The sequence below is a fragment of the Elephas maximus genome, chromosome 1 (assembly GCF_024166365.1).
Source record: "Elephas maximus indicus isolate mEleMax1 chromosome 1, mEleMax1 primary haplotype, whole genome shotgun sequence".
NCBI lineage: Eukaryota > Metazoa > Chordata > Mammalia > Proboscidea > Elephantidae > Elephas > Elephas maximus.
The window spans coordinates 232,349,495-232,637,852 of NC_064819.1; the positions used below are offsets into that span (position 1 = coordinate 232,349,495).

General features: G+C 45.1%; 3 protein-coding genes across 4 annotated transcripts; 2 read left to right on the plus strand and 1 right to left on the minus strand.

Annotated features, from left to right (window-relative positions):
* The first annotated feature begins 21,541 nt into the window (after window positions 1-21,541).
* Window positions 21,542-146,056, plus strand: IGF2R (insulin like growth factor 2 receptor). The gene is made up of 48 exons (XM_049904986.1): window positions 21,542-21,711; window positions 46,186-46,325; window positions 60,672-60,796; window positions 62,327-62,425; window positions 66,619-66,751; window positions 68,864-68,993; window positions 71,912-72,017; window positions 75,384-75,546; window positions 75,729-75,903; window positions 76,778-76,881; window positions 88,459-88,623; window positions 91,537-91,677; window positions 93,321-93,464; window positions 94,949-95,086; window positions 95,608-95,755; window positions 96,311-96,488; window positions 97,595-97,710; window positions 98,191-98,359; window positions 99,058-99,237; window positions 102,463-102,564; window positions 104,177-104,278; window positions 106,867-107,062; window positions 109,266-109,436; window positions 109,767-109,910; window positions 110,016-110,191; window positions 111,535-111,622; window positions 112,102-112,317; window positions 113,054-113,184; window positions 114,026-114,123; window positions 115,099-115,235; window positions 116,281-116,471; window positions 118,195-118,321; window positions 118,514-118,633; window positions 118,959-119,215; window positions 121,646-121,864; window positions 124,159-124,308; window positions 127,325-127,486; window positions 128,941-129,148; window positions 129,460-129,606; window positions 131,277-131,511; window positions 132,293-132,429; window positions 135,100-135,214; window positions 136,559-136,705; window positions 137,374-137,561; window positions 140,384-140,570; window positions 142,210-142,362; window positions 142,549-142,618; window positions 144,277-146,056. The coding sequence occupies exons 1-48, from the start codon at window positions 21,542-21,544 to the stop codon at window positions 144,688-144,690; spliced, it is 7,512 nt and encodes a 2,503-aa protein (XP_049760943.1). The 3' UTR covers window positions 144,691-146,056.
* A 4,640-nt stretch (window positions 146,057-150,696) lies between these two features.
* Window positions 150,697-189,388, plus strand: SLC22A1 (solute carrier family 22 member 1). 2 transcript variants are annotated; one of them, XM_049875698.1, is made up of 11 exons: window positions 150,697-151,107; window positions 158,304-158,407; window positions 164,996-165,150; window positions 169,533-169,701; window positions 171,488-171,602; window positions 172,008-172,114; window positions 176,546-176,760; window positions 180,811-180,919; window positions 184,821-184,933; window positions 186,700-186,799; window positions 189,259-189,388. In XM_049875698.1, exons 1-11 carry the CDS (start codon window positions 150,697-150,699, stop codon window positions 189,323-189,325), a joined length of 1,665 nt encoding a protein of 554 aa, XP_049731655.1. In that variant the 3' UTR covers window positions 189,326-189,388. The 2 variants fall into 2 exon arrangements, with proteins under 2 accessions (XP_049731655.1, XP_049731662.1); XM_049875705.1 differs by lacking the exons at window positions 184,821-184,933; window positions 189,259-189,388 and having other exon boundaries at window positions 186,700-186,745.
* Window positions 189,389-224,530: 35,142 nt separating this feature from the next.
* On the minus strand, window positions 224,531-279,269 carry SLC22A2 (solute carrier family 22 member 2). The gene is made up of 11 exons (XM_049905062.1): window positions 278,859-279,269; window positions 277,250-277,353; window positions 255,998-256,152; window positions 252,671-252,839; window positions 247,049-247,163; window positions 242,063-242,169; window positions 240,559-240,773; window positions 239,600-239,708; window positions 238,676-238,788; window positions 233,200-233,299; window positions 224,531-224,597 (listed from the first exon to the last, which is right to left on the minus strand). The coding sequence occupies exons 1-11, from the start codon at window positions 279,267-279,269 to the stop codon at window positions 224,531-224,533; spliced, it is 1,665 nt and encodes a 554-aa protein (XP_049761019.1).
* Window positions 279,270-288,358: the final 9,089 nt, after the last annotated feature.

Genomic DNA, 288,358 nt, shown 5'->3' on the forward strand with positions numbered 1-288,358 from the left:
GTCCCTATGAGCTTCACATATATGTCATGTTATTTTTAAACATTCCCTAAAAGTGTATATATATCAGTCATGAGGTTCATAGAGTAAACTCCAGGGCCCCTGTCCTTCAGTCAGGAATCACAACAGCCCAGGGTAATCACGCAAGGATCTCACCCTCATTGGAAGTTGATGATGTGGAGTTTTCTGGATTGAGTCTGATGAATGGCCTGACCACAGTGGACAGAGCTGTGTCTCAGGTAGCCACCATTCCTCCACTGGACATATACCAGCATGCACTCAGGCTCGGAAATGCATATAAAGTGAGACACCAAATCTTAGCAGTGATTACAATCATTTATTCACTCAACAAACAGTAAACACTTTGTTGGCAGCCAACTATGAGAATAATTCGTAAGGAAAATGTTTGACTTCATTTATCTGTTCTGTAAATGCTTGCTTTCTTATTTGGAAAGGAGACCACCTGTATTATCTTCACTCTCCAGCATTCTCTGAGCTAAACAAAATCCACTCCATTTTCTCACACCTTGTTAATCATTTATCCTTCTCCCTCTAGGGCCTTCTTTATCTCCTCTGCAAGTTTCATCAAGTATGAGGTTATAATTAGGATAATTGCCCTATTTAAAGAGCTCTGGTGGAGCAGTGGTTAAGTTCTCAGCTGCTAACTGAAAGGTCAGCAGTTTGAACCTATAGGCTGCTCCACGAGAGAAAGATGTGGCAGTCTGCTTCCATAAAGATTTACAACCTTGGAAACCATATGGGGCAGTTCTACTCTGTCCTACAGGGTCACTGTGAGTAGGGATTGACTCGACAGCAATGGGTTTAGTTTGGTTTTTGTCTTATTTAGAACCTCACCAGTAGGGGAGCAGAAGGTGAAGGATTATTGAGCTTCTCTGTGTCCTATGCCAGTTTATACACTTTAGTAACTTCTTTAGGGCAGTGGTGGTTCACTGGTAGAATTCTAGCCTTCCATGCAGGAGACTCAGGGTTGATTCCCAGCCAATGTACCTCGTGTGCAGCCACCACCCGTTTGTCCGTAGAGGCTTGTGTGTTGCTAGGATGCTGAACAGATTCCAGCCATACTGGATAGCTGACTCAAAGGCAGCTAACAAGTATCCTGTCTGTACTTCCCACTCCCTCCCAAAAAACAAACACAAGCTAACAACCTCTTGCCATCAAGTTGATTCTGACTCATAGGAACTGTATAGGACAGAGTAGAACTACCCCATAGGGTTTCCAAGGAGCAGATGGTGGATTTGAACTGCTGATCTTTTGGTTAGCAGCCGAACTCTTAACCACTGTGCCACCAGGGCTCAATGGACACCATTTCCTTTTCTAGTGTGGAGTAATTTTAAAACCAGTGGTAAATGTTGTCCTTTCTGGGTTTATTTTTTTCTGTTATACACATGCAAGCCTCACCTTATGACCTTAATGTTGGTTTTTCTCCAGTGCTTAGTAGTAGTGAACTCTTTCTAGGAGCCTAGCCTAACACTTGCAAGCACTTAGTGGTTTCCAGCATGGACTTCCAAGGCTTTTCTGGAGCCCTCAACTATGCTGCTTTGTTCATTTGGTTGCTCATCTGCTCATTTGTTCACCAAGTATTTGGCGGGTGGTTGCTATATGCAGGCACTGTGCTAGGACCAAAATAGGCAAAATCCCTACCTTCATGGCGCTTACAGTCTAGTGGGTGAACCGTGTGATAAATGAGCAAGTGATGATGAAGTGTGGAATGCTGAGAAGTTAGAAGAGTGCTGAGACGGGAAGAAGTCGAGAACGATCACTTGATCAATTGCAGCTGGACTCACCAAAGCTGCAACAGCGTCAGTGGCCCCTGCTACTATGGGATAACGGGATAGGGCTTTGTTGCAGGAACAAAATGTTTTGGCATAAACCTTGAAACGGGGTCGGGCTTGCTGAGTATGCCCTCCCAGGAGGAGGTCTGCAGGCAGAGCTTAGTGAGACATCAGTGGAACGAGAGAAAAAAGGGCAGGTTCCTGGGCTTGGAGGCCAGGGCCCAGAGCATGGGTGGATTTCCAAGTGCAATGGGAAATGGAACGGATTACTCAATAAGCAAAGTAAGAGTGGGCTTAATTGTGCTTACTTACTAACCTGTAGTGCAAATTTTATCTGGTTTATGTGGTAAAAACCAGGTGAAATTGTCTACTACGGATTAGTAAGCACAATTAAACTGGTGCGTGCCTTGCTTACTATAAGCCTGTGTGCACCTTTCTTGCTGGTTAATCAGCCTCTGGTCTGTTATAATGTTTTTAACAGGAGATTACCACGATCCCATAATGGGCATCAATTTCTCCATCTACAAACCCAGGTGTGCATACTTGTGACTTCTCTAAAATTAAATTCAACTTAGCTGACAAGCTTTTCATTTCATCTGATGGATAACTTCATCTTGTCCGAATTCAACTGCTTCCAGTTTCAAAGAGTCTGTTTTGGGAAACCACTAGGTTAACTCGGGATTCTCTCCATTTTTTCTCCCCATTTCCTTTCTTCCCAGGTAGGCTCTGGGTGGTGCAAATGGCTAACGTGCTCAGCTGCTAACTGAAAGGTTGAAGGTTCTAGTCCACCCAGAAGTGCCTGGGGTGAAAGGTCTGGCGATCTATTTCTGAAAGATGAGTCACTGAAAACCCTATGGAGCACAGTTGTGTTCTGACACACATGGGGCCACCATGAATTGGAATCAACTCAATGACAATGGGTTTAGTTTTTTTGGTTTTAGTGTCAGGAAAGGTGCTTTGTGGGACCCAGTCTCTTGCTCTCCCTGCCTCCAGCGAGGCCCACCATCCCCCTGCGGGCTCCTGTTGTTGGACCAACTTTGCTGGTCTTCTTTGTCCCTGTCTGGAAGCCCTGCTTCAGGACTACTGGACCACTAGCTCTTTTAGCTATTTCTTTGCTACTCCCTGGTGCCCCTGCGAAGCCTCTCTCAAGTCCATCTGCTGGACCACTGGGCAGCCATGTGGGACACAGCATACTCTTTGGAGCTTTCAGCCTTGTGGTCTACCCCTTGAGAGACAGCCAGGCATCCTTCAGTCTACCTAGGGCCTTTGGCCTTTTTATCAGTCTTTCTATGCTCCCACCCCAGTATTCAGCCTGGGGAGACAGGGTGCTAGACCCCCCTCCCCAGGACTCCCCAGCAGCTAAACTCTACGCATGTCCCTCCGACGTCCTTTTTCTCACTGGCAGGTTGAGCTCGGCCATTCGGGTGGGCATGGCTCTCACGTCCTCATACCTGCTGACCTCTCACAGCAGAGGAAGCCTGTTCCTGGCAGCAGGTCTAACAGGGTAGGCAGGTAAAATGGCTCCGTATCAGCCTGCCTGGGTCACAGGGGAGGCTTCCCTTCAGCCCACCCAGCCCCCACCCTCAGGACTTTCATACCACCAGTACCTCAGTCCTCTGCTGTAGGGAGCTCGGGAGCATCCTGGGCTCCCGGTTGTGGGTGGGTGACTGTGAGACACAGGGTGAGTCAACGGAAACCAGCTAGTTGACAGGAACAGGCTGGCAACCCTCACATAAGGCAGCTGGGGGTGTGGGAGGGAGGGGACTTCATCTGCCTGTTGACTCATGGCCTCCTGAGACCCTGCTCTGTGCTTTCTCAATCTCATGTCTCCTCCCTGAGCCCACCCTCCTCTCTCTGCGTCCTCAAAACCAAAAATGAAAAAACAACCTGTTGCCACCTAGTTGGTTCCAACTCATGGTAACCCATGTGTTACAAAGTGGGACTGTCCCATAGAGTTCTCTGGGCTGTAATCTTCACAGAAGCAGATCACCAGACCTTTTTTCCATGGCGCTGCTAGGTGGATTCGAACTGCCAACCTTTAGGGTTAGTAGACAAGCACAAACCTTTTGATCCACCCAGGGACCTCTCTGCTTCCTCAGCCCACAGCATGTTTCATCTGAGCTCTGGAAACTGAAAACCTGCATCTGAGTCTTCACGTCTAACCCTCAGGCCAGTGGCTTCCAGGCCTATTAGCCAAATATTTGCCTGCTTAGTTTCTAGTCTGAAGTGGGTAATCCATGCCTGCTGGGCAAGGAAGAGGGAGGCCCTCAGGTTATAAGGGAGAGACTTTTGGGTGGAGTTGGAGAGCTGAGAGGAGTCCTTTGAGATAGTATTCTGCCACAGTTGGATTCATATTCTAGAACGTTTACACTGCTGTAGCAGCAGAGGCAGGAGGAAGGCTGGTTAGGAGGCAGGAGTGGATGATGACTTGGACTGAGGGGCTTTAGCTATGGGAAAGAGTATAACCCATTGCCATCGAGTTGATTCTGACTCAGCGACCCTATAGGACAGACAAGAACTACTCCATAGGTTCCCAAGACTGTAAATCTTTACAGAAGCAGACTGCAACATCTTTCTCCTATGGAGGGGCTGGTGAGTTTGAACTGCTGGCCTTTTGGTTAGCAGCTGAGTACTTTAACCACTGCGCCACCAGGGATCCTTGGGAAAGAGCATCAGTATGGTGATTTGTTTTGTACTTGCAGATCCTGGTACGCTGCGTGACTCCAAGTCAAGGGCCTTATCATTTCACGTTTCTCAGGATCCTTAGAGACGAGTTCTGGGTATTTGAGGAATTTAGGATTTCTGTTTTAGCCCACTCACTTCTTCTCTCCTTTAGGGTCATCTTGATTCTATCCTTGCTGTACTAGGACTAGCCCTTCCATATCATGTATGGTTAATGCAACAACTAGGCAAAGGAATGCAAGTGTGTTTTGCAAACACACCCAGGAACCATTTTGTCTGCTAAACAATCATCTCCTGGGGGAGCCCCCCCAACACACACTCTCACACACACACTCACACTCACGTGCACTCACACACACACACTCACGTGCACTCACACACACACTCACGTGCACTCACATGCACTCACACTCAGCCCACACACTCACACTCACATGTGCACTCACACACACTCATGTGCACTCACACTCATGTATACTCACACTCATATATACTCACACTTACACACCCACACACACATGCACGTACACTCACACCCACACATACTCATATGCACACACATGCACTCACACTCACACCCATATCCACACTCACACACACTCATGTGTGCTCACAAACACTCATACACTATGTGCACTCGCACACACACACACTCATGTGCGCTCACACACTCACATGCCCTCATACACTTATGTGCACTCACACACACTCACATGCACTCATACACTTATGTGCACTCACACACTTATGTGCACTCACACACACACTCATGTGCACTCACACACACTCACATGCACTCATACACTTATGTGCACTCACACACACACACTCATGCACTCACATACACCTACTCACACGCACTCACACACCCACACACACTTTCACACACACAGGAAGGGGTCCTGTTTGTAAATGATTAAAGAGTTAATGGACCCTGTGCAGTTAAAGGGAGTGTGTGTTTGCTGTTCATTCTTAAAATGCATCTAATTCTCTCTTTAGCCTCAAGTAGCCAGTTCCAGCGCTCAGGACAAGCCCCAGCCAGAGCCAGCCTGGCCGAGTCCACACAAGCTGGGCTCTTTCGCCACAGGGAAAGATTTGGAGGGCTGCCAAGGTCAATAGGAGACCCACCCCTGGTGCTCGTGTGCCTCCTGGCAGGATTTCCTGTCCCTTTGGTGGCAAAGTTGCCCCTGCTGTGTGACAATTGCACCATCTGCACGGACCCAGCGGGGATAGACAACATGAAGCAAGAATCCATGTGTAGCTAGCCCACCCCACCCAGCCTGCTCTAACTTCTGGAACCATGACTGCTGCAGAATGCTCTTGAGAAAAAGGAAATGACTGTAAGAACTGCTCAGTGATTACACTGGAGAGATGTCACAAACTGTAGAATAGAATTGCTTAAAAGCAAAGCACAACTTTCAAGGTGCAAAACCAAATGCCCAGAAAAGAGACCAACACAGCTAATTTGCAGGGACTGCTTTCTGGAGTAGCAGCCTTCAGCGGTGAGCATTTTTGTTTCCACAAAGGGAAGCTGGGTTCTTCCAAAGGAGGGTGTCCACAGGCCTGGGGCAGTGGGAAGACCTTGTCCCTGCTTGCTCAGCAACTGTAATTTTAATAGGAATGTTGGCAGGACTTATTTAAATAGACCCATCAGAAAAATGTCTTGTAGAATCAAAGAGCCTCTTCCCCTCTGCTTCATAGCCGTTTATAACATCATGAACACAGTGACGTGCTTTACAGTTGTTGGTGAGGCCATGTTACAAAGTGCACCTGGAAAGTACAGGTCAGACATAGGCAGGTCAGTGGTTCCCAAACCTTTGGGCTCAGGGCCTCTTTTTACCCTTTAAAGTTACCAAGGACCTCACAGAGCTTTTGCTTGTGTGAGTTATATCTACTGATATTTACTATATTAGAAATTAAAGCTGAGAACATTTAAAAACACAAGTATATTCAAGCCTTCATCCCACTAGCTGGCAGAGATGACATCATCACCCCTGAGGAAGCCTCTGGAGAATGAGAGTGAAAATCTCTCAGCATTATTATAAAAATAGCTTGGACCTCACAGACACCCTGAAAGGATCCCGGGGTTCCTTGGTGTTCCCCAGACCACACTTGGAGAACTGCTGATATAGAGAAATGTAAATGGTTCCTGTGTTCCTGCTGGTCACCACCAAAGAAATGAATTCTGCACAGAGGGTGTAATGGTTAACGTTGTGGAGTCAACTTGGCTGGGCCATGATTCTCAGCGGTTTGGCAGTTATGATGTAGTTTGGCAGTTGTATAATGCTATAACCACCTCCATGATGAGATCTGATATAATGTGATCACCTCCATGATGGGATCTGCTGTGACAGAGAGTTTCCTTGGGGGTGTAGCCTGCATCCAATATAGGTGGACTTTCTGGCAAGGCTCACGGGCTTTTGCTTGCTCTAGGTTCTGCAGCTAGCTCCTGTTCATCTGACCTTTGGTTCCTGGGACTTGAGCTACCAGTTTACCTGCTGATCTTAGGATTCGTCAGCCTCTGCGGCCTGTGAGCTAGTGGCCTGCCAGCTTACTTGCTGATCTTGGGATTTGTCAGCCTCCGCAGCCTGTGAGCCAGAGATCTGTTGTCCGACCTGCTGATCTTGGATTCACCAGCCCCTGCAGCTATGTGAGTCAGGAGAAGCCTTTAGCCTGACTCATGGACTTGGAACATTCCAGCCTCTACAACCGTGTAAGCCATTTCCTTGATATAAATCTCCCTCTTCCTGTATATGTATAGATGCTGCACTGGTTTTACTTCTCTAGAGAACCCAGCTTAAGACACAGGGGGATGTTCAATTAGTGCTGTTTAGTTTAAAATCTACAGTCCAAAGGAAGAATTCAAAATAACACGGAAAAGAAGAGGATTCCCATTTTACAGGGATTAAAAATGTCATCTTTTCAGAGCAGGTTGTTTGCCAGTATTTCACAGTAAGATAACAGCAAAGTTAGATGTAAAATCTACTTCCACTAATTCTTAGTCTACTTTTTTATGTACATTAAGCAAATTGTGTGGTTACTGATTGGTTTAATCACCTCCTATTCACCTTGTTGGTGAGGGAGAGATTCCTGCTCTAGGGTTATGGGATGGCTGAACACCAGAACCCAACACTGGACAGAAAAGATTGACAACAGTTTATGAGTCACATGACTCACACCCTGGGGGGTGAGGACACAACACACCATGCAAAAGTTGCACTGGGGAACACAGTAAATGAACAGGGGCTGTGAGAGGATGACTTTGTAGTATCAAGAGGGAGGAGTGCCCCCGGTTCCTACGAGAAGGATGAGATTAGCTCATGTGAATAATCCCATGGGCTACCTGGGAACTGAAACCCTCTATCCAGGATCAGCAGGCATTTACCTGATCCCCTTGATAATGAACATTGTTTGCTAGGAGACCCTATTCATGGGAGCAGAGTGGGGAGGGGAACTTGTGGTTAGGCCATTTGAGGACTTTACGGTTTCACCAGGTATCAAGACACACACCATATTGGGCCTTAAGTTTAGGCCTTATACCACACTGATATCATTTAAAAAAAATAGATAACCATTACCATAACACATACCATTTACTGAGCACTTAATATACCTTTAGCATATGAAAGCTCTTTAAAGAGTGCTTTCTAAGTGTTAGGAGCCACACCAGGCACTTTATGTCTATTAATTATTCATATTTTAACAGACTAAGAAATTAAAACTTAAAAAGGTTAACTAAATCACCCAGGTGGCCCAGGCAGAGTGGAGGTGAACAGGGTTTTTAAGCCAGGAAGCCTACCTTGAAAGCTCAGGCTCTTAACCCCCAAATCATAGGTGTCTCATAAACACCTCTGTGACTCAAGGATGTATGAGAAGATGCCCGCACGTCTAGTCCCACATTATTGGGCAATCTGTATTGCCACGTCAGTTCAACATCCCATCAATGGGTGCCATTCTGTGTTTTACCACATCAATCCAACATCCCATAAGTGACTGTTGTTTTATGTTTGGTGTTGTATTGGTCAATCTGTACCACTACATTGATCCAACATTCCATAAGTGAGTGTTGTTCATGTTTGGTGTTGTACTAGTCCTATGAAGAACACAACAAGTAAAATGATGCAGGCACAAAACTTGATGGCAACTAACAACAGGCACAAAAAATAACATAAGATATAGCTCCTGCCTTTGAATTTACCAAAATAAATGTACAAAAATGGAAAGTTTGCCGTCTCACTGGCTGGTTGGCCTGTTGTCCCTTTCCTTGTTCGTAATCAAATGTGTGCCTCTCCAGGGTCCTACCTGGTACGCCAGTGTGGTGCACCCAACCCTCAGAGTCAGTTTCTCAGCCAGCAACACTAACCACAAATGAACCTCTGGCATGCTCCTGTTTGTCAAAATCTCAGAGATGAGTTGTTCTGTATGAACTACCTTTGAAATCTCACAGACCTAGATTCAAATCCAGGCCCCTCCACTTCCTCGTTCTATAATCGTGCACAAGATTCTTTATCCTCTTGTAAGTCTTAATTTGTACATCTCTAACATGAAGATAATAATACCTTCAAGGTTGTTGTAAAAGTTAATGACTGCCAATCACCCAGTACAATCCTTGGTACACTGGATGTACTCAGCAGATTAGAGCTGCTATTGTTATTTAGCTCTGGTACACTGTATATATGACACAGTTGCAAGCAATACAAGTTATGAAATGTTATATTGAATTAATTTATTTCATTGTTTCAAATTTTAAATCACCATGGAACTGGGTCACCATGGAAAGATAAAAGAAATGGAAAAAATAATAATAACTGTTAGTTGTACTAAACCTCCTTGGGGGAGTAAAGAGAGAGAAGAGAGAGAGAGAGAAGAGAATATTACTTATGAGGACAAATAATACCTAGTGTGGAATTATTTTTTACTCAAGAGCAAAAGTTGGATTGTTAAAGAAGACTCATTTTTGACCCTAGCCTTTCAGCTTTCAAACTCAACTATCCTCACTGCTGTTTTCCAGAAAAGAAGGAAAAAGGACAGAAAAAAGGAAGAAAAGGAAGGAAAAGAAGAAAAGAAGGAAGGGAGAAAAGAAAAAAGGAAGAGAGGGAGAAAGAAACTATGCTCCTATGACTCCTCACCTGCTCCTGTGCTGGCCGTTAGGGTAGAGCTGCTTCATCACTTTGACTTACTAATAATTGTTGTTATTATCTTTCCGTGGAGGGTTTTAACTGACTGATTTATTTTTAATGTGGTTTGGGAATCTCGAGCTAAGAGATGTAATGGTTTGCGAATTTTATTTTTTTAGTTTTTGAGGAGAGATGAAGGATTTTCACTTTCAATGGAACGTGAGTGTCACTGAATATATCTATAATCAGCGTGACTGAGACCCAAGACACAATGATGATTTGGGCAAGGGATTTTTGGTGATTGTCTCAGAGACCTGTGTCATATTGGTAGAGCATTATAATTTGCATGCCACAGTCACACTCATTATCCCATTTAGATAGCATAACTATGACTCAATTCAGTATTAATAAAGGGAAATTGGAAATTTTTTTAGCTCACATAAAAAGAAGTCCAGAGAAAGACACTGCCACCCACCCTGTCAAAGTTTTCCTAAGGCTGGTGGAATAGCTTCTAGTACTAATGAGGCCTACCAGCTTGTGCATGCTGACACATGCCTTGTTCATGCCAATTCATGCCTTGTTCATGCCTGGGGTAGACAGCTTTCTGCGGTGCCATTTTCTTAAGAGCAAGGGTGCTGATTTCCCAGAATCCTCCAGGAATCCTCTCCTCTTGTCTCACTGGCACAGAATGGCTTAGCCAGGGCCATTTCTAAAAACAGACATCTTTGGTTTAGACTTATCAGCTGGAATGTAATAGATATTGAGCAGTTAACACAATGCCCTTTCCATAGGTCCATTTTCTAGATTTTGGTTGACAAACCGGACCCCTTGGGGTAACTCTGCCTGGCCGCCTGTGTTCATGATGGAAGTTTCATCAGAACACAGCCATGCTGTATTGTTTCTGGCTGCTTTCATACTACAATGGAGACCCTGGTGGCATAGTGGTTAGGAGCTATGGCTGCTAACCAAAAGGTCGGCAGTTCAAGTCCACCAGGCACTCCATATGGGGCAGTTCTATTCTGTCCTATAAGGTCGCTTCTAGTTGGAATTGGCTCCGCGGCAATGGGTTTTTGTTGTTTCATGTTACAACAGCAGAATTGAGTACTACTTATGACAGAGGCTGTATGGTCCATAAAGTCTAAAAAATTTACTATCTGGCCCTTTAGAGAAAGTTATTGACCCTTGCTCTATATGAAGAAAGTGGAGTTGAGGATAATGACTCTCCCAAAGTCAAAGAGCTAATAAGAGGTCGAGACTAGATTTTAACCCAGATGCCCAAAGCTCTCTGCACTAGCAGAAGACTTTCTCAGGATAAGCTTGCATTTTTTTTTTTTTTTTGTGATGGTGAGCTAATGCAGCCTTTATACAGAGCAACATTGATATACCTACACCTGTACTGTTGCTGTTGAGTAGATTCTGACTTATAGTGACCCTAGAGGACAGAGCAGAACTGCCCCATAGGGTTTCCAAGGAGCAGCTGGTGGATTCGAACTGCCAACCTTCTGGTTAGCGGCTGAGCTCTTAACCACTGTGCCACCAGGGCTCCAACACTGATATAAGCGTGCTGAAATAAATATAACAACTAATTCAATTCTTAGGAACAAGTTCACATGATAATATGAATAGAGGAATAGAAAGGGGCTGCAAGAAAATCAAAGGGATATTTTACAATTCATCATAATAAATTTGATACCCCATTTAAAACACATATACTCACACTGAAATAGGATTAAAACTTTTCAATAATCACTGGGATAAAATTAAAGATTTCCAAAGAATAACTTCACATAGCTGAAATGTTGATTCACTTTTACTTTGTTGAGTTTTATTCACAGAAAGTAGGTTTTAAAAATGAAGGGAAAAAAAAACAGTGAAGTGATTGAATGAATGTGGTATTCACAGAAGAGACACGTCTATGATATATGTCTTTCCTTTCTCATGCATTCACCCTACCTTCACTTCTTCAGCCTGTCACCTTCCCAGTTTTCTTTCTGCAGCAGCTGGCCTCCAAGATGCCCTTCAGTCATCCTGATCTCTGGTATTCATGTTCTTGGGTGGTTCCCTCCCACATTATATAAGGGTTGGTCTGTGTCACTAATAGAATATGCCCTAAGTAATAATGTGTGACTCTAAAGCTGTGTAACTATCTCAGGTTCTTGGATATCTTGCTTTGGGGGGAATCTGTGAGGTCACTTTTGCAGTCTTGTGGAGTGGCCCACGTAGAGAGTAACGGAGGCCTCCCATCAACAGCCAGCACCAACTACCAGCCATGTGAGTGAGCCTGGTCCCGAGGCTCAGCCAAGCCTTCTGATGACTTCAACCATGGCTCACATCTGCCTGCAAACTTAGGAGAGACCCTGAGCCAGAACTGCCTGCCAAACTGCTCCCTACCCACAGAAACTGTGAGAGGTAATAAATGCTTATTGTGATTTTTAAGACATTAAGTTTTCAGGTAATTTGTTAAACTGCAATAGATAACTAATATACTTTTCATCCATATTAGGTCCAAGAAATAGCGGAAGAGGAGGCAGACAGACTGGAGGGTTAGGGAGGAAATGAAGGACAAAGGAGGCTAAATAAGAAGTCAAGTGAGGTAACAATAAGGGAAATAAGGTCTGATAATTAGATGAGATTATCTTGATCCTCAGATGGGGAATTTGAATGGACGTCTCTAATTAATCTGAGGCCTTAAGACAAACAAACAAAAAAGCCCCACCAGCCTAAAAGTGCTATTGCTTGCAGGTGTTGTCCACATCACAGCTGCCACCATTCATTTTAACATGTGCTTCTCATAACTGAACTCAAAATGGTAATTCATAGCAACTTTCTACTCCCTCTTGGCTCTGTGAACTCCCTTGGTTCTGTTTCTACAGCTTAGCTTCTTTTCTGAATTATTTTCTCTTCCCCATAAATACAATGGTCTTCAGATGAGGCCAGTGGTATTTTCAGGTAGGGCCACACCTAGGTATTTATCCCATGCAACGTGGTCTTCTTACAATATGACTGAGACACCTCCCATTTAGAGCTGGGGCTTGTTTCCTCCTCTTTAATCTGGGCAGAGGCTTGTGACTGCCTGACCGATAGGTGTGGCACAGTTGATGTTACCTGACTTCCAAGGCGGGGTTATAAAAAGCATGCAGCTTCCTCTCTCACTCTCTCTTTTCGCTTGCCCTTGGAACCCAGCCACCATGTTGTGAAGATGCTCAGGCCACATGTAGAGGCCACATGGCATTCCATCTAAGGTCTTGGCTGACATCAGTGTTGGCTGACATCAACCAGCAGATATGTGAGTGAATGAGCTTCAGATGGTTTCAGCCTCCAGCCTTTGAGTCTTCCAGCTGAGAACCCAGGGGCCATGGAGCAGAGATGAGTTATCCCTGCTGTGCCTTGTCTGAATTCCTGACCCACAGAAACTGTGAGAACTAATAAATGATTATTGTTATTTTCAGTCACTTGGAGAGCTAGGATGCGCCTGACCCAAGCCATGGTATTTTCAATTGCCTCATATATATGCGAAAGCTGGACAATGAATAAGAAAGACCAAAGAATTGATACCTTTGAATGAAGACGTTGGCAAAGAATATTGAATAAACCACGGACTGCCAGAAGAACAAACAAGTCTGTCTTGGAATAAATACAGCCAGAGTGCTCCTTGGAAGTGAGGATGGTGAGACTTTGTCTCATGTAATTTGGACATAATATTAAGAGGGACTAGTCCCTGAAGAAGGACATCATGCTCAAGAAGGTAGAAGTTGTTTTTCTTGTTCTTAGGTGCTGTCGAGTCAGTTCTGACCCCATAGTGATCCTATGTACGACAGAAAGAAACACTGCCTGGTCCTGCACCATCCTCACAATCATTGTTATGCTTGAGCCCATTGTTGCAGCTACTGTATCACTCCATCTCTTTGAGGGTCTTCCTCTTTTTCGCTGACCATCTGCTTTAACAAGCATGATGTCCTTCTCCAGGGACTGATCCCTCCTGATAACATGTCCAAAGTATGTGAGACGTAATCTCACCATCCTTGCTTCTAAGGAGCATTCTGGTTATACTTCTTTCAAGACAGATTTGCTCATTCTTTTGGCAGTTCATGGTACATTCAATATCCTTTGTCAACACTACAATTCAAAAACATCAACTCTTCAGTCTTTCTCATTCATCATCCAGGTTTCACATGCATATGAGGAGATTGAAAACACCATGGCTTGGGTCGGGCACACCTTGGTTTTCAAGGTGACATCTTTGCTTTTCAATGCTTTAAAGAGGTCTTTTGCAGCATATTTGCCCAATGCAATGAGTCTTTTGATTTCTCGACTGCTTTTTCATGGGTGTTAATTGTGGATCCAGGTAAAATGAAATCCTTGACAACTTCAAACTTTTCTCTGCTTATCACGATGTTACTTATTGGTCCAGTTGTGAGAATTTTCATTTTCCTTATGTTGAGGTGTAATCCGTACTGAAGGATGTGGTCTTTGATCTTCATCAGTAAGTGCTTCAAGTCCTCTTCATTTTCAGCAAGCAAGGTTGTGTCATCTGCATAATGCAGGTTGTTAATGAATCTTTCTCCAATCCTGATGTAGAAGGTCAGTGAAAAAGCAGAAGATCTTTGCTGAGATGGACCGACACAGTGGGTGTAACAATGGGCTAACATACAATGATTGTGAGGATGGTACAGGACCTGGCAGTGTTTCTTTCTGTTGTACGCAGGGTTGCTATGAATTGGAACCAACTTGATGGCACCTAACAGGAGCAACAAATGTAGAGATAATTTGTTACATACCAAGAGATAACTAATACATCAAGAAACTCTTTTCTGTTTTGTTCTCTTGCTTGACAATTTCATTCGGTTTGCTGGTGTCCAGTTAGTCCTCCACTACCTTTCTCCCGACATCAGCACTCCTGTCTTTGCGAATGTCTCCCCCACAATTCCTTCCAGTTCAGACCTCTCCTCATGTTTGGTGTTGTCCTACCAGTTGCCTTAGGGACACCTCCTCCTGGATATTTCTCATACATGGTATTGCACAGAAAGATACTTATCGTCTTTCTCCCCAAATTCATTTATCTTCCTCTGTGCCCTATTTCTATCCTGGGCAGAACCAACCTCCCAATCTAGAAACTTTAGTCATCGCTGACTCCTCCTTTGCTGTCTTTTCTATCCAGCCAGTTGCCAAGTAGTACATTGGGTCAGTTGGAATGGTTTTGGCTGCAAGTAATACAAAAGCCAACTAAATATGGTATAGCTGTTTAGAGTCAATCAGGAGATAGAAACCCCACAATAGGTTAGCAGGAGAAGTTTAATAAGGAAATATTAACTGTGATAAAAGAGTAATGATACGACATAAAGAAACTTATTATGGTACCCTCGGGCTGAGAATGAGTATGAAGAATAGCTTACAAGGGGTTCAGACTTCCCTGGAGAAGGTACAACTCAGCCCATAGAATAGCAGAGAAGTTTGCTTACTTGGCCAGGCTAGAGCTGATCTGGAGCTGACCTGATGTTGCAATAGTCCACTACATTCATTTCCTGAGCTGCTGTAACAAAATACCACAAATCGGGTGGCTTATGAGAACAGAAATTTATTGCCTCACAGTTCTGGAGGCTGGGAACCTACATTCAGGGTGTTGGCATGACCATGTTCTATGGAGGGCGCTAGGGGAAGATCTCAGCTTCTCTCTCAGCTTCTGGTAGCCCCAGGCGTCCTTGGCTTTTGGCTGCAGCATCACTCCATCTCTGCCTCCCTCTTCGCATGGACTTCTTCCCTGTGTGTCTGCTCTCCTTTTTATAAGGACACCACTCATACTGGATTAGGACCCACCCTACTCTAGTATGACCTTATGTTAACTGATAAAAAAGATAGCATCTTCAAAAACCCTATTTCCAAGGTCATGTTCACAGGTACAATGGTTAGGACTTCAACATAAATTTTGAGGGGACACAATTCAATCCTTCTGGAATGGCAGTGGGAGAACAAATGGCCAGCAACTGGTGGCGTGGGCATACAGCAGCAATTTGGGTGCCAGTGGGGGTCGGAGGCCTTCAGAGCATGGAAATTGCACCAGGTCTTGCAGAAGGAGTTGCAGTTTGATGTGTGACCCTCTGGGCTTCAACCAGCTGTGTGCAGGCCACATAGAGGCTTACTGAGGGTGTCCAGGCCTCTCTCTGGAGTGCAGGCAGGGGAGCTGGTGGTCAGAAGCCAGGTGTGGGCATGCAGGAAATTGCAGGAGAGCCTCTTCCTCCAGAGTGTCCTCTACTGAGAAAGCTTAACGGCATGTGTCCCTGGGTGGTGCAAACAGAGGACATGCTCAGTTGCTAATCTAAAGGATAGAAGTTCAAGTCCACTCAGAGATGCCTTGGAAGAAAGTATTGGTGATCAACTTCCAAAAAATCAGTCAATGAAAATACTCTGGAGCATAGTTCTACTCTGACATACGTGGAGGCGCCATGAGTCAGACTTGACCTGACGGCAACTGGTGTTTGGTTTGATTTACTTAAAGGAACTCCCTTGCTTATCACACAGCATTCAGAGCTGAGAGGCAATAAATTAACAACTAGTACACACAGCTTAGGCAAATTTACTTATTCTGCCACAAAACAAAAGATCAAATACACAGCATTCAAGGGTGCTGGTGAACTGGTAAACAGTCATCAGGATCCAGACGTTTTCCATCTTCCTCCCACTGAGTTGGCTCTATCTCTCCTCATAGTCACAAGGGGATATAAAATGTAAAATTGACTATCTTCCTTACTAAACTGTGAGCTCCTTGAGGGAAGGATTATATTTTATAAACCCGGGATTTAGCAAATCTTTGGCCAAATCAAGTCAAAAAGCAATCTGTTCCATCATGGAATCTCTTTCCCAACTTCTCATTTTGACAAATGTAAGACCTACAGAGAAGTTGGAAGAATAGTGCAAGAAGACTGATAAACCCTCCACCTATGACAGAGATTGAATTTATCCCCCCAAAGATATGTTAAAGACCTAATGATGCCTGGTACCTGTGAATGTGGGCCTGTGTGGAAACAGGGTTTTTCTTTTATGTTAAGGAGGTCATACCAGAGTCGGGTGGGGCATAAACCTAATTCCTTCTGGGTGGTATCTTAAAAAAAAAAAGAGCAGAACCAACAGGGAGAGAGGCACAGGAGGAAGACAGATGCCACGTGATGATGGATGGAGGCGGGTTTATCTGTAAACCCTGGGACCCCAAGAATTGCAGGCGGCCACTAGAAGCTGCAAGAGATGAAGAAGGACCTTTCTCTAGAGGTGATGCCCTCATTTGGATTTCCAGCCTCCAAAACTGTGAGATAATACATTTCTGTTCTTAGAGCCACTCACTTGTAGTATTTTGTTATTACAATCCTAGAAAACTAGGACAGCCTACATTTACCAATGATTAATATTTTTGACATTAACTTTCTACCCATACATTTATATATATTTTTTCTGAACCATCTGAAAGCTGCAGACATCATGACACTTCACCCCTAAATACTTCAGCACATATTACCTAAGAACAAGGACATTCTCCTACATAATCATGATACCATTATCCCACCCAAGAGATTTAACATTAATTCAATCTACTACACATTTTTTTTCATGCAAGTTATTTTATTTATCATCTTAGACAGAGATAGGTAGCTACCACTGAGTTGACTCTGATTCATGGTGACCTTATGTATAGCAGAATGAAACATTGCCTGATCCTGTGTCATCCTCATGATTGTTGGCATGTTTGAATCCATCATTTTGGCTACTGTGCCAATCCATCTCACCAAGGGTCTCCCTTTCCCTCATTGATCATTTGCTTCGCCAAACATGGTGTCCTTCTCCAGCGACTGATGCTTCCTGATGACATGTCAAAAGCAAGTGAGTCGGACAATGCTCTGTTGTGATCCATAAAGTTTTTGTTGGCTAATATTAGGCAGTAGATAGCCAGGCCTTTCTTCCTAGTCTTAGTCTGGAAGCTCTGCTGAAACCTGTCAACCATGGGTGTCTTTGCTAGTATTTGAAATACTTCTGGCATAGCTTCTAGCATCATAGCAACATGCAAGCCACCACAGTATGACAAACTGATAGACAGGTAGATCAAGACATTTCAAAAGGTATGACAATGTGCTCTGAAGGTCTTTTGGTAGAATCACCCTCCTCCCTGGATGTTCTGAAAAGTGTCTGGAATTTTTGTGTAAGCTTCTGCCTGAGTTTCAGAGAAATATCTGAGCATCACTGATTTGATAGCTTGTGGCCAGTATTCCAAGGGACACATGTTAGCTTTACCTGCCGCTGCTATTACTCCAGACCCCAAGCAGAGACATTCTCAGCAGCAGACCATTTTTGTCCTTGGTCTGTCACCTGGGCTTGTATTGCCCAAGTGTCAGGTGCAAGAGGACTGAGCCATCACAACAGTGTCGTGGTCAAAGCGCAGGCAGTCATACCTGGATTCCGGGACTGGATCTGCTCCTATTCATTGTGGGGTCTTGGGCTAACATCTCTGAGTCTCTGCTTCCTCAAAGGTTTGCTGCAAATGTCCACAAACTACAGCAGAGCTTTATGCCCGACACTGTTTGACTTCAGAGTTTCTAACGTTGTTGTTGGTGCCGTTGAGTCTGTTTTCAATTCCGAGCAGCCTCATGTGACAGAGTAGACCTGCCCCATAGGGTTTTCTAGGCTGTAATCTTTATGGGGGCAGATCACCAGGCCTTTCTCCTGCAGAGCCGCTGGGTGGGTTTGAACCTCCAACCTTTCGCTTAGCAGCCGAGTGCTTAACATCTGAGCTCCTTAGAGTTTATAATATATGATTAATGTTCAAGTTTTTCCAATTGTCCCCAAAACCCAAACCAAGCCCACTGCTGTCCAGTGGATTCTCACTCAGCGACACTATAGGACAGAGTAGAACTGCCCCTTAGGGTTTCTAGGGCTATAAATCTTTACAGAAGAAGACTGCCCATCTTTCTCCTGTGGAGTGGCTGGTGGGTTTGAACCACTGACCTTTGGGTTAGCAGCCAACTACTATAACCACTGCACCACCAGGGGTCCTTCAGTTGTCCCCAAATGCCCTTTATACCTTCTTCTTCTGCAGGGCTCAGGCTCCAGCTAAGGATCATGCATTACATTTTGTTATTATGTGTCTTTCCCCCAAACCAAACCAGTTGCCATCCAGTCGATTCTGACTCGTAGCAACCTATAGGACAAAGTAGAACTGCCCCATAGGGTTTCCAAAGCTGTAATCTTCATGGGAACAGACTGCCACATCTTTCTCCCAAGGAGCAGCTGGTGGGTTCAAACCACTGACTTTTGGTTAGCAGACAAGTGCTTTAACCATTGCGTCAACAGGGCTCCTTCCAATTTTCTCCAAATATCCTTTAGACCTTCTTCGTTGGGGAGCTCAGGCTCCAATTAGGGATCATGCATTATATTTTGTTATTATGTCCCTTTTTAGGACAGTGATTCTCAAACTTTGATGGGTATGAGAATATCCTTGAAAGCTTGTTAAAACAATTTCCTGGGCCCATGTCCAGAGATTTTCATTTAATAGGTTGGGGTGGGACTCATGGATTTGTGTTTATAACAAACTGGCAGGTGATGCCACAACCGATGGTGCAAAGATCACACTTTTGGGAACCACTGATCTAGAACAGGGGTCAGCAACCTTTTTCTGTAAAGGGTCAGATACTAAAATACGTTAGGGCAACAACAAGAAATAGTTGTGAAAAACTTTGAAATGGACCAAAAATATTAACGGGCAACTTCAGTGGAAAGCTAGACGTTGTCTAGCATACCCTCTGGTTCTATGGGCTTTTGTGCTTTTCATTGTCTTAGAGTAATTTTACAACTCTGTAAATTGTATAATATGTACAGTAATGTATGTAATGCTTGTCTTTAGGGACGCAAATTGTGTCCATTGGATACGCAGTTGATTATTGACCTGTGAATACTGATCCACCTTACATTTATGAGGCAAATTCATTTGGCACTGTGGGCTACCTACATACGTGTTGGATTCTTTTTGGGTTCTCTTTTAAACCAGTTGTAACATCTCACTGGTTCTCTTGTCAAGTAATGAATCAAATAAAATGTTTGATACGTGCATTTTCCATCTGAATCTGAGTCATGATTATACCCTCTTTTTAATATTATTCTTCAGCAGCTCTTTTAATACATCACTTTAGGAGGCAAATAATGTCAGTTTTTCCAAAAATTGGTGATACTAATTTTAATCACTTGACTAAGGTGGTCCTAGCAGACCTTTCCACTGTAAACATGTATTTTCCCTTTATTTAGGTGATATTTTGAGAACTGGATCTCCCCAAAAGCGAAAATTCCAGTTCCCAACAATTTTTACCTGTTGGTTTTAATACCCAGTGATGACCCTTACCTGTATCAATTATGATACTGGAGTTGCAAAATATTAACCCTTTCTTGATGCCCACCAGAGCTCCTCCTCTGAACCACTACAACACTTAACTTTCTTGGGCTTTGTTACTCTTTGACAGTATAGCATAGTGGCTCAGCCATAGGCTCCTCACCTGTTTGGCTTGGGTTCAAGTCCTGGCTTTTCCTGCTTATTAGCTGTATGAATAGCAAGCTATTTAACTTCTCTGTGCCTCAGTTTCCTTACCTATAAAATGGGGCAATAAAGGTACCATAAAATTAAGATTAAATGAGCTAATACAAAGCACCAGAACACCGCTTAACTCATACTTATCTGCTCGTGATTATTTGTACAGGTTTGAGTCCCAGCTTTGTCACATCTCAAAGTCTTTGAGCAAGTTACTTAACACTTCTGTCCCTCAGTTCCTCATCTATGAAAAGGGTCTCATCTCACAGGTTTATTAAGATTCATGCTTAAGTGGCTAGCATAGTATCTGGTACAGAATAAGCATGCACACACACACACACACACACACAAAAGATTGATAGTTATCACGGCGATCATTTTCTAACTTTCTTATTTGCTCTAATAAAAGAAAATGTTTTGGATTCAAGCCTTGTCAGACTATCTTTTTGCTTTCACAGTGCCTAGCTCAGAGCCACTCACATAGTAAGTTGTTTTTGGGTGTCCTCGAGTTGGTTCTTAATCATGTAGTGATGCTACAGGACAGAGCAGAACTACCCCACAGAGTTTCCAAGGAGCAGCTGGTAGATTTGAACCTCCAGCCTCTTGGTTAGCAGCCGAGCTCTTAACCGCTACGCCACCAGGGCCCCCTGACATAGTATAGTCTCCAGGAAGCATCTGAACAGACGAATTAGGCAATCTTTGCTCAGCGGCATGTGTTTGACAGTCAGCAACTGGCTGTTTCATATTTCACGTTCCCATATTGGTGCCGCCTTCTTTCCTATAGGATGCCCGTGCGAGTAAATAAAACTCCCACAGCAGGCCGTGAGCAGTTCTCCTTGGCAAAGGCTGGAAATCCCCGTGGAAGGCTCGGTTATTTCATTCCAAAGCCTCAAAAGCACCCGACTTGCGCTACTGCGTTCACGGCTCGGGCGCTCGGAGCAAGCCCTCGAATCCCCCCGTCCCCTGCAGACGCTGGGAAATTCTAGGCTGGGAAGCGCCCCTGTCACGAACCCAGCAGGGTTCCGAGGGAGGGGAAACTGAGGCCCCTCGTCCCTTGGGCCGGGCGCTCACACCTCGGCCGGCGCGCCCCGCAGCTCCCAGGCCCGCCGCCCGCCCACACGTGACCCCCACGGGGCCGGGGTGCCGGGATCACCTGAACAGGGCGGTCACGTGACGGCAGGGGCGGTGCCGCGCGGTCACGTGACGCGCGGTTCCTGGGTCGCCGCCGCCGAGCCCAGCCGAGCCGCTCGCTCCTGCCGCTCCTGCCGCCCGGCTCCTCCGGCGTCTCCCGCACCTCCGCCGCCACCGCCGCCGCCGCCGCCTCCGCCCTGGCGGCGCGACCCTGTCCCGGGAGCGGCCCCGCGCCGCCGCGCGCCGCCAGCCCCGAGCCCGCCGCGATGGGGGCCGCCGGCGGCCGGAGCGCCCACCTGGGGCCCCGGCCCGCGCCAGCCGCCCGCCCGCCGCGCGCCCTGCTCCTGCTGCAGCTGCTGCTGCTCGTCTCGGCGCCCGGCGGCCCGCGGGGCCCAGGCGCCGCGGCCCAGGGCGCCAGCTTCCCGGAGCTGTGCAGGTGGGTCTCCGGGCAGCCGCGCGCCTCGCCCTCCTCCCGCCGCGCACGGTGCTCGGCCGCCCGGGGAGGGTCCGAGGTCCCGGGGTGGCTTCTGCCCCAGGTTCCGGTCCACTTCCCACCCCGACTCCGAGAGGGAAAGTTGGCAGTGTGTTGGCCAAGGAGCAGAAAGCGGAGGCTCCTCTCCGTCCGGGGGCGGGGGGCGCGCGGTCCTGGCACTGGCTCCGCTAGCCCTCTGACCTGGACCACTTGTGGCTGTCACTAAGTCAGGGGCCGCGTGGGGCGCGAGCGGCCGGCTGCCCGGACCCATCTGGGTGACATCCTGTGCGTAGCCTCACGCCCGGTTCAGCCTGCTCCGCGGTGCGTCTGGGAAAGTTGGTTTAGGCAGGAACTACAGCTTTGCTTTGTTCCCACTTCCACGTTTCGGTTGAAGTTCCATCAGCTGGGTCCTTGGGGAGGTCCCCGAGTCTGGAAAGACTTAGTCTTCGAGTTGGGTGTTTTTGGTTTCATTTACTGATCGATTTCCTCCGTGTGAGTTTTTCATTTTCATTTTAAAGTCGCTGAGAGCTTTTCTGCCGTAGGTGACGTTAAAAAAATTTTTAAAAAAATTTTTTAATTAAGGGGATAGGGATGGTGGTCGTCCTGTATTCTGCTGTCAAGATTTTATCCTTCACCTCTCCAATCCCAGTTTTCCGTCTAGTTGCTCACATGATGTCATTGTCTCTGGGGTGGATTATTCTAGCGGTGGAGCGTTTTGCTCTGGGAACCATGATGGTATAATCCTTAGCCCCACTGAGTGCTGTTCATGTGCTCGGACTGAGAGAAACCATGGGTTTGGGAACTTCCAATTCTGTGAATTTTTTTGAGCAACTTCCTCTGGACGATTTAGGATGATGTAAAATTCAAGCTTTTATTTGTTTTCTGAAGTTTAGTAAAAAGCAAGCAGACTGAAAAGTTTTGAAAGACTAGGGAACAGTCCACCCCTGGTGACCCTGATGATTTTCCTGGGCAGCAGCAAGTTACTTCTCAGAATGAAATGAAGTTGAGTATACTGGGAGCTGAAGTTTTACTTTGTGGTCAGGTTTGTGAGGTTCCTATTCTTCCCTCCATTCAGAGACATTCTTAGTAGCACCGTAGAGTTTAGAACTTGCAGGATTACTCCCAGAGGAGTGAGACAAAGATCAAATAGAAGCGCTTTGGTAAGGTTCATGTCCAAGATTTCCTTCCCTCTTTTTTTTTTTTTTTTTTGAGATGGGTGGGGCAGTGAAGGGAGAGTTTACTGCATAATAGTTTGTGAGCCAGTTAGCTGCCCTAAGATACATAGTAACATGTGCTTGATACAGAAAAAAAAAGGTGGCAACTTAGAAGAGGGCAGTGTCTCAGAAACAAGGTCAGGAGGAGACCCACACTGAAAGGCAGAAACACTGGTTGGTCTGACCAAAAACATCCCTGAGGAATTAACTCAGTCGGGCTGGTGATGTCCAGCTCTTAGATGATGTTAGAAAATTGGAATTTGCTTCTCAATAGTTCAGGGTAAAAATTGGCCTCAAGAGAAGACCCATGCCCTGTGGCTGATGTGGTGGCCGGGGAGCTTGCTTTTGCACTAGGCCAGTCACTGAAGTGCAAACGAGGTGGAGACCCTCAACAAGATGAATTGACACAGTGGCTGCAACAATGGGCTCAAACGACAATGAACGTGATGCACAACAGAATGAAACACCGGGCAGCGTTACATTCTGTTGTATGTAGGGTCACTATGAGTTGAAACTGACTCGATGGCACCTAACAAGAAGTCCCTGAAGTGTTGGGAACCTGTGTTTATTAACTTCATCTTCAGGTACAACACCTCCCTTGGTCCAGTGGGAAGTGGCCTTTGTATCTTTAAATCCTTCTGAGCACTGTCATATATGGGCAGATAAATACTAGAGTGTTCTGAAGGTTGATATGCACTGTTGGTATGATAAGGTGTGCCCTCTCTGGTCTTAGAATATCTTTAAAGGTGGTGGATTTCAGTTTTCTGCCAGATTTCCTAAGGACAACGAACCTAACAGCCAACTCAAGTTTGGCTTTGCACACACCTCTCTCCCATCTGGTTAACTGCTCTATGGTTGCACCTTGAGACTTTTCCAAAGCTCCTGCAGTAATTGTCATCTCTGTTTTAAATTGAGTACCTGCAAGGTGAAATTCTTCCAGTCCATTCCTATTTTAAATTGATACGTCTGCTTACGTTCTTTTTAAGGCGTTTTGTTTTGTTTTGAAGGGGGGTAAAAAATCTGCTTTTTTTAATGAGAGAGAACTGGCAAAAAGTTTCCTAACATTAGTGCATATTTGGGGAATACAAATGTGAACTGATTATTTTTAAAATCCGCTGAAGCGGGACATGGTTAGCTACCTTTCTATTCTTTCCATGGTCACACCCATCTCCACCCTGAGCATGAAAGCTAGGCCTCTACATATGTTACTATTTGTTTGTGCAGCTTGGTCACATCGAGACAGTTCCAGTGTTGCAAAGATCACATTCCAAATGGCTGTGAAGTGGCTGTTGGAAACTTCGACTGCATTTTCTCGTTGAAAACAGTCTTGTTCATTGCAGTTTGGTGCCAAGGGCTATCTGAGAACCCCATCATCCCAGCAGCATTTTCCAGGTGCCCAGACACTGTACAGCTTCAACTAGAGCTCTGGTGCAAAATCTCACACACTCTTTAAAAAAGAGAGTTGACTTTCCCAGGAAGCAATCTCTCCTCTCAAGCCCGGCTCTCAGAGCCTTAAGGGTATTTTTCATCTATCTGCTGCCCCATAGGACCCAGGAGAGGGAAGTCAGGACCAGCTTTGGGGCATGCTGGGTGGGGGAGAGGGTTTGGGTGAGCTTCGGCTCTGACCCTGTCATGGTGGGTGGCGGGTAGGGGTGCCGTTCCTGGTGTAATTAGTTATTGGGGAGTTGGGGGGGCAGGAGGAAGGAAGCAGGCTAGAGGGGTGATTTCAGCAGCTGCTTTGACTACATTCGTGTACACGGAGAGGCCAGGTCTCTGGGGGTGACTCGTGGAAAGGCAGGGACAACACAGGCAAGTTTCCCAAAGTGTATCTGGCTCCAAGTAGCACTTGGAATAAGTGTTTATTCTTTGGAGAGACTCAATAATGTTTTCTCAGTGTCAAGAGGATTGGGCAGTGGAAGAAGTTAGTGATTATTAATCACTTCAGTGTTTCTTGGGAAGTGGTGTGCTGGGGTAGGAAGAACCTGTTTCCCGAAGCCAGCGTTGTAGGCTGTGGGACCCGCACACACAGAGGTCCTGGGGTGGGAAGGAGTTTGAGACTGGGGAGGGATAGCGCAGATCGGTGGGGCAGGACAAGGCAGAAACTGGGGAGGGGGACCTACGGGCAAGGAGGCAGGGGCTAGGCCGGGCAGAATCCCCTGGAGTGGTCAGAATGCTGCGTATTAGTAACTTTACTTCTACTGTACAATTTAAACTTTGCAAAATGCCGTATTACCTATAAAATAGGTGGGTTTCCGTCCTTTATTGTGGTGTTAACATCATCCTTCACAAGTGAAGTCCTAGTGGTCTGTACTAATTATAAAATGATGCATGGGGTCAGCATGATTTAGGCAGTTAAATATTTTAAAATTTATATAGAACGAATTTTCCCCAAATTGTTTGGGTATAAATGCTGAAAAGTTTTTATTATTTTGAGGACAAGAGAATAATGAAGCCAGCTGGGGGCTGAGGTTGGTTTAGTTCCTGTCTCTAAGGAGACTTTTTTTTTTTTTTTTCCCCTGAAATTTTTCCAAAAGAACAATCCTTATATGCCTAATTTGGGCCACATGTTAAACTTGGACCATGTCCAATGGTGTGTATATATTTCTTCCAACAAAACGTATGTGTAGAAGCCTGTGATTGCTAATTACAGGCACATGAAGACTCATTGATTAATTTTTAGAACAGCATCCTGATAAATTCCTAGGAAATGAATGCCTGATCCTCATCTCTTACCAGTGTTCCGTAGAGAAAGGAATTTTTAAAAGATGGTTGGAGAAAAATAATTTTGGCGTCCTCTATTTTGATCTTAACAAGTAAAACTGCATTGAACTGGGCAGTGAAAATTCAGGGACCAGAACTGGGCCTCAGGCAGCCCAGATCCTGGCCACAGTATAGCATGTCTCTATTGCAAAGGGAGGTACCTGTCCCCACCCCATTGTTTTGGGGAGACTTGGGCATTTATTTTTGCCATATGAATTTTAGAATTATCTTGTCAAGCTTCGTGACAAATCTTAGACTGATTGAGCTTCCGTAGAATTTATAGATTATTGTACACGTGTCAGTTTTCCTAAATTACTGAGTCTACCCATGTGTGAACGTGACAGCGCTGTCTGTTCATTGCAGTCTTCTTTTACTTTCTCCGGCACAAGCATTGTAGCTCTTGACATAAATGTCTTGACATCTTTCTTTTTAGGTTTATCCGTAGGCATGTCCTAGATTTCGTTGCTATTGATAATGGGATATTTTAATCTGTAACTTTTTGTTTGTTTTGCTGGTGTATCGGAAAGCTATTGGTTTTTGTCTTTAAATTTTGTGTGGAGCCCTCTTGGTGAGCTTTTATTAGTTCTGGTAGTTTGTCAGTTAATTTATTATCACTTGAACTTCCTAGGTAGATTTTACTTTTATCATCTGTAAATGATGACAACTTCAGATCTCTTTTTCTTAACTTAATGTCTCTTATTCCTTTGAGTTTTATCATATTCACTAGGCTTTCTGTTATAATACTGGTTAGTAGCAGTGGTAGGGTTTCTTCGTATTAATGGGAATGCGTCAGATGGTTAACCAGAAAGTACGATATTCACTGTGCATTTCTGATAAATACCTTCTATCACGTTTGCCAAGTTTTTTTGTGTGAAACTATTAAAGTTTATCATACACTTTTCTGGCATCGATTGAATTTTGTGTTTTTTTTTTTCTCTTTTAATGATACATTTTCTAATGTACTATCTTTATTTCTAAAATATCCTGTCTTGTTGTAGTACTCTTAAAATACACTGCTGGAATCTGTTGCTGATAATTTTAAAAACCAACTTTGATACAGTAGAACCTATCAAACCCAAAACCTGTATAAGGCAGAAAGCTGTCCGAGAAGGAACACGAAAATATTTTCTATTAACGGAGAGTGGTGGAAAAGTGGTAAGACTGCACCCTTTTGAAGGTGGAAAAGTTGATAGACCCAGAAAAACACGGCAGTCTCAGTCAATTCCAGCTCTCATAAATTTTGCTGTAAAATAAAATACACCAGTTTTTAAGTTTTGACATGGATATAGTCATGTAGCCACCATGGCAGGCCAGACACAGAACATTTTCATCCCTTCAGTTAGTTAACTCATGTCTACTCTCTCCTCCCAAACCCTCAGCCTCAGGAAACCCCCGACTGCTTCTATCAGAATAGTTTTTTCTTATCTAGAATTTCATAAAGTATAAGCATCTATAGGTGCTTCAATCACTCAGAGCAATTATTTTGAATTTTGTCTATGTTGTTATATGTATCAGCAATTCATTTCTTTTTATTACTGAGCAATATTCGATTGTATGGTTATATATACCACATTATATTTAGCCATTCACCTGTTGATGGGTGTTTGAGTTGTTTCTAGTCTTTGGCTATTATGAATAAAGCTGTTGTGAATATCCATGTATGAGATTTTGTGTGACCATATGCATTCTTTTTTGTCTTGATAAATACCTAGACGTGGAATTCCTGAATGAATGGTATTCGTTTAACTTTATGGGAACTGTAACGCTGTATTCCAAAGTGGTTGTACCATTCTGTGTTCCCATCAGCTATGTATGAGACTTCCAGTTGCACCACTTCCTTATCAACACTTGGTCTCGTTAGCCATCCTAGTGGGTTTGTATGAGACGGTGGTGGCTCAGCGGTAGAATTTCCGCCTTCCTTTTGACTCCTGGCCGATACACTTCATGTGTAGCTGCGACTCCTCTGTCAGTGGCGGACTGTGGGTTGCCATTATGCTGAATGGCTTTCAGTGGAACTTCCAGAATAAGGTGGAGTAGAAAGAAAGGCCTGGTGATTTACTTCTGAAAATCAACCGTTGGAAACCCAGTGGATCGCGAGGGCTTGATTCACAACTGATCATGGGAATGTCACAGGACTTGGCAGCCTTTTTTCTGCTGTGTATGGGGTCACCATGAGTCAGGGGCTGACCTGAATGAAGGCAGCTAACAACAGCAGTGGATTTGTAGTGGTACGGCAATATGGTTTTAATTTGCATATCCTTGATGACTAATGATGTTGAACATCATCTCATATGCTTGTCTTCTTTTTTAAAGTATATGTTAAAATCTTTTGCCCCTTTTATTAGTTTCCTTAAGCTGCCACAACAGATTACACCAACTAGGAGGCCAGAAGTCTAAAATCAAGGTATAGGAAGGGTTGGTTCCCTCTGGAGGCTCTGAGGGAGAATCTGGCCCATGCCTCCTCTCTAGCTTCTGGCGATTGCCGGCGATCCTTGGCGTTCCCTGGCTTGTAGGCACATCACTGCAATCTCTGTCTTTCTCTTCACATGGTCATCTTCCTTCAGTGTCTTTGTGGCTTCTCCTTACAATGACACAAGTCATTGGATTTAGGGACCACCCGAATCTCATATGATCTCATCTTCATTTAACTGTGTAGTTACATCCGCAAAGACCCTATTTCTCATTAAGGTCACATTCTGAAGATCTGGGTAGACATGAATTTTGGAGGGACACTATTCAACTCACAACACCCACTCCTTGAAAAAAAAATTTTTTTTTTTTTTTTTTGTCTTATTGAGCCTTAAGAGTTCTTTATGTATTCTGGATACAAATCTTTTGATAGAAATGTGTAATGTGTATTATGAATATTTTCTTCCAAAACGTAGCTTGTGTTTTCATTTTCTTAATGTCTTTTGAAGGATAGATGAGTTTAATTTGGATGAAGTCTTGTTTATATTTTTTTTAAATCTTATTTTATATCATTTTGTGGTTTGTGCTTTTTGTAGCCTAAGAAGTCTTCGCCTATCTCAGGGTTTCTCAACCGCAGCACTGTTGACATTTTGGGCTGAATAATTCTTTATAGTGGGGCTGCCCTCTGTGTTATGTGACGTTAAGCAGCATAGATGCTAGTAATATTCTCTACCCCACAGTGTGACAAACAAAATGTCTCCAGGCATTGCCAAATGACCCCTGTTGGGCAAAATTGCCTCCGTTGAGAACACTGGCCTACTCCAGGGTTGCAGAAATTGTCTCCTGTGTTTTTTTATAGAAGGTTTTATAGTTTTAATTTTAGCTCTGTGTTAAGTTTTTTGAGTTAATTTCTGTGTGTGTTGTGAGGAAAGGGTGAAAGTTCATTTTTTTCCATGCAGATAGTCTGTTTTATTTGTTAATATTTTATGTAGGATGTTGTAAGTTGTGTTTGTAAGTAATATTGTCTGTAATTTCTTTGCTGTGCTGCTCTTGACAGATTTTGGTTATCAAGGAATGTTGCTTTGTGTAGTGAGCTAGTTAGCTTCTAGTATTTCTGTATTCAGTGGAATGGTTTTTGTATAAGATTGACATTTTCTCTTTCCTTCAGTTTTGGTAGAACTCACCAGTAAAACTCTCTGGGCCTAGTACCTTTGAGGAGGTGGGCTATGGCAGGAGGAGGAGTTTTTGACTCCTGTTGCAGTTTTATCTTGTGTTTTAATCAGGGTTCTCTAGAGAAACAGAACACTGATGTAAGCGCGTGCATGCGCGCGTGCACACACACACACACAGAGTGATTAATTGATTTACTTCAAGGGATTGGCTTATGTGGTTGTGGCAGTTGGCAAGTCCAACATCCGTAGGTCAGGTGGGCAGTCTGGAGACTTCTGTAGGCTTGAGATCCAAGATCTGTAGGTCAGGCGATGGAAACGGTGCAGAGTGAAGAAAGAGGGTGAGTTCTGCTAGAATATCTATTTATACTCTGGAGGCTTAGGCAAATTCCCTTTTCAACTGATTGATTATGCTACTTTTAAATTATGGAAGATCATTACATTATATTAGAGAACTACAGTTTAGACTAGTATTTGGCGCAATCACTGGGAATCATAGCCTAGCCAAGTTGACACGTAAAATTAACCATTGCATCTAGTTTACTTATCTCTTCAGATTTAGTACTTTGTCTTTAGCCAATTATGGTAATCTGTTTTTCTAGAAAATTGTCATTTTATGTATTCATATGTACGTATGTAACATGCTGTTCTACTTTTGTTTTCTTAAAGAATTATTTCCCTGAAGTTAAAAAAAAAGTAGGTGAAATTCATGTAACATAAGATATAACCATTTTAAAGTGAACAGTTCGGTGGCTTTTAGCTCATGACAGTATTGTGCAACCACTACCTCTAGTTCCAGGATATTTCCATCACTCCAGAGTCAAATCCCTTCCTTGATGCCCAGTTCCTCCCCATTTCCCCAGCCCCTGCAACCACCAATCTGTGTTTGTCTCTATGGATTTATCTGTTCTGAATGTTTCATATAAGTAGAACCATACAATGTGTGACCTTTTGTGTCTGGCTTCTTTAACTTAGCATAATGTTGTCAAGGTTTATCCATGTCGTAGCATGTATCAGTGCTAACCAGAACCCACTAGCCTCTCCTTGGAAACCCTGTGGGGCAGTTCTACTCTATCCTCTCGGGTTGCTATGAGCCAGAATCGACTCGATGGCAGCAGGGTTTTTTTTGGTGTATATATATGGAAACCAATTGAAACCCTTTGCTGTTGAGTTGATTTCGACTCATAGCGACCTTGTAGGACAGAGTAGAACTGCTCCATAGAGTTTCCAAGGAGCGCCTGGTGGATTCACACTGCCGACCTTTTGGTTAGCAGCCATAGCACTCAACCATTACGGCACCAGGGTTTCCATGTGCTTCCACCTTTGGGTTATCGTGAACACTGCTGCTACGAACATGCATGCACATGTACTTATTTGAGAACCTGTTTTCAGTTCTTGGAGCCCTGGTGGTGCGGTGGTTAAGTGCTCAGCTGCTAACTGAAAAATCGGCAGTTTGAACCCACCAGCTGCTCAGTGGGAGGAAGATGTGGTAGTCTGCTTCTGTAAAGATTACAGCCTTGGAAACCTTATAGGGCAGTTCTGCTCTGTCCTGTAGGGTCGCTAACGGTTGGGACCAACTTGACAGCAACGGTTTTTTTAAAGTGCTAATTCTGTTTAACCTTTTGAGGAACTGCCAAAATATTTTCCATAGTGGTTGGACCATTTTACATTCCCACCAGCTGTGTATGAGGAGGGTTTCAGCTTCTTCACATCCTTACCAACACTTGTTATTTTCTGTTTAAAAAAAGTTTTTTTTATTAGTATATCCATGCTAGTAAGTGAGAAGTAGTGTCCCATTGGGGTTTGGATTTGCATTTCCCTGTTGACTAATGACACTGAGCACGTTCTCATGTACTTATTGGCCATCTGTATTATCTTCTTTGGAGATGTGTCTCTTCAACTTCTTTTCTGTCTGATACACTTTTGAAAATACTCTTTATCTTTGCAGGTAAATTAAAAATAAAAATTCATGATGTGTATGTGCTCTTCTTAATCATATTCACTAAAGATTTATTTACCTTTTTTAGTCTTTTCAAAAATTCTATTATTCTGTTTACCCTCTCTATCATTTGGTTAATTTTTGCTTTGTATACTAACTTCTATCTCAGCTTTACTTTTCTAGTTTGAGTTGAAAGCTTAGACCTTTAATTTTAAATCATTTTACATAATTAAGAATGCATTTAAAACCATTTCTCTTGAGTACCATACCACTGTGATAAATTTTGATACATAGGTTTTTTTTTTTTTATCCTTCAGTTCTAAATATTTCTTTCCAGTGGCTGTAAATATTTCAACTTCCTGGACCCATTAATTTTTTAGAATTTTTTTTTCCAGGTAAGTGAATTTTGGGGGTTATCTTTATTATAATTTTTCCCACTGTGGTCAGTGAGTGTGGTCTGTACAGATCACAGCTTCTCTGTGGAATTTATTGACATTTCCCTTGTGGCCTAGCACCTAGTCAAGTTGTGAGTATCTGTGCGTGTGTTCGGAAAAATGTTCTCTGGGTCTAAGTTTTATTATTTGTGCCGTTTAGCTTTCCTTTATCCTAACTTATCCTTTGTCTTGCTTTACATTTATTTGTTTGTTAATATTTGTGTCTGGTTATCACTTTGGACAGGTTCTAGGGGAATTTCCCTGCCCCTTCCTCCTAGCCTGCCAGCTCTCCTTTTGTCTCTGTTCATATGGTGATCAACTTTTCTGTTGTCTTATATTTCAGCGAGGTCTTCGGTTGATGTCTTTTCCTGGCTGCCATCCGTTCTGCGTGGATACTGCAGCTTTCATCGTCTCACTGAGGGTGCACTGGAAAGTCCTGCACCGATGGGTCTATTCATGCTCCTTCCTTGGGCCCAGTATCTTTTGTCTGGGTTTCTCATTTCATTTTCATACTGTTAGTGCCCTTCCTTCTAATGATGGGAGTCTCTGCTGTGCTCCTGGCAGTTCAGTCTCCACTTGGACATGTGCCGCCGCGGCTTGTGCAGCTGCGTAGGGTGGGTTGGAAGCAGTTGTCAGCGCTTGGCTGGAAAGTGTTTTTGGGGAGGCTGGGTTTTTCACTGGGTTGGGGGGAGGGGCAGGGTGTGCGTCTGGCTGGTTGTTGTTTCTGGGGCTGGTCTGGGGGCTTGGGTTCTTTTCTCTCCTCCTAAGTGTCACATCTGAGCCCTTTTCCTGGCAGGAGACAGCTGCTCACCCCCTGTGATTGCCGTTGGCAGCGTGCAGGGTGCCCTGCCTGCAGTCTGAGGCAGGGAGCCCTGGATTATTGAGTTGGCCTGGTCACATCCCTTCCTTTCTCCGGATCTCCATTTCCCCTTCAAGAGCAGTGGGAGTCAAGTTTTGGAAGTCAGTGTCCTGGTTTTTGAATATGGGCTCCTCCCTTTTCTAGTTGTGAGGCCTTGGGCAAGTGACTGAACCTCTGAGGCCTCAATTTCCTTGGGTGTCACATCAGGATACTGACCCTGTTTTTCAGGGTGGTGTGAGAATTAGAATGTGCCTGGCCCATCCTCAGTGGTCATCAGTGGTAGGTAATGAGCTGGTTACTGCTGCTAATCTGTAGTTAGAGTTGCCACGTTAGATCAGTGGCTTTTTGTTTTTGAGACTGTCACCCTGCACCTGGGGGTCTCCCTCAGTGCCTTGGGATTCTTCCCCCAGCCAAAAAGCATGTCTTCTTTATCTGTCTTATATTGTAGCACTCCACGTAGAATTCCTTTTTGAGAAAGAAAGGTTTCCAGTTTAAAAAAAGTTTTGAAATCACTGGACAATGTGAATCTTGGGGTTGGTTTTGTACCCTGAATTCTGTGAGTCCGAGGTAAGACTCATTCAGGATGCCTTCGGTGGCGAGTAGCAGGAAGCTTCAACTTGAATGAACTTAAACGATGCGGGACTTGATCATGGGAGGGGTGGGGCTTGGGTGGGTGCCAGGTGCCATAGATTGGGGCCCTGGTTCCTTTTCTGTGGGGTCCTGGCCTTGGCTTCTCTCCCAGGCTGGGGGCAGGAGGGCTGCCACGCTTCCACCAACCAGAGGAAGAAGAGGGGCTCTCCTGGTTTATCTCTGTAGGAGTCAGGCACTTTTCCAGCAGCCCCCCAGTTGGCTTCTGCGTGGGTCTTGGTGGTCAGAAGGGGATCCTGTCCTCCCTTAAGCTTTACCCTGCTTCCCAGGGAGGTGGCGGGGTTGGGGGGAGTGGTGGACGCTCAGGTCTGCGGTGTCTGTTGTAGACGGCCGTCTACAGCCGTGGGGAGCAGCAGTTCAGGCTGGAGGGGACGGGCGTGAAAGTGCATGGTGAACAGCACCGTGCCAAACAACAGGGCAGAGAGCTCCTGTGTTCACGTGTGAGGTGTCCACAGCCAGATGCCATCGGCCTGGTATTCTGTTTGTGTTGTTAGCCAGTGCAGTAGAGCAGACGGTGTGAACTCTTCACAGTGGGAGGCTCCTGGCCCCTCTGGTTCCTGTGAGACTGAAACCTGCCCTTTAAATCAGCTGGAGACCGGGAGTGGGATTTTCTCCCTTTTGCATGCTGCCTTTAGAGCCTCTGGGGCAGCCTAGTTCAGTGAACACATGGAGGGCAGGTTCGTCAGGGTGAAGGAGCAGAGCCCTACAAGAATGGTTGCTTGTTCTTAGAGGTAAGGACAGTCATAGGAAATCAGAGAGGATGTAAAACACTAATCTTAGTTTTAGGATATAGAGGGGCTAAGGGAAGATGAGTGAATGTGCAAACAGTGACAAATGGGCTTTGAAATTCAGTTGCTAGTAGGAGGCCGTGGGGAGAGTTTAGGAACTCTCTAATTAGAGCCTTTGTGCTTTAATGCTGTAAATAGTCTTCACACACCTGTGTGTGCTGAAACTAAGTGGGAGAAGTGGCCATGGGTGCTCACTGCAGGAACACATTGACCGTTAGACCATGGCCATGTGTAAAATTAATTTGTTGCCATCTGTGTGAGTACCTCTAAAATCATTTATAAATTTTAAAGCATCGTTTTATACTTAAAACCAAAACTCCCCCAGCACTCCGTGCTGCTGGCCTGCAAATAGAAAAACGAAGCCACCAGAATGGAAGTGCTGAAGACGCGGGGTTTCCTAGAAGTGACAAGGGTGTGTCTCCAATGAGTCATCCTCGTTGTTCCTCTGAGGGCTCCCCCACCTGGTGTCTGCTGTAGAAGTGTTACTCACCACAATGAGATGAAGGCATTCAAAGCCAATGAGTCCCCTTTTTCTGTTCTTTTTAGAGTTGACCCATTAGAGGAGGTGGCGGCAGTGTGAATTCTTGATTTGGTAGCACTTGGTCTTCGCATGCTGTCCTGAAGGAGGGACTAGGAGGTATAAGGTGGTGGGGGGGGGGCAGTGACAGGGCCTTTCTGTAAGCTGACATGTAGACAGAGATGATGAAGTCAGGGAGTGAACTGTGCTATCTAACTGGAGTGTTAGCATTCTAGCTTGTGGGTTCACTTTCACAGTTGCTCTGACAGGGGAGCATGCCTGCCGTGTCTGAGGACTGGAAGGGGGCTAGTGGGACTGGAGCATAGTGGGCACTGAGAGGACATCAGAGAAAGAGCTGGAGGCCTGGTCTTTTTTTTTTAAGTTGGAGAGGTAAATTCAGGTGCAAGTACTGGAAATCAGATTCCAGGTTTTTCTTTTTTTTTTTTTATTGAACTTTAGATGAAGGTTTACAAAACAAAGTAGCTTCTCATTAAATAGTATACACACTATTTTATGACATTGGTTAACAACCCCACGACATGTCAACACTCTTCCCTTCTTGACCTTGGGTTCCCTTTTACCAGCTTTCCTGTCCCCTCCTGCCTTTTAGTGCTTGTCCCTGGGCTGGTATGCCCCGTTAGTCTTGTTTTGTTTTATGACCCTGTCTAAACTTTGGGTGGTGAACCTCGGGAGTGACTTCATTACTGAGGTAAAAGGGTATCATCGGGGCATTCTCTTGGAGTTTCTCCAGTCTCTGTCAAGCCAGTAAGTCTGGTCTTTTTTTGTGAGTTAGAATTTTGTTCCACATTCTTCTCCAACTCTGTCTGGGAGCCTCTGTTGTGAGGCCTGCCAGAGCAGTCAGTGGCGGTAGCCGGGCACCATGTAGTTGTACTAGACTCAGTCTGGTGGAGGCCGTGGTAGATGTGGTCCGTTAGTCCTTTGGGCTAATCTTTCCCTTGTGTCTTTAGTTTTCTTGATTCTTCCTTGCTCATGAATGGGTAAGACCAGTGGAGTATCTTAGATGGCTGCTCACAAGGAGGCCTGGTCTTGTAGGTTATTGTCATGACTTTCTCTTTTGCTTGAGGAAGAAGAAAGCCCTTGGAGGATTTTTGGCAGAGGAGGGACATAGGACAAGGGGAAGTCAGTAGACCAGATTAGAAATGATACAGCGAAACCTGGGAGAGCTGGAACTTGACGGGACAACCTTGTTATTCTGGGTCTTGCGCGTTTTGCACCTTTGACAAGGTGCAGTCTTACCACTCTTCTATCATTCTCTATTAGTGGAAAATATTTGAATTTTCCTTCTTTGACAGGTTTCTGCCTCACACGGGTTCCGGCTTTCACAGGTTTTACTGTAATAAATTGGACTGGGGTTGTAGCAGTAGATTTGGTGAAAACTGGTTAGATCCTGGGTATTTTGAAGGTGCAGTTGGTAGGATTTGCTGATGATTGGATTTGGGATGTGAGGAGATAAAGAAGAATAAGGATGACTCTTAGGTTTGTGGCTTGAACAACTGAAAGGATGGAGTTGTCGTTTTCAGAGATGGGGAGGGGGGCTGTGGGAAATGCAAGCTTAGGAGGACTATAAGGAGTTTGGCCTAGTAGACATCTGAAGTCGTGGTGGCCTAGTGTTTAAGAGCTCAGCTGCTAATCAAAAGGTTGGCAGTTCAAATCCACCAGGTGCTGCTTAGAAACCCTATGGGGTAGCTCTACTCTGTCCTGTAGGGTGGCTATGAGTTGGAATCGACCCTACAGCACACAACAACAACAACAACAAGTAGACATCTGAATGGAGGGGTTGAGTTGGTAGTTACAGTGGTGCGTGTGGCGTTGAGGGGAGTGGCTTGGGCTGGAGATAGAAATTTGAGAACTGCCGTTGTATAGATGGAAAAACACACGACTGGATGAGATCACTTAGGGGTGAGTATAGGCAGAACCCTCAGAGGCCTACGATCTGATGAGAAACCAGGAGAAAGATGAGGTGCTGTCAGAGAGGCAGAATGAGAGCCAAGAGACAGCGATGTCCTGGAAGCCAGAGGAAGAGAGTGTTGGAGGAAGAAAGGGATCAGGTGTGGCAGATGTGGAGCATCAAGTAAGGTGAAGACAGAGACCTGACCATTGATTTCTGCAGCCTGGAGGTCGCTGGAGACATTGACCAGTGTTTTGGTGGAGGAGTGGGGATAAAAGCCCAATTGGAGTCAAGAGAGAGTGGGAGGATAGGAAGTGGAGACAGTAAATCCTTATGAGGAGACAAATGGGCTGGTAGCTGCAGTGGGATGTGGGGTTGAGGGAGTGTTTTTAGAAATGGGCTGTGTTACCAAAGGTTTAAGCACTGATGGGAATGATCTAGCACAGGGAGGAAAAACCAGCAGCACAGGTAGAAGGGAGGGCAGGAGGAGAGAGAGAGAGATACGAAAACCCTTTGTAGGGGTGCTGTCGCAAATGGGACCCAGGGCACAGGTGAAGGAGTGGTCTCGGGAGCAGTGCAGACAGTCACCTGAGGGAAGGGAGAGTGGGGACAAATGCAAGTAGGTTGGTAGATGTAATAGGAATATGTGGACATTGTGATGGCATTGATTGCCTCAGTGGAGTAGGAGGCAAGATTATCTGCTAGGAATAGCAGCAAACAGCTGGCTTTTCTCTTCACGGCAGGGGTGGTAGTAGTAGCGATAACACAGGCACCTCAGTTAGACAGAAAAACAAAAAACCAAACCCCTTGCTGTCCAGCCCATTCCATCTCATAGCCTCATTCAGATACTGGCTTTGCCAAGTTCTGAATTTGTGACCCTAGGCAGGGTCGCTGACCTCCATAGGCTCTAGTGTCTGTGACTGTAAAAGGGGGCAGCATGCCTACCCTGAGGGATTGGGTGTGACGGTTGATGATGATGATGGCATAAGCCACTTAAGCATAGTGCAGGGCACTAATTGCTCAGCTTTTAAGGACGGTGTGGAATAATGCTGTGGTTTTTTATGAATTCATAAAGGTGAAAACGGATTTGGCCTTAAAGGAATGTGCTCTGTGTGTGTGTGTAAGTGTGGTATGTGTGGTGTGCGTGAGTGTGGTGTGTGAGCATGTGTGCACATGTGTGGTATGTTTGTGTTTGCATGTGGTGTGTGTGTGTTTCCTTTTCCCCTGCTGAGAGGTTTTGCTGAGCCATTTGTGTTAGTCTGCCATTTGACCCCAGCATCTTCAAAGCAGAGATTTTTCTCCTGTGTCAACCTAATTGGTCTTTGTGAAGAACTAGCACCTGACTCTGGCCTCGTTAGTGTCGTGCACTAGTCTGCTGAGCTGACTGGCCCAGAAATTAGGAAAGGGAAGACCTTTCCTTGTAGGTAGGGCTCTAAAGGAAGCATGTTGGTGACAGGTAGACTAGGGACTGAGTGTGTGCTGTGGGCTGGATTAATGTAAAGGCAGTTAATCAAGAAGGGGGCTTAGCCTATGATACTACTCTTTCTACATGTGAGAAACAAAGTACGAGAGGGAACTCCGTGGCTTTTCAAAAATGGGCGTGGAGCAGAGTTTAGGATTGAGATACTGGCTGCTTCTGGTTCCAGGGAGTTGATCTGAGCAGAAAACAGGCATGCATAGCAGCAGAGGGGGAACGGCCATCTTCTGATGTCCAGAGTCAGGTTCCTTCTTGGTAGCTTTATGCTGTGGATGGGTACTTAGCAATTTACTAAAATGCTATGCATTGTGTAGCAATGAAACCACTCTGAGAAGAGTGTGTCCTGTCCCTCCCCTGCTTCTCTGTCAGAAGTTTCTTTTCAGACCTCTGTCCTTGTGGCAGCTGGTGGTTAGATGGTGCAGGATTGGGTAGACCCATCGTTGTTGCGTCTGACCTGAGAAGTGCCACGAGGCAGCTTGTGTGTGCGTGTGCCATCCAGAGACCCGGTTCCATCAGCTCAGTGGCGATGGCCCATGGCAGGGGCTTACCTCTCATTCCCAGCTCTAATTCCTTGCCAGCACCATCCTTTGCCTTACAGCATTTCATGTTGTCATGTGACACTCCTTTGGGAGTCCCCAGTTTTTTTTTTTTTTTTGTAAACTCAATTTTTAAGGACTTTGAATCTTTCTCTTCATCCAGATGAAAGCATTAGATCATAGTCTACATTTACTGTCTTGTTTTTCCTCCCAGTGACCTTGCAGGGCAGCTCAGTTTTATAGATGAGGAAGTTGTGGCTCAGAGCGATAAAGCACGTCCCACATGGCTGGTCAGTGGTGGGGCAGGGATTCAGGCCCAGGCCTGGGCGTCAAGCCGCAGCCCTTCCCACTCTTGCGTGGCACTTTCTGAGGGAAGCCCACGTTGCTCTATTTCAAGTTCACACTGCTGCTTTTAAAACCATTGTTGGCTCCCGTGTTGCTTACTCTCAGTGCCTTTGGCTCTTAGGCTGACCTAGATATCATGCTTGACTGAGAGCCTTGCTTCCAGCCTTGACCCCTCTCTATCAAACTGGTGGCTTCCAGCTTCCAAACCTTGTCTAACACTATCGATGAAAATGAAAGACTTACGTCTGGTGCTTCCTTGCCCTTTTTTTTTTTTTTTTGCAGGCCCCATATCTTCATACACAGCTTTGCGGGTTTGTTAAAATAGGAAGTGAATTACTTCCTATATAAGCTCTGGCCATGCTGTGTCAAACTCATGTGTTCTCCCGGTCTTCAGATTAAATCATAGTGCCAAAATCAGATTTTTCTCTTTCAATGTTAACAGTAGAAAGTTGTTGAGAACAGTGGTTACATTATGAGCTTGACATTCTGCTGCAAATATCCATTTTGGGAGCCCTGCCTCTTTCTATGTCCTCCTTCTTTCTTGACTTCCCCCCCGCCCCTTCTTAATTTAGGATACTGTTCCAGATTTTTGAAGGTCAGTGGGCTGGATGTATGAGCTGGAGCTGTAGTGAGCCAAACGATTTCTTGAATATGCTGTTGGAGTACTTGGATGTATGCCAAAAGTAGGAAAATCTTTTTGGATGCTCAGGTTGGAAAGACTTAGCATTCCCATTGTCCCTGAAGTTTTGGATTTGTTGCTTACTCTAGATTTGGAAAAATATTTCTCTAGCCAGTGACCGTGTATTATATATTGCTGTATGAATTTAGCTTGTGTAACACCAATGGAGATTTTTTTTTAAAGGAGACAAAATTATAGATTCACACGTTTATTAATTTTATTACAGATTCCACTGTGCTGCTGTTCTGCTTTATAGACTGATAATTGTAGGCCAGTAGTAAAATGCTTAATGGCTACATGACTGTTGCCATAAAACCCAAGGCTCTCAGAAGCGAGGGAACTAAGATATTTCAAAATAGTGTGGATACATGACAGTGAACGAGAGGACAGAATTACAGTTCATGGACATGTTTTGTGGTGGAAGGAAGGAATCAGATTTTCTAAGATTTTTTTCTTTGGTTGGGCATACCATAAATTTTATGCTTGAATTTTACGTACTTTAGATGTTAGCTCTTTTAAAAATGAACCCAAAGCTACATGTTGCAGTGTATCACAATTTTGCTGGTCTTCATAAATGACATATGCAGAGTTTTGAAAGGTGTCATGGTAATATATCAATGAAAAATAGCCTTAAAATATTGTACAGTTGTACCTGAGGGCTCCTTGTTTAGAACTTTTTGGTAGAAATTATATAACTTATTCAGGCGTGCCGGCCCTGCATTTTTCTTCATTACGTCAGCTTTCTAAATTATAGGCAATTGTGTTGGCCAGCTAGATTTGCATAGCTTAGACCTTGACATTTTAAATCTGATGTTTCTTCATTGCTGCTGCCGCTAGATTGGTTTAGCCTTGAGCAGAATTGATTTTAAACGTGGCATTTGTTGGAGCGGTATTGGGAAAGTAGAAACGCCTTCCTGTCTGTAGTTGGTTGACAGTATATGACTTGTGTGCTTCCTTCTAATTGGTAATCTGCCAGCACCTTTCAGGATATTATGAAATTTAAACCAAATGAGGTTAAAATGGAAGCTCTGTGCCACTGAACAGATGCAGACTGATTCCAGTATTCCAACATAGTTACAGCAGAAGCGATGTGATTATAGTCCGGAGGAAAATAACATGAAACTTCCTTTAACTAAGGGGAGGATCCAGCCTTATATGCTTAGCTTATACAGCTAATTATCCACACCTTTTTTTTTTTTTTTTAGTAGGGTATATTTCAATCACAGAATTCATTTTAGAATCCACAGTCTCTTTAAGTTATTTGCCTTGTGTGTAACTTCTGTCCCTTCTCCCATTTCTTGCTGAATCTGATGGCTTGATGATAGAAAGTTTCAGAGTTATTGATGACAGTTACTGTTGGACTCTTGGTGGGGATTTTAGCTCTGCTGAGCTAAGCAGTCATTTTAAAGGAGAGTGTAAATCTGAGATAACAAATATGGATGCACTCCTTCCTAGTGGACTCCACAGCCCAGCTTGGCTACGCATCGTGAGGAGAGCACAGCCAGTGGGAAGCAGGGAACTGGTATTATTTCCATAGAAACCAACTGGGTGCGGGAAGAGAGGCTGCAGAAAGGGCTGCCTCTGGTGTTACAATTCGAACAGCGAAAGAGAAAGCAGAACTGGACTGAGAGTAAAAGGTGGCAGGCGTTTAAAACTTGAGGAAGAACTCAGGCTAGGGAAAACATATGATGTGTTGATCCGCATGACATGGTGTAGGCTGAATATGAAAAAACTTCACAGCTTTGTCTTGAGAGGCCATCGTCAGATGGTTTTAGTCACTCCGAAAAGTCTGCCTAGACTAACTAGTAATCCATGTGAACTCTTGGGAAAAATCAGTTATTTCTACAAGTATCTTAATTTTTCTGTTTTATTAGAATTTTTATTAAATCAAATTGTTTTATTACATACTGTAATAGGAACTTGGGAATCTTTATGCCGTATACAATCTGTCATTTTAATGGCATTTATTGTGATAAAATTTAAACTAAAATTTCGTGGAATGTTTTGCCAGTTTCAGGATTGTAATTGAAAGTAAATATTTTCTGAAAAAATCTTTTTTCAATTTTGAACAGTAGAAAATAAACGGGGCACTTTAGCTTGGTGGTGAAGCACTTACTTACCCTTGGAGCTGAGATTGGCCTGGGGTCATTCCTGGTGTTGTCACTCAATAATTGTGTGATGTTGAGCAAGATGCTCACTCTTTCTGAACCTTGAGACCTTTGACTCCAAAGCTGGGGAACTTGGGAGAGTTAAACAATAGTATCAAGGGCTTGGGGTAGCCTTTGGCTCAGTCAGTATTAGTGCCTATAGGTTAGGTTGTACTGGGATGAGTCCTTAATCCCACTGGCCCAGTTTTCTTTTCAGTTTATCAGTAAATATTCTGAACCTGCCAGTCATTGCTCAGGAGGCAGGGCCATTGATATCTCAGAGTGATGGAGGTATCAGACTCCTAAGAAGGTAGCTGGTACTGAGCGCTGGTAGTACTGGGACTCAAGAACTTAAGCTGTAGAGAGGAGATACGGTGGCATACATGTATGGGTTGGCTTTGAAATGAATTTGTATTTTTTGAGAGTGGGAGAGAGGGTGTCAGCTAACTATTTTATACTCTGCAAAAAATGAGGTAGAATGGCAGGGATTTTGCTTGCTTTTGTGAATTTTCAAAGCCAAGGTCCTTCCACAGATTGTTTTGTGCTCAGAAGAGCAATTCTAACCTGGATTAGGCGTCCTTCTTGGAGAACTTAACTGGATTTCACAATGCTAGCGGGCAGGGATTCTGGGGGATGTTTCCAGATATCAGGCTGCTTCCTTGGGGCTCTGCAGTTCTCCCTGTTCTTTTTGCATCCCTTCAGTTTCCCTCAGACTTCAGTTTTTCCACCCTTTGTTAGCTGCATGATTGAGTATAGAATCACAGTGACTAAAAAAGCTGAAAAAGACAACACCAATATGAAGGTTAGAGTTTCAAGAAGATGCCTGCTGAGCTTTCCTAGCTGTCCTGCCGATGTCGTTTCTTGTTAAATATATTTTAAACAATCTTTTTTTTTTGCCAGTCAAAACTACTTTTACACATAACTTATGAATATTTTCTTGGTAAAATTTTTAATTTAGTTTCGATATTATAGTTTAGTTTTCTCCTTGAAATATGTAGGTCTCACTTTGTCCTGTCCAGCTTTTAAGTCTTTACTTGTGTAAACCCGAATAATGGAGTTGAGAGAATGTAGACTTTTCTGTGTATCGCAGCCGAATAGTCTCACTTGTTTGGCTGTTAAACAGGCCGTCCTGCCCTGGAACAGAAGTTCGTAATTTTGGCTGTGCATGCTCTCTTCAGGTAGAGAATTTTCTAGCAGACGTACTTTCAGGTAAAGTTCATTATTCCTCAAAGATTTCATTAAATTTTGTTTAGTCTATAATGCTTTTATTGCTTTTGAAAGCATTTTTCTGTTCTGTAATATAATTATGATGCCTTTAAACTTTAGCATAAATTTAAAGAATAATTTCAGCGCAAGCCATTCCGGTGGCCTGGCTTTTATTCTGGCAAGCAGTCTAGGATCACCCAGTTTCAAATATGTAATTTTCTTAAAAAGTGCTGCCCGATACCTACTCTGTTTGACTTTCAAGTATATTATGAAATAGCCTTTGAAAAACACCTTCTACTAGTTGCAGTACGTCTAGATAATAATTTTATCTAACCGGGGTACACACCAGAGTGCCTAATAATCATCAGAGTATGCTGCAAGCATTTTCAGCTGAACAGAATGACTGTTCTGAGCTCCTAATTATGGAAGACATTAGGCATGTTTGTTTGTCTTAAAGCAGACAGAGTCCATTGGAATCAGAATGTTTCCAAGTCCCGACAACCTGCAGATGCAGTTGGAAGTGAAGTTTAGAAATGTGATCCTTCCTTTACTTTTAAGTGGTGTAATTAAGCTCAGTGGACATTTTCTTGAAACTCTTTAGCACTCAACATTGGTGTTAAGTCTTTCTTTTTTGTCACAATGACTCTGCTATACTCTGTTTCGTAATGTATCTGGTCATAAAGCCACCGACAAAGGGTGGAGAAAAGACCCTGAGATATGTGTGTCTTCACCCAAGTGCTGCAGACTGGGTTTGTGTGCGGCAGTGAAGGGACTATCCTGGAGGAGAGCTACCCTGCCATGAGCTGATAACTCAACCCCCTGAAAAACAGCCAACCCTTAAGTACTTTAATAGGGTTCTCCAGTCCTACTCCCATAGCACTTATCATTTTGACATATTTTCACAGAGCAAATGTGAAATGAGAATAGAGAAAAGAAACAGAATTGACTAGAGCAACACTTTTCTTTCTAGGAATCCTGATTTCCGGATGATCACAACAATAGCTCTCATTTTAATTTTTTCATTTCTTTTCTGCTTCCCAAACACACATTCTCTTTACATTTACTTTATTTAAATATGACTTCTGCAAAAACAGTTGATGTGTGTTTTTAAGTGTGGCGTGTAGGCACTGTGTGAATTTCTTTAGAGTTGATTCCTACCAGTTGGTTCATTGGAAAATGTAACTTTATGTACCTTCGTCATGTACTGAGGACTGGAAAAGACTTTAATGATGCTAGTGGTAAGGTTGTAAATTTGATGTTTAGGATAAACCTAACTCAGGGCTCCTGAGTAAAAGATTAGCATCTTTCCTTAATTAACCCTAATGAATAATAAAAAGTTTTACTGATACTCTGCAAATGAAAACAGTAGCTTAAAAAATTAAGGAAGGATGCTTAGAGTGTTTGAATGGCCTTCCTTTGCTTCAAGTATAAAATCAAAACTGCTTCCTCTATCTGCAAGGCCCCTCTGTGATCAGGCCCTCCCCATCTCTCTGACCTCATCTTCTTCTCTCTTCCTAGCCCACCTGGTTACATCGCCCTTCTCTCCTGTTGATGTGTCAAGTTTATTCTTGCCTCAGGACCTTTGCCTTGTTCCACTGCTTAGAATAATCTCCCCACCATTTCTCCACTTGGGTTGTTCCTTTTTGTCATTCAAGTCCCAGTGCAAATATAATCTGAAGATTTCCCGGTCTAAAGTAGCTACTCAGTAACTGCCTAACACTGTGCACCATTTTGTTTTCTTCAGAGCATGTATTAGTAGGTGGACTTATCCTTTGTATTTTTTGCATATTTACCTTCTGTCCTCCTCAGTGGAATATATACTCCAAGAGGGCAGGGACTTTTTGTCTGTTTTGTTAATAAATCCCCAGTGTTTACCACAGCAAATATTTAATCTTTGTGAAGGAAATGAATAAAGGTTAATGAAGGACCGAGGAAACAGGCCTTTGTTGATGACTTTCTCTCTGCCTGGTAGTACTTGGGTTATTTTCTCATGTTGTCTAATCCTCCTAACTCTAGGAGATGGCTCTAAGGTAGTATTGATGAAGAAGCTGAGGTCAGTGGTGACTGCTTGGAAGCCTGGTGTGACCCCAAGACCAGGCACCTAACATTTATACCAGCCTGTTTGTTAGGTTTGTGGCCTTTTAGTGGCTGTCAGAACTTCAGGAGATACTTCACCAGCCTGCTTGCACCCTTACATGTGCTTACCTGTCTTGACTTCTTGGCAGGAGGTTTGATCAGGTCGCAGCCTAGGTTTAGGGGAACACTTGGTGCTTTGTCTGCCAACAGGGCTGTTTTGGCTCCTGTGTTGCTGGACGGAGCTACCAGGAAACAACTTTTAGGCAGGGAGTGGTGGGGTGCTTGGTAGCTTTGTGCTGAGTCATTACCTGATGCCCAGTGGAAGGTGAGTTCTGGGAAATGGGCTGTCACTTCTCCAAGGGAGTGCTTTCTGTCCCTAAGGTTGCTAGATGAGCTCCTGATACCTATGTGTGGCCTCAGGTCTTAGAGACCTCGAGGTCACACTCCCAGGCCCTAGATCGCCCCTGAGTAGGCAGGCCTAGCCTCAGAAATTCGGATTTAGCTTCCCTCCTTCCAGCAATACTGTTGGATTAAAATTAGTAAAATATTTTTGCATTTTGCAAGGACCTTTTTAGTCACCCTCCTCCTTTTCTGTCTCTACACTTGCTCCCCATTTTACAACATGGGCAAAACATTCTTCCAGGAAAAAGTAGAGTATTGAGAATAATTATTTTGAACAGAATTGACAAACCAATTATTTCGTCCCAAGTATTGAGTCAGATTGATTAACAATTAATTACTTTGCAAAGGATTTGAAGAGGCATTGAGTCTTAGTGCATGTAAAACGCTTGACGTAGTAAATCAACCTCAAGTAGCTTTGGTCTGGTGCTGAATCAGCCGGTAGTCTCAGGGCACAACTTCATCTTGTCAGTTCAGAGTTGAACTATAGCTGTAAAAGGTAGAGCTAGAAGTAAATCTTTCATGCCAAAATTGTTTCTTAATAAAATAAACAAAGAGTTAAAAACAATTTTCTGTCTTTTCAGCATTTCAGTGTGATTAGAAAATATTCTCTTATACTAAACATGATTCTAGAGTAATTACTTAGCTGAGTTGATATTCTTAAATTAGTGGTAGAATGATAGCATTTTGATGATTGTAGAATCCTGAGGTGGCTTCTGAACAGATTTAACCAGAGCGAGGTGGTATTTAGTGGTTTCTGCCCTGGCTTCTATTAAATTTAACATACTTTAACTTGAGTATTTTTGGCTAATGAAACTGTGCTCCTAGTTTGTGGTAGTTTTAAGCAAACGTGGCTGGAATGTAAAACTAGAAGTTAAAATATTGATAGATCATTGACAGTGACAAGTTGTTTTTCTTCCTTTCCAGTTATACATGGGAAGCCGTTGATACCAAAAATAACATACTTTATAAAATAAACGTCTGTGGAAATGTGGCTATTTCCCAATGTGGGACATCAAGTGCTATTTGTATGTACAATTGGAAGACAAAGAGTTATCATTCAGTGGGTAAGTAAAATTACCTTTAAATGATTGTATGGAAAATATTCCAATTTTGTAAAAGATCACACACACACAATCATATATGTCTCTGTTTATGTGTTTATGTTATATATATATATTGTTGTCAGTTGCCATTGAGTTGATTCTGACTCATGGCGACCCTGTGAGTGCAGAGTAGAACTGCTCCACAGTGTTTTCAAGGTTATGACTTTTTGGAAGCAGAGCGCCACGCCTGTTTTCCAAGGCACCTCTGGATGTATTTGAACCACCAACCTTTCAGCTAGTAGTCGCTCCCTAACTGTTTTTATGCCACCCAGGGACGATGTTATATATATGTTGACAATAGTATGTATATATTATATTTTATAAGTTAAAAGTGATAACAATTTAAAGTTCAATATGAGATTAAATAAGGTTGCTTCCTTCTAATCAGTCATTAAGAATCATGTGAACGTGTATCTGATATAGAAGTATGTTTCCTAAATGGCTTTCCCTTCCATATATGTTATGCTTTTAAGTATCTCATTTATCATTCAGCAACGTTTTGAAGTAGGTGATATCATTTCCACCGTTTTATAAATGAACATACTGAAGCACAGAATGGGTAAGCAGCTTGCCAGAGATTGCATGGTTAGGAAGTGTTGGAGCAGAATTTAAGTGCTGATTGCCCAACTCCAGCGCCTGTGTACTCATCCAGGGCTGTGTTGTTATGTGAATCATAGGGTCATACCAGACAGTTCTAGAGCTAAAATGGGAACTATGGCGGGGAATCTAAACCCATAGCTCTGAGAGGACAGTTCAGAAACTGACTTCTTAGGAACTTGCTAGAAAGGAAAAAAAAAATGTGAACTTTCAAAAACAACCACTAAAACTGGAGCTCCCACAACAGAGGAACAGATGAGTTAGTATAGAAATAGAACCAAATACATATGGGAAAGATACATAACTAAAAAACTGAGTGTAATGAAGCTATTAATCTATTAGAAAACAAAGCTATACCCCTCCTTCAAATGATATATGGAAATTACACATAAGTTAAAATGTAAATATGAAAGGACAATAGAACATTGGAAAAATTTTTTAGTAAAATGTAAGTATAATCTGGAGGAGACTTTCTTGGAAACCTAGAATCCATAAAGAAAAAGGTGAATATATCTGACTGTATATATTTTGATGACAAAAAGTATCCTAAAGACAAAAGATCTATGCTAGACTAAGAAAGAAAATTTTCAGTTTATGTGCCAATGTACTAATAGAGTAAGAGTTCTCTTAAAAACTGGTAAGACAGATAACTAGGGAGAAAAATGGCAAACTTAAGACCAGGCAATGTACCAAAGAAATCCAGATGGTCAATACAACTTGGTAAACCATAGGTGTAAATGTAAGTCAAAGCAATCACGAGATCTCATTTTTTTCCTCATCAAATTGGCAGAAATTTAAAATGGTTGAAACATAAGAGTGCTGGTAAGGAGCCTAGAACCAGGCACACTTATGTCCTGCTATAGGAAGATGGTTGTCTATAACCCTTTGAAGAAGATAATTGTTGATATGAGTTTTCTTGTGTCCTTAAGGGCAGTTTTTCTACTAAGAAAAGACTATTAGGATTGCAATTTGGTTTAAACAATATTAAACTATAAAAACTATACATAGTTCTTTGTCAGGCAAATAATATTGTATATATGAATCTAACAAATTTGGTAATCATTTTTATGACTGTGAATAACATTTGGTCCCAGTTACAATCTAGTTAATCATCTTTGAATATTTTAAAATGATTTATACAATTTATGTATTTCTTTTAAAAGTCTGATTTAATAGTTAAAACTTAAGTATTGATAATAATAGCTTAAACTTATGAATACATTCAATGCAGTGAATTACTTGATATGGCCCTTCTAGCCATAGACTTTGTGACTTCTACACAATGATTGAGTGGGACTATGCAAATAGGGTGCTGTGGCCTGCCAAGGGGATTGGACGGCTTGCTGTTAATGCATATAAGGTGTATGGGACCAGTGATGGTTAAGGTTATGTGTCAGCTTGGTTGGGCCATGATTTTCAGTGGTTTGGCAGTCTTCCATTTTGTGAGCTGATGTAAGTGTCCTCCATTTTGTGGTCTGATGTAATTATCCTTCATTTTGTGATGTGTTGTAAATTTTAGCCTCTATGCCTGTGGTTATGGTCCCATTTCGGAATGAATTGTTTGTTAATAGGCAGGATTAGGGTGGAATGTATTTTGGGTCACTGCCTTACTAGAGAATATGATTCAAGTCACTGCTCCTAACCTAGTCACCACCCTTACTCAAGCCACACCCTTGCACCACCTTGCTCAATAAGGGGGGTTTCCTTGAGGGTTCGGTCTGCATCCAATATATGTATGAATGCTCTGGCAAAGCTCTTTCTCTTGCTCTGGATCCTACATCTGGCCGGTCATCATCATCTGACCTTCAGTTCTTGGAACTTGAGCCAGCAGCCTGTTGTCTGACCTGATTTGCCAGCATCTAGAGCCTTGTGAGCCAGCAGCCTGTCATCTGACCTGCCAATTTGAGTTTGTCAGCCCCTGCAACCACGTGAGTCAGGAGAAGCCTCCAGCCTAATGTCTAATCCATGGGTTTGGAACTTTCCAGCCTCCACAACTATGTGAGCCATTTCCTTGACAGTTCATGAATTCTGTAAGATGTTGCAGCAAATTATGGAACCCAAAGACAGGATGGAGAGTACCGAGGGGAGGAGGAGTAGTTGATGTTAGAGATAGTGGAGTGGTACAGCAGTCTGGAAAAGTTGGACATTTGGGACCTCTTTGACCTCAGCCTCATAGAAACTAGCTTTGTACTGATTCTTCTAAAATAAATTATTCATTTATGTGATAAACAAAATTCTCTTAGATGTTTTAATACTGTGTCACATGTCTAAATCAATTGCTGAGTTAAAAACTTTGAATTGGAGTCATAACATTCAACGCTGCAAGTACATAAAAATACTGAATATGTTCACATTACTCCTAACATCCCAAGTATTAATACCATGGTTTTAATTTAATTAATTTTCCTGAGAGTTAAAAACTGCATATCCATTTCGGGAAGACTGTAACTAGCCCATTTAACTGAGATAATGTACCATCTAGGCAGGAGCATTAGTCGAGGTTACTCACCACCAGAGCCTGGGATTCTGACTGACTTCTTGCCAGTGATCTGGATAGGATGCAGTGAATCCTATTGGTAGTTGCTGTATCAAGTGACTTCATTACTCTAAGGAGTCTGGTCCCTGACTTCAGGTGATACACTGATTCTTGTGTCCACTCACAGAAATCTACAGCAGCCGTCCAGGTTGATCACTGGATTAAATTTTGCATCTTTTTGACTCTTAAGATGTGAAAATGTCTTTTTCTTTTAAATCCTTCCTATATTCTTTCATTTTCACAACCATACAATTCTTCTGGGTATTTAAGATGATATCTGGTTGAGTTTTGGATGTAACTCATGTTTTTGTCTGGTTTATGGTCTATCCTGATTGGCAATATCCATTAAAATTTGAAACAAATATATACATATAAAAATGGCACAGCAGTGTCACACCTCGTCTAACTTCACTTCACAAAGGGAGGAGAGGGAATCACCATTAGCATCAGCCTGAGGCTGATTCTTTTGAGGTGGAGGCCAAATGTACTTTTGCCACCCAATCTTTTTTTTACCAATTCTGACACCAGCCATCCCTTCCATGGCACTCTTTACATCTCTGCTGGGTTCAATAATTTGTTGCAATGGCCATACAGAACTCACAGATCATACTTACTATTACAGGGTTTATTAGGGAAGTAACAGGTTATAATTCAGGATCAGGAATGACTCAAGGTACAGTTCTTTGATCAGGACAGCATCGTCCTGGCCATGACGGCAGGCAGGGCTCTCGGCCCTCGGTCTGGCTTTTTGCTGCTCAGGCAAGTGTTACAAAGCTTCTTAGCTCAGCCAGTTAGTGCCCGGAGGCACCTTACTCTGCCAGCAAGCCTCCTGCTTGTAGGTGTTCAGCTCTCTCGCTCAGTGGGTCAGCATGCCCACTGTAGCTGCCTTGCTTCTTGGGCCAGGGAGCCCATTGTATGGTCTCCTGGTTCTGCTGCTGATGTTTCTCTACCACTGGACTCTGCCATGCTTGCCAGTGCTTCTTGCTGCTGCTGTGCTGTCTCTTGCTGTCTTTGTGTTACAACTCTCTGTCTCCTGGGTCTAAGAGGTTCTCACCATAGGGATCTCAGGTCCAAAGGACGTACTCTACCTCTGGCTCTTCTTCTTGATGGCAGTGAGGTCCTCTCTCTCTGTTTCTGGGATTGGCTCCCTTTAAGCCTAACAGAGGCAAAACTGACTAGTCCCCTGTTAGAGTTCCATACAGCCTATTTGCCTGGTACCACCTCCCATGAGGGTTCCATGCACCTTATTTGCATTATTAGCAGGCTGTCCAATCCCCTCAATGGGCCACATATACCTTATTTGCATAGTCCCATCCAAGAATTTTTGAGAGTCTCAAGAACACACATGGCTTGAAGGGCCATATTAATTAATTCACTGTAATATATACCTAGTTTTGTGAATCTAACCAGTAGAAATAGTACTGTACATAGATACTTGCACAATAGTTCAATAAACTGTATGTTTTATTTGATATGCTTGGTTAAAAAGTTTCCAGAAAAGACATACATAAAACATAGCTAACAATACTCACTTAATTCATAAAAAAAAATGAGTGCCAATTGTATCTAGGCACTGTTCAAGACTGGAAATGTATCAATCACCAAAACAGACAAAAATTCATTTTCTCATAGAGCTTACATTCTGATGCGGTGGGTTCTGTCTGTATAAAACAAACAAGACTATGCTAGAATATAATGAGTGCTATAAAAAAGAAAAGGAATCAGTGCTGGAGGCTCAGGAAGATGTGTGCACAATATTAAGGTGTCACAGAGAAAGTAATGTTTAAGTAAAGGCTTGGAGCAGAGGGAGTATAGTCATGTGGCTCCGCGAGGGAAGAGCAGCCTAGTGGTGGGGAAGGGTCTTTAGTGGGGAATCTGTGGTAGCAAGAATAGAATTCTCTTTTAAAGTATTAATATACAGAAGAGCTGGAAAATGAGGCAGTTAGCTAGAGGGTAGGGAGAATTTTTTAAAAATTCACATTAATAACATGAATAGTATATGTTGAAGGGAATGATACAATCAAGAAAGAAACACGGGCACAAGGGAGAGGGGTGGGGAAGAATTGTTACAGGATACCAGTGAATGGGTGGGAAGCTGGTCCAGCGGTGCGTGCTTCCTTTGAGCATGGTCGCCCGGGCCGTGGTGGGAGGCCGCGGAGGCCTGGCTGTTGCCCTTCGGGACCCCAGGCCACCCTAGAGTCGGAGTCGCCAGGGTTTGCAGCCTCAGTCAGGCAGAGCTGCTGCGGGCTCGACTGGGCTCGACAGGGGTGAGCTCCGCGACGTGGATGGTCCCGAGGGTGTGGCAGCCTCGCCCAGTCAAGCTGGTGAGGTGGCCTAGGGATGTGGTGGTCCCGACGCCGTCTAGGCGGGCCTGGCGTGACATGGCGCTGCGGGCTCGGAATGATGTGGTTTTAGTGCCCCGGGACGGTGGTGGCCTGGCGCGGTGTGAAGAGGCCCAGAGTGAGGGGGGTCCTAGCGTGGTGAGGCAGACTCGGAGTGCAGCCGCCCCAGCGCGGTCCAGGCGGCATGGTGCTCCGGGAGCAGGGCGAGGTGGTCTGAGTGCTCCGGAGTGTGGGGGCCCAGCGCAGTGAGGCGGGCTCGGCGTCCGGAGTGAAGCGGGCCTGGTGTGAGGCGGCCCCGGCGTGGCCTAAACAGGCTCAGAGTGACGGGCGATGTCTCGGCGCGGTGAGGCGGGCCGGAGCGAGGGTGTCCGTGGGGTGAGGCGGGCCCGGAGCGAGGGTGTCGGTGGGGTGAGGCGGGCCCGGAGCGAGGGGTCCCGGCGCGGTGAGGCGGGCCCAGAGCGAGGGGTCCCGGCGCGGTGAGGCGGGCCCGGAGCGAGGGGTCCCGGCGGCGTCAGGCGTGCCCGGAGCGAGGGGTCTCGGCGCAGTGAGGCGGGCCGGAGCGAGGGGTCCCGGCGGCGTGAGGCGGGCCCGGTGCGAGGGGTCCCGGCGGCGTGAGGCGGGCCCGGTGCGAGGGGTCCCGGCGGCGTGAGGCGGGCCGGAGCGAGGGGTCCCTGCGGCGTGAGGCGGGCCCGGAGCGAGGGGTCCCGGCGGCGTCAGGCGTGCCCGGAGCGAGGGGTCTCGGCGCAGTGAGGCGGGCCGGAGCGAGGGGTCCCGGCGCGGTGAGGCGGGCCCGGAGCGAGGGGTCCCGGCGGCGTCAGGCGTGCCCGGAGCGAGGGGTCTCGGCGCAGTGAGGCGGGCCGGAGCGAGGGGTCCCGGCGGCGTGAGGCGGGCCCGGTGCGAGGGGTCCCGGCGGCGTGAGGCGGGCCCGGTGCGAGGGGTCCCGGCGGCGTGAGGCGGGCCGGAGCGAGGGGTCCCTGCGGCGTGAGGCGGGCCCGGAGCGAGGGGTCCCGGCGGCGTCAGGCGGGCCGCAGCGAGGGGTCCCGGCGGCGTGAGGCGGGCCCGGAGCGAGGGGTCCCGGCGGCGTGAGGCGGGCCCGGTGCGAGGGGTCCCGGCGGCGTGAGGCGGGCCCGGAGCGAGGGGTCCCGGCGGCGTGAGGCGGGCCCGGAGCGAGGGGTCCCTGCGGCGTGAGGCGGGCCGGAGCGAGGGGTCCCGGCGGCGTGAGGCGGGCCCGGAGCGAGGGGTCCAGGCGGCGTCAGGCGGGCCGGACCGAGGGGTCTCGGCGCCGTGAGGCGGGCCCGGTGCGAGGGGTCTCGGCGGGGTGAGGCGGGCCCGGAGCGAGGGGTCCCGGTGCCGTGAGGCGGGCTCGGTGCGAGGGGTGGGCTCGGTGCGAGGGGTGGGCTCGGTGCGAGGAGTCTCGGCGTGGTGAGGCGGGCCGGAGCGAGGGGTCGCGGCATCGTGAGGCGGGCCTGGAGCGAGTCTCTGCGCGGTGAGGCAGGCCGAAGCGAGGGGTCTCCGCGCGGTGAGGCGGCCTGGAGCGAGGCGTCTCTGCGCAGTGAGGCGGCCTGGAGCGAGGGGTCTCGGCGCGGTGAGGTGGCCTGGAGCGAGGCGTCTCTGCGCAGTGAGGCGGCCTGGAGCGAGGGGTCTCGGCGCGGTGAGGCGGCCTGGAGCGAGGGGTCTCGGCGCGGTGAGGCGGCCTGGAGCGAGGGGTCTCGGCGCGGTGAGGCGGCCTGGAGCGAGGGGTCTCGGCGCGGTGAGGCGGCCTGGAGCGAGGGGTCTCGGCGCGGTGAGGCGGGCCTGGAGCGAGGGGTCTCGGCGTGGTGAGGCGGGCCTGGAGCGAGGGTCTCTGCGCGGTGAGGCGGGCCTGGAGCGAGGGTCTCTGTGCGGTGAGGCGGGCCCGGGATAGAGCGATCCTGGCACGGTCTAAGCGGGCCCGGAACGAGCGGGGTCTTGACACGGTGAGGCGGCGGCCCCCGCACGGTCTAGACGCGCCCAGCGTGGCGTAGTCTTAGTGCCGTGGAGTGTGGCGGCCCGGCGCGGCGAGGCGGCTCAGAGTGAGGCGGCTCCGGCGCGGTGAGGCGGGCCCGGCGCGGTGAGGCGGGCTCGGAGTGAGGCGGCCCCGGTGTGACGAGGCGGGCCCGGCGCGGTGAGGCGGGCTCCGAGCGAGGCGGTCCCGGTGCGATGAGGCGGCCCCGGCGCGGTGAGGCAGGCTCGGAGTGAGGCGGGCCCGGTGCGATGAGGTGGCCCCGGCGCGCTGATGTGGCCCCCAGAGTGAGGCGGCCGCGGCGCGGTGAGGCGGCCCCGGTGCGGTGAGGCGGGCTCGCGGCGAGGCAGCTCGGAGTGAGGAGGACCCCGTGCGGTGAGGCGGCTCGAAGTGAGGCGGCCCCGGCGCGGAGAGGCGGCTCGAAGTGAGGTGGCCCCAGCGCGGTGAGGCGGTCGGAATGAGGCGGCCCCGGCGCGGTGAGGAGGCTCCGGAGCGGTGAGGCGGCGCGGCGAGGCGGCCCCGGCGCGGCGAGGCGGCCCCAGAGCGGCGAGGCGGGCTGGGGGTGAGGCGGCACGGAGCGAGGAGGCCGTGGTGAGGCGGCCCCGGCGCGGTGAGGCGGCGGTGAGGCGTGAGGCGGCCCCAGCGCAGTGAGGCGGCGGTTCGGAGGGAGGCGGTGGCCCGGAGTGAGGCGGCCCCGGCGCGGTGCGGCGGCCCCGGCGCGGTGCGGCGGCTGGGAGTGAGGCGGCGGCTGGGAGTGAGGCGGCGGCTGGGAGTGAGGCGGCGGCTGGGAGTGAGGCGGCGGCTGGGAGTGAGGCGACGGCTGGGAGTGAGGCGGCGGCTGGGAGTGAGGCGGCTGCGGCGCGGCGAGGTGGCTCGCGGTGAGGTGGCCCCGGCGCGGTGGGGCGGCCGGAATGAGGTGGCCCGGGCACGGTGAGGCGGCTCGGAGTGAAGTGGCCCGGGCGCGGCGAGGCGGCCGGAATGAGGCGGCTCGGCCGCAGACTGAGGCCCACCGCCCGGCCGCGCCGCCTCCCGTGGGCCGCTGTCGCCTGGCACGGCCCACGCCGGCGCTCCGAGCACGGGCGATGGTCCTAGCCGGGCCCAGACCGATAGGCGCCGCGATTCCCTGCAGTCTCTCCGCGATCCCCGGGTCGGGCTGGTGCCGCTGGCCGATCGAGAGGAAATGAAGGCGAGGGCGCCGGCCGGGCCAGGCGGGCGAAGGGGGGTCCTGACGACGGTGAGGCGTCCTGACGGCGAGGTACCGCGGACCCGGCTACGGTCTCCGGACCCTCCGCCTAGGCTCCAGGGCTCTTTGAGTTTCATTTTCCGGACTGGCTTGGCACCTGACAAGGTGCTCCCCGAACTCTTCAGCAGCAGCAGGGAATCACCGCCCCTGGGGGTAAAGAGGTGGTGTTGGTCCAGGTCTGCCCGGGCAAACGGGCGGCCGCGGGACACCGAGCGGGTCAGCCACCTAGATCCCGCCACTCCACCTCCCGCGGCCGCCCGCCGCCTTCTGTGAGCTGGGGGGAGCTGCGTCTCAGGACGTGTGGAAGCCCCGCCCCGCACCCTGGGCCCGCCTCCAGACACACCCACCTGGCGCGCCTATAGACACGCCCATGTGTGGGCGGGGCCTCGGGGCGCTGTCCTCGGTACTTGGTGCCGCTGCAGGCCTTCTGAACCCTTTAGGCTGACCCCGTTAGAGGAAACAGTTTAGTGCAGACGCTGGGAATTTCAGGGAGAGGTGGATGATCCCAGCAGACCTTTTTACATAGGCGGGAGAAAGAACCACGAAGGTCCAGTGTACTACCAGCCCGTTGCTGTGTGGCAGCCCTGCCTCCCCTCCCCCCCCATTGGTATCTTAATTTCCACCCCCTGTTCTTTTTCCCTTTTGCGGGGTGGGGTGGGGAGAGAGGTGTTTTTTTTTTTTTTTTTTAAAGACCTTAGGTGAATGCATCAAATTGGATCAGTCATAATCCTGAGTAAATAGGATACACTCATTAATCCAGAGATTAACCTTTTTCTTTTGTTTGAAAATTAGTGTTTATGTAATGAATCCTGCCTCTAACAAAAGCTAGGACTTTGAGAATAACCACTGTGTGTTCCGCCACCCCTCTGTCCCCCCTCCCCCTCCACACAATGGAAGCAACCTTTAATGCAAGTAACCCTTAGTATTTAAAATTGTTTTGCCTTGTCCGTATCTGTTGATATTTCTAAACATTGTATGTGTGCATGTAATATTTTTAACTTTATAAAGAATGCATATCATGCTATGTGCAAATTTTTGGAACTTTCTATAACAGCAATATTATATTGCTAAAAATTAACCATATGGTTATTTTTCATTGTGGTTCAGTTCTTCTAATTGCTATATAATAGTCTACTGTGTGGATCCACCAAAGTTAACTTATCTGCTCATATTTCTGGGTTGTGTCCATGCTCTCACTATTTTGAATAATACTAGACATTGTTTCACATCTTCCTGTTAATGTATTGCATGGTTTTCTCATGTATATACCTAAGGGTGCAATATAACCAGATTGTAGGGTACATTCAATTCTAGGACATAATGCTGTGCTGACTTGCATGAGGTTATACCGGTTTACATTTCCACCAGCAACAGAGGAGCACTCTGGATCATAGCATCTACAATACTGAGTAGTTCATTTTTGCCATTGGGTTGGATGTAAGTGGTATGCCACTGTGGTCTTGGTTTCTGATTCCTTGATCACCAGTGGCATCGAACATCTTTTTCTGTATTTATTGGCATATGGTTTTCTTCTGTTTGTCTAATTATGCCCTGTCCACTTTTCTATTGGGTATCTATTGCATGTGATCTCTTCTTTTTCTCCAGCAGTTTTAGAAAATTTTCTTTGCCTTTGGATATTAAAATTCACCATAACAAGACTAAAATCCACTGCTGTTGAGTTGATTGTGACTCATAGCGACCCCATTGGGCTTCCAAGGCTGTAAATCTCTATGGGAGCAGACTGCCACATCTTTCTCCTGCAGAGCAGCTGGTGGTTTTAAACCACTGATCTTTTGGTTAGAAGTCAATTGCTTTTAACCACTGCACCACCAGGGCTCCTTATCATGTGACTAAGTGTGGGTTTTTCCTTCTCTCTCTCCTCTTTGGCGTGCTGTGCGTTCTCTCAGTAAGAGAGGTCTTTCATCTCCCTTTATTTTTTGGACTTACGTGGAAACGTTCTCTTTTTCTTCAGCCATTTTCTCCTGTTGTTTCTTCTTCTAGGACTCCTGTTTTCTGGATGTCAGCACTATCGACTTCTATGTCTTGCCTTTTGTATATTCCATTTCTTTGTTTTTTTCCTTTTTCTTCTGTAGCATTTCTTCAGTTTGGTCTTAATTTGTTCATCAGCTGTAGCCTTTCTCTTATTTTCCATCTGTTTTGTGTTTTTGAAGTTTCGTTTATTTTTTATATCTATTATTTCTGCTTATTTTGCTCATTTTAGCTTGCTAATATCTTCTCTTATCTCTTGAAATATGTTTATGAGATTCTTCTATGTCTCCATAGTTCTCATTCTGTTCCATCTATAATCCATCATTTTTTTTGAAATGGTTATGTTCCTCAAATATCTTATTTTCTTTGGCTGCTGGCCTTATTTACTCTTAGGGGTGGGTGGTGTTTATTTTGTCAGACAGTGCAAATGAGAGAAGGCAGGACCCAGCCTTAGTGTCCCAAGGCCCTGGGTGGGGGGTGGAGGCAGGGAGGGAGGGCTGGGGAGAAGTGGTGGAGGAGCCCCACTGGCAGAGCCTGAGGCTCTGCAGCTGCAGCCCTTGGCTCCCCACCCACGGTACAAGAGTACAAAATGCTATAACTGAACTGATTTTCAGAAAAGAGAAAGAACCTGACTAACTGATATAGACATTGATTAATCTCTGTTGTGATCTCTTTCCCCCTTCTTTCCACATGGATTTTTTTTTTTTTTTTTTTGCCATAGGGACTCTTACATTAAAGCTCAGAAATGTGTGTCTAGAGTACTAACCTATCTGACTGTAGACCTTCCTACATTATTTCTGTATTTCTACATAGAAGCATGTGTGTGTGAGAGAAATATTAGTAGTAAGGAACAAATCTTTAAAAAAAAATTTGTTGAGGGGGTGCTGAAATCAATATATATTAGGGTAAGTGAAAACTGACTGCCATTGCTACCAGTAGTTGACATTTATTAAGCACTTAGAACATGCCAGGCAGTTGCTAAGCCTTTTGCATATTTCTAATTAATAATCTACAAATTTAGCCACATATGTTAATAAGAATGGATGATTTTACACTCAATTCTTGTTGATGTTAATTCCAAAGAAGTTCTTGCTTGTTCAAAATTTCAGACAATATAGAAGCATATGAAATAAAAGCTTCCTGCTTCCTTCTTTATCCTTTCCTTGAAATCCTGTGGGGTAGCTACTGTTAAGTTTGGATGGAACCCTTAGAAATCACTATATATGCTCCTAAGAATACACACATGTGTTCATAGGTGTGCTCATATACTTCGCCTATGCGGTCTTACTATTCTGGAATTTTTTGCTTTTAAGTTCATAATACACAGATCTACCTGAAAGAATGGCTGTGAGTTAGGGTTTTATTCAGTAAGTGTTTAGCAAATATTTACCACAAACTTATGTGATGATTTAAAGTTGGGATACAAAGGTAAACAAGGCAGACAAAATACTTATTATTGTGGACCTTGCATTCTATTTGGGGAGAAAGAGGATGGGTGAACAAAGACATAAGACAATTTCGGGTAATAGTAAGTGTAAAGAAAGAAAGAAAAATTGGGTAACCTGAAGGAGTGGGACAACTAGGGACTTCTCTGTAGAAATGAAGTTTGAGCTGTGATTCCAGTGACCAGGAGTCAGCTGTTAGAGGACATGTTAGAGGAGGAGTCTAGAGCAATGAGAATGGCAAGGCAGGGAAGGACAGTGAGTCAGGGAAGAATGTGAGAGATAAGTAGAGAGCCTTAGGCTTGTAGGGGCTTACAGATAAGGTGAGCAAATAGTTTATCATCCAAACTGGGGCACTTTGGAGAGTAGAAGGGACAGCTCTTAAATATGCCAGGACAACTGGAGTAAGCCATTAATGTTCCAGGCTGAGACATGGTCACCCTACTTGTGGGCCAGGCTAAAGAATTTTGATTTTATAGCATGTGTGGTGGAGAGTTAATGAAGAGTTTCATAGCAGAGTTGGTAGGTTGGTAGGTGCTGTGGAATTGGCTCCGACTCATAGTGACCCCATGGACAACAGAACAAAACACTGCCTGGTCCTGCGCCATGCCCACAGTCATTGTTATGCTTGAGCCCATTGTTGCAGCCACTGTGTTAATCCATCTCTTTGTGGGTCTTCCTCTTTTTCGTTGTTGCTGTACTTTACTAAGCATGATGTCCTTCTTCTGACAACATGTTGAAAGTATGTAAGACGTAGTCTCGCCATCCTTGTTTCTAAGGAGCATTCTGGTTGCACTTCTTCCAAGACAGATTTGTTCATTCTTCAGCAGTCCATGGTGTATTCAGTATTCTTCACCAACACCACAATTCAAAGGTGTCGATTCTTCTGTCTTCCTTATTCGTTGTCCAGCTTTCATGTGCATATGATGCGATTGAAAATACCGTGGCTCGAGTCAGGCGCACCTTAGTGTTCGAGGTGACATCTTTGCTTTTCAGCACTTTTAAAGAGGTCTTCTGTAGCAGATTTGCCCAGTGCAATGCATCTTTTGATTTCTTGACTGCTGCTTCCATGGCTGTTGATTGTGGATCCAAGTAAAATGAAATCCTTGACAACTTCAATCTTTTCTCCATTTATCATGATGTTGCTTATTGGTCCAGTTGTGAGGATTTTTGTTTTCTTTATGTTGAGGTGTAATCCATACTGAAGGCTGTGGTCTTTGATCTTTATCAGTAAGTGCTTCAAGTTCTCTTCACTTTCAGCAAGGAAGGTTGTGTCATCTGTATAATGCAGGTTGTTAATGAGCCTTCCACCAATCCTGATGCCCCGTAATTCTTCATGTAGTCCAGCTTCTTGGACTGTATTATTTGTTCAGCATACAGATTAAATAGGTATGGTGAAAGAATACAACCCTGACGCACACCTTTCCTGACTTTAAACCAATCAGTATCCCTTTGTTCTGTCCGAACAACTGCCTCTTGATCTATGTGCAGGTTCCTGATGAACACAATTAAGTGTTCTGGAATTCCTGTTCTTCGCAATGTTATCCATAATTTGTTATGATCCACAAGTCAAATGCTTTAGCATAGTCAATAGAACACAGGTAAACATCTCTCTAATATTCTCTGCTTTTAGCCAAGGTCTATTTGATATCGGCAATGATATCCCTGGTTCCATGTCTACTTCTGAATCTGGCCTGAATTTCTGGCAGTTCCTTGTCAATGTATGTTATAATTTATGTTTTTAAGATCACCCTGGTGCAAGATGGATGGGGAGGAGAATGGGCCTGAGTGGTGAGGCAAGAATGGAAGCAAGGGGGTAAATTAGAAGGCGAGAATACAGGCAAGAGACAGTAGTGGTTTTAACAGTAGTGAGGATAGTAGTAGAGACAGATGGATGTGAGACGTACTTATGGAGGAGGCAGAGCCAGTAGAGCTTTCTGACTTATCGAGTGTGGTGGATGAGGGAGATCCAGGACTCCGGGTATGTGTTTGGAGCTTGAACAGCTGGGCGGATGAGCATGCTGTTCCCGAGATGGAGAGCTCTGGGGAATGATAGTTTGTAAGTGTCTAAGCTGTTGGATGAGTTATACCGCCACTTTTAATTTGCTTATCCTTGGAAATAGTATTAAGGTTCCATATGTTTTATTGCTTGTTCACTCTCTGCCTTCTCTTAATAGGTGACTCTCTTTTGAAAAGTGGAACCAGATCTCTTCTGGAGTTCAACACAACAGTGAGTTGTGGGCCATCAAGCGCAGATCACAAAGTCCAGAGCAGCATCACCTTTCTGTGTGGGAAAACTCTGGTGAGTTCACACAGAATCACTCTGTGTATTTCTCTTGTTAAGCATGTGTGCCCCATGGGTGTTCTTATAGAGATATTTCAGAAAAAATATGTGAACGGAACTAAAAACACAAACACACACCCCAGCCGAATCACCATCACCGTCAAGAACCAGTAAACAAACCCCAAGCCTACAGTTAAAACCCTGAAGGGAAACTCGATCCACATCCTGTGTAAGTCTCCGATCCTAACTGATGAGTGTGTTACAGCTTGGAGCACTGTTTAATGTTCATGCCGGCGGCACAAATTTTTTATTTCTAAAACTTCTTCTCCCAGTGTTTCATTTTGACAGGTTTTAGGGCCATGTGTTTATTTTTAACAACTGTTTTTCTTTTCTCATTTACATTAAATTGGAGAGACCCACATGTATTTAGAAGCAGGCTCTGCCAGCCGGTAATGGAATTCCCAAGCCTTTTGATTATCACCCTGTGTCAGGAGGGGACTTAATTGCGTAAAGCGTGGCGTTTGTTCTTCCTCTGTGCATATTATATGTGATTTGTTGGCTTTAATTTTTAGTATTTAGAAAGGAGCTTTCAGTGAATGATTGCCAGCTTTTAGGGGAAGCAATTTGTATGCAAATTCTATGAGTGTACCTCCTCGGAGCAGGAACCAAAGTGCTTAGAAAACTCAGGTTGAGTGAAACTCAGGGGGCCACCAGGTTGCTTTAAAGTATCAGATTAGAATTTGGTGTTGCAACCATTGAGTCTTCCAGCTCATGATGCCTCATCTGAAGAACTTTTAAAAAATAGCACTTATAGTGTTAATTCTGGGTCAGCCCATCGATTGCACAGTTGTACATGCTGAGACCTTAAAAAAGAACCTGTTTCCAGTGGTATGAGAGGTCTCTCTGACAGAGTGAGCTAGCTGCTATTTTAATTTTAACTCATTTCCTCGAAGACATCTATTTTCACCACACAAGAAACAGAGTTTTGAGGGCGACGCCCTGAATTCGCACAGGGCAGTGTGTACTGGTGGGTTCCTGTAGTTGGCCGGCGGGGAACCGGCTCTCCTGGCTTGTGTGACTATCTGAAGTGAAGCTGAGGCTGAGTCCTGGGTCTGTGAGGTGTATTCACTAGAGACAGATCCAGATGGGCCTCCGCCCTCGGCTCACAGGAAGCATGAGTTCACGTTTCTGGCTTCGATTTTGCTGGCGTTCAGTTAAGAGAACATTTGGAGTTTGAGAGCCGAATGACTCCAAGGATTAGCTCCCCTGAGCTTACTGTACTTGCGTAGTTGGGGCCAGTGGAACAGTCTTGGACCAGTTATATCGAAATTCCAATGCGATTTCGTGAAAGTTTTGTTTCAGAGTTTTTGGGTTTGGGAACTTCTTGATGAGCATTTTTAACTAAAATGGTTGTTCTTTCTTCTTCTTTTTTCCTTCCCTTCTTGTTGCTACTTTTATTTTCATTAGCCTTTACTGTGTCCTAACTTTAAGAAAGAAAACCTTAGATTACATGGTATGGTAACTTGTTTTAAATTTTCCTTTCAATAGGGAACTCCTGAATTTGTCGCTGCAACAGAATGCGTGCATTACTTTGAGTGGAGGACGACAGCAGCCTGCAAGAAAGACACATTTAAAGCCAGTAAAGAGGTAACACGTGAGCCTTAAGGCCTCAGGCTTATGAAGTAAACTGGGACCTTTAAGATTTGAAATACTGATTCTCTAACTGCTTAGGATGAAACTCCAGTGGAGTAAAGATGCCTTGTGATCCCACAGTTAAAACTTGTTCTGGGCAGTTCTTATTTTTAGAACAGGGCATTTCAAGTATCACAGGCTATGATTCTTAATGTGCTGGCTCACCCGATGAAGGTTCTGGGCCCTGGTGCTCTGCAGCTCCGTAAGCCAAGCAGCGTGGTTGGGCTTGGTGAAGAGTCTTTACGCTCCATGAAGGAGCCATCTGCTTTTGCCCCGACTGCGTCGTCCTCCTCTGTTGGCTTCCTGCAGGTGGGGCACCCCATTCTGCCTATTCTCACTATTAAGTCCATTTTCTCCCTGTGCTTGGGGTCTCTTCTGGATGCATTGTGGGCCCAGGCCAGGTGCCCCACCCCATACATTCAGTAACGTTTCCCCGAGACTAGATCACTGTTATCTTTCCTTCCACCCTTTCCCTGTGGTTATCTGGGCAGCCCCTGGACAAGCCATTCTTGGGGATAAGGAGGCGTCCTCTTGGCCAGCCATGAGCTCATCCCTCCCTCTGCACACGGCCTCTGCACTTGGCTCTGCTGCTGGACTTCCCTGGGCCCTGGAGACAGTGCAGTGTATGTCCCTCTCCCTCCTACCACAGCTGATTTGAACGGTAGCTTCCTGTCCCACCCTGACAGCAGCCTAGTTCATTATTTTCACTTTTGTCCACTGGCTTTCTGTTCGTGAGGATGAAGTTCAAAGATCTCTTAGGAGCTAGAAACTAAAAAATGTTTGGTAAACAAGTGTAGTTTGAGAAGGGCAAAAAGAGAAGTTTGTTTCTTAAAAAACTAAACCAAATCTAAGTCGTAAGTTATAAAGTTACACTGATGTTTCAAATGTGGCAGCTTATGAAAGAAAAGACAGTCTGATACAGAGGTAGAGGAGGCAAAATATTGCCTCCTAGCTCAAAGACCGTAATGAATCCTTGTTGAAAAGAAAGTGGAGAAAGAATTAAGGTCTGATAAAATGACGCAGTTACTGTTGGGCCACCAGTTGCCGTGACGTTGATTCCGACTCATGGCGACCCCATGTGTGTCAGAGTAGAACTGTGCTCCATAGGGTTTCCAGTGGCTGATTTTTTGAAAGTAGACTGCCAGGGTTTTCTTCCAAAGGCACCCCTGGGAAGACTTGAATTCCCACCCTTTCAGTTAGCAGGTGAACATGTTCATTGTTTGAACCACAATAGTGTCAAGTTCAAACTTTGTTTAGTAAGTTTTAAAACTTACGTGAAAGTGTTCGACCATATACAGTTAATGATAGGAAAAGCATCTCAAAAAATGGAAATCCACGGGGGGCCGGGGCCTGGTGGGTGGGTGGCTGTTTATCCCAAATCATCCAGGTAGCTGAACCCAAGGAGCTTCTGGCAGGAGGCTGGAGCTTGAGGCCACAGAGAGGTGAGTCTTCTGCTCTCGTACTCTCTTGACACCCAGATGTTCTCTTGGGCTTTGATTCTTCAACCTGAGCAGGAGACCCATTTTTTCTATTTCACCTGAGTGTCCCTCTTAACTTGTTTTGCTGAATTGACTATTGTGTCTTCCCTCTGACCTGGGAAAGAATTGCTTTCTTCAAAATAAGTAAATGGAAGCTTGTTTTCTATATTCTTTGGGCTCTGAAGCAGCCCATGGGCCACACCCTGGGCTACACGCTGCCCCTGGCCTGCTTTGTCCAGCTCTGGAACTAAGAATGTGACTTTTACATTTTTTAAAAGTTGTAAACAAAAAAGAATGTACCGGTGCCAGAGACCTATGTGACCCGCAAAGCCCCAAATATTTACTGTGCGGCCGTTTACAGAGAAAGGTTGCTGACCCTGTTCTAAATAGCTCTGGTGGGTGGCTGGGTGGGTGGGTGCTGGTGAGGAGGCACAGTCGGTGTTTTTCTTGAAACAGTGCATTTTAACTTCTTTTAGAAGCTCATCTAAGCACGAGAAATATTTGCAGTTGGGTTTCTATCATCTGTTTAGGTATGGTTGGCAGCTGGGGTTTTACTAATTCAGTTTTCATTTTATATTTATTGAGAGCCTATTGCGGCCTAAGCAGTAGGGGTGTCATACAATTTTAAAATGGTTCTCGCTTTCAGGGAGCCCAGAGACCAGAGGTGCAGAAGACGTAACCATATTCACGACCTCAAGTTTTTTTTCTACCTTGGGCGTAGAGTAATTAATGGGAAGAGCTGAAGAGCATATTGACTGCTAAAAAAGTAGCTGTTGTCACCATTACCGAGTCATAATAAAACACAGCCCCTTTTTTTCTCTTGTCAGTATGATTTGATTACACCTTACAGACTACGGTGTGATGACTTCAAAAAAAAATATTAAATGTTTTTAAAATACTCATCATTCCTTAAGGAAAAAAAAAAAAATTCCGATCTAGTTTAGTGCCGTCGTAGTCTTCATTGCCATACCTTATTGCTGTCTTCTTCCTTCTTCAGTTTTGCTTTGTCACGTTTAGACTGATTTGATGGGCGAAGACTACGATAGCCCCAGCAGTTGTCCCATGCTCGTTCAGTGGACTCCAATAGTGGCTTTTTAGATAATGATTTCTTTAAAACAGTATGGACATGTGTGCCCTACCATGGCCTTTCTGGGAATGTATAAAACTCAGAACTGGCATGCCAGGAATCTTGCCAGAGTTAAATAAATCAGATCAATGTACATAATATAGCGTCAACACCATGACATCAATGTGAAGTGTGTGAAGCTGACCAGCCACCCCCTCACAGCTGCTGGCTTCTCGTCCTTCTGAATGGCTCCATTGCCTAGTTCAGGGGAGCGAGAGGTGGAGAGCTTTCTCCCCAGGCTTCCCCAGTGGCATCTTCTGTGTTTCCAGCGCACACTCCAGTCCTCTGGAGCGCTGTGAGCTATTGCTTCTGTCCTGGGGGAGGGAGACAGCAGGAGTGGCCAGCCGTGCTGAGCTGGTGCCTCCAGGCCAAGCCCCTCAAGCCCCCTGTGAAACTGAGCTGGGTTCAGAACTGTGGGCTTTTTCATATGTGGCCCGTCCTTCCTCCTGCCGACGTGGCCCTATTCCCTCTGCTCTCACAGGCTTTCGTTTTGCCAGCTGGACAGCTGCTGCTTGTCTCCCGTCCTTACCAGTCTGCCGAATCCCTCCCCTCTGGAGTTCAAGTTTCTGAATTGTCTTGCTGTGGGATGAAAAGCTTTAGATTTTGTGGAGTTGTGGATATGTGTGGCTGCTTTTCACTGGGCCCTAATTACAGTCTGCAGTGATAATTTTGTTTTTTTGAATTGTCTTTCTACGGGCCTCTGACCTTTGCCTTCTCGGGCTCTGGTGGCCTGTGCCCTGGGGCCCTGACTTCCTGGTTATCACTGAGTCACTTCTCTGACTGAAGGTCTCCTCAGGTGATGGGAGAGGACTTTAAAGATGTGGTTGAAATGGCTTTGTGTGTCCCTTGAGGCCGTGAGGAGGTGCCTCCCCTTAAGTTGTTTTATGTCATTGTTCACTCTCCATGAAATCTCTGGAAACAGGACTTGGGAAAGGTTAGTGGGTTAGAACATTCCTGCAGGCTGAAGAGCCTCTTTGCAACAAAAACCTGAAAGCTAAATATTAAGCAGTTAAAGTTTGTAAGTAGACCCACCTGTGAACAGCTTCAGTCTAGAAGACAAAATTTTAGGAAAATTATCCATGGAAAGTGATAAAACTGGTTACCTTGACGATTGCAGATAATATAAATTTTTAGACTATTCCTTGCCGGGGAGGATTAAAATCATACCAGTGTATTATTTTTGAAACAAACTTTATGAGGATGTTTCAAATGAAAGACATAGCATTAGATGGCGTTAACTAGATGACCAGAGCCCTGTTTGCTCTTGGGTACATCTCTGGGCCTGAATGCTTTGCTTTCAGAAATAGCTGGGGACGCAGACGAGAGGAGCTGCTTCAGAAGCCCAGTCCTTGAAATAAGCGAGACGAGATGCTAGAACGACGTGGATTTGCTTTGTTTCGTTTGTCGCCAAGGGAGGTCACAGCCTGAGAAACCTTGAGGAACAGAGACCAGTGTTAGGAGGCACTCACCACAAGCTTTGGTGACCCACAAGGCCCGAGAAGCCGTGTGTTGGAAAACTGACTGTCTCCCCTCCTCTCTTCTAGGTGCCATGCTACGTGTTTGATGCGGAGTTAAAGAAGCATGATTTAAATCCACTGATCAAGAGTAGCGGTGCTTACCTGGTGGATGACTCTGATCCTGATGCTTCTCTGTTCATCAACGTTTGTAGAGACATAGGTCTGAGCCTTTGTGGGCTGGGAGCTGTGCGGACAAAATTGTTTAAAAGCTTTCCTCATCTTTCCTATTTGGACATCCATGTCACCGATTTGTCACAACACAAAGTACATAATACTTTGGCCTTAGAAAAGTTTGAAAAAATTAAAAAAACAAAAATAACTCAACACGTGGCGGGTATTGCTGGGTAGTAGGTAACCAAAAAAAACCAAACACATTGCTGTTGAGTCGATTCTGACTCATAGTGACCTTACAGGACAGAGTAGAACTGCCCCTTAGGATTTCCAAGGAGCGGCTGGTGGATTTGAACTGCCAACCTTTTGGTTAGCAGCCAAACGCTTAACCACTGTGCCACCAGGGTAGTAGGTACACAAGTGTTAATTTACAATTATTTTTTCCAATTGTACATATATACATACCATCTTGTTTATATGTTACTTCTAATTAGTTTCAAAAATAAACATGCCATATACAGCTTACCGAAAGTGACCAGTGATAACTTTAAATTTTCTGTGTGCCTGGTTCTTAAGTCCTTCTCTTGTTCTCCAGAGACAGCCTTTAGAGTTCTTTTGGAAAAAGGCAATGAAGCAAGTCTTTGCCTTAAGTGAGTCTGTAATTCAAGTTGGTTATACGGTTGAAGAAGCCCATACATTATTGAATTTTGAAAAAATAATGCTGTTCTGGCTTGAGAGCTAGATCTAGATTTCTGGTCCCTCATCACTTTGAGAATTCTCTGAATTCATTGCATATTTTTGTTCATATACATTGTTCTAGTTTGCTAACAAATTGGGTTGAACATCAAAGACGTTGATTTACCAGGAGGTGCCCCAGCTGGTGACCAGACATTCCCCATCCACAGGAAATTGCCATGAGCCTCAAACACAGTTTGGAAATGACCCTCTCATCCTCACAGATAGGTTTAGATTTGCTGCTATATGGTCATTTCCTCGCAGGCTAGTTGACACATGCCTCACGTTTTGCTTTAAATAAATCCATCAGCATTTCTAACATGGAGCTGCTGTAAGAGCAAGTAGCCTACCGCACAGCGGATAACTATATGTGGAGCAAAGGAGCCCAGGAAGTGAAATTTCATTCTACCTCCCTGTATTTGGATGGCTTGAGAATTAAAGGTCACCTTTCCATTTTCCATTCAAGAGCTGGTGACTCCTCACAGAAAACTAGAAAAGATATGACAGCCCTCCTGCCTTGATTGATAAGGCAGTGAAAGCATGAAGCAAGGTGCTAGTATTATTTACTCACTCATTCACGGGAGAAATATTTTTTTGAACCCTTGCTACATGCTAGGTACTAATTTAGGCAGGCATAGAGGTACAGCATTGAAGTTCTCCTGGAGCTTATAGTCAAGTGGGTGCAGACAGACACAGTAAGCAAGGAAACCTAATAACGTATAAGATGTCAGGCCTGTGAGTGCTGAACAAAGTGACACAGGGTAAAGGGCAACAAGGCTGTCGGAATCGCAGTTATTGCTGTTCTAGCCTTGTTCTAGGCACATTTTATGTGTTCTTGTCTGTAATCCTCCCCAAACCTGTGAGAAAGCAAACTGGCTGTTGGATAGATGTGTAGTTAAAGTTATAGAGACAGGAAGTGGTGGATCTGGGGTTTGAACCTAAAACTGTCTGGATTCTTTCTGCTAATCTCCTAATCTTTCCACTATCTACCGAGTGCCTGCATTTTCTGGTCTGTTTATAGCTTGGAAGGGGATAATGCGAACGTTAGGATCTGGGAGAAGACGGGGCGCATTCCTCGACTATAAATAATTGTCACTGTTTGCTGGGCAGTATTATGTGCCAGCTGCCGAGTGACACTTCACATACTTTACCCCGATCTTCCCAGCAGCCCTGCAGGGTGGGGGCTGTCGCTGTCATTTTACAGACGAGAAAAACCATGTGCAGACTAGCCCAAGGTCTCAGAGTGGAATCTGATCCTGGGTGTTTTTTTTTTTTTTTTGTTCCCGAACTTCTATCTCATGTTACTTATAGAAACTTTAAAAAGTTCTATAATTTTTTAAAGGGGACCTTGGCCCAAAGGGTAGCCATGGCGACCATGACTGAAACAGACACGGTCTGACTGAGCGGCCCTTGTGCTTCCTCACAGACTCAGTGCGTGACTCCAGCCTGCAGTTGCGTGCCTGCCCCACTGGTGCTGCTGCCTGCCTGGTGAGAGGGGACCAGGTTTTCGACGTTGGCCAACCGAAGGAGGGGCTGAAGTTCGTGGGCAAGGACAGGTCAGTTTGCGGCTCCCAGCGCTGCTGTGTCTGTAATCCTTTGCGGGAACCTGGCTCTTCAGGGCATTGCAAGGAACATCCCTATTGCAACAGGGGCTTGGATCGATCGTCCCTGCAAAATTATGGCTTCACATGTGCTTGTCAGGTTCCTGGTCAGTGCTGAGTCTCAGAGGCTGGTTGACTTTTTGCTTACTTTCTAATCACTTGTCTCTTGTAGAGGTACAAATGTATTACATATCAGCATGCAGTTCACGGTCCATATACATCAGTTCTCAGTGTTCACACCAGTTGTGTCTGTAGAGTCACTGTGAACCCTGAATTAGGGAAATACAGGATTAGGTTCGTGGGAGCCTCTGCTCACGTTTTCATCAACTCATCAAGGCATAACCTTTTTTTCCGCGTGCTTCTGTGGAAAGGCACCTTATTTAATATATAAAATGGATTTGTTAACATTGAATTCAATGACCAACAGCACTATAACTTGTGCCTGAACGAAGCTTATGCAACACATGTTTTCTCCTTTTTTTTTAAAAGAAAAATGTATTTTATTTGAATACATATATCCTCTTTTTTATTGTGGTACAAATACACATAACAAAACGTAGACCAACTCAACAATTTTTCCATGTACAATTCAGTGCCAGTGAGTACATTCTCCAGGTTGTGTAGTGGTTCCACTGTCCTTTCTCCTGTCATTCCACTGCCATTAACAAGAACCAATGCCCCCTAGGCAAAAAACTCCCCCTTCCCCCTCCTTCCTACTCCTGGTAACCACTGATAATCTTCGGTCTCTATAAATTTGCTTTTTTTTTTTGTTGTTGTGCTTTAGGTGAAAGTTTATTGCTCAAGTTAATTTCTCATTCAAAAGTTGACACACACATTGTTTTGTGACATTGGTTGCAATCCCACAATGTGAGAGCACGATCCCCCTTTCCACCCTGGTTCCCTGTGTCCCTTTGTCCAGTTCCTGTTCCTTCCTGCCTTCTTGTCCTGCCCACTTGGTCTCGTGTATCTGATTGAACCAGGAAGCACGTCCCTCACGTAACACACATTGTCTCTGTAAGGCTGCACTTAGGAATGCTTCAGCACCATAATTGGGCCATTTTAAACGATGAAATCACCAATAAAAAGCACAAAAATCTGAAAAACATCGCAGTGAGTAGACTGCAGGAAGGACTGTTATCTACAGTGCGAGAGCTGACAGCAGAAGGCAGAGTGTTGCCTGGTTTGGATGCGGCCGGGAATGTGTGCACTGTGGGACTCAAACTTTCCACAGCCCTGCGTGTGTCTGCGAACGACTGCAGATGCGCTGTGACTGTTCGTTTTGGGGTCGCAGATAAATTTGAACAAGCAGGTGGATTCACAAATAGGGGCTCCATGGATAATGAGGATCGACTTTGTGTGTGTGTGCATACGTGTGTGCGTGCGTACGTGTGTGCGTGCATACGTGCACATGTAGGTATGTCTATGTAGCCGTAGATAGGTTTCTTGAAATAATAGCTACCTTAAAGTGCATTCTGATCTTTCCCATTCCATTCCATGTGCCCATAGCTGCTGGTTCTTTGAAAAGCACTATTCTAGGAGGCAGGAAGCTGAGGGATAGTTTGCAGGCATTCTTCCAGGGAGCAGAGCTTCCTAACAGGTATGGTGGACCCCCTCCATCCCAGGGAGGGGCAGCTTGGTCTGTGTACTCAGTGGAGTGGCGGACATAACACTCTCCTACCTTGTACTTTGTCTCAGCGGAAGTGTGTCTTCTCCCGTGTGTGACCCGTGACTGTACCCTGAGCTTACATTGAAGAGTTTGATTTTCTCCCCATCCTGGAGAAGCCTTTTGCAGCTTGCTCTAGTCTGGAATTAGTGGGGGTATCAGGGTGGATGTCAGGACGGTGTGTCATTGTAGATGGTACTTCTGCCCACAGGAGATAACCGAGTATAACCTAAACTTAAGAATGTTTGGATGGTTTCAGTACGATTGTCCTAAGTGACAAACTGGGGATTCTTAACACTGGGAGGATTTGAGACAACTTGACATTTGGGTGGTACAAACGGTGAATGTGCGTGGCTGCTAACCGAAGGGTCGGCGATTTGAGTCCACCCAGGGGCACCTCAGAAGAAAGGCCTGGCGACCTACTTCCAAAAAATCAGCCACTGAGAACCCTGTGGAGCACAGTTCTACTCTGACACACTTGGGGTTGTCATGAGTCAGAGTCCGCCTGACGAGAGCTGGTGGTGGTGAATGACATTCGGGGCACTGGGCAGAAAGCTGGAGCCCACCTTTGGAGTTCAGGTGGGCTGCTCTCTTTCCAGCTGTCCTCGTCCCTGTGCCCAGGATAGTAGGTGCATTGCACACTGACACCAGGGAATCCTCCTGCAAATGTCTTCCTCTTCCTGCTGCCATGTTGGCTTTTGCTGTGCACAGGAGAGGGTGTGTGCTTTCTGTGACTGTCAGGCCAGCGTGCGGGGTTATCGTTAAGGTGAAAGAGAAGATCTTTGGCCTTCACTTAGAAGTGGTTGTTTACAGAGGAGACCTCGTGTAGCCTTCTGGGCCAAAAGTGCACCGGACGTCCTTGCCTGTCTGTGTTTTATTTCATTTTGTTTTGTTAGATCATTTACTTAAAAAAAAAAATTAAATAGCTTTTGTTAGTATTTGAAATTGACATGTTGGTTGTTTTATGTATTTTTTATGGAGACACTGAAGTCACTCAGTTCTCACAAAAGTTTACTGTGAAATTAATTTTTTCAAATGGAAATGAATTGATGTTTTATACTATGGGTTCTTTTGTATTTCAGTGTTTCTTCTCTTATCCTCCTCCCCCCAGTTCAGTGTGCTGAATGTTCAGGACAACAAATCAATTTGAATGTAACTTACACTTTTGACACAGTCTTTTTTTTTTTTTCTTTTAATATGTATCATCCAGGCTTATCCTGAGTTATGTGAAGGAAGGGGCAGCCAAGCCAGACTTCTGTGACGGTCACAGCCCAGCGGTGACTATTACCTTTGTGTGCCCCTCAGAGCGAAGAGAGGTGAGTGACCCATCTCAGGGTGACTTCCCAGCAGGGAGTGTGCTGGAGTCAGCGTGGGTTGTCTACATGGACACAAGTTTGCGTTTGCGAGGGGCAGGTGGGGCTGGGTGCTGCAAAGAGCGAGCTACAGGCATTCATCCCAGGAATATCAGGAGACTTGCGAGAAAGCGTGCTTTCTGGGATAGGTGCTGCCCGGTGTGGGCTAGCTGGGGAGAGCCCTTTGGGTTTTGCCTTTCCTTGTTGGTGGGAGGGGCCTCCATGAATGTTAATGTGGGATGGTGTGTCGTAGTAGTGCTACCTGAGATGATTTTAAGGGGCTCCTGGAGAGGTTTTGTAATTCTGATTGTTGGCTGATTTTAATGCATATTTGAAAAACCATCAGTATAATCTCAAGCCTGTGATTTCATGGATATTATTGCTATAGAATGATGAAGCAAGTTAAAAATAGCCACGTATTAACGAATGAGGAGTTCAGATGGTTTGCAGACGGGGCTGACACTGTGGCGGCAGTGGCTGAACTTTGCCGGGGATATCGGTGCGGGAGAGTTACGGCCGGAAGGCAGCTTTCTTCTTTCCTCCTCCAGCTTCGTGCGTCCCCTCTGCCTGCCTCCCCGTCTCACTCACAGGCAGATTTATGGCTGCTGTTCTCTGGCTGTTTATTAAACGTCCTGACATTGTAAACTCCTTGAGGGGCCCTGAGTCGTACCCCTCCTTTGTCTCCCTGCCCGGCACTGTCTGCACATGCCAGCCTGCTGTTTACGTGTTTTCCTTTTAACGGGTCCTGGTCTGCGGCGTAGAAGACAGGCATTCTTCAGGGAGGAAGGACTAGGTTTTCTTTCCTTTTATTGATTTCTGCTGCTTGTAATAGAATGAAGCAGAGCGAGCTGAATTCCTTTGCCAGACACCCACCCTTCCGCTCCCCCCAAACAAATGTGGAATTTGCTCTCGTTTCATGCTGGCGGTTGGCCTGCATTTTGTGGGGGGCTGTGGAGATAAGAGCACAGGCACGGCTCAGCATTCCCCCATTTCTGTACCGCGCGCCTGGAGTCAGCCTCCTGAAGGCCTGGCAGACCCATACCTGAAGCTGGTTCTGAATGAATGAAATTAGCTCTGAATGCCGAAGAGTGTTTATGTTTTCCATATCTACCTGCAGATTTGAATCCAGATTTTGTAATTTAAGCCTCGTGAAATGTTCTTAGCGTGTAGTGGTCTTCGGTGTTTTCTGCCCCCTCCACCCTGCCCTGTATTCAGTAAGACACATCTTACTCTTTCACAGTGAAGGGAGTTGGAGCTTCCTTCCTTTCTCCTCTGTGGGGTACAAGGCATTGGCCGTCATTAGATTTGTTCTTAGGGGCGCCAGGTTCCCTTTCAAGCTTCGTTGTTTGCTGGGCAGAGCTTGTGTTAGATGTCCTCAGAGACCTTTTATATAGAAGTACAGGTAGTCCCCTTCTCAATAGGAGCCCTGGTGGCACAGTGCTTAAGTGCGTGGCTGCTAACTAAAGGGTTGGTGGTTTAAACCCACCAGCCGCTCTGTGGGTGAAAGGTGTGGCAATCTGCTTCTATAAAGATTAAAGCCTTGGAAACTCGGCGGAGCAGTTCTCCCCTGTCCTGTAGGGCCACTATGAGTCAGAATTGACTCGATGGCAATGGATTTTTTTTTTTTAGTCCCTAACTTAAAGACGTATTTGAGTTACGATGCACCACACTTAAGACTGTCTCTCTCTCTCTCTTTTTTTTTTTTTGGGTACATCATATCGTTAGTCATATATACTGTATAAAATATAAAAATATGTAAGTTTATATGTAATGTTTCCAATCCCCAAAGACAAAGTCGAATTTATAAAAATACTGATAATAAAATGCAATAATAATAAAAACTAAAACAAAAAAAAGCGAAGGCATTTGACTTAGGTCTGAACTGATTTAATGACAGAGTCGTCAGAACAGACCCCAGTTGTAAGTCAGGCACCCTTTGTATTTATGTTGGGCTACTGGGTGCTTTTAGGAGTTCGTATTTTTTATTTTAGTAAATGTTGATCTTGTCATGCTGATCTTTATAAAACCGCTTTATGGAATTTATATACTGTCATGTTCATCTGTTTTAAGTACAATTCAGTGGTTTTTAGTACATCCACAGAGTCGTGTGGCCATCACCACAGTCAATTTGAGAACATTTTCATCCCCAAAGAAACCTTGTACCCATCTGTAATCGCTCCCTGTTCCCACCCGGCCCTGGAGACCACTGGTCTACTTCCTGTCTCTATGGATTTGCCTCTTGTGGACATTTCACGTAAATAGAATCATACAGCATGTGGTCTGTGGCGTCTGGCTTCTGTCACTGCACTCCGCGCTGCGTCACTCTGTCAGACTGCTCTGAGCCGAGAGGTTAGAAGCCTGGACTCTTGAGTCCGATGTAGAGGAGGGTTAGACTTGCAGCTCTGCAGCTTGCTAACAGCATGACCTCTGTGTGTAAGCCCAGCAAGCAGCACCATTCCTGGCACGCTCAGTACATAGTCCCTGAGTGGTACAAATGGTGAATGTGCTCAGCTGCTAACCGAAAGGTTGGAGGTTCGAGTCCACCCAAAGGCACTCAGAAGAAAGGCCTGCCGATCTACTTCTAAAAAATCAGCCATTGAAAACCCTGTGGGGCACAGTACTATTTTGACACACAGAGGCTCACCCTGAGTCGGAGTTGACTCAAGAGCAGCCGGTACTGGTAGAAACAGCATGGCTATTCCTGGAACTGAGTGCGCTGAGACATTTCAGTGAAGGAGACATTGCTCCCCAGCATGACTGACACTGGCATGAGTGAGTAGTGACCACGTCAGCATCTTCCACGGTCCCCACGGAAGATGAGCATCCTCGCTCTTGGCTTGCACCAGCAGGTCTCGGGAGGCCAAGTGGCAGGCCCAGGTTTGTGGGTGGTGATGCCGTAGCTTCACCCAGGAGCAGAAGCCCATTTGAGTGTGCAGGTGAGGGGAACTTGGCCTTTCGGCCCCAAGACTCTTTGACAACCTTATGAAAGGGACTGTGACCACACGGTGATTTCCATCCCGCCCTGGTGAAGCCCCTCTAAGAGTGGTCAGGCCACATGCCTTTCATAAACGACTGTCTGACAGACAACACTTTGGCTGAGGCTTGAGTGGACCTCTGAAAGTCGGGCGTAGGCCAGGCTCAAAGGTTGTGTGTAAATTGGGTTGTTATAAGTCAAACAATCGGAATGTGTTAGGGGGCAATTAGGATTCAAAAAACAGAAAATGCAAGAGCCCAACAGTCTGTCTTTGAGCTTTTTGAAAGCACGGAAAATCTGCACTTCGGCTAGGTGTTAAAAAATTCACGTTGCTCCTTTTCAATTGTTCCTAACAGGGCACCATTCCCAAGCTCACCGCGAAATCCAACTGCCGCTACGAGGTGGAGTGGATCACTGAGTACGCCTGCCACAGGGATTATCTGGAGAGTAAAACCTGTTCTCTGAACAGTGAGCAACATGACATCTCCATCGACCTTAAACCGCTCTCACCGAACAAATGTGAGTGGGGCTGTGTGGAGACGCAGGGTGGGCGGGGGGACCGACGGGGGGCTGGAGTAATCTGTGCCGCCGGGTCTGGGCTGTTGGGGAGCTGAGACTGAAGTTTGACCAAAGCGACACTGTAACTTTCTAGCATTCACCGAGGTAATAACACCTCTTCTCACACGTTGGTCTTTCTTTAGCGTCAAGCTCCCCATACTATACCGCAGATGGAAAAGAATATGTTTTTTACTTTGATGTATGTGGCGAAGCCGAAACACAAGCCTGCAGTAAGAAAGGAGCTGCAGTTTGCCAAGTGAAAAAGGGCGCATCCAATCAAGTCAAAGTGGCAGGAAAATACCAGAACCAAACCCTCCGGTGTGTAAACAGCCTCCTCGAATTCTGAAGTGCATTGTGTCTGCCCTTGTGAAACAAAGCTCGCGCCCCTAATCGTCTTCCTCCTCCTACTTTCCATAAAGTACAGGAAAATCAGATAAGCCAGTGTTCCTTCCCCTCTGACTTAGGCAGCCCACCATTTGTCATTAAACTACTGACAGTCGGAGTTTTTTTCTGGCTTTAAATGACAGAGAGAGTGCTTCTCTTACAATGGTTCCTTGTGCAGATCTCTTGTCAGGAACTCCATTGTAAGAAAGGGATTTAATACATTCAGAATAGACACAGCTTTTGTATTTTAAAATTTACATTTTTGAGGAATTTAGATTTTTCCCTGGGAGTTGGAGCATCTCAAATGCCTTTCACATTATATAAAAATGTTAAACAATTAAAAAAACCCTCTCAGCACAATTCTGGTGACCCTTAAGCTATTGTTATATACACAAATGCATATGAAAATGTAGTTCTCTGAAAGTACGCCTTGTCCAGGATCCCGCAGGTCAGACTGTGTTCCTAGTGGGCGCTGGGATCGCTGTGGGATTCCTGGGCAGTCTTTATTTTGTTCGAAACCCAAAAGCGAGAGCAAGGGGAGAGCATCTCTTCGTGCTCACAGCAAAACCCTGACCTCTTTCTTCAGCCAGTTAGTACTCTGAAGTAAAAGGATGAACAAGCCTGTACTTTGGGAACTCATTTCCTCCAGACGCTTTCCCCAGATGGCTAGAGAGCTTGCTGTTTTATGTCAGCAGTGATTTGTTGGTGGCATGCAGAGGGCTTAAGTTAATGCAGACATTTTGAAAAATTCAGGTTTCTTTCTTGGTTCGACCAAATACTTATGTATGTATATATTCACAAAATCTAGCTACTCTGATGGTGACCTCACCTTAATATATTTTGGAGGAGACGAATGCAGCTCAGGCTTTCAACGAATGAGCGTCATAAACTTTGAATGCAATAAAATTGCAGGTGAGTGCACACTGACCTTTACTCAAGTTCTTTGGATTGCAGGGTGTGTGTGTGTGTGGGGGGATGGTGTGCGTGTGGGGGGCTAGTGTGTGTGTAGGGGAGTGTTGTGTGTGTGGGTGTTGTGTGGTGTAGGGGGTGGGGAATGTGGTGTGAGTGTGTGTGTTCTGTGTGTGTGTGGTGTGTGTGTGGGGTGGGGTACGAAGTATCCGGGGGGACTGTGGAAGCGGGGTGTGTGTGGTGTGGGATGTGTAGCTGCTGTGTTGTGTCTGATGTGTGTGTATGATAATGTGGTAGTGTGTGATAGGTGGTGTGTGCATTTATGTGTGTGTACGTGTGGTATGTGTTCTTGGACGTGGAACATGGAACAGAGCAGTTACTTGGAGCAGTCCACGTCTCCTTTGGACCTGGCCAGCCCTAGTCCCCAGGGTGGGTTTTTCTGTTGCTGTAATGGGTAGGAGGACCCTCCCCCAACGACACATACATCCTGTTTCCATTTTCCTCTCTTCTCTGTTTGTTTTGGGAGTGGGCCCGACACTGGTCTTGCTGGGAGAGTTTGTCTTGAGTTTTCGCTCACACTGCGGCAGATACAGCAGGGTCGGGCTTGCTTACCAGCTTTGTTTGGATGGGTGGCCTCTTCTTTGATGTAGTCAGCTTCGAGATAACCCTTTTTGCAGAGTTATGATTTTCAGATTGCAAAATGTCACAGGGCAAGTTTCAGCTGAATGTTTGGTTTTATCTGAGCCATTAGGAAAGAGTTTCTTGAAGTCACAGGGCACTGGCATTTCAAAACACCACACAGCCCTTATCTTGAAGATTAAGTATGCCACTGGTGTCTATAGAGGGGTGAGGGGACTCCATCACAGCCAGAGGTCACCCCAGTGGCTGGCCTCTAAGCTGTAAGTCCAGTCCCCACCCCTGCCAGTTGACACAGCCCTGCAAAGAGCACTCGTCCTGAGCCTGGCCCCACTTCCGTCCCTGTCCTTGTACCTCCTGCCCTCCCCTGAGGTTCTTGCTGGCCCTTCCTTCGATCTGTTTTGGTAGAGCTTTTTAATTTTATTTTCAGTAGAGCAAAAAGAAAGTTTTATTCGGCATACATTCAGAAAGGCAGAAGTGCGAAATGGACAAGCATGCAGCTAGAGCTATTGCCTGCCCAAATCTAAGGAAATACTACAGAACAGAGAATGGTGGGAAAATGGACAAGCATGCTGCCACAGCCATGTCTGTCTGAGTCCAAAGAGAGTTACAGAGTCGTCAGTATATATTAACATTAGAAATGGGCAAAACCACTGAAAGCTTCACCTTTTCACAGATTGGCTAGAAACTGCGATCCTACATTTTGAATCATCTTTCTTGATCATTGGTACAGGTTTCAGTCAGGAGGGTCTTCGTTGGTCCAACAAAATTTTTTATTCACTAAATGCTAATAGAAAAAGGTAAGAGTGCAAAGTCCTTTGTGTTCTGTTTGATTGGCTTTATGTGAAAAGTTCCCCAGAAGATATTTTCCAAGGTTATCTTAGCTATCATTTTTATACCTCAGGGTGCAGTCGATGTGTCCTGGTGAGCCCTTGTGAGCCCAGCTCCAGCTAGGTCACATTCTCTATGCTTAAGGACAGGGAATAATGTCGCCAATATTATTTCCTCAATCATTCCCTCCTTTCGATCAGAGATTGGAGATAACATATCGATGATCAATACCTGGACTTAGTCGAGCTCCCTAGGTGGCGACCATGGCAGGTTCTTTAAACTCATGGTGCTGGTTTTCCACCGGGTACCACCTGGTTCTTCACCAGGTTGTTAAGCAAGAGCATTGCTGGAGTAAGCAGACTCAACGTACACCAGCATGTTAGCCCGAGACCTTCTTTATCTTTTAAGACACTAGAGGATGAATTTTATTATGTTTAACACTATCAGGATGTAGACTAAGAATATTACTAGCCCTTGCAGGAGAGAACTAGCCTGTGTACTTATCCCTGATGATAGCCAGCCAGGTAAATCTGGTGTTTGTGAGGGTGTTACAATGTGTAACCAAGTAGCTTGCTGTCTAATGTTAAGTATATCTTGTTCTATTCTGGTGTTATTTTTCCAAATGCAGCAAGAGGTATTTGCTACAGCACATACTATGCTTTTCTTGGACTCACAAGAAATCTTAAGGCTATTTTGTTATTGCATGTCACTTTGGCTTAATGAAGTCAGAGATCACTGTTGTGTTTCCATCCCACTAGCACCTCCTCCGTTATTTGTCCCATATTTCTTAAAGATTTCTCCAATTCATATATAAGTAGGAATTAAAGCTATCAACCACACCCTGAGTGTTGGACCAATGAGTTTTTTTTCTGACTTTCATTTTACAGTGTGTCACAAATTAACATTATCTTTCCAGTATTTCCTAGCATCGTTAGTATGAATATCTAAAGGTAATTCTAAAGTTCCCATGCATTCGCCAGGAAACTAAACAAGAGATTGCCCACATACATTCACTGTCAGTTGGAAAGGGATCATCTAAACTAGTACAGCTGGATACACCACACAAAAACATAAATCTATAAAGCACACAAAGTTTGTCTAGAGAAAACAGAAAGTATAGAAAAATTTACATGTAATGACCAAGTTTCCATTAGAGAATTCATGATTAGCAAGATAATACAGGATGGACTTCTGTTGTTGGAGGTCTCCAGCTCATCTGTCTAAAACATACGAAGTGTTCTTTTCGAGGGCAGGTTGCCCCTCCTCGGTTTACCTATTAACAGTCATGGGTCACTTTCTCAAAAACAGAAATGGAATCTAAGACAAAATGGAGTCTGAGCCATGAGGTCAATTTCCTCTGAGAACATGGTGTCTTAAGATACATAAATTTCTAAATAGCAAGAGGGTGAGAGTTTGATTATAAACATTAGACAGGTATTTCATAAAACATTGTCTTGAAGACTGATTAAACCGATTACTAATTTACCCTAAACATAACTCTCAGTCTGATCTTTGGAGTCAGTTTCTCAAAACAGACTGAATTCTTCAAAAAAAAAAAAAAAAAAAGCACAATGCCCAGAGCAAAAGGGTCTTACTAGTTTATCTGGACCGTTGTTTGACTCAAAGTGGCTCCAGGAATCAATTTTTTTCCCTCAAAGTGCGATGGCCTATGTGGGTTGCCCTAAATCTGGATTCCAGGAGAATTACATACAGCTCTTTCATGGTTCTCTCCTTTGGATCATGATCTTGTTATAGAGTCTTTGATCAAAAATGCTCAATAGATGGTAATTGGTCACCATCTGGTTTCTAAGGTCCAAGCACCATACCGTGAACTAGGAAGTTTAATAGAAACACTAACAACGATGTTAGGCCAGTTGCCTGAAATAACCAGTGAAACCATGACCCTAAGGTCTTTGAACCAAAGAAACAAATCTCATGAGGTGTGTGTTTATGCATAAGCAGCCTCAGTAACTGGTTTTCATGTGCCTCAGCAGCAGCTACATTTTACAAAACCTAAGATTGTATATTAATAAACACAGCAACATTTATCTATTAAGGCACAGCCTGTTTCTCAAGAAAACTAATAGGAAATCTAATACTATTTTTTGTAAAATAATAGCTCAAATTTCAGACACTTCTCTGGTTACGCTATTTACAACTTTGCTAATTTTACCAATAAGAACTTCTAATTCCAGAGTTAAAATATTTAAACCCATTAGATAATTTAGGAGAAAAGAGGAAAATGATTTCTTATATCCAGAAAGTAGGACCTTAAAACATCAGCAGTATTCTCACATGAAAACCCATAGTTTTCTTTACTTGGTCTTACGTCGTTAGTTTCTGTTCCACAAGATTCTGGATCGACCACAGTCTGTGAACCTATCAGCTTCTGCACAGAGTTCTGGAAATCTTGATTTTAGTCAGTCCTTTTTGTAAGTCCAATATAGTCCATCTTTTTTGTTGAGATATTCTGGTCAAACATTTTCAGCAAATCAGCAAAGTAAAAACTTACCTGCAGGTGACGGAACTTAATATGGCCATGATTAAGTCATGAACATAATACTCTTAATAGTGAAGGAGCTGATAGAAATTAATTATGAGCACAATGTAAAGGCCAAATAAAGTCAGTTAAAAAAAAGAAAAACTAGATAAAAATATTTCTAAATATAACCATTAACCATATTTTTAAAGAGCTTCAGATATAGTACATAATCTTGAGCCATAATACCATATAGTCAGGATATACCAAGAATGTACCAAGATTATCAAGTTGCTAAATACCTGAATAGTAATAAAAACTTCATAGGTAAATGACGTGAGTTCCTCAATTAAACTGTTGGCTTTGATGACGCTAGATTCAAAAAAATCAAGTTTCAACCAAGTTAGCAATGAAGAAATAATAATAAAATTATGACATAATATTATGTGTTTGCTGTCTAATATTAGGCAAAGACACAAGAGGAAATACTAACTTATAAATCTTAACCCAAAGAGAATCGCGCACTTCTGTTGATTTTAACACATTCCATATAATTTGTAGCATGTTAAATAGACCTTTTTAGCACTTCTCCTTTAAAAAATTTTTTCATGGCATTCCAAGAAGTTTCAAACTTGTCAGGAGTTTATCATAAGTTACCGTGGAACAACACTTAAGTTATTTAACTAAAGATCTTAAAATAAAAACCTTAGCTTTTTTTTTTTCCTAAAGCCGTGTGGCTTGGTTTCTGACTCAGGAATCTTATTCCAATGAGAGACCGAACCTTTGTGTTCGAGGCGGATTACACAAAAAATAGATTAACTCTTCAACTTAGTAGTTAGAGAAAACTTTGTTATTTTAACCTAATTCTTTGTTTTACGTGTGATTTAATGTTAAAGCTCCTAAAAATCTCATCAATTAAACCATTAAACGTGAGTCAAATAGAACTTCTGACCATTATCAAATAAACTTCTTTTTAATAAACCTCTTAAATGTTCTCCTAGTTGCATATCTCTTATAAGTACATCCTTTTAAAATGGCAAAAATGAACACACTCATTTAGCAGACCCAAATATACACATATGTATATCCTTTCTCTTGTGGCATAAAAAGCAAAAGTATATAAACAAATTATAACAAATATCTATTAATTCAATTCAGTATCAGTAAGTTACCTTAAATGTCTTGGGAATTATTTTAAGTCTGTATATCATAAAACATAACTAATTGGAATAAAGTTTCTTTAAATATTCTGCGTTTTCATTTGACGTTTACTATTTCTCATATTTTTTCCAGTCTAATTTTAGCCCTTAAAGATTTTATCAGTTGTCTTTGGAAATCACAAAGTCTCCGTTCAGCTGACCAGTTCATCCGTATGGATATAACCTTAAGTCTCTGACTACGACTGGAAACATTTTTCCACGCCATTCTGATTCACTTACATACGTTTAAATTGATAAAGGCATTTGAAAGGCTGTCTACCCAGTGAATGCCAAAGCTCTTGAGCAATTTTGTAAATGACGCTGTCCATTCTTAGCTAAGGGGAAGGGGGGGTCATCCCGATCATTTACATATGGTTAAGTTGACCTAGACATTTTGAAAGGCAAAAGATAACTAATGTCTTTCTCTTTTGCGACAAAACTATCCTTTTTCTTTAAATAAAATATATGTCAAGTAATATCTGAAGTTACTTAAAAGGTTTGGCTTCTAAGATTGACATGCAGAACATAAAGATCTTGGAGTACTTTTCAAATAGACCAATTTGTATTGAAGTTTTTCCAAGTAGCTACTAAAAATCTGAATCATAAGACAGATGCAAGACAGTTTTTCTGGAGGAGGAGGAAAGAATTGAGGTTCTAAGACACCCTTAAAAAAACTACCAGTTCTAAGCCTTAGCCCCTAACCTGATACAAGACAGAAACTTAGGCACCACACTCTAGAGGAGAAGCAGGCTCTTAGAACAGAAGGAGCTGGAACGATACATAAACTCACTGAACAATACCATACAAACAAGGACATGGGGATCCTAGTTTCTAAAAGTTTACATAGCAATTTTTGGTAAGTTTGACTCAATTGAACGGAAAAAACAGGTTCTAGATAAAACTTAGGAACTTGCCAGAGCCCCAGAGGGAGGAACATATTAGACTTTTTTGACAAAACCTGAGCATCAAGCAAAATTTCCCTAGAGAGGAAAAGACAACACAAATGAAAGCTCGTTTTCCCAAAATGGCCACTGAAATCTCCAATTACTTCTAGTATATTCAATTTATAGCATTTTTCAAATACAGACCCCAAACCAGTGTCTCAGTGGTAGGGGGGTAAATCCAGGCTCATTTATAAAAAAGGTACAGAACTACTCTCCCCACCCCTTCAAATTTCACAACACAGGTCAGGAGCGGCCGACTCCCCCTGAGAATTTCATAACACAGGTCAGGAGCTGCCACCTCCCCCTGAGAATTTGGCAAAACAGAGCACTGTTTTCCAGGTTTTCTCTGAGTCACAGAAAGGCCTGGACTTTGCAGCTTATGGTGATACAGAGCTCTTTGTAAATAAAATTACCTATTTAATGTTTCAAATGCCTGAATCAAGAGTTAGTAGGTATCACTCTTACCTAAACACTCAAGCAAAAATCTAAGAAAGATTCTCCTTAATCAACCAACTGGTTTTTCAAACAAATATGTTGAACAAAACTTAAAAAAAAAAACATGAAAAGGAGAAAAAGAACAAGCAAAGGCTCGTTTTCCGAGAGCACTCACCCTGTGTCAAAGAGACGTGGAATGGGAACACCTGGGTCCAGAAGATAGGACCTCTTTTAGCTGCCCCTGCTCCTCAGCCCAGGTCTCCTTGAGCTCAACTGGATTTGTAGCTTCAGAAATCCCTGACGACTGCGCCATTAACTGTTGTAGGGTAAAGGACATTACAAAGTTTAGTAAAGCAAAGAGAAAGTTTTATTCGGCATATATTCAAAAAAGGCAACAGTGGGAAGCAAACAAGCATGCTGGCAGGGCTAATGCCTGCCCAAATCTGAGGAAATACTACAGAACAAGGAATGGTGGGAAAATGGACAAGCGTGCTGCCACAGCCATGGCTGCCCAAGTTCAGAGAATATTACAGAATAGGCAAGAATGGGAAAACGGACAAGCGTGCTGCCACAGCCATGGCTACCCAAGTTCAGAGAATATTACAGAATAGGCAAGAATGGGAAAACGGACAAGCGTGCTGCCACAGCCATGTCTGTCCAAGTCCCGCTTTTTTTTTTTTTTTAAGTTTATTTGTTGTTGTTGAGAATATAGACAGCAGAACATACAACAATTCAACAGTTTCTACATGTACAATTTAGAGACACTGTATTCTTCGGGTTGTGCAACCATTTTCACTCTCCTTTCCCGAATCATTCCTTCCCTGATAACATAGACTTACTGCTCCTAAATTTCCTATCTGATCTTTCAAGTTGCTGTTGTCAGTTTTATCCCATATAGGTAGTTCTTAAAAGAGCACAGTGGTCAAGGCGGACATTCTTTACTCATTGAGCTAAACTGTTTTTCGGGTTTCAGAAGACTTCAGGGGGCATTTTTGCTTTATGGTTTAAGGTTCAAAGATTATCTCAGGGTGATAGTTTTCAGGGGTTTATCCCCTCTGTGGTTCCAGAAAGTCTGGATTCCATGAGAATTTGAAATTCCATTCTGCATTTCCTCATTTTGATCAGGATTCTTCTATGGAACCTTGGATCAAAATGTTAAGTAGTGGTAGCCAGGCACTGTCCAGTTCTTCTGGTCTCATGGCAAAGGAGGCAGTTGTTCATGGACGCAAGAAGCCACACATCCGTATCCTCCTCCTGTTCCTGACTTTCTTTCCTCTGTTGCTCTAGGTGGATAGAGACTAATTAACATACCTTGGGTGGCCACTTGCAAGCTTTTAAGACCCCAGGCGCTAAGCAACAAACTAGGAGATAGAACAGAAGCACTAAACGTGGTATTAGGGCAGTTAACTGGGATGTCCCATGACACCATGACCCTAAACTCCCAAGAAACCAAATCCCACGAGGTGTTTGGTTGTACATAAGCAGCCTCTGTAGCTACTTTTTTTTGTTGCTGTTTTAATATATATATTAGTGCTAGTGTTTTAAGTATACCATTAAAAAAAAAAATTTTTTTTTATCACATAATTTCGGCATGGCAGATTCGGCATGGAGCAGATTTCTAGATGATTGGTTACAGGATCTGTTGAGAGGCACCTTTGCATGAAGTGGGCTGCTTTGGAAGCTTGTGCCTGTAATGGTAAAGAAAGGTCAGGAGGGGTTGTGAGTACCAGCATCTACTAAACTTCTAGTGGAGCAGGAAGAGAACGGGCTTCAGGTAGTACAGATGGAAATGCCTTAAACCGGAATGTTCCATTCACTACTGTGGTCACATCTGCCCCGCGGGTACTGTTGTTCCCAGGACCCCTTGTTGCCAGGCCAGCTGTCCTTATGTCTCAGCGTGAACTCCAGTTTTACGTTGTAATCTGTTGGCTGGCCCTGTTTTTGTAATTGATTAAAAGTCCATTGATTTGTTCAGCACACATTGTATTAATACCTACTGTGCTTTGGCCCTGAGAGGCCTAAGGATGGCAAGAGGGATGTCAGAGCTGTCCAGCGTTGACAGCCTGGAAGCAGAGAGAGACTAGGAAGGTGGCGGTTATAGTGCAGCGTGACACACATTGTAGTGGAGCCCCTGCTGAGTATCGTCACCCCGTTCGTTATCAAAGAGAAGCATGGATGTTAGGTGGGGCTGGGGGTGGCCACAGGGATTAGGACAGTTGGGAAAATGTTGCCAAGAGGAAGGGGTGGCTCAACTGTGTCTTAAAGGATGAGGGGGTTGTCCAGGCACTGAAGTGGGGGCTGTGGGGGCTGGCGTTCTTGGCTGAGAGGTCAGCTCACACAAAGGCACACATCTGGGTGGTCATGAGCAGTTTGGAGGCAGAGTCTTCAGAGCTTGAGAACCTGGAAAGGTGACTGGGGCAAGGTCAGGAAAGCCCTGTACGTCCTGCCAATGGGTTTGGATTTTTCTAGAAATTAGCAGGAAGTCCCAAGGATTTGGCAGGAGTGTGACATGGATCTGCTTTGTGGATGAGAAAAATCAGTGTGGCCTTGGGCTACATCTCCCGTCTGGTGTGAGCACTGCCGCCCCCTCCAGATCAGCTCCACTGTGCTTCTGTTTTCCTCATCTCGTCCAAGCCCACTGTAGGAGCCCATATGGGAACCACACCCCTGCGCCCCATGTCCCCAGTCCTGTGTAGTGCAGTTTACTGCTTTGCCCCAGCCCTTTACTTGGTGCTTGGTTCTGGTGCTTGATTCCCTCGGTTAGTGGTGCTCCAGCCCACCTCTCCTCCATTTGGGTCTCCTGGGACCCCGGCTGCTCTGCTGTCAGACTCCCGTGGGCCACGTCACCCATCAACCTGATTGTGCCTTCTTTTGGCCCTACCTGTTCAGGGCTTTTTATTAATACTTTCACTGAGACCTTTGAGAGTATGCTGAACTCATTTAGGGGTGCTGGGAAGATACAATAATGATCCAGAAAGATCCCAGCAGACGAAGAGGATATTGGGGAGGACATATTAGTCATGCAGTCATAGGGAATGGGGGTGGACACTGAAGAATCGGGCAGGAAAGCTAAAGACTGCAGGAGCCAAGGCTTGAAAAAAATATGAGACTTTCCTTCTTTTTAACTTTTTATTATAAAAAATTTCAGATATAGAAGTAGAACATTACAATCAAAAATCATGTGCCTACCAGTCAGATATAACAGTCATTAATGTTTTGCCAGTGGCATCCTGGGGTGGCACAGACAGTTAAGCTCTTGATTATTAGCCCGAAGGTTGGCAGTTTGAACCTGCCCAGAGGCACCTAGGAAGAAAGGCCGGGTGATGCCTCCAAAAGGTCGCAGCCTTGACAACCCTATGGAGCAGTTCTACTTTTCACACATGGGGTTGCCATGAGTTAGACTTGACCCAATAGCAACTAACGGCGACGAGGTTTTGTCAAATTTGTTTCATATTAACTATGTGTCGATGAATCCTAACACTTCACCCCACCTGTAAAAAGGGGCATTCCTTTGTGTAACCTCAGGGCCCTTATTGTACCTGACAAAATTAATGACGCCCAAATGTTAAAAAGTAAGTGCTTCAGCAGCCTGATTTTGTTACTAGTGTAACAGGGAAACGGACAGAGAGACGATGGGGCTTTGTGGAGGAGTTTCCCACATCCTCTCCCAGGCAGGAGCTGGATCGTAAAATATTTATGGTTCCTTCCCATTCCGTGATTCAATACTCCAAAATTTGGAGCAGAGTGTATGTACTGTAAAATTATTTCATTATGGCTTTGCTCAGATTTAAACTTACGGAGTCTTTTGGTGGATTCTGTGCTTACTGGATAAATATGATAATAATGTGTTCTTGAATGTGACTGTGTTCGTTGGCTCTGCAGTATAATGTGGTTTATGGTATAACTTGGGTCTTCAGGAGTTGCTTATGCTTATGACTCTAGGGTTCATGAATATTTATGATACAAAGGTGCACAAATGTATTCTTTTAGCTGTTTTATATGTGTGCATGTGCACTTTCACCATTTATTTCAATAACCTATGTGTAGTTTAATGTAATGTGATGCCTTATAATTAGTGGTTCTGTCAAATAAGACATTAGGTCATTTTTTCCGGAAAAGTAAAATATGTTAGGATAGGTTAATAAAAGACTATCCGCCAATTTAAGTGGCTCAGTACACTGAAGGCTTGTTTCCCACTCATACCACAGTTCCGTGTGGGTCCTAGGGGGCTACTGGTGGAGGTGGGGGCTCTGCTTCAGGTAGCCAGCCATTCAGGGACCTAGGCTCTTGCTGTCTTTGCCACCAGGCCTCCCAGGTCTCTGCAGAATGAAGATAGTATTTTTTTTTTTTTAAATAAATGGGCCAGAATGAAGTTGCATGGTCTGACCTTCAGTGCAAGGGTAGCTGGGAAGTGTAGCTTTGCTGTGAGCCCAGGAGGAAAGTTAAATGTCTGGCGAATAGGTAGTGTTGTCTTTGCAATAGAGAGTAATGGAGGAATGGATGCTGCCACCCCTGCTGGGGCAGAGAGCTCCTTGGCTCATTGGCAGCCTCAGCTCCCCATCTGCTGCTGATGGACTCCAAGCACCGGGAAGCCATGCTGTGACGCGGGCTTTTGGGGGGTGGGTCTTGGCGGCTGGGAGAGCAGGATGGTGCTTTCAGAATTGTGTGGTTCAGGGAGAGGTTGTGAAAGGCTGCTACGAGTCGTGTGGAGGGTCGTGCCATCCCAGAGGCTGTTCCGAAATCCTGACCTGTGAGTGCTGGGCCTTCCTCTGTTGCTTGCCTGTCCCTGTTAGTATCTTGTTTGTCTCCTCTTGTGGCGGCCGTGGGCAACTTTCTCACTTACTGGGTACATTCTTCCAGGATGAATGGGATCAGGCCCTGCATGGCTGGTCAGGAACCAAGTGTCCGAAATGTAGTAGAAGCTGCTCTGATCTCTGGCCCCAGAGGGCTTGGACTGGGATTTTCTAGCCGGACTGTCAGCTGGGTCCTTTTTACTTTTCTCCCCTTGTTCCTCTGCCATTCTGAGGTTTGACTTTTCCCTTGGCACATTCCACAGGTAGCGACGGGAAAGGAGCCCCTGTGTTCACAGGGGAGGTGGACTGTACCTATTTCTTCACGTGGGACACGAAGTATGCCTGTGTCAAGGAGAAGGAGGACCAGCTGTGCGGCCTTAGCGACAGGAAGAGGCGCTACGACCTGTCCCCTCTGGCTCGACACTCAGGTAGGCCGCGAGGTCGTGGGGCGATGTCTATGTCTCCAGGGATCCTCCTGCCTCTTCCCAGAGTGGTTTTGGACATGCTGCTCCTGTGTACTCTGACACTGTCAGCTGTCAGGACCTTCCTTTCCCCATCTCCTCACGCAGCAGCAGATGCTTGGAAATCGTGCTGAAATGGGAGGCGGAATGGCTGACTTGGGGCTGGCGTTGCCATCTCAGCTGTGCTGCCTTCCCCACCTTATAATAGTTGAATAGAGACTGCCAGGGATCTGCCGTGTGCCAGGCCTGTGCTTCGGGGTAAATCCTTTTTTAGTTTAAACTCCTATGACAGCATTCAAGCTGGTGGTATTCCATGTAACACATGACCTCTCAGGCTCAGAGGGTGACATGGTTGGTGTTAAGGGTGGTAGGCTGGGGCTCGGTTTGTGCCCTGCGTCTGGATCCAAGCTTCCCCCTTTGTCTCGCTGCCTCATTGCCTTCCTCAGCGTTGTTGCGTTGCCTCCTACCCCCAGCACTATCTTGGATCAGGGGAGACAAGGTGGGCGAGCCCTGGGGACTGTGGTAAGTGCTGTGAACTCCAAGGCAGGGCTGGTCCTCAAGGGCCTGGCTCATGGTGACAGCTTGCTGAAAGAATTGCAGTGATTGATTCACTGGACAAACGTTTTTTGAATGTTTGGAGTCATACTTGGTGCGGGGGATGCTGCAAGGGGCACGGGGCCTGCCCCCGCCCTCGCAGGGCTACCATTTATCAGGAAACAGAAGATTGAATCATACGTGTTGGAGCTTGTGACAGGGTGACTCATCCAGCGGAGACTTTGTAGTTTTACCCTTTTTACAGTCCTGGAAGCAGGGCTGTTGCAGATGGTTGATCTGTGTACTGGAGATAACAGCCGAAGGCAAAGAATGACTTGCACAAAGTCACACTCTCCATAGCTGCTGGAGGACTGTCGGCCCTGTTGTTGGAGTCCTCACCTGGCTTGACAAGCACAGCACTAGAAAGGGGGCTTCCTCTCATGGGTGCATCCTGAGCTCCCCCATGCACGCAGGCCTCTGCCCTAATGCCCTGTGTTAGGCACTGCCTCCGGGGTGTGTGTCTGTGTTAAGGAGAGGCTGCCAGGAAGGGGCAGCGGTCAGTTCTGGTTCATGCATGTTCACAAAGAGGTGGGCTTTATGCAAGGAGAAAGAGCCCTGACTTGGAATCAGAGACCCGGCTGAGGACTGGTACAGCCACAGCCAGCTCCGTTTCCTTGAGCTAGGGCCTGCTTTGTCCAGCCTCAGCTTGCTTCCAGTAGACTGGTTGGTGGTACTTATTTCTCGGTCAAGGTTTTCTCAGCTTCACTGTGTACAGCACACAACCTTGGATCTGTGAATGATTCTGGGATACGTCCATGCATCCAGCAGCCTTCCTGCCACAACTCTGTGTGTCTGGGGACCTGCTGGATTTTCATAGCACTTGCACCCAGATAATGCTTAGAAAGCTGTAGGGCGAGAGCTAAAACTCTTCCTACTGGCTTACAAAGTCCCCTGTCTTACAGACTCTACAGCCCTCCAGGCAGGGCTCTCGGACTGTGTTTAGGGCGAGCCTTTGTTTACACTCATAGTCACCTGTGGTCTCTTTTAGGCTACTTGAGCCGATACTTGTATTACCACCTGCTAGCCATGGAGTTTTGCCTTCCAAATCCTAGTCTCTGACATGTAAAAGTAGTATTTTTAAATAAGAATTTTTGTCTAGATGTATTTTTTATCTTTACTTCCTTACTCACATACAAGTTCTAGTTTATGCCTTTATGGCTGTAAGGGGCCCCGGTGGTGCATTTGGTTAAGCCCTTGGATGCTAACTGAAAGGTCGGTGGTTCGAACCCATCAGCGACTCCGAGGGAGAAAGATGTGGCAGTCTGCTTCCGTGAAGATCACAGCCTCGTGGCCACTCTTGGCTCATGCTTCCTCTGCTTCCTGTCGAGGTTGGATCTGGTTCTCCTGGGAGATGACTGGATTCTGTACCTTTCGGGTTCAGTGACCATTGCTGTGTGTCTTTGTGGGGCACTGAGCCCAGCTTCTGGGCTTCTTACATGTACGGGTCTAGGTTTCTCCTCACCACACAGCCCTTTGGAGGCTGAAGGGAGCTCCATCCTGGATGCATCCTTGATGGTGTGTCTTTTCTGTCACACCCCCAGGCCATGTTGGTTTCCTGATTTGGTTTTCAGTTTCTGATTTCATACTGCAGGGCTTTGGGGAATTTTGCCGTTTAATTCCCGATTTCCTTATTTACATCTCCTAAGCGTTGGGGTGTGGTTTGCTCCCATCACATTCAACAAGCAACCTCAGAATCTTGGTGAGGTGCCGGGCCTTCAGCCTCCCTGGGTTACAGAGATGTGAGTGAGAGAGGCTGGGTGGATGTCTTAGTGTCCTGGGGCTACCATTACAAAATACCACCAGTGGGTGTCTTTAAAGAACAGGAATTTTTTTTCCCACAGTCCTGGAGGCTGGAAAAGAGTTTGAAATCTGGGTATCGGCCGTGCTGATTCCTTTGAGGGCCCTCTCCTAGTTTATGGTGGCTGCCGGCGATCCTTGGCATTCCTTGGCTGCATGTAGATTCTTCACATGCTGTCTTCCCTCGGGTGTGCCTCTCTTGTATAAGACACCACTCAGAAGGGATCAGGGCTGGGACTCACCCCACTCTGGTATGGCTTAACTGATAATATCTTCAAAGAAGGACCCGTTTCTCCAAACAAGGTCGCATTCACAGGCGCAGGGGTGAGGACTCCAACATAACTGTTTTGGGGACAGAGTTCAGCCCATGACAGGGACCAAATGCTTCACGAGCTCTGGGCCCCTTTCCTTTGGCTTCCTCACCATGTATGATGCGATTCACAGAGGAATAATCGTGGCCTTTCGCTAAAACACTTTTTTCCGTTACAGAACGGGAACAGAACTGGGAAGCTGTGGATGGCAGCCAGGCAGATGTGGAAAAGAAGCATTTTTTCATTAACATCTGTCACCGAGTGCTACAGAAGGGCCAGGCCAGAGGCTGCCCCGAGGACGCGGCCGTGTGTGCCGTGGGTGAGTGGGGCTGAGGGGGACACTCAGCTGCACCCAGCCTGGAGTGAATTACAAAATCATCCTGAGGCATATCTAAGCCTCCTCTTTCTGGGTTCAAAATATGAAGGACGGTGAAGAAAAAAATTTAATGACCCAATTGTAGGAAACTGCATGATACACTCTGAAAAATGTAGAACTTTGATTATCCGGAAAGCCTGACGTTGCTAAAGCCAGCTTGTAACTGGTAACACGGAGAAGCACGTTGGGAAGTATTTGATTATCTGTCCATTTTGTAACCTGAAGAATGACATTGCTAGTCCTTGTGTAAAACTGATTTTGATTTCGTAGTGTGTCCCTGGGTGCCGCAAATGGTTAAGCACTCGACTACCAGGTGAAAAGCTAGTGGTTTGAACTCACCTTGTGGCGCCTGGGAAGACAGGCCTGGTGATCTGCTTCCAAAAAGTCACTGCCTCGAAAACCCTGGGGAGCAGTTCTACACTGCACACGTGGGGTTGCCATGACTTGGGGCCGCCATGAGTTGGAATTGACTTGATGAGCTAACAACAAAAACGATACTAACTGCGACACTAACTGCCTGGACTTGTTCAACTGTTACGATAAGGAAAATGTTATCTCATAGCCTTGGTAGGAGGGTACTTCTTGGATTCCTTTTGTTTAGTTGTAATTGTTCAGCTGTAATTGTGAACCTGTCAGGTAGAGACTTCTCAATTTAAAACAGAGATTCAGCACCGTAGCTGTTTGTCATTTAAATCTTACTTTGCAAATGCCTGGAGATGAGAGTAGTTACCGCCTGTGACACATGTGAGGTGAGGGTTGTGGACCTGGGTTAGATTTTAGGAACAGTCCTAGTCTTCAGAAGCCATTGTGGGGGTCTCTTTGATGTAATGGAAAACCTCTCTTAACTATGCAAGTTGCCGTGTGGTCTTTTTAAAAGCATGTCCAGGAGCCTACTTAAAAAAGACTGTTGGACAGATTTTTTGTTTTAAAGTAAAGCCAACTGGACAGAGTGTTAAGTGGCCCCCTGGCCTGGCCTGCTAAACAGGTTTGGTCACTTCTTGCTTTGTTCCTGGTGCTGCTGTAATTCCTTGGCTGTACTTTCTACAGCACCCCCGAGTCACAGGGTGGCCAAGGCCCCTGCAATGCTTGCCACCTCTTCTTTCTCTCGTGCCCATGGAGATCGGGGCTTCTTGTTCATGGCTCTCAGAGCCTGGAGGTGGCCTTGGAGCCCTCCTGCACGTGGCTGCTACCCCCCCACCAGGCCTGTCACTCAAGCAAAGCCCACTTCTTATCCTGGCCTGCCTGTGCGGGCCGGAGCAGGGGTCATGGTGCCCAGGCTGAGCTTCTGCTGACTCTGGTTGCCTCTTCATCTGTGTCTGAGTCCCTGAGTGGTGCAAACGATTAACTGCTTGGCTACCAACTGAAAGGCTGGCAGTTCAAGTCCACCCAGAGGCACCTCAGAAGAAAGGCCTGAGGATCTACTTCAAAAAAATCAGCCACTGAAAACCCTAGGAAGCACAGTTCTACTCTGACACACGTGGGGTCACTGTGAGTTGGGGTTGACTCGACAGCAACTTTTTTTTTCATCTGTGCCATGATTATTTTTAATTGTCTTCTGCCCCCCCCATCCCCTTTCTCTTTTCCAGATAAGAGTGGAAGTAAAAATCTGGGAAAATTTATTTCTTCTCCCACAAAAGATGAAGGAAACATTCAACTCTCTTATTCAGATGGTGATGATTGTGGTAATGGCAAGAAAATAAAAACTAACATCACACTTGTGTGCAAGCCAGGTAAAAATTAAAGAAGAAAAAAAAGGTGATATGTTTGAATGGCTTTTGCCAGAGGAGTGCCATTGTCCTTCATCCTCTCTTCCTCCGTCACGTCACTGGGAAGGCCAGGTTGGAGGCGGAACTCGGAGCTTTGGAGGCTCCGGAACGCTTGGTAGTGGGAGCTGGGTCATCGGGGTTTTCTCCTCCACCAGCGTCACCTCCCCCGACGGGCGGTGCCCTAGGCTGCTGCACAGGGGGAGTTTTGTGGTAATTTTCCAGTGGAGCCGTGAGTGTCAGCTGGCTTTCCCTGCCTTGTGATACAACGTTTTCTGCGAGTTGCTTAACTTCCTTGAGAGGGTGGGAAAAATCAGTTTAAAACATTGCTGATAATCTCACCCTTTAGACACAGTGTTCATCCTCACTTATCTTTATGTAGAGGTGTGCATTGTTTTGTAGTCAAAATCAATACCTATGTACACATTTTTATGTTCTTCAAGATGCAGTAGTTTTGTGGGTACTCTCGTATGGCCCACATTTATTTTTGTAATTTTGGGGGGATGTCTTTGTTGGTGAGGAGGCCTGGTGGTACAGTGATTAAAGCGCTCGGCTGTGAACCAAGAGGCTGGTGGTCCGAACCTACCAGCTGCTCTGTGGGAGAAAGATGTGGCAGCTGCTTCTGTAAAGATTTACAGCCTTGGAAACCCTACGGGGCAGTTCTACTCTGAGAGGGTTGAGTCTGACTCAATGGCAGTGGGTTTGGTTTGGTTTGGTTTTCTCTTCACTGGTAAGATGTGGTTGTGTTATTTCTAAACACCACGATTGTTGGAATAATAGCACGTTTCCAGCGTGGGTAACTGCTCTTCCGTGGCCTCTCTCCACTTCGCGTTGATGTATTCCTTTGGATAAGTTCCCAGTTTTGGGATAGGTCAAAATATGACTGACCATCTTTTGACATTCAGTATGTTTTACCTAATTTCCTGCTACTTCTGCCAAGTTTCTTTTTAACAGAGTAAGAATAATGTCTCTGGGGGAACAAAACAGCCCTGGTGGCACAATGGTTAAAGCGATCAACTGCTAACTGAAAGGTTGGTGGTTCAAAACCACCAGAGGTTCCATGGGAGAAAGATGTGGCAGTCAGCTTCTATAGAGATTTACAGCCTTAGAAACCCTATGGGGTCACTATGAGTCAGAATCGACGGCAGTGAGTTTTTGTTTTTTGGGGTGGAACCAACAGTTTGTGCTCAACTACTAACCTAAAAGTTGACGATTCAAACCCACCCAGCAGTGCTGTGAAAGAAAGGCCTGGGGGTCTGCTTCTGTAGAGATTACAGCCAAGAAAACTATGGAGCAGGTCTCCTCTGTAACATATGGGGTCACCATGAGTCAGAATCAATTCTGTGGCAGTGGTAGTTTTGTTTTGTTTCTGCCAAGCCATTTTTAATGGTGAGAATAAGGGAAGATTTTCAGGAATGGATTTGGTGATAGATCTTCTCCCCCATCGACAGGTGATTTACAAAGTGCTCCAGTGCTGAGAAGTTCTGGGGATAATGGTTGTTTCTATGAGTTTGAGTGGCACACGGCTGCTGCCTGCGTGTTGGCCAGGACGGAGGGTGAGAACTGTACGGTTTTTGATCCCCAGGCAGGTGGGTGTTGTCTCCCGTCACTTATAACTGCTGCCTTTTTTTTTTTTTTTAATGTTTTAGAGAGAACCGCCTTTAAAATTATTTTAGTACTGTTTGACCATAATCTGACAATCTGATATTTGGGGCTTGTTGGCGATATTGAAAATATTGACTAAATTCACTGTTAAGGTAAGTTTGCCGAATGACACACCTGAGGAACAAAGAAAATAAACCATGTTTGAAAAGGCTTTTCACCTGAATTCTAGCCAAGAAACCTATCCTAGGGAGACTGTACGAGAAGGCCATTAGAGACTTCGCAGAGAATTTAAGTTCACACAGTAAAAGGGGTTGGTGGCGTTGAATCCGTGTCCAAGAAAAAATGTTAGTCATCGCAGCTCTGGTGGCCTGAGGGGAAGATTATCTTTGTCCCTGGGAAGCATGTCTCTCTCTCGATGCCGATGCTGCTGGGCTGGCATGAAGTCACCCTTGTTGACTGAGTTCTGACTGACCTTACATACTTTGATCTTTTTGTCCTTGCTTAGGGTTTTCCTTTGATTTGTCACTTCTCAAAAAGAAAAATGGCAGCTATCAAGTTGAAACAGAGAAGTATGACTTTTACATAAACGTGTGTGGTTCTGTGACCGTGGACTCTTGTGAGTCAAACTCTGGAGCATGTCAGGTCGCAAAAAGGCAAGTAATTGTTTGCAGTCATGGATTTGTTCTGAGGTATTTTGTGCTAACACATATTTTACTCAGGAATGGGTATGTTCTCTCTTACTATTATCACGTAAGGATTTAAATGCTGAGAAAACCTGGCTAAACACCGGAGGGTGCTCGGAGTTTTGCTTCAGAGAAGGGGCAAGCCACGTTCCTTGGAGAGGAAGAGTGGGTTTACGTGGTACTTTAGTTCTGTGTGTCTTGTGCTTCTCAGATGTTACATAGATTTTCATGCACGTGTTTCTCCATTCTGTGTGGTACTAGTTGAAATGGAGTGAGTTGTGTCTTCAGCCAGCAGTGCCGAGAGTGGATTTGGGTCGCAGTGAGTGGGGTGGGGTGGAGTGGGAGCCCTCTAAGGCCCCAGCCCCACAAGGGTGCCCCTCTTAGAAATCCTTACCTGGGACTCGTGTGGTACGTCACCCTGCATCCAGGAATTCTAGACTATTGGCCAGTCCCTGAACATGGCAGCATCAGAGTGTTTCTGGTAGTTGTATCTGTTCTGAGAGACATTTGTTTATTTGTTTTTAGTGACAAGAAGGCTTGGAACCTGGGCCTGAGTAATGCTAAACTTTCTTATTATGATGGGATGATCCAGTTGAACTACAAAGATGGTACACCCTATAATAATGAAAAGCATACACCAAGAGCTACACTTATCACTTTTCTTTGTGATCGGGATGCTGGTATAGGTGTCCCTGAATATCAGGTAGGAATTGTCCTGTGTGTGCGTGTGCGTGCATGCACTGGGGAGGGAAAGGAAGAGAGAATGCTCATCTCCAACAGGCAGGGCACAAACAGCATCACCAACAGGGCTCATGACTTTCCTAACCTGCGATGTGGTTTTTCCAGAGGTTCACTGAGATAGCCCCCCACCCCAGCACCCCAAAAACTTGTCCACGAGCCTGTCCTGGGTGCTTTATTTAGAAGCAGAGCTAGTATTAATGAGTGTGGTTTCCTGGCCTAATCATCATGTCTGATTTCATCATTCCTGTCAGATCTTCCAGGGAACAAGGGCAGTATGGTTCATTTTTTAAGCTGTTAGTCAGGGGGCCGTACACCTCAGTGGCAGCCTGCGACCCTGTTAGTTTTGGGTACAAAAATACGTACAAGCATAAAAAATCATCCCTCAGCCCCACGTAGCAGAGGCTGGAATTCCATCTTAATTTATTCCTGGGCAATCTTCCTTTTCATAAAATGAAAGGAGATGGGCAAAAAAAATGGGCAAAGCAAACTTAAAAAAAAAAAAATTCTTGCAAAACATATATAACAAACACAGTTTAGCTCTTTCAACCCTTTTTACGTGTATGGTTCAGTGGCGTTCTTGACATTCTCTGTGTTTTGCAACCATCACCACTATCTCTTTAAATTTTTCCATCACCCTTAACAGATAACTCAGTACTCCTGAAGCAATGACTCCCCCCGGCCCCGCCCGCCCCCCTCCCCCGTCCCTGATAACTGCTGATAAACTTTGGTCTCTATGCATTGGCCTATTCTAGATATTTTATGTAAGTGGGATCATACAGTATTTATTGTGTTGGGACCTACTTATTTCACTCAGCATGTTGTCTTCCAGGTTCGTCCGTGTCATAGCATGTATCAGGACTTGTTTCTCTTTATGGCTGAGTGATCCTCCATTGTGTGGATAGACCACCTTTTGTTAATCCGTTTGCCTGTTGATGTTAAAATGTACGAGAGATGTGGTTTTTATTTTTAAAATGCCATTGTCACTTTTGAGGTGCTGGTTTTATGTAATATTACCTTTTTTTTTTTTTGCCACCCCTTCTCCTATTTCCCTCCTTGGCGTGCGGTTAGGAAGAAGATAACTCTACTTACAATTTCCGGTGGTACACCAGCTACGCCTGCCCTGAGGAGCCCCTGGAGTGTGCAGTGACAGACCCCTACACGCTGGAGCAGTACGACCTCTCCAGGTGAGGGGCTTCCTTGGGGTCCACTGGCTTGGTCTTGAGGTTGAGTCCAGCATGGGGGCTGAGGTGGTGGAGATGCTGCTAGTGATCGTGTGACTGAGCTGATGATGGGGAGTTATGTTAGTGCTGGGGCGCGGGGCCGAGATGGGGAGCTCAAAGCAGAACAAGTCCTAATGATGGTCTGGTGGTTGTTAGGAAATCAGTGTGTGACATGCACTGTTTGGTGTTCTGTGGGTGTGAGCTTTCCCATGGTGGGCGGGGGGGGGGGCCTTTAACATCACTGTTTGCAACCAAACTGTCAGCACAGAGTTCAGGGCCCGTGGCCTGTGGTGAGGGTCAGTTGTGATCATGCTGAGTGTCAATCATGGCAAGCTGGTCACGCTTCACTTGATATGTCCACATTTCTCTAACTACCTAGAAACAAATTATCACACTGGAATGTGTAAGCTCTTTAAAAGCAGGCATTTTGCTTTGGAATTATAGCCTAGCAAAATCTGGAGGCAGCCGGGGCGGAAACTGGTACGCCATGGATAATGGCGGGGAGCGTTCCACCTGGAGGAAGTACTATCTCAATGTCTGTCGGCCCCTGAACCCGGTGTCAGGCTGTGACCGCTTTGCCTCCGTGTGTGAGATGAAGTACAAGCGTGAGCAAGTGAGTCTGCCTCCCCGGAGTCCTATGGGTCTCCTTGGCACATGACTGAGGGGGTGGAGGGGCTATTTTAGGACCCCCAGATCAAAGCTGGCCTCGCTGCTAGAGTGGAGCCCTCGGCGTGAGCGTGCGTGGGGCCACCTGTGTAAGCCGATCTCCTCCCAGCAGATGCAGGCCAAACCTAAAAAAATAAAGTCCTGGTGTTGGTGGCCTTTGATCACAGTAAAGGGCAGGGGAAGCTGAATTCAAAAGGTGTCTTTTGAGTGATTCAGCTTCCTGAAGCTATTGCTTCTGGCCTAGCTGGGAGGATATGGGCTTGGGTGAGTAGCTGAGGGGGGCTTGGTCCAAGCGTCCACACTCCCTGGGTACTGAGCTGAACGCCGCCTTTCAGTGGGTTCCACGCTTCCTCGTGATCGTCACGCATGGTGGATCTTAAAGGTGCACATTTGCTCTGGAAATGGACTTCCTTAAAACAGCTTGTCAGGAACATCCTTTCCTGGCATACATTAAGGGCACCCTGGAAGTCCTTTAAAGGAAGTAGAAGAGTACATTCCAGTGGTCAGAATTCCCTGCCCTGTTGCGTGCAGAGGTGCACGTACACGTTTTCTTTATGGGGGCCGTGACCTCCGTGCCATCAAAACGAGGGAGTCGCTTGTTTTTCTCTTCCAAGGGAAAGTCTAACGAGACATGTTCGCTTTCAGGGCTCCTCTTCCGAGATTGTCTCCATCAGCAACTTGGGCATTGCGAGGGCGGGTCCCTCGATTGAGGACAGGGGCAGCCTCCTCCTTGAGTATGTGAATGGCTCGGCCTGTAGGACCAGCGATGGCCAGCTGACCACCTACACCACGCGGATCCACCTCATCTGTTCCCCGGGCAGCCTGGTATGTGGTGTGTGGCGCCTGGGTTGGAGTTGCTTTGGGGCCTCTTGACTGACTGAGCTCCCTGACGTGTCTCAATAGAAGTGAGCCATCTCGGGATGCAGAGGAGGTCGGTGGCCTTATTAAGGGTCAGCACGTGCAGTAACCAGGAGGAGCAAGGAGCTCACAGGTGGTGCTCCCGTGGCTATGATTCTGAAGTCTCATCCTTTAAAACCCTTCACTGCTGGGTTTGAGTGTCAGTGTGAGACGGACACTGTCTGGTCTTCTGTGGACTTGAGATTTCCCTGAGGTTGTACAGATTGATGGTTTGGTGTCTCAATCCCAGAGTTCAACAGTGAGGACAGTGGGGCTGATGCGTCTCAGACAAACAGGGAAGGACAGATGTGTAATACAATTGCAAAACAAGGATGAAAAATTAGGTCAGGGAGCAGAGAAGGTGGCTGAATTTCTTTTGGCCATGAGTTCCTTGGCCAGGGGAGAACAGAATAGAAAATTCCAAATAAAAATGCTGTTGGGGTGTAGTGTACAGCCCCAATTGCTTTTTCACCTGGAGTTACATGTTTTTACTGGGTCATATCTTTTAATAATTTCAAAACTGTTGGGTAAATCCAGAGTGACACCATGACTGAAGTCATGTTTATTATTTAAGTATTTACAAGCCCAGATCTGTTACAGCGTCCTCTAACCTCCTTGAAATGGACTAGGAAAATGTGTTTCCTGCACCCCACCAGTCTAAAACCACTTACTGTTGAGCCGGCCCTGACTTGTGGTGACCCCAGGTGTATCAGGGCAGAGCTGTGCTCCACAGAGTTTTCAGTGGCTGGGTCTTTGGAAACAGATCACCAGACCTTTCTTCTGAGCACCGCTGTGTGGACTCAAACCTCCAGCCTTTTGGTTAGCAAGTCGAGTGTGTTACCTGTTTGCACCATCCAGTTCGGTGGACCTTAAGTCACCTTCTTTCCAGTTGCCCTGAAGATCCTCAAGTTAGATGTGTGGCTTGCCAGAACGCTAATTCATTCATCCCAGGGGTAGTTTCTTGAGAATTCTAGAGGATCTCCCGACGAAGGGATAGAATTGTTAGCTGGCTAAACGAGGCCCATGAATGAAGTTATGAACACACAATCCTTTGTGTGCCCTGAGCGTGGGCTTCCATTTCCCTCTCAGGATCTTGGGAAGGAATCCTGGGGGCTTTGATTCCCCAGGCACGTGCCCAACTCCCCTGTCCATCCTCGCTGTCACTGCGCCTGGGCACTTAATGTCCGCCCCTCCTCAGAACCTTTCCCTGTATCTGCTCTTCTCTGCTTGCTTGCTGCCCCAGATACTGGATAGTTCCAGTAAGTTCTTTGCCCCTTTAGTGTATCAGTTTTTTTAAGAGACTTTATTTGACGGTGTGTCTTAGTTTTCAGAGTAATTTCACATCATCACTGTATCCCTCAGCATGTACACAGGGCCTGGTACACAGCACAGACCCAGCACGTCCTCACAGAGTGACTAGAGAACGCCACACTACCAAACCCAAATCCCTGTTGCCATTGAGTCGGTTGACTCATAGTGACCCTATAGGACAGAATAGAACTGTCCCATAGGGCTTCCAAGGCTGTAATCTTTACGGAAGCAGACTGCCATGTCTTTCTACCATGGAGCAATTGGTGGGTACAAACCACTGACCTTTCAGTTAGCAGCTGAGCACATAACCACTGAGCCATCAAGCCTGACTGCCACATTACAGAGAGTCTGCAAGTCCCAGAACTTCCCAGCCTAAGGCTCATGTAATTCTGCCCCTGTGGTGCGAGGTGGAAAGAACAGGTGTGTTTTTGTTTTACTGCACTCTGGGAGAAGCTTAGGCCAAGCCAAGGTGGGGACTTACAGGTGAGAAAGCACATGCAGGTCTTCAGTGGAGCATGGCGGGGAAGGTGTGGGCTCTGGGTCAGATGACCGGTGGGGCCAAGTCGGTCATCACCTTACCTCTGGGCGGGTCCTTCACATCTCAGTGCCTTGAGCTTCTCGTCAGCACATCTAGATAGGACCTGAGGAATGCTGATGCACCTCTGAGTGTACGTGACCAATGCTGTGACCGGGAGCCAGCTGTCCATGACGGCGGGGGGGGGGGCGCTGTTACAGGAGAGTCATGTGGCATAGTTGTGGGGAACTTCTGTAGAAACACACACTCGCAAAACTGCACAAATTGTAAGTCGTTGACGAGGGAAACACTCAGTTGAGATGGATTGACGTAACAGCCACAGCACCGTACTCAGGCACACCAGCTATCGGGGAGACGGCACAGGGCTGGGCCGTGTTTCCTTCTGTTACGCGTAGAAGTCGCTGTGAGTTGGAGCCGACTGGATAGCAGCTAACAGGGGCAACAGCTGGATGAACTTTCACAAATTGAAGACACCTGTAGAGCCCAAAGGAGCCCGGGTAGCACAAGCAGTTTGTGATTGACTGCTAACCTAAAGGTTGATGATTTGAACCCACCTGGTAGCTCCACAGAAGAAAGGCTGGATAATCTGCTTCCGTAAATATTCTGGTGGTTGTGTTGTTGTTAGGTGTCATTGAGTCAATGCTGACTCATAGCGACCCCATGCAACAGAGTGGAACTACCCCATTGGGTTTCCTAGGCTGTAATCTTTTTTTGTAATCCGTAAAGATTACAGGCAAGAAAACCCTTGGAGCAGTTCTACTCTGTAGCACACGGGGCTGCCATGAGTCAGAATTGACAGTAATAGGTTTGGATTTTGGTTTTGGTATAACCGGAAACAGAAAATTAGCTGGTCCCAGAAGCCCTCCCGTGCCCCTCCCGTCCCCTCTCAGCCCCGTCCAGGCTGGCCGTTACGCTGATCTCTGCGAGCACATTGGTTCCGCCTGTTGTGGAGGTTACGCGAGTGAAATGACACATACTCTACTCTCGGGCGTCTGGCTTCTTGTTACAGAGTGTTTTTTAAAAGCATGGACTTGGAATCAAACCAAGTTTTGGGTCCCAGTTCTACCATTTTCTGTTGGTATGGCCACAGGTAAATTTCTTAACGTCTGGGTATAAGAGATAACACCTCCTTCATAGGGATAATGGGACATTATATTGGAATTCCATAATGCATGTCCAACACCTCCCTGTTGACTGACACCTAATGAACAGGAGATCTTAGGTGTTTTTAGGGATCAGGTTAGTATTTTTCTTATGTCAGGTTCCATTTTATTATACTGACTGTTGTCCTGCCTGTGATCTTCCAGAACACCCATCCCATATTTTCTCTCAGTTGGGAGTGTGTGGTCACTTTCCTGTGGAACACGGAGGCTGCCTGTCCTGTCCGGATAACCACAGACACAGACCAGGTACGTGTTCCACAGCTGGCCCCTCACTGAGCCGCGCTGCCGTGCCCTCCCTGGGGCCCCTGTTCTGAACTCACCACATCACCATTGCCTTTGCCTTGACGCCAGGGGTCTGGAGGTCACCCTGCCTGCCTCCAGGCTCTCCAACACCCACCTCCTGCTCTCAGTTTACCCTTGAGTACTCTGGGGTCCTCCCCTCCATCTCCACCCTGCTTTCCTCCATGGGTTCCCTGTCCACGGCAGAGTTCTTGGTCTGGAAAATGGGTCTGATGGGTCCTACATCACCCTACCACCTCCAGTAGGTCAGGGCGCTGCACCTGAAGGGTGAAGCCCTGCTTCACTGTGATGTTCAAAGCTCCTAATGATCTGCTTCCAGCCAGGCCTCCTGGACCCCTTCTCCCTCAGCCATGTGACACTGCCCTCTGTCCCCTGGGCTTGCCAAGTGCTTCTGGCCTTGGGATGTGCTCTTTCCAAGTTAAAAAAAAAAAAAAAACCAACTCGTTGGTGTTGCTGACCTTTGTTCACAGTGAAGGGCAGAGTGTGGCAGTAGTTCCTCTGAGAAGTTTCCTCCGACCCCTTAAGGGGAGCTGGCTGTTTGCAAGCCCTGCTTGTTTGTCCCCTCCCTTCCATAAACCTCCACCAGACTGCAGACTGCAGCAGGGATGTGGCTTATCTAGAGGAATGTTCCAGCACGGTGTCCTATGCTTGTGTTTGGGGGATGGTGTAGGATGTCAGGCACGTCACCCACAGCCACTGCCTCCTGGGGCTGTGGCTGCTGCTCACCTCCCCCCACCCCATGCCCCCGCATTTGGTGGACAGGCAGAAAGAAGGCGTGGGAGCCTCAAGGGCAAGTTAAGTATTTGTCCTCTACAAGTCGACATGAAACAGTTTGTGAGCCAGCCACCCGATTGTTCTTCGAGTCACTGCCCTGCAAACCGAACATGAAATTTTTTAGCTTTGAATTTATCAGGTTTCCTTTATGGTTCCCACCTAACTTTTTCCTCAGGGATTGGCAGTAGCCTTCCTGTTCAAGTAAATATGGTCATTAAATTTAATTAGATAAGGGGTGGTCAGCCTCTAGCCCATCAACTGGCACATAATAAACATTCCGTGGATGTTAGCTGTTTTTATGTGTCAGACTTCTTTTTGATATATCTTTCTGATAGAATCCTTTTGATTACATCAAGTTTCCTTTTATTCGTTTGACCATTTTTCTCAATTTGACTTTTCAGAATACTCAGATAACTTTTCGGTACATTTGAGGTCTCCGGGCCAGCATCACACTTAGGGTGCTTTAGGGGCCATGTCAGAGAGGCTGTTGCAAGCACACGGGGCCACCCTGGAGACCTGGGAAGGGACTTTGTCAACTAGTGTTCTTAGTCCCCAGATACCAAGACGCAGAGGCTTGAACATTATGTTCCTCAATCCCTCTGTGTTGCCAGAAACACATGAACATTCCTAACAGGTGTTTCTAAGATAAACGCTGCTTTTAAAATAAACGGCACACAGTTTTGTGGAATACATATGCGCCATTTTGGGAGGTGCTTTATATTTATTACGTTCTTGTGGCGTTGGCATGAATGTGTCTCTTTTTTCCCCTTTATGTTTCCCACAGGCCTGCTCTATAAAGGATCCTAACAGTGGATTTGTGTTTAACCTGAACCCACTCAATAGTTCTCAAGGATATGTGGCCTCGGGCATCGGGAAGACCTTTGTGGTAAGGGCTCTATGACGACTCTCCTGCTGCTTAGAATGAGGGTTGAGCATGTCACTGTCCGCGCAGCTGATGATTCTTGCGGGCCTCACGGTGAGGCAGGTGTCCTCAGGAATTGTCCAGGGCGCCGTGATGCAGTTGTCCCTAGGAAGAGATGAGAGAACCCAGATTTCAGGAGAAAATGAAATAAAACGGTCACCACCACCCTGGTGCCATTGAGACGTGAGGATTGTTGTTCTTCAAAAAGAAGCTTCTCCTGTTGCCTGGAGTCCCTGTGTGGTGCAGGTGATTAACATGCTTACTGCTAACTGAAACGTTAGAGGTTCGAGTCCACGCAGAGGTGCCTTGGAAGAAAGACCTGGTGACCTACTTCTAAAAAGTCAGCCATTGGGAACCCCGTGGCTACCTTGACACGTATGGGGTTGTCAAGAGCCAGAATTGACTCCATGGGAACTGGTTTTAATTATTTAAAAATTTTGTTGCCAAGGCCTGGTTGCTATATGTCTAACACAGTGGCCCCCAACCAGCAGTATCAGCATCACCTGGGACCTTGTTAGAAATGTACATTATCAGGCCCCTTCTCCCCCCAAGACCACCTGAATCAGAAACACAGGTGTGGGTGCAGTGGTCTGATTTAACAAGCCCTCTCGCTGATGCTGTTCCCGGCTGGAGATTGAGAATCCCTGGTCTAGAGGAGACAGTAATTTTGTTACCCTATAAAAGGGAAATAACCTGGATGGTTGTGTTCTAGAAACTTCTGACAGTGCTGCCTTCAAAGATAGCCGCAGTGGTATACCAGAACAAAAGATGGCAAAGCTCCAAGTTAATGTTCTGTTTTAAACGAAGCCCCATGAGAAGGGTAGAAAGCTTTTAGAAAATATTTGGATTTGTTTGAATTCTTGTAGCGAAATCAGATTGGAGTAAGACAGTAAGCTTTGAAAACAGAAGTTGAGATGAAAATGTCTTATAAAAGTTGAATGCAGAAGAAGAAACCTGTAGGTTTACTGTATGAAGAAGAGCATACAGTTTGTGCTAGAGTCCGTGACAACACCTGAACAGAATTTGTAACTTAGCAGCACTTTGACTCCTCCCTAAAACCAAAACAAACAAACAAACAAACAAAACCCATTGCCATTGAGCTGATTCTGACTCAGTGACCTTATAGGACAGCGTAGAACTGCCCCAGGGTTTCCCAGGCTGAAATCTTAAGAGAAACAGACTGTCACATCTTTCTCCCATGAAATGGCTGGTGGGTTCAAACCACTGACCTTTTGGTTAGCAGCTGAGTGCTTAACCAGTGCACCACCAGGGCTCCTCTCTCCTCTCTCCGAATTTTTTCAGTAATTTCCTCCATCATGTGGTGATGGCCCCCAGGTTAGAAAGTTAATTCTAGTCCTATTGGGTGAGAGCCTGGCTGTCTATACACGTGTGAGAGGAAGGCTAGAGAACATTCTGGATACAGGCATGGAGGAGATAGCAGATGAGGTCAGAGAGGCTCTGCTCTGTGCACTGACAGGGGCATTAGAGGGTGGTACACTCCCACCATGGCTCGTGGTTTCAGACAGCAGAGACTGACTCTAGATAAGGTAGGTAGAGAACTTATTGCACGGGCATCTGGGACCAGGGGCAGGGTGCAGACAGCCTGCTGCCAGAGAGCTGTCTACTGGGGCCACCCCTGCCTGCAACTGACTGTGGTGCCACCTGTCACCCCATCCTGCTGGCTCTGCTGCCACGGCTGCGCACCAGTGCTTCACCTGTGCCACTCATGAGCCCTGTGAAACATCCCTGAGGGTGCCTGAACACCCCAACAGGGGGAGCTGAGATGCGAGGCAGGCCAGATGACTGGTGTCCACGCATGACAGCACAGTCTAGGCCTCTCCGATTTGTGGTTCCAGGGCCCCAGACGCAGAGCTTGGGGGAATGCAGTGGGTCCCTGACCACGGGCTCCTGGACATGCTCACGTGCCGACAGCCTTTTGGGTGGGCTTAGTCTTCATTGGCCATTTCCTAAGTAGTCTTTTAGAGAAACAAGGGCTGGAGCCGGTCCTTAATTTTGCGTACGTTGCCCATTAGCACTTAACTAACGTAAAGGAGTCTTTGTGTATCTTCGTGCAAAGGAACACATTCGGCTTAATTTTCACAGCTACAGTAAACTTAACCAATTTTTAAATGGAATGATGTTAGTATCTCTAAGAAATATACGGACATTGTATGACTCAACTATATATAGTTTCTCTAATATAATTAAAAATATTATAAAATTAAGTGTATTTCCTCTGGTATTTTTTTTTTTATATGGTACATTCTTATACACAATGTAGCTTACGTTTTTGTAGATCATGTTAATGTACAGGGCTGTCCAGATAAAACCATGTGTACCGAGCCTTAGAGGCAACTTACGGATATTTTTGTCTGGACTCAGTTTTTTTGCCTCATTTACTAATTTAACTGCCCAAACATGGGAAGCTGGTAAAGGAAATAATAAACAGCCCGTGTTTGGCCTAGTGAGGTTGTGAGATGCTGGGGGTTTTGTCTGTGGTCAGGTACACAGTCTAGATTAGCGTGTGTGTTTTCTTGTCGTCTGACCTGTAGTTGAACATCTGTGGAGAGATGCCGGCTTGTGGGACAGTTGATGGGAAGCCAGCCTTTGGCTGTGAGGCAGAAACCCAGACAGAAGATCTGAAGAACCTAAAGCCTGAAAGGGCCGTCGGAGGTGAGAAGAGCCTCCAGCTGTCCACTGAGGGCTTCATAACTCTGACCTACAAAGGACCGCTCTCGGCAGCCGGAGGTGAGTGCTGAGCCAGGCCGCCTGCGTGCCCGGGTGTCTTTTGGCTCTGTTCTGCAGGTACGCCCTCCTGAGTACAGAACGTAGGCTGTTCTTTTTTTTTTTTTTAATTGTGTTTTAGGTGAAAATTTATAGCGCAAATTAATTTTTCATTAAAAAAATTTATACAGATTATTTTGTGACATTGATTGCAGTTCCCTCAGCGTGTCAGCATTCTTCCCCTTTCCTTTTCTACCCTCGGTTCTTCGTGTCCATTTGTCTGGTTTTTCTGTCCCTTCCTGACTTCTCGTCTTTGCTTTTGGGCAGGTGTTGCCCATTTGGTCTCGCATACTTGATGGAACTAAGAAGCACATTCCTCACGTGTGGTATTGTTTCACAGGCCTGTCTAATCTTCAGCTGGGAGGTGGGCTTTGGGAGGGGCCTCAGTTCTGAGTTAGCAGTGTGTCCGGGGGCATAGTCTCAGCAGTAGGCGTTCCTTTTTACTGAGTGTTCTTAAAGGGACCTCCCTGCCCCCGCCCCTGGGTCTCTCTCACACACACACATATTCTAAACCTTAAACCTAACCCTTAACCCTAAAACTATCCCTAAAACTGAATCTAGAGCTTACCCTCACACACTTAGTCACATACTCACACATTCACACTCCCACACAGTCACATAGTCACACATATTCACACTCATGCACTCACATTCACATTCACACACAATCACACTCTCAGTTACACACTCATTCACATTAGTCACGTTCACACACAGTCACACACATTTACACACACAGTCACGCTCACATTCACACTCACTGTCACACTCACTCTCACAATGTCACTCTCACACATTCACGCCCACTCTCGCGCTCTCTCACACACCCTTGCTCACCCACCCTTTTGTTTCTGTGTTTTGACCATGGAGGGTCTTTTAAAAGTCGTTTCGTAACTGGAGGGAGATGGCACTGAATCACTGACTGCTCCCCTCTGCCTCCCGCCCCACACTCGTCTCTCAGGCCCTCTACGTGCCCCTCTGATGGGGATTCGCTCACGCTGGCTTTTATCTCATGTCTTAGATACAGGAGAAATGACAGGCAAAGGGAACAGAAGTTGTCCTGAATTTCTTTCCTTCCTCCTGTTCTTCAGTCTTCATTGTATTTTTATGTAATAAACACAATCCTGCTGTGCTGAATTTGTTAAAATTTCTACTCTTTTCTGCAGTGTGCTATGCAGCAGAGATATAGTCGCCATTTTTTTTTTTTTTGTATCGTTAAACTTCAAGATCACGGCTGAGTCTCTCGTGACCATGGTGATGGTAATAGCTGCCGGGTGTTATCATTGTGTGCCAGCCGCTGTGTGAAAATGCTGTACATACACTTGCTGGTTAATTTTTACACCGACCCTGTGAGGCTTATCGTCCTTCCTGTGCTGTGTTGCTAAGGCCTTCTGCTTAGCAACCTCCTGCTTTCATAGGTGACGTCAGGAGGGCCCAGAAGGGCTCCCGCCATGCCCTGTGCACAGCCGGGAGCTTCTTAGTTGGCAGAGCCAGAGCTAGGACCCAGGTCTCCTGGATTCTGATGCTGGCTCTGCCAACTACTGTCTTTCTATTTTGCGATGAAGAAAGCGGGGCCCGTAGAGGGTTAGTCATTTACAGAAGGGTGAATAAACAGGTCTTTGGTGGTGCAACCAATTTGCACCCAATTTCTAACCTAAAGGTTGGTAGTTCGAATTCACCCACTGGCTCCTTGGGAGAAAGCCCTGACTATCTGCTGCTGTAAGCCTTATGGAAGCCAAGAAAACCCTGTGGAGCAGTTCCACTCTGCAACACATGGGGTCACCATGAGTCAGAGTTGACTCGATGGCAGTGGATTTGGTTTTTGGTTTGTGATGAACAAACCTGTGATTGTTGCGTACTTTTGTAATGTTCGTATTGATAAAGTAATGTTATATTTGAGTAGTTTCTGGAATAGTAAGAATGCCAAGACATTAGGCTCACAGTACAAGCCCATCATAATCTTAGGCCACCGTTGGAAATAAATTTGGCCAGTCTGTAGCTCAGATCAGATCTCTTGAAGCAGAACGGCCACTCTGATGGAATCGTTTCAGACGGCCACTGTGTGATGTTCTCCCTAGTGGCAGTCTTCTCGCTGCTGCACTCTGCTTACTGGTCCGCATTTGTGGTTACTGCTCCGGTTTTTAAAGTCTGGCCTCTCGTTCCATAGGTACTGCTGATGCCTTCATCATCCGCTTTGTTTGTAACGACGATGTTTACCCAGGAGCACTCAAATTCCTGCATCAAGACATCGACTCTGGGCTTGGGATCCGTGACACGTTCTTTGAGTTTGAAACAGCTTTGGCCTGCGTGCCTTCTCCAGTGGATTGCCAAGTCACTGGTACAGACATGCAGTCGAGGGGTTAAGGACTAGGCAGGTGTGAGAGGGCGGGCGTGTATGCACGTGTGAGACGTGTTTGTGCTGCTTTATAGGCAGCATGACTTTTATGTTACATGTTCTCTTTGGACAGTGCATGGAGTTGTGGTGTTTTCTTTTGAAGCGAATCAGGATACGTAATGGTGTAAAGCTATGTTTTGGGATCAGGTGCTGCTTAAGAACGGAACACTCAGGGGAGTAAAATATACTCTGTCAGAGCATCTGAACGAGGAAGAAAACAAAAGAAGGACCCCTCAAGGAAGCAGGGTTAGCCAGTGTCTCGTTGTGTTTCAGACCCTGCTGGAAATGAATACGATCTGAGTGGCTTAAGCAAAATAAGGAAGCCTTGGACTGCTGTTGACACCTCAGCTGATGGGAAGAAGAGAACCTTCTACTTGAGTGTTTGCAATCCTCTCCCTTTTATTCCCGGATGCCACGGTGTGTTCCGCTTTGTCTTTACTTAAGTCTGTTCCTGTTTGTTCGAGCATTTAGATCTATCTGCCCCTCTCCCGTGCCCCTAGACTAATTCTCCTCTTCTTTTAGGCAGCGCAGTGGGCTCTTGTTTAATATCGGAAGACAATAGCTGGAACCTGGGGGTGGTGCAGATTAGTCCTCAAGCTGCAGGGAACGGGTCCCTGAGCATTGTGTATGTCAATGGCGACAAGTGTGGGAACCAGCGTTACTCCACCAGGATCATGTTTGAATGTGCTCAGACGTCGGTAAGTGTTCAAACCAGCAGTGAGCATTTTGTCCATGTTGAGTTCCAGTTCCCATTTCCCGTTAGTCTCTGAGTCTTCACCTGACTTAGAATTCATCTGTTCATGTGTTAGGCCATCCATAGGATTTGATTAGTGTATACTATCCAAAAACTAACATGCACACAAAAAACAAACCCGTTGCTGTGGAATCGAGTTCGACTCATAGTGACCTTATAGGACCCTATAGAACTGCCCCGTAGGATTTCCAAGGCTGTGATTTTTAAGGGAACAGACTGGCACGTCTTTCTCCCGTGGAACAGCTGCTGGGTTCAAACCACCAAAATTTCGATTAGTAGCTGAGTGCTTAACCACTGTACCACCAGGGCTATTTAGTGGTTATGTGTTATTCTATATTATGTACTTACCTTCTACAGTTTTTATCTCTAACAGCACTTAGCCAAACCCTTTGCCAAAACCCATTGCCATCAAGTCAATTCTGACTCACAGCGACCCTGTAGGAGAGAGTAGAACTGCCGCATCGGGTTTCCAAGGCTGTAAATCTTTGTGGAAGCAGACTGCCATATCAATTTCCCATGGAGCAGCTGATCGGTTCTATCCGCCGAAGTTTTGGGTAGCAACTGGGTACTTAGCCACTGTGCCACCACGGATCCTATAGTGCTACAAGGCTCCTTAGTATATACTATAGTTCCCCCAGATCTGCGTTAGCGGTTCAGTGGTAAATTCTCTCCTTCCACATAGAAGACCCAGGTTCGATTCCTGGCTAGTTCACCTCAAGTGCCACCGCCATGCGTCTGTCATTGGAGGCTTGCGTGTTGCTATGATGCTGAACAGGTTTCAATGGAGCTTCCAGACTAAGATCTACTAGGAAGAAGGGCCCGGTGCTCTACTCCCAAAAATCAGCCAGTGAAAACCCTATGGGTCACAATGATCTGATCTGCAACTGATCATGGGGAGAATGCAAGACTGGCAGCACTTTGTTCCATTGTGCGTGGGGTCCCATTGTGCAGGGGGTCCTTTTGTGCATGGGGTCCCATTGTGCATGGGTCCCCTTGTGTGTGGAGGGTCCCGTTGTGCAGGGGTCCCATTGTGCCTGGGTCCCCTTGGACATGAGTCTCTTTGTGTGTGGGGCCCCGTTGTGTGTGGGGCCCCATTGTGCGTGGGGCCCCATTGTGCGTGGGGCCCCATCGTGCGTGGGGTAACCATGAGTTAGGACCCAACTCCATGGTTGCTAACAGCAACAATATTTTGCTCCTAGAGGCTAGACAATTGAGTATTATTTGTGGCTATCATTTGGCTGATTGATTTCTTGTGAATGGAAAATAAGCTTTTGGTTTGTTTTCCAGGGATCACCAATGTTTCAGCTTTTGGATGATTGTGAGTATGTGTTTGTCTGGAGAACGGTAGAGGCCTGCCCCATCGTCCGGGTAGAAGGTAAGCCAGCTATCCTGGTCTTTACCAGTCATTGTAAATGATGTGTGCTGCAGCAGACACTCTAAATCCTGGTTTAGATGGGAAACCTTGTAGCCATGGCCGCGTGGGTGATCACAAAGCTTCATCAGTGGGTGGATAATTTCCTATCCATGTGTTTCTTTCACTCAAGCTGAATTGCTGATCTTACCAGGGCAGTGTTCCTCACGTGCCTGTATTGATGACTTGGAAACACAGATGTGTGGGGTTCTCTGTTGCTTTGTTCCATAAAGCAGATCTTTGTCCTGTGTCCCAGGCTTTTCTAGAAAGCTGCTTGTCAAGCAATTTGTATTATATGTGGATGAAATAAAATAATGTGGAAGTGGCCTCTTAATACTTGTTTTCAGTATTTTAAGGCAATACTTACCTGATTGAAAACTGAAATGTCCTGCAAAGTGTGACTGTAATTGCTCCTGCCCTCTGTTTTCTTTGTGATGTTGAAGGAGATGACTGCAAGGTGAAGGACCCCAGGCATGGCAATGTGTATGACCTGAAGCCTCTGGGCCTGAATGACACGGTCGTGAGTGCTGGCGAGTACACCTACCACCTCCGGGTCTGTGGAAAGCTCTCCTCAGATGTCTGTCCAACTCAAGACAGGTCCCAGGTGGTCTCGTCCTGTCAGGAAAAGCAGGGACCCCAGGGCTTTCAAAAAGTAGCAGGTACCACGTTTTTTATTCTGCTCGTGTTATGAGAACTTAAGATGTCAGGCTGAAGAGTATGTCTTCCTGAGTACGAAGAATGGCTGCTGTATTCTAGTGGAACAGCGTCTTAATGTTTCTGATTTGAGTTGCTTTTCTGAACCAGAATACGTACTGAGAGTGTTGTCAGGGTGTGTATACTCCATCCTTATTTAGCAATACGGGTCACTGACTCTAAGATCATTTTTCTTTTTTGGAGTACCATATTGAGACATATGGTAAAAGTCAGTAATGGGTAGCGTTACCTAGAATTGAGTCAAAGGGGGCAAATTTCGAACAGGGGTTTCAGTGTGAAACGACATGGCCGGCTATTGGTTATGAGTGCAGCCCAAGCAGCTGGACAGTGATAATAAGGTTAAGACCTCCTAAAAATGAAGTTGAGATCCCCGATGCGGTGAACACCTGGGAAGCCGTGTGAAGGAACTGCCCTCCTCCTGCTCAGCAGGCTGTTGAGTGTCTGCATTGTGCCCGTGGTCCGTCTGTAATGGGCAGCCTTGGGAGAGCGGAGGGTGTTTTTATTCATTCTACAATTTAGCATAACCAGGGGTGGGCTGTCCAGTGCCAGCAGTTGGGGGCACTGTGCCCTCTAAATTTTTCCTCAGGCTATGTGGCTCACCATGCCTGCTGTGATAAGCCTGGCAACCTGGGGACTTCTTGAGTGGAACCTTGTTTAATTTGCTTGCTTCTTCTTGAACAGGTCTCCTTACTCAGAAAGTGACATACGAAAATGGATTATTAAAAATTAACTACACCGGTGGGGAAATTTGCCATAACGTGTATCAACGCTCTACAACCATCTTTTTCTATTGTGACCGCGGCACCCAGAAGGTTAGCATGTGCCACGGCACCCAGGGGTGCCTTCTCCTTGGGGTGGTGGCTTCTGTCTTACTGGTGTGGTCTTTATGAAACAGGTTGCTCTTAAATTTTACAAAAACCTTCTCGTTAACTTAGTTTAAAAGGCAGTATTTACAGAAAGTACATTGAAACGTTCACCAATTTACATAGATTTTAATGAAACATTTCTTACTGTCTTCATCCTTAAAGTGTCAACTAACTGGCGTTTTTTATTTTATTTGTGGTAAGCTGTATTACCAAATGTTTGCCATTGTTGTCATTTTTAAGTGTACAATTCACTGGCATTAATTACCTCCACCGTGCTGTGCACACATCAGCACTGTCTGTTTCCAAAACGTTTTCATCACCCCAAACTGAAACTCACTACCCCATAAGCAATCACTCCTATCCCATTCTCTTCTGCCCCCGTCCTTGGTAACCACTAACAAACTTTTGCCTCTATGCATTTGCCTCTTCTAGATACTTCCTGAAAGTGGGACCATATGATATTTGTCCTTTTGTGCCTGATTTATTTCACTCAGCATCATGTTTTCAAGGTTCATCACCCGTGTCGTAGCATGTATCAGCACTTTTTTCTCTTTCTGGCTGAGTGATATTCTGTTGTACACACCTACCACGCTTTGTTAAACCGTTCGTCCATCGATGGACACTTGGGTCATTGCCACCATTTGGCTGTTGTGAATACTGCTGCAGTAAATATTGGTGTACCTGTATGTGTCTGAGTTCTTGCTTTCAAGCCTCTTGGGTGTATACCCTGGAGTTCACTGAAGTTTTGCTCCCCATTTGATGCATCTCTGTCTGTTAACTGTTGCAGCCAGTGTTTCTAAAGGAGACTTCAGATTGCTCCTACCTGTTTGAGTGGCGCACACAGTATGCCTGCCCTCCCTTTGAAATGACCGAGTGCTCGTTCAAGTAAGTTGATTTGTATGGTCAGGCTAACTACACCTGATTCTACTTTAATAGTTAATGGTCTGGGTGGCATGGGGTTAGATTCGTCAGTTAATTTCTCTTGGCTTCGGCTCCTTAAGATTTGAACGAGGAGTTGGATTACCTTAGCTCCTAAATCCTTTACAGCCTTGAGATTCTAAGATAGCCTGCATCAAGATGTGTATGGGTGGGGGGTGATAGGAGCCGAAACAGGAAAGGCAAAGCTTGCGTGATTCAGAGTATTAATGGAGCAGGGTGGGCCAGGGGCTCGCCTGCCCGCCGCTGCTCCCTCAGATACTTGTCTGTGGGGGATACAGAGATGAAGGCTGGATTCCTTCCTTGAGTCGTTTCCACGTGGAAGCAATGGTGGGGCAGTGGGTGCGTGGGGGAGGGTGTTGATAGAGCTGGAAGAAGGAGGAAACATCAACCGCCAGCTTCCTTGGTTCTTTCTCTGGTTCTTTTGAGCTCCCTGTGCTACCTGTGACTCAGGTGTCTCCTGAAGTTGGGCCGTGTTGGAACAGCAGTGTCAAGTGGAGGCCTTCGTTTTGTGTTCACTTCGGTTGTCGTCATTTGGATTCAGAGTCACTCACCCAGGAACGTTACAAATTAGATGTTCTTGGGCCCTGTCCCTTGAGGCCTTGATTGTGTAGGTCACTCCGCTTCTGACTGGCCTAAACATGGAGCGCACTTAGTCTTCAGATTTTTTCTTGTGGGGGCAGGGGGAGTTAACACCTGATTTTGTTAAACCAAGTCTTGAGGTTTCCTGAACTCAAAGTCATACTGTTGCTGATTCTGACTGAACGTGGGAGAGACCTGACGTAAACTTCTGTCATCCTGTAAGATCCGAGTCACAGAATGTCAGGTGGAATGTGCCTGACGTACGTGAGCATTACCAGCTGGCATGATGTGTGTTTAATTAGATTGTGACTGAAACTAATCGTGGCTTTCTCCTCACATCAGAGATAGCGCTGGAAACTCCTTCGACCTGTCATCCCTGTCAAAGTACAGTGACAACTGGGAAGCGGTCACGAGGACAGGGTCCACAGAGCACTACCTCATCAACGTCTGCAAGTCCCTGGCTCCGCAGCCTGGCACTGGTGAGAGTCGGGTTCTGCTGTTGTGATGGCTGTGGGGACTTCACTGGGAAAGACTGAGTAGAAATGGGATTCGTTCAAGGTGCTGAGGCACCTTGCTGTCTGCGACACACAAGTGGTTTGGCCAGAAAAAGTGATTATTTAAAGGGCCCTGATGACTGATGCCTGGTACGGTCCACGGCAGACTAATACTGAAAGCTCTGCTGGGAAGGACAGACTTAAAGCGGTTTGAATATGAGTAGATGGAAGTCAGTAGACGGGATAGTGGTGGTGGTGGAGCCTTCTTAGCAGAGGAGGAGATTGGAAGGTGTAGAATGGGTCTTGATGTGTGCCCACTGCACTTACTGAGAAAATGGGGGATGGTCCTTTTATGATGCAGGGTCAGCTTGCCAGAACACTCAGTGCCAGGGCTGAAACTGGAATCCAGGTGTGTGCTTGTGGCTAGCCGTGACCCCAGTGGCCATGGTGCTGCCCAGGGCTTCTGTGGAATCCTCAAGAGTGAATTTGTTCCCTTTTCTTGGCATTCAAGGTAGCTCCACCCACAGCTTGCCTGCCCCAGATAAAGAGAGTGGTTTTGTGTTTCTTGTTCTAGGAGCTCGAGGCTGTGGCCCAGGTGCCCACGCTGTGGTGTGGTGGGCAAATCAGTGGCACCGTGGCTCCTAGTCTGTGAAGTGGGGCTGGTCCTCCATCCCGCATCTCACATACATCCCCAGGGTTGGGATTTATTTATTGTTTGGCAGAATTCTTGGTACCTTCTTGAATAAAGATATTGGCTCCATCATATTTAGGGTTCAGACAGAATTTAGACAGCTGCATCTTGGGTTTTCCACTCCCAGCCTGTCTGTGGTGAAACAGGGTGTACATGAGCAAGAATTCATGTGGGACCACTGTGATGTGACTTCCATGAAAGGTGCAGCAGATATCTTGTAGTGACTGCTTAAGGACAGTGGGCTCCAGTTCTCGGTGTGTCTGCCCTTCCTTGGCAGATGGTTATACCCTAGATGGAAAATCGCCACTGGGAGCTTCATCGTACCCCCTTGCATTGCAGAGCCGTGCCCCCTGGAAGCAGCTGTCTGTCTGCAGGATGGCTCTAAGACTGTGAACCTTGGCCGAGTGAGGGATGGCCCTCAGTGGAGTGATGGCTCAATCGTCCTCAAGTACGTGGATGGAGACATGTGTCCAGACCAGATTCGGAAAAAGTCAACCACCATCCGATTAACTTGCAGTGAAAGCCAAGTGGTAAGTGACATAGCCCTCCTGGCAATAGAGCCCCCCTGGTGACATAGCCTTCCTGGCAACAGAGCCTCCCCCCCCCCCCGGTGACAGAGCCCTTCTGGTGACAGACCCCTCCTGGTGACAGACTCCTTCTGGTGGCGGATCCCTCCTGGTGACAGAGCCCCCCTAGTGACAGAGCCTCCTCTGGTGATAGACTCCTCCTGGTGACAAGCCTCCCAGTGACACATTCCTCTTGGTGACAGTCCTTCTGGTGACAGAGTCCCTCCTGATGATATAGCCTCTTGGTAACAGAGCCCCCCGGTGACAGCCTCCACCTGGTGACATAGCTTCCTGGTGACAGAGGCTCCCTGGTGACAGAGCCTGCCTAGTGACAGAACCTCCCTGGTGACAGAGCCTTCCTGGTGACAGAGCCCCCCCGCTGACAGAGCCCCCCCACTGACAGAGCCTCCCCGGTGACAGAGCCTTCCTGGTGACAGAACCTTCCTGGTGACAGAGCCCCCCCCGGTGACATAGTACCCTGGTGACATAGCACCCCTGGTGACAGAGCCCCCCCAGTGACATAGCCCCTTGGTGACATAGCCCCCCGGTGACAGAGCTCCACTGGTGACAGAGCCAGCCCAGTGACAGAGCTCCTTCTGGTGACAGAGCCCTCCTGGTGACATAGCTCCCAGCCCTCTGACTGCTACACCTTTGGAAATAGCACAAATTCAAGGGTCTGTGAGACCAGTGTCTTATTTGCCTGAGGATATGAGCTGAAGAGTTGAGAATGACTTGGCTTAACAGTGAGTGAAGAGAGCAGAGCCGCCTCAGTCTTGTGGTCCTTGGGGAGATTTCCTCCCCCACTCCTCAGATGCCCACCTGGGCAATTCTAACTTTAAAATTAGCTCATTCTCTTTCATGTTTGACTCAGATTCTTGGAGGCTGTATAGAAAACTGGTCTTGACTACTGCCCTTTGTGGGGGCAGCTGGGAAAGAGCAAGAAGGTTGGGTGGACCTGCGCCCAATGGCAAGCTCTTACGGGCCTGGTGGAGTTTCTCAGCTCGGTACCTGACAGAGAAGCTCATGGGGAGGGAGGAAGGGTAGGAGAAATGCAGCAGGGAATGTGAGGGGCCTGTGCTAGGCTCTCCTGAGCCAGTGTCCGCAGGAGGGGTCAGAGCCCCACGTGGGCTTGTCGTAGTCGGCAGCAAAGCAAGCACATAATTTATCTGGAAGGAGCGTGCTGGAAAGGCAATCTGATCACTTCTGTGTGGATGGTAAGCATTTTGAAAAACACAGAGCAAGACTGAGCCAACTCAAGTGCACAGGTTACTCACATAACTGCTAGTTCTGTTGGATCTGTTTGTTTCGTCCATGATCTTAGCTTGCATGTTTTTCAGAATTTTATCAGTTGTTTCTTCAATATTCACAATAGCCCTTTGGCACTTTTGCCTGCCTGACTCCTCAACCATGTCCCGTGCTGTAGCCTTGTGAAAACCCTTCTGGTCCTCCAGCGGGCTTTCTGGCTCGGGTTCGTTTAAGCCCCCGTTTTCAGCCCCTAGTGGTATCTCAGGAACGAATTGTGACCCTTTGCTCTCCTAAATGTGTTCTTCACCCCATAAAGACATTGAGACAGAGACGTCTTGTGCTTAGAGCTTTATGGAAAAACTCCCCCTTGGCTTGATGTAAGTTGAAGCTATTGTGTGTGTCAGCTGTCCCCCTCACAGGGAACTCTCTGTCTTGGCTGTAGAACTCCAGGCCTATGTTCATCAGCGCGGTAGAGGACTGTGAGTACACATTCTCCTGGCCTACAGCCGCTGCTTGTCCTGTGAGGAGTAACGTGCATGACAACTGCCAAGTCACCAACCCCACCACAGGTGAGGCCTCACACGGTCACCAGCCCTGCCATGGGTGAGTCCTTGAGTGGTCACCAACCCCCCCCATGGGTGAGGCCTCACAAGGTCACTAACCCTGCCATGGGTGAGTCCTTGAGTGGTGAGCATGGTGGTCACAAGCCTCCTGGTCTAGTGCCCCGGGAGTCACAGTGTGCCCACCCCTTTCCGCCACAGGTCACCTGTTTGATCTGAGCTCTCTGAGCGGCAGAGTCGGTTATACCGCTGCCTACAGCGAGAAAGGGCTTGTCTACATGAGTGTTTGTGGGGAGAATGAAAACTGCTCTCCTGGCGTAGGTGAGTACCTCGGTTCCTTACGTTTCTGTTTGACAGTGACCCTGGTGGTGGCTTTAGCTTCTGGACTCCTGTGGCAAAATAGACGGGTAGAACATGCTGAGAAAATGTTTCGATTGCCTGCATCACTCAGCTAGAGTGGCCATGAGTGACCATGAGATAAGTTAGTAGAGTATAGGTATGTAGCATTGGCCAAAACTAGGCCCACCGTCCAGAACGACATGCAGTGAGTTTGAAAGTCTAGTCTTGCAGGATGCTCTCATCAGAAGATCAGTGGTTTGAATCTGTCATTGTGTGTTTCTGACCTGTCCCCGTCTGTGTGCTGCAGGGGCCTGCTTTGGACAGACCAGAATCAGTGTGGGCAAGGCCAATAAGAGGCTCACTTATGTGGACCAGGTGCTGCAGCTGGTCTATGAGGATGGCTCCTCTTGTCCTTCCAAGCTGGGCCTAAGCTATAAGAGTGTCATCAGCTTTGTGTGCCGGCCAGAGGTAGGGCCGACCAACCGGCCCATGCTCATCTCCCTGGACAAGGAGACATGCACTCTCTTCTTCTCCTGGCACACGCCACTGGCCTGTGAGCAGGTGGTAAGTTCATGACAGGCACAAGCTGAGGCTGAAAAACACTTGGCCAGCCCTGGGCCTTGAGCTGAGAAAGCCCAGCCAGCCCTGGGGCCCAAGCTGAGAAAGCCCAGCCAGCCCTGGGGCCCAAGCTGAGAAAGCCCAGCCAGCCCTGGGCCTTGAGCTGAGAAAGCCCAGCCAGCCCTGGGCCTTGAGCTGAGAAAGCCCAGCCAGCCCTGGGGCCTGAGCTGAGAAAGCCCAGCCAGCCCTGGGCCTTGAGCTGAGAAAGCGCAGCCAGCCCTGGGGCCTGAGCTGAGAAAGCCCAGCCAGCCCTGGTTCCCGAGCAGAGAAAGCTGGCTAGCCCTGGCTCCCGAGCTGAGAAAGCCCAGCTAGCCCTGGCTCCCAAGCTGAGGAAGCCCAGCTAGCCCCGGTTCCCAAGCAGAGAAAGCCCAGCCAGCCCTGGTTCCCAAGCAGAGAAAGTCCAGCCAGCCCTGGTTCCCAAGCAGAGAAAGCTGGCTAGCCCTGGCTCCCGAGCTGAGAAAGCCCAGCCAGCCCTGGCTCCCGAGCTGAGAAAGCCCAGCCAGCCCTGGTTCCCGAGCTGAGAAAGCCCAGCCAGCCCCGGTTCCCAAGCAGAGAAAGCTGGCTAGCCCTGGTTCCCAAGCAGAGAAAGCCCAGCCAGCCCTGGCTCCCAAGCAGAGAAAGCTGGCTAGCCCTGGCTCCCGAGCTGAGAAAGCCCAGCCAGCCCTGGCTCCCAAGCAGAGAAAGCTGGCTAGCCCTGGCTCCCGAGCAGAGAAAGCCCAGCCAGCCCTGGATTCCAAGCAGAGAAAGCCCAGCCAGCCCTGGTTCCTGAGCTGAGAAAGCCCAGCTAGCCCTTGCTCCCAAGCTGAGAAAGCCCAGCCAGCCCTGGTTCCCAAGCAGAGAAAGCCCAGCTAGCCCTGGCTCCCAGGCTGAGAGAGCCCAGCCAGCCCTGGTTCCCAAGCTGAGAAAGCCCAGCCAGCCCTGGGGCCCGAGCTGAGAAAGCCCAGCTAGCCCTGGCTCCCGAGCTGAGAAAGCCCAGCTAACCCTGGGGCCTGAGCTGAGAGAGCCCAGCCAGCCCTGGCTCCCAAGCAGAGAGAGCCCAGCCAGCCCTGGCTCCCGAGCTGAGAGAGCCCAGCCAGCCCTGGCTCCCGAGCTGAGAGAGCCCAGCCAGCCCTGGCTCCCGAGCTGAGAGAGCCCAGCCAGCCCTGGCTCCCGAGCTGAGAGAGCCCAGCCAGCCCTGGTTCCCGAGCAGAGAGAGCCCAGCCAGCCCTGGTTCCCGAGCAGAGAGAGCCCAGCCAGCCCTGGTTCCCGAGCAGAGAGAGCCCAGCCAGCCCTGGTTCCCGAGCAGAGAGAGCCCAGCCAGCCCTGGTTCCCGAGCAGAGAGAGCCCAGCCAGCCCTGGTTCCCGAGCAGAGAGAGCCCAGCCAGCCCTGGTTCCCGAGCTGAGAGAGCCCGGCCAGCCCTGGTTCCCGAGCAGAGAGAGCCCGGCCAGCCCTGGTTCCCGAGCAGAGAGAGCCCGGCTAGCCCTGGTTCCCGAGCAGAGAAAGCCCAGCTAGCCCTGGCTCCTGAGCTGAGAAGCCCAGCCAGCCCTGGTTCCCAAGCAGAGAAAGCCCAGCCAGCCCTGGTTCCCAAGCAGAGAAAGCTGGCTAGCCTTGGCTCCTGAGCTGAGAAAGCCCAGCTAGCCCTGGCTCCCAAGCAGAGAAAGCTGGCTAGCCCTGGCTCCCGAGCTGAGAAAGCCCAGCCAGCCCTGGTTCCTGAGCTGAGAAAGCCCAGCTAGCCCTGGCTCCCGAGCTGAGAAAGCCCAGCCAGCCCTGGTTCCCAAGCAGAGAAAGCCCAGCCGGCCCTGGCTCCCGAGCTGAGAAAGCCCAGCCAGCCCTGGTTCCTGAGCTGAGAAAGCCCAGCTAGCCCTGGCTCCCAAGCAGAGAAAGCTGGCTAGCCCTTGCTCCCGAGCTGAGAAAGCCCAGCCAGCCCTGGTTCCTGAGCTGTGTGCCATTGTGACTCGCTCCCAGTGTGTCCCATCCACCCCCGATGGTCCCAATAATAAAGGTGGTTAAAAAAAAAAAAATTATATAACCAAGCATTTTGGGACATTGGTCTGTTCTTTGTGCTTTTTGTTTAGTTTTGATTTTAAGCTTTTACATTCTTACCAAACCAACCCCAACCAGTTGCCATTGAGTTTATTCTACCTCATGGCTACTGTACATGTGTCAGAGTAGAACTGTGTTCCGTAGGGTTTCTAGCCGCTGATTTTCAGAAGTAGATCGCCAGGTCTGTCTTCTGAGATGCCTCTGGGTGTACTTGAACCTCCAACACTTCGGTTTGCAGCAGAGTGTGTTAGCCGTTTGTGTCACCCAGGAACTCCTTTAAATTCCTAAGGATGACTTAGCGGTGATTGGTGAAATCTTACAGTGGACTCAGTGTGGTGTTTTCCACTTGGCAGATGGAGTGTTCAGTGAAGAATGGCAGCTCCATCATCGATTTGTCCCCCCTGATCCACCGTACCGGTGGCTATGAAGCATACGACGAGAGTGAGGACGACACCTCTGACACCAACCCCGACTTCTACATCAATATCTGCCAGCCACTAAACCCGATGCACGGGGTGGCGTGTCCTGCTGGGGCAGCCGTGTGCAAAGTCCCTGTCGACGGGGCCCCCATTGTAAGTGTGGGACATCCAAGGTCGGAAACAGATTTTGCAAGACCGTTAGCAATGACCTTCATGCTGTGTTTCTTGCTTTCAGTGGAGAGTTACTGAGGCAGAAAGGACGGAGAGATAAGCTGGGATGATGTATGTCTGGGAAGGTTAACGTCAGGACTTGTGAATTGAGCCGTCAGCCTGTAATGGTAGCTAGGAAGCCTTTGAGTTGTGGACGTAAACGTGAACATGTGTGTAGATATACATCCTTGGTCATGTTGGGAGCCCCAGGGCTGACTCTGATCAAGAGAGACATTTGTACTTAAAGTGGCAAGAAAGACCCTTGGTCCAACCGGGGCTCTTTGAAATGCATGCTGCGTAATTAGAACTCTTGTGAAATGCGAGCCCTTCTCTGGCTGTGGGTTTTGATGAAGTGTAAGCACGGGTTTGCTTTCATAGAAAGTGTAATGCTCTGACCTGAATGATTTGGTTTGATACTAGCTTTTTAAATATAGATTTGGATTTTTGAAAACTGTCTTCACAAGTTATGTTCGTGATTTGTCAAATCCTTGGTATGTTTTATTACTTGAAATGAGTTTCAGAAGCTGTTTTATATTTCTTTCTATATGCTTTAAATAGTGAATACTTGTCCTTTTAAAAGATGGGTGTTACCCGTGGCATCGGCGAGGAGAAAGAAGGCAGTGAGTAGGGAGTTTGGCCGTACCAGTGAATTTAGCAAAGCTAAGTGGTGTGAGAAATGGCGCCTGGTTGGAGGGACTCTGAATAGGAGGTGCTGTGTGACGTTCTTGCCAGCAGTGCAGGCTGGGACCCTCGATCGCGAATCATTTCTGAGAGGGGCTGTCTGCTGTATTTCCCTGCTTGGCTACCCTTTGTCAGATCTTTACACTTGTAGGAAGTCCTTTACTTAGAGAGGGTGGGGTGTCGTTGTCATCAGAACATTCAGTACCTGCCCCACGTGGTGGGTGAAGGGCTTCAGAGCTGAGTACAGTCATGGGAAGATGCATGTGTGTGTGTCGCATTCTTGACCATTCACCAGCTGTGTGTGCACGCACAGTTGTGCACGTATGTGACACACAGGTGCACACACATACATGTGTGTACATACATGCGTACACACAGACACGTATGTATACACACATAATCTTACATGTACACGTGCACACATGCACTCACATGTGTACACATACATACACATCCATCCATCCATACACACATACAGACACATACGTATACACACGTAATCTCATACACTTACGTGTGCACACATTCACATGCATATGTACACATATACACACAGACACATACATATACGCACATAATCTCACACACGTACATGTGCACACACATACACGCCTACAAATACACACATACATAGACATGCATATACACGTGTAATCTCACACGCACACACATACACTCATACATGCATAATAGACATGTATGTAATCTCACACATGTTCACATGCACACACACTTATACATATATACACACATGTACATATACATATACATGCATGCAGACACGTAATCACACACATGTATACAGCTGTATGTACACATACACATATACACACATACATGCATACAGGATAGACACATACACGTAATCTCACACACGCACACATATACACATGTACATACATGTGTACACACATGCATACATGCATAGACACATACACATAATCTCACACATGCACACACACACCCATGCATACGTATACACATGTACGTACACATATACACATATACACACATACACACATGCACATGTGCGCACAAGCATGCACACGCACTGCCATTCCTGACCATTCACTTTTCTTTCATCCACTCAGAAATATTTATTGAGCAGCCATTGTGTGGCAGGTGCTGTGCTAAGCAATACGAACTGACGGTGAGCAAGCCCTCTCCCTCAGGATGGGGCAGGAGCCGGCAGTGCCGTGCAGGGCTGGGCAGGAGAAGACAGGCCACACGGGGAGGGGGCTAAAGGTCGGCATGTGGATTCCTCCTGCTGGACAGAGCACAGAGCACTGGAGGGAGAAAATCTCTGAAAATTGCATGCGAGCAGAATTAGAAGCATGGTCACCAACCTTAGGATCAAAACTCAGACCCCCCGGCAACCTGGCATTTCTGTGCAGCTTCTTTATGTCAGACTGCACCGGTGATGGCCATTGGCCCAGTTCTTAGAGGCTCCCTCGTGTTCAGAGAGGATGCGGTATAAGTTTTGCAATGCTGTGTCAGTTCTGCTGACCTCGGGCACCACTAAAATCCTGAAACACTGGCTCCTGTTCTTCGTTCAGGATATTGGCCGGATCGCAGGACCTCCCATCCTCAACCCCAAAGCCAATGAAGTTTACCTGAACTTTGAAAGTAGCACACCTTGCTCAGCAGACAGCCACTTCAACTACACCTCCCTCATCGCCTTCCACTGCAAGAGAGGTGTGAGCATGGTAAGTGTGCTGCAGCCCGTGGCTGACAGGCCGTGGTGTGGGTTAGCAGGCCAGGGCTGGGGACCCATGAAGTGCGCTGCAGCCCGTGGCTGACAGGCCGTGGTGTGGGTTAGCAGGCCAGGGCTGGGGACCCATGATGTGAGGCACAGGTTTCAGGTTGCCCTCACTCACAGCGTCCGCCTGGGATAATAACAGCAGGCAGGTACACCTGTGGTGCGTTCGAACCGCTGGAAACCATTGATTTAGGAAGGAGCGAGCTTACACTGAGTGAGCAGGGCAGGCTTTGCGCCGAGAGGCTGGCTACACTTCAGCAAAGACGTACCACTTGAGCGTAGCGTGGTGCTCCACGCTGCCTGCAGGGGTATAAAAGCCTCATCACTTTCACTGACTTTAGCCTTATTTGAAAGTTAGCCTTTTGGCAGATGTAATCGTTCAGGCCATAGCCCACATTCCAGAGGTGAGCAAACAAGACCTCTGCAATCAGAATAGCTAGAACAAATGAGCACATTTTACTCATGCAGAAGTTAGTGGCTTATTTTATGTGCATTTTAAGAACAGTACCAGTTCCTGCTGGAGTACCGTTTGTTCTGTTATGAAAAGTTGGTGTACGGGTTCTCCTGGTTCCCTGGAGGGGGAGTGGGAGACGAGTGCTGAGAACTCAGATGCTCGGTGCTGCCAGTGAGGAGCCAATGTCGCTCGGCTCTTCAGCATAGGACCTTACCTGGGACTCCCAAACCCATAAAACTCTGAAGACTGATAGCATTTTTGACATGAGGGGATGTGAGGCTCCTTAGGGTTTGCATCTGTGCTACCCAATGTAAATATTAATAGGGTTTCCTGCCGAAATAGTAATATGCTTAATTACAGGGCCTAGAGAAAGAGTGCGTGTGTATGTATATATGTGTATACGCACATATATGTGTTGATATGTGCGTGTGCATATGTAAGGAGCCCTGGTGGTGCAGTGGTTAAAGCACTCGGCTGCTAACTAAAAGGTTGGCGGTTCAAACCCACCAGCCTCTGCATGGGAGAGAGATGTGGCAGTCCGCTTCTGTAAAGATTACAGCCTTGGGAACCCTATGGGGCTGTTCTACTCTGTTCTGCAGGGTCACTATGAGTCGGAATTGAATCAGTGGCAGTAGGGATAGGAGTATGCATATGTGTGTATGTTTGTATAAATATGTGTGCCTGTGTGTATGTATGTAACATAAATACGTATGCTGAATTGCTTCTTAAAAATCCTAAAGATTTTTAAGGCTCCTCTGGCCCCAAGTAGTTCAGATACTAGATTATGGTTCTCTACAGCATCGTGTAACTTCAGGAAAGGTAATTTTCTGATTTTGTGGCCTGTAGCAGGTCTGAAGGGGAAGCAGTGTGTTGACAGTGGTAGTAAGTGACCTGGCACCAGCCTGACAAGGAGGGACAGTGCAGGATTGAGGGGGCAGAGCAGTGACCACAAGCCCTTGCAGTCCATGTGGGCTGCTCCCTTAGAGGCCCAGAGCTCCTCCAAGCCCTGAGGACATGGTTCCCGAAGGCTTGGGAGTCATGATACTCCTGCGTGATCAAGAAGGTTGAAGTGTCTATTCAGTCAGTTCTTTTATTTGTGTCATACCTGCATGTTGATTTGCATGTCTGTATGCATCTGTGGAGCCCTGGTGGCACAGTGGTTAAAAGCTCAGGCTGCTAACCAAAAGGTCAGCTGTTCAAATCCACCAGTGGCTCCTTGGAAACTCTGTGGGGCAGTTTTACTCTGTCCTATAGGGTCACTATGAGTTGGGATTGACTCAACAGCAGTGGTTTTTTTTTACGGGTATGCATCTGTAGACACAAACAGCATGAGGCAGATGTAGATGTAACCCTCAAACAGGCTGCCGTTCTCATTCTTTAAGGGGGTTCTTCAGTTTTTCTAAAGGCTCCCCTCTTCCTGAGGAGCGCGTGATTACCCCACAGTGCCCGATAAGTACCGTGTGGTTGTAGTCGGCTCTCAGGTGCGGCAGCTGTGCAGCTAGACCCTGCCGCTGCACCTGGAGAGTGATCAGTGTTTACTGGCTTTTAGCAATGAGCAGCCTCATGCCGAATGGGTATTCCAGTTTTGGAAAGATTTTAAAAAAGGATTTTCTTCTCTGTGGTTTTCATCCTTAGTGGAAATACTGAGCTTATAGAGAAAAGATTTCAGCAGCAATTAAAAAGGAAACCCCTGACCAGCTGCCTCATCTGCTTGTTGCCGTTGTTGGATGAGGGAGGGATGAATGCTTGGATTGGGAAATACGTGGGCTGTGGAGTGTGTGTCTGCCACGTCGTGGCCCAGTTCTGGGAGTGCTGGAGCAGAGGCTCTGACTGCGAATGCAGGGAAGGAACCCCTTCCTGTGCCATGGCAGGGTCTCGGAGCCACAGCTTAACCTTTCAGGACACGTAGATACTGCTCAGAGACCACTCCCAGCCTTCCTTTCCACCCAGAGGTGCCTTGGAAGGAAGGCAGGAGGTCTGCTTCCAAAAAGCCAGCCATGAAAACCCTGTGGAGCACAGTTCTGTCCTGACACATGTGGGGTTGCCAGTAGTCAACTTGACAGCAGTTGGTTTTACTGGTTTTCTTCATTTGCTCCAGTAGCAGGGAACACTGAGTCTCTCTCTGTCTGTCTGTCTTTCAGTAAAGATGGTGAGATGACCTGGGGTTAGTGAGGGGGCTCCTGGGTGTGTGTGGTATGTGTGTGTGGGGTGGGGTGGGGTGGGGGGCCAGTGCCCAGATGTTCCTTGCAGCTGCTGCTGTTGGGTCCTTTCCCTTTGAGAGAGGCCAGCATGGGTTGCAGAGGACGTGTGGCCAGGGCCTCTTCCTGGGCACCATGTGCCGGGAGCATGAGGCTGCAGCCCCTGGTGGCACTTGTGTAGAGGTGTGGTGGCCCTGTGAGGAGGCTGCCGTCGTCTCGCTCCCCTGGAATCGCACAGCTCAAGCGTGGAAGGCCCCCTGCTATACTAACTCTCGTGGAGTTTTGAAGGTCTTTTCTCTTCTTCACAACAGGGAACGCCCAAGCTGCTGAGGACCAGCGACTGTGACTTCGTGTTTGAGTGGGAGACCCCGCTTGTGTGTCCGGATGAAGTAAAGACCAACGGCTGCTCACTGACCGATGAGCAGCTCTACTACAGCTTCAACCTGTCCAGTCTGTCCACAAGCACCTTCAAGGTAGTGCAGCCCACCCAGTGTGTCGCCGTCTCTTGGGCATGCATCATGGTCCCGAGAGCTGGTAGTGCTGGTGGCAAAGTGTGTGGGTGTTTCGTGACCCTCACGGTGCATTTAGGTTTGGGAAGCTGTTAGAGATTGTATTGTCACCTTGGTGTCTGGGGGATGCCGGCTTCAACACTGGTGTTGGGTTTGCAAAACCAGCATGTCGGGGCTCTGGGCTGTCTGGGTAGTTGACTAGAGCTGACACTCACAGTGAACCTCACTTAGCATGTCTCTGCACTCAGGGTTTTGTGAGGATGAAGTGACCACTTAGGTGGGTGGTGGGTCCCTTTGCATTGAGGATGGTGAAAAGGCAAGCAGGATGCATGTGAGGCCCACACCTAGTGAGGGGCCATGTAGGTACCAGGTCCCAGTGCTTTTTTCCCCGTGACAGTCCCCCCACACAGCCCTGGCCAGCAGTGGTCCGTGTTGGCTGCGGTGGCTCTGTGTGGGAGGCTAGCCATGCACACATGCTCTGATTGTACCCTTCCTGTGGGTCTGTCTTGTATGTGGCCTCACACTGTGGCTCCTGTGTTTGCACTGTGCCTTGTGTGTAAAGCTCCAGTACCTGCCACGTGAGACACGCCTCCCAGTGCTGCCTGTGGCATGGGGGCAAGAAGCCACAGGATCCCTTCGTCTCTAGTTCTTTAACCTTGCTTCTAGATTAAAAAAAAAAAAAAGAGGGAGATATTTTGGCCACCAGAGAGGCCCCGGATGGAGGTTAGGCAGGCCCCTCCCCCTCCCCGTGTGCCCTTGAATCATGACCAGCTGGGGTCACCTGTGGTTGGGGGACCCGAGGCCTCAGGCCTAGCAGTTAGATATCTGGTCATACCCACGTATAACCATGCCGCGTGTCCCAGCCGCTCCCTGTGGGCAGCAGTGGTAAGGGGTGGGCTCAGATTCTGTGCTTGGGTGCCGGCTCTCTGGCATCTCTAAGGGAGGCCCCTACCCAGCTCAGCCCCTCCTGACCAGCAGGCGCAGCAGGTCTAGGCCTGGCAGGGGACTGAGTGGGTGTAGGAGGTGTCGTTGGCATCGACTCTGCTTGTTAGCTCAATCCTCATAGCACCCCAGGTGCACGGGAGTGCCCGAGGCCTCCCACTGCCTCCTCGTGGTCGGGCCTCATGCTTTCCCTGCTGCGCTCCTGGAGGGGCAGTCAGCGGTAGGGGGAGGAATGCCAGCCTGGGCGTAGGGGAGGTGTGGACCCTTGCAGTAGCTGGGGTGAGCTGACTAGGTACCCCACTCCTGGGCGACCTGGGGGAAGGACCCAGGACCTGGGGAGCTGGATGGTGAGCCGTGGTGCTGACGCCTAGCACGTGAACGGCAGCCTCAGCTGTGTGTACGACCCCACATCCCTGTGGTGACGGGTCTTTTCCCTGGGATCCTCACACAGGCATGGTGTCTGTCTGTCTGTCTAGGTGACGCGAGATTCCCACACATACAGTGTGGGTGTGTGTACTGCGGCTGCAGGCCTGGACCAGGGCGGCTGTAAGGATGGAGGCGTCTGCCTGCTCTCCAGCAGCAAGGGGGCCTCGTTCGGGCGGCTGGCCTCCATGCGGCTGGACTACAGGCACCAGGACGAGGCTGTCATCCTGAGCTATGCCAACGGTGACAGCTGCCCTCCAGGCAAGGCTTCTTAATGGACGGGGTGTAAATTCCTTGTCAACATGAAGTAATAGGAAAAACCGGGGGACGAAACCCTGTGAGGGCTGGAACTTGGCTTTGTCTGTGGCACATCGAAGGGAAATGCTCTTAGAGGGTGCGTTTGCTTGTGCCTTGGAACTACTCCACCTGTGACTTGCTCATGACACAGGGCAGGAGAACTCCGGCCATCAGAAGGTGGTGTGGGTGGGCTGCCTTTGTGGGGTCCTATCGGCGCATTCTTAGCTGGTCACGTAGCACTGTCCACATCATTCAGCTCTTCTTTTTCTCTCCAGAAACGGAAGACGGTGACCCCTGTGTCTTCCCCTTCATCTTCAATGGAAAGAGCTATGAGGAGTGTATCGTGGAGGGGAGGCCAAGGCCCTGGTGTGCCACCACCGCGAACTACGACCGCGACCACCAGAGGGGGTTCTGCAAGTTTTGTAAGTAGGAAGGCTGCGTGTCCAGTATGCTGCTCCAGGGACCCTGAGGTGTGAGGCGTCTGCCCATCTACAGATGAATGGGAATACTTGGCTATAGGTTCTCCATAAAATTCATTCACATGCTAGCCAATTTTACTTTCTTGTCAGGGCCATTTTCCAATAAAACAGCATCTTTAGTTGCTGCACAAGACTTCACATGTAAGCTTAGAGACGGCCCACGGTAAAGCCAGGCCGAGATGTGGATGCCCGAGTCAGCGGGGCCCACTCAGCTCAGGGGCTGTGCCCACGTGCCAGTGTCTCGGCACTGGTGACCCATGCGCCCGCCTCTGCAAGATGAGTGTCGTGGGCCTTCAGGGTGGCTGGTGACTATTGTAGAAGACCACTGGCTTTCTGCTACGTGGCAGGCACTGGGCAGGGCTGGGGACCTGATGGCGAGCCAGACTCGCTTAGCTTCTGGTGCCATGAGAGAATCATACCGATGTTTGGGGCACTAACTGACCGAGTTCTCGTAGGAAGTCAGATGACACAAATGCACCCAGAATGAATTCTCCTTAAAACCCAGGGAACAAGATGGGATATACTGAGGAATGCTGGATGTTAAATTGACCAGGGGCCGCTCTAGTTTTGTTTTGAGGCTTATCATGGCTGGGCATTTCTCCTGGTCCATTGGATGGCACTCACATTTTCAGTAATTACAGCTATGTTGTTGCTGCTATTTTTATTTTTTATTCTCACTAGCATAATAATCAAATATCGCTGGATACCGGTGTACAGGGAACTGTGTTAGGCTCAGGGTTATTAAGGAGTACAGTGTCAGATGCTGAGCTCAGGGAAAGTTGGTCTATTCAGAGTTAAGATATTCATGAATGAAAGACAGGGAGCTGTGGCTAGGGCAGTGATATGGACATGTGACAGGACATATACGGCGGAGGGGCCTCACAAGGCACAGAGTCAGAGATGCTAAGTGTAGCTCCAGAGGGAAAGGAGTTTAAAGACAAACATTAGAACCTTGTCCGTTGCTGGTGAGAATGTAAAATGGTGTAGCCACTGTGGAAAACAGTTTGGCTGCTCCTCAAAAAAGTTAAACATAGAATTCCGTATGACCCAGCAATTCCACTCCTAGGTGTACACCCAAAAGAATTGAAAGCGGGGACTCAAACAGAGGCTTGTACACCCTTGTTCACTGCAGCACTATTCACAATAGCCAAAAAGTGGAAATAGCTCAGGTGTCCATCACAATCTGACTGGATACGTAAAATGTGGCACATACATAGAGTATTATTCAACCATGAAGAGAAATGAAGTCCTGATAAACACGTGGCAACATGGGTGAATCTTGAAAATGTTATGCTGAGTGAAATCACTCAGACACAGAAGAACAAATAAATACCGTATGATCCCACTTGTATGAGGTACCTAGAACAGGACATATATAGAGAAGAAGGTTTCTTAGTGGTTCCCAGGGGTTAGGAAGACTGATGAGTACCAAGTCTCATTTGGGCGATGACGGTGTTGTGGAAGTGGACAGTGGTGACGGCTGCTCAGTGCGGCTCATGTGGTTGGCTCACTGAATTGTACATTCAAGACTGGTTGAAACAGCAAATGTTTTGTGACACATTTGGGCTTCTGGCCATGCTCTGACTGTGTCCACCTCCACCCCCCTGCCCCAGCCAACAGCCACAGGACGTCCGCGATCATATTCAAGTGTGACGAAGAGGCTGACATCGGGTGGCCCCAAGTCTTCAGTGAGGTTCGTGGGTGTGAGGTGACCTTTGAGTGGAAAACGAAAGTCGTCTGCCCTCCAGAGAAGATGGAGTGCAAGTTTATCCATAAGCACAAAACCTATGACCTGAGGCTGCTCTCCTCCCTCACCGGCTCCTGGTTCTTCGTCCATGATGGCGCCTCGTGAGTACCCTTCATCCTTCGCCCGCCGCTTTATACGCTAAGCAGGCAGCAATGTGAGACTCGGTGGCGGTGGTTAGTTCATGATGTTTTACCTCAGAGTCAGAACAGAGGGAAGGGAGTACCACGTAAATCTGAGGTTATGACTTCAGCTGGGGTTGTGCTCCTAGGAGCCATCCAGAGGGATCGAGCATCTAGGCTGTCTTGACGGCAGAGAGGTAAGGATGAGTTCTGGTGAATAGAAATGGAGCCTTCAGAACCCAAAGAAGCCAGAGTTCAGCTGTTGGCCCGATGGAGAAGAAGTCTAGAGGAGATTTCTGTCTGTAAAGGGTCCGTGGCTTGGGTTTGTGGGAGGCATGTTAGCTTTCACAGGGTCTTTGGCTGGAGTATTTGGCTCTGCAGTGTCCTGAGGTTAGTTACAGTGATGATGGCTCTGTGTGTAGGGTGCTGCCCTGTAAGGCTCTCTTAGCTCCTTAAGTCCTAGCTGCAGAGGAGCAGCGGGAGCTGGGAGCATATGAATGACTGTTGAAGGTGAATCCCTGTCAGGGTTTCAACCACTGCCTGCCCCAACTCCAACGCCCTTCTACTGCGTCAGGATCGCCTGCAAGAGCAAATCTTTGCTCCCTACGAGCCTGGTCCACAAGGCACCTTCAGATGATGGGGAATACCTAGCTGTCAGAACAGTTATTTTTTTTCTGGAACTCACAGAAAAACTTGTGTCCTGAGTACATTAGAATAGAGACTTAACCTGCCTTCCTCCTCCTGATCCCATGTCACCTTGTAGGTACTATGTCAATTTGTGTCAGAAGATATACAAAGGTCCCTCTGGCTGCTCCGAGCGAGCCAGCATCTGCAGGAAGAGTACCTCTGGAAAGGTCCAGGTCCTGGGGCTGGTCCACACACAGAAGCTGGATGTCATAGGTAAGCCTTGGGGCTGTCATGACTGTGTGGATGTGCTGCACCTGGGTCGGGAAGGCGAGGGTATCCTCAGGGTGAAGGCGGGTTGGCGTAGGCTTTGATGAAAGCTCACAGTATTACACCTGGGTCAGGAAGGCGAGGGTGTCCTCAGGGTGATGGTGGGTCGGTGCAGGCTTTGGGTGAAAGCTCACAGTATTACACCCCATAACGGTTCCTCACACGTTTTGGCAACTCCTAGAACACTTAAAATAAATACTGCTGTATGTGGGGCCCTGGTAGCACAATGGGTAAGCATTTGGCTGCTAACCAAAAGGTAGGCAGTTCAGATCCACCAACCACTCCTCGGAAATGCTGTGGGGCAGCTCTACTCTGTCCCGTAGGGTCACTGTGAGTCAGAATTGACTCGACAGCAACAGGTTTTTTTTTTTTTTTTTTAATATTATCTAGAGCCCTGGTAGTGCAGTGGTTAAGAGCTTGGCTGCTAACCAAAAGGTCAGCAGTTTGAATCCACCAGTTGCTCCTTGGAAGCCCTATGGTGCAGTTCTACTCTGTCTTATAGGGTTGCTATGAGTGGGAATCGACTTGATGACAACAGGTTTGGTTTTTTTACATTATTTGAGACTACAGGTCTCAGTCTGTGTATTTAGGGGGGTTCAGCTCTCTTGGGGGGAATCTATACTGCAGGGAGGGAGTTGGCGTGGTCAGAACTCAGAAATTCTTGTTCTAACTGGGAATTGAGTGCTTAGATGTTGATACAAACAAGCATTTATTTAGGAAAGCCAGATAATTCTACAAGCACTTGGTAAAGGTAATTCAAGAGCACATGTTTGTAGTATTGTAACAATTTTGGGGAAAAATGCTACTGTTTTTAGTAGAAAACTCATCTGTCAGTTGGTAGTTGAGTGACAGATTTTATCTTCCACTATTTAATGGAGGAAGGTAGGAGTCTCTTAGTTTAAGGACCACTGGGATGCAGGAAAGGGACCGGGAAAGAAAGAGTTCGCCTTTGCCTGTTAGGCTGGAGCAGGATACCTGGGATCCTCCTAATTAAATCCTAGGCTAGTGTATAAAGTTAGCTTGTGCTGTTTCAAGGATATGGAAAAAGGGACTTCTAAGGAAACCGCTATTGTCTTTAATGAAAGTCAACCCCAGGCTCTGCTAGGTTGGCCGTGGGCTCAGAGTTGCCACATGCGAAGATCTGGCCAGACCTCTTATCCCAAGATTTGCCTTCCCTTTAGAGGGTCTTACTGATGATTGCTCAAGAAAGGGCAAGGGTGGGAGGGTGGTTGAGGGTGGCCCTCCCCGCCCTCCCTGTAATCTCACAGTTGTACGTGGACATCTGACCAGTCTCTCTCTTGATTTCCCATTGTTGTTGTTAGCTGTGGTCAGGTTGGTCCCTGGCTCAGCAGCCCCGTGTATAACGGGTAGAACTGCCCCATAGGGCGCTCTTGGCTGTAATCTTTATGAAGCAGATCGCCAGGTCTGTCTTCTGTGGCACCACTGGCTGGGTTTGAACTGTCAAACTTTCCGTTGATAAGCCAAACCCGTTGCCGTTGATTCTGACTCATAGCGACCCTATAGGACAGAGTAGAACTGCCCCATAGAGTTTCCAAGGAGCGCCTGGTGGATTCCAACTGCTGACCTTTTTGTTAGCAGCCATAGCTGTTAACCATGACACCTCCAGGGTTTTGTTCCATTGATATTTGAACACGAATTGTTCGCATTACCCAGGGATTGTCAAATTCCTCTAGCCAACTGAAAAAGTAGAATATTTAAAGGTTTGGAACCAGAGGCACAAGAGAGAACAGTGGGTAGAGGGAACAAGATGGAAGTAGATCATTTAGTTTAGCAGTAGGGACCTGCTCACTGCCTTCCATGTGGTGGGTGCCATCGTGGAAGTCAAGCCAGGCCCAGCAGGAAGAGCTTGTTCTTCCTCCCAAGGCCGGCGTTGGGCATTCTGGCTTTCTGATGCTGAGGGCTAGAAATACCCGGTTCCCGACACACCAGGTGGCAGTCTACTCATGATACTTTTATGTTAAAGCATAAACTCCCTTTTTTCTTAGTCCCTGGAAAAGTTAGAGGTCTTTTGCTTTTTCTTTCCAAAGCGGAAAGAGCTCAGCTGAGGGCCAGGAGACCTGAGAAGGACAGAGTTGTGCCCTGCCCCTGGTGTATCTCTTGGTGAAAAAAAAAAAAAAGAAGTGGCAGTTAAATACCTGCCCTGTTGTTATTGTGAGGCTCAGGGGAGGGGGTGTGTCAGGAAAGCATTTAGAGTGAAGCAGAGATTGCACACGTTGGTGTTGCTGTTGACTTGGCACCTGCCCTGGGCTCAGCTCTTGGCAGATATGTCTGAAGTCCTCACTTTGCAAGGATTCCTGTTTTACAAATGAGATAAATGGAGGCTCAGAAGTTCAACAACCCAAAGTCATGAAACCAGCGAGTAGAAGGGCTAGGATTTGAGCCTAGGTCTTTTGGTATCGCGCAGGCAACCGTGCCGGTGGTATGACGGTCACTGAGCTTGGAAGTGCTGGGGAAACATGGATCCAGAAAAGGCCTTTAAGTCTTCAGAGCAAACAGTTGGTTTTGTCCTGGCTCAGTGTGATTTTTGATGTCCAGCATTGAGGCTTTTTATAATGCCGTAGAAATAACGTCCATCCCATAATTTGTGTGTTTCAGATGACAGAGTTGTTGTAACTTATTCGAAAGGTCATCGATGTGATCAGAATAAGACTGCGTCCACAGTCATAGAGCTGACGTGTGCGAAGACAGTGGGCAAGCCGGCATTTGACAGGTGAGAAGGTTGTGGCATCAGAGAAAGACAATGGGACGTGCCCTGGGGAACTCTCCAGAATTTCTCCGCTGGTTTTCACTTGAGGGTTTGGAAATGTGTATGAAGAGCGAGGGTGTTTGGGTTGCCACGGTAGGCAGGGGCTGGTTTCTGCTTATCTGGGCCCGGGGGTTGGGGCTGCGGCAGTCCTGTAGTGTGCAGAGCTGCCCGCACAAGGAAGAGTTCCCTGGCGAAAGGGCCAATAGCACCCTCTTGAGAAGCACTGTTAATAGACTAAAGCAACTTCCTGCTCCTCGCTTGCCTCAGAAAACATGCTCCTAACTTTGTGTGCTGGCCGAGCAGTCTTTAGCTGGCCTCTGTCTGTGACTGTCACAGTAGGCGCAAAGGGGTGTTGATTGGAGTCACCTGGGGCCAACTGTCCAAGCAGCCTACCTTGGGCCCATGAGCAGCTGGATTCTATCAGGATTCTCCAGGCAGCCCGACACCAGGTGCTAGGGGGAGTTCAGCCAACAGAGGGCGTGTGAGAGCTGATGTTTGTGAACAACCGCCATCCAGCTTAGAAAGGGGAGACCCAGGAATTGTCAAAGGATTTCATCCATTGATGAACCTGAGAAGCTTATAAAACGAAATTTCAAAAATCTAGGAGCAAAATCCCAGCCTTTCAATGTTTCTGAATTTTGAAAAATGTGTGTATTGAAACATGAACCTGTATTACTGATATGTTGGAGGGGTTAAGAAAAGTAAATACATAGTTCCTAGCCCAGAGCTGGGGCAGTGGTAGCTCAGTGGTAGAGTTCTCACCTTTTGTGTGAGAGAACCAGCTTCGACTCCTGGCCAGTGCACCTCATGTGTAGCCGCCACCCATCTGTCGGCGGAGGTTTGCGTGTTGCTGTGATGCTGAACGGGTTTCAGAGGAGGTTCTAGACTAAGATGGACTAGGAAGAAAGGCCTGGAGATCTACGTCTGAAAATCAGCCAGTAAAACCCTGTGGAGCACGACAGCCTGATCTCACTGTGCCTAGGGTTGCCATGGGCTGGGGGCTGACTCGGTGGCAGCTAACAGCAAACTCAGAGCTGCCTTCTGCATTGTGTCCAGAAGTTGTGAACGGGCCTGAGTGGCGCCAGCTGCTGGGGAGGGCGAGTGTGAACGGGCCTGAGTGGCGCCAGCTGCCGGGATGGCGAGTTTGTGCAGTGTCCTGTGGGTGGGCAAGGGGGCGGGGGCCTGTTGGGGCCCCCAAACCCAGGACTGACCTTCGTGGAAAGCAAATGAGTTTCACTCAGGGGCGTGGTGCTCTTTGTTGGTGTGTTCATCTTTGCATGATTTTTGGTCATACCTGCTGTCTTCCAGGTTTGATATCGACAGCTGCACCTACTACTTCACCTGGGACACCCGAGCTGCTTGCGCCGTGAGGCCTCAGGAGGTGGAGATGGTGAACGGGACCATCACCAATCCTATAAATGGCAAGAGCTTCAGCCTGGGAGACATCTATTTTAAGTAAGATATTTTCCTTCTGAGCACGGAAGTATATTTAAAATCAGGCCAGCAGTTCAGACCTTGCAGTGGCGGGAGCGCTGCAGGATAAATGTGTGTTTCAGCTGCTGTTGCTAGGGTAGGCGCTGTATTTTGCTTAAACTGAGAGAAAACATGACTGAATGATTAAGTTTTAACACCAAAGATGGTGATTCTCTTGAGTCTAAAAATAAAGTCCCCTTCTCCTCTCTGACCTGTAATAAGCCCCGGGTAGAAGCTGAAGCCTGAAAAATGTGTTCGAGTAGGAATCTTTTGGGCTTGCCTATTTGTAAAGAATGAGTTTTTAGCAGGGTGGCTGGGATGACTGGGGTGGCTGGGCCAGCTGGGCCAGCTGGCCTTACAGCCATCTGCACGCTGGGCAGAGGGAGGCAGTGTGGTGCCGGCCACTGGATGGAGGAAGACCACTGACTCTCAGAGAGTGGAAGTGGGGCCGGGTAGCAACACAGTTAGAGTGGGAAGTCTGTGCCTCGGAACTTTTGTAGATTCAGGAAGCACTGCTCCAGGTTGAGGAAGCCAGAAGAAAGCACCCAGCACCCTGTGGTTCCGTTGAGAACTTATGGTTTATGTAATAAATGACATTCTTGAAGGACAGCCAGATGAGCAGACTTATGTGATCTTCTCTGTCTCTGCAGGCTCTTCAGGGCCTCTGGGGACATGAGAACCAATGGGGACCAGTACCTGTATGAAATCCAGCTTTCTTCCATCACCAGCTCCTCAAACCCTTCATGCTCTGGGGCTAACATATGCCAGCTGAAGCCTAGCGACCAACGCTTTAGTAGGAAAGTGGGGACTTCCGATAAAACCAAATACTACATTCAAGGTAATCATTTTCCATTGGTGTTCCATTTAACTTCCTCAGAGGAAGAGCTTGAAAATTTTCATCAATAAATGCCCTTTGGTGGAAATTCTAGAACAGTTTAAAAACAGAACTCCTGCCTGGATATGCGTCCGTCAGAATGGGTTGCACAGTACGTGGAAGACCTAGGCGTTTCACGGTGGGTAAATCAGACCTCGGTTAACAAGCAAGCAAACAACCCACCAGCCAACCCCGGTCCAAGCTAGTGAGTCTCGAGTATGGTGGGGGGAGGAGGTGGTGGGGTGTGCGTATCTGGAGTTACTGCTGATTTGGTTTTCGGCATGGTAGTTAATTTATTTTGAAACTCCATGCTATACAAGGGTAAGAGATTTTATGTTTGTCAAAAGGGTTAAAAGAGAAGGTTGAGAGACACTTGCATAAAAAAACGTGTTAGAAATCGGTGTGAAGGGCTTGTATTGGCTCTGATAGAAGTGTTGTCCTTTGTTCCTTGCTGGCTGTAAGAGAACATGTCCACAGGCTGCCTGTCTCAGTCTCCTAGCGCTGCTGTAACAAAAAGTACCACAGTCGTGGCTTTAGAGAAATGGATTGATCTTCTCACAGTTCTGGAGGCTGAAAGTCCAAATCAGGGTCTCAGCCATGTCAGTTCCTCCTGTGAACCTCTCTTCTAGTTCCTGGTGAATTCTGGTGATCCCTGATTTCCTTTGCTGCTTGTTTTTGTAGATATACCTGCCTCTGTCTTCATGTGGCGTCTCCCCCTGTGTGTCTGTGTCTGTTCTGCTCTTTTTATAAGACACCCCTCAGAAGGGATTAGGCTTAGGACCTACCCTATTCTGGCATGACCTCATTAACACAACAAGAGAAAGCCCCTATTTCCGAATAGGATCACTTTCACAGGTACCAGCATTAGGACTTCAACATATCTTTTTAGGGGGACACAATTCAATTCATAGCACAGCTCATTTGTTTTTATTTTAAACAGCCTTTTGCTGTATGCCTTTCTGTAATTTGACTTTTGAACCATGTGAATGTATTAGCTTTTTAAAGTTCAGTGTGTGTAGGAAAACAGCCCACTCTGAGTGAAAAGGTGCTGAGAGAGGGAGGAAGAGGCTGCCTCCCTTAACACGCGTAGCCTAGACTAAGCAGAGGAAGGGCACGACTAGTAGATGTTCACTGTCAGCACGAGCTCCCAGAGCCACCACGCAGTCTTTGTGCCTTCTGTTCCTTCTGCTGGAAAGCCTTGGCTCCACCTGTCCCCATCCCTCAAAGCCTGGCTCAGTTGCGCCTCCTCGGTGGTGTCTTGCATGTCTGTACAGCTTCCAGCTCTGCCCTACAGCACTAGTCAGGTTGTCTTGTTCCTATAATAAGTACTTTCTCAAGACATACATCTAACTTCCAGAATGTGTGCGTTTGTGTTTATTCTTGGTGAATAAAATCCCGTTCTTGGCCTTTTCACTTCTTACTAGCACCAGAAGGTAGCCTTAGTTTTGAGACCCCTTTTGGCCTTTCACGAAGAAGTGGAGTTTGAGATCTCTTCATTAGTTCATCTGAGAGAGAAGAGCAGGACACAGTGGAGCTGCCGTCTTGGCCCCTGACTCCTCCCCAATGTGCTCCCCCACACCAGCCAAAGAACACTCTCTGCGTTTGTGCATTACGTGAGAGCACATGGGGCCTTCCTGAGCCATGCCTGCACCTTGTGCCTCAGGGCCCCTTCTCATGGCCAGGGGCCCCCTGTTCATGGGCAGGCCTGTTCCACACACTATACCCTTGTGTTTACATCCCTGGTGCTCCACCAAGGGCTGTGAAGCATTTAGCCAATTCCATTCTGAGGGAGCAGAGCCCACACAAGACCACCCTGACTTCCGACCCAAATGCAAGAACCCCCTGGAAGCTGTTATGCTCAGAGTTACAGTTTATTATAGGAAAAGGATACAGATGAAAATCAGCCAAGGGAAGAAGTGCGTAGGGCAGAATCCAGGAAGTACCCAACGGGGAGCTTCCCTTGTTCTTGGTGTTCCCTTGGACTTGGTGTCCAGAGTCTTTAATGGGCTCCATCACATAGGCATGAGTGATTGATTGATTGCCCACGTGGTTGATCTCAGTCTCCAGGGCCACTGATAGCATGTAACCCAAAGCCCTCACTTTCTATCACATGGTTGGCCTTTTTGGCGTGGCCAGCGCTGACCCTAAGTCATACTGTGAGTTGAGGACCAAGACCCCGACCTCTTAGAGAGAGACTCAATTCTTTCCTGCACATTGGCCAGGGCAGGGGCTTGGCACGAGTGTGTGAGGGGCTTTTTTAAAGTGCGAGAGAAGTGTGTACATGGGGCATTGGATGAGATATGCCTGCGTCTCAATTTAAACCTCTGCAGACTCTTCACAGATGGTGAAGAGAGACTTGGCCCATTAGTGACGAGTTGATGATAACTGTTTTTTGCAGTTGTGTGTGGTTGCCTTCCTTTTTTGTTCAGAATTTTTTTTTTTTATTATTGTGGTAAATATGTAACAAAACATTTGCAGTTTCAACATTCTTCACATGTACAATTCAGTGAGATTAATTACCGTATTTTTACGCAAATAATGCACGCCTTCTACGTTTGTTTGCCAACTGTGCCCTCCCTCTCTGAGGTATTTTCTTAAGTGCCGCTATGCCATTTTCTTTTTTTTACATGTTCCTGTAAAAAAAAAATTAGCGTACTTAGAAAATACCTCGCAAGGGGACGGTGCTGTTGGCAAACAAACGTAGAAGGCACACCTTACTTGTGTAAAGTACGGTATGTTTATTGTGTTCAACCATCACCATTATCCACCGCCTTCTTTTCTGACAGATGGTGACCTTGATGTTGTGTTCACCTCATCCTCGAAGTGTGGCAAAGACAAGACAAAGTCCGTCTCGTCCACCATCTTCTTCCACTGCGACCCTTCAGTGGAGGAAGGGATCCCTGAGTTCAGCCACGAGACTGCCGACTGCCAGTACCTCTTCTCGTGGTACACATCTGCCGTGTGTCCTCTCGGGTAAGCGTGGCTCCGGAGCCCCCCGGTAGCGTGTGGTGGTTGATCGTTTCTCTCTTTGGGTGGACACTTACCAAGTGTCTGTTTTTGTGGGAATATCCAAATGTGTACAAAAACAGTTAAACTCTCAAAGCCTGCAGCCAGCTTTGACGGTCATCACGATCCTGCTGTTCTTGTTGCATGCCCAAGCGGCTACCACCTGCCCTCCCAGGACAAGGGCCATTTTCCCCTGTGCGTGGGCAGGGCCTGCAGGGACCACCCAGGCACTGCTAACACTTCTCTTCCCGGCTGTTCCCATGCTCCCTGCCAGCTTTTAGAGGCAGACGCTGTCTCTCTATCCCCACTTATCTTCCCTTTGTGTGCTAGCTAGTACATGTTGTTTTGTGGTGAGGCTTCACGTTGGTTTGAGTGAAGTATCTTCTGTGTGTGAATGAGTGAAAAACTTACTCTTCAGATCTTGACAATCAGCGTATGTCAGGTTTTCACAGAAAATGAGGAGAATTCATTTCTGACCAGGGGAGCAAAGAGCACAGCCTCAGTGTGGTCTTTGGGAGCCACCTCTTCTGATGTCTGTTACTCTACCCAGCCCTACACAACCCCTTTTAGGGCATCTCGTCCAAAACCATGTGCTACAAACGGCTTTCCTCTTGGGTTTGCTGCTTCCTGTCCCATTCAGGCCACCATCTCACACAAGCTTTTCATTCTCTGTCCTGACGCTGTAAGACCAGGAGAACAACCACCTCTTGTCATGTGGTAGTTTCCTCCATCTCCAGAGAAGGTGCCCAACAGTCAGCAGACAGCAACGGTAGAGACAATGGGGGCAGAATTGCAGGACGCACCCTTCAGATCTTAATTCTCTTTTTGACTTTACACGGGCACCAGCCCAGCAAAGGGTGGGCAGCTTGGTCCTGAGTTCTCTCTCCCAGGAGTGTAGATGCGAGGATTCTTAGCTGCACCGTCACTGGAAGAGGCTCCTGGTTGAACTCTGACTGAGTGGCCCTTTCAGATTTTGAATAGTCATAATGTTCTGGTGATGTCATTGGAAAATAAAAACTGGGAGCCCTTTGTAAAAGAAGCCAACTATGGATTAAATAATAAACGAAATGTGAAGTGAATGCTCCTCACATTCCCAGGCCTGGGGCACCCTTGCTCAGTGCCTCAAAGAGGCTAAAATGGCACAGAGCAAGCCCTGCTCTTGACATGGGTGGCCGAGCTCCCTACCCCTGCACTTTTTTTTTTTTTTTCCTCCCGGGGGCTTTGCCCAGTGACGGACCCTGAGTGGGAGGACACTTTTCCCCTAGCCAGCGCTCTAGGAAGATTGTGACCTTGTATTAAAGAGCCAAGGAACCCTGGTGGTGCAATGGTTAGGCCTTCAGCTGCTAATCGAGAGGTCAACAGTCCAAACCCACCAGCCCCTCTGTGGAAGAAAGACCTGGCAATCTGCTTCCGTAAAGATTACAGCCTCAGAAACCCTATGGAGCAGTTCTACTCTGCACACATGGGGTTGCCATGAGTCGGAATCAACTCGATGGCAACTAGCAACGACAGAAACGTGGCTGACTTAAGCAGACGGGCGCCTGAGAGAGCATCTGCCTGGCAGTGGCCTGCCATGCAATGTGACCTCCTTCCCTGGACTTTCCAGGATGGGCTTTGATGGCGAGAGCACTGGTGAGGACGAGCCAGAGCATCAGGGGCTCTCGGGACGGAGCCAGGCTGTGGGGGCCATTCTCAGCTTGCTGCTGGTGGCCCTGACGGGCTGTCTGCTGACCCTGCTGCTTTACAAGAAGGAACAGAGGTAAGGAGAGGCCTGCCGGGGCCCAGGTGGGCCGAGTGTGCAGTGAAGCAGGGGGCGTGGAATGGACTCTTGGGCTCGCTTGAGTCCAGCAGCAGCTAGGTCTTAGCGCTTTTAGTCAAATGCCCCGTCAGACTCCTGCCTCGGGCTCTGTCTACCATTGAATAATCACGGTCTCCTCTTTTTTAGGGAAATGGTGATGAATAAGCTCACCAATTGCTGTAGAAGAAGCTCAAATGTGTCCTACAAATACTCAAAGGTACTTTTCTGCTGACGGTCTCTGGTGTGCCTGGCCGCCCTCCCCATCCCCCCTTCCCATAATAGGGTGTTGTCAGGATTGTCATAAGGTCAGTCATGATGGTAAAAACATCATCATGGACCAGTGGAAATTTAGAAGGGAAAGACATTACCCCTCTTACCCTAACACAGTTGTTTGTGTTTTTCCTTCAAGTTTTCCTCCTTGTGGTTGCAACTGTTCCCTTGGAGGATTTAATATTTAGGTTGCCTCCACTTCTTTGGCTAGTCTTAACAAAAAAAAAAAAAAACCCACAGTGAACATCTTTGTGTATCTGACATTTGGATTATTTCCCTCAGGTAAATTTCCGGAAAAGAGGCATTATTTGGGTCAAAGGACGTAAATAGTTTGTGGCTCTTGGTGCGTCTTGCCAAATTGCTTTTCAAGAGGCTCATATCAATTAGACTTTTTTGCACGTGTCCTTTCTGTGGCTTCTCTTACAGGCCGTGTCTCTTGCCTTGCCCCATGCAGGCACCTTCACCTGACGAGAGCCTGAGAGAGTCCCTTCTTGCCCCGCATTGCTGTCCTGTCACCTGCCTGCCTTCCAGCCTGGGCAGCTTTGAATTATCTTAGGGTTCTCTAGAGAACCAGCACCAGAACCAGTCACGCACGCACGTGCACACACGCACACACATACACACGCAGAGGCGTTACTCCAAGGGATTGTCTTGCACAGTTGTCCAAAATCTTTAGGTCAGGTGACAGGCTGGAGACTTCTGTAGGCTTGTGTCTCAAGCTCTGTAGGTCGGGCAAAGAGTGCAGAGTTGAAAGAGCGAGTTTCTGCCAAAACATCTGTTTATTCACCTACTCTTCACTTACCGACTCTCTTGTTATCCGACATTTGACATTTTCGACAATGGTAAAAAAAAAAAAAAACACCTACTATCTGACTGTTTTGGGCATTGAGGACATACGTCTGGCAGGAACAAATGCCAGGGTGTAAGGCAAGAGTGATGATGCTGGCTGTGATGGTTAAAGTTACGTGTCAGCTTGGCTGGGCCATGATTCTTACGGCTTTGGTAGTTGTGATGTAGTTTGGCAGTTATGTAATGAGGTAATCTGGCACTTATGTAACAATATAGTCATCGTCCATTTTGTGATCTGATGTGGTCATCCTCCATTTTCGCTAATGCTGGTTTTCACAAAATGACCTAATATTTGAAACTTAAGCATATCAGTGAGGAGTGGGTATAGTCTGAAGGTAGACCATACTCTAAGGAACTTCCCTTTCAACTGATTGGTTGATTATATTTGATTATATTATGGAAGGTGATTATGTTACATTGCATTAGATTGCATTATGGAACAGCAACTAGTCTAGCATTTGGTAAAACCACTGGGAACCATAGCCTAGCCACATTGATACATAAAATTAACCATCACATGAATGCCTTCTGCTTGGCTCTGCCCACATGTATCACTCCTGGGTCTGTTTGGTCTCAGTGCAGCAGGTGGGGGTTGCCAGCCCCAGCCTCCCCTCCCTGTTAGGGACTCTGGGAGCTGGGAATGTCACGATGTGGGGACGGGCCACCTCTCCAGCTTGGGTCGGTCCTGGGGTGGGCCATACAAGGAGGATAATGAGTCTCGGGGGGCTCATGTGGTCTCTGCTGTTGGTCCTGCAGGTCAACAAGGAGGAAGAGGCCGATGAAAATGAAACCGAGTGGCTCATGGAAGAGGTCCAGGTGCCAGCCCCCAGGCCTGGGAAGGAGGGGCAGGAGAACGGCCACATCACCACAAAGTCGGTGAAGGCCGATGCCTTCACATCCCTGCACGGTGATGACCAGGACAGTGAGGATGAGGTGCTGACTCTCCCAGACGTGAAGGTGCACCCTGCCCGAGGACCTGGGGTGGACAGCTCACACAAGACGAGCCCCCCGAGGAAGACGGATATGGAGCGGGATGACGACAGGCTGGGGCTGATCAGAGGCGAGAAGGCCAGGAAGGGGAGGCGCAGACCCGGCCAACAGAAGCCAGGAAACTCTGCCAGCCCAGTGTCCTTTCACGATGACAGCGACGAGGACCTCCTCCGTGTCTAAGCCTGGTGCCTATGAGAAAAGATGCATCGGTGGCACAGCAAAGCACCTCCAACCAAATAAGACTTTATCGCCATGACGCTTCTATCATTTTTGCCTTTAACAAAAACAATTTCAAAAGGGAAGAGTTTTTGTGATGGGGGAGAGGGGTCAGGAGGCCCGGCGCTGCTCACATGGGTGCTCACGGTCATTGGAACACAGCTTTGCTCAGATTGGCCAGAGGGGGACCTCATTCTGGGTTCTACCCCCAGTCGCCACTCAAGGGCATAGCTGCATGCGTGTCCTCACGCACCGGCCAACGCATCTCAGAACAGGGGGCTGTTTTTGACAGGAAACCCTCTCTGCTTTAGTCCCCATCGGGTATTTGACCATTATATTTAGCATTTTAATTCTCTCCTCCTATTTATTGACTTTGACAATTACTCAGGTTTGCGAAAAAGGAAAAAAAAAAAAAAGAAAATCCAGGCAGCAGCAGTATCTTCCCTGCGGGCCAGGGGGTCATCTCCTGGTTCATCCATCAGAAGAAGGGAAAGCTGTTAGTGTGCTGGGAGGTGAACACGGAGTCTGGGGACTGGTCAATGGTTTAGCCCCTAAGTTAGAATACTCCGTTCTATCTTTTCTGCTTCCTGTTCTGAAGGGGGAACGCATACACACACGCGTGCACACAGACCCCGAGTGCCTGGGCTTTGGAGGCTTGCCTGTTCTATGCCTTTAGTAAGTAACGGCTGCCGCTTTTTGCATGACATCCTCAACCCTCGGTGGACAGAGCACATTTGTCAGTATTTCTTCACATGACCCACCCAGAGATGGATTTGTGTGAGTGAGTGGAGTTGAGATGTCCGAGAAAATCACTCTTTCCAGATTTGGGATTTAGTTCTCATCTCTTCAGGTTCTCACGATACCACCCTTACTGTGCTTATTTTTTTAAAGAAGTGTTGATCAACCATTCGACCTATCGAAGCCTTAATTTGCACAGTGCTTGACTTAGGGAATTGCCACGGGAGAGGGTGGGCCCGAACCTTGCCCCCGCGTGCTCCTGGATTTGTGATTGGAGGGAGGCCACCGTGGGACCCACGGTGTGGCCAGGATGGACGGGATTCCAGTGCCCTTCCCTTCATGGCCGGTGGCTCCTTTGTTGATGTTTAATGGGAGACTTTCTGGGAATGGCTCTCGCATTGTAGAGTTGTATATAGACTCATGGTATTCATATACTTAGAAGCAAACCGCCCTCCAGAATACCTTGGTTTGCACCTGGTGTGGCTGGCTTATTTGATTTCAACATGAGTGTATTTTTAAAAATTGATTTCTCATTTTTTCAAATTTACTGTAATATAATGTATTCAACAATTTCAATAAACGATAAATTATTCACTGGGTGTCAGACTTTTTCCCCACCTGGACAGTGCACAGTGGCCGAGCTCTTCGCCTGCCATCCTGCCTCTTGGTCCTTTATGTTTAAATTACAAAAACGCCTTTTTGGATTTGGGTTTAACTTGAGCATCCTCACCGGCAGCATGTCAGTTTCTCTCAAGTCTTCTCTGTATGTATGTGGTCAGTGGAGGTCTGTTATCTGAGAGCGACTTCCTCACTTTTTTCGAGAAGTCATACCCCAGAGGGTTCTCCATTTTCCAGAACAAAGACTGTGGAGGTTAGAGTCTAGTGATACAGTGGAGCATCTCCACATGGAACTAATCTAAGGTTTTTCCTTACGGTGGTATTTTCTCTTGAATAAATTCAGTCTTCCGTCTTAAATTACCAGTTAGTCACTGAGCACTCCCTGCGTGTTAACATGAAGGCGGAAAGTTACCACTTTGTTAACACCAGACTTCTCAGGGTCAGCATCCTTCCCGTTATCTCATTTTTTAATTATCCACTTGGAGTTGCCTTTTTCCCAGAATTTATGTCCTCTTTCCCAAACCATTAGGCGTTCTAGGGTCTTAAAGAGGTTTACGTTGTGACTTTTCAGGCATTACATTGAGGGACGCTGCTCTCTGAGCTGTTCCTAGCTTCCCGCCAAAACCACAAGGAAGCCCTCTTTGTGAAGAGGAGGGCTGACAGGGCCCTGCTGGTCCTCCTTGGTCAACTTTACAGCCGAGCTGGCCACCCTCCCTTTCAGAGATCCAGCCCTCGCTTCACTTATTGCCATATGCTCAGAGAAGGCGGCGTGGTCACTGCTTGGGATGATGGGCCTGAGGGAAGTTTCCACATACTTTGATTCTTAAGAACCTAAATAATCCCTACTCACCCACACCTCTGAAAAAAGAGCAACTGGCCTTGTCAACTGCTTTAGGCATTTTCTAGGAAAGCATGTCATGAGAGCTGCTGAGAACCCGTCTTTTTGGAGAAGTAATTTTTTGATATGAGTCCCTTGATCTTGAGCGTCTTTTTAACACCAGTGGCACTGGCCTGCAGCACTGCCACTTCCCTCTTGTGCAAGTTTGATTTCCCAGGAGGTCCTGGCCACCCTGACTGGACCCGACCCCTGGCCTGGGAGGTGGGGGAAGGGAGCCACACAGGGGCCAGGTAAGGCCTAGTCCTGGTTCCTGGTCTCAGGAAAAGAAAGAAGGCCCCGGCTTCTAGGAACAGGAAGGCAGCTGCTGCTCAGAGCCTGCAGCTGCTTTTTTCCATGGAAAAGGGTGAGCAGTGTGTCACCAGGCCAGCAGGCATGGGATGGCGGGTGGATGTGCTGAAGGCAGGACCTCCACACACCTGGGGCCCTGGCTTCTCCCAGGACCTTCACACCTGGCTATTCTCCAGCCTGCAGAGGCTGTGCATAGGGGGGTCAGCACACGGGGCTGTGAGGGCAGCACCCAACACTCTGTGCAAAGTTTGATCTGCCTTCTGCCCTCCCTTCCGGAATTGCACAGCCCAAGACCCCAAGCCCTTCCAAAGGAGAAAACAGGTGGAAACTTCCAAGTTGCAGCCCACTAGGCTGGAGGCACCAGCCCCAATGCCTCGTCACAGAAAGGAGTCCTGGAAACAAAGGCCCTTGCTTGGCTCCTGAGCCGTCTCTGGTCTGTCCATTCTTCATGCACTGAGCTGAACCTTCAGGCCTGTGCCTGCCATGGCTGCAGCAGCGGTTGTGGGTGCTCTCTGCCCGGCAGCCCTCTGGTATCTCCCATCAGCCCCTCCACCCTGGAAGCCCATCAGGGTCTCTCTGATAGCCCCTTTGCCCAGTTCACTGGAGAATCTGGGCTGGTTCATAGTCAAGCCATGAGGAGCCTGCTCAGGGAGGTGGTAGCACCTGGTAAGGGCCCACGTGGGCCAGGAACACTGGGCTGTCCTCCTAAGTCGGGGACGAGGTGGCAGGAAACGGCTTCTCTGTGAACCGTGAAGCCCTCACCACCCTGGGTCAGCCTCCAAGGCTGGGAGGACTGTTTAATCCAAGAGCTGTATCTGGGGTCAGCTTGGGGACCAGAATCAGCACCAGGCTCTTCCTCCCCCTCCTCCTCCCCCTCCTCCAAGAAGCAGGAAGGGATGAGAGGTCCCCCTCCAACCCGACCCCATAACCCTGGGGCTTGGTCATTGCTCAGATCTCTGCCCCAGGGCTGAGCAGACCCTCTGTGTGGTGTTTCCTGCGGCAGGGTGAGGTGACCCAGAAGAAGCCCAGAGCCTAGAGGGCCCTGCCATCCCCGGCTGTCCCCCCACCCCCAGCAGCTACAGGGGCTGGAGAGCAGAGAAGAAACCTACCTCTCCTAGCCCAACCTGCCTGGCTCCCAGGTGTCCCCGAGGGAGCAGCCCTGGGCCCTGGGGTATGCATGGAGCACCCTAGCCCAGGATCCAGTAACACCCTGGCCACCACACCCACCTGGCTCCTGGGTGTCTCCGAAGGAGTGGCCTTGGGCACTCTGCAGAGCCCTGGATGGTGTAGAAAGGGTTGCAGCATGACACACGGGAGGAGAGGGGGCCTGCCTTGGGCCCTGCCCCTCCCCGAGCCCCTTGTTTACTTTGTGTGGCTGGATAACCACGTGACCCCAAATGTAGCAGTATTTCCATGGGCACATCACACCTGCATCCTCTGCAGCCAGGAGGTGCTGTGGCTGCTGGTGTCTCACCTGGGGCTTGCCTGGGGAAAGGCCAGACTCCAAGAGCACGTGGTTTTTGGAAGAATTCAGTTCCTTGCAGTATAAGGCTCAGGGCCTCAATTTCGTGCTGGTCATCGGCCAGAGTCCGTCCTCTGTTCTTTGTGAAAGAGCCACCCTGAGAGCTGTGGCAGCAGCTTGCACCAGGGCAGTGGGAGCCCCTACAGCTGGCTCCTCAGCCTGCCATGAGCCTCAACCCCACCCCCCAAGATTTGGCCAGGGGAAGGGTGAGGAGCAGGAAGGGAGAGACTGGGGGTGTGGTGGATGGACTCTCGGGCGGCCCCCAGGACCTGCTTCCTGGTGCCCCCATCCCAGTAGCCCTTCCCCTCAAGTGTGGGTGGGGCCATGGCAAAGAACAGAGGGCCGCCTCTGACTGACAGCCGGCGTGAAACCGAGGCCCCGAGTCCTTCACTGCAAGAAGCTGAATTCTGCCAGCAACCACGTGCTCTTGGAGGCTAGTCTGTCCCCAGACAAGCCTCGGCTCAGACGCAGGACCCACTGTGAGTAAAAGCCTGTGAATTTTACCAGAAAGCCCACATATATTGGATGTAAGCCACACCCCCAAGGAAACTCCCTTTTAGCTGATTGGCTGCTCATAGTAGATCTCATCATGGAGGTGATTACGTTATATTGGATCTCATTATGGAGGTGATGACATCATTACATAGCTTCCAAACGGCATCATAACTGCCAAACCACTGAGAACCACGGCCCAGCCAAGTCGACACATAACCTTAACCATCAAACCAACCCTGCCCCTTATTAGCTGAGCACCACTTGGGAAGTTACTTAGCCTCTCTGAGCCTTAGTTCTCATTAATAAAATGGGGATAATAATAGCCTACCGCACAGTTGTGAAGACGATGTTATTATTAATTTTCCGTAATTGGTCTAATTGGCTCACTGTTGGGTCCAGAGCTATGGCCTTGTGGCCATTCCCTACTCCATTTTCCAGGAGTCTACATCCTTCAAGTCCCTCAGAGACAAGTGGAAGTAGGCCTGAGAGGGGACACATGGTTCACCCACAGGGTCTCTATGGGGCCTGGGGACATGCGCTGAGGAGAGTCCAGAGCAGACTCTCATTAGGGAGTTAAGTGGCAGAGCTCACCTAGCACCTGCAGCCGTGTCCTACCACCCATCTGTCCGTATGTCCTACTGTGGTGGCTTGGGTGTTGCTGTGATGCTGGGAGCTATGCTACCAGTATTTCAACTACCAGCAGGGTCACCCATGGTGGACAGGTTCCAGAGGAGCTTGCAGACTAAGATAGACTAGGAAAAAAGGCCCTGGAGATCTACTTTTCCAAACTGGCCAATGAAAACCCTATGGATCACAACAGCATATTGTCCGACATACCGCTGGAGATGAGCCCCTAGGTTGGAAAGGACTCAAAATACACAGTGGCTGCAACAATGGATTCAAGCATACCAGTGATCATGAAGATGGTGCAAAACCAGGCAGCGTTTATTCTGTGGTGTACAGAGTCACTATGAGTCAGAGCCGACTTAATGGCAACTAACAACAAGACAACAACATAGCCATGTCAAGCAATTAGTTTGCCATCTTCTGTTTATCTGGGTTATAAAAAAAGTATTCGAATAGATAACCTCTTCAGAGGATCCTTGGAGCAACCGAGAGGAGGCTGCCAGCACGCCCTCGCGCTCTCTTTGATGAGCTCTGCTTCTCTGAGGGCTTGACCCAGGTTAACCTGCTTCCCAGTTAAGCAAACAAATCAATGGTCCCCCTCACCCTGACAGCCACACCACAGGTAAAAGATTACTTCTAGTTGGTCACCTTCCAGAAGAATCATGCTTGGACAGCAACTTGATTTCAAACCATCCCATTTCAAAAACATCCCAATAAATCATTGAACTGGGCCACTGCAGCCCACAACAGGGCTGGCCAGGGGGTTGCGGCCCCTGACACCACCATGGCAACAGTGGATGATATTCTGGGGCAGATTGGGGGCTTCGGCTGGTTCCAGAAGCAAGCCTTCCTGACCCTATGCCTGCTCTCTGCTTCCTTCGCCCCCGTCTATGTGGGAATCGTCTTCCTGGGCTTCACCCCCGACCACCGCTGCCGGAGCCCTGGGGTGGCCGAGCTCAGCCAGCGATGTGGCTGGAGCCGGGATGAGGAACTGAACTACACTGTACCCGGACTGGGGGTTGCGGGCGATGCCTTCACCCACCAGTGCTTCAGGTATGAGGTGGATTGGAACCAGAGTGCCCTTGGCTGCGTGGACCCGCTGGCCGGCCTGGCCGCAAACAGAAGCCACCTGCCACTGGGCCCCTGCAGGCACGGCTGGGTGTATGACACACCTGGCTCCTCCATTGTGACTGAGGTGAGAACCAAGCTGCCACTTTAGGTAACTCGTGGGCTTCAATTGCAGTGTGCAGCAGACAATACATCCTATGGGGTTTAGTTTCACATCGGGAAAGGGTTGTGAGAGTTGTATTTATCAGGTACTTGCAGTGTGTCAAGTTCTGTGCTGGGCACTCTTCATGACTTCTCTCTGTTCACTGTCCCACTCAACTCTGGGTACTAGAGGAGGAAGCTGAGGGTCAGAGACCAACACATGCCAGACTGAGTTGGGTTGTTTGGAAAGCAGTCCATGGGGAGACCAGGGGCCGTGATGGACACATGATGTCTTCATCGTGGTGGCCATGGTGATACAGAGGTGCCTGGGTGGCACAAACGGTTTGCTCTCGACTACTAATCGAAAGGTTGGTGGTTTGAACCCACCCAGATGTGCCATATAAGAAAGGCCTGGCAATCTACTTCCATAATGATTATAGTCAAGCAAAACCTATGGAGCTCAGTTCTACTCTGTAACACACTGAGTTGCCATGAGTTGGAATCAGTTGGATGGCAATGGATTTGGTTTGGTTCAGGTGGTGATGTGGAACTTGCCCTGGCTTTGGAGTCAGACTCTTTGGTTAAACCCCAGCCCTGCTTCTTATTAGCTGAGCATCGCTAGATAAGTTACTTAGCCTCTCCGAGCCTTAGTTACCATCACTAAAAGGGGGATGATGACAGCCTACCTCATAAGGTGTGAAGTTCAGCAGAGATTTGTGAAGGTGCCAAGCAAACATAGAGTTATACTGTGAAACCCCACATATGCCTCATGGGGAAGGGTGATGGCATCCAAGAGGCCTTGCTTGGATTGTTTAATTAGTTATTTGGCCAGTTTGCTTCAAGAACATTTTAACAGAGTGACCCTACGTATTTTTCCACCACGGCCCCTTTTGAAAACATTGCACTCTGACAAGTACAAAGAAGAAGAATGACTTTTCAGGAACACTCAGCAGATTCCTGCTGGGAAACTATAAGAACCTGAGATGGAGAAGTGTTTATTCTCTGTGACTAATAGGTTCTGCTTTCGAAGGATCAGAGTCTTTGGTGTAGGGTTGCCTGATAAAATACAGAACCAGTTAAATTTGAATTTCAGATAAACAACAAACACATTTTTAGCTTAAGTGGTGTTGTTGTTAGGTGTCATCAAGACAGTTCCAACTCAGAGCAATCCTATGTACAACAGAACGAAACACTGCCCAGTTCTTCACCATACTCACAATCGTTGCTATGTTTGAGCCCATTATTGCAGCCACTGTGTCAATTCATCTCTTTGAGGTTCTTCTTCTTTTTTGCTGACCCTCTCCTTTCTCAGCATGATGTCCTTCTCCAGGGACAGGTCCCTCCTGATAACATGTCCAAAGTATATCCTAGATATTGCATGACATTTGATACTGATAACTGAGACAGGGAATACAAATATTACATAGGACACACATACTAAAATAAAATGTATTGCTTATCTGAAATTTAAATTTTAACTGGGCACCCTATAGTTTTATTTGCTAAATCAGACAATCTGCCTTAGTGGCAAACCAAGAAGCTTGGTCTTATTTAGGCAAAGGAGCAAGACGGCATAGCTGGGCATTGCAGTTGGCCTGGCAGTGATGTGGTAACTTCATTGGAGAAGAGCGACACGTGATGAAGCCAAAATAGGGCCTTGGTGAGACATGTCAACCAACATGGTTGTCACAGGCATGGAAGGAAGAAATGATTTAAGAGATGTGGACATTACATGGTTGAGGAGAGAGAGGGTTCTGGCTTTGGGACCTGAGTGAATAGAGCTACTATAACTGAGGCTCATGTATTACTTATCTAGTGCTGCTATAATAGAAAAACCACAAATGAATGGCTTTAACAAACAGAAAATTAATTTTCTCACAGTTTAAGAGGCTAGACGTCCAAACTTGGGGCACCAGCTCTAGAGGAAGTCTTTCTCTTTTGGCTCTGGGGGATGGCCCTTGTCTCTTCAGCTTCTGTTTCTTTGCTCCTTGGAGAGCTCATGTGGCGTGGCATCTGTCTTCCTCCGCTGTGCTTTCTTGCTGCTTGCTTAATCTGCAATTAAGATAGATTTAAGACACACCTACACTAATTTTATTGCCTCATTAACATACAAAGAAAACCCATTCCCAAATGGGATTATAACCACAGGCTGTAGTAGGGTTCACAACACATATTTTGGGGGGATTCAATTCAATCCACAACAGCTGGAAGGAGCAGGTTGGGGAGGTGGAGGTGTGTGGTGAAGCCCTGACCTAGGTGGGTGGCAGTAGAAATGGAGAAAAGGGGACAGATGCAAGGGGAAGAAAAGGGCTGGAGAACCAATTGGCTATCTGTGGCGATCGAGGGGTGGGCTTTAAAGTGACCCCAGGCCTAGAGGTCTGGAGGATTGGGAGAACCCTGGAGCCATGCACAGAGAAAGTGAAGAGGACGTGATTTTAGCAGAAACAGTTCATTTGGGGGCATCCTGAGTCTGAAGAGCAGGTGGCTTCAGTTAGCGGTCTTCAAAGGCAATTGGAAGCATGGTAACTCTAGGGCAGAAGGGCAATAGGAATTAGCTCCTCTACGGGAATTCTCTTGCACTTCAATTCTCCCCTGGGTTGCTATAAAGCTGCCCTTGCCTCCACGCCTTATCCTAAATTGAAGATTTTTCTCAGAGAATTAACCTTAGTTATTCATTCCTGCAGAAATAATTTTTAACCTAGCATTGCCTTGGACATTGGAACTTGCTTAAGGGAGGAAGAGAAGCCAACTCATTTGAAAACTACATTTAACCTTGCTCCGAGATGTAGGGACTGGGGTTGTGGGGTCCATTTGGGGAGGGATGTGGAAGTTCCCTGATTGCCTCCCCCTGGCTGCTCCTCTTCTGCTCTCTCAGCTACAACCCCCACCGTCTGTTCTCCATTGGCCATGAATGTTGAACAAGAGAGAGAGAGGACTGGAATCAAGTTCAGAGAGGGTGGTCACATCAATGTTTCCTGAAGTCTGATCCTAAGCTCACCTGAATTCTCACTCCTGACCCACTGAAGCAGAACCCACAGGGAATCTGAACTTCCACAAGGTCTCCGGGTGATTCTTGTGACCGGGCAAGTTTGGTGAACATTGCCTGTCCCTTTATGTCTCATGGTGATCCCATGTGTGTTAGAGTAGAACTGTGTTTCATAGGATTTTCAATGGCTGATTTTTTGGAAGTAGATCCTCAGGCCCTTCTTCTGAGGTGCTCTGGGTAGACTCGAACCACCAACCTTGTTAGCAGCCGAGCTCATTAACTGTTTGTGCCACCCAAGAGCTTAGGGGTAACTTAGGGGTCAGAGTGAGTTTTCAGTGGAAGGCGGGGTTAGAAGAAAGGCAGAGGCGCTCCATATTCTCAGCCCCTGAAGTCTCTTGTCCCATGATGGTCCCAGGGAAAGACCAGGGTGTCTTCAGAAAGGGCAGCAAGGGCAGCAGGAACATCTTACAGGGACACTGACATTCAAAGATTAAAACAAAAACCAGAAATCATGTTCAAGAAAGAAAGAAGCTGAGGCTCAGGGAGAACAATTCCACCGGCTTCTCCCCACCTCACAACTTTCATGAAATCTACCATCAAGGCACAACGGTTAAGTACTTCAACCGCTAACCAAAAGGTTGGTGGTTTGAACCCACCAGTGGCCCTGCGGGAGAAAAGACCTGTGGATCTGCTCCTGTAAAGATTACAACCGTGGAAACCTTATGGGGCAGTTCTACTCTATCCTCTAGGGTGCTATGAGCCGGAATCGACTTGACGGCACCCAACAACAACAACGGAGCAGGTTGTCTTAGGCAATGTGGCTGAAGGGGCCAGGAGAAACAGTTGGGCAGTTGTAGGAAGAGTTGGTCAGAAGGCCAGACTGCCCTAGGACTTTCTGCCCCAGTGCCTACCCACTGCCAGAGCACAGACCAGCAGAGGAAATCAAAGGAAGCACAGGCAGGAAAGTTAGAAGGTAGGTGGTCACCTGGAAGAAGCTCTATGAGAAGGTGCGTTTAAAGCTGAATTTTACAGGAAATAGACGTGGATTGGTGGAGAGAGTGAAAGTGATGTGCATGAAGCAAACCACATGTTCCCACTGAGCTGCAATCCTCGCTTGAGTGAACAGGTAGGAGGTAGAGGCCCATTCTTAGTTCCTTTTTTTTTATATTGTGCTTTAGATGAAGGTTTATACAACAAATTAGTTTCTCATTAAACAAGTAATACACATTGTTTTGTGACTTTGGTTGCCAACCCCGAACATGTCAACACTTTCCCCTTCTTGACCTTGGGTTCCCCGTTCCCATTCATTCAGCTTTCCTGTCCCCTACTGCCTTTATGTCCCTGTCCCTGGGCTGGTGTGCCCGTTTAATCTCATATACTTGATTGAGCTACGTGTGTTATTGTTTTATGGTCCTGTCTAATTTTTGGCTGAAAGGTGAACCTCAGGAGTGACTTCAGTACTGAGTTAAAAGGGTGTCCTGGGGCCATACTCTCGGGGTTTCTCCAGTCTCTGTCAGTTGGTTATTAATTCCTGAGAGTCAGGTTGTAACGTAGATTTCTACTCACATTTTGTAATAAAGTTGCCCCTGTCATACGTCGCCTTCCAGAGTGAGATCTGGGAGAAGAGTTAAGGTATCTTAGGGTTCAGAGGTGAGTGGATGGTACAGCAGTGGGATGCGGCTCTTCTTTCAAGAAGTTTGCCTGGAAGAGGAAAGGAAGGACCGGCATGTAAATGAGAAGGCCGGATGAGCAATTGCTCTTTTGAATTCGGGGAACTATGTCCTGTTGGAAGGTAGAGAAGATAATGGAGAGGTAGAGGGGCTCATGCTGGACAGCTTTCCAGTTTTAAGTTCCAGTGGGTGCCGTTCTGTACTTGTCACTAAAAATACCTGTGAAGACACTGAAGTCAGTGAAAACTCACAAAGACACCAACGAATAAAATACCCAGTTGCCAGATCCAAGGAGGACAGTTCTCAAAGACGTTCGGAGCAGAATCAGAATGGCCACCTAAAACTAAACAAACCTACCTGCTTGAAAGAAGGTAGGGAGGCACGGTGTCGCTCTCCTACTGCCTCCTGACTTGAGGCCTGAGCATTGTTTTGAGACATGGCTCTGTTTCAAAGGTGGCCACAGCAATACTGCTGCCCGCCATCCTTGTCTTGATCTGTATTACCTTTATTCAATCTGAGAAAGCAACTGGCATGTTGGACAAGGGGGTTGGGGAGAATTTACAATGGCCATTCTCTCCTAGAGTATGCAGTCCCAGCAAGTAAAGCACTGTGGTGCTGGGGGCAGAGGGAGGAAAGGTTCCTCCCACTTGGACAAGATGGAGATTTAAAAAATGTGCTTCATCAGTTAGCATGTCCCAGAACCAGACGATACATGTAGGAGAAGATGCTTGCTCAACCCACCAAAGCAACACTGGCTAATTTTCTTCTAGACACTGGGAATTAGGCTGGTTGCCACGTACACCATTTTGCTTCTAGATTTTTATCAGAGATTACTCTACCAACACCCAATGGCCAAGCCATATGCCCAGTATGTTAGCAGGTTTGGATAGACTTCTTAGTTCCAGGACTTGAAAACAGGAAAAAAGCCCAATAATATAGAATCACTGAAAAAAAATGCAGAAGAAGGGAAAAAGAGCACCACAAATTCAAGGAGGAACAAATCCCCCAAAATGAATTACCACAGAATCCCGAAGAAAATACTGTATAGTCATTAACAATCACATTTTCAATGCAATTTCAATGATACGGAAACATGACCATTACCAAGTAAGTGAAAATAAGTTTCTGTATGACCTTGAGTGAGTTACCTCTTCAAGCTTTTGTTTCCTCATTTTTCAATCAGGGAATATAATTCATACCACACTGGGTTGTTTTGAGACCTGGCAATCAGCTCCATAGGAAACCCTATGGGGCAGTTCTACTCAGTCACATAGGGTTGCTATGAATTGGAAATGACTCAGCAGCACACAACAACAACAACTACAACGACAGGATTGTTTTGTGGACAAATAGGTAATCTATGTAAAGTGCTTTAGGATAATGTCTGGCAAAATATAAGCACTCAATAGATTTGAGGGGTTATATTCTGTTGCTATCATTAGTTTTACTTTAAAGTACATATTGAATTGAAGTGATTTTGATAATTGGCCTGCAATTGGATTTAATAACTTCAGGCTAAACTAACAAAACAATAAACTCATCTTAGCTTTGTTAAGGTTAAAAAATGAAACAAAAATACTTTGAATTTTCCATGGTGAGGCCTCACAGCACACTGCAGTGATTCTCAAACATAATTGAATTTTGGAATAGCCTAGGTGGCTTTTAAACATACTGCTGCCTGTGTCCCACCTCCAAAGTTCTGAAATCATTGGTCTAGGGGTGTGCCCTAGGCACTGGGATCTTTGAAAATGCCCCCAAGTGATTCTACCATGAAGCCAAGTTTGGGAACCTCCGGTGTCAAAGTTGACCCTGGAGTTGAAGAGATCTAGGCTTGAACTTACGCTCTGTACTCTTCTTCTATTTTTCTGATCTTAGTTACTTAACTCCTCAGGGCCACTGGTGTTTCATCCTTACAAAGGGGGCAGTTAGTATTTCACAAGAGTATTGAGGGAATTAGATGAGGAAATAGGAGTCCTGATCACAGTGTCTGTCATGTACACATTCAATAGCTATTGGTTTTCTTCCTCCCTCCATCCCTTCTCCCTTTTATCCTGGCGACAAGCTCAACAGTCTTCTATTTGTTGGTTTTATTAATTTCTTTGAACCAACACTGGAAAAACATGTTGTATTTCTTTCATTACATTTATTTATTTATTTTTTTGAAAATTACCTTATTGTATTCCTTTTTAGAAAAATCATCCAATGGTCTTGTGAGAATCAGTTCATCCGTTCTAGCCGCCTTTACCAAAGACACTTTGTTCTTTGATAACCAACTGTCAATGGCGAAACACTTGATGATGGTCTCTTTAATGAATATACAATGAGATTGTTATAATGATATTAGTAATAGAATGAAATTACTGCAAAATTGGCCAGAAGTACCGAACTTTGTCTTATGAGAGGAAAATCTGTGAAACACTCAAGGGATACCAAGGTTTGTGTCATACATTTACTTTGTCAGGAGAAAGGATATAAGGGTTTAGTTTTGATTTATAAATGGCTTTGTGTTTTTGGCCCTTCCCTCAGTTTAACCTGGTGTGTGCAGATTCCTGGAAGGTGGACCTGTTTCAGTCCTGTGTGAATGTGGGTTTCTTCCTTGGCTCCTTGGGAATTGGCTACATTGCAGACAGGTAAGTAAAAGCCAGTTCCGTTAAACATGTCATCAATGGCACGAGGAGAGTGAGTTCTAGCGGGCAACAACGGAAGAAGAAGAACAATTAGAATCTATTACAGAAGTTGGTGGAGAGAAGAATTGATGGTGCTTCTAACACTGTCAATTGGTGGTGGGAGATGGGGGACCTAAAGGAGGTTTCAGGTGTATTTCAGGATTCAAGACTACATATAGATTGTATGGTAGGGATGGGGGGCTGAGAGAAGGGAGGGCAAAGGCAAGGCTTATGCAAATGAATGAGAGTAATGCCACTTTTTGAGATGGGAAAGAGTGGGTTAGGGACAGATTTTTGTTGTAGCTCTTTGTAGGGGAAGGAGCTGGGGAGGAATCAAGAGTTTCCTTTTAGATGTATTCAGTTCGCAGTTGTGTTAAGTATAGACTTTAACAACAGATTTGGTGATGGGTACCCAACCTGATTAATGTCATTGGTATCCCTGAGCTGTATATGTGAAAGCTGTTGAACTGGCAAATGTTATGTTACCTATATTTCCACAATAGCAATAAGAGAAAAAAAGAAAGCACTAAGGAAAAAGGAAAAAAAAGGAGTAGTCTGTAAGGCATATAAAAAAAAGATGTCAGGTAGGCAGTTGATATATGAGTTGAGCTCAGAACAGAAGCTTAAATATTTGCTATTTGTCACCAGTAAAGCCATAAGACATGTTTGAGATTATCCAGAAAAGGGTAAAGTGAGAGAATGTCAAGATTTAGAGGTTGGTAGGGGAGGTGTCTAGGGGAGGTGTCTACCACTAGTCTATCAGTTTGTCTACTGTGGTGGCGTCAGTGTTGCTGTGATGCTGGAAGCTATGCCACTGATATTTCAAATACCAGCAGGGTCACCCATGGTGGACAGGTTTCGGCAGAGCTTCCAGACTAAGACAGACTGAGAAGGAGGACCTGATATTCTACTTCTGAAAAAAAAATTGGCCAGCGAAAACCTTATGGATAGCAGTGGAATTTTGCCTGATATAGTGCTGGAAGATGAGCCCCTCAGATTGGAAGACACTCAAAATATGACTAGGAGAGGAGCCATCTCCTCAAAGTAGAGTCTACCTTAATGATGTGGGTGGAGTCAAGCTTTCAAGACCTTCATTTGCTGATGTGGCACAACTCAAAATGAGATGAAACAGCTGCAAACATCCAAAGATGAAGAAATTGAAGATATTTACCGAATTATGCAGTACGAAATTGATCAAACATATAATCAAGATGCATTGATAATAAGTGGTAATTGGAATGTGAAAGTCGGAACATCTCAAGATCTATCCTGAAATACAACAGTGATAGGATCATATACGTACACTGCAAGGAAGACCAGTTAATACGACTATTATTCAGATTTATGTACCAACCACTAATGCCAAAGACGAAGGAATACACAGAGTCACTGTGCCAAAAAGAATTAGTTGACATTCAACCATTTAGGAGGTAGCTTATGATCAAGAACCGATAGTCCTGAGGAAGAAGTCCAAGCTGCTCTAAAGGCATTAGCCAAACAAGGCTCCAGGAATTGACAGAATACCAACTGAGATGTTTCAACAAACGAATGGAATGCTGGAAGCACTCACTCATCTATGTCAAGAAATTCAGAAGACAGCTTCCTGGCCAACTGACTGGAAGAGATCCATATTTGCATCCATTCTAAAGAAAGTTGATTCAACAGAAGGCAGAAATTATCAAACAATATCATTAATATCACATGCAAGTAAAATTATTTTGAAGATAATTCAAAAACAGTTGCAACACTACATCGACAGACAACTACTGGAAATTCAAGCCTGATCCGGAAGAGAACATGGAATCAGGGATATCATCGCTGATGCCAGATTGGTCTTAGCTGAAAGCAGAGAATTCCAGAAAGATGTTTACCTGCGTTTTACTGACTATGGAAAGGCATTTGACTGTGTGAATCGCAACAAATTGTGGATAACATTGTGAAGACTGGGAATTCCAGAACACTTAATTGTTCTCTTGAGCAACCTGTACACAGATCAAGAGGCAGTGGTTCAAAGAGAATAAGGTGATGCTGTGTGGTTTAAAGTCATGAAAGGTCTGCTTCAGGTCTGTATCCTTTCACTATACTTATTCAGTTTGTATGCTGAGCAAATGATCTGAGAAGTTAAACTATATGAAGAAGAACGTGGCATCAGGATTGGAGGAAGACTCATTAACCTGAGATATGCAGATAACACAACCTTGCTTGCTGAAAGTGAAGAGGACTTGAAGCACTTACTAATGAAGATAAAAGACCACAGGCTTCAATATGGATTACACGTCAACACAAAGAAACAAAAATCCTCACAACTGGACCAACAAGCCACAGCATGATAAATGGAGAAACTAACGAAGTTGTCAAGGATTTCATTTTAATTGGATCCACAATCAGTGCCCATCGTATTGCTTTGGGCAAATCTGCTGCAAAAGAACTCTTATAAAATCTTAAAAAAGCAAAGATGTCACTTTGAGAACTAAGGCGTGCCTGACCCAAGCCATGGTATTTTCAATCGCCTCATGTGCATGTGAAAGCTGGACAGTGAACAAGGAAGACTCAAGAAGAACTGATGCCTTTGAATTGTGATGTTGGTGAAGAATATTGAATAAACTATGTTGTTGTTTGTAAGGTGCCATCGAGTTGGTTCCGACTCATAGTGACCCTATGCACAACAGAACAAAACACTGCCTGGTCCTACACCATTCTTACAGTCGTTGTTATGCTTGAGCCCATTGTTGCAGCCACTGTGTTAATCCACCTTGTCGAGGGTCTTCCCCTTTTCTGCTGACCCTGTACTTTACCAAGCAAGATATCCTTCTCCAGGGACTGATCGCTCCCGACAACATGTCCAAAGTATGTAAGACACAGTCTTGCCATCCGTGCTTCTAAGGAGCATTCTGGTTGTACTTCTAAGACAGATTTGTTTGTTCTTTTGGCAGTCCATGGTATATTTAATATTCTTTGGCAACACCACAATTCGAAGGAGTCAATTCTTCTTCAGTCTTCCTTATTTATTGTCCAGCTTCCACATGCATATGATGCGATTGAAAATAGCATAGCTTCTGTCAGGCGCACCTTAGTCTTCAAGGTGATGTCTTTGCTTCTCAACACTTAGAAGAGGTCCTTTGCAGCAGATTTGTCCAATGCAATGTGTATTTTGATCTCTTGACTGCTGCTTCCATGGGTGTTGATTGTGGATCCAAGTAAAAATGAAATCCTTGACAACTTCAATCTTTTCTCCGTTAATCATGATGTTGATTATTGGTCCAGTTGTGAGGATTTTTGTTTTCTTTATGTTGATGTGTAATCCATACTGAAGGCTGTGGTCTTTGATCTTCATTAGTAAGTGCTTCAAGTCCTCTTCACTTTCAGCAAGCAAGGTTGTGTCATCTGCATAACACAGGTTGTTAATGAGTCTTCCTCCAATCCTGATGCCACTTTCTTCTGCATACAGTCCAGCTTCTTGGATTATTTGCTCAGCATACAGATTGAAAAGGCATGGTGAAAGGATTCAAAACTCCCAGTGAAACCCCGAAATAAAAGAACTGAAGATTTCAAAGGGTGGCTCAAGAAGACAAAGTAGTATAATAACATGTGCAAAGAGCTGGAGATAGAAAACCAAAAGGGAAGAACACACTCGGCATTTCTCAAGCTGAAAGAACTGAAGAAAAAACTCAAGCCTCAAGTTGCAATAGTGAAGGACTCTATGGGGAAAATATTAAACAATATAGGAAGCATCAAAAGAAGATGGAAGGAATACACAGAGTCATTATATGAAAAAGAAGTCGACATTCAACCATTTCAAGAGGTAGCATACGCTCAGGAACCGATGGTACTGAAGGAAGAAGTCCAAGCTGCTCTGAAGGCATTCACGAAAAGCAAGGCTCCAGGAACTGATGGAACATCAATTGAGATGTTTCAACAAACAGATGCAGTGCTGGAAGTGCTCACTCGTCTATGCCAAGAAATATGGAAGACAGCTTCCTGGCCAACTGATTGGAAGAGATCCTTATTTATGCCTCTTCCCAAGAAAGGTGATCCAACTAAGTGTGGAAATTACCGAACAATATAATTAATATCACATGCAAGCAAAATTTTGCTGAAGATCATTCAAAAGCGGCCGCAGCAATATATTGACAGAGAACTGTCAGAAATTCAGGCTGGATTCAGAAGAGGATGTGGAACCAGGGATATCATTGCTGATGCGAGACAGATCCTGGCTGAAAGCAGAGAATATCAAAAGGATGTTTACCTGTGTTTTATTGACTATGCAAAGGCATTTGACTGTGTGAATCATAACAAATTATGGATAACATTGTAAAGATTGGGAATTCCAGAACACTTAATTGTGCTCGTGAGGAACCTGTACATAGATCAAGAGGCAGTTGTTTGGACAGAACAAAGGGTTAGTGAGTGGTTTAAAGTCAGGAAAGGTGTGTGTCAGGGTCATGTCCTTTCACCATACCTATTCAGTCTGTATGCTGAATAAACTATTGACTGCCAGGAAAACGAACACATCTGTCTTGGAAGAAGTATAACCAGAATCCTCCTTAGGAGCAAGAATGGTGAGACTTTGTCTCAGTACTTTGGACATGTTATCAGGAGGGACCAGTCCCTGGAGAAGGGCATCATGCTTGGTGAAAGAGAGTATCTGCAAAAAAGAGGAAGACTCTCAACGAGATGGATTAACACAGTGGCTACAATAACGAGCTCCAACACAGCAAAGGTTATGAGGATGGTGCTGGACTGGAAAGTGTTTCATTCTGTTGTAGACAGGGTGGCTATGAGTTAGAACCAACTGGATGGCACCTAACAACAACAGGGCAGGAGTAGCTGGCAAAGGAGACTTAGTAGAAATGGCAGAGGGGGGAGAGGGTAATTTTACAGAAAACAAGAGGACAGTGGCTCGAGGAGGAGGGAGGGGTCACATGTGCAGTTGCTGCTGAGAGGTCAGCTCGTTGGCTCTAGGGACATGGAAGCCATGATCACCCATGACGAGGACAGTGTCAGTGGAAGGGTGAAGGAAAAGTGGGGGTGGGAAAGTGGAGCACCTGTAAGGGGACAGATTTTGAAATGAGTTGGCTGTAACCGATTGCCATCAAGTTGATTCTGACTCATAAAGAACTGAGTTGGCTGTGGAGGGGAGGAGATGGGGAAATAGCTGGAACGGGATGGAGCGTCCAAGGATCAGGGTGGCATCTGATGACAATGACCCAGTGGTGAGCGGAATAGAGAAGGTCAGGGAAGAGGGTGACCCGGGAGCACAAGCAGGGGCTAGAGTGCAGAGCAGAGGCTGCCTCGGAGAGTCCTTTGTCACAGGAAAGGGGGCGCCACAGATAGGCGCTGATAATTAGGTCTGTGTGTTCTGAGGGGAGAAGATGCTGGGATGAAAAAGTGTCTATATTTTCCCTAAGCATGAGGAAGCTTATTGGCTGAGAGCTGGGGTGGGTGTGGGGCGACACTGAGAAATGGAAGAGGATTTGAGACAAGAAGGCCTGAGGTAGACACATGAAGCAGGAGTCTTGGAGAAGAGGAAGGTGGGATGCTAAAGAGCGGCGGGGTGGCTGCAGTGCTGAGAGTCCTTCTGAGTTTGGGGTCACTGTGCTTGGATGAAAGACGTTGTTCCTTGCTTTCTTGCTTTACTCTTAGAGAATGTGGGGTAAGATTTAAAAGATTTAGTCTATAAAACCTGATACTGGGGTGAAGTCTTAGGATCCCTGGTGGCGTAGTGGGTAAGCGTTCGGCTGCTATCCAAAAGGTCAGCAGTTCGACTCTGCCAGCTGCTCCTTGGAAACCCTATGGGGCAGCTCTACTCTGCCCTATAGAGTCTTTATGAGTCAGAATCGACTCGACCGCAGTGGGTTTTTGGTTGGGGTGAAGCCTTAGCAAATAATTTGTCCATTTCATCCACGAAAGAAGGAAAGGAAAAACAATCCTCAAAAATTATATCTGTGTGTGTGTATGTATATTTATATATCATAGATGTATGGGAAAAAACTAGCCCGTTTCCGTCAAGTTGACGCTGACTCACAGTGACCCCATGTGTGTCAGAGTAGAACTGTACTCCACAGGGGGGTTTTCAATGTCTGGTTTTTTCAGAAGTAGATTGCCAGGCCTTTCTTCCAAGGCATCTCTGGGTGGATTTGAACTCAATTAGTAGCCAAGTACTAAATTCTAAAGTCTAAATCCTGTTTTTTTGGTGCTCCCATGAATAACGCAATCTGTTAAATGCAAAGGTAATTTGAGGAGACAGTAGGAGGATTGGAGAGCCCATCGTGGGAGGGCTACCTTTCCTTTTGGCTAAGATGCAATATTGTGGAGAGTGGCCAAGATTCCTTGATAAAGTGCTTTAATTACACATGACAACAACCAGTTAATTTGCCAGAAGGAGATGTGGTGGGGCCATAAGGGGGCTGTGACTTCCTGATAGACGCGTATTGTCCCTCAGGGAAGCTGTGAGGTGGTACTACCCTGCCATGGTCCTTGTGTTCCACTCTGTCAGTCTGACCCCAAATTCCTGCCACCCTGTCTCACACCCTTGCTCCCTTGACTCTGAAGGTTTGGCCGCAAAGCCTGCCTCCTGGCGACCGTCCTCATCAGTGCCGTCTCGGGAGTTCTCATGGCCATTGCACCAAATTACGTGTCCATGCTGTTCTTCCGCTTGCTGCAGGGGCTGGTCAGCAAAGGCAGCTGGACGTCAGGCTACACCCTGAGTAAGTACTGGCTGGCTGAGGTGTCCATGGCTTCCCTTGGACAATGGAGCTCAGATGGGTGGGTAGAATGGGGTACAGTCAGACATGAAGGGGGTCTTTTTAGCGAGGTGATGTTTACAGGGTCTACAGAAATTGTGCTAACACTAGGTTTATGTTGCTCATACGATGGGCAGAGGACGGTGTCGGGAACTGAGCTGCACCGAGAGAGCTGAGCTGCCAGGTGTCAGAGTAGCTGATTAAGACAATGAGCCAATACCATTGCTGAACTTGGTGATCAAAGATTCCATAGAAGAATCCTGACCAAAAGGGGGAAAATGCAGACTAGAAATTCAAATTTTTGTGGATTCCAGACTTCCTGGAGTTGAATGAACCCCTGAAATTATTGCCCTGAGATAATCTTTAAACCTTAAACCAAAAATATCCCCTGAAGTCTTCTTAAAAGCAAACAGTAGCTTAACTAGTAAAGAATGCCTGCTTTGAGCATTATGCTCTTTTAAGATCCATTTATTTGGGATCAAATTGACAACAACAACTTGAAAGATTAGATAGGAACCTTAGGGGGCAATAAGCTCATGTTAATGGGGGAGGAACAACTCAGAAAAGGAGGGTGAGAATGGTTGTACAACTTGAACAGTGTAATCCATGTCACTGAACTGTACATGTAGAAACTGTTAAATTGGTGTATTAGTATACAATAAAAAAATTATATAAAGCAAAGTAAAACAAAACAAAAAGAGCATACCAAGACAAAAAAAAAAAAAGACAACGAGCCAAAATGGAAGTGAGAGTCAGGTTTCTTTAATCACTGAGGCAATTGTATAAGCAAGAGGCCGACGCAGAGAAAGCGCCGACTCCCCTCTTCCCATTTGTCCCATGTGACAGCCCAGGGAGAGTCAGGTGGATCAGAGCAGACGCAGGCAGACGGGGGATCTGGAGTTGCCTTCCCCCCACGAGAGCCCTGTACAAAGGCTCCTGCTGCTTGCTTTACGAACCCAGGGGCCAGGAGGAGGGGAGAGGGCTAGGAGTGGAAAAATGCTGAGTAAGTCAGAGTGGGCAAAGTACCTTCAAGGCCTCCCCCCAGTAAGGGCATTTCAGCAGAGGTGCCTGAGGAAGGCCTCTGCCGAAGGCCCCCAATAAAGATACCTCCATATGGAATTTTCTGGACTAGGAATTCAGATGGATGTCACAGCCCGGCCACCAGAAGGGCCTGAGTCCTTGGCTGCAGCTACCTCCAGGTCCTGCAACACACTGGCTATATACAATGCTGGTCGGGGAGGGTTTTAGGGTGCCCCCACCCCCGCCCCGGAGGCTACCAGGCACTGCCTTGTAATTGCCTATGGTCTGGCCTGAAAGATTTTGACCAGGAGGTGGACTCCTCAGATGGTGCACTTATGTTGTTGTTGTTACGTGCCATCGAGTCAGTTCTGACTCATAGCGACTCTATAGGACAGAGTACAACTGCCCCGTAGGGTTTTCAAGGACAGGCTGGTGGGCTTGAACTGCTGAGCTTTGGGTTAGCCAAGCTCTTAACCACTGTGCCACCAGGGCTCTCCTAAAATTTTTTCTCTCTTTGTTACATCTGAGTGACACTTAAATAGATCCATATCTACCAAGCCATTTGGGGAGCAAGAAGGCCACATGTTGGCATATTTACAGCACTGGGGAGGGGGTGCAGGAGGGGGTGAAAGATGGGGGAGTGTTTTAAATTTCTAAATATCAAAGAATCAGCATCTTTTCAAAAGAAATACAACAAACTCGGCCGGTCCAAATGACACGCAAGAGTTAGGAAAGAAGACAGGAGGAAATAGCAGAAGGATAAACATCGTGACTGAAAGAAAATTGAGGTGAAAACCAATGTGAATAATTCTGCATATTAACTTTCTTTTCCCCCAAGTTTTCCATAAAGAGTAAGAACAGAAAACTAAACATTACTTTCCTGGAGGACAGTAAGATAGTGGAATCGCCTCTTCTTTCCTGAGCCCGCGGATGGGCCACATCAAAAAGCACCACAGTTTTGCTCATTTGTGGTGAAGAGAAAAGGGACCGTCATGTCTTGTCATCACTAAAACTATGTCCTTGGCGTTCTGAGAACGAGTTCACCAGGGCAAAGTGGTCCATGTTATGTTCCTACCTTGAGAACCAGGAACGTGCGGCTTAGTTAGCTCAGTAGATACTTACCAAAAGTCAGTGACAGACTGTGCTGAATTCGCGCTACAGAACACATGGTTATGAGGGTGGACTCTGAGTCAAATCCACACTCCAACACTTACCAGCTGTGTGATCTTGGGCAACTTAAATAATCTCTCTGTGCCTTTGTTTCCCCAAGATGGGAAAAACAATGGTGCATTCCTCATGGGGTTGCTGTGAGGAGTCAATGAATTGCACTGGGAATTGTGTTAGAACAATGCCCACCACAAATGATCTCTCAGTAAGTGTGGCAGGCACTGTACTAGGTGCTAGAGATACCAAGATAGACAAAGCGTTGTTCCTACCTTCAAATAGTCAAAGGCTAGAGAGGTAGACATGGCAGAGCGAGCACTGAAGTGTAGTGTAACAAGAGCTGGGGGCAGTGGGGGTTCAGTGGTAGAGTCCTCGCCCTCCATGCAGGAGACCTGGGTTTGATTCTCGGCCGAAGCGCCTTACATGCATCCACCACTGCCTGTCAGTGAAGGCTTGCGTGTTGCTAGGATGCCGAACAGGTTTCCATGGAGCTTTCAGACTAAGAAGAAAGGTCTACCGATCCACTTCCAAAAATCAGCCAATGGGGGGAATAAACCCTACAGATCACAACAGTTGGATCCCCATCGTAGGGATGGCTCAAGACCAGGCCGCGTTTCGCTCTATCGTGCGTGGGGTCGCCACGAGTCGGGGGCTGACCTGATGACAGCTAACAACAGCACGGCATCGTAGGAGCTATGGTCGACTTCTGTTCCTGTGGCTGCCTCACTTACTTGCAGGAAACATGCTCCCCTGGTCCCTTCTCGCCTCACCTGCTGCTTCTTCCCAGCCTCCTTCGTTGGCATCTCCTCTTCTCCCTGACCCTTTAACATTGTAGGACCCCTGGTCTTTGTCCCTTTTGTTCCCACTCTTGTTCCACCTACAGTCCCCCTCCCACACTTCGTATTGCTCAGGCCAAACGTCTGGCAGTCAACGTCACACCACCTTCTATTCCTTACGCCCCATCTCCAGTCCATCAGTGAATCCCACCAACTTTCCTTCCAAAACACACCCAGAATCCCACCCCTTTCACTCCTTCTGTGTGTCCACCTGGTTCCAGCCACCAGCGTGGCTATGCTTTCAAATTTATCTCCCCGTCAGTTCTCAGGTCACAGCAGAAATCAGATGAGCCACTCCTGTGCCTGTGTGGCTCTGCATTTCACTCCAGGTCGGTCTCCTTCTGTCTGGTGAGGATGTGCCTCCCCGTGCCCCCTCTGAGCCCACCACTCCCACTTCCTCCTCACCTGGCCCCATACTGACCCCCTTAGAGTCCTCTGCCCTGGCTGCTCTTCTGCCCCCACCTCCTTAAGTTTCAGCCCAGGTTTCACCTCACCTTCTCATCAACTCTGGACTCTGCCCTGATGGCACCCTGTAAACTGCAGTGCCTCCACCCTCCCCTCTCCCCACCGCCCTCCCCCCAGGAATGCATATCACATTCTGACGTATGTTGTTAGCTGCTGTTGAGGGCTTTCTTGGCTGTAATCTTGATGGAAGCAGATCGCCAGGCCTTTCTTCCATGGTACTGCTGGGTGGGTTTGAACCAACATCCTCTGAGTTAACAGCCAAGTGCAAACCTCTTGCGCCACCTGGGCTCCCTACCTAGTATAATAGCTTACTTATTTGTGACTTTTATGTCTGTCATTTCTAAGGGGGGCGGGCTCCTTTTCTGTTGTGCTCACTAATGAATCCCAAACACCCAGAATAGTGCCAGATGTATAACAGGTGCTCAAAGGTATTAACTCAGTGAACACTCCATGCGTTGTGATAAATATTTTACCTTAGCCTAGAGCTTAGAGGAGGAAGGCTTTGGGTAGGAGAGGCCAGTGTACCGAGTCCTGAGGTCTGAACAGGAGGAATGTCATGACAAACAAGGGGACAAGGAAAGGGTCAGTTAGAGAACAGCTAGAGAACAGAACAGCGTGGTGTGTTGTGGGGAGTCTCGAGAGCTGGTGTTAGCAGGAACATGGACGAAGGGGAGCCTTCAAGCCAGTGGAAGGAGGGGTGGAGGACTCAGGAGAGGATGCCTGGGGCAGGGCAGGTGGGCCAGGGGTCTGGTGTGCTGGAGGAGAACAGAACAGATTGGGGATGCGCAGCTTCTGAAAGCAGCTGTCTGGCTTCACTTCCCTCCTGAGGAGCTCATGTAACAACCACGTCTTCCTCTCTAGTCACAGAGCTCGTTGGCCCGGACTACAGGAGGATGGTGGCCATCTTGTACCAGATGGCCTTCACGGTGGGCCTCATGCTGCTTGTGGGCATCGCCTATGTCCTACCCCACTGGCGGTGGCTCCAGCTGGCCGTCACCCTGCCCACCTTCCTCTTCATGCTCTACTACTGGTAAGTGCTTCCTCCCCTGGTGGGGAAGGGGTTTCTCTCTGCCCTGGAAGGCTCTGTCCTGGTGGCTGCTCCACCCACGTTCTGCTCACGGACCCACTGAGTTTAACTCAGCGACCACGGACTGGCCTCCCTCTCGCACAGGACGTCCTCAGGGCCCACGTGCCACTGGCGCCATTTGGGTTCTTCCAACGTGGGTGTGGAGTCTTGGTAATGCAAACAGTTAACTTGCTCAGCTACTAACCAAAAGGTTAGAGGTTTGAGTCCACCCAGATGTGCCCCAGAAGAAAGGCCTGGTGATCCACTTCTGAAAACTCAGTCACTGAAAACCCTACGCAGCACACTTCTACTCTGACACACACGGGTCATCATGGGCTGGAACCCACGGCAACTGGTTATCGTGGGTGCAGCCCTCGTGATGGGGGAGCTATCCTAAGACAGGGCCTCTTGACATTTCTATCCCTCTGGATAAAGGCATGTGGTGCCATAAATCTGACAAAAATCTAGAGACAGCGTAGGGGTGGTTCTCCAGCCTAAAGCCTCAGAGGGTGAACCTTCCAGAAACACAAAGCCGCACTGACCGGTACAGAGATCTGTGTCAGTTGGGTTGGCCTCACTCTCAGATGGAGGAGGTGGCTTTCGTGTGTGGTTCAGTGCCCTCAGGGAGTCTTGGAGATAATCTATGCAAAGTTATAACACATGGGAGAGGTTCAGTAAATGGTCATTTAACAACAACAACCACTGCCTACTGCAAACCCCAAAGTCCCCCTGTGGGACTGGCAGCAAGTTGGATGTTCTCACTTGTCTGTTGTCTTTGTAACCCTCCCTCTGCCCTCCCTCTCTTCTCCTTCAGTGTTATACTAATATTGCTCACCAGGCCCAGAAATGCCTCTCACAGCACTGCCCAGCCACTTGAAAGGTGGTTGGTATTGATGAATGAATGAATGAAAGGAAGGGCTGCTCAGCTGAGAAATGTGCACACTAAACCGTTACAAAACAACACCCGTCCAGCTGAGGCAGTGATCTCGTCAGCAGTCAGCACTTGGCAGGGGCTGAGGGCTTAAGCAACCTGACAGAGAAGTTTCTGTCCTGGTGGATGAAAGAGGGGGCGGGAGGGCGTGGCAGGAACTGGCCCATCCAGGTATCTTCTGTGACAAACTGTGTCTGCTGGTGACTATGAGGAGACCCCATCTCTTTCACCACATACTGAGTGTTAGGCTTTAACTCAGGGACCTGAAACACCAAGCTGAGGAGGGACCTGCCTTCTCCTGATCAGCGTGAAACACGGGGCTCCCGGGCGGATAGGACCCCAGGGCTCTGTCTTGCTGGCCTGGGCAGGTTAGAGTTTCCCTGTGTGTTTCCGGAAGCCCCTTGTACCTGAGATTCGCAACCTTTGAGCTATAACGTCCTTGCCCCATTTGAAACAGACAGCATAGACTCTATCTGATTTTAAAGGAAAGTGAGTGTGTTTTGTTTAGTTTTGAAAGCAGTTGAGAACTGTTCAGTGGAATTAAGAGGAGACACCCTGCTGTGAAGCAGGGTGGGCGTTGGGCGGGGCACATGCTGCATGAGAGGGTGTTCCCAGTGGGAGGAGGGTTGCTGGCCCCCTCTCTCTGAGATGAGGCCTGCATAGGAAGCGGGATTCCCTTTCTGGCTGCTAACCTCAGCAGGTGGCTTGCCTCCTTGTTTTTGACCCCAGAGTGCCTGTGTGGACCCATCACCCTGCTTAGTACTTCAAAGCAGACTTGTTCTGGGAAAAATGCCAAGTAATGACTCTCTGTGCCCGCAGGTGTGTGCCCGAATCTCCACGGTGGCTGCTATCGCAAAAGAGAAACACGCAGGCGGTCAGGATCATGGGCTACATTGCCCAGAAGAATGGGAGACCATCTCCTGCTGATTTAAAGGTGGTAACTGCTGATGTAAAGGGGTCCCTCACAGCCGGTGGGGGAGTCACCGTATGTTTGTTTGGGTTTGTGATTTTGGAGGAGTCCCTGGGGGGTGCAAATGGCGAATGCTTTCAGCTGCTAACCGAAAGGTTGGCAGTTCTAGTCCACACAGAGGCACCTCAGAAGAAAGGCCTGGCAACCTACTTCCAAAAAATCAGTCACTGAAAACCCCATGCAGCAGAGTTCTACCCTGACACACGTGGGGTCACCATAAGTCAGAACTGGCGACAACAGCAACTGGTTCTGATTTGGGAAATGGCTTCTGGGGTGGCCTGTGAGCAGGACAGCCGTGAAGGTGTTCCTGCTTCTCAGTGGGTTTCGGTCCCTATGGCTCTGCGGGGTTGACATTCTCACTCTCCTCAGATGCTGTCCCTCGAGGAGGACGTCACTGAAAAGCTGAGCCCTTCCCTCGCAGACCTGTTCCGCACGCCCCGCATGAGGAAGCACACCTTCATCTTGCTGTACCTGTGGTGAGGGCCTCCCACATGGTCCCTGAGCGGAGTCACAGGCCCACCCGCACACACTAAAGATGGTGGACTGACTCTCGTGGAAGGAGAGAAGTGTGAAAAGGGGTGTTAAAAGTTTCTGAGTGTTCAAAAAGGAGCCCTGGTGGCACAGTGGTTAAGCGCTTGGCTGCTAACCTAAAGGACGGCGATTCGAACCTACCTCGAGAGAAAAAGGCGGCAGTCTGCTTCCGTAAAGATTACAGAAACCCTGTGGGGCAGTCCTACTCTGTCCCATAGGATCACGATGAGTTGGAATCAAGGGTTTGAAGAGTTCTTCAAAAGACATTTCTCCCGGGAGGATCAAGCAGTGGGAAAAAGGCTTCGTTTTAGTAAGAAGGATTAGCTAGCTATGAGAGGTTAACAGTAAGATGAGTGAAACATGACAAGGGGTTTCCAGGGGCTCCTCAAAGTCCATCAGGCTTGTCTTTCGGGAATAACAAGTCTTGACCTAATGTCAGAAATTTGTGAGATTTCAGTGGTTCCCAGTAACTTCAAGGCTGAAGGTCCTTTCCTTGCATCTAAAAATGTTACAGACCGCACCTGAAAGTAGTTGTGCTTTCTTTATGCATCGGCTAGGAAATTCACGTACACACGCGGACCCACCCACATGCCCCTTGCAAAAACCACACAGCCCCCAGGAAGCTGAATCCTCTGGGAGGAAGGAGCCCCCACTCTGCCTGGCTTGCTATCATGGGAAGAAATCCCCCACATTTACTTTCTATGAGTGGTGGTACCAGTCAACCCATCCACATGTGGGTTGTCTCCGAAACATCAAGGTGGCTTTACGATTACCCTCCCCACACCTAGGACAGAGCACCTGGACTCTGGGCCTCCCCTGCAACAGGAGCAGCTCTGCTACTTGTTTATACTTCCACGGAACAAAGGGTTCGAACTAATAGGGCAGTGGCTGGCACATAGTAGATATGCGATAAATATTTGTTGAAGGTTGAATGAATAACCACTATTCTACAGAATCCACCCCACACTCACACTGAGCTTTGTGTGCCCCACTGCTCACCAACCCCATAGCCTGCTGCCCCGTGAGTGAGTGCCCCACCCCAGCCACATGGTTGTGCCTTTGCAGATATACCCTGCCCCCACGATGTACCTGGTGGATATCTCTATTGGTACTTAATTTTCTGTTCTATAGGGTAGCTATGAGTTGGAATCCACTCGATGGCAGTGGGTTTGGTGTTTGGCTTTTTCTATTCAGAACATCTCTTTTGTGCGGTGGTCCCGGACCACCAAAGAGAGAACAATTGTACAGGGCAATATTGCAACAGGCAAGGACAACTTTATCCAGCAATTATTGCAAGGGGTGGAGGGCCAAGGGAGGGGAGGGAAGGAACCCTGCAACAGGGGGAGGGGTACCACTGCAGGGAGGAGAGAGACCAGCCTCATTCTGCCGAGACGGAGAAGCCAGAGGTTTTTAAAAGAAAGTCAAGGTTAAGGAGGCGTTGATCTGGGAGTTTGCAGTTAGGGTTGGTTGGCTGGGAATGTTTTCTTTTCTTGTGATAAGGCCTTCTGGAGAGGGCAAGTGAAGGGAGATAAGGAATTCTTGGGTTAGGTGTCTGAAGATTGTAAAGACTGAGGGCAAGGGTGGTCAGGAAGTAAAGCAGGAAAAGGCCAGTCTAAAACGGAGGCGTTTGTTCAGCCCGTCTCAGTCTGCAGCCAGCCGTTCTCTGGAGGGAAAGGGTGGAGGGATTTCTTTCACCACGCAGTTCTCAGGATCATTGTTGTCGTTTGTTGCTGCGGAGTCAACTGTGACTCAGGGCGACCCCATGTGTGCAAAGTAGAACCGCCCCATAGGGTTTCTGAGGCTGTGATCTTTTGAAAGTAGATTGCCAGGCCTGTCTTCTGAGGCACTTCTGGGTGGGTTTGAACCATCAACTTTTTGGCTAATAGTTGAGAGCATGGCTGTTTGTACCACCCAGGGTCTCCCCAGGATCATAGGACTCAGATAAAATTTAGCTTTGACATAAAGCTTAACTGGCCATGTCACTCCCCCGCTCACAGTGCACGATGGCTTCCCAATCCATTGGGAATAAAGCCAAACTCCTTTTCATAGCCTCCGAGGCCTTACACGATCTGACCCCTGGACAGCTTCACCTTCTCCCCTTACTTCTTCATGAATGATAGCTATCAGGAGGCACGTCCACCATTCCGGGCTGTGTGGCCTTCAGAAAGTTTCTTAACCTCTCTGTGACTGTTTCCTCATCAGCAAATTGGGGTAATAATGGTACCTAGTGTCCCTGGTTGGTGTAAATGGTTAACACACTTGGTTGCTAACAAAAAGGTTGGTGATTCGAGTCCACACAGAGGTGCCTCGAAAGAAAGGCATAGTGATCTACTGCTGAAAAATCAACCATTGAAAATGCCAAGGAACACACAGTTCTAGTCTGACACACATGGGCCCACCATGAGTTGGACTCCACTCAACAGCAACTGGTTTGGCTTTTTAGTTTTTTTTTTACCTTCAGCTACTAACCAGAAGGCTGGAGGCTCAAATCCACCCGAAGGTGCCTCAGAAGAAAGGCCTTGCAACCGACTGCAGAATAATCAACCATTGAAAACCCTATGGACCACAGTTCTACTGTGACTGACACACATGGGGCCACCATGAGTCGAAGTCGACTCGAAGGCAATGTTTTTTTTTTTTTAAATCTCCTAGGTATGATGGGATGATTAACGAGCTAATACGTGTAAAGGGCTTAGAAGAGCATCTGACATAGATCAGGAAATGCTCAATAACTCTAAGCTGTTACTTTTTGCACTTTAACGTGTACCCACGATTCATGGGTTCTGCCAAAAGATGGCAGGACTGTGCATTTCTTAAGTCATTTTGACAGGAAAATCAAGGTTATAAACTCCTTTCTCCTAAGTCAATCTCTTTATCAGTAATGTGTGATCTGTTCCCATTCAGCTGGCTCAATGGCCGGAGAATTTGCCCTGGGCTCAGCTTTACCTAAACTCACTAGGTTGTAGGTGAGTGCCTTCCTTCTTGTTCCCCTGACCCCTTGTCTAGTCAGGAATAAATTGGGGATTAGAAACAAAAGCATCTTACAACTTCTCTGGGTACAGCTTTATAAGACAAGTTGGTATATCACCTAGAGACATCAGTTGTAGTCTTAGTTTTGGAGCTGGTGGGCAACTTGTAGACATTCATGTCTTACTGACCAAAATTTCTTCTTACAACGTAAACGCCAGCAGAAACATAAAATGGTTTAGCCTCCAAAGTAATACAGTTTTCCCAAAAGTGATACATGGGGCTCTAAATTCTGACGTGAGCAGAAGTGATTTAGCTAATCCCCACCAGTCCCTGCGCCATAGCCTGTAAGATTGCTATGTTGTTGTCGTTGTCGTTAGCTGCTGTTGAGCCGGCCCTGATTCATGGCAACCCCATGTACAATGGGACAAAACGGACAAAACCCTACCCTGCCCTGTGCCATCACCATAATCGGTTGTGAGTCAGACCGTCGTGACCCACAGGGTTTTCGTTGGCCGATTTTCAGAAGTAGATCAACAGGCCTTTCCTCCTAGTCCATGATAGTCTGGAAGCTCTGCTGAAACCTGCTCAGCATCATGGTGATAAGCAAGCCGCCATGGACAGATGGGTGGTGGCCGTGCATGAGCTGCCTTGGCTGGGAATCAAACCAGGGTCACCTGCTTGGAAGTTGAGAATTCTATCCCTGAACCACCACTGCCTCTGTCGCTATACTGTCCTCAAATATGGAGAGAGAGGTCGTGCAGTTGTCTGTGGGATGAAAGAGACTGAGTGAATAGAGCCCAATAAAGACAGTGTGTTATGATGGGGAGAGCCCCACTGTGGAGCAGGGCAGACTTGGCCAGGGTCTCTGTTCTTGGTCTCTGGATTCGTGGCCTTGGCAAGATGATGACAATGACGATAGTTGATATGGTAGGTACTGTTACTGTCTCCATTTACACATGAGGAAATCGAGGCACAGAGGTTGGATAACTTATTATCACACGGTAATAAAGCAGAGCTGGAGCAGACAGACTGACGCCTGAGCCTGCTCACTGGTCCCCTGCATTCTCTCGCGACTTCCTTGTAGGCTGCTGGAGCACTGACAGAGGTAAAGTTGGTACAGTCCTCAGCCCAGTGCCGGGTGCTCATCATCGGTGCTGTCTGGGAAGCCTGGATATGTGCCGGAAGTCATACTCTCACATAAATCATGAACAGGATTTCTCATCAAGTGCCCCTCTGGGACACCCTCCTTACTTTTGTCCTCCTCTTATTTTGCTCTATGACATTCTAAACTAAATGACAGATGCTGCTGTCTAGCTGGCAGTGTCCTTCCTCCCTGCCACCAGAAATCCACTGTGTCTCACCGTCCACGGGGCTTGCCTCTGACACCCACTCCCCTCTTTGCTCAGGTTCACAAGTGCCGTGCTTTACCAGGGCCTCATCATGCATGTGGGCGCCACCGGTGGGAACCTCTACCTGGACTTCTTCTATTCTGCTCTGGTTGAGTTCCCTGCATCCATCTTCATTCTCCTCACCATCGACCGCATCGGCTGCCTCTACCCACTGGCTGTGTGGAATCTGGTGGCGGGGGCAGCCTGCTTCGCCATGCTTTTTATCTCGCACGGTGAGTTTGTCCGTTTTTATCATCTTCCAGGTATTGAATTTTGGGAATAGTATTTGAACTCTTTGATAAGCCTCTGGAACAAGAATGTAAACGGTGTTACCTTTGAACTGCTGACCTTTTGATTAGCAGCCAAGCTCTTAAACACTGTGCCACCAGGGCTCCCAGTGTTACCTTAGTCTACGATTACTTTTTTTTTAATTAAAAAAAAAAATTAAATTGAGTTATAACATATGTACAATGAACAAATGGTAAGTGTACAACTCAATGAATTTTTGCATCTGTGTACACCTTGGGTGATGTAAGTGGTTAAGGGCTTGAGTATTAGCCAAAACGTTGGTGGCTCAAACCCACCCAGGTGTGCCTCGAAAGACAGACCTGGCAAACTGCTGGGGTCGCCATGAGTCAGAATCAGCTTGAGGGCAACAACAACAACAATATACACCTAGGTACCACGACCTAGGAAAGACAGAGAACATCTCCAATACTACAGAAGTCACCCTCATGCTCCCTCACAATCAATGCCCACCACACCTGCCAGGATAACCAGTCTGACCTCTGTCACCACAGGTTAATTTTGACTGTCCTTGAACTTCATGCGCAGCCCTGGTGGTGCAGTGGTTAAGAGCTTGGCTGCTAACCAAAAGGTTAACAGTTTGAATCTACCAGGCACTCCTTGGAAATCCTATGGGCAAGTTCTACTCTGTCCTATAGGGTCACTGTGAGTTGAAATTGACTCAATGGCAATGGGTTTACAGGGTGTTCATATAAATGGAACTGTACCAAATGCTCTTTCTTTCACCTTCTGACTTCATCCACTCATCCTTGTGTCTGAGATTCATCCATGTTGTTCCATGAGAGGGTAGTCAGTGTTTTTTTTCATGGTCGTATAGTATTCCATTATGTGAATATAACACTATCCATTCTAGTGCTGACTACATTTCCATGGTTTCCAGTGTCTATTGGGATTAAAGATGTAATAATGTTCTTGTGCAGGTCTTTTGGGTACATATGTAGGAGGCATTTGCTGGGTCAGTGGGTAGGCAGATGTTTAGCTTTGGGGCATACTGCCAAACAACTTTCCAAAGTGGTTGTACCAATTTATACTTCTGCCAGCAATGTGTAGGAGAGTTCCAATTGTTCCATATCCTCAATAGCACTTGGTTTTGCTAGCCTTTTTTTTTTTTAATTTTTTAAAATTATTTTTGTTGTTGAGAACATACACAGAAAAATATACATCAAGTTTCTACACGTACAATTCAGTGACATTGATTATATCCTTCGAGTTGTGCTACTATACACACCCTGCTTTTCTGAGTTGTCCCTCTGCCATTAGCATAAACTCACTTCCCCTAAGGTTCCTATCTAACCTTTTTTAAAGTTAATATCCTCTATCTGATCCCATATAGATAGATCTTGAAAGACGCAATACTTAAGGCAGACATTCTTTACTGGTTAAGCTAAACTATTATTTGGTTTTTAAGAAGGCGTCGGGATATTTTTGGTTTAAGTTTTTTAAAAGATTAACTTAAGGCAATAGTTTTAGGGGTTCATCCAGCCTCCATGAATCTAGAAAGTCTGGATTTCATGACAATTTGAGATTCTGTTCTGAATTTCCCCCTTTTGATCAGGACTCTTCCATAGAATCTTTGATCAAAATGTTCAGTAATGGTGCTAGTCTTTTAATTAGCCATTCTGGTGGACGTGTATTTTAGTCTATAAGTCTTACAATACAAGATAAATCAAAGTAGATTAATCTTAGTCATCTTTGATTTGAAGACATAAGCTGCTCTTCACATTCTTTGCTTTTGGAAGTGTTAAATACCGAGGTGGATTTGTTATTTTCTCAGATTTTATTGCTTATGCTTTGCACTTGTTGGTTTAATGAGTCATTTTGGAAGGCTTTTATGCATGTATCATCGAAAACGCTCCATGAATCTGTAATTGCAAGAAGCAGGCTATATAGACTACTGTCTTAATTTCCTGGAGCTGCCATAACAAAATATCACAAAGCGGGTGGCTTTAAGGAACAGAAATGTATTGGAACACAGTTCCGGAGGCTAGACTTCCAAATCAGGTTATTGACTGTGTCTATTCCTTCTAAGGGGCCCTGGCAACACAGTGGTTAAGAGTTTGGCTTAAGAGCTCAGCTGTTCACCAAAAGGTTGGGAGCTGGAATCCACCAGCCGCTCCTTGGAAACCCTATGTTCCATGCTCCTCTTCTAGTTCCCAGTGGGTGCTGGCAATCCTTGGCACTCATTCTTTGTAGACAGAGCCTCACATGCTGTGTTCCATCTGCCTGTGACTCTGTCTGTGTCGGCTCCCCCTTTCATAAGACACTACTTCGGCATGACTTTGTTTAACTTAACTGATAACATCTGCAAAGGAAATCCCTATTTCCCCAAAGAAGGCCACATTCACAACTGCAGGGGTTAGGACTTCAAGGTATTATTTTGGGGGACACAGTTCAATCTATAACGCTCAGGCTGGAAATAAAATGGGGTGGATAAGGTAAGCTGAATTTTCTTCTCCTTTCTGTCATGGGAGAGAACAAAGCAGACAGGAAAAAGGCAGAGTGGATTTGAAATAGATTTTACCCACTGTTTTTGTTTCCTAGTGTTGCCATAAGAGACATACCACAAATGAGTGGCTTTAAAGAACAGAAATTTATTTTCTCACATGTCTGGAGGCTAACAGTCCAAACAAATCAGGGTCTTGGCCATGTCCATTCCTTCCTTTCATTAGCTTTGGGCATTCCTTGGCTTGTAGAGGATTCTCACAGGGCATCTGCCCTCCCCATGTATACGCCTCTGTGTCTACTCTTCTCATGTTATAACTCAGAAGTGATTAGATTTAGAACTCACCCTACTCAGGTATGATTTAATCAACATAACAAAGAAAACCCTATTTCCAAACAGCATTACATTCACAGGGATGGAGGTTAGGATTCCAACACATCTTTTGAAGAGACACAATTTAATCCATAACACTCAAACACTCATTTTCTTCCCTAGCTCCCTGTTTTGGATTTGTGGGACACTGGAATCCTGGGTTACACTCAACCACTGGGCATATCTACATCTATATCTATACCTATATCTACATCTATATCTGTATCTGTTGCCATTGAGTTGATTCTGACTGATAGTGACCCTACAGGACAGGGTAGAACTGCCCCACAGAGTTTCCAAGGAGCGCCTGGTGGATTTGAACTTCTGTCCTTTTGGTTAGCAGCCATAGCCCTTAACCACTACGCCACCAGGGTTTCCATGTATATCGACACTGAATACCAAGAAGAACACTGTTTTGAGTCTATTCTCCCATCCTTGGCAGAGCTCGAGCATTATCTCCTCTGGTGCTGCCCTTTCTCAGACTATTTTGGTTTTAAAATATGTTGGGAAATAAACACTGGATTGAGAATTAGAAATTTAGTGTATCTGGTATATTTCCAGGACTACTGCCTAAAGGAACTACATTTATATACCTACTATGTCCAGGCACTGTGCTATAGGACAGATTAGAACTGCCCCGTAGGGTTTCTAAGGAGTACCTAGTGGATTTGAATTGCCACCCTTTTGATTAGCAGCCTGAGCTCTTAACCACTACACCACCACGGTTTCCAACAGCTACAGCATTGTATAACGATTAAGGCCAACATTTACAGGACATCGTGATGGACATTAGACATACATTATCTCTAATTCCCACAACAATCTATAAACTGAGTAAAGTTATTTCCATTTTACAGCTGAGAGAACCAAGGCATGAAGAAGTAAGCAACGTGCCCAAGTTCATACAGCTGGCAGGAGGCAGAGCTGAGATTCCAAATAGCACATTCTTTCCTCTGTACAATGAACCTTCCCTAAGGTGTCGTTATCAAGTCCCATGATCTCTCCGGGACTCTATTTATCTCAAAAGGAAAAGTTTAGATTAGACAATCTTTCGGGCCCTTCCAGCTCTAAAAGTCCAAACACCATCAAATGTGGTTTCTTGTTGTAATTTGGTGATCAAAGTCCCCATTTTTCCCGCATGATCTTTGTGTCTCCTTGCCAGATCTATACTGGTTAAATATTGTGGTAGCTTGCATTGGCCGAATGGGAATTACCATTGTGTTCCAGCTGGTCTGCCTAGTGAATGCTGAGCTGTATCCTACATTTGTCAGGTGAGTGCACTGAAGGAGTGGTAACCATTCAAATAGCTGTGTACCAACCAGGCTGAATGAGGCTCAACATTCCCAAGCATGTCCTCAAGCAGCCCCCAAGGACTGATCAGTTTGGACATTGAGTGGGATTGTTACTAAGGCATGCTTAACAGGGCATTTTAAGGGCAGTGAAACTATTCTGTATGACATTGTCATGGTAGACTCGTGACATTATGCTTTTGTCAAATCTCAGAACTGTACAACCCCAAGAGTGAACCCTAATGGAAACTATTCTTGTTAGTTGCTCTTGAGTTGGCTCTGACTCATGGCGACCTTATGTATAACAGAATGAAATGAAACATTGCCTGGTCCTATTGGTTCATCGGTTGTAACAAATGTACCACACAATTGCAGGGTGTTAATAACAGGAGAAACTGTGTGAAGAGGAGAGAGAGGTTATATGGGAACTTTATGTACTTTCTGTACAATTTGTCTGTAAACCTAAAACTGCTCTCAGAAAATACAGTCTATTATGGGTGTGAACACTGAATTTGAGATTAAAATGAATGTGGTTATGGATACAGAACAGAATGTAAATGTTATAGATCTGATAATAAAGAAATGTTCTAATTAAGATTTTAATGGAAAGGGAGAGAGAATTTTCAGACATGGTGTAAGTAAGAACCAAAAGGATAAAACCGTTCCCAAGTAATTTAGCCATGTTCTCAAAACAAAGCTCAAGATTATTTATAGGAATACAAAAATATCCAGCACCGAACAAGGTAAAATTCACAATGTCTGGCAACCAATCAAAAATTACCAGGCATGCAAAGATGAAGGCATAGAGAAGCTACATGGAGGAGAAAAATAAACCAATCTAAACTGGCCCAGAAATGACACAGATGATAGTCTTAGTAGACAAGGACACTAAAATAGTTATTATTTTATTCTGTGTGTTCAAGGACCTAGAGAAAAATCGAACTTGTTCAATAAAGACATGAAATATATTTTAAAAAGACCCAAATTGAACTTATAGAGATGAAAATTACAATGCCTGAGATGAAAAATACACCAGATAGGGTTAATGGTAGATTAGATATTGCAGAAGAAAATATTAGTGAATTTGAGGGCAGTGATAGAAACTATCCAAAATGAAACACAGAGAGAATCAGTGAGCTCTAGGACAGACAACTCCAATGTGTGTAATTGAAGTTCACAAAGGAGAGTAAAAATGGTGGCTGGGGAGACAGGAAAAAATATCTGAAGAAATGATGGCCAAAATTTTCCAAATTTGATGAAAACTGCAAATGTACAGAACCAAGAATCTCAATAAATCCCAAGCACAAAAAAAGTGAGGAAAGGCACATCGTAATGAAATTTCTTTAAAGCCAATGATAGAGAGAAAATCTTAAAATCAGTCAAAGAAGAAAGACACATTGTAATATAAACAAAGATAAGAATGACAGCAGATTTCTTATCGGAAATAAGGCAAGCTCAGATATGGTAGAGGTACATCCTTAATGTATTGAAAGGAAAAAAGAAAAAAAAAAAACCCCTGTCAATCTAGAATTCTTTACTCAGCAAAAATATCTTTCAAAAATGAAGGGAAAATAAAGACTTTTCAGACATACGAAAGCCAAAAGAATTCATTGCCAGCTGACCTGCAGTACAGGAAACGTTAAGGTCCTTAAGGCAGAAGAAAAATGATATCAGATGGGAATGTGAGTTTACACAAGAAATAAAGGTCACTGGAATGACAACCACATGGGAAAATAGAAATGCCTTCTTTTCTGCTGCTTATTTATTTTAAAAGATAACGAACTGCTTAAAATAGGGATGGGCAAATTTTTCTTGTATGGGCCAAATGGTAAAATACTTTAGATCCTGTGAGTCAGGTATGTTCTCTGGTGAATATTATTCTCTGTTTGTATTTTGTTTTTACAGCCTTTTTAAAATGCAAAAACATTCTTAACTCAAAGATTGTAACAAAAACAGGCTACAGGCTGGATTTTTCCTGTATGCTATAGCTTGTCAACCCCTGATTTAAAGCAAAAATGACAATGTGTTGTGGGATTAGTAACATATGTGAAAGTAAAATGTGTAATAAAATTGGGCAAAGGCTGGGAAAAGAGAAATGGAAGTATACTATTGTAAGGTTCATACACTATAAAAGAAATGCTATATCACTCAAAACTAGACTGTGATGAGTTAAAGATATGCACTGTAAACCTTAAAGCAAAACAAAAACGAAACCAAAAACAACAATGACAAATACTTATCGTTATTAATCTAACAAAAAAGATAAAAAGGAATCATTAAAAACATTCACTCCATAAGAAGGTAGAAAAAGAGGAAAAGGATAATAAAGAACAGATGGGGAAAAAAAAGAAAGAAAATAGCAATATGATAGATTTTAAACCCACCCATATCAATAATCATACCCAAAACCAAAACATAAGACGTATAAATGGTCTAAACACTCAGTTAAAAGGCAGAGATTGTCAGATCAGGCAAAAAAGAGAGTTCCAACTATATGATGTCTATAAGAAACTCACTTTAAATATAAAGACAGATAGTTTAAAAATGAGATGAACAGAGATACTATAAAACTAAAAGAAAGAAAAACAACATTCCATGCTACCACTAACTAAAAGAAAGCTGGAGTGGCTATGTTCACATCAGACAAAGTAGATTTTAGAGCAAAGAATATTACAGGGGAATATTACAAGAATACAAAGGGTCGTTTCAAGTGGACAGTCCCTTTACCTCTTAGATTTTAGAACAAAGTATTACAAGAATAAAAAGGGTCATTTCAAGTAGACAGTCCCTTTACCTCTTTCCCTTCTATCTTTCTTTGTTCTCCATTCCTTGGTACCCTCTCTGTACTCTTTCCTGTCTTTCAGAGAGTATCTGGTCCCCTAATGAAAACTCTCTCCCTCCCAGTTCTCAAAACCTGCTCTGAGGAAATGATCCCCAGCAACTCATAATCAGATAGAAGAAACAACTGGCCACAGCTTAAATATCACCCTCCCAGGAGCATTATCGTTTCGGCAGAGACCTAAGCTTTCAGCCACAAGAAAGAAGTTCTTAATTAGAATTTCAATTATCAGTCTTGTCTTGATCAACAATTCCCAACACCAGATCATCGTCTTCAGCGCCACTGACCCCCATATAGTTCTAGACCTAGAAGTGGGAATCCATGTTTTCTTGGGGAGCTTTATTTTAGGATGGCTACCCTGTGCACGAAACATATGCAGAAGGAAGAGCTTGACCAATGAGCTTCATTCGTTGACCATCACAGCTTGACCAATGAGCTCCAATGGCAATCCGTCTTTCTCATTAGTCCCCCTTTCTTCCCAAGGGTATCTCCTCTAGTGGTCACTTGCTGGCTGTTGAGGTGATGACATGGTTAGTCAGTCTTTGGTGCAGAATGGTCTAGACTTTCCTCCTGGCCTGACCCTGCTTCCAGGGTCCCAGGGCTGAGATGAGCCCAGATCCTGCTAGACCCAGTCTCACCCAGATGTCATGCTCTCCTATAGATGACATTGGGGTCAGGAGTGGGGTAAAATTGAGATTTAGAGCAGGGAGTACTTTGTTGTTATCTTTGCCAGGCTTGTAGCAATTCTTCAGGAATTACCTACTTGACAGCTAGATATGTGAGCGTATAATTTTACAAAGGCAGACTCTCTTCAGTTGCATGGACAATGGGGCAGCTCAGACCAGTTTTCACTCTGAGCCTAATAACTCCCCTTAATACCATGTGGGTTAGTCTGCTCTGCTCCTCCTTACCCCTGCAGTTTGCTTATGGTGTGCTGACCACCATGGCACCCCCAGCTAGCCACAGGGGCTGGCATTGTGTTTGCTCTAACATAAGGTAAACATTTGGAAACGGAAATTGTTTTTGTTCTCTATATTTCATCAGGAATCTTGGAGTGATGGTGTGCTCCTCCCTGTGTGATGTGGGTGGAATCATCACCCCCTTCATTGTCTTCAGGCTGATGGAGATTTGGCAAGGCTTGCCTCTCGCGTTATTTGGTGAGAGTCCATGAGGCATTTATTATTTCTTCTTTCCAACCTGGCAATGGGCACAGTGCCTGGCACAGAATGAGTATTCAGTAACTCTGTGTTGAGTGGTACTTCCAGTGAGCTTCCAGAAAGCAAGGATGGTGTTTGCTCTTCACTTGTCACATGGCTCACTCTGTTTTGTGTTGCCCTGTGGGAAAATAAGATGCCTTCCTAGAAGGTGGACCAGAGGTTTATGTCCTATGGCTCTAGAATCCAATAGTTCATCCAACAGGACAGAATCTGGGAGACCTTTTGGCTGAATCCTCTGCTTTCTTGTGAACTTGACTCCCAACTCTTGTACATTTAACATGCAATTGCTGGAGGCTTGAGGATGCTAAATTATCACCTCTCTTCCTCTTACGGAGCTTAACAGTTGAGAACAGATGGGAATCAGAGCACAGTATCAGCTTTATTGGTGATCAAGTTGGATTAGGGAAGGAGGAGGGGCCTGTTACTTCCCTCCCCAAACTTAGACTTTGGGACCTCCAAGACTGTGCTCACCCCCTCAGTCAGAGGCAGGGTGGCTGACTGTGTACAAAGATTTGCCATACCTGGACACAGGTCGATATGAGAGGGATGGAGGAAAGAAAGAGAGAGAGTAACAAGAGGGGCCCACTGTGCCCACATGTATATTGGCTGTGCTCAGATGTTCTACATCCAATTTCTCTCTCTCGGTCTCACTCTCTCGCTCTTGCTATTTCACTTTCCACTTCCCTGCCTCTCTAGCTAGTCTACCTATCTCATCTCTCTCTCTCTATCTTCTGTCTACCTACCTACCTGTCTGCCTGCCTATATACCTACCTACCTACCTGTCTGCTTTTCTACGTCTCTATCATCTATCTAATCTCATCTCTATTTATCACCTATTTTTTTTTTTTACCTACCTACCCGTCTGCCTGTCTGCCTGCCTGTATACCTACCTACCTATCTGCTTATCTTCCTATCTCTCTATCATCTATCTAATCTCATCTCTCCCTGATGTAACTAGTCAAAACCGAGTTTCACGTTGTTCTTGAGTTTCCTGAATTAACAAGTACCCTAATACTTAAACTTCACTTGACGGCAACTGATTTTGTTTGTTTTCTATAGAACTTGATACATATAAGTAAAATTATGATAATATTTCTTTTTTTCACTATGGCATTTTCCCAGTTCACCTATTGCTTTAATTTTCTTTGCTTGATGTTCCTTAAGGAGCCCTGGTGACACAGCTGCTAACCAAATGAGCCCTGGTGCTCAGCTGCTAACCAAAAGTTTGCTGATTTGAACCCACCAGTGACTCCACAGGAAAAAGGTGTGGCAGTCTGCTTCCATAAAGATTACAGTCTTGGAAACCCTATGGGACAGTCCTACTCTGTCCTACAGGGTCTCTGTAAGTTGGAATCGACTTGACAGCAATGGCTTTGGCTTGATGATGCTCCTTACAACTTTTTGTTTTTTAACTGGTGTCTCTCACACCTGCTGTATCTAGACATCTCTTTAATTAGCTGTAATTACCCTGGTAGCATAGTGGTTAAGAGCTATATCTGCTAACCAAAATGTTAGCAGTTCGAATCCACCAGGCACTCCTTGGAAACTCTGTGGGGCAGTTCTACTCTGTCCTATAGGGTCACTATGAGTCGGAATCGACTCGATGGCAATGGGTTTTTTTTTTTTTTTTTTTTTTTTGTAATTACCTCTGTAAATGGTATTGCCTGTGCTCTAATCGCTCTGTGTGAAATCTCTTCCCTTTGAAGCGGTGTTTGGCCTAGTGGCTGGAGGAATGACCCTACTTCTTCCTGAGACCAAGGGGATGGCTTTGCCAGAGACCATCGAGGACATTGAGAATCTCCGGAGGTGACACTCTGGGGAGCTTGGGGATGCGGGGAGCCTAAACAGGGTCAAGGGACCACTTCACAGTCCATTTCCTCCATGTTCGAGGTTTAGGGGAGCTTTACATATATTGGGGTGCCTTTTTAATCGCTCCTTGAGCTGTTCTCTATGGAAACAAAACACAACGGTAAGTGACTTTATGCAGGGAAAGAGTAACCAGGTGCCATCGAGTCGATTCCGACTCATGGTGACCCCGTGTGTGTCAAAGTAGAGCTGCTGCATAGGGTTTTCCTGGCTGGGACCCTTTGGAAGTGGATGGCCAGGGCTTTCATCTGAAGCATCACCAAACTATCTTTTCATTTAGTTGCTTAGCGCTGAACCGTTTGCGCCACCAGGGGACGAACAGAGGGTATGGACGCGCATTTTTAGTTGGCAATATTCTGTCCTAAACTGCTGGAACAGAAAAAGGTTTATCTGGGGTGTTGACTGAAGGGGCTCGGGACCCCCAGCTCACCCCCAGAGAGTTAATCACTCAGAGTTGGGAACATTGCTAAATCAATCTTCTGTTCTTTTAATAATTGTCAGCTCAGATTCTTTACTGATTTTCTGCCCAAAGAATGACTTAAATTTTTCATCCTTGCAACAAAGACAAGTGCTTTAGTGGAGGCTAAGATTTTATTCTTAAAATAACAGGAAAAGAAGGAAAGAAAGTGTGTGACGAGGTGACCTCTAGGTCCCTCTGCAGCCCCGGGCTCCATGATGCCACAGCTATGATACACGAGTCCCTGTAGGTGGAGATAGAAGGGTCTGGGGAGTCAGAAAGACCTGGGTTCAAGTCCTGATGGGGCCCCCTCCTTGGCCTCAAGACTTTGGGAGAGTGATTTAAAATACAAAGCCTTGATTTCCTTACCTGAAAAACAGCCATGATAATACTTAACATACATGGATGCTGTGAAAATTCAGCAAGATTAAAGCAGGCATGGCACTAGTTTTTTAGGACCTAATCTATTGCTTAGCATTTGGTAGGCCTTCAATAAGTACTAGAAATTTTTTCCAACCTTATTGCATATTGTGTGATTTTCTTACTGAATCTCAATTTTTAACATTTATAAGAATCACAAAGAGAGCTTGCTAGAATGCAGATTCCTGGGCCTTCTAGGTGTTTGACTTAATAAGTGAAGCGTGGGACCCAGCAAGCTGCACTTTTAGTAGCTCTGGACATGATGCCCACATGGGTGCTGTGTAAACTCCACTTTGAGAAATTCTGAATTATACAGTGCCTTATATTAATATTAATGGTAAACCCATTTTTTAAGTTGTAGACAATTTGGTTCTTTTTGGTCTGAAGTGATAGAAATACACAGCTAACATTGTGTTGCCTGATTTAAAAATGTTTCATTTTAATTTGCCAGAAGGTCCTTGGTCCTCATCTAGGATGTTTTTGTTTAATCACTCCTCTCCGTCCTGCCTTTCTAGGGGAGTTCCTGCTCTAAGCCCCATGCCCCCTGTGCATCTTGTACCCCTGGACCCCCTCTGTTCTCGACAGCACCCTTCACGTGTTATAACAGCACTGTTTCATCATGTCTTCACCACTATGCTGATTCCATAAGTAGTCGCCCCCATCTGTTGTCAGAGAGATCAATTCTTCCTCTTCCCTACTTTTAAGGGAAAAAAAATCAGAGACTGGGAATAATGGTAACACCAGCTAACATTTATGGATGTGTCAACCATGTCTTTGAAAGCTTTGCATGCATTCTCACTCAATCCTCTCATAATGCCATGAGGCAACTACAATTGTTATCATACCCATTTCACAGGTGGAGGAAATAATGACAGGAAACTCTGTGGGACAATTCTACTCTGTCCTATAGGGTCGCTGTGAGTTGGAATCAAATCAATGGCAATGGGTTTGATTTTTGGTTTTGGTTTACCGAAAGAGTCAACAGATTCAAATGGAACGTTGAGTATAATGGTGACTGAGCTAGGCAGCAGCATGATCGATGTTCTGCTTCACAGGTCAGCAAACCTCTTCTGTAAAGGGTCAGGTAGGAAATATTTTAGGCTTTGGGGCCATATGAAGTCCACGGCCACTACTCAGCTCTGCCGTTGTAGCGTGAATGTAGCCATAGGCAATACGTAAGCAAATGAGTGCAAACTAAGTTCCAATACAACTGTACTGATGGACATTGAAATATGAGCTTCATCTGTTTTTCAAATGTCACAAAATACTTTATCTTAATTTTCTTTCCAACTATTTAAAAATGTAAAAAAGGAATCTTAGCTTGCGGGCTGTACAAACACAGGTGGTGAGTCGGATTTGGGCCACAGCCTGTGGTTTGCCAACCTTTTCTCTATTTTATTGGTTGCTGTCCTTGCCCTTTCTCTTTTTCCTGAAAACTTATCCCTGCATACAAATTTGCAACAGTTCCTTAATTAAGATATTGATTATCGTAATTGTAATTTTTTATTTTTGGTTGCTACAGGAAAGCAAAGCCCAAGGAAAACACAATTTATCTTCAGGTCCAGACATCAGAGTTCTCTGGGACCTAAGACAAACATTTCTCTGGAGACTGGATGGCGGAGAGACGACTATGGAGCCATCATCTGAAGAGGTTCTGGAAGCCCTTACATCCACACTCTTCCTCATACTTGTCTGCCCCCAAATCAATATCGACCCTGAAGGATTGTGTGAGTGGGCTTTGTTTTGTTTGCTTTCTTTAAAGTCCCCCAAAGCCCTGGCTACCTTTGATGTTGGTGGTGACCAAGCACTTAATTATCTAAAGTATTTTGAAGACCCAATAGAACTCAAATGTTATATAATAAAGAGGTCTGTGCAACTGGTTTTCTAGAATAAGTATTGTTTCATTCGCTATCTGAAAGAGAATACCTTTGTGTTGGCAGGTATCTGTGTTGGCAAAAGCGTTTCAACATACAGTTCTTTCTTTGCGGGTACTTGTTTTTTGAGTATGGCTGCTCTTTTGGCCAGTTGCTGTCAAGCTGACTCCAACTCATGGTGTCCTCACATGCGTCAGAGTAGAACTTGCTCCGCTGGGTTTTCGAGAGCTGATTTTTAGGAAGTAGATTGCCAGGCCTTTCTTCCGAGGCACCTGTGGGTGGATTTGAACCACCAACCTTTTGGTTAGCAACTGAGCCTCATTCAAAGACCAGAAGCATTATTGTCCTTGTAGGGAAGAAGTTTCTGCCAACTACGAATATTTTATTCTATTTCACTATTGGTTTTGGTTCTTGTTGGTGATTCCAGAAGGTGAGCAAATATGCCAACTATGAAATATCACAGTGCAGTAAATATATCAAAAGGAGTTCAGTTTGCTATGAGTTAATGTCCTTCTTGAGCCCTACGCAGTGATTAATTACTGGGGTACACAAAAAATTTCATTAAAAAATTTCTTCACCTGTGAGACAAACTACAAAGGCAACATAATAGCAAGGCTTCAGGGTACATTGGAAACAAAGTTTTTAAAGCAAATTAGAGATGCTAATTAGAGACCCAATGAAATAGATGTGGTTGTATTATACACATTGTTGGCATGAGTAGCCATAGTGATTTGAGGGAGTTTGGGGCTGAGCAGGGAAGAAAAGATATGACCATGAGATGCCAGGGATGCACAATTTACTTATTAGGGCCCATCCACTGACAGCCGCATGCAGGGTGTGGTCCCCATGGCAACAGGTCTGCCAGAGGCAAGCGGTGCAGGGAGCCACCAGAAGGGGAGGAGGGCATGGAAACCCCAGGGAAGAGGTGAAGGCAGGGGTCTTACGTGTGCCTTCCAGCTGCTCTTCTGCAGCAAGGTGGCGGAGTCTGTGGGTCGGAGAGCACCAAGAACGGACACCGGGGGTCCTTATAATGCAGGGTTTTATCTTATCCAGGGGTAGCAGGAGTCCCTGTGTGGTGCAAACCGTTAACACACTGGGCTGCTAACCCAAAGGCTGGAGGTTTCAGTCCCCCCAGAGGTGCCTCAGAAGAAAGACTTGCTGGTCTACTTCTGAAAAATCCGCCATTAAGAACCTGTGGAGCAGTTCTGCTCCGACAACGTGGGGTGGCTGTCAGAAGTGACTCGACGGCAAGTGGCTGTCGTCGCAGGGCTAGCGGACGGGTGTGGTTTTGTGGGGCAGGTAAAGCAGGCAGGCTCTAAGCGGCTAAAAATCATCTTCTTTGGGCTATTGTTTAAAACGATTGGATGTGTACAAATTTGAGCTTGGGGCAGGTGGGCCTTTACTGAGCTAGTGGGACCCAGCTGGCTATAAAGAAGTAGATGATCTGGAGCCAATACGCAGGCTGTCTTTGGTTCATTTACATAACGCCAGCTGAGACTAAGCCGTGGTCACAGGCCACAGGGACTCGAGCTCATGGTATTGGCACTTTGGTAATTCCTTAGAGAATGGACATTGGCAACTTGGGAACCTAAAGCTTTTTCCTTGGCCAACAAACAAACAAACAAGGCCTTGTCTTCCAAATTCTGTTTTGAACTACAATCCGGATACACAGAAGGAATTTGGTGCTTCATTGCAGCTTCTCCAAACCCAAGCCTTCTGCTCTGTCTTGCATTTACTCACCATAATAATCATACCGTTACTGGTTATAAATATGTAAACTGCAGGCTTTGAATAATTTTTTTTTCCAAATGTGCAGCAAAAAAGTCTCTCATCTTTCTTAGAATCTTTTTGGCCAAACTTCTGAGGAAGGCTTAAAACAAAGAGTAGCCTTCGTTATAAAAAAGCAAAATCCAAACCCTGCAACTGTCTGGCTGCGCTGTAGACTTGTACCAGAAAGGAGAGCATGTGCTGGTCTTGTAGGGTGCAGCTCAGCACCATGAAACGCAAAACTTCGGATCATGGGTAAGAAGGGCAGATTCTGTGGAAATCCTCACCTCTGGGTTTTTTTTGGGCTGCTATACTGAGTGTGAGGGAGGGCTATTCCAGGTGACCCGTTTTAAAATAGGGTCCCACTGAAATGAATTGTATTGTAACGTTGCCTGATGTATCACAGAGGTGACATTGGGGAGCCCTCTCCTCTTGCCTGTCTCATTGTGGCTATAATTCAGCCAAAGCAAATCTAGATAGAATTGGGGTGTGAGGTGAGTCTGTGAGGAAGGCAGAAATGAAGTGGTTGTGGTGAGATGTGTCTTCAATACAGAAAAAGCCTGTGGCCAGGACCCAGGCATCGGAGATGTGAAAAACCTGGCTGTGCTGGTTGAGGGCGCTGTGGTGTGGCATGAGCCCTTCTGCACCTTGGTGAGGCGTGGGGCTTCTGTAAAGACAAGCATGTCTGCAGCACCATTGCGATATGCGTACGTCTGCAGCACCGTTGGGAGGGTGGCTCTTCCTTCAACAAACGTGTGTCGAGGCCAGTAGCACACCTCGATCGTCCTGGACTCTCAGGAAAGCCTAAAGGCAACGGCAGGTTACATAAGTTGCAGATCACGAGGATGTTAAAATTCACAGGAGCAAGGGAGCATCTGAAGGCAATGTAGGTTGTTCAACATGGAGGAGCAGCAGTCCAACCTTACAGGAAACCAAAAACAGCAAACCAGGTGATGTCGATTCCGACTCATGGCGACCCCACGTGTGCAGAGTAGAACTGCTCCATAGGTTTTCAAGGCTGTTTTGGGACCTTTTGGAAGCAGATTGCCAGGCCTGTCTTCTGAGGCACCTCTGGGAGGGCTTGAACCGCCAAACATTTGGTTAGCAGTCGAGCGCTTAGCCATTTGCACCGCCCAGAGACTGCAACCTCTTAACAGATGGAGCAATTTGAAGGTCTCAAAAATCCCCTCTCCAATCCAGCCCCAAACTTTTCCTCAATGCTTAGAGTTCATATTTAGAGATTTATTCCTGTGGGTCTTAAAAGCCAACCATTCTGGTGGAAGAAGAGGTAAAACCTTACCTTGGTAAGCAAGCAAGTAGGCCAGCAACAGCAGTGTGGGGTGGCAGCCGGGGGATTGGAAGCCCAGAGACTGGGGGAGAAGGGCGAGATGAGGGGAGGATGCCAGCCCTTTCAGCCTCCTGGCCTGCTGCACTGTTTCGCCTGAGGGAGGCAGCATTGTGTCACAGTAGGAGATGGGACCTTGTTTGAGCCGGACAGGGTCCTAACCTCCCCTCTATCACTCACTGATTTTATGACCTGCAGCAATTCTTTACCTGTCTCCTCCTAATGCCCACAGTGCAGGTGGCCTGTGAGGATTAAGTGAGAAATACATGGATGTTTGAAAAGCACACTGTCAGAGGTCAAAGGCACATAGTCAGCACTTGGAGACTTTTGCTCCTCTGGTCGGTACTGGTGGGGGAAGGGGGGCGCGTTATGATTAAAATGAGAGGACCAAAAACCAAACCAAACCCATTATCATTGAGTTGATTCTGACTCGTAACAACCCTACAGGACAGAGTAGAACTGCCCCATAGAGTTTCCAAGAAGTGCCTGGTGGATTCCAACTGCAGACCTTTTGGTTAGCAGCCATAACTCTTAACTACTAGCCACTAGGGTTTCCAAAACGAGAGGACCGAAAAAAAAACAACCAAACCTGTTGCCATCAAGTCAATTCTGGCTTATTGTGACCCTATAGGACAGAGTAGAGCTGGCCCATTGAGTTTCCAAGGAGCACCTGGTAGATTGGAACTGCCTCCTTTTTGTTAGCAGCCGTAGCATAATGAGAGGACAGAGGCTGCATGTTCTAGACCTATCTCTGCTGTAAATGAGCTGTGCAAGTTTAAAGACATCGTTCATCTTTCAGATCCTCATTTCTCTTTCCCTAAGTTAAGCAAACACTGGTGGCACAGTGGTTAAGTGCTATGACTGCTAACCAAAAGGCTGGCAGTTCAAATCCACCAGGTGCTCCTATAGGGTCTCTATGAGTCAAAATCTACTCGACAGCACTGGGTTTGGTTTTAGTTTGAGATGAGTGGGCTGGGGAGAGGGCGCTGCCCAACCTCTAAGGTGCTAGCCTGGTTAACATGCCCCTTCTACCCCTTCTTTCTTGCTCCTTTCTCTTCTTCTAAATGTTCCCTGTACCCTCCACTTTGAATCTAGAAGGCGGCTTCAAGCTTTACAGAAATCTGGGTGGCAGATTGGCCAGCTGTGTGTGCCCCCTGGACTCCCCAACTGTTCATAATGCCTCCACCTGGGGGTGAGACTGGGTGGGTGTGAGTGTTAGGTGGGAGGGGGCTGACTTTTCCTTCTTCCCCTGTAGAATCAGCCTTAACAGAAACTCAGTACCCCTAAGCAATGGGTCTCCCTTTTCCCCTTCTGCCCTGTCTTGGGTATTTTTTAAATGGATGGATGGCTCCTTTCTTTTGTTGGTGGTTGTGGTAACGATATACATAACAAAATATTTGCCATTTCCACATTTTTTACATGTACAGTTCTGTGACACTAATTATATTCATCACGTGTGCAACCATCGCCATTATCCATTTCCAGACTTTTCCATCACTCTTAACAGAAGCTCAGTGCCCCCTAAGCAACGACTCCCTGGTTTCCCCTCCCTCCTGACCATTCTTTCTTAGGGAAAGAAAAGTGAAGGTTCTTAAAGCTTTGAATAATATAATTTGGAGATATGGTTTGATAGGATGAAACCAAGTATGATGTATCAAAGTTAGTAAAAAGATCTTTCATGTAAGAGAATTACATATAAGGGAAGAAGAGTTGGTGGTTCAGATAAAAAAATTGATTTCACAGGAAAACATGATACAAAGGCTTCTGTAAAATTAGTCTAACTGGAAACACCATCATGTGCTCATGACCTTCGCAGCCTCCCCCAGTCTCCCTTCCTAAGTGGCCCAGGCTGTCTCCAACATCCCTCTTAATCCCCGAGCCCTCGGGGCAACTAAATGTGCAGGCCAAGCGTGCAGATTTTAGTCTCCAATATTGTAACTTGGTCAAAGAATTAGGATTTTAAGGAGGGTTGCTGGGGCTAGACCAAGGGACATGAAAAATTTAAAATTCAAGGACTGGGCACAGTTTTTGCCGGAGAACAAGGAGTCTCAGCGATGTCTACCGCAGTGTTGAAAAGGCAAAGACGTCTGAGCAGAAAATGCTCCCAGTGGGCAACCAGTGGCAATTTCAACATCATAAAAATAATAATTATGGTCAGTTGGAACATCCTGACCCTATAAAAAGTCACAAGTCCACAGTAATACTCAAAAGGGACGAATAACAGGAAGTGGGCCAACAAAAGAGCGCACACGAGTTCCTGATACCATTTACAAAGCATTCCATTAATCCTCCAGCGCAGCCCGTGGGATTTTCCCACTCGAGGCTTGATTAGCGCCGGGGGTACAGTCATAGAAGGAAAGAGAAGAGTTTGGACTTGGTGTCTGTTTCTTCGTCACGTGCCCTGGAATTTGCAGCAAGTTGGGCTTGCCAGCAATTTCTTGGATCCACGGCTCCCTGACTCTTCTGACCACAACGAGGTGGTAGCGTCCTGGCACTCAGAGTCTGATGCTGGTTAGGAGGCCCCACCCACTATTCACTCCCGGTTAAAGGCAATGCCCAAATAATACGCTATATGACTTGCATCCTTTTCAGCCTTCGGCTTGGGGGCTAGAAAATTTCAAGTCTCTGAACGGGACTGGGGCCCTGAGCTGCTGTTCCTGTTAGAGGCCGGGGCTGAAATTTGGGAGTTTGGGAGCCATTCTTCTCCTAAAGTTGCAGCTTGATGAAGAAATTTTATTCACAGCCTCTCTGGGGCTCAAGGCCAGTAGATCTTACTGAGCAAGAACTGAGCCTTAAGCTAAGACACACACCTCCTCCCTAAATAGACTGGGAATGGGCTGTGTAGCCAGGAACTAAACTCATTGCTGGGGAGTCGATTCTGACTCATAGCGACCCTATAGGACAGGACAGAACTGCCCTACAGTGTTTCCAAGGCTGTGAATCTTTACAGAAGCAGACTGCCACATCTTCCCCCCGTGGAGCCGCTGCTGGGTTCCAACTGCAGCCCTTTCGGTTAGCAGCCGAACGCTTAACCACTGCACCACTGGGCCTTCTTAACCAGGAACCGGAAAGGTCTAAAACAACCCCAAGTAAAGGAATTTACACATTATCATTCACCTTTCCTCAGCAGGAAAAAACAAAATGAACAAACAAACAAACAAAAAAACCCAAAGATTACACTTGTTCAGGAGCCATAGTACAAACGTGTTAATGTTCTCTACTCAAAATAAAAAGAAATTCTGCTACGCAATTACTAAACTAGCCCTGGAGGTATTCACTCAAGTCTTTCTGTATCCCAACATCTTGTGTCACTTTACCTCTTTCTGAAATTACTTTGACCATTTGTTTATTGTTTTTAGTCTCCCCTGAGTAGAATTTTTGAGTAGAATTTAAGTTTTATGAGAGCAAGAGATTTTGGCTTTCTTATTCTCCGGCTGAACCCTCTGTGCCTAAGCCAGGGCCTGGCATATAATAGACGGCCAGTCAATAACTGCAAAACGAGTTTATGGTGGGCAGTTGGGTTGATGGGTGGACCAGTGGATGGAGACTGGAGGAGATTTCCTGAGGCATAGTGTCCCTTGATTTTGGCCTTTACCCGAGACAGAATCCAAGAGGAGGGTTGGCTGTGCAGCCTGACAATGATAGCTAATCCTGTAATGATTCAGCAACATCCAAGCACGGACATTTCTCACTGGTATCACCAGCGACACTGGGTCAGTTCCAATGGCCAGCCTTTAGGTTAGTAGTTGCAGGCTAACGGTTTACATCGCCTGGAGACCTTAACCACTCTCTTCAGTGCTTCGGAAATTGACTGCAGCTGAAGACACAAAGCAACGGAGTATAAAGATGACATGGGGTGGTGTCTGACCTCCTCTAACTTCACAAGGGGGAGGGAGAATCAAGATCAACAGTGCCAGGCTGATCCCTACGAGGCGGAGGTCAGACATGCCTCCTGACTCTGACACCAACTGTCCTTCCCACGGCACTCTCTGCTTCTCTGCTGGGTTTGAGAATTCACTGCGATGGTCACAGAGAACTCACAGACAATGCTCACGGTTATGAGGTTTATTAGAGAAGTAGCAGGTTCCACTCCAGGCTGAGGAATACTCAGGATACAGTTCTTCCATCAGGACAGCCCCTTCGCAGCCTTGCTCGCAGGCACGCCTCTCTCTGGCCCTCAGCCTCTGCCCTGCTCAGGCAAGTGTTACAAAACTCTTTTAGGTCTGCCAATAAGTGCCAATAAGAGGGGCAACGAAAAAGAGGAAGACCCTCAGCTGGATGGACTGACACAGTGACTGCAACAATAGGCTCACGCGTAGCAACAATTTTGAGGATGGTGCAGGACTGGGCAGTGTTTCTGTCTGTTGTACACAGCGTTGTCATGAGTCAGAACTGACTGAACAGTACCTAACAACAACAACAGTAAGTGCCCAAAGGCATGGCAAGCCTCCTCCCCGAAGAAACTCAGCTTTCTTGCTCTGTGGGTCAGGAAGCCCCCTACGCCATCTCCCGCCGTGGTTTCTCTGCCACAGCTTCCCAAGCTTTCTCTCAATCTCTGTCTCCTGGTTCCAGGAGCTTCTCAGCACAGAGATCTCAGGTCCGAGGTCGCGCTTTCCACTCCTGGCCATGGCAAAAAAGGCCACACAAAAGCAATCCATCATACCGCACCCAAATCAAACCAAACCCGATGCCATCGAGTCGATTCCAACTCCTAGTGACCCTACAGGACAGAGTAGAGCTGCCCCATAGTGTTTCCAAGGAGTGCCTGGTGGATTCCAACAGCCAGGCTTTATAATTTGCAGCCAAACTCTTAACCACTGTGCCACCAGGGTGGTCGCACCACACGGAGATAAGACAATCTCTGTCCCTCTCAGCCTTCCCAACTTCTGACTCTTGTCTTTCTCCTTCAGCCTTCTGCTCTCTTGTTCAGCCCAGTACAACAACTTAACCTTGTTTGTTCCTTTTAAGAACCCTGTTTAATTGGTTTAATGGGACTTCTTTTAATTAGGGACACTTAGCTTTTATCAACTGCTCCCCTTTCTTGAATGCTTTAGAAAGAACCATTCCATTGGTGGAAGTTGGCAGAGTTCCTCAGAGCCAAATTTAAAGGAAGGGAGGGGAGAAGTCTCCCCTTTGGGGTTTCCCTTCATCCCCTCATTAAGCTAATGGCGGTCTCTGGAACACTTCACATTAAACAGCCATTGTCTGTACCTAGAACAGAGGAGAGCTTTATTTTAAAATGTGGTTCAGCTGAGAATGATGCTGCAGCGTCTGACCTTGGGCGGCTTATTCCCCAATTAGGAAAATTAGGGTCTGCTAGGCATGGCTTTGGGTTCGCTCCCTGCAAACGCCCCTGCCCGTTTCCTTGGAAGAGCAGGCGTGCACGCTTCCCTGACCTCCCAACATACCGCGGCTGAACGTTGTCGGCGGTGAGAAAGCATGTTTGTGCGTTCTGTACAAACCCATGTTAGTAAGAGCCCTGAAGAGGAAGCTAAGGGCCGTGGTGGTTCAGTGTGGTAGAATTCTCACCTTCATGAGGGAGACCCGGGTTCGATTCCTGGCCAGTGCTCCTCGTGTGCAGCCACCGCTGGTCTGTCAGTGGAGGTTCGTGCCGTTGCTGTGATGCTGAACAGGTTTCAGAGGCGCTTCCAGACTCAGACGGACTAGGAAGGAGGGTGTTTCTGTTGCTGGTGGGTGAGAAAACTTGTAATGAGCCTCCTGAAGAGAGAGCCTGGGTAAGTGGGCGAGGACCGCCAGGGTAACTCCCGCGTGTGAAGGCTCTGGCTGGGAGTGAAGGGATGGCTTCCCTGCGTGCCTACGGCCTCCTAGACAAAAGTAGCCGCATCGTTGTGTCTGGTGCTCCTGCTGAGTCTAAACGGTTTTTGCACAAAGGTCATTATAAAGCACACATTTACACAAGTAAATACTGTAAATCAATTTAGAGTATGTGCGTTTGTAGCCTCCGTGAGTGTTAGTGGGAAGCGGAAGGGGAAACCAATATCATTCATTTAAATTTTTTTTTTCAAAAAAGTTTCTGCTTTTTTTGTAGTGCACGTCTTGGTACATCATGATTCTGTACAAGGCCTGTGAGCTATTAAATGACAGGACAAATGCTGAAGTCACACCCACACCCACATACCCCCACACACCTCCTCACTCCCCACCCACCCACCCACCCAAACACACACCCACACACCCGCACCCCCCCATGGCCCCCCACACCTCCTCACCTCGCACCCACCTCCTCACCCGGCACCCACCTCCTCGCCCCCACACACCTCCTCACCCCCACCTACCTCCTCACTCCCCACCCACCCACCCAAACACACACACACCCACACACATGTACCCCCCATACCCCCCCACACCTCCTCACCTCGCACCCACCTCCTCACCTCGCACCCACCTCCTCACCCCCACCCACCTCCTCACTCCCCACCCACCCAAACACACACTTACACACACCCACACACCTCCCACCCCCCCACCCCCCACACCTCCTCACCTCGCACCCACCTCCTCACCTCGCACCCACCTCCTCACCCCCACCCACCTCCTCACTCCCCACCCGCACACACACACACACACACACACACACACACACACACACACACACACACACTGTGTTCCACTATATTCACCACGGTGTTCAGGTGAGTTTTCTCCCCACATGACAAAATAGTCTCAAGGAACAGAGTTAGGTTATTTTTCCAGGTTTGGCGACCATCTGCTTAACTCTCATTCATTCCTCAGATCTCAGTGAGAACACCCCTTCCTCCAGGGAGCCCTCCCTGGCTCCCAGACCGAGCCAGCCTCCCTGGCCAGTTGCTTCTCCTCCGTAGTTTCCCTTTGGTGTGTGTAGTCTGTGTGTCAGTCGCTGCCCTAGGTGGTTACGCTCAAGTCAGCGCCTTAACCTGGAGCTGTGATTTCTTGCTTACTGTTGGCCTCTTCCACCCCGTCATGAATTCCGCGACTCAGGACTGATGCCTGCCTTGTTTGAGGTTGTATCTCCAGTGCCCAGAACAGTGCTTCGCCCATTTGTTGCTGCTGGAAGTTGCCATTGAGTCAGCTCTGACTCAGGGAGCCCGTGTGTATGACAGAACGAAACGTTGCCTGGCCCTGGCCGTCTCCCTGACCGCTGGCGTGTTGGAGGCCATTGTCGCAGCTATTGTGTCAGTCCGTCTCATTGAAGATTGCTCTCTCTCTTTTTTTTCTGACCTTCTACTTTACCAATCATGATATTCTTTCCTAGGGATTGGTCTTTCCTGGTGACGAGTCCAAAGTTAGCAAGATGAAATCTCACCATCTTGGCTTCTAAGGAGCATTCTGGCTTTGTTTCTCTGACTGATTTGTTTGTTCTCTTGGCAGTCCACAGTATATTCAACATTCTTCGCCAGCACCACGGTTCAGAGGCATCAGTTCTTCCTCTGCCTTCATACTTAATAAGTATTGGCCAAATAAACACTACTGCAAATGTCAGTAGACATGTATTTTTGCTTTCACCCTGTCAATTTTAATACCTTTTTTGTGTGTGTGTGATTGGCAAAGGCTCTTCAGTAAATCCTATAGACAGCATTGAGAGTACCGAAAAAACCCATTGCTGTCGAGTTGATTCCAACTCATAGCAACCATATAGGACAGAGTAGAACTGGCCCATATGGTTTCCAAGGAGCGCCTGCTGGACTTGAGCTGCCAACCTTTTGGTTAGCAGCCGTAGCTCTTAACCACTACACCACCAGGGTTTCCAACATTAAGAGAAAAAGAAGCAGATCTAAAACCAGCAGCTCTTAAAAACACTCATGGAATGCCTTTTAGCCACCCCTGGTAACTGCCGGAATTGCCAACACCCATTTCTAGTAGGTTCTGACGTTTTTTGGATTGGTCAGCTGTGTTCCTTCCAGGCCTCCAAGAACCTAAATAAATAGAAAATGACCATTAATGTCCTTCTAGGTATTTTCCTACAATATCATTGACTTCTCCAAAAAGAAAAGGCTCAATCCTTGGATGGCAAAATATCCAACGTGGGTTGTCTTCACTTAGATTGGTCCCTGGGAGAGAGATGGCCGTGAAGTCTGGATTCATCAAAGGCTGTTAGGTCAAACAATGTTTATGCTTCTCTGACTGCATCTCTTTTCCTCTGCTCTCGTTGATGCTTTATCTGATCCCACCTGAGGACAGCTGACTCCCATAGACATAAACTAGACCTACAAAACATCAGACATTTACGGGAGCGTTTCTTATTGTAGTTTGAACCCCAGCAATCAGCTCTCGGGATAGTCATTGGTTCATCAAAGCTGGCCATTTAAAGCTTGTTTGTTATTGCTCACTTTTTCATAGTTTCTGAGGCTAGGAAGACACATGTTTTGCTATCTTGTTTAAATCTCATTGAAGTAGTTAGATTGCAACATATGCAAATGATAATTCCTTTCCATTCTAAATACTGGAACTTTTGTTTTTCATAAATATGTCAGAGGAAGAAGATATGCTATTCTAAGCAACATTTTCAAGTAATTGTTCCCAGATTTTGGATTATCGTCATCTGGTTAGAATGAATAAAAACAACTAGTCCATTCCATCCAGCTGCTTTCCAGTTTTTAAGGATTATTGGGTTCATCTGAATTAACATTATTTCCTAATGTGTTGAAAGAGCTTGAACCTTAATAACCAAAGAAACCTCAAGTACATTTGTGTGAGTGTGTGTGTGTGTTTTCCAGATAAACATTTATTAAGTTACTATAGTTCATTTTCTCTGCAGAATAGAAACTTTCAAGATCTTTTCTTGGTCACTAACTGGCTTGATTAGTAATTAAATCATACTTTATCCTGGCTATGAAAGTACATTTTCTTTTGACAAAATGGAATAGTAGCTACTTGCTACAATTACTGGATCAAGTACAGTCAAGAAAAACTCAGAATTGTGTATAATTACATAAGCTACAAAATATATAACCTGAAAAATAGTGTTTAAATGATTTAAAGCCCTCAAGTGGTGAATTACAATGGAAAGATAAGTTTTATAAATGATAAAGACATTGATTTAAAAACGACACGTTTTGCTTTTAAGGGTGTGATATTTTTCTGAGCATAGATAAATAATACACAGGAATACTTTGACTTTTGACAATATGGGATAGAGAATTAGAAAAAAGATCACAGAGTAAACAACCCTAAAGTCAGAAAAATGGAAATAAAGAGCAGAAAATAATGAAATAGAAAACAAAGTTGAAAAAGTATAAAAAAGCCTAAAATTGGCTGCTTGAAAAAATTGTCTCTGGTGAAACTGATGAAGAAACAAAGAGAGAAGGCACTTACAAATAATATCACAATTGAAAAATTGAAGATAATGACAGACCCAAGAGAGGTTAAATAGATAAAACTATATACAGCTTTATGACAGTGCATTAGACAAGACTGATATGGACAAATTCCTAGAAAAACCTAACTGCCAAAATTGACTCAAGAAGAAATAGAAAGTCTAAATCATACTATAACAATTACATAAAGTGAAATGGAAACTAAATATTTTACTATAAGAAAACATCAGCCCATGTGGTTTTGCAGGCAAGGCCCACCAAAGTTTCAAGAAACAGATTTTTTCAACCCTTTATGAACACTCCTCTATAAAGCCAGCATGATCTTGATTTCTGTGTCAATCCCTCAAATACTCTGAGAAGCAAATGCCAAGATGAAATTAAAAGTGCAAAGATTTTATTAAGAGGAAACATCTAAGATGTAAAATGGTGAGGGAGCTGTGAAATTCTGGGAGAGCTGTCAGACTTTGATGCAATTCTGACCCCGAGGGAAGAAGTGGGGAAAGAAGGTTGGCCAGAAGCGTCCTTGACTCCTGTGTCGTCTAAGAAAAACTGTGCCCCATACAGTTTTCTTTTCTTTAAAAAAGAATATATATATATGTATATGTTTGTTGTTGTTGTTGTTGAAAATGTACACAGCAAAACATACACCAATTCAACAATTTCTGCATGTACAATTCAATGACATTGATTACGTTCTTCAAGTCATGCGATGGTTCTCACCCTTCTTTTGTGAATTATTTCTCTACCGTGCGGGGCACAGTTCTACTCTGACACACACGGAGTCATCATGAGTCGGAGTGATTTTTCTTAGGTGACACAGGAGTCAAAGATGCTTCTGCCCAACCTTCTTTCCTCTCTTCTTTAACGTGAACTCGCTGTCCCAAGGCTCCTTCTCCAAACTTTCGAGTTGCTGGTGCCAATTTGATCCTGTATAAATAGTTCTTTTAAAGAGCACAAGGAAACCCTGGTGGTGTAGTGGTTAAGTGCTACGGCTGCTAACCAAAGGGATGGCAGTTCGAATCCGCCAGGCGCTCCTTGGAAACTCTATGGGGCAGTTCTACTCTGCCCTATAGGGTTGCTATGAGTTGGAATTGACTTGATGGCACTGGGTTTGGTTTGGTTTTGGTTAAAGAGCACAAAGCTCAAGGCAGACATTCACAGGGTTTTCAATGGCTGATTTTTTTTTTTTTTTTTTTAAGTAGGTCCCCAGGCCTTTCTTCCAGGGCATCTCTGGGTAGACTTCTTTCAGTTAATAACTGAAAGTTGATTAGTGAAAGTCAAGGGTGAGTATTCCCATACCTATGAATAAGCAATTAGATTTTGTCAGTTTGGCCAATGGTTTATCAATTTTGTTGAGTTTTTAAAAAAAACAGCTTTTGGTCTTGTTAATTCTTTCAATTGTTTTTCTGTTTTCTATTTCATTTAGTTCAGCTCTAATTTTTATTATTTGTTTTCTTCTGGTGCCTGTGGGTTTCTTTTGTTGCTCTCTTTCTATTTGTTCAAGTTGTAGGGATAGTTCTTTGATTTTGGCCCTTTCTTCTTTTTGGATGTGTGCATTTATTGATAGAAATTGGCCTCTGAGCAGCGCTTTTGCTGTGTCCCAAATGTTCTGATAGGAAGTGTTTTCATTCTCATTGGATTCTATGAATTTCTTTATTCCATCCTTAATGTCTTCTATAATCCAGTCTTTTTTGAGCAGGGTATTGTTCAGTTTCCAAGTGTTTGATTTCTTTTCCCTGCTTTTCCTGTTTTTTAGTTCCCCTTTTATGGCCTTATGGTCAGAGAAGATGCTTTGTAATATTTCAATGTTTTGGATTCTGTTAAGGCTTGCTTTATGACCTAATATGTGGTCTATTCTAGAGAATGTTCCATGTGCACTAGAAAAGAACATATAGTTGGTTGCTGTTGGGTGGAGTGTTCTGTATATGTCTACAAGGTCAAGTTGGTTGATTGTGGCATTTAGATCTTCCATGTCTTTATTGAGCTTTTTTCTGGATGTCCTGTCCTTCACTGAAAGTGGTGTGTTGAAGTCTCCTACTATTATTGTGGAGCTATCTCACTCTTCAATGCTGATAGAGTTTGTTTTATGTATCTTGCAGCCCTGTCATTGGGTGCAAAAATATTTAATATGATTATATCTTCTTGGTGTATTGTCCCTTTAATCATTATATAGTGTCCTTCCTTATCCTTTCTGATGGATTTAACTTTAAAGTCTATTTTGTCAGAAATTAATATTGCCACTCCTGCTCTTTTTTGATTGTTATTTGCTTGATATATTTCTTTCCATCCTTTGAGTTTTAGTTTGTTTGTGTCTCTAAGTCTAAGGTGTGTCTCTTGTAGGCAGCATATAGATGGATCGTGTTTCTTTATCCATTCTGCCACTCTCTCTTTATTGGTGCATTTAGTCCATTTACATTCAGGGTAATTGTGGATAGGTATGAATTTGGTGCTATCATTTTGACGTCTTTTTTTTGTGTGTTGACAGCTTCTTTTTCCCACTTGATTTTATGTGCTGAGTAGATTTTCTTTACATATTGTCCTTTCCTCATATTTGTTGTTGTTGATTTTGTTTCTGCTGAGTCTGTATTTTTCCCTTGTATTTTGATGAGTAGGATAGTTTGTCTCCTTTGTGGTTACCTTATTATTTACCCCTATTTTTCTAAATTTATAACTAACTTTTATTTCTTTGTATCGCCATATCTTCCTCTCCACATGGAAGGTGTATGATTACATTTCTTAGTCCCTCTTTATTATTTTAATGTTGTCTCCTTTTATATAATAACATCGCCGTTACCCTGTGTTGGGCTTTTTTTTTAAATCTTGCTTTTTTTTTTGGATTTCCCTGTCTGGGTTGACTTCTGGTTGCTCTGCCCAGTGTTCTAGTCTTGGGTCAATACCTGATATTATTGATTTTCCAACCAAAGAACTCTCTTTAGTATTTCTTGTAGTTTTGGTTTGGTTTTTATGAATTCCCTCAACTTGTGTTTATCTGGAAATGTCTTAATTTCACCTTCACATTTAAGAGACAGTTTTGATGGATATATGATTCTTGGCAGGCAATATTTTTCCTTCATTTTTTTAAATATGTCATCCCATTGCCTTCTTGCCTGCATGGTTACTGCCGAGTAGTCCGAGCTTATTCTTATTGGCTCTCCCTTGTAGGTGACTTTTCTTTTATCTCTCGCTGCTCTTATAATTGTCTCCTTATCTTTGGTTTTGGCAAGCTTGATTATAATATGTCTTGGTGACTTTCTTTTAAGATCTACCTTATGTGGAGTTCGATGAGCATCTTGGATAGATATCTTCTCATCTTTCACAGTAGCAAGGAAGTTTTCTGCCAACAAATCCTCAACAATTTTCTCTGTATTTTCTGTTATCCCTCCCTGTTCCGGTACTCCAATCACTCATAGGTTATTTCTCTCGTTAGAGTCCTAAGTGATTCTTAAGGTTTCTTCATTTTTTAAAATTCTTTTATCTGATTTTTCTTCAAATATATTAGAGCCAAGTGATTTATCTTTGAGTTCAGAAATTCTAGCTTCTACTTGCCCAATTCTGCTCCTCTGACTTTCTGTTGAGTTATCTAATTCTGTAATTTTATTGTTAATCTCCTGAATTTCTGATTGCTGTCTGTCTATGGATTTTTCCAGCTTACTAAACTTGTCATTATGTTCCTGAATAATCTTTCTGAGTTCCTCAGTTGCTTTATCTGTGTGTTCCTTGGCTTGTTCTGCGTATTGCCTCATTTCCTTCCTGATGTCTTGAAGGGTTCTGTATATTAAACTTTTGTATTCTGCATCTGGTAATTCCAGGAACGCGCTTTCATCTGGAAGATCCCTGGATTCTTTGTTTTGAGAGCCTGTTGAGGTGATCATGGTCTGTTTCTTTATGTGCCTTGATATTGACTGTTGTCTCTGAGCCATCTATAAGTTATTGTATAACTTTATGCTTGCTTACTGTGTTGTAGCTGCTTGCTTTGTTTTGTTTTGGTATACCCCTATGGGTTGCTTGAGTGAGCTAGCTTGATTATTTTCACCTATGGAGCTCTGGTGTCCTGTCCCCAGCTGGCTAGAGCTGTTATCAGGTATATCAGTCTAGGAGTCCATTCAGTTTTCTTGTATGAATTCAGCTCAGGTTTCCATGTAGCTGATATCAAGTGTGTGGTACAGGCTCTGTCCTACAGTCTTAGAGGGGCAGGGGTGATTGGCGTATATACTGGTATCTGATTGCAGCAGGGGGTCACACTCTGAACAAGGCAGGGGGCTGAGAACTGACCCCCAAGTGTCTCTGAGGAAAATGCATCTCTGTTCCCTAGAGGGTGCTGGTAGGTGGGTTCTGCAGAGGGACTATGGGCACCCAAAGTTTTTATTGTAAGGACTGGGAGGTACCAGTTATCCCTGGGCTCCTGTTGCGGGTGGCTGGGCGACCCAAGTGGAGCCACTAGTCCTTAGGTCCCTGATGTGGGTAGGTGAGGACCTTGTTTAATAGGCAAAGCAATGTCAAATGTCAAAAACCCACCTCTCCACCGCACCCCTGAAATGGTTGGAGTTTGCCAACAAGGGCCTATTCTCCCGAAATAGGCCCACACAGGTCCATGCAGAAGGGAAAGGTGCTCAAGGTCCATGGACGGTTTATGCCTGGACAGGAGCCACTTCTGTCCTGAGCTCCCTCAGTTAATGAATCTAGCAAATTATCTTTTCCCCCCAGCTGGAAATTTTTTCCTTCCCCAAGGCCGGGAGGATGGCTGTAGGTGCTCACCAGGGCCTATCTCAGGCCTAGGGATTCAGCCACTGAAGCTGGCTTGGGGATCGGGTGCGTGGTAAAATAAACGCAAGTGCTTAGCTTTTGCCTAGAGCGCCGTTCTCCTCAGGTTCCAGAGGTGTGAGCGGGCTGTGTGGCTGCTGCTTCTCCCCAAGGAAACTGCGGTGGAACGTTAGGACCTGCCAGCTGCCAACGCCGCTGCTCCGGGAATGGCGCCTGAGGGCTCCCCGCGATTCAGGGCCGGTAACTCCTTTCCGCTTCTGAACGGTCTGTTCCTTCCCCTGCCCCTCAGTTCATTGTCTAAGCTTACCTTTGATGCTCAGGGCTCCCAGCTTGTCACAAATATACTGGTTTCACTTGTTTTTTTGGGTCTTTGTTGTAAAGAGGGCTCCACGGAAGCATCTGTCGATTCCGCCATCTTGGCTCCGCCTCCAGCAATTAGATTTTGAAGTGTGTGCTACCAAAACTCACGTATCGTCCCTGGAGTCGTGCACAGGAACACTTAGAACCTCGTGTGTGTAAAACACAAAAACAGAGATCAGCTCGGTTTTCAATCAACAGGAGATAACAGCGGCTCTATAAATCAGCAAAAAATCACATGATGACCCCTACATGGAACCGTATGTGGTGACATTGTGAGGGTACAGGCACCATGTGCAGCGAAGTGGATGAGGCTGAGCTACAGAGCTGCCTCCAGGGATGCGCCCATATTCTCAATGCTGAGCATTTTGGGTTAGCTGCTTCTTTGCTTTCTATTAGATTGTTATATTTCTCACCGCTATAAAAAAAAACAAACCTGTTGCTGCTGAGTTGATTCCAATTCATAGCGACCCTATAGGACAGGGTAGAACTGCCCCATAGAGTTTCCAAGGAGCGACTGGTGGATTCAAACTTCTGACCTTTTCGTTACCAGCCATAGCTCTTAACCACTGCACCACCAGGGCTCCCTCACTGCTATATACTCTTCTTAAATTCCTCATTTAACCTCTTGCCTCATTTCTAGTCAATGATTTTTTTTTTTTTTTTTCATTTCTAAATCTCTCATCTCTCCTTGGCTTTATGCCCAACTCCTCCTGCCCTGCTTGGGCCGCACTTGACAGCTCCATGTCCCCCAGTGCTCAGCTCTCCCCTTCCCACTCTTCCCCACGGAGCTAAGCCCCTGCAGTCCAGCTTGGCTTCCACCCTTCCTGCTCCACTCCCCACCTTCTGCACACTCCTGGGCTCAGCCCCACAGATGTGCTCATCACCAAGCCCAGGGGTACTGTAACAAACAACCTGGGTGACTTATAAGAATAGAAATGGACTGTTTCACAGTTCTGGAGGCTGGGAGACCAAATTCATGGTGTCAGGAGGGCTATGCTCTCTCTCTGTTGGCTCTAGGGGAAGATTCTTTCTGGCCTCTCCCAGCTTCTGATAGCCCCAGGGGTTCCTGGCCTTGAAGCTGCAACAGAGCTCTGTCTTCCCTCTGTCCTTCTGCGTCTCTTCTCCTTAAAAGGACACTGCTCAGATTGGATTAGGACTCACCCTATTCCAGTGTGACCTGGAGTTAACTGATAACATCTCCAAAGACCCTATTTCCAAACAAGGCCACATTCGCAGGTACAGGTGTTAGGTCATGTCTTTTTGGGGCACACAATTCACTTGGTAATACCTGCCATGCCATGGAGTTTTATCTAGTGCTGCTGTCACTGCGTAGAATATCCACGCTCCTCTGTCTGCCTGGGTAATCTTGTGCTTTCCTAGGATTGTAGTGAAATGGCAATGCTTCATGGAGACTTGTCCCAACTCAGCAAGTGGAGCCCATCCCTGACTTTATGAGCCCCGCACTCTCTTTCTCCTTGCAGGGTACACAGATCACAGGGTGCTCCCATGGCTGGTGACACGCCTTCTTCCCCACTGTGAACACAACACCTGCATCCATCTGCTTCATCTTACCCCCAAGGATTCACAGAGCGCAGGCATTATTATCTATTAGCCGGCAATTATTGCGCAGGAAAGATCAGCGAGCACCTGGCACTGAGCTACGGTTGGGTTTAAAGTTATAGTGACATTGCGTGGATCATGACTCCAACTCATGGTGATCTCGTGAGAGCTGGAGTGGAACTGTGCTCCATAGGGTTTCCAATGGCTGAGTTTTCATAAGTAGATCATTAAGGCTTTCTTCTGAGGTGCCTCTGGGTAGACTTGAACCTCCAACCTTTTGGCCAGCAGTCGAGTGGATTAACTGTACCACGCAGGGACTCCCATGTAGTTACGGCTATAGCATCACACAGTGAGCGAAACCTGTGAGGGCTGGAACTTGATGGGGCAGCCTTGTTGTTCTGGATCTCACAAGTTTTCTGCCTTTGACAGGGTTCAGTCTTCCAGCTTTTCTGTCGCTCGTTGTAGTGGAAAATCTTTGGGTTTTTCTTCTCTGACAGGCTCCTGCCTTACACATTTTCTGGATTTCACTTGTTTTACTGTAGTCTGTTGAGTTGCCACCAGGTTGCAAGCCACAGGGGGACAGGGGCTATGTCTTATTCCTTCTACTGTCCTTGAGCTTGTGGTTCTGTCTGGTGTGAAAATAGTCACTGAGCATGTGTTCCAGGGGTAGATTGCCCTGACATTCCACAAGTATTCCTGGGGATGAGAGAGGGCTTAGGAAATATGCAAGCAAGCAGGGATATGGGCCATTTCAGAAGTTGTCTTCTTATCAAGATGTCAAGAGAACAAACATTTCAGTCACTGACAGCAAAATGACCACGAGAAATGCTGTCTCTGAGAAACCCTCAGGACATGGAGATGGTGGTGTCTGCAGCTGGGAAGGGAGTTCTGAGCACAGTCCTCTGCTGGGAGTCAGCACATGTGCATGGAGCTCAGAGCATCGCTTTTGTGTGTGTGTGTGTGTGTGCTTTAGGTTACAGTTTACAGCTCAAGTTAATTTCTCCTACAAAAATTTATATACATATCATTTTGTGACATTAGTTGCAATCCCCATAATGTGACAGCACACTCCCCCTTTCCACCTTGGGTTTCCTATGTCCATTCAACAAGCTCCTGTACCTTCCTGCCTTCTCACCCTACCTGCAGACAGGAGCTGCCCATTTGGTCTCGTGTATCTGATTCAGAGCATTGCTTTTTAGGAGCCTTCTGGGCACACAGCACTTGGAATGATTTACTGCCCTCTGGGGCTGGGCCAGTTGACAACTTGTTCCCATAACAGGGCCAGGCTGGTTTATGGGATTAGTGTCCTTTGCCACCACACGTCACTTGTAACAGAGTCCTCAGATCTCGGGACGTGGAGCCCTTGCCTTTTCGTGAGGGGCCAGAGGGGGCACTGCTCGGTGTCATGGGTGAAGGACCCTGGACTAACTGGTACGGGCAGCCCAGGGACCAGGAACCCTGCAAGACTAATGCCTCAGTTTTGTTGTGACCCATGCTGGAAGAAGTGGTCCTCTTGTGTGCTCGGTTCTTGAGGAAAAGCTCTCACCATGCAAGATTTATTAGATCCTGAGCTGGCCAGGGGAGCCTCAGAGTGAGGGAATGATGAGCTCACACACACCTGGAGATGACAGCAGCTGAAGTGGTCACGGACCAAATATAGTCTCTTACTCCATGGTTTCCTGCCTGGAAATGGTTGCCAGAAACATCCAAATGTGACCGTGTGGCCAAGGCCCATTCGTCTGAGGACAGAAAGTGGAGTCAAAACTGTTTTAGAAATGACATCTTGGCCATGTCACCTTTTATTCCAGAACTTAATGAGGTTAGTCATCCTCATAATTTTAGATCCTTTTTTAATCATGAATCTGGAGCTAAGAGCTACCAAATGAGGAAACGGAAGGAGCGCTATCCTTGGGGTCAGGTCAGGAAGGTGTTTGAGACACATTGTCCTATTCGTGAGGCTTGTTTAAGAGGAATAAAGGAAATTCTATGTTTTGTTTAAAATGTCAGCATCAGGTTTAGAAGGCTTTCTAAACCAGTGAAGATCAAAGACCACAGCCTTCATTGTGGATTACAGCTCAACATAAAGAAAACAAAAATCCTCACGACTGGACCAGTAAACAACATCATGATAAATGGAGAAAAGATTGAAGTTGTCAAGGATTTCATTCTACTCAAAGAAGCCACAATCAACATCCATGGAAGCAGCAGTCAAGAAATCAAAAGATGAAGAAGGACATCATGCTTGGTAAGTAGAAGGTCAGCAAAAAAGAGGAAGACCCTCAACGAGATGGATTGACACAGTGGGTGAAACAGTGGGCTTAAGCATAATAACGGTTGTGAGGATGGTGCAGAACCAGGCAGTGTTGCGTTCTGCTGTACATAGTGTCACTGACAGATAGTGTCACTATGAGTCAGAACCAACTTGATGGCACCTAACAACAACTCTAAACCAGCCTCTATTTAACAGACTCAGGATTATCCCTCCTCCTGCAAACCCAGCTGCAATGCCCTGGCTTCTGCTCAGCAGGCCACATTCCAGCCACTTCTACCCACTGCTGCATCCACCAGCTGGGTTACAGTCTGAGCATGGGTCAGTTGGGTTTGTTCCCAAACTGTTTTCTTCTCATTGAACTTGGTAGTGTAATTATCCAACTTGATTACTTATTATGTACCCTGATGGAATATGAATGGAAAAAAGTGTTGTTTCTACACAACGAAATTAAATGCTTTCTCAAGATTTAATAAAAGTGAATCACTAAAAGATGTGAGCGAGTCAAATATACAATGGCAAGTGTTGCAAAAATCTGGGATTTTGGATTCCAGTTGTTTCAAAGGGCTTTGAAACAGCCCTACTTGAAAGAAACCAAAATTGCAAATCATAAGCAATGCACGATGAATATGGTTTATGTAGTAAAGAGCACATAGAACTCCAATCAGGAGACGTATATTTAAAGGAAATATCTTTGTTCTTCACTGAAGACATATAAACATATATACATATGTATATATTAGTTTTAAGTTAAAATAATGTCCTTTTTATTTATTTTTATTGTGCTTTAGGTGAAAGTTTACAAAGCAAATTAGTTTTTCATCAAAAAATTAATACACAGGAGGTGGGGCCAAGGTGGCTGACTATGTAGAAGCTACCACGGATCCCTCTTGCAACAAAGACTTGGAAAAACAAGTGAATCGATCACATACTTGACAATCTACGAACGCTGACCATCAAACACAGATCTAAAGAGTTGACCTGAGTGACAGGGGAGCGAAAAGCTGCACCCTGAAGGAGCGACCACCTCTGGAACTGGCGTCCCGCTCCACACTCTTGAGCCCTCGTGGTTCCCTGGTGCTGAGTAGAGGGGCTGATTGTGGCTCGCTGAGGCAGGGCAGGCACGGGACACAGCCCTAACCCCTAGCCCCCTGGGGTAACCTCGGTAGAGACTCAGCCAGCACAAGCAGGCTGCACGCTGATGCGGCTAATGAGAGAACAAGCAACCATGGGAAAGCAGTGACTGTTTTTGGAGCCTGGAGCCAGCGTCCCAGTCAGAAAACCTTGGCACCAGGCTTTGGATTGGGCACAGGGGAGCTGAGCACAGCTTCCTGAGATGGCGCGAGCACGGGATGCAGCCCTAGCCCCCTGAAGTGACCTTGGGGGAAGCCCAGCCAGCACATGCAGGCAGCACAACGATGCGGCTGACAGGAGGAGAAGTCACCAGGAGGCAGCGACTGGTTTTGGAGCCTGGAGTGTGGTGTCCCAGTCAGGGAACATTGGCGCTGGGCTTTGGACTGGGAGAGGAGGAGCTGACCACGGCTTCTGAGACGGCAAAAGCACCAAGCAGGGGATGTGGGCCTGATCCTCAGGGGCAATCTCAACCCAGCCAGGCTATACAGGCTACACGCCCCTTGGGAATCTCAGATAAAACAGTCATCACCAAGCAAGATAAGTAACTTTGTCTATATTGCCGGGTGCTACTCTCTCCTCTCTATCTGATCCCTCCCCTCCCTGCCCCAGGCGGCTTCATTAACATTGGAATTTCCTGGGCCAGGGAGTGAAGTGCTCTGCAGTTTTTTTTTTTTTTTTTTCCTAACCCATTCTTCTGGCCTAAGAGAAGCACCTACTAAAAACCCAGGGACTAAAAATCCTTCCCTGACTTCCCTAAACTGGAATAAAAATACAGAACCAGCTCCAGCCAAGCATATGAGATCCACAGTCTTTGGCTTTCATCCCTACAGGGAACAAGGTGGCTATTATAATGCAAAGGCAATTCTGATAGAGATCTGACTGTAACTCTTTTAGGATCACTGGAAAGACAAGTTTTCCAGGTTTGATATCTCTACCTATTAAACAGAGCCCTCACTGATCCACAATGGGGAACTGAGGGCTGAAACTCCACCCAAACCACCTAGCCACCTGCCAAAAGGGATCTGAGGATACTGACACCTACCAGTCTTTAGAGGTATAAGCATTGGGTGCCTAAGGTACAGCTGCAGAGCCCACCCACCAAAGCGCTTTAGGAATAGAGACACGCCTACCTCACTGGCACATGGGGGAAGGCTGTCAGCATCCTGCCCCCCCCCCCGGAGTGTGACCCCTGCTGCTACTAGACTCTGGTGCACACAACTATCACCACTACCCCTCTAAGTTAATAGGTGACAGTCTACACCATACACTTCGTGACCCAAAATCAGAACACCTAAGCTGATTCTATTTAAGAATAGTGAATGGACTCTTGGGCTTATATATCTGGTAAGAGCCCAAACCAGCTGGTAATAGGACATAAGTGATTCAAAGGCTACAACAATCAAGACAGCGCATCTAGTAGCCCATCTGGGTATGTTGAAAGAAAACAAAACAAGATAAGACTCAGTGAGCAAATATAAAATAAATCACTACGATATCTTATAGATGGCTCGGAGACAGCAGTCGATATGAAACCACATAAAGAAGCAGACCATGATTGCTTCTACAACTCCCCAAACTAAAGAATCAAAATCTTTTCCAAATGAAGATACAATCCTGGAATTGCCAGATGCAGAATATAAAAAACTAATATACAGAATGCTTCAAGACATCAGGGATGACCTCAGAAATGAAATAAGGCAATCTACAGAAAAAGCCAAGGAACACACTGAGAAAGCAGTTGAAGAAATTACAAAGATTATTCAAAAGCATAGTGGAAAAATTGATAAGCTGCAAGAATGCATAGAGAGACAGCATTCAGAAATCCAAAAGATTAACAGTAAAATTACAGAATTAGACAACGCAATAGGAAGTCAGAGGAGCAGAACTGAGCAACTGGAATGCAGAGTGGGGGAGATGGAGGATAAGGCAATTGACACCAATACAGTTGAAGAAAAATCAGATAAAGAATTTTAAAAAATGAAGAAACCCTAAGAATCATGTGGGACTCTATCAAGAAGAATAACTTGCGTGTGATTGGAGTCCCAGAACAGGGAGGGATAACAGAAAATACAGAGAGAATAGTTGAAGACCTGTTGACAGAAAACTTCCCTGGCATCATGAAAGACGAAAGGATATCTATCCAAGATGCTCATTGAACCCCATACAAGATTGATCCAAAAAGAAAATAACCAAGGCATATTATCACCGAACTTGCCAAAACCAAAGATAAAGAGAAAATTTTAAAAGCAGCCAGGGATAAAAGAAAAGTCACCTACAAAGGAGAATCAATAAGAATAAGTTCAGACTACTCAGCACAAACCATGCAGGCAAGAAGGTGATGGGATGACATATATAGAGCACTGAAGGAGAAAAACTGCCAGCCAAGGATCATATATCCAGCAAAACTCTCTCTCACATATGAAGGTGAAATTAAAACTTTTACAGATAAACACAAGCTTAGAAAATTTGCAAAAACCAGACCAAAGCTACAAGAATTACTAAAGGAAATTGGTCAGAAAATCAATAATATCGGATACCAACACAACACAAGATCACAGAACAGAACATCCTGATATCAACTCAAATAGGGAAATCACAAAAACAAATTAAGATTAATTTTAAAAAGAAAAAAAATTGCTGAAAACAGGGAATCATTGAAGTCATTAGGTAAAAGATCACAATAATCAAAAAGAGGAACTAAATACAGGAGGCATAGATCTTCCATATGGAGAGGAAAACGAGGTGATATAGGATGATACAAGTTAGGTTTTCACTTAGGAAAATAGGAGTAAATATTAAGGTAACCACAAAGAGGTCTAACAATTCCATAATTCAAAATAAAAACCAAGAAAAACATAACAACTGAGCAAACATAAATTCAACTACTATGAAAATGAGGAACACACTATTTACAAAGAAAAATGTCTCAGCACAAAACAGGAAGTGGAAAAATGAAATTGTCAACAACACACACAAAAAGGCATCAAAATGACAGCACTAAACTCATACTTCTCTATAATTACGCTGAATGTAAATGGACTAAATGCACCAATAAAGAGACAGAGAGTCTCAGACTGGATAAAGAAACACGATCTGTCTATATGCTGCCTACAAGAGACACGCCTTAGACTTAGAGACACAAACAAACTAAAACTCAAAGGATGGAAAAAAATATATCAAGCAAACAACAATCAAAAAAGAGCAGGAGTGGCAATATTAATTTCTGACAAAATAGACTTTGAAGTTAAATCCATCACAAAGGATAAAGAAGGACACTACATAATGATTAAAGGGACAATTGACCAGGAAGATAAAACTATATCAAATATTTATGCACCCAATGACAGGGCTGCAAGATACATAAAACAAACTTTAACAGAACTGAAAAGTACCATAGACACCACCACAATTATAGTAGGAGACTGCAACACACCACTTTTGGAAAAGGACAGGACTTCCAGTAAGAAGCTCAATAGAGACACGGAAGACCTAATTGGTACAATCAACCAACTTGACCTCATAGACTTATACAGAACACTCCACCCAACAGCTGCAAAGTAGGCTATTTTTTCTAGCACACATGGAACATTCTCTAGAATAGACCACATATTAGGTCATAAAACAAACCTTTGCAGAATCCAAAACACCGAAATATTACAAAGCATCTTCTCAGACCTCAAGGCCATAAAAGTAGAAATCAACAGAAAAATCAGGGAAAAGAAACCAAATACATGGAAACTGAACAATACCCTGCTCGAAAAAGACTGGGTTATAGAAGACATTGAGGATGGAATAAAGAAATTCATAGAATGCAACGAGAATGAAAACACTTCCTATCAAAACCTCTGGGACACAGCAAAAGCAGTGCTCAGAGGTCAATTTATATCAATAAATGCACACATACATAAAGAAGAAAGAGCAAAAATCAGAGAACTGTCCCTACAACTTGAACAAATAGAAAGCAAGCAACAAAAGAATCCATCAGGCACCAGAAGAAAACAAATAATAAAAATTAGAGCTGAACTAAATGAATTAGAGAACAGAAAAACAATTGAAAGAATTAACAAAGCCAAAAGCTGGTTCTTTGAAAAAATTAACAAGATTGATAAACCATTGGCCAGACTGACTACAGAAATACAGGAAAGGAAACAGATAACCTGAATAAGAAATGAGATGGGCCATATCACAACAGACCCAACTGAAATTAAAAGAATCATATCAGATTATTATGAAAAATTGTACTCTAACAAATTTGCAAATCTAGAAGAAATGGATGAATTTCTAGAAAAACACTACCTACCTAAACTAACACAAACAGAGGTATAACAACTAAATAGACCCATAACAAAAGAAGAGATTGAAAAGGTAATCAAAAAACTCCCAACAAAAAAAGCCCCAGCCCGGACGGCTTCACTGCAGAGTTCTGCCAAACTTTCAGAGAAGAGCTAACACCACTACTACTAATGGTATTTCAAAGCATAGAAAAGGCCAGAATACTACTTAACTCATTCTACGAAGCCAGCATATCCCTGATACCAAAACCAGGAAAAGGCACCACAAAAAAAGAAAATTACAGACCTATATCCCTCATGAACATAGATGCAAAAATCCTCAACAAAATTCTAGCCAATAGAATTCAACAACATATCAAAAAAATAATCCACCACGACCAAGTGGGATTCATACTAGGTATGCAAGGTTTGTTCAATATTAGAAAAACCATTAATGTAATCCACCATATAAATAAAACAAAAGACAAAAGCCACATGATCTTATCAATTGATGCAGAAAAGGCATTTGACAAAGTCCAACACCCATTCATGATAAAAACTCTCAGCAAAATAGGAATAGAAGGAAAATTCCTCAACATAATAAAGGGCATCTATACAAAGCCAACAGCCAACATCATTCTAAATGGAGAGAGCCTGAAAGCATTTCCCTTGAGAACGGGAACCAGACAAGAATGCCCTTTATCACCACTCTTATTCAACATTGTGCTAGAGGTCCTAGCCAGAGCAATTAGGCTAGACAAAGAAATAAAGGGCATCCGGTTTGGCAAGGAAGAAGTAAAATTATCTCTATTTGCAGATGACATGATCTTCTACACAGAAAACCCTAAGGAATCCTCCAGAAAACTACTGAAACTAATAGAAGAGCTCAGCAGAATTTCAGGTTACAAGATAAACATACAAAAATCACTTGGATTCCTCTATACCAACAAAAAAAAAACATTGAGGAGGAAATCACCAAATCAATACCATTCACAGTAGCCCCCAAGAAGATAAAATACTTAGGAATAAATCTTACCAAAGATGTAAAAGACCTATACAAAGAAAACTACAAAGTACTAGTGCAAGAAACTAAAAGTGACCTACACAAGTGGATAAACATACCATGCTCATAGATAGGAAGACTTAACATAGTAAAAATGTCTATACTACCAAAAGCCATCTGTATATACAACACACTTCTGATTCAAATTCCAACGACATTTTTTAATGTGATGGAGAAACAAATTACCAACTTCATGTGGAAGGGAAAGAAGCCCCGGATAAGTAAAGCATTACTAAAAAAGAAGACGAAAGTAGGAGGCCTCACTCTACCTGATTTTAGAACATATTACACAGCCACAGTAGTCAAAATAGCCTGGTACTGGTACAACAACAGGCACATAGACCAATGGAACAGAATTGAGAACCCAGATATAAATCCATCCACGTATGAGCAGCTGATATTTGACAAAGGCCCAGTGTCGGTTAATTGGGGAAAAGATAGTCTTTTTAACAAATGGCACTGGCATAACGGGATATCCATTTGCAAAAAAATGAAACAGGACCCATACCTCACACCATGCACAAAAACTAACTCCAAGTGGATCAAAGACCTAAACATAAAGACTAAAACGATAAAGATCATGGAAGAAAAAATAGGGACAACATCAGGAGCCCTAATACAAGGCATAAACAGAATACAAAGCATTACTAAAAATGACGAAGAGAACCCAGATAACTGGGAGCTCCTAAAAATCAAACACCTATGCTCATCTAAAGACTTCACCAAAAGAGTAAAAAGACCACCTACAGATTGGGAAAGAATTTTCAGTTATGACATCTCCGACCAGGGCCTGATCTCTGAAATCTATATGATTCTGTTAAAACTCAACCACAAAAAGACAAACAACCCAATCAAAAAGTGGGCAAAGGATATGAACACGCACTTCACTAAAGAAGATATTTAGGCAGTAACAGATACATGAGAAAATGCTCTCAATCATTAGCCATTAGAGAAATGCAAATTAAAACTACAAAGAGATTCCATCTCACTCCAACAAGGCTGGCATTAATCCAAAACACACACAAAAATAAATGTTGGAGAGGCTGTGGAGAGATTGGAACTCTTATACACTGCTGGTGGGAATGTAAAATGATACAACCACTTTGGAAATCTATCTGGCTTTTCCTTAAAAAGTTAGAAATAGAATTACCATACAACCCAGAAATCCCACTCCTCGGAATATATCCTAGAGAAATAAGAGCCTTTACACGAACAGATATATGTGCACCCATGTTTATTGCAGCACTGTTTACAATAGCAAAAAGATGGAAGCAACCAAGGTGTCCATCGACGGATGAATGGATAAATAAATTATGGAATATTCACACAATGGAATACTATGCATCGAAAAAGAACAGTGATGAATCTGTGAAACATTTCATAACATGGAGGAAACCTGGAAGGCATTACGCTGAGTGAAATTAGTCAGATGCAAAAGGACATATATTGTATAAGACCAGTATTATAAGATCTTGAGAAATAGTTTAAACTGAGAAGAACATATTCTTTTGTGGTTACGAGAGAGAGGAGGGAGGGAGGGTGGGAGAGGGTTATTTACTGAATAGATAGTAGATAAGAAGTACTTTAGGTGAAGGGAAGGACAATACTCAATACAGGGAAGGTCAGCTCAACTGGACTGGAACGAAAAGCAAAGAAGTTTCCTGAATAAACTGAATGCTTGGAAGGTCAGCGGAGCAAGGGCAGGGGTTTGGGGACTATGGTTTCAGGGGACATCTAAGTCATTTGGCAAAATAAATTCTATTAAGAAAACATTCTCCATCCCACTTTGAAGTGTGGGGTCTGGGGTCTTAAATGCTAACAAGCAGCCATCTAAGATGCATCAATTGGTGTCAACCCACCTGGATCAAAGGAGAATGAAGAACACCAAGATCACAAGATAATTATGAGCCCAAGAGACAGAAAGGACCACATGAACTAGAGACTTACATCATCCTGAGACCAGAAGAACTAGATGGTGCCCAGCTACAACCGATGACTGCCCTGACAGGGAGCACCAGAGAGAAACCCTGAGGGAGCAGGAGAACAGTGGGATGCAGACCCCAAATTCTCACAAAGAGACCAGGGTTAATGGTCTGACTGAGACTAGAAGAATCCTGGCAGTCATGGTGCCCAAGCCTTCTGTTGGCCCAGGACAGGAACCATTTCCGAAGACAACTCACCAGACATGGATTAGACTGGACAGTGGGTTGGAGAGGGATGCTGATGAGGAGTGAGCTACTTGTATCAGGTGGACACTTGAGACTGTGTTGGCATCTTCTATCTGGAGGGGAGATGGGAGGGTAGAGAGGGTTAGAAACTGGCAAAATGGTCACGAAAGGAAAGACTGGAAGGCGGGAACGGGCTGACTCATTAGGGGGAGAGTAAATGGGAGTATGTAGTAAGGTGTATATAAGTTTATATGTGAGAGACTGACTTGATTTGTAAACTTTCACTTAAAGCATAATAAAAATTATTAAAAAAAATTATTACACAGATTGTTTTGTGACATTGGTTGCCAACCCCATAATGTGTCCACATGTTCCACTTCTCAACCTTGGGTTTCCCATTTCCATTCACCCAGTTTTCCTGTCCCTTCCTGCCTTCTCCTCTTTGCTTTTGGGCTGGTATGCCCATTTAGTCTCCTGTGCTGGTTGACCTATGTGTGTTATTGTTTGTCATATAGGTCTGTCTAATCGTTGCCTAAGGGTGAACTTAAGGATTGACTACGGTACTGAGTTAGCTGGGTGTCTGGGGGCCATACTCTCAGGGTTTCTCCAGTCTTTGTCAGACCAGTAAGTCTGGTCTTTTAAAATAATATCTTTTCTGTTAAGTGGGGGGTTGGATAGGCAGATTCTACTGAACTTCTTTTGAATAATACTGATATTCTACTCACAAGTCACCTCGGAGTCTGCATAGACAATCTTCTTTCTTTTTCTCAAGAGTGGTAGGGCCTGCTGGGATTATCACACCCTGAGCACATCCCTGAGGCTCCTGGGTCCCCAGAAGAGTGGCAGTCCACCCCACCACAGGGCTTCAGGCAGGGATCCACAGGACAATGTCTCAGAGTGCTGAGCACAGCCTTTCACAAAGGTGATCAAGTATTAGCTGTTATTCATCTTTCCAAATCGCTCCTTTTGATCTGGGACTTCAAAAAGTCAGTTGTTGTTATTAGGGGCCGTGGAGTAGGTTCTGACTCAAAGCGACCCTATGTACAACAGAATGAAACACTACCCAGTCCTGCACCATCCTCATCATCACTGTTAAACTTGAGCCCATTGTTGCACCCACTGTGTCAATCCATCTCCTTGAGAGTCGTCCTCTTTTTCGCTGACCCTGTACTTTATCAAGCATTATGTCCTTCTTCAAGGACTGGTCCCTCCTGATAACATGTCCAAAGTATGTGAGACAGTCTTGCCATCCTTGCTTCTAATGAGCATTCTGGCTGTACTTCTTCCTAAACAGACTTGTTCGTTCTTCTGGCAGTTCATAGTATATTCAATATTCTTCACCAACACCGTAATTCAAGGGCATCAATTCTTCTCCAGTGTTCCTTATTCATTGTCCGACTTTCACGTGCATATAATGTGACTGAAAACACCATGGCTTGCGTAAAGGGCACTTTAGTCCTTAAAGTAACATCTTTGTTTTTTAACACTTTAAAGAGGTCTTTTTTGTAGCAGATTTGCCCAATGCAATGCATATTGTGATTTCTTGACTGCTGCTTCCATGAGTGTTGATTGTGGATCCAAGTAAAATGAAATACTTGACAACTTCAATCTTTTCTCCATTTATCATGATATTGCTTATCGATCTAGTTGTGAGGATTTTTGTTTTCTCTATTGAGGTGTAATCCATACTGAAGGCTGTGGACTTTGATCTTCATCAGTAAGTGCTTCAAGTCTTCAGTTTCAGCAAGCAAGGTTGCATCATCTAAATATCAAAGGTTGTTAATGGGTCTTACAATCCTGATGCGCCATTCTTCTTCAAATAGTCCAGTTTCTCGGGTTATTTGCTCAGCATACAGATTGAACAGGTATGGTGAAAGGACACAACCCAATGTACACCTTTCTTGACTTTAAACCATGCAGTAGCCCCTTGTTCTGTTGGAATGACTGCCTCTTCGTCTAAGTACAGATTCCTCATGAGCACAATTAAGTATTCTGTAATTTCCATTCTTTGCAACATTATCCATAATTTGTTAGGATCTGCATAGTCAAATGCCCTTTGCATAGTTAATAAAACACAGGTGAAAATCTTTTTGGTATTCTCTGCTTTCAGCCCGGATCCATCTGACATCAGCAATGATATCCCTGGTTCCACATCCTCTTCTGAATCTGGCCTGAATTTCTGGCACCTCCTTGTTAATGTACTTCTGAAACCACTTTTGAATGATCTTCAACAAAATTTTACTTGTGTGTGATATTAATGATACTGTTCAGTAATTTCCACATTCTGTTGGATCACCTTTCTTGGGAATAGGCATAAATATGGATCTCTTCCAGTCGGTTGGCCAGGTAGCTGTCTTCCAAATTTCTTGGCATATTCAAGTGAGCGTTTCCAGCACTACATTTGTTTGTTGAAACATCTTGGTTGGTATTCTGTAAATTCCTGTTGCCTTGTTTTTCACCAATGGCTTAAGTGCAGCTTGGACCTCTTCCTTCAGTACAATCGGTTCTTGACCATATGTTACCTCCTGAAATGGTTCAATGTCAACCAATTCTTCTTGGTATTGTGACTTTGTGTATTCCTTCCATCTTCTTTTGATGCTTCCTGAATTGTACAGTAATTTGCCCATAGAATCTTTCAATATTCCAATTTGAGGTTTGAATTTTTTCTTCAGTTCTTTCAGTTTGAGAAATGCCCAGCATGTTCTTCCCTTTTGGTTTTCTATCTCCAGATCTTTGTACATGTCAATATAATACTTTGTTTTCTTGAGCTGCCCTTTGAAATCTTCTGTTCAGCTCTTTTACTTCATCATTTCTTCCATTCCTTTTAGCTACTGTATGTTCAAGAACAAGTTTCAGAGTCTTCTGATATCCATTTAGGTCTTGTCTTTCTCTCCTGTCTTTTTAATGGTCTCTTGCTTTCTTTATGTGTGAAGTCCTTGATGTCATTCCACAATTCACCTGGTCTTTGGTCATTAGTGTTTAGCGCACCAAATCTATTCTCGAGGCGGTCTCTAAATTCAGATGGGATATACTCAAGTTTGTACTTTGGCTCTCATCCACTTGTTCTAATTTTCTTCAGTTTCAACTTGAACTTTCATATGAGCAATTGATGGTCTGTTCTGCAGTCAGCCCCTGGCCTTGTTCTGACTGATGATATTGAGCTTTTCCATTGTCTCTTTCCACAAATGTAGTTGATTTGATTCCTGTGTAGTCTATCTGGTGAGGTCCAAGTGTATGGTCACCGTTTATGTTGTCGTAAAAAGGTATTTACAATGAAGAATTCGTTGGTCTTGCAAAATTCTATCTTGAAATCTCCAGTGTCGTTTCTATCACCAAGGCCAGGTTTTCCAACTACCAATCCTTCTTTGTTTCCAGCTTTCAAATTCTGGTCTCCAGTAATTATCAATGTATCTTGATTTCATGTTTGATCAATTTCAGACTGCAGAAGTTGGTTTAAAATCTTCAATTTCTTCATCTTTGGCTTTAGTAGTTAGTGCCTAAATTTGAATAATAGTCGTATTAACTGGCCTTCCTTGTAGGCATACGGGTATTATCCTATCACTGACAGCCTTGTACTTCAGGATAGATGGCATTCTTCTTCAATTTGTCATTCCCGGCGTAGTAGACCATATAATTGTCTGGTTCAAAATGGCCAATATCATTTCAACTCACTAATGCTCACTAATGCCTAGGATATCAATGTTTATGCATTCCATTTCATTTTGACAACTTCCAAATTCTCCTAGCTTCATATTTCATACATTCAATAGATAATATTCAAAACTGAAAAATCAAGAAGTGTGAATGTAAGGCAAGTTATTTAGATTTATGGAAGTAAAACCCCAGCTAAAATAGTTGAAAATTATTTCTGAGGAGTTGGTAGAGGTGGAATAGAGCATGGAATTTTCACTTTTCATTATAGACCTTGAAGTAGTTATTGTTGTTAGGTGCTGTCAATTCAATTTTGACTCATAGTGACCCATGTGACAGAATAGCACTGCCCAAGGGTTTCCTGGCTGTAGTCTTTATAGGAGCAGATTACCAAAGCTTTCTCCCACAGAGCTGTTGAGTGTGTTCGAACCACCAACCTCTTGGTTAGCAGCTGAGTGCTTTACTGTTGTGCCACCAGAGCTCCTTTGAAATAGTCAGCTTTTCAAAATTTATTTATTCCATTACTTCAGTAAAAAAAAAAATTAATATAAAATTTTAAAGTCCATGAATCTGGAGAAATTTTTATCAAACTGAAAAATTATCACCCGCGGTTTAATGATGCCAATGCCATTGAAAATGCACACATTTGTATTTCTCAAATCTAAATACAGAAACACTGAGTAATTTGTCAAGTTGTATTTCTGATTATTTTATTTTAGATTCCCTTAAAATGTAACCCCCAGATTAATTAACATAATTTAAAATTTTTCCATACCTGATCCTGAAAGTTCCATTTAAAGTTCTTGAAATAAATTCTGGACAAGTAGATACTACTTTGGGTGGTCTATTTCTTTAAGAAGACACGTTCTCTGGTCCCAACTTTATTGTTCTTGGCTCTTTTCTGTTCTGTTTCCCTGGCTCACAGTTTCCCTATGTGTTGTGGTTTGATGTCCTTGTAGGGAAAGGAACAACAACAACAAAAAAAGACAAAGAAATACAAAGGTGGAGAAAAAAATCCCAGCAAAGCAATGGCCATTGTTCTATGGTTGCTGGGAATACAGTGAGCTACACAGGATTAAGTCCCGTAGATAGATTTTTATACAATAGTACAACATACTACACTTGGCTGTAGATCTAAGATGACAGGTTTAGAGTGAAGATAGGAGGATTGTATGGGTTTTGTGGTGAGTGAAGAAATCTGACTCTGGCCTTGGCATCATCCAAGCAGGGCCATAGGAGGAGTAATAATCTCTCTTCTTAGCTTAGTGGAATGTCTAGTTTCTTGACTTGGAGATAAATCATCTTTTCTTTACCTTTTCTTGATCTGCAGTAACAAAAAAAAAGGAAAGGGAGAAAGAAATTATGAGGAGACAGGAAATCAAAATAAAGTAGATGATAAATAATGGAGCAATAAATGTGTACAAGCTATGTCTAAAACTGGTCTTATCATGTGTTCTGAGTGGTGATTCTCAAACAAACGAAAAAAAAAGCTTGGTGGATAACTAATGTGGGTGGGTTGGTTCCTGAAACTCTCTTCTAGAAGTAGGACTGGCCTAAATATGTTCCCGGCTTAGGGTCTTCCACCAGTCTCTCTAACAGAGAATGTGGGTAAAGTCTAAATTTAATCTTCTGTCAGTTAAAAATGACGATTGCAAAATATAGACACAATTGTCATCAATTCTGCAAATAGAATTTTTTTTTTTTTTAATCAAAGCTCATTTACTTTTCATCAGTTTGACATGTGGAATTTTTAATTAAAAATTTGTTCAAATGGCAAGGTCGCTCAAAAATGCTGTTTCTACGAATGTCAAAATGTGGCGATGCTCTTGTAGAAATGCGTCTTTCCTCACTGAGTAGCTCCCAGCCATGCCCTGTGGACTTGGTCCTGTTTATAGTAACATTGAAACCAGGTATGGGCTGCTCCTGTGTCCTCCAAGCTCCTCATGGACTTTCCCCACCTGGTGGTGGTTAGTCCTGCCTTAGTTTCTGAGGCAGGGAAGGTAGCAGGAGCTCCCTCAAATCATGGAGTGATGTTGGAATCTTCTCAGACTCCACATGTAGGGACACAATCAAGTTGGCTGGCTCCCATGATCACTGTGCCAACAACAACTACAACGTAAACATCATCATCAACATCTACAACATCAACAATACAACATAACAACAGCATCAACAACAGCAGCAGTAGCAGCAACAACAGCAGCATAGACAACGTTGATAACAGCAACAACACTCATCAGCGTCAGCATCAACAACAACAGCCACTGGTGACTGACTACTAGGTAAACACTGGGCGTTCCATCTGCTTTTTCTCATCTGTGAATCCAGCCTTTTGCGGGGAGGCAGCACTCATGAAGTGCATGGGCTGTGGACTCTGATCGCCAGGATTAGGATCTTGTCTTTGTCATTTCCTGGCCATATGACTTTGGGCAAATTCTTTACTCTCACTGTGCCTTGGTCTTTTCGGTTGTCAAATGCTTTTAGTAATAATCCCTATTTTATAGAGTTGTTGTGAGGCTTCAGGGGGATCATACAGAAGAAAGGCTTAGAAAGCACTAGTTGAAAGCTCTTAGTAAATGTTAGCTTTTGTTAGCCTCATTTTACAGAACAGGAAACAGGTGAAGTAAGGTATGCATCAGTAAGTGGTTGAGACTGTATTTGTAACTAGGTCTGATTCCAGGTGGACTTGGTGCCCTTAGGAACCAAATGACTTGGGTGACAGGGAAGGAGGGTCCTATCCTACCCTATCCCTGTGGCTCTCTCTTGGTGGCTGAGACACTGGATCTGGGGCCCTATTGTCTCTGGTCAGTGTTCCTGAATAAGGCAGCTGCCTGCCTGACCCCATGGACAAACTGTGGCCGACCCTTCTTCCTACCTCCTCTAGGCTGCCCTCCTCCCAGCTCTTATCCCCTCACAGTCTCGTTCTGCAAGCCCCAAGCCTTACACAGACCCAGCTTCTATCTTAGAAAGGTGAATTGGGTTATGCAACGTGGAAAAAGAAAAGTGCAAATCTTTGTAGAAGCTTTTGTGGATCACACAACCCTAGGAACAACTTTTTAAATAATCAGCCTATTTTGAACCATCCTGTTGACGATTAAACAACTCTTACAGTAGAGGTGCATGTTGTATCACTGAGCTGCATTTCTGCCTCTTAAAGTAACTCAGGACATGTCTTAAAATGTGATTTCCAATAAATAGTCTATGTATACATTTTCCTGTTTTATAGGACAGCTATGAAAGCCTCTACTAATAATGGTTATTTAACATTTTTTAAGGGCCAGACATTTTATGTGCCTTCTCTCATTTAATTGTTACAACAAGCCATTGAGGTAGGTACTGTTGTTCCCATTTACAGAGGAAGAAACTGAGGCTTAGAGAAGTTAAGATCACACAGATGGTGTGGTGAAATGAGTTCCTTTATGTGGCCTTTTGCCTTAGTTCCTTGGAAAAAACAGCTTGAGAGATTTTTTTCCCCCTAAGCCCTGAGGGGGAAAATTTTGCCCTAGTTTTTTATCCCAGAGGGTTTGTTACTTTTCCCAGGTTGATTTACATTTCCTGGGGAAGCTGTAAACAAGGATGGTTTGATACTTTTTGCCTGGCCCTGGGCTGTAGCCTGCCCTGTGATTTGTATGTGCCTGGCAGGGATTGGTCGACAGACTAAGCAAATGAAGTATCTGTAGCCTACTGTGATCATTAAGGCTGTGTGTCAACTTGCCTGTGCCATGATTCTCAGTGGCTTGGCAGTTATGATGTAGTTTGGCAGTCATATGACGATGTGATTACTTCCATGATGAGATTTGGTATAAGGCAATCACTTCCATAATGGGATCTGCTGTGAGTAGCCAATCAGTTGAAAAGGAGTTTCCTTGGGGGTGTGGCCTGCACTGAATGTAAGTGGACTCTCTGGCAAGGCTCTCAGGCTTTTGCTAGCTCTGAATCCTGCAGCTGGCTCCTGTTGCTCTGACCTCTGGTTCTTGAGACTTGAGCTAGCAGCTTACCTGCTGTCTTGCCTGCCAATCTTGGGATTCATCGATCTTTGCAGCCTGTGAGCCAGAGCTCTGCTGTCTGACCTGTTGATCTTGGGTTCACCTGCCCCTGTTGCTACATGAATCAGAAGCCTCCAGCCTGACCTATATCGATTTGGGATGTTCTAGCCTCTACAACCGTGTGAGCCATTTCCTTTATATAAATCTCTCTGGCTTTGCTTCTGTAGAGAACACAGCCTAAGACACCTACCATGCAAATTAAGTGCCTGTGGCCTATATAGAGGGAATTGGTTGGTTCACGGCCCTGGTGGGAGGGCCATGTCTTGAAACTGACAAGGAGTTGTAGCTATAATCAGCCAACCCCAAAAAGGTTTTGTGGATACAGAAAGAAGCAGGAAGAGAAGCAGCAGGAAGAAACAGAAGGAAGAAAGGAAAGAGAAGAAGCAGAGAGAAAGAGGAAGCAAGGAAACTCCTAAAAGAGCTGTAACACGGGTCAAGGGCTGTAATACCGGAGACAGAGCCAGCTCTGGAAAGGGCCCAGCGGCAGAGCCAGCAGCAACAGACAGCAGGGGTAAGAGGAGCTGAGAGAGCTGCCCTACACTGAAGAAAGAAGACTTTGCCCACATGCCTCCTGATGCTGATCCCAAGTTGTAGCCTATTGATCCTGAGTTGTACCTTGTTGCTTCCTTGATAAACCACTTAATTGTAAGCATGGTCTGTGAATTTCGTGTGACCATTGCAATCGATTATTGAATCCAGAAGAGAAGTAAAGAGTGCCATGGGAGGGACAGCTGGTGTCAGAGTTGTTAAAACATTGGAGAGTAGAGGTATGTCTGACCTCCACCTCATAGGGATCAGCCTTGGGCTGATCTTGATTCACATTATCCCCCCTGAAGTTAGGTACTATTCCCACTACCCTTTTACAGATGGGAGATGTGAAGACCTGGGAAAAACCCAGATGAATTTCCATTAGGAATGCTGTAGAAGGAACTCCAGCATTTATACCACAGACATCTGGTGAGCTGCTGCTCTGTGTGTGCCGGGACTGTGTTAAGCTCTCAGGCTGTGACAGTCAACAGGACAACATCTCTGTCCTCAGGGCTGGTGCTCAGGTGGGTGGAAAGCTGCACTGAGACCAGGGTACAGGTGGGATGGTTGGTCTAGATCAAAGATCTGAAACCCAAATGTTTACAAGAGCCATCCAGAAAATATAAGCGTACCAGGCATAAGATAGTCAGGAATGGTGGGGACTGTGGTCACTGCAGAGGGCATGGCCCATCAAAAAGCTGAGAATCACCCAGCTCGAGCACATTATCACCAGAAGGAAATGCCTGGCCAGTGTTAGAAAATCTTGTGATTTTTTAACAGATCCTAGAAGTCAGTTTATGTGAGATTTCCCATTTTTAAAAATACTGTGTGGGCCAAGCAAAATAATCAAGGCCTTATGTGCTGTGGGCTGTCAGCATGTGAATTCAAAGACCTCTTCCAACTTTCCTAGATTCAAATTCTAGGAAAAGTCTCATACCCCCGCGATTCTTCTCCAGCAACATTTTTCTCAAGTACTGAATATGTTAAGGGTGAAAGTTTTGAAGAATGGATAAAATTTAGTACAGTTTCTGACACCAACGGGCTAAAAACAGAGTACAGATAAAATAAATATGTATAAACGTACTGCATAAACAAGCCTGTGGGAATGGTACTGTACGAAACAAACAAAACCCCAAAACCATTGCCGTCGAGTCCATTCCGACTCATATCGACCCTATAGGACAGAGTAGAACTGCCCCAAAGGGTTTCTAATGAGCGCCTGGTGGATTCAAACTGCGGACCCTTTGGTTAGCAGCCAAACTTCCCCTTTATTTAGATTTTTTTTTGAAGCTTACTTTTTGAATAGGTTCACATGGTTCAAAATTCAGAAAGTGCAAAAATGTATGCATTGAAAAGACTCCCTCACTCCTATATCCCATAGCCACCCATTTCCACTGACAACCAATGTTAAGTTTTTTGCATATTCCTCCAGGGATACAAGGAAATATGTATATAAACTCCCTTCTTTTCTCTACAAATGATAGAATGTATACTTTTCTATAATTTGCTTTTTTTTTTTTCTCCTTAGCAATGTATCTTGGATAATTTCCTTATCAGTATTTGTAAAGCTGCCTCATTCTTTTTAATGGCTGTTGTTGTTAGGTGTTGTCAAGTCAGTTCCAACTCATAGCGACCCTATGTACAACAGAAAGAAACACTGCCCAGTCCTGCGCCATCTTCATGATGGTTGTTATGCTTGAGGCCGTTGTTGTAGCCACTGTGTCAATTCATCTTGTTGAGGGTATTACTCATTTTTGCTGACTTGCTGTTTACGAAGCATGATATCCTTCTTTTTAATGGGTTTTTTAAAATAGTATTTTGGAGCCCTGGTGTCACAGCAGTTAAGATCTCGGCTGCTAACCAAAAAAGGTCAGCAGTTCAAATCCACCAGCTGCTCCTTGGAAACCTTTCTACTCTGTCCTTTAGGGTCACCATGAGTAGGAATCAACTCAATGGCAACAGGTTTGGTTTTTTTTTTTTACATAGTATTTTATTGAGTGGCCTACGATAATTTATTTAAGTGGCCCCACAGTTAATGACATTTGGGTTATTTCCAATCTTTTGTTATATTAAAAATGATTCAATGAATAATCATTTATATATCATTTTGCACATATAAATTCCAGGAAACGTGGAATTGCCAGGTAGATGGATATGTGCATTTGTAATTTTGATAACAGTTGTCAAATTGTCCTTCAGAGAGGTTTCCAACTTGTGTTCCTACCGATGATATATGAGACTGGCTATTTTCCCACATTCTTCCCAACACAGTATGTTACCAAGGAATTTAGTCTTCTAAAAAAATTTTAGTCTTCTACAATCCAAAAGAAAGTGGATATTAACAGTGCCAATTTGTACTTTTCTTATTATGAATGAGGTTGTGCATATAAGAACTGTTTTAATTCCCTTTTCACTGAATTATCTGTTGAAGTCCTTCACCTATTTTTCTGTTGAGTAGTTGCTCTTATGGATTTGTTAGAGCTCTTGATATATTGAGGAAATTAGCTCTTTGTAGAGTAGTATTTTTTCCAAGTTTGTCATTTTTTTTTTAAGCTTCTGTTCGTTTTTTAACGCAGAATTTCTTATTTTTATGGAGGCAAACTTATTAATCTTTCCTATGTGGGTCTGAAATTGATCGAGCATGCGATCAGGATGCATTGATAATTACTGGTGATTGGAATGTGAAAGTTGGAAACAAAGAAGGAGGATTGGTAGTTGGAAAATATGGCCTTGGTGATAGAAACAATGCTGGAGATCGAATGATAGAATTTTGCAAGACCAATGACTTCTTCATTGCAAATAACTTCTTTCACCAACATAAATGGCAACTACACACATGGACTGCACCAGATGGAACACATAGGAATCAAATTGACTACATCTGTGGAAAGAGATGATGGAAAAGCGCAATATCCTCAGTCAGAACAAGGCCAGGGCCCACTGTGGAACAGACCAGCAATTGCTCATATGCAAGTTCAAGCTGAAACAGAAGAAAATCAGAGCAACTCCACAAGAGCCAAGGTATGACCTCGAGTATATCCCACCTGGATTTAGAGACCACTTCAAGAATAGATTTGACGCATTGAACACTAGTGACTGAAGACCAGATGAGTTGTGGAATGACATCAAGGACATCATACATGAAGAAAGCAACAGGTCATTGAAAAGACAGAAAAGAAAGAAAAGACCAAGATGGATGTCAGAGGAGACTCTGAAGCTTGCTCATGAACATTGAGCAGCTAAAGCAAAAGGAAGAAAGGATGAAGTAAAAGAACTGAACAGAAGATTTCAAAGGGCATTTCAAGAAGACATCTCAAGAAGACAAAGTATTATAGTGACATGTGCAAAGAACTGGAGATACAAAACCAAAAGGGAAGAACACACTCGACGTTTCTCAAACTGAAAGAACTGACGAAAAAATTCAAGCCTCAAGTTGCAATACTGAAGGATTCTATGGGGAAAATACTAAACAATGCAGGAAGCATCAAAAGAAGATGGAAGGAATACACAGAATCATTATACCAAAAAGAATTAGTCGATGTTCAACCATCAAGGGGTAGCATATGATCAGGAACCAATGGTGCTGAAGGAAGAAGTCCAAGCTGCTCTGATGGCATTGGCGAAAAACAAGGCTCCAGAAATTGACAGGGTATCAGCTGAGATGTTTCAACAAATAGATGCAGTGCTGGAGGTGCTCACTTGCGTATGCCAAGAAATATGCAAGACAACTTCCTGGCCAACTGACTGGAAGAGATCCATATTTATGCCTATTCCCAAGAAAGATGATCCAACCAAATGCAAAAAGTATAGAACAATATCATTAATATCACACACAAGCAAAATTTTGCTGAAGATCATTCAAAAACAGCTGCGCAGTCTATCGACAGGGAACTGCCAGAAATTCAGGCTGGTTTCAGAAGAGGGCGTGGAACCAGGGATATCATTGCTGATGTGAGATGGATCCTGGGTGAAAGCAGAGAATACCAGAAGGATGTTTACCTGTGTTTCATTGACTAGGCAAAGGCACTCGACTGTGTGCCTCATAATGAATTATGGATAACATTGCAAAGAATGGGAATTGCAGAACACTTAATTGTGCTCACGAGGAACCTGTACATAGATCAAGAGGCAGTTGTTCAGACAGAACAAGGGGATACTGATTGGTTTAAAGTCAGGAAAGGTGTGTGTCAGGGTCTTATCCTTTCACCATACCTATTCAATCTGTATGCTGAGCAAATAATCTGAGAAACTGGACTATATGAAGAAGAACAGGGCATCAGGATTGGAGGGAGACTCAGTAACAACCTGTGTTATGCAGGTGACACAACCTTGCTTGCTGAAAGTGAAAATGACTTGAAGCACTTACTAATGAAGATCAAAGACCACAGCCTTCAGTATGGATTGCACCTAAGCATAAAGAAAATAAAAATCCTCACAACTGAACCAGTGAGCAACATCATGATAAATGGAGAAAAGATTGAAGTTGTCAAGGGTTTCATTTTACCTGGGTCCACAATCAACAGTCATGGAAACAGCAGTCAGGAAATCAAAAGACGCATTGCATTGGGCAAATCTGCTGCAAAGGACCTCTTCAAAGTGTTGAAGAGCAAAGATGTCACCTTGAAGACTAAGGTGCACCTGACCCAAGCCATGGCATTTTCAATCACGTCATATGCATGTGAAAGCTGGACAATGAATAAGGAAGACCAGAGAAGAACTGATGCCTTTGAATTGTGGTGTTGGTGAAGAATATTGAATATACCATGGACTGCCAAAAGAATGAACAAATCTGTCTTGGAGGAAGTACAACCAGAATGGCCCTTAGAAACAAGGATGGTGAGACTGTGTCTTACATACTTTGGACATGTTGTCAGGAGAGATCAGTCCCTGGAGAAGGACATCATGCTTGGCAGGTACAGGGTCAGCTGAAAAGAGGAAGACCCTCAAGGAGATGGATTGTCACAGTGGCTGCAACAGTGGGCTTAAGCATAACAACTATTGTAATATTGGCACAGGACCAGGCAGTGTTTCGTTCTGTTGTGCACAGGGTCACTATGAGTCGGAGCCAACTCAACAGCACCTAACAACAACAATGTGGGTCTTGGATTTTGGGTTTTATTTAGAAAGACCTTCCCCACTAAGAAAGTGTAAAATAATTCTTCTGTAGCTTCTTCATTATTTTACTATTTCTTTCTTTCTTTTTTTTTTTGCATTTTTAAGTCTTTTATATATTTGAATTTTTCTCAATGTATGATGTGAGGTATGGATTCAACCTAGTCTTTTTTCCAATTGGCTACCAAATTGTCCCCAAACACTTTCTGAGTTGTTGATTTAGGAATTTCAAACCCCTACCTTTGCAGGTTTTCAGCTTCCTCTATAGTCTCAGGTAAAGCCTTTCCTTTGGTCTCTGGAAGCAGGAGCACCAACCCACCAGCAATCAAGCCAACCACAGCTGAAAAAGCCAGACATATGCAAATCACATTAAGAACTGAAAAATGTAGGTTGTGTAATTAGATCTCCCCTTATTTCTATTTTTGTGTTTTCTTATACTTATTTACAGATTCCGTTGTGATCTCTGACTGCCCCATTTTCCATCATAAATATTACACTGACTCCAAACTCCACTAGGTTACAGTTCCATTTAGGGAAATGAAATACTTAACATTTTGAGCCAAGGTTATTCTAGGCTAGAGGACATTGTCACCATATTAAGATACTTTGGAGTTAGAAAATAACTGAAAAAATCAAATGTTAAAAAAGGAAGGACATAACCCTGCTATCATAAAGCGCTTAGTAATGAAAATTAATCAGACGTTTGGATCTTTACTAGCAGATAAAAGTACTGAATCATGTATTAGTGCATAACATGATTAACAAGAATAGCCGGGCTTTTCAGTTCAAAGTCAGGTGTTTGATCAGTTCTTTTTGTTCCTTTTTTCTTTGTCTCCATCTGTAACCTTTTGCGTGTGCTGGGGGTAGATACTAAACTCTCTAATACTTTTGTTTGTTTAAATTCTCATTAAAGTTTTAGGCTTTAAAAATTGTATTTCTATATGTATTTCCATAACAGAAAATGCAGGAAGTGGGCTCTGGGTTATTTGCTAGTGTTAGGGTTTCAGTAAAATGCCGGGCCCAGCCCGTCTCTGGGCTTTGAGTGCTTTCCACACTCCAAGCCTGGTAATGGGAACGGGCTACAGAGAAACACACAGGAAACCCAGGGGCAACTGCCCATCCCTGGTAACCACAACAGGAGGGAGGATTTTTGGTAAACCTCATTCATATCTGGAAAGAACTTGGGCTTAAAAATGGATGACCTTGGGCAATTTAAAGAGTTTGACATTAACTGGCCTGTGACCTAAGCAACGCACATATATAGAAGTATGTTTTGATTCCAGGAGTTGAGACCAAACATATACCATTTTATAACTGTTTATCAAGGACTTGCAGTGTATTGAAGGAGCCCTGGTAGTGCAGTGATTAAGTGCTCGGCTGCTAACCGAAAGGTCAGCAGTTCGAACCCACCAGCTGCTCTGTGGCAGAAAGACGTGGCAATCTGCTTCCATAAAGATTACAGTCTTGGAAACCCTATGGGCTAGTTCTACTCTGTCTTTTAGAGTCTCTGTGAGTTGGAATCTACTTAATGGCAATGGGTTTGGTTTTTTGTTTTGTACTATATTGGGAGCTATGCTAAGCATATTATATGTAATGGCTCACTCCTTACCCAAACTCTGAGTTAGGCATTATAATTCTCATTCTATAGATGAGTCAAACTGAGACTCACCATGGATAAGCCACTTTCCTAAGTCAACTAGCCCATAGAAGATGGTCAGTCTTGCTTCGAACCTCATCTCCAGGTCTGCTGCGCTAGGCTGCCATATTAATGAGCCTCACTGCCCTCTTCTCCTTGCATGAAGGCACCAGATAGACTTGACAGCGCAGTTTTAAATTAAAATTAAACAATGGTGCCCTAAACATACCTTATTTTATGATAGGCTTATTTTATGTATTTATTTAATCAAAGCAACAGAAAGGGTTCAAAGGATTTGTGATGAAAAATGACGTTTCTTGCCCCAGACCCCTTACCCTTACTCTCAGTCCCAAAGCAAACATTTTTATCTGAATCTGTTTCCACTCACTCTGGCGGTCCTTTCTTAAATCCAAATAATATACTTAATTAGATACTTTTTCCCGATCTATCCGATTTGTTGTTGTTAGGTGCCATCCAGTTGGTTCCAACTCATAGCGACCTTATGCACAACAGAATGAAACACTGCCTGGCCTTTTGCCATCCTCACAATTGTTGCTATGTTTGAGCCCATTGTTGTAGCCATTGTGTCAATCTATCATGTTGAGGGTCTTCCTCTTTTTCACTGGCCCTCTGCTTTACCAAGCATTATGTCCTTCTCTAGGGACTGGTCCCTCCTGATAACATGTCCAAGGTATGTGAGATGATGGTCTTGCCACCCTTCCTTCTAAGGAACGTTCTGGCTGTACTTCTTCCAAGACAGATCTGTTCTTTCCTTTGGCAGTCCATGGTATATTCGATAGTCTTTGCCAACACCGCAATTCAAAGGCGTCAACTCTTCTTCGGTCTTCCTTATTCATTGTCCAGCTTTCACATTCATATGAGGCAATTGAAAACACCGCAGCTTGGGTCAGAGGCATCTTAGTACTCAAAGTGACATCTTTGCTTTTCAACACTTTAAAGAGTTCTTTTGCAGCCGATTTGCCCAACACAACAGGTCCTTTGATTTCCTGACTGCTGCTCCCATGGGTATTGGTTGTGGACCCAAGTAAAATGAAATCCTTGATTTCAATCTTCTCTCTGTTTATCATGATGTTGTAATTGTGAAGAATACAATATATTCATAAAATTACCATTGTTGGCATTTTACATTTGCAAAGAAAGGCCTAGTTAGTCAGGATATTCCCTATTAATGTTTCGAGTGCTCTTTCAACAAGGACTTTTCAATTGGTTGATTTTTCAGGCTTCTTGGTGATTTCTCAGGCTTCTTACTGATGAAGATCAAAGACCACAGCCTTCAGTATGGATTACACCTCAACATAAAGAAAACAAAAATCCTCAGAACTGGGTCAATAAGCAACATCATGGTAAACGGAGAAAAGATTGAAGTTATCAAGGATTTCATCTTACTTGGATCCACAATCAACACCCATGGAAGCAGCAGTCAAGAAATCAAAAGATGCATTGCATTGGGTAAATCTGCTGCAAAAGACCTCTTTAAAGTGTTCAAAAGAAAAGATATCACTTTGAGGACTAAGGTGTGCCTGACCCAAGCCATGGTATTTTCAATCACCTCTTATGATTGTGAAAGCTGGACAATGAATAAGGAAGACTGAAGAAGAGTTGATGCCTTTGAATTGTGGTGTTGGCAAAGACTACTGAATATATACCATGGACTGCCAAAAGAACGAACAAATCTGTCCTAGAAGAAGTACAGCCAGAATGCTCCTTAGAAGCGAGGATGGTAGGACTTCGTATCACATACTTTGGACATGTTATCAGGAGGGGACATCATGCTTGGTAAAATGGAAGGTCAGCAAAAAAGAGGAAGACCCTCAAAGAGATGGACTGACACAGTGACTGCAAAAATGGGCTGAAACATAACTAAGGTTGTGAGGATGGTGCAGGATTGGGCAGTGTTTCGTTCTGTTGTACATAAGGTCGCTATGAGTTGAAACTGACTTGATGGCACCTAACAACAACAGTATTTTGTGGCTAAGATCACAATTACCACACCATTAGTGTATAGAAATGATTGAGTGCTTGACTACTAATTGAAAGGCTGGCATTTGAACCTGTCTAGAGGTGCCTGGGAAGAAAGGCCTGGTGATCTGCTTCTGAAAGGTTTGAAAGTTTTAAAAACCCTATAGAGGAGTTGTACTCTGCCACACATGAGGTCGCCATGAGCTGGACTCCGTACCAACTGGTTTGGTTTCTGGTTATTGTGAGGAAGAGAAAGGGAAAGAAGTTAAAATGCAAAATGGTTAGTTTTGTTTCCTGCAACTACTCAGATTACAGGTTGGTAGGGAAGAAGATGACACTGCTGACAAAGATAAAGCTGGGGCTTGTCTTTAAATTTACCATACATGTTGAAATGCAAATATAATGTTTTACCTTTCCCAAGGGGAGATAGGGCATGAAGAAGGGTCAAGGCAGTTCCTCTGAGACTGGACTTCTCTCATTGCTTTGTTAAACAGTCCCTAGAGAAACAGGAGGTGTCCATTCTCTATCCAGGAATACCCATTGGCCCACTGAACACCCGTTGTCCTCCCAAGGGAGAAGTTGAGATTGAGGCATTTCCAATGTCTTCCTGGAAGGAGGGAGTCTAGAGGGTGCATGGGCATCTCCTCAAGATGGAAAGAGGTGACAGGTCCTCAGCCAATATTGAGGAGAAGAAGAAATCTGGGGTATGTATGTCCCTTAAGCAGGGCCAACCACTCCGTGGCCAGACCATAGCAATCTCAGGATAAAGAACTTGTGTTCTATCAACTTTGGACATCTTGTCATGATTAAGTTGGAATGTGAAGGAATTTACTGGGTCTGTTACGAGGGTGAGTTCTATCAACAGTCTGGAACTTTCACTGGCAGATCTATAGCAATGGAAAATCTTTTCCCTCACAAATCCCTGGAAAGGATGGGGAAGAGAAGGAGTGAACAGAGGTACAGCCGTGTGGCACTGAGCAGCATCAGGAGAAAACGATAGGGGTGCTCCCCAGTGTACATCTGGGAGGTCTTTTTCTTCCCTCCTTTAAACTGAGCATTGTAGGTTGTCCTTGTTGTGTCATAGAGTCAATTCCGACTCAGTGATCCCATGTGATAGAGTAGAACTGCCTCACAGGATTTTCTTGGCTATAACCTTTATGGGAGCAGATCACCAGGTCTTTCTCTCGAGGAGCTGCTAGGTGGGTTCAAACTGCCAAGCTTCCAGTTAACAGCCAAGTGCTTAACTGTTGAGCCTCCAGGGCTCCTGAGTGTTGTATGCCCATGGAAAAAGCATGACATATTTAAATGCAAAGGGGCTTAACATGGGTCTTGAAGGAGACTGAACTGCGTGTAACATGAGAAGGTGGGTGTTGTGTGTGTGAATCTGGAAACTGCATTCACGTCATAGACATCCGTGGGACACATGGAAGGAAGAAGATCCGTCTCATAGTCTGTCGTTGTAGAGAAAGCCAGTGGAGGCTGAATGAATGGAAGGTCCAGGAATTCTCTCCATCTGTACATTTTATGCTCAGCACATGTCTCTGTGTGCTGACTGATGACAATAGGACCTGTCCCTGTGACCTTGCATCCTCCTCCCACTGGCAGGGCCAGGCAGGAGATCGGCAATTTACAGTCTGACCTGCCCTGACTCTGCTGACTGTGTTAGAAGGGAATGCCGTGCCCCTCTCCCGTAAATCTAACTGCTGAGGAGTTTGAAGGAGGAGGCCCCAACACCCACTCAGTGCTCCATTATGCTCATGCCTTTTCGTAATTTTGGTTTTCATTCCAACCACCATTTTTTGAAGTAATGAAGTAATTTTCCACAACTGGGAATAGAGGCAGCAGAAAAAGCCAACCCTTTGACAGAGAGACCCAAGGAGGGGTGGAAACCGTAGGGAAGAGAGTCAGGGACACTGCTTCATGACCACTTCCTTCCAGCTCGCTTTTCTCTTGAAGTTTGTACTTCGGACTTTGTGAGTCCTAATGCATTCCCACACTTGAGGTTAGTAGTTGCCTGCATGACTCCTATTTTTAGGTAGAAAAATGAAGGTCGCTAGAAAAACAGATTTTCACTTAACCACATTGATGAGGATGTCTTACCAAAAACCACCAGTGGGAGTTCATGCCAGATGTCAGTGAGCCGGTACACTAGGAATGGCGTGAGGATGCCACCAATGTCACACATTGAGGAGCAGACATGAACGCCAAGGTTCCTAAAATGCAAGAATCTTATTAACTGTTTAACTTATCATAGTACTTAGTAAACTGTCACCCCAACTCCAAATAAATAGGCTCCCAAGTCATTAAAATGTCTGCCAACTGAAAAAATGTGTTCACACTATTTAACGCACAAAAATGATGCCGTTAGTTGCTATTGAGTCTGCTCTGACTCATGGTGACCTTATGTATAACAAAATGAAACGTTGCCTTGTCCTGTTCCAGCTTCACGATCGTTGACATGTTTGAGTCCATTGTTGTGGCTGTTGTCAATCCGTCTCATGGACGGTTTCCCTCATTTTAGCTGACCTCTACTTTACCAATCATGATGTCTTTTTCTAGCAATTGGTCTTTCCTGATGACGTGTTCAAAGCAAGCAAGTCAAAGTCTTGCCATCCTCACTTCTATGTATGGTACATAAATCCATTCGTATTCTGATGCACTTGTTTTATATAAGCTTAATTAGAGAGGGGAGAAATTTTTACTTTGTATTTTCATCATCTGGCTTCCCTGCACCATTTCTAGGGGCTGTTTGTGCTGTTCCAGAGTATTCTCTCCTATAACCGCTTGGTAATCTCTCTCTTGGAATTCGGTATCTCCTGTTCTCACCACACAGTTTCTGAATTTTACCCCAGCCTGTAAGTGTGGGAGGTGAACTGTTTGACTTGGCTTCTGTCTTTAAATGTTCTCATCTTCTCCTACACTGTGTGTTAACAAGTAATGTATCCTTACCTTGCACCTGTGATAGTACCTGCCAAGGAACAGATACTCCACCCACTCTCTCTGTGTGATGTAAAATGTACTCACCTAATGAATGTGGGGTACAATTCCGCGCTGACCAGGCAAACCATTTCATAGGCCATTGTAATCCCCATTCTGCCCAGGCAAGCAACTAAAATTTTTAGCCATTGTAGGTCTAAGGGGAAAGAAAAAAAAAAAAAAACAAAAAACCACACCACTTATCCATGATGCACACAATGCTGCTGCTTCAAGGAGTACTCCAGAGGGGCTTTGTGAGGAGCAATTCCACATTCCAGAATGGGAGAGAACACAATTGCTTCTATAGATTCAGACAATGTCAGCAATTCTCTCTCTCTCTTTGTTTTAACCTTAGACACAATTGTCTCTCTTAGCTGTAGACCACAGTAGTTAGTAATGATAGAATTATACCTGTTTCCAAAGTGGGCTGGCTTTAGTCTGTAGAGGTCACCCAAAAGAAACAGCAAAATACATGCATATTTTAAACAATGGCTAATAACTGAGGAATTTAAACCAAGCTCCATATTGCTAATGGGATCCCGTTATACAGGATTTTGTTTCTCTTCATTGAGAAAGCATTTTAAAAAGAAAGAAAGGAACAGAGTAATTGTTTATTGATTGCATTTGCTTGAGTTGTCGCATTTAATCTTCAGGACGATGCAAAGAGGTCAAGGGATTTGCCTAAATAATATCTGGACGTATTAGAATAAGACTGTGATCCTGGGCCCTGCTCTGCCCAAAAGCCCAAACTCTCTGCTTTAGGCCAGTGCTGTGGCCTGAAGCATAGGTCTTCATAGCTTTTCTTCTATTTTACACTGAGAAACGATTGAAAGAAATTGTTCTTAAAGGCAGGGTGGCCACCTGGGTTTACCCAGGAAGATTCTAAATATTGTTCTCTTTCTTTCCAAATTGATTTGAATGATAAATTGCATGCTTATCCTATCAAAGGGTTATGACACTCTCTCTTCTCAGGGCCTTGGAGGACCCCAGCTTGTTCTGAAACTTACCATTAGGGATAAAAGCTGAGACCAGACAGGCTGCCCCTGCCACCATATTCGACGCAGCCCAAGGATATCGGCGGCCGATGCGATCGATGGTGAGAATGATGATGAAGGCAGCTGGGAATTCAACCAGGGCTGAGTAGAAGAAGTCCAGGTAGATGTTGCTCCCTGCAAGGCCCATGTGCATGATGAGGCCTTGGTAGAGAACAGAGCTCGTGAACCTGAGTAAAGAGGAGAGCCCAGGTCACGCTAAGCACTGAAAGCATGTAACCGAAAGGGAGAGACTTCTGGAAAAAATGGGAAGTGATGGTAGACCACCTTTCTTTGTGGTCTTCTTACTGCTATTCCCTCTATCCCATTGTTCTTACATATCTGATACACTGTGGTGGCTGGTTGTGACCCAAAAACCAGAAAAGGGGAGAAAATTAGGATGGCATTCCATGGCCCAACTGAAAGCCAAGAAAGAATTTCTCAATGGTCATAGTGATTTATTTAGTAAAACTATATCGAACTATTAGTGGTTGCTTAATTATTTCTCTTTGTGGTCTTCTAATGGAGTTGGAATCAAGAAGATTTATCAATTATCTCAAATTTCAGAGAAGCAGAAGACCAAATGGGTACAGCCACTTTCTTGATGGTTTGTCTTCTGACCTGATGCAAACAACATTTTGATGCTGTTTCTAGTTTTGCTGACTAAAAATGTTCATTATCTGTAATGCAAAATATGAGGCTAATGAACAGGAGTCATGATTATTCAGAAAAGGAGAGGGGGATAAGGGGGCTGAATGTCACCATTGTATTTTACAAGCAACTGGTGGAGGTTGCTAAATTAATTCCTGATGAACTTTGGTTGTGTCAATGTTGTAAGCCTTCATTTGGCTGGTGTGAAACCCAATGTGCACTGAAAGGAAGTGAGCCTCCTATGAAATGCATAGACCATGGCAAGCAACTCCCAGTTACTGAGAGCAACTGCAGACAGCAGATACAGTGAAGTTCAAGTTACTGGATTGTGATAACAGTGGATTGTTATTGTTCATAAATTGATTTTTTCCCCTCCAGGTAGATGTCTTTTTTCTTGCCAGCCCTGTACGATACGAAGAGATCTACACTCATTTTCAATTAATCAAGGCCAATAGTTCTCAATCTGGCTATATTAGAAATACATTTTAAAATATTGGTTCCTGGGCCCTACCCCAGATCAATTACATCAGTATCTCAGGAGGTGGGGCTCTGGCCTTGGTATTTTTAAATATCCCCAAGCGAGTCTAATGGGAAGTCAAGGTTGAAAACATATGGATCTGTCGTCAGGGACTGTAAACGGATTTCAACATTTGTCTGAGAAAAACGATATTGGAAAACCTGCTATAAATGAGCCACACATTGACGTCCACTGCCAATACTAATCCTGCTATCAGACTGTATTCTGAAGGTGCTGTTGTTCTCTCCCCTTAATGTGGAGGACTGGGGTTAAAAGAAGGTGGGGGATCTTAAAATGAAAAATGTTCCTTACCAGTTGTACATCAAGATCAAAGTGTGCTTCCTTATCTGAGGGGTTCTGACCAAGTCAAGAAATGAAGGGTTCAACTTCTCACCAACTTCCTCATCAGGTCTAAGACTCTAAGAACAGAAACAATAACAGCTTTGTACATCTAATGGTGGTGTCCCTGGGTCATATGTGGAATAACAATAATACCTTACATTTATGGAATGCTTTTTATAATGTGCCCGTACTATACTGAGTTCTTCACACACATCACCTTACTTAATCTTTATAATGATCCTGTAAGTTAGGTTTTATTTTTTTCACATGGTTTTACAGCAGAGGGAACTGGGATACAGAGAAGTTAGGTAATTACACCACATACATAGTGATAATATTTGTAAAGCCCAGTGGAGTAAGATTGAGGCCCAGTCAGCTGCCCACGGGCTGAAGGAATCAGCATCTTCACATATCTGGACCCATTTGTGACCCATCAGGTCGGAAGCTCTGTTCAGGGACCTTGATACTCAGCCCAGTGGCATCAGCATCACCTGGAGCTTGTTTGAAATAGATCGTGGGTCCCACCCCAGATTTACTGAATCAGAATCTTCATTTTCACAAGATCCCCAGTGATTCTATGCACAGATGTAGCAGGTTGAATAGTGTCCCCCCAAATTCATGTCTACCTGGAACCTCAGAATGTGACCTTATTTGGAAATATGGTCTCTGCAGATGTAATCAGTTAAGGATCTTGAGAGGAGATCATTTTGGATTTAAGGTGGGCCCCAAATCTAATGACTGGTATCCTTATAAGGAAAGGACACAGAGAGACACAGAGGGAAGATGGCCAGGTGAAGACGTGGACAGAGATTGGAGTGATGTATCTACAAGCCAAGGAATGCCATTGGAGAGCTGGAAGCCACCAGAAGCATGGGGAGAGGCATGGAATAGATTCTCCCTCAGAGCTTCCAGAAGGAACCAACCCTACTGACACCTTGATTTCAGACTTCTGGACTCCACAATGGTGAGAGAATGAATTTCTGTGTTTTAAGCCACTGAGTTTGTGGTAATTTGTTACAGCAGCCCCAGGAAACGAAAACAAGCGATGTTAAAGTTTGAGAAGCACTGTTGTAACAGAGCACAGTTAGTAGATGATGTAGTTGAGATTCAAACTCTAGGGCAGAACTCTCATACTAACCACTCCACTCTGCCTCCTTCTTAAAAGGCACAACCTGGACTGTATGCAAAAGAATGAGGGACAAGGGGAGAAACCTTCCAGCAAGACTTTGGAGCCATTACGTGAACTCTATCTCCTTTGGTGAGACAAAGATTCACCTGTGCTTTATTTCCTGGCCAACATCTAAAAAGGCCTAAAACTTAAGAATCAGGTTTGAATATCAGTCATCAGACACCAGATAGGAAGTGAAGAAAAGAGGTCTCCACTCAAAAACCCTCATCGTAAATGTCATGTATGTCTCAGGTTCTCATAGGTAATTTATCTTAGGTCCTCATTCAGAAAAGATTCATTCTTATTTAGACATAATTTTCCCATAAGCTAGATTTTCTTTTCCAGCCTTTGTTAGCTGAGATAGGAAGAAAGCCCTGGCAATCTATCCCCGAAAATTCAACAGTGAAAACTCAGTGAATCACAAAAGAATATTGCCCAATATAGGACTAGGTATCGCTTGTTCTGCTGTACCTTGGGGTTCCATGAGTCGAAGCTGACTTGATGGCAGCTAACAGCAACAACACCAATCAGCTGAGAAGGTTTAAGTTAATAGTGGATGAGATCAACTAAAGGCAAAATTTTAAACACAGACAAAATGGGCACTCCAATTATGTGATTCTACTGAAGAACATTTCAAAAAGAACATTTCAAGATCTGTCATGAAGTACAATGCTGTCAGTGATAGAATAATATCAAAAAAACCTACAAGGAAGACCAGTTAATATTATTAACTATTAATAATATTAACAACGATAATACTTAATATTTTTAACTATTATTCAAATTTATGTACCAACCACTAAGGTCAAAGAGAATGAAATTGAAGATTTTTTTTTTACCAACTTCTCCAGTCTGAAATTGATCAAACATGCAATCAAGATGCATTGATAATTACTGGAAACTGGAATGTGAAAATTGGAAACAAAGAAAAAGGACTGGTAGTTGGAAAATATGGCCTTGGTGATAGAATGACACCAGAGATTGCATGATAGAATTTTGCAAGACCAGAAACTTCTTCATTGCAAATACCTTTTTTCAACAACATAAACAATGACTATACATGTGGACCTCGCCAGATGGAATACACAGGAATCAAATCAACTACAACTGTGGAAAGAGACAATAGAAAAGCTCAATATCATTAGTCAGAACAAGGCCAGTGGCTGACTGTGGAACAGACCATCAATTGCTCATGTGCAAGTTCAAGTTGAAGTGAAGAAAATAGAACAAGTCCATGAAAGCCAAAGTATATCCCACCTGAATTTAGAGGCCATCTCAAGAATAGATTTGATGTATTGAACACTAATGACCAAAGACCAGATGAGTTGTGGAATGACATCAAGGACATCACACGTGAAGAAAGCAAGAGGTCATTAAAAAGACAAGAAAGACGTAAAAGACCAAAATGGATGTCAGAAGAGACTCTGAAACTTGCTCTTTTTTTTTTGAGTGGAAGAAATGATGAAGTAATAGACCTGAACAGAAGATTCCAAAAGGGCAGCTCGAGATGACAAAGTAATATATTATAATTAAATGTGCAAAGAGCTGGAGATAGAAAACTAAAAAGGAAGAACACGCCCAGCATTTCTGAAGCTGAAAAAACTGAAGAAAAAATTCAAGCCTGGAGCTGCACTATTGAAGGGTTCTATGGGGGAAAATATTAAACGACAAGGAAGCATCAAAAGAAGATGGAAGGAATACACAGAGTCACTGTACTAAAAAGAACTGGTTGATGTTCAACCATTTCAGGAGGTAGCATATAATCAAGAACTGATGGTACTGAAGGAAGAGGTCCAGGCTGCACTGAAGGCATTGATGAAAAGCCAGGTTCTTGGAATTAACGGACTAATTGAGATGTTTCAACAAATGAATGCAGTGTTGGAAGTTATACCAAGGGAAATTTGGAGGACAGTCACCTGGCCAACCGACTGGAGAAGATCCATATTTGTACCCATTCCAAAGGAAAGCGATCCAACAGAATGTGGAAATTATCAAACAATATCATTAATATCACTCACAAGTAAAATTTTGCTGAAGATCATTCAATAGCAGTTGTAGCGGTACATCAACAGGGAACTGCCAGAAATTCAAGCCAGATTCAGAAGAGGATGCGGAGCCAGGGATATCACTGCTGATGTCAGATGTATCCTGGCTGAAAGCAGAGAATACCAGAAAGATGTTTACCTGTGTTTTATTGACTATGCAAAGGCATTCGACCCTGTGGATCATAAAATTATGGGTAACAGGGTGCAGAGTGGGCATTCCAGAACACTTAATTGTGCTCATAAGAAACCTGTATTTAGACCAAGAGGCAGCTGTTCCAACAGAATGAGGGGTACTATGTGGCATAAAGTTAAGAAAGGTGTGTGTCAGGGTTGTGTTCTTTCACAATACTTATTCAATCTGTGTGCTGAGTAAATAATCTGAGAAGCTGGACTATATGAAGAAGAATGGGGCATCAAGATTGGAGGAAGACTCATTAACAAACTTTGGTATACAGATGATGAAACCTTGCTTGGGGAAAGCAAAGAGAACTTGAAGCACTTACTGATGAAGATCAAAGACCACAGCCTTCAGAATGGATTACACCTCAATATAAAGAAAACAAAAATTCTCATTACCGAACCAACAAGCAACATCATGATAAACTAAGAAAAGATTGAAGTTGTCAAGAATTTCCTTTTTCTTGGATCCACTGTCAAAGCCCATGAAAACAGCAGTCAAGAAATCAAAAGAAGCATTGCACTGGGCAAATCTGCTACAAAAGACCTCTTTAAAATATTTAGAGGCAAGCATATCACTTTAAGGGCTAAGGTGCGGCTGACCTAAGCCATGGTGTTTTTAGTCGCCTCATATGCATGTGAAAGCTGGACAATGAACAAGGAAGACCAAAGAAGAATTCATGACTTTGAATTATGGTGTTGGCAAAGAATATTGAATATCAGAATATTGAATATACCATGGACTGCTAGAAGAACAAATCTGTCTTGGAAGAAGTATAGCCAGAATGCTTCTTAGAAGCAGGGATGGTGAGACTTCGTATCACGTATTTTGGACATGTTATCAGAAGGGACCAGTCCCTGGAGAAGGACATCATCCTTGGTAAAGTAGAGGGTCAGCGAAAAAGAGAAAGTCCCTCAATGAGATGGATTGACACAGTGGGTGAAGCACAGCAATGGTTAGGAGGATGGTGCAGGACCCGGCATTACTTTGTTCTGTTGTACATAGTGTTGCTTTGAGTTGCAACCGACTGGGTGGCACCTAACAACAACAACACTGAATAGGGCAGGGAGTCATTTAAAATATTTTGGGAAAATTCTGATCCAAAACGTTTAAAATTCTAAGAAATTATTTGCATTTGGATAACTATATCCTAACTCATCTCGGAATTTGCCCTGTGTGGAACCTTCTCAGAGTATGCTGGATAAGCACGCAAGCCAGATGCTGGCATACTAAGGGCAAGGGTTGGGCGGGGGGCAGGCAGGGGGAGCTAAATGTTGAGTTGCATGAGATAGAAACTCCTCATTTGATTTTTAAATGATTTTTGGTTCCCTTTTTTTAGGGATTACTGGTTTACTGGGTTACTGGTTTAGGTTTTATGTTTTCTGCCTGTTTAAGACAGTCTACCAAGGAACCTCAAATCTCAGGTGATGAAATATTCTGTTGCATTTTACTACAGGTAGGCAGATACGCGAGGTGAGCTGTCCTTCCTGCTGGTGGTGCCTGCAGTCTCCCAGCCACCACCCTTTCCACTGTTTCCTGACTTGGTGCTGAAGCAGCAGACTCACCTGAAGAGAGGCAGGCAGAGGCTTTCTGTTTTTCTTTGCAATGTGCTTAATGATCTTCATGGCCTTGGCATTTTTGTTCTGGGAGATTAGCCACCTCGGAGACTCGGGGAGGCACCTGGTGGTACAGGGTAATTGTTGGCAGTGCTGTTGCGTGGAGGGGAAATATTACCGAGCACCCCCCACCAATGGTCGGGATCAGATTTCCATGGGGGATCCCACACGGCGAAGTTTTTTAGCAGAAGCTACAACAGAAGCAAAGATTGTGTGAGAAGTACGTGGTTCTTTCCTCCTTCAAATGCTGGTGGTCCCCCCGTCCGGTAGCCTCAGTGTCTCCTCAGAGGTTTCAGCAAAACCACAGGAGCAAGCTACCAAGCAGGGTGTTGCTGAGCACCCCTCTGTGCCATGGGGGTGCAGGGGGAGGCAGGACCACTGGAGTGGGCCCCAGGCTTTGTCGGGTTGCGGACTGACAGAGAACAGGCATGGGGTGGGAATGTGCACATCGTTGTGTGGCGTGGGAGCAGGTAGAATTTTTTTACGCTGAAAGCTGATTTCCCAAGGGATCAGATGAGACTTGGAGATCAGAGGGTGGGAGAACCTCACAGCCAGGCTGCACAGTTTGGGCTTGATTCAGAAGGATGGAGCTCATCAGAAGTCCTTGAGCAGGAGTGCGCCCATTGGAGCCTGAGCCTGGAGAGGATGCTCAGTAGTAGGGTCAGGGTGGGCTGGAGTAGGAGGGACTGGCAGGAGGGAGATGACAGGATGACAGTTAGGGCAGTTGCGGGGTACAGTTAGGAAGGCCCCAGTTGGGATGGTCACCCAGAAAGAAGGGCTACGCTAAGAGGCAGGGCTCAAAAGGCCTGGGGCGGGTGTTTTCGTGGGAGTGCAATGGAGAGGGGAGTCTGGGCAGTTCTCTGGCAAGACTTGCTCTCGGAAGCAGAAACCTGGTGTGCAGAGAACAATCAAGCCACAGCTCACAGTGGCGGCCCCCCCTTTGCTACACTACGTGGAATTTTTCTAGATCACCCCTGGGGCCCAGTGTTTGGCTCAGGCTGCCACAGTTCAGGAAGCACGGAGTCAGCTCAGCTGAACTTCTCCTGATGCAGATGGCCAAGGAGGTAAAGGATTCGGAGGCTAGTCAGAGGAGATAGGAGCCGGACATGCTCAGACTAGGGGTGGAACATTGTCTTGGACTCAGAGAGTATATCCAGATAGTTAAAGAACTGTTGGGTAGAATATGCAGTCAATTTTTGTTACTTGGCAGTCAGTGTGTTCTAGAAAGTCACTGCCAACACCAAATTAGTGAATACTGAATCATCACTCCTAGGGGAAATATGGAGTTAGGTTTCTGCAAGCTTCTGAGGAACAATGTTTTCTCAACCAATGAATACATAACCTTGTTTTTGTTTGTTGTTGTTGTTAGCTGCTGTTAAGTCAGTTCTGACTCATAGCGACCCTATGGACAACAGAATGAAACATTGCCATCCTCACAATTGTTGTTATGCTTGAGCCCACTGCTGCAGCCACTATGTCCATCCATCTTGTTGAAGGTCTTCCTCTTTTTCACTGACCCTCTGCTTTAGCAAGCATGGTGTCCTTCTCCAGGGACTGGACTATTTAAAGTGTTTCTGTTTGAAGACACTAATTTAATATATATTAGTGATTCATTAGCATTGAACTAAGGAGTCCCTGGGTGGTGCAAATGGCTGAGTGCTTGACTTCTAGCTGAAAGGCTGGTGGTTCAAAACCATGTAGAGGCTATTCAAAACCACCCCAGAAGAAAGCCCTGGCAATCTGCTTCCAAAAGATTACAGCCTTGAAATCCTTAGGGAGCACAGTCCTACTCCGCCCACACGGGGTCACCAGGAGTTACAGTCAACTCAGCAACGCATCAAAACTCATGGCCGACAGCACTACAGCTCAGGCCTCAGTGAAGCTTTTCAAACACATTTTCTCTAGAAGGCACATCACAGTCTTCCTGAGCTTAGGAACTCTGGGCAGCACTTTCTGAACTATGCTTGGGGGCCATTTTAAACAGTCAAATCACCAACTAAAACCACAAAAGTGTAAAAAACATGGCACTAAACAGACCACAAAAAGAACCCTTATTTACAGTATGAGAGCTGAAACAAGAAGGCAGATCCTTGCCTTGTAGAACCTCAGCTGGGAATATATACATTGGGCGGCTCAAATTTTTGCCACTCTGCTCATGTCCACAAACTGCCCTGAAAGTGCTATGAGTATTGACTTTGGAGTTACAAATAAATTTTAGCAAGTAGGTGAATTCACATATACAAAATCCATGGATAATGAGGATCAATTATAAATTAAACTAAATTTTTTGAAGTCCCAAGTATAAAACTGGGGACACCGGATAAAAATCACAGGAATGTAAATTCTGGTTCAATAGAAAATCTCTTTAATAAGAGCTTTGGGTTCTACAGTAAACTGGCTTGCTTTATGATAAAGGAAGTTTATCCATGGTAATGTTCAAGCGAAGCGTGGAAGATCATCCATTAGGGCATTACTAATGGGTGTCCCGGCCCTGGGCAGGAAGCTGGACCTGATGGCCCCTAAGGCTATGACCTTAAGAGCTCACAGTCTAGAGGGCAGACATCAAGTAATGCAATGTCTACTGGGCAGTTGATTACAGCACACAATGATACATGAAGGTTACAGAGATACATGCACAATGTCACCAAGCCTAGGACACTGTGGCAGGCCAACTGAGGAAGTCTTCTTAGCGGGGTAGTGCTCGAGTTAAATCCCCCCTCCTGTGATGTCCATAGCACCCTCCTCTTCTAGAACACCTTTCTCTCTAATGGTTCCATCTCAGTCTTCTTTAGACCTGGCCCCTCTTCCTCTGCTTGGCTCTCACATATTGTTTTCCAGAGTTCCGACCATATCCCCTTCTTTTCCCAACTCTGTTTGCTCCAAGTGATCCCATCTATTCCCATAATTACAACAAAGACATGCCTAAATTTTAATTGATTTCCAGATACTTAAATTTAATTGCTTCTGAATATCTGCATGTAGATGTCCTTCCAGAACCCCAAATTCAGCATATCCAAAGCTAAACCCACCTTCTTTCCTTCCAAACCTGCTTCTCCTTCTGTGTTCCTTATTTCTCTGAGTGACACCTCCACTAAATACAGACACACAGGACTAAACTCTCGATACCCTCCCAGCAGACACCTCCATTCTCTGAACCTTCACAGTCTATCACCAAGCTCTGTCTCTGCCACCTATTAAAGTTGTTTCTAATGTCTTCTTCTTCATACCCACAACTTTTGTCTTAATTCAGCCCTTGTCATCTCTTGCAAGGACCATCACAGGAGTTTCCTGACTGGTCTCCCCGCCTCCATTCTTCCCCCATAACACCCTTTTTCCACTCTGCATCTTGAGTGATCTTTCAAAAATGCAAACTGCATCTGGAGCATTTGTAGGATGGTAAGTAAACTCATTTTGATCTTAGTGAGAGTGAGAGTGGCAAGAGGAAGTGCGTTGGATGTCATGAGAGCTCAGATAACAGATGGGTCTTTTTTTGTCATGCTAAAGCATCAGGTCTTTATTCTGAGGGACAAACCCATCAAAAGACTTCCAGGCAGAGAGTGACATGCTGGAGCTGGGTTTTTGGAATGAAGGGTGGAGACCAGCTGGGAGTCTATGACAGCAATATAAGCAAGATATAATGTTTTCCTGATGAGATGGATTGACATAACAGCTGGAATAAGGGACTCAAACACGTCAATGATCATTAAGATGGCACAGGACTGGGCAACGTTTCTTTCTGTTGTACATAAGGTCACCATGAGTCAGAGTCACCTTGATGACTAACAATCACAACAACGGAAATGGGGGGGTTCAGAGACATAAATGAGGCAAAATCAGATACAATGAGAGGAGGAGGAGGAAGGAGGTAAGAATTACTCCCAGTGTTGTACTGGCTTTTGGAGGAGGAACGGGCTTCCAGGGCAGGGCTGAGATGTTTCATTCCTAGGGAAGACACAATGGGGAGAATAGTGGATGCGTCCAGGAGGAACTGAATATGTGCGTGTGTTGCCTGAGAGAGAGCTTGGTCTGGTAGTCCAGCACCAATCTTCAAGCCATGGTCTAACGAGCCCTGGTAGCGCAGTGGTTAAGCACTGGGCTGCTAACCAAAAGGTCAGCAGTTCGAACCCACCAGCCACTCTGTGGGAGAAAAATGAAGCAGTCTGCTTCTATAAAGATTACAACCTTAGAAACCCTATGGGGGCAATTCTACTCAGAATCAACTTGATTGCGATGGGGTTTTTGGTTTTGATAGCCGTGGTCTTGTAACTGGCAAAAAATAATTGGATGGGACTAGGCAAATAAGGTGGCTGTGGCCCACCAAGAGGATTGGACAGCTTTTCTAAGCAACTAGGGTACATGGGACCTTTGTGGGGGTATAACTATGCAAAGAAGTTGCATCAAACCCTTGCAGGGAATTGGTTAGTTCATGATCTTGCACACCAATTCCCTGCCCACCTTGAAATTGATGAGGGGCTTGCTATATAACCAGCTTCCCTGACAGAGCTTTTAGGGAGAGATATGGAGGGAGAGAGAGAAGGGGCTGTAATGCTGAAGGATGCAAGAGACCACGGGAGATGGCGTGGCAAGAGCAGCAGCGGTGAGGGCGATGAGAAGCAGGGACTAGCGAGAGACGGCTGCAGTGGGCTTCCCCGCCAACAGAGCGAGGCAGCAGCAGACTGAGAAGGAGCCAACCTAATTGAAGAACTGTAGCCTGAGTTATTCCTGTTACTTTCAAGTTGATTCTGATCCTGTATTGTAACCTGTTACGTCCCCAATAAACCCCATAAGCACAAGTACAGTTTTCAAGTTCCGTGAGCCATTGCAGTGAATTATAGCACCCAAAGACGGGAGGACGAGGATGGAGCCAGGTAGGTGGTGTCAGAGTTGATGGAGTGGTACAGCAGATTCAAAAATTCGGGCACCTGGGACTTCTTTAACCTCTGCCTCAGAGGAATCGGCTTTGTGCTGATCCTTCTAAAAGAAATTATTCTTTTAACCCCCTTTGCTTTATTTCAGATAACCTTAGGGGTTCCTAATAGTGACTGCTGTCTTCCATGTGTTTTCCTTGGTCAGGAATGACGAATGTATTTCACTTCTCTGACTGTGGCTACTCTGATTGATTGATCTTGTCTGTCGGGAGCATCATGTTGACCTTACCTGGGATAAAGCCTGCTGTGATTGATTGGGGATGTCTGCCTTGTCTGTGGGTATGGGGAGGTGGTGACATGAGGGCCATGCTCTGCCTTCTCTACCCTGAAGATCCTTCTAAGGAGGGATAGAATAGCAACAGTAATATTGTCCATCTCTTCAAAGTATCTGCAGTCCAAATTGTATCACAGTGGCTAGAGGCTAATTTAAATACAAAATAAATACAGTGGAATGAAAGATCCAGGTCATAAAAAAAAAAAAAATTAAGCCCAAAGTGAAAAAAAAACATTTCATTTCCAGAGGGGGAGACAGGTTGAGTGAAGGAAATCTTAGAACTTGGAAGGATGGCATGTACTAGGGATGATGGCCTTTTAGCAAAAGAATACATTTTGATGTACCTCCTTTTTGTTCAAACGAACTTACCAGTAATAGAGCAAGAAGCAGAAGTTGGGCAGAGTAACTGTGAACTGCAGCCACCTCCAGTAAGGAAGTGCGTACGCCACCCCGGCAAGCACCAGGAGCCCAACAGTGAAGGAGATTTGGTAACAAATCCCTACTGTTCTCCTGTAGCTCAGCCCGACAAATTCTGTGACTGCAGAGAAAATTCAAAGGGTCAAAGCAAGTCAGTCAAACAGTCAGTTCGCTGGCCAAGTATGGGGAAACTAGAATGACTACCTCAAGAAAAGAGTCCAAATTCTAGAATTTTTAATATAGTTCTCTGGAAATTTTTAAATGTTCTTTGGGGCCTATTTTATTGTTGTTATAGTTATTGCTATTGCACTAATTAATGTAAAAACTTATAGATCTTACATTAAACCAAATAATCAAACCCGTTGCAGTCAAGTTGATTCCAACTCACGGCAACCCTGTAGGACAGAGTAGATCTGCCCCATAGGGTTTCCACGGAGTGGCTGGTGGATTCAAACTGTTGACCTTTTGGTTAGCAGCTGAGCTCTTAATCACTGCACCACCAGGACTCCACGTAGATGGGATAAAAGGCATGCCAAGATGAGCAAAAACACTTGAATTATGGAATAATTTAAAGGGCAAATTCAGTTGTGTTTCAGATACACACCCAGAATTTTGACCTTGAGTAATAAGGCAGTGGTAATTCAAGACCTGAATAAATGAATCAAAACCTGAATTTAGGCTGTAGGTGATGTCTATGTAAATGAGCACTGACCATAACTTGTTCTCTTACATCGGTTAAACATTTTCCTTGCAATTCTGTTAATTTGCTTAAGTGGTTTGGAAACCTAGAAACCTAGACATGTGCTGGAGCCAGCTAGTTGTGGCTTGCAAGAACTGATTTTTCAATTTTCAGAAATTTTACAAGCTGGTTATTAAATCCATTGGTATCTTGAAAACAGCCATAGTAAGAGTATTTACACTATGGAAATTGGAAAACACTACACATCAGGGCTTTTTTATTTCCCAAGAGCAGTCTCCCAGCACATCACTGCACAAGACATAATAATCAGCTTTATCCTATCCTATGAATACAACAGGACAGACAAATGAGGTCCACGGTACATGGAATTAGGGAGTAGTTGTTTTGATAACAAAAGCATACTTGAATCAAAATTTCAGATATTTCACAAACCACAGAGTTTTTGGCTTAAATACTAGGCAAACAAGTTAAAAACTTCAACTATTTATAAGCCAAATAGAAATGCATGCTAAAAATATTTCTATAAATGACTGTGAATTATCCTAGAGTATTTCAAAACAAAGCTAAGCAGAATTATGTAAGTGTTCAGTAAACAGAGAAACCTGTCTTTCAGAGTGGTGGGGGTCATGGATGGGGTTGAAGGGAGGTGGGGTAGAAAGAGGTGGAGTAGCAAGATGAACCCCAAGGACACTTCAGAGGACTGGGGAAGAGATTAATGAGAGGATGCTGAAATTAACTTTTGCTGAAATTTACATTTGCACAATTTCGTTCTATACATTATATCTTCTAGGAACCATTATTTCCCTTACTGACCAAACATTTATTGGGTGCCTATCAGAGGCATATCTTAAGTATGGCAGGTATGACAATATCCTGGGTGCTACTTGAAGGGGGGTGCCATTGAGCACTTTCTAGTAACACTGTATGGCCCAACGTCCTTCCTCAAGCATGGTAGGCACAGAGGCATGGCAATGGGGGTGCAGGAGGGGGACTTGCCCCTGGACACAAGCCCAAGCGAGCACCAGGAGAGGTGCAGAGTGGCATTCTGAGATGCCAAAAATATGAAAGGTGCCTGGCTGAGGCAGCTGGACAAGAGAGGGGAAGGTGTTCCTGTTGACACATCACTGCTATCAACGCCTATTCATCTTGAAATGGGGGGTGATGGGCAACTTAGACGTTGCCCCTGGGTGCTCGTTACCCTCGCTACAGGCCTGCAGGGATGCAACTTCAGTGTTTGTCATAGGTGCTATTTTCTGGAGATACACCGCTGCCTACTATGGCAGAGATAGTATTAAGCACTGTCTTCTCTTTATTTCACAGAATTCCCCCCGGTAACTTGCCAGGTAAAACTGTACACATACATGTTCTAGTTTTTTCATGTATAATGAGAGCTTTATATATATATTTTCTAGGTAATTTCTAAGCATCCATTTCCCTTTGTGTGAACGCTATTTGAATGTAGCTGAGGGGAAAGTAATGGTGAGGCTAATTCCTAAGATCTAATGACGATGGTTTTCAGTCATCATCAACAATGGACTTAAATATATCATCAGTCATGAAGATAGTACAGGACTGGGTAATATTTGATTCTGTTGAACATAAGCTGGCCATGAGTCGGAGCCAACTTAATGGTAACTAAAGACAATGATGATGTTGGTAATTTCTCTTAATATTGCTCTAAAAGATACCATGCTGTTAGGATTGAAATATTCCTGCTCCTACAAATGGTTTACAGAGTAGACTGCCTACAGTACTTGTATTCTTGGTTTTCTTGTATATATATTGAGGATAATTGTGGTTTGCTAGAATTGGCAAAGAATATTGAATATACCGTGGACTAACAAAAGAATGAACAAATCTTGAATATACCGTGGACTAACAAAAGAATGAACAAATCTGTCTTGGAAGAAGTACGACCAGAATATTCCTTAGAAGCAAGGATGGTGAGACGATGTCTTACATACTTTGGACATGTTGTCAGGAGAGATCAGTCTCTGGAGAAAGACATCATGCTTGGTAAAGTACAGGGTCAACAAAAAAGAGGAAGACTCTCAATGAGGTGGATTGACACAATAGCTGTAAGAATGGGCTCAAGCATAACAATTGCAGGCATGGTACGGGATTGGGCAGTGTTTCATTCTGTTGTCCACAGAATTGCTATGAGTTGGAACTGACTTGACAGCACCTAACCACAACAGAGTGGTTTTATGAAAAGTAGTAAAGCCCTTTATAAATCTACCATACCTCCCATGACTGCATCTTTTTATGAATAGGCCTCGTAGGTTAGATTTTCTCTCTATGTAATAATCCAGGGTACAGAAGACAGAAATTCCAAGAGAGTTATATAAGAATCCAGGTAGCATGATGTTTACCCTCATTTGTGTCTTCATTGTTTTCTTAATAGGAGGAATGCAGAATAAGTTGACTGAAAAGATTTTAGAAATTCTTTTGATACAGAAAAAAATATCTCTCAACATTGCCTTGAACTGGGTCCAGTTTCTGAGCAGTTATCCCCCACCGGCTATATTTTGGCAGCCAAGTCCCTTTGCTCTCTCAGCTGCAAAGACAAGCATGCTTACTCAGGATGTAGCTGATTAGCCAGCCTGCCTTGCTGACCAGTCCTTGGATCAGGCGAAAAGTGAGCGTCCATATGTAGGTGGGTGAGATGGCCACAAGGACACCAGACGCAGCGTTTATGAGGATTGTGATTAAGAGGCAGGGCTTACGGCCAAACCTGCAGGTAGAAAACAAACAGAAACATGAAATAGAATCAGATTCGTTGAGGTTGTGAAGAATTCATGGAGGTTATGGACATCCAAAAGATGGCCGAGGCTAATTCTTAATTATGGAAATCTAGAGGGAATGGATGGATACTCACGGAGAGGACCCATAACTTCAGGAGGCTGGGTTCAGGACTTTTCATCAGTGTACTACATATAAATTTTAAGTACAATGAGCCACATTCACCCCAGGACCAAAGTAACTCCACCTCAACCCCACACTTGGGAGGTGATTTAGGAAGAGGGGCGATTCTTACAGGCCACCCAGTGCTGAATGCCTTCAGGCCTGTCTGGGTCTTGCATCATCATATGAGCTGGGGCCTTTGCACTAACAGTTCTCAACCATCTACCCAATCAAGACAGTATTTGCTTTGGAACAAACAAAATTCAGTGTTCAATATAGTCCCCCATCTATGATCAGTACTGCTTCTGGACTTAGTGGTATTTGTGTGTTTCCATGGAAATTCTTTGGTGACACACTGTCATTACCTCCCATTTTCCGTCCTATGGGTGTTTTAAGGAGTAGGATAGTAGGAAAGTGTTATAGATTGAATTGTGTCCCCCACAAAGATGTGTTGAAATCCTGACTCCTGTATCTGTGAATGTGACCTTGTTGGGAAATAGGTTCTTTCTTTGAAGATATATTCAGTTTACCTAATGAGCTCATTCTGGAGTAGAAAAACCAAACCAAACCTTTTGCCTTTGAGTTGATTCTGACTCATAGTGACACTATGAGGAAGAGTAGAACTCCCCCATAGGGTTTTTAAGGAGCAGCTAGTGGATTCAAACTGCTGATCTTTTGGTTAGCAGCCAAGCTCATAACCACTGCGCCACCATAGGGCCTAATTCTTTCTCAGTTGTGTCTTGTAAAAGGGGGTGAACACCTAGCCAGAGCAATAAGACAAGAAATAGAAATAAAAGATATCCAGATTGGAAAAGAAGAAGTAAAATTATCTCTATTTGCAAATGACATGATCCTATTTATCAAAAACCCAGAGTCTGCAAGAAAGCTTCTAGAGCTAGTAGAGAAATTTTGCAAAGTTGCAGAGTACAAGATGAACAAACAAAAATCAGCTGAGTTTCTCTATACCAGCAATGAGAAATCTGAAAGGGAAATTAGGGAGATGATCCCATTTACAATAGTATCTAAGAGAATAAAATACCTAGGAATAAATTTAACTAGAGATACAATGAAAATTATGAAACACTGCTGAAAGAGATTAAAGAAGACGTAAATAAATGGAAGGATGTTTCTTACTCATGGATTGGAAGATGTAATACTGTTGAGATGTCAATACTACCCAAAACAATCTTTAGATTCAATACAATCCCAGTCAAAACCCCAACAACCTGAACTTTATATAGATTGGCAAGAGGTCCCGAATAGCTAAAACAATGTTGAAAGAGAAGACCAAAGTAGGAGGACTCACACTTCCTGGTTTTAAAACATACAGCTACAGTAACCAAAACAGCTTGGTACTGGTATAGCACTAGACACATAGACCAATGGAATAGCATTGAGAGTCCAGAAATTAACCCACAGATCTATGGTCAACTGATTTTTTAATTTTATTTTATTGTGTTTTAGATGAATGTTTACAGGGCAAATTAGTTTTTCATTAAAAAAACTTATACACAAATTGTTTTGTGACATTGGTTTCACTCTCCCCTTTTCCCTTTATGCCCTGGGTTCTCCATGTCTGTTTGTCCAGTTTCTCTGTCCTGTTGGGCCTTTTTGTCTTTCCCTTTTGGGCAGGTGTTGCCCATTTTGTCTCAAATGATTGGTTGAACTAAGAAGCATGTTCCTCACATGTTATTGTTTGTTTGATAGGCCTGTCTAATCTTTGGCAGGAAGGTGGACTTTGGGAGTGGCTTCAGTCCTGAGTTAGCAGGGTGTCTGGGGGCCATGGTCTCGGGGGTTCCTCCAGTCTCTGTCAGACCAGTAAGCAGTAAGTCTGGTCTTTTTTTTTGTGTGTGTGAATTTGAATTTTGTTCTACATTTTTCTCGCACTCCAACTGGGACCCTCTATTGTGATCCCTGTTAGAGCGGTTGTGGTGGTAGCCGGGCACCATCTAGTTCTTCTGGGATCAGGCTGATAGAGGCTGTGGTTCATGTGGTCCATTAGTCCTTTGGACTAATATATTCCTTGTATCTTTGGTTTACTTCATTCTTCTTTGCTCTAAATGTGATGGGGTCAATGGATATATCTTAGGTGGCCGCTCGCAAGCTTTCAAGACTCCAGATGCTACTCACCAAAGTGGAATGCAGAACATTTTCTCTATAAACTATGTTATGACAATTTGCCTAGGTGTTCCCTGAAACCATGGTTCCCAGCCCTCAGCCCCCAAAACTTGGTCTCTTAAAGCATTTCGATGCATCTAGGAAGCTTCTATGACTTTGCTTTGATCAAGTTGTGCTGCCTTCCCTTATATTGTGTGTTGTCTTTCCCTTCACCTAAGTTAACTTGTCTACTATCTAGTTAGTGATTTCCCTTTCCTATCCCCCCCACCACTTGTAACCATTAAAGAATGGTTTTGTTTTTTTTTTCTGTGTGTAAACCATTTCTTCAGTTTTTATAATAGTGGTTTCATACAATATTTGTCCTTTTGTGATTGACTTATTTCACTCACAATAATGCCCTTCAGATTCGTCCATGTTGTGAGATGTTTCGTGGATGATTCAGTCTTTATTGTTGCATAGTACTCCATTGTGTGTATGTATCATAATTTGTTTATTAATTCATCTGTTGATGGGCAGTTAGGTTGTCTCTTTTTACTATTGTGAATAATGTTGCAATGAACATAGGTTTGCATATATCTATTAGTGTGATGGCTTTTATTTTCTGGGATATATTCTTAGGAACGGGATTGCTGGATCGTATGGTATTTCTGTTTCTAGCTTTTTAAGGAGGCACTGTATCATTTTCTAGAGTGGTTATACCATTTTGCATTCCCACCAGCAGTGCATAAGAGTTCCAATCTCCCCACAACCTCTCCAATATTTGTTATTTTCTGTTTTCTTTTTTTGCTGGCTTCCGCAGTATATTTTCTGTTTTTTGATTCTTGCCGTCAATGTCAGGATGAGATGGTATCTCATTGTCGTTTTGATTTGCATTTCACTAATGGCTAATGATCGCAGGCATTTCCTCATGAGTCTGTTAGCCTCCTGAATTTCTTTGGTGAAGTGTCTTTCATATCCCTTGCTCATTTTTTAATTGGATTATTTGTCTTTTTGTTATTGGGGCGTCGAAGTATTCTACAGGTTTTAAAGATTAGACCCTTGTTGGATATGTTGTAGCCAAAATTTTTTCCCAGTCTGTAGGTTCTCTTTTTACTCTTTCAGTGAAGTCTTTTGATGAGCATAAGTGTTTAATTTTTAGGCACTCCCAGTTATTTAGTTTATCTTCTGGTGTTTGTGCATTGTTAGTTATGGTTTATATTTTATTTATGCCATGTATTAGGGCCCCTAGCATTGCCCCTATTTTTTCTTCCATGATCTTTAGTCTTTTAGGTTTTATATTTAGGTTTTCATCCATTTTTAGTTAGTTTTTTGTCTGGTGTGAGATATGTGCTCTGTTTCATTTTTTTTTACAGAGGGAAATCCAGTTTTGTCAGCACCATTTGTTAAAAAGACCATCTTTTCCCCATTTAATGGACTTTGGACCCTTGTCAAAGATCAACTGACCATAGGTGGATGGATTTATATCTGGATTCTTGACTCTGTTCCATTGGTCTATGTGTCGTTGTGCCAGTACCAGGCTGTTTTGACTAACGTAGCTGTGTAATAGTTCTGAGATCAGGTAGTGATCTACTTTGTTCTTTTTCTCCAGTAATGCTTTGCTTATCCAGGACCTCTTTCCTTTCCATATAAAGTTGGTGATTAGTTTTTCCGTCTCATTAAAGAATGCTGGTGGTATTTGGATCAGGGTTACGTTATATCTGTAGATGGCTTCGGGTAGAATTGATATTTTCACAAAGTTGAGTCTTCCCATCCATGAGTATGGTATGTTTCTCCATATATGTAGGTATCTTTTGGTTTCTTACAATAGTGTTTTGTAGTTTTCTTTGTATAGGGCTTTCACGTCCTGGTTATGTTTATTCTTAAGTATTTTATCTTTTTAGAGGCTATTATAATTGGTTGTGGAGCCCTGGTGGCACAGTGGTTAAGAGCTCAGGCTGCTAACCAAAGGATCAGCAGTTTGAGCCTACCAGCTGCTCCTTGGAAACCCTTTGGGGCACTTCTGTTCTGTCCTATCTGGTTGCTATGAGTCAGAACCAACTCAATGGCAACAGGTTTGGTTATTTTTGGTTTATAAATGGTATTGGTTTCCTGATTTCCTTTTCGAAGTTCTCTTGTTGGTGTATAGGAATCCAACTGATTTTTGTATGTTGATCTTATATCCTGCTACTTGGCTGAATCTTTCTATTAGTTCCAGTAGTTTTCTTGTGGAATCTTTGGGGTTGTCTATGTATAGTATCATATCATCTGAGAATAGGAATAGTTCTACTTTTTCCTTACCAATTTGGATGCCCTTTCTTTTTTTTCCTTATTGTTTTAGCTAAGATTTCCAGCACAATGTTAAATGTGAGTGAAGATAAAGGGCATCCTTGTCTTGTTCCCATTCTCAAGGTAGTGCTTCCAGCCTCTCTCCATTGAAAATGATGTTGTCTGTTGGTTTTGTGGAATTTCCCTTCTATTCCTATTTTATTGAGAGTTTTTATCAGTTTTTTTTTTTTTTTTTAAATCAGGAGTGAGTTTTAGACTTTATCAAATGCCTTCTCTGCGTTGACTGAGAAATCATGTGATTCTTTTCTTTCATTCTATTTATGTGGTGGATTATGTTGATTGATTTTCTAATTTGAACCATCCTTGCATAGCCAGTATGAATCCCACTTGGTCACAGTGTTTTAATTATTGTTTTTCATATGATGCTGAATTCCGTTGGCTAGAATTTTGTTAAGAATTTCTGCATCTATACTCATAAGAGCTATTGGTCTGTAATTTTGTTTTTTTGTGGTGTCTTTGCCTGGCTTTGGTTTCAGGGTTATGCTGGCTTCATAGAATGAATTTGGGAGTTTTCCTTCCTTTTCTGTGCTCTGAAATAGTTTGAGTAGTACTGGTGTGAGCTCTTCTCTAAATATTTGGTAGAATTTTCCAGCAAAGCTATCTGGGCCATGGCCTTTTTCTTTTTTGTCTGGATTTTCTTTTTTTAAACTTTTGTTGTACTTTAGATGAAGCTTTACAGAACAAACTAGTTTCTCATCAAAAAATTAGTACTCACACTTTTCTACGACATAGGTTAACAAACCCACGACATGTCAACACTCTCCCTTCTCAATCCTGGGTCTTCTATTACCGGCTTTCCTGTTCCTCCTGCCTTCCAGTCCCTGCCCCAGGATTGGTGTGCCCCTTTAGTCTTGTTTTGTTCCATTGGCCTGTTCAATCTTTGGCTGAAGGGTGAACCTCAGGACTGACCTCATTACTGAGCTGAAAGGGTGTCTGGAGGCCATACTCTCAGGGCTTCTCCAGTCTCTGTCAGGCCAGCAAGTATTCTTTATAAACTATGTTATGCCAATTGAGCTAGATGTTCCCCAAGATCATGGCCCCCACAGCCCTCAGGGCAGCAATTCGATCCTTCAGGGAGTTTAGATGTGTCTACGGAGCTACCATGACCTTGCCTCTTACAGGTTGTGCTGGCTTCCCCAGTATTGTGTACTGTCTTACCCTTCACCAAAGTTTCCACTCATCTATTGTCTATTAAGTGTTTTTCCATCCCTACCTCTGCCCTCCCTTGTAACCATCAAAGATTATTTCTTTTTGTATGTAAACCTTTCTATGAGTTTTTACAATAGTGGTCTCATATAATATTTGTCCTTTTGTGATTGACTTATTTCACTCAGCATAGTGCCCTCCAGATTCATCCATGTTATGAGATGCTTCATGGATTCACTGTTGTTCTTTATCGCTGCATAATACTCCATTGTGTGTATGTATCACAGTTTGTTTATCCATTCATCTGTTGATGGGCATCTAGGTTGTTTCCGCCTTTTTTGCTGTTGTAAACAATGCTGCAATGAACATGGGTGTTCATATGTCTGTTTGTGTGACAACTCTTATTTCTCTAGGATATATTCCTATGAATGGGATTGCTGGATCATATGGTATTTCTATTTTTAGCTTTCTAAGGAAGCGCCATATCATTTTTCAAAATGGCTATATCATTTCTTATTCCCACCAGCAGTGCATAAGAATTGTTATCTCCCTGCAGCCTCTCCAACCTTTGTTATTTCATATTTTATAGATTTGTGCTAGTAATGCCAGGGTAAGATGGCATCTCATTGTGGTTTTGATTTGCATTTCTCTGAAGGCTAGAGATCATGAGCATGTGTCTGTTGGCCACATGAATGGCTTCTTTGGTGAAGGGTCTGTTCATTTCCTTTGCCCATTTTTTAGTTGGATTATTTGTCTTTTTTTGTAGAGGTGTTGGGTTTTCTTATAGATTTTAGAGATTAGACCTTTTTCTGATTTGTAATAGCCACAAATTTTTTCCCAGTCTGTAAGTTCTCTTTTTACTCTTTCGGTGAAGTCTTTTGATGAGCACAAGTGTTTAATTTTTAAAAGATCCCAGTTATCTATCTTATTCTCTGGAACTTGTATGTTGTTGGTTGTGGTTTGTATTCTCTTAATACTGTATATTAGGGCCTTCAGCTTTGATCCTATTTTTTCTTCTATGAATGTCATAGTTTTGGGCTTTATATTTAGGTCTTTGATCTATCTTGAGTTAGTTTTTGTATATGGTGTGTGGTATGGGTCCTGTTTCATTTCTTTTGCAGATGGACATCCAGTTTTGTCAGCACCACTTGTTAAAAAGACTGTCTTTTCCCCATTTGATGGATCTTGGGCCCTTGTTGAAGATCAGGTGACTACAGGTGGATGGATTTACATCTGGGTTCTCAATTCTGTTCCACTGGTCAATGTAGCTGACATTGTACCAGTACCAGGCTGTTTTGACTACTGTAGCTGTATAGTAGGTTCTGAAGTCAGGTAGTGCGAGTCCTCATACTTTATTCTTCTTCTTCAATAGTGCTTCACTTATCTGGGGCTTCTTCTCTTTCCATATAAAGTCAATGATAAGTTTTTCCACCTCTTTTAAGAATGTTTTTGGTACTTGTATCAGTATTGCATTGTATTTGTAAATCACTTTGGGTAGAATTGTCATTTTCACAATGTTGAGTCTACCTATCCATGAGCTTGGTATTTTTTTTTCCATTTATGTAGATCTCTTTTGGTTTCTTGCAGTAGTTTTTTTTAGTTTTCTTTGTACAGGTCTTTTACATTCTTGTTTAGATTTATTCCCAATTTTTTTTTAGGGGCTATTATAAATGGTATTGTTTTCCTGGTACCCTTTTCCTCATTCTCTTCATTGGTGTTTAGGAATCCAACTGATTTTTGTATAGTTATCTTGTGTCTTACTACTCTACTGAATCTTTCTATTAGTTCCAGTAGTTTTCTTGTGGAGTCTTTTGGGTTTTCTATGTATAGTTTCATATCATGCACAAATAGGGACAGTTTAATTTCTTCATTACCAATTTGGATGCCCTTTATTTCTGTTTCTTGCCTTATTGCTCTAGCTAGGACTTCCAACACAATGTTAAATAGGAATGGTGATAAACGGCATCCTTGTCTTGTTCCTGTTCTCAAGGGAAATATTTTTAGTCTCTCTCCATTAGGAATAATGTTGGCCGTTGGTTTTATGTAGATGCTGGGCCATGGCCTTTTTCTGTTGGAAGTTTTTTAAAAAAACTCTTTTCTTTTTTTTAAATTACCTCAGTCTTAGTCTAGTGCTGCTATATGCTGTTATAACAAATACCACAAGTGGATGGGTTTAACAAAGAGAAGTTTATTTTCTCACAGTAAAGTAGGCTAAAATTTCAAATTCAGGGCATCAGCTTTCTCTCTCTGTTGGCCTTCTCATCAATCTTCCCCCAAACTAGGAGCTTCTCTCATAGGGACCCCAGGTCCAAAGGATGTGCTCTGCTCCTGGCACTGCTTTCTTGGTGGTATGAAGTCCCCCTGTCTCTTTGCTCACTTCTCTTTTTATATCGCAAGAGATTGCCTCAAGACACAATCCAATCTTGTAGATTGAGTCCTGCTTCACTAACGTGCCCATCCTCCTTCATTAACATCATAGAGGCAGGATGTACAACATACAGGAAAATCACACAATACTTGGAATCACGGCCTAACCAAATTGATACACACTTTTTTGGGGGGACATAATTCAATCCATGACAACTCTTTTCAATCTCTTCTCTTGTTATGGATCTGTTCAGATTTTCTATCTTAGCTTGTGTTAGTTTAGTTAGACAGTGTGTTTCTAGAAATTTGTCCATTTTCTCTATGTTTTCAAATTTGCTAAAGTATTTTTTCATAGTACTCTGTTATGGTCCTTTTTGTTTCAGTTGTATCTGTTGTAATGGCCAACATCTCATTTCTTATTTGGGTTATTTGGTTCCTCTCCTGTTTTTATTTGTCACTTTGGCCAGTGGTTTGTAGATCTTTTCAAGAACCAACTTTTGGTCTTGTCGATTCTTTCTATTACTTTTCTGTTCCCTTTTTCATTATTTCTGCTCTAATCTTTATTAATTCCTTTCTTCTGATGCCTGAGGGCTTCTTTTGCTGCTCTCTTTCTATTGTTTAAGTTGTAGAGCTAACATTATGACTTTGACCCATTCTTCTTTTTTGAAGTGTAAACCAAAAAACAAACAAACAAAAAAAACCAAACCCAAACCCATTGCAGTCGAGTTGATTCCAACTCATAGCAGCATTATAGGACAGAGTAGAACTTATTCGTAGAGTTTCCAAGGAGTGGGTGGTATCTTCATACTACTGACCTTTTGGTCAGCAGCCGTAGCTTTTACCTACTGTGCCACCAGGGCTCCTTTTGATGTGTGCATTTACTAAAAAAAAAAAAAAAAAATTATTTATTTTTTTTATTTACTAAAAATTGAACTCCGAGCACTGTCTTTATTCTGTCCTGAAGGTTTTGGTATGATGTATTTTCATTCTTGTTTAATTCTAGGAATTTTTTAATTTCCTCTTTGATTTCTTCTACTACTCAGTTGTTTTTAAGCAAGGTGTTGTTTAGTTTCCATGTATTTGATTTTTTTTCTTGTTCTTTCTGTTATTGATTTATACTTTTATGGCATTGCTGTCAGAGAGAATGCTTTGTATTATTTTGATTTTTCTGGAATTTATTGAGGGTTGCTTTGTGGCCTAAATTATCATCTATTCTGGAGAATGTTTCATGTATACTTTGCTGCTATTGGGTGGAGTATTCTATATATGTCTATGAGGTCAAGTCTGTTGATTTGGCTTTTAGATATTCTGTATCTTTGTTGAGTTTCTTTCTAGATGTTCTGTCCTTTACCAAGAGTGGTGTGTTGAAGTCTCCTACTATTGTGCAATGGTGTATTTCTCTTTTCAGTGTTGTTACAGTTTGTTTTACATATTTTGGAGCCCTGTTGTTGGGTGTGTAGATATTGATTAAGGGTTATGTCTTCTTAGTGGATTGTCCCTTTAATCATTATATGATGTCCTTCCTTGTCTTTTGTGGTTAATTTTGCCTTAAAGTCTCTTTGAGATTAGTATTGCCACTTCTACCCTTTTTGGGTTACTGTTTGCTTGATATATTGTTTTCCACCCTTTGATGTTTAATATATTTATGTCTTCATGTCTAAGCTATGTCTCTTGTAGACAGCATATTGATGGGTTGTGCTTTATACCCATTCTGCTAGTCTATGTCTCTTTACAGGTGCATTTAAGCCATTTACATTCAGTGTGACTATCAATAGGTATGAGTTTATTGCTTTTGTATTGTTGTGCTTTTTTATTTTTTGTGGTGGTGACTTTTTCTTTGTTCCTCTTGCTTTCCTGTGGTGAGTTCCTTTTGTTTGTGGATTTTTTTTCTTTTCTTTTGTTATTATAGATTTTGTATATACTGATATTTTGTTTTCCTTCTTTTCTATTCTGATAAATAGGTTTGTTAACTTTCTTTGTGGTTACCTTGAAATTTATCCCTATCTTCCTAAGTTTGAACCAGTCTTTTATTACTTGATATAGCCTTGACTTCCTCTCCATTTGAAAGTTTTATACCTACACCATTTAGTCTCCCTTTTATTGTTTTGACATTGTGGTCATTTACAGATTGATTTCTCTTTTTCCCTGTTTTAAGTCTTTTACTTTGTTTTATTATTGAGAGTTCTTTACCTAGGTTGGTATCTGGCTGATGCTGTCCTGTGTCCTAGACTCCAGCTGTTGTCTGATGTTGTTGGTTCTCTAACCAAAGGACGCCCTTTAATATTTCTTGTAAGTTTGGGTTTTTTTTTTTTTTTTTTAAATGGATTCCCTTAATTTCTGTTTATCTGGAGCCATCTTGTCCTGCTTTTATATATATATATATATATATATATGTTTCGATATTGTCTACAAGACATTAAGGTTATTATTTTCTTTACTTATTGATTTATGTATTGATTGATTGTTTGTTTTGTCTTGCTTCTTTGTATGTTTTTGATATGTCAGGGTAGGCAGGCCAGGAGTACTTTGCTGCTTGCTCGTCTGTGGGCATGATAGCTCTCGTCACCTTGCCTGAGTGGGCAGGGCAGCAGCAGGCAGGGTGTACCAGCTTCAATGTACACTGGTTTGTCAAGGTGGCTGAAGGAGGAGTGGGTGGGCCTTATAATGTTAGACTATCGGTGTGGGAGATTTCGTAACCTCTCGCCAGATAGGTGGAGGTGTTGGACTGGGAGTGTTATGGGCTCACTGTCTACTGTTCAGCAGCTTGTCAAGTGGGTAGTGCAGGCCCAGTGTGGTGGTGGACCTGAGCTGGACACTCTAGCTGTGGTGGTGTGGTGACAGCTGGCAGGAAGGGGCTAGGTGAGGGAAAGGAAGAAAAGAGAGATAAAGAAAAAAAGGATAGCCAGGGGGACGGTGGACCTGGGGGCTGGTGGGAAGGGCAGGCAGGTGGATTATGGGAGGTAGAAAGTGGTGGGCTGTGGCTCTCTAGCCACAGTGGTGCAGCATGGCTGGTGGAAAGGGAGGAGGTGGTATATGGGGAGGGAGAAAAAAAGGAAGAAAGGGAAGAAGAAAAAATGGCACAGCAGAGGTCAGCAGGTGGGGGCGATGTGGACGTGGGCTAGTGGCAGACTGGTGCCTCTCTAGATGCAGTGGTGTAGTGTGACCCTGTGGGAAGGGGTAGAGATGGTGTACAGGGGTGGGGGTGGGGGATAAAGAAAAAGAAGAAAAGGAAAAAGATGGCATGTTGAAAAACAGCAAGTGGCATCTGGGGCAGCAGCTGGCTGGTGGCTCTCTACCCATGGTGGTGCACTGTGGCCCAGCAGGAAGGGGTAGAGGTAGCATTCAGGGCTAGGTGGGAGGAAAAAGGAAAAGAAAGAAAGTGGGAAAATGGCATGGCAGGAGCTGGTGGGTGGGGATGGGGTGAATCTAGGCTGGTGGCAGACTGGTGGCTCTCTAGTCAAGGAGAAGTGGCTTGGCTCGATAGCAAGGGGTAGAGGTGAGATACAGGACTAGAGGGGAGGGTGAAAGAAAAGGAAGAAAGGGGAAAAAAGGCATGGCAGGAGCCAGTAGATGGGGACATGGCAGACCTGGAGTGATGGTGGGCTGGTATCTCTGTAGCTGAGCAGCATGATGTGACCCATAGGAAGGGGTCGGGGAGGCATATGGGGCTAAGTGGAAGGGAGAAAGAAAAGAGGAAAGGGAAAAAAACGACACATCAGGAGACGGCAGGTGGAGCGGGGCAGACCTGGGCTGGTGGTGGGCCAGTAGCTCTCTAGCCAAGTGGCATGGTGTGGCCTGTTAGGAAGAGATAGGAGTGGTGTATGGGGCAGAAGGGTGAAGGGTGGGAAAGTGTATTTCTCTGGTTACCAGGTGCTCTGTCTCCTACTGGGAGCACCATGAAGTTGTCTTCCTGTACCTTCTGTCTGGGGTCGTTTTTGGCCGTGCTCCAAGATGGTGACAATGTGCCATGTTAGTTGGGAAGGGACCTCCAGACCATATCTCAACTCATTGTCCGTATTCCTTCAATTTCTTATTCCACTAGGTGTTTGATCTAGTTCTTTATCCCTTCATTTGATGCATAGGGTCCCAAGATTGACATTTGTATCTGTTTTACTTAGTGTTTTGGGTCTTTGCTGCAGAGAGGCAATATGACGCATCTGTCTGGTGTACCGTGTTGGCTCCACCTGTCCTCAACTGAGTTTTGACAACCATGCTAAGTGTATTTGGGGGGAAAGAGCAGCCTTCAGTAAACGATGTTGGGAAAATTGGATTTCCACAAGCAGAAAAGGAAACAGAACCCATGCCTCATACCATACATACACACAAAAAATTCAAAATGGATTAAGAATCTAAATGTAAAAACTAAAACCATAACATCTTAGAAGAAAATGCAGGGGCTATGCTGTTGGGCTTAGCTTTAAACAATGAATTATCTAATACAATAACAAAAGCACAAACAGAAAAAGACAAGATAAATCAATGGGACTGTGATGGTTAAGATTGTGTGTCAACTTGGCTAGGCCATGATGCTCAGTGTTTTGGCAGCCGTATGATATTGTGATTCCTTTCCTGTGGATATTTGTTATGTGATCACCCCCATGATGGGATCTGCTGTGAGTAGCCAATCTGTTGAGAGGGAGTTTCCTTGGGCATGTGGCCTGCATCTGAGTATAAATGAACATTCTGGCTTTTGCTTGTGCTGGATCCTGCAGCTAGCTCCTGTTTGTCTGACCTCCAGTTCTTGGGACTTGAGCTAGCAGCTTACCTGCAGTCTTGCCTACCAATCTTGGGATTCATTGATTTTCGTAGTCTGTAAGCAAGAACCTTGCTCTCTGGCCTGCTGATCTTGGGTTCACCAGCCCCTGTAGCTACGTGAATCAGGAGAAGCCTTGGGGTCTTGCCTACTGATATTGGGATTCATCAGTCTTCACAGCCTGTGAGCAAAAGCCCTGTTCTCCAACCTGCTGATCTTGAGTTTGCCAGCCCCTGCAGCTGCATGAATCAGGAGAAGCCTCTATCCTGATCCACAGACTTGAGACATTCCAGCCTTTACAACCCCGTTAGCCATTTCCTTGGTATAAATCTCTCTCTATATATTCATACATTTTACTGGTTTTGCTTCTCTAGAAAACCCAGCTTAACACAGGGAACTCATAAAAATTAAAAACTTTTGTTCATCAAAAGACTTCACCAAAAAAGTGAAAGACAAGCTACTGTTTGGGAAAGTATCTTCGGAAACCATATATCCGATAAGAATCTAATAACCAAAATACATATAAACTTCAACAACTTAATAAAAAAGTAAACAACCAATCATAAAGTGGGCAAAGGACTTGAATAGACATTTCACTAAAGAGGACATTCAAATAGCCATCAAACACATGAAAATATGCTCAATGTCATTTGCCATCAGAGAGATGCAAACCAAAACCATAATGAGATACCATTTAACTCCCACTATTTTTTTTTTTTTTTAGGATTGCTAAGATAAAATAATAATAATAATAAAACAGAAAATAACAAAAGTGGGTGAGGACGTGGGAAAATTGGAACCCTTTTTATCCACTGCTGGTGGAAATGCAAAACGGTACAGCTGTTGTAGAAAGCAGTACGGTGGTTCCTCAAAAACTTAAAAAATAGAACTACCACATGACCCAGCAATTTGACTCTTAGGTATATACTAAAATATTTAAAAGCAGAGGCTCAAACAGATACTTGTATGCCAATGTTCATTGCAGCACCATTCACAATAGCCAGAAGGTGGAAACAACCTAAATGCCTATCAATGGATGAATGGATAAACAAATGAGGCACGTACATACAATGGGAAACTACTCAGCCAGTAAGAAAAAGGAAGTCTTGATACATGCTACAATATGGATGGAGCTTGAAGACACTATGCTGAGTAAAATAAGTCAATCACAAAAGGGTAAATATTGTATAACTTCATTTATATAAAAAGGCAAGAAGAAGCAAATGTATAGAGACCAAAGTTTTTAGTCATTACCAGGGGCAGGAGGGAAAGGGAGAGAGAGGATTACTGCTTATTAAGTACTGAGTTTTGGTTTACAGTGATGGAAATATCACATTGATTAAGGGTCGGGTTGCACAGTCAATTAATGTAATCACCGTCCATAAGTTGTACACCTGTAAAAAGTTTGAATTGGCAAAGTTGTGTGATACACATGTTTACAATAATGACAAAAAAAGAAGAATAGCTGCTGAGGCTGCTTATGGGATTTGGTGTTTGCAGTTATAGGTCATAATTTCATGGGACATTCCAGTTAATTGCCCTAATATAGTTTTTAGGGCTTCTGTTCTACCTCCTAGATTGTAGTGTAGTGCCTGGAGTCTTAAAAGCTTTCAAGTGGCCATTCAAGGTATAACAATTGATCTCTATTTGTCTGGAGCAACGGAGGAAGAAGGAGAGTCCAAAACAGGAAGAGAAAATGGAATGAACAACTGCTTCCTTTGCCAGGAGACCAGAGGAACAGATCGGTGCCTGGCTACCATTACTGAGTGTTTTGATCAAAGATTCCATAGAAGAATCCTGATCAAAAAGGGAAAAATGCAGAACAGGTTTTCAGATTCTCGTAGAACCCAGAATTTCTGGTGCCATGGAGGCTGGATAAACTCCTGAAACTATTGCCCTGAGATAATCTTTAAACCTTATACCTTCTTCTTAAAACCAAATGTTAGCTTAGCTTAACTATTAAAGAATGTCTGCCTTGAACATTGTGCTCTTTGAAGATCTATTAATATGGGATCAAACTGACAGCAGCAACTTGAAAGTTTAGACAGAAAATTTAGGGAGCAGTGAGTTTGTTCACAGGGGAGAAATGACTTGGAAAAGGAGGGTGAGGATGGTTACACAACTTGAAGGATGTAATTGATGTTACCGAACTGTACATGTAGAAATCGTTGAATTGGTATATGTTCTTCTGTGTATGTTTTCAACAACAACAAAAAGGGCAAACAGACGCAGAAACAGAGTCCCACAGGGGAAGACTCCATGTGAAGGTACAAGAAGCAAAGGAACACCAAGACACACCAGCGGTGACTGGAAGGTAGAAAGGACAAGGAAGGATCTTCCCCTGGGGTGGATGGAAAGAATGTGGCCTTGCCGACGCCCTGATTTTGAACTTCTAGCTCCAGAGCTGTGGAACAATGACTTTCTGTTCTTTAAACCTCACTTTGTGGTGTTTTGTCATGGTGGCCCCAGGACACTGAGACGGCTTCCACACATTTCTTTGAGGGCCTTGGGAGAGCTGTCTGAGTACACAGAGTGGAGGAAAAGTTGGAAACTTGGGTTTAATCTTGACTTTACCACTTACTACGATTTTTGGCAAGTTACTCAACCTTTCTCAATTTCATCCGGAAAATACTATCTGACCCAGGTGACAGGAGAATTAAGTGAGATATTAAAATAAGGAGCTTGGCACAGAGTCTCCAGCCCTCGCTCTCTCTTTTTCTTCCCTCCATTTACAAAGCTGGCTCTCAGAAAGTTGACTTGGGGTTGGCCTCAGCACTCTTATTTTCATGATGTCCAATGGTTTTGCTCTAAAAGGCATACTAATCACATGTTATTGTTGTTGGGTGCTGTCAAGTTGATTCCAACTCATAGTGAGCTCATGTAACAGAGTAGAACTGCCTCATAGGGTTTCCATGGCTGAAATCTTTATGGGAGCAGATAGCCACATCTTTCTCTTGGGGAGCGACTGGTGGGTTTGAACTGCCAACTTTTTGGTTAGCAGCCTAAAGCTTAACCATTGTGCTACCAGGGCTCCTTTAATCATCTGTTAGTGGGTATTAAAAAGAAAAAATCTTCATAGAAAACAATGTTTTATTTAATCTTGATTTATCCACTTCAATCTGAATAGTAATGAGTGCTGTATGTCATGAGAATCACACGTTCTAATGGTGGATAAACAGTTTTTAATTGTCCTTAACTAGTGGAAAACCCTGGTGGTGTAGTGGTTAATAGCTCAGCTGCTAACCAAAAGGTCATCAGTTTGAATCCACCAGGGCTCCTCGGAAACCCTGTGGGGCAGTTCTACTCTGTCCCATAGGGTCGCTGTGAGTTGGAATTGACTTGAGTGCGATGGATTTGATTTTGGGGTTTATGTACTAGTGACCGTTTCAAATAATAACTAACCCATTTGAAAATAAGCCATCACATCATTAGTAATTATTTTGGAATTTAATGTTTTAAATCTTAAATTCTAAGGTCAAACAACCTCATCAGTAACTAATGTAAGTCATCAAATGTTTTAAACCCTGTTTTGGTCACATCATTTCTTAATCCTCGGTCAGTGGTTCTCATGGTAAGTCTACAACTCCATCGCTTCTTACTCCAGCCTCCAAAGTCACATCTCAACATACATTTTTTAGCCTTTCTTCCCACATTCTCCCATCCAAACCTTTACACTCGAAGACTTTATAGCCAGTGTTATTTGTACTCTCGCTTAAGCAGTAATTGCTCAGCTTCATAGCTGATTTAGGCACTCAACGAAGCACCACGGCAATGCTGCTGTTAATGGACAAAATTCTTTGGTGATGCGAGGGCATAGTCATCCTTTGAACCTGAGTGCATGAAAACCAAATCCACGCTGCAGAAAAGTGCCACTGGGGGACAGACATGTTCCAAGTAATAATACAGGGCTATTTTTTTTTTTTTTTTTATTAAACAATCAGGTACAGTTAGGAGAAATGTTTGCTGCAGTAATGGGCTCAAACATACCAATGATTGTGAGGATGGTGCAGGACCAAGCCATGTTTCGTTCTGTAATATGTAAGGTCGCTATGAGTGGAAACCAACTCAACTGCACCTAACAACAAAGGAGAATTTTTGCCTATTTGGAATAGTAGTTTCCAGACATTTTCCCCCCAGCAGAACCACTTAAGTGGTTAAATGAAAAACAAACAGATAAAACAGGGAAGCCCTTCTTTGATTTCACTGCTTCGCTTTCCTCATTTGTAAATGGGGGATGATAAAATCTACTTAAAACACTGTTAAGATCCTAAGTGAACTATGACATAGCAGGATGCCCGATACGGTGACTCCCGCATAGTAGGCAGTGGAGAAATTGTTTCAGACGTAGTTGGGTGAGTTAGACTGCAACCTGCTGGGACTTTGATTCTGCTTTGATCAGGGGTGTGCTGGTTCTCAAGAGCTGATTATTATACTTTCAGAATGTTTGTAAGCTAGTTGTTAAACACAGCCATTATTAAAAATTAAATTATATACACTTACAATAAAATCCCACCACCCACTTGTCAGTTTGTTGTACTGTGGTGGCTTGCATGTTGCTATGATGCTGGAAGCCATGCCACTGATATTTCAAACTCCAGCAGGTAGAGTCACCCACGGTTGACAGGTTTCAGTGGAGCTTCCAGAGTGAGACAGACTAGGAAGAAAGGCCTGGTGATCCACTTCTGAAAATTAGCCAGTGAAAATCTTATGGATCACATTAGAATATTGTCCAGTGTAGTTCTGGAAGAAGGGCCCCCCTATGTCGGAAGGCATGACTATGTTATGGCCACAACAGTGGACTCAAACACACAAATGATCAGGGAGATGGCCTAGGACTGGGCAACGTAGAGTTCTGTTATATATAAAGGCCATGAGATGGAGCCAACTGAATGGCAACTAACAAGAATGATAAAATAAATTATATTAAAAAGGTAACAAATACACAAAACGTATTGCTTCCTAATTATTTTACTATGTTGACTGTTATCTACGTACTTGTGGTTATTTCGTATATTGTCTCCGAATGGTGGAAATGCTGTATGTTGTTGCACATCTCTAGCCGACTCTGTGTTCAGTGACCTCATTTAGGTGGCTTGAAATCAACCACAGTGAGAGGACTTACACCACAGAAATCCGCAGACATTGCAGCCGAGAGCATGTCCCCTCGGAGGACCGGGTGTTAAACATTGACAAGTATGCCACAGAACACAGCACTTAGAATTACTGATCATTAGAGTGCAAAGCTTGGAATCGGTGAGGGATCACTTTTTTGTCAAGTGATACTTAAGCCATTCTTTCGGAGGTCATGGGTGATGAAATAAGTTAGACATTTTATAAAACATTTATTTTCAAATTCTCTAACACATGACCCTTCCTTCCTTCCTCTGGCCCACCCTCTCTTCCTTTTGCAAAGCTGACACTCAAAAGTTGGCTTAGTGTAAGACTCAATATTCTCACCACTTTTTGTACCGTCCTCCTGGTGTTGTTCTTAAAGACACCCTAACCAGCAGTTAGGGCATATTTAAAAAATTCTTCATAGAAAATAATCTGTTTTATTTAGTGTTAGTTTGATCCATAACATAAAATGAGGTCCCATGAGGTTCTTGTCCTAGTGTACAAAATCTGAATATTGCTCCGAAGGAGGCACTAGGTGTGCAGAGGATAAATTTCCTATTTTCTTGGAACTCTATGGCAGTTATTGTTTTAGCTCTGTTTTCAAGCTCTTATATGAACAGAACAAAAGAAGGGGAAGCAACCACCCAAACTTCAGACAGTTTAAGAAAACAAACTTGTCGTGAGTATACAGCCTTTTGGGGGAAGAATCATGAGTAATCATTTCACCTGGGAGATTTCAACAACAGGAGCACAATAATGAAGTCATTTAAGCCGGTGGATAATTGACAGAGATTATAATGCAGGAATGTGCTGTTGGTAGAGAGTTTTAACAGGTCTCCTACTCTTCGAGTGGGTTGAGAATAATTAATTCAGTTACTTGTGGTCTGAGGCTCTCAGTCCCCCCTTCGCCCACACCTCTCTAGCTAGCTGAGTTAGTATCTGTCCCTTACAGGGAGGGATGGAGCAAGGAGCCTGCTGGCCGGCCAGTGAGTGCAGCCTGGACTCTGGCCCTCCCTCCAGTTGTTAATGTGTCTCTCCTGACTTCCTGGGTCATCTCCAAACACGTTGGCCTCAATTCTGTGGCAATAAAACTAAAAAGGAATGACCTTCCTCTCACCTCACAAGCCATAGGAGCAGCCCTGACAGGGAGACTGATAGGAACACAGTGTGATGGTGGGAGTGTTGGCATGGACAGCCCCCTTGCTTATTATCCTTCTTCCCTTCTGATGCCTAATGGCCAGGTCCCTGTAGCAGTGTAGACACGTCAGGGGTGGGGCACAATAGGCCATTGCTGGTCATCTTTAACTGTTTACCAAAAACCACACCTGTTGAGGATGAGTCAAGTCTGACTCGCAGTGACCCTATAGAACAGTGTAGCATTGCTCCATTGTGTTTCCAAGGAGCAGCAGGTGGATTGGAACTGCCAACCTTTTGGTTAGCAGCCGTAGATCTTAAACACTGTGCCACCAGGGCTCCTTTAACAGTTTAGCAAGGTTTAATCCAGCCTGACAAATATAATCAGAGAAAATATTCTACTTATATTTAATATTTACTTATATGTTTGAGTTTATATCACAGATATAGTTGGGGAACGGTGGGAGGACTACAAGCATAAAGCTTACTTACCATTTATTGCAAAGTAAAACATTATAGACATATACCACACCACCCCTAACAACTGCCACTGAGTCAATCCCCACTGATGGCAACCCCGTGTAGAACTGTGCTCCATACAGTTTTCAGTGGCTGGTTTATTTGGAAGTAGATCACCAAGCCTTTCTTCCAAGGAGCCTCTGGGTGGACTGGAACCTCTAATCTTTCAGTTAGCAGCTGAGTGCATTAACTCTTTGTACCCTCCCAGACCCTGACACTACAGAGGTGGATGTCCACATCTCTTAGTGTTGACAGACCCTGTCCTCTTTCACCAAATTACAGTCTACAATCCTTGCTTACAGTTACACCTGGCCCAGGGACCCAGTCTAAGAAGCCTGCAATCCAGTGGGCTAAGGTGAGACAGAAGGAGCCCTGGTGCCACAATGGTTAAGCACTTAGTTGCTAACTGAAAGGTCAGCGGTTTAAACCCACCAGCCACTCTGCGGGAGAAAGACCTGGCAATCTGCTCCCATAAAGATTACAGCCTAGGAAACCCTATGGGGCAGTTCTACTCCGTCAAATAAAGTCACTCAGTGGCAATGGGTTTGGTTTTTTGTTTATGAGTCAGAATTGACTCAACAGCCAGCACACAACAACAAGGTGAGACGGAAAATGGAGACTGGCAGCAGGCCTGAGGCTGGTGGCTCCCAGGACCTGAGAGGTAAGCAGAGGCTGAAACAGAGCTCAGAGCCCCTGAAAGCTCATGACCAGGTGCATGGCAGTGAGGCCAAAGAATGAACTGGGAATTATAAAAGGCAGTAAAGCATCTCTTACTCTCCCTTCTAACCCTAAGCTTCTAGGTAGCCCACGAGGGAAAATTGCTGCCTAATGCTGCAACATCCTTCTATGACCACTGAGTTTGGAAATAAAGATATCAGTCATTACTACCTTGTGAAAGTTAGATAATACAGAAGGAAGACAGAAGAAGAATTGATGCACTAGAACTCTAGTGTTGGTGAAGAATATTGAACATACCATGGACTGCCAAAAGAACAAATTGGTCTTAGAAGAAACACAACCAGAATATTCCTTAGAAGTGAGGATGTCAAGACTTTGACTCACTTACTTTGGACACATCATCAGGAAAGACCAGTTGCTGGAAAAGGACATCATGTTTGGTAAAGTAGAGGGTTAGCAAAAATGAAGGAAACTCTCAGTGAGATGAATTGACACAGTAGCTACAACAATGGACTCAAACATGCCAATGATCATGAAGCTGGTGCACGACCAGGCAACGTGTCATCCTGTTGTACATAAAAAATTGGATTCGACTCAATGGTAGCTAATAACAACAACGTTACTATTGATGAAGTAGAAAAAATACAAGATTGTAAAGATGACCAGGAAATCATGGTCTAAGAACTTTGGGGAAGGATGTCCTCCAAGCAGGAGCAGGTGTTTTCCAAATCTGTGGGACTGCTCCAATTCCACCACATTTGCACACACCTACCTGTCTGCTATGTAGCCGATCCCCATGGACCCCACAAAAAATCCTACGTTCACCGCCGACTGAAACAGATCCAGCATCCAGGAGTTGACACATACGAGGTTAAACTGCCCAGGTGTGAGATGTGTTCCGAGACAGAAAAGAAAGAAACCAACATCCCATTAGGATCCTGCTAGATACAACTCAGCCAGGGGCCCTCATGAACTCTTACCTGAATCGAACTGATGTGGCTGAAGGGCAAACAACCAACCGTTTTCCTACTGTGTTCATTTTCTTTGCCCTTCCAAGAGATTTGCCCCACAATCTGCTCAGCATTCCATCCAGGAGTGTGCATTAGGTCCTGGCTAAATCAGCTGGAATTGGGTAATTAATTACTCCATTTATAGACGAGACGATGTTTTGCTTTCTAATTTTAATACATGGGCAAGCAGCTACGTGGAAAGCACATACTGCCATTCCGAAGTTGGGCTCCTCAGCACTTGCTGTCGTTTGGATTAAGAGGCACGGGAGGAACAGGTGCTGGCTTGTAAGTCAGGAGACCAGGCTTCTAGGGCTTTCTCTGCTAACTCACTTGCTCTATGGCCTTAGGCGACACTGCTTTGCCCTGGGCCTTGGTTTCCTCATCTCTGTGTGGTAGGATGAGATTAGCCACACTGTAAGGCCCTGTCAAGTTTATGGTGTGAAACACTGAGATCCTCCACATTTTACATAACTATTCCACCACTTTAAAAAACAAAAAAACATTGCCATCGAGTCGATTCCCACACATAGCGACCCTATAGGACAGAGTAGAACTGCTCCACAGGGTTTTCAAGGAGTGGCTGGTGGATTTGAACTGTCGAACTTTTGGTTAGCAGCCAAGCTCTCAGTTAGATCCTTAAAAATAGGCCCCTTCCAGAAATGTCTGGTCATTCAGAGTATCTTCACATTATCCAAAGAGTTGTTTTAAATTAAACCAGGCACCTGTCTTCCTCAGTATTCTCTGATTAATTTCATTCCCCCATTTTGCTTTGTCTTGAGTAAAAGCAAGTTTCCAGTTTTTGCTTTCTCTGTATCTGTGATGAGAATTCACAACTAAATTTAAACATTTAGTGTAGTTTTAATAAAAATTGTACCATAGCATAATCCTCAACGCCGAAGGGTTTTATATGGACACTTTGAGCTAATTAAAAAGGAAAAGAAATAGCCATCAAAAGAAAAGTTCATTGTATCACAGTAAGGTACAGTTCAGGTGAATTCCATAAGTTCGGGTGTCCATCTGCATGATGGGAAAATGGAGGGAGAGGTAGGGGTTCTGGAAAAAGAGGACATCTGAGAATATTCCCTTTCCTGGCATTATGGCCAGGAGTTCTGGTAGGTTTGGGTTTTTTCTTACCATTGAGACTTGTACAAACTAGAATCTTTACTGTCAGAATATGTTGTCTTTGCTAATCTAGACAAATAAGAAGCTGCTTTGTTCATTTGGAAACTAGGATTCTATGAGATACTTTGAGTCCAAAGAGTATGTTGGGGCACAGGCATGAGAATGGGGTGCCCCTGGTGTCTTCCTTAAGCAAAGCTCAGTCACTGTTCTCTCCTTTACGTCCTGAGCATCTACATGGGGCCCACTCACCTCAGTCACGATGGAGGAGCCAGGTGTATCGTACACCCAGCCGTGCCTGCAGGGGCCCAGTGGCAGGTGGCTCCTGTTTGTGGCCAGGCCGGCCAGCGGGTCCACGCAGCTGAAGGTGCTCTGGTTCCAATCCACCTCATACCTGAGGCACTGGCGGGTGAAGGCATCGCCCGCAGCCCCCAGCCCAGGCACCGTGTAGTTTAGCTCCTCGTCCCGCCGCCAGCCACACCGCCGGCTGAGCTCAGCCACCCCAGGGTTCCAGCAGTGGTGGTCGGGGATAAAGCCCAGGAAGACGATGCCCACATAGATAGGGGTGAAGGAAGCAGAGAACAGAGCTAAGAGAAAGAACATTTGTTTCTGGAAAAAGTGAAACTCTCCAATGTGCTCCAGAATGTCATCCACGGTGGGCATTCTTGCTGCAGACAGGACAGGCCCTGCTGCCTTCTTTCCCTGACGGCTTTAACCGGGCTGCCGCGAGCACAGGCCAGCTCCTGCCCAGAAGTCAGAGGGTGAGAGGTAGTTTCCTCTAGAACCAACCAGCCCTGGGTGCAGACCTCCCCTTGGCCAGGCTCACTCCACACCGCACTTCTGCCGTGGGCGTGCGCTCTGCAGCTCTCCCGAAATGCCCGAGCCAGCTCCAGGGCTCCATGTGGTGTTATTGTCACCACTTCACACTAGCAAAACAAACAGCACTTCCTCTGTAATCCGAGTGCTTTCACGTCGCACAGCCCTGTTAATCTTTCTCTGGTAGAGAAGTGAATATACTCATATCTCACCCCCATAGCCACCTCCTGCTTGGGTCCCGTGGAGAAGGTACACGGATTTGGCTTTACTCACCGGGTGATGAGATCAGGGTCTAGGGTCAGAGCTCCCTTCTGGAGTCAAACTGGGTTACAAATTCTTTAGGCTCATTTTGCAAACAACAGCAAGTGCACTCAGGATACTTGCTATGGCTGCCGGTTCTGATTTTATTTCCAGATTTTAGAATTCTGCTTTTTAAAAGCGTTTATCCAATCTGGTGTGCTTGCCTTTCAACCCTGAAACGCCTTTCCCCTTGACCCATTTGGGAGAAAGGAATAAAGAGTGTTTTCATTCCGCTGCCTTTTTGTCCTGGATATTTCTGTCTGTGCTCAGGGTTGTCTCTTTAGGAGGGCGGTGGGTGCGTCCAAAACGTAGGAGAAAGAGATGATCTGTCTTTCCTGGTGGACAAAAGGGTCCTTAATGCATTATGAAGCTGTCAGAGAGAGAAGGGGGCCTGCTGATACATCTGCATAGTAAAAAACTGGGAATTTAGTTCACTTTTCTTTCTTTTGGTTAGTTGGTGGGTGTAATTGGCAGTTCAGTGGTAGAATTCTCGCTTTCCAAGCAGGAGACCCGAGTTCGATTCCTGACCAATGCCCCTGATGTGCAGCTACCACCCAGTCGTCAGTGGAGGCTTGCGTGTTGCCGTGATGCTGAACAGGTTTCAGCAGAGCTTCCAGACTAAGACAGACTGGGAAGAAAGGCCTGGTGATCTACTTCTGAAAATCAGCCAGTGAAAACCCTATAGATCACAACAGTCCGATCCACCCTGATCACGGAGATGGCGCAGGACCGTCCATTGTGCGTGGGGTTGCTGTGAGTTAGGGGCTGACTCCACGGCAGCTAACAGCAACCAAAGTGACCTGCAGAGTCTTCCTCATGTGCAGATGCAAGGTTCCGGTTTTCACTAAGTGGCAAGAAGCGAGGTGCCTGTCAGGCCCACCTTCCTGGCTCCGTCTGGCTCCCAGAGGTGCCTTGCTGGGCCATGAGAGGTTAGGAGGAGCTGCGTTACGGCTGGCCCCGTTTTGGCATAAGCTAACTGAGTAGGCTTGCACTCTACAGAACCAAGAGTTTGGGGGAGTAATTTTGGTCACAAAAGTTACAGTTACAAAGCTCATCCATGTAATTATACCCACTGACTATTCACTAGAAACAAAACAGAATTGGATTAAATTCCTGGTCAGGTGTGACTGTCCATTGCCGAGAGTAGGCTACCACGAACAAGGGTCTCACCTCGTTAAGTAATGAAACATCACAGCCCGAAAATGCGGCGGAGAGGAGTGGCCTAGGCTGCCGCCATCTTCATTGAGGCGTGGCCTATGCTGTCGCCATCTTCGGAGAGGCGTGGCCTATGCTGTCGCCATCTTCGGAGAGGCGTGGCCTATGCTGTCGCCATCTTCGGAGAGGCGTGGCCTATGCGTCGCCATCTTTGGAGAGGCGTGGCCTAGGCTGCCGCCATCTTGGATATCAGAAGGACTTCCAAAAAGATGAGGCTGTGGCCGGGAAAGTCCGTGAGTTTGGGGAGGTGCTCCAGTTCTCCAGCTCAGGGAGCCCTCCAGATGCAGAGGTATTTTTAAAACAAAAATGAAAAACCATTAATAAAATAAAGGGCAAATATTTAGAGTCAACCCATAAAAAGGCAATAAAAACAGGGCTTTGACTTCTGATTCTGGAAAGATGGGGTAGACGCACCCTTCTTGATTCCCCCTGTTAAGTACAAGTGAAAACCCTGGACATATTGTACAGAACAAACGTAAGAAAACTCTGGAAGGTGGAGAAAAGAAGGCAGACTGGCTAGGGACCTTGGGATCCAAGGAATGACACAGTCATGCGTTCCCTTGGTTTTCTTTCTGCCTCACATAAACCCAGACTGAGTGCTGGAAAAGACAGCCACCTGGAAATACCCATGTGGGCAGACAAAAAACCCGAAACCAAAACCAGTGCCGTCGAGAGTAGAACTGTCCCATAGAGTTTCCAACGAGTGCCTGGCAGATTTGAACTGCCAGCCCTTTGGTTAGCAGACATAGCACTTAACCACTACACCACCAGGGTTTCCACAGACAAGCTTCAACACAAGCCCACTCTCTCTAGCAAAGAGCAGGAAAGGGGCAGCCTGGCGGGCAAGAAAGCTTTTTGAAAATAACTGCTCCACTTAGCCAAATGCTGAACAACAAAAGTTTAATTTGAAAACACACACACACATTTAATTTCTGGATATTAGCAGATTTCTAATGATTGCTTAGGTCATAGATTTTCAGAGTGTCTTCCTATTTAGACGAATAGTTTATCTTTTAAATCACTGTTAAAATGTTGATTGAATGTTGGCTTCAATTACGTAATGAAGTTCACAGATTAAAAAGAAAAATAAGTTAGAAATTTTTTTTAACCAAGGGACATATGTTAATATAAGACCACAAATAATCATTGATTTATAAATTAAGCTGATGGTTACCTTTTAAACTTTTTATTTTGAAATAATTATAGATTAACAGGAAGTTACAAAGGTAGTATAGACTAGGTCCTGGCTACCCTTCACCCAGTGTCTCCATCTTACATGATTATAGCACAATGTCTTCACCCAGTGTCTCCATCTTACATGATTATAGCACAATATCAAAATCAGGAGCCCTAGTGGCACAGTGGTTAAGCGCTCGACTGCTAACTGAAAGGTTGGTGGTCCAAACCCACCAGCTGATCCGAAGAAGAAAGATATGGTAGTCTGTTTCCTTAAAGATCACAGCCTTGGAAATCCTATAGAGCAGTGTGATATGAGTCAGGATCAACTTGATGGCAATGGGTTTGGGTTTTTTTGTTTCTTTGTTTACGTGTATAGTTCTGTGTCATATCACATGTGTAACCACCACCACAATCAAGACACAGAACTATTCCATCACTACAATGAGCTTCTTTGGTACCCCTTTATAGTCACACCCACCCCTCACCCCTACCACTTTTATCCCCGGCACCCATTAGTCTGTTTTCTTGTTACCTCAAGAATGTTATATAAATGGAATCATAAAACATGTCACCGTTTTTAAGCAACAACTTTATTGAGATATAATTCTCATAAAGCCCACACTTTTAAAGTGTACACTTTGTGGTTATTAGTACATTCACAAAGCACATTGATCATCACTATTTAATTCCAGAACATTTTTATTATCACGAAAAGAAATCTCACTAGCAGTGGTTACCCCTTCCCCTCTCCCCTCATCCCCTGGCAACCATTAATGTAATTTCCGTCTCCAAGGATTTACCTATTCTGGACATTTCATATAAATTGAAATCACACAACACATGGCCTTTGGAGCCTGGCTTTTTTCACGTAGCATAATCTTTTCGACACTCATCTATGTTATAGCATGTATTAGAACTTCATTCCCTTTTTATGGCTGAGTAATATTCCATCATACAGAACACCATATTTAGTTTATCCATTTATCAGTTGACAGACATTTGAGTTGTTTCCACATTTTGGCCATTGTGAATAATGCCGCTATGCATATCGATGTAAGTTTGTATGTGACTGTATGTTTTCACTTCTCCTGGGGGTATATTTAGGGGTACAATTGTGGGGAGTACCTGGGTGGTGCAAGATGTTAACGTGATGGCTGCTAGCTGAAAGGCTGGTGGTTTGAGTCCATCCAGAGGCAGCTTGGAAGAAGGCCCTGGTGATCTACTTCTGAAAAAGCCACTGAACACCCTACGACGCACAGTTCTATCCTGACACACCTGGGGTCCCACGAGTCAGAACTGACTCAATGACAACCAGTTTATAGGAACTCTACGTTTAAAGTTTTGAGGCACTGCAAAAACCATTTTGCACTCCCAACCCACTTGTCATTGTCCATCTTTTTATTATAACCATCCTAGTAGGCAGAGGTCAGGGTCAGCAGAAAAGAGGAAAAGAGGAAGACCCTCAATGAGGTGGATTGACACAGTGGCTGCAACAATGGGTTCAAGCATGACAACGATTGTAAGGATGGCGCAGGACCCGCCAGCGTTTCGTTCTGTTGTGCATAGGGTCGCTACGAGTCGGAACCAACTCGACGGCACCTAACAACAACAACAACAACAAGGAGGTGTGAAGTGTGGTTTATATTTGTATTTTTCTAACGACTAACGATAGATGATCATCTTTTCAAGTATATCCATTCGTATGTCTTCCTTGAAGAAATGTCTATTCAAATCCTTTTTCCATTTTTTATTGAAGTTATATGCATTTAGGTTATATGTATTTGTTATATGTACTTTTATTGTTGGGTTATAAGGGTTCCTTATGTACTCCACATATTCTTCAGTTTGATTTAGTCAGCTAAACAAGTGTACAGCCATGTGCTGTATAACATCCATGCGTCTGACCTCGTATACATCTGTGGTCCCATAAGGTTATAATAGAGTTTAGAAATCCCGATTGGAGAATGGGATGTAGCAGTTTACAATGTATTATTATAGTATGTATACAGTATTATACAATATTAACCTACCTAACCCATATATTTACCTTCCCAGATACATTAGCTGAAGTACAGTACTATATGTGTACAATATCTTGCTATTTAGTCAATGTTGTTAGGTGCTGTCGAGTTGGTTCTGACTCATAGTGACACTACATACAGCACAATGAAACACTGCTCGCTCCTGCACCACCTTATTTAGTCAATACAAGTCGCTATAGTATCCCATATAGCTTTGCTAAGTACAGGCAGTCTTCGGGTTATGAACGTCTGATTTATGTACAACCTGTAGTTATGAACCAACTCCATAAAGCCTGTTATATTAAAAAAACTTCAAGGTACATACAATGGTTCGTAATAACAAATGGGGACTACTTTGTGGTGCATTAAAACCCTAGTATTATTATCATTACTGTATTATTATGTTAAAGATGTTTTAGTGTATCTGGAAGTGTTTCTTTAAATTTTTTATGCATAGAAAGGTACATTATATACTACTAAGACAGACATTTAACTAACTGACGTTAGATACAAACTGTACCTGACTGTTCCAATTTACGTACACTTTCGACTTAAAACAGATCTAGGAATAGAACTCATTCATAATCTGGGGACTACCTGTATATAAGATGGTGTTCACACAGTGTCCAAATCACATAGCATCGTATCTCACAGAATGTACTGCACGATTGCACTGAGCACCACGGACATTAGTCTTCAGTTGGGACAATTAGAAGGGATCCAGCTGCCATCTAGTCCAACCTTTGCCAGATGTTTGCATCCCTTCGACAAGATCCTCAATACACAGATGCTCAACCTTGAGAGGCTGCCAGTTTCACTGATCAACATTTCTAATCGACCAAAAATTTCCATCTTACATAACACTAGGGCCTGCCTTTGTGCCATCTCCACCTACTGGATCTAGTTCTCTCCAGAACCACCAAAACCAAGACTCGTTTCTCTTCTAGGTGACACCGCAATTACATGGTAGAGATATGTACATTGCCACAGCAGACTTGGGGAGGACTGAGGCAGCCTATAGCTTCCCCTAGAAGCCAAACATGACCCACTGAGGTCTTAGCCTAACACGTAGTGACTGCACAATATCAAAAAATTCATAAAAGTCCTGAGAACATCAGCAAAAACTGTCAAAATCAGCATCTTCAGGACGCTGGAAACTAACCAAATGCTAACAACAAAACAAGGAGTGTATATCAAGAAAAATAGCACAACTACCTCCACCTCCAGCCTCTTCCCTGACCCCAGGCGCTGATGGCCAAAGCCAGAGGAGGACTGGAGCAATGTCACCACCTATGGCAGACAGCATGAGGAAAGGGGGCAGGGAGAGAAGAAGGAAGTGTCCATCTGCTGAGCATGTGCTCTGCTTTAGGCAGTCCTCAAGATGCTGCCTTCACATAACTCCCCTCATGTAATCCATATAACGTCTGGGTTATACATGAATGTTCCCATTTTACAGATGAGAGAACACTGAGGACAGGAGAAGTTCAATGACTTCCTCAGTGCCAGCCAGCTGGTTGAGTGACCAAATCAGAACTTGAGGGAAGGTCTGTCTACTATCAAGCCTCTTCAACTTCCACTGCCTTTTGTTGTTCCCTGGAAGCAGTTGTGGGAGTGGCAGGTTTAAAAAATGCCTAAGGAGCCCTGGTGGAGCAGTGATTAAAGCGATCTACTGCTAACCGAAAGTTGTGTGGTTCGAAACCACCAGCGGCTCCATAGGAGAAAGATGTGGCAGTCTGCTTCTGTAGAGATTTGCAGTCTTGGAAACCCTATGGGGTCACTATGAGTTGGAATCAACTGGACGGCAGTGGGTTTTGGGTTTAAGCAGTCCCTGGGTGGCACGAATAGTTAAGCGCTTGACTACTAGCCAAAGTGGTTCGAACACACCCAGAGGCACCTCGGAAGACAGGCGTGGGGATCTGCTTCTGAAAGGTCGTAGGCTTGAAAACCCTATGGAGCAGTTCTGTTCTCCACATTTGGGGTCTCCATGAGTCAAAACTGACAGCAACTAACAATAACAACAAAGATTATAAAGGCTTCCTACTCCAGGGGCCCAGAGATGGTCCTGGCTGCCTGTTACTAGGAAATTTTACAGACATTTGCACCTGGGATATGACTCATTGATAAGGTCCATATCAAGTCACCAGATCCTTATGCTGTGAACAAAAGGGCAGCAGGTGAGAGGCAGGAAGAGCATCGTTTGCCAAGGTGAAGTGATGTTGAAATTCATTATGAATTACTTTAATAAATGATCAGCTAAGAAATTTAGACCTCAGATCACTTACAGCAATTAGTTTACTCTGTCATTCAACACTTCACCATCAATGTACTAACCAGGAGCAATGCCCACAGCCCACAGCATAGCTGCCTTAAGATCAGTTCTCACTGGGCAATAGACTCCAGTCCACAGCAAAGCCACACAGGCCGTGATGAAATAGAGGTGGAAAAACCACAGAGAGGGGAGGGAACGTAGTGGGGAGGAGATAACTCGGCACTTATAATTTGAGTCCCAGTTTCTTGTGTTGGTGTTGCTTCCTTTCTGGGCTTACTTACGTATTCAGAAACATGACTAGAGAATAACTTGATCCAGTATTGAATGATCATTTAATCCAAATAATCTGATAATTCATTGTAATTACTGTCGGAAGTATTTCTCAATCTCTTATCAGGCTCTTTCATAATGTAAATAAATATTGTTCCCAGGATGCAACCTTCTGTGCAGTACCGAGGAGGTCCAGTGGTGCCCCCCACCCACCAGAGGAGAAAGGGCAGTTGAGGTGGGCAGTTGGAACTGATGAACACTGCCCAGTGACAGGAGTCTCTGAGTGGCACAAATGGTTAAGCACCCAGCTACTAACCAAAAGATTGGTGGTTCAAATCCACCACAGGTGCTCTGGGGGTACTTCCAAAAGACCACAGCCTTGAAAACCCTACGGAGCAATTCTATACTGAAATGCGTGTGCTTGCCATGAATCGAATCAATTCAACTGCTGGTTTTTATTTTTTACTCAGTGACATGCCAAGCATTCAGGTGCTTAGAGGACAGCAGGGTAGAGACAGGGTGATCCATCATCAGCGGTGATAAGTGGATTCCCTGCTCCAGGATGCCCATCTTGCCTTCACTGTCACTTCTGGCTTCAGCAACGGCATGCTGCCCCTCATCGTCTCAACTCCTGCCATGACCAGAGATGGATCGGGGAGCTGCAATGTGTGAGTCCCCCCAGAGGATTCCATAGAGGGACTGAGTTACTGTATAAGTGCTACTAAAGTATGCCTGCATTTTAATAACATTTTGTCACAGGAATAAATTCCTTCTTAGATTCACTTTCCCTTGCACACTAAGGACACTGATGTTTATTAATTCGAGTCTACTATGCTGTGTTCCTGTCAGGCAATAGGAGAGAGCTGTACAATAGCCTTGCCAGGTGGTTAATATTATTGCCATTTTAAATAGTGTGAGAACAGTAAGGCTCACACATAGTAATGGACCACAGTCAGGTCACAGAAAGAACTACATGGCATTTAATCCCTGAGGTGATGAGTAACAACAACACTTGCACCAGAACCTAATCTTAACTGATAGCAGATCCTAATCTTAACTGACTCAGCAACTCATTTACCACATATTACTACAGCCTTCAGTACGGATTACACCTCAATATAAAGAAAATGAAAATCCCCACAACTGGACCAATAAGCAACATCATGATAAATGGAGAAAAGGTTGAAGTTGTCAAGGATTTCATTTTACTTGGATCCACAGTCAGCACCCATGGAAGCAGCAGTCAAGAAATCAAAAGATGCATTACCTTGGGCAAATCTGCTGCAAAAGACCTCTTGAAACTGTTCAAAAGCAAAGATGTCACTTTAAAGACTAAAGTGTGCCTGACCCAAGCCATGGTGTTTTCAATCGCCTCGTGTGCATGCGAAAGCTGGACAATGCATAAGGAAGACTGAAGAAGAATTGATGCCTTTGAATTATGGTGTTGATGAAGAATATTGAATATACCCTGGCCTGCCAAAAGAACGAACAAATCTATCTTGGAAGAAGTACAGCCAGACCACTCCTTAGAAGCAAGAATGGTGAAACTTCATCTCACATACTTTGGATATGTTATCAGGATGTACCTGTCCCTAGAGAAGGACATGCTGCTCAGTGAAAAAGAAGACCCTCAATGAGATGGATTGACACAGTGGCTGCAACAATGAGCTCAAGCATAACAA

Bases quoted from the DNA above. Each gene is read 5' to 3' on its own strand.
- SLC22A2 (XM_049905062.1), bottom strand. From the start codon at position 279,269: ATGCCCACCGTGGATGACATTCTGGAGCACATTGGAGAGTTTCACTTT. The intron at 242,170-247,048 runs GTGAGTCTGCTG...TTCTGTTCTTAG, and splicing joins CTCTGCCTGCCTCTCTTCAG to AGTCTTAGACCTGATGAGGA. The intron at 238,789-239,599 runs GTGAGTACATTT...CTTGCATTTTAG, and splicing joins TTGTACCCCACATTCATTAG to GAACCTTGGCGTTCATGTCT.
- IGF2R (XM_049904986.1), top strand. From the start codon at position 21,542: ATGGGGGCCGCCGGCGGCCGGAGCGCCCACCTGGGGCCCCGGCCCGCG. The intron at 109,437-109,766 runs GTACAGACATGC...GTTGTGTTTCAG, and splicing joins AGTGGATTGCCAAGTCACTG to ACCCTGCTGGAAATGAATAC. The intron at 118,634-118,958 runs GTGAGTACCTCG...TGTGTGCTGCAG, and splicing joins AAACTGCTCTCCTGGCGTAG to GGGCCTGCTTTGGACAGACC.
- SLC22A1 (XM_049875698.1), top strand. From the start codon at position 150,697: ATGGCAACAGTGGATGATATTCTGGGGCAGATTGGGGGCTTCGGCTGG. The intron at 151,108-158,303 runs GTGAGAACCAAG...CCCTTCCCTCAG, and splicing joins GCTCCTCCATTGTGACTGAG to TTTAACCTGGTGTGTGCAGA. The intron at 176,761-180,810 runs GTGAGTTTGTCC...TCTCCTTGCCAG, and splicing joins CATGCTTTTTATCTCGCACG to ATCTATACTGGTTAAATATT.